At 40.8% G+C, this 288,358-nt stretch overlaps 2 protein-coding genes and 1 long non-coding RNA gene across 5 annotated transcripts; 2 read left to right on the plus strand and 1 right to left on the minus strand.

Moving 5' to 3' along the window:
* Positions 1-85,136: 85,136 nt before the first annotated feature.
* Positions 85,137-112,659, plus strand: API5 (apoptosis inhibitor 5). Of its 2 annotated transcripts, none has more exons than XM_045808784.2 (14): positions 85,137-85,338; positions 91,966-92,127; positions 93,222-93,315; positions 93,792-93,857; positions 94,595-94,746; positions 96,415-96,621; positions 97,340-97,444; positions 98,334-98,423; positions 99,439-99,620; positions 101,044-101,137; positions 101,918-101,974; positions 105,215-105,291; positions 105,815-105,951; positions 110,522-112,659. In XM_045808784.2, the coding sequence occupies exons 1-14, from the start codon at positions 85,270-85,272 to the stop codon at positions 110,602-110,604; spliced, it is 1,575 nt and encodes a 524-aa protein (XP_045664740.2). In that variant the 5' UTR covers positions 85,137-85,269; the 3' UTR covers positions 110,605-112,659. The 2 variants fall into 2 exon arrangements, with proteins under 2 accessions (XP_045664740.2, XP_045664741.2); XM_045808785.2 differs by having other exon boundaries at positions 110,527-112,659.
* On the minus strand, positions 105,946-119,313 carry LOC123799606 (uncharacterized). Its single transcript, XR_006781657.2, has 3 exons — positions 119,151-119,313; positions 109,741-109,805; positions 105,946-106,605 (listed from the first exon to the last, which is right to left on the minus strand). It is a non-coding gene; the product is annotated as an uncharacterized LOC123799606 (long non-coding RNA).
* Positions 119,283-232,828, plus strand: TTC17 (tetratricopeptide repeat domain 17). Of its 2 annotated transcripts, XM_045808782.2 has the most exons (25): positions 119,283-119,479; positions 140,301-140,390; positions 145,472-145,641; positions 146,292-146,403; positions 146,655-146,786; positions 152,069-152,178; positions 152,769-152,913; positions 153,384-153,523; positions 154,925-155,085; positions 156,738-156,850; positions 158,934-159,080; positions 161,428-161,543; positions 161,699-161,864; positions 163,056-163,133; positions 163,270-163,494; positions 172,856-173,042; positions 192,011-192,181; positions 201,841-202,100; positions 202,974-203,127; positions 208,204-208,324; positions 210,541-210,700; positions 211,614-211,697; positions 229,223-229,342; positions 230,905-231,048; positions 232,627-232,828. In XM_045808782.2, the coding sequence occupies exons 1-25, from the start codon at positions 119,321-119,323 to the stop codon at positions 232,756-232,758; spliced, it is 3,597 nt and encodes a 1,198-aa protein (XP_045664738.1). In that variant the 5' UTR covers positions 119,283-119,320; the 3' UTR covers positions 232,759-232,828. The 2 variants fall into 2 exon arrangements, with proteins under 2 accessions (XP_045664738.1, XP_045664739.1); XM_045808783.2 differs by lacking the exon at positions 192,011-192,181.
* Positions 232,829-288,358: the final 55,530 nt, after the last annotated feature.

Below are 288,358 nucleotides of genomic sequence, written 5' to 3' on the forward strand. Positions count from 1 at the left end.
TACAAAAATATTCAAAATACCCTACAAAATTTTTTAAAGGCCTACACTGAAATTCCAAGAAAGTCAACCTGAATTTTGACATAAGAAAAATGATAATGTATAGTTATAGAAAACTTTTCAGTCTATAAAAGACATAAAGCATTTTTACATGCAAAATATTAAAATGCTAATTCTCAAACAACTTAGAAGCAAAAAAAAAAAGTGTAAGTCATATACCATGTACTGGTCTAACTACTAAGGGCTTCTTAGTCCATAGCGGGTGCTCATTACAATATGACTACTGTAGTGTCCGAGCATAGGATCAGAGTGTAAGACAGTGGGAAAAGCACAAGTGCTGAATCCTAACTTTGCCAGGTTTGAATCCCAACTCTGCCACTTCACAGCTTTATGCCCATTAGCAAGCCACAAATTCTACAGCCTCAGTTTTGTCACCTGCAAAAATAGAATAGTATCTAAATTACATTCAAAATGTCCAGCACTATGTCTGGCACCTAATAGTTTTCAATATTAGTTCTTCCAATTCTGAAGCCTTTTTACTCCGTATTTTAAAATCTTAATAAGTAGACAAAAGAGTACAGGTCAGTGTGGCTTTGAACTACAGTTTATTAGATGCTGGTAATCTTCCTTCATAACTATAGGTCATTCAAAGAGGGCTATGGCTGATTGACTCTTATACAGAAAAAAAAAATTAACATGCTATCCCTTACTTAAGTTCCAGGAGAAACACGTGTGTTATGTAAGTTAAGCTATTCCATCAAACATCCAAAAAATAGAAAGAAAACATGCTGCATTATCTTTTCCAGAAGTAATAAGACAAAAACCAGTTCGTGGCTTTGCTAATAGAAAGAACTCCAGGCCAGAAATTAGCACAAATGAGTTACAGTTCCACTTACTCTTCTAATTAGCTGTGTGGTCTTGGGAAGATCATATACTTCCTATTCTGAGGGCCTCCATTTATCTGTCCAAGACAGTTTCATTTATTCTAATATTTATGGATTTTCTTTGTGTAAGGCTCAGGCATTTTTAAAAAATAAATCAGGGACAATCCTTGCCTGTGGCTGACACTATTAGCTTCTTTTCCTATAGCCATTGGCTCTTCTGCCCCACAATCTTTCCAGATTTAAAAAAGAAAGAAAAAAGAAAAGAAAGAGGAGGAAGGGAACAGAGAGAGAGAGAGAAGAGAAGGAAAAAAACCCTATTTTGTTCAAGCATCTTTGTGCCCAGCTCCAAGAGGTAAATCATGACAATTATTCCCTTTGCCAAATATTCTTTTAAAATATATATATTTTATTTTTTTATTTGAGAGAGAGAGCATGTGTGCACAAGCACTAGCGAGGGGAGTGGCAGAGGGAGAAGGAGAAGTAGATGCCCCAGTGAGCGCAGAACCCAACGAAGGGCTCAATGCAGGGCTCCACACAGGGCTTGATCCCAGGAACCCGTGATCATGACTGGAGTGGAAGTCAAGACACTTAACCAACTGAGCCACCCAGGCACCCCACCAAGTATTCTCTTTTCCAACCTCCCTTGTATCCAGGAGTGGCTATGCAGCTCAATTCTGGTAAGTAAGGCATATGGGAATGTGAAGTGAACTTCTGGAATGAAATCTCTTCGGTAATAAAAGGAGACCTCTTTCCCACATACTTCCTACCTGCCTGCTTGGGATGTTAGGGATACGGTACCTGGAACTGTGGCAATCACCTTGCGACCATGCGGATACAAACACAAGGAAAATGAATCAATTCATTTAGGATGATGGGAAAATCTTGGGTGTTTAATACTAAGAATGAGCCATTGAATATTCCTTCACAATTTTTATTAAATAATATACATCATTATGATTTAAGCTACTGTTACCTATTTCTTACAGCTAATTGCATTCCTATTTGATACACTGCATTCATGCGAGTTTTCTTTTGCTAGAGGAGGCAGACAAATCATTAGAAAAGTGCTGTGAAGTTATTACTCTAATGTAGGTAGACATAATTATTTCTGTTTTACCTAGCTGACAGGTTGCTGCAAGGACAAAGAAGAAAATAGGTATGAAAATCACATGGAAGAAAAGCATGCAGCTCGATGTAAGAGATCAACTGGTATTAAAATATGAACTGCATCAAATATCTAGAAATGCCAAAATCCTGTAAGAGAGAGGTATAATAATAATAATGATCGCAGCTAACTCTTTTATTTAAAGAATATCTGTATGTATTTGCTACAACAAAAATGAGTTGGAGTTGAATGATCAGAATTTTTGAAAATGCTTCATAGAAATTATTTTCCCTCTATGATGGAGGATATTAACATTGGTTTTTCTGATAGAGTCTTTTTTAAAAGTAAGTGCATTTAATGGATAGCTCTCCCTTCCCTTGAATGCTTCATTGTTCCTGTATTTGACATATAGAGTTTGGGATAAGTGTGTGTTGGGGGCGGGGGGTGGTGGTGTGTGTGTGTACACACGTTTGTGTGTGTTAAGGACACTTAACATGGCGGCGGGGGGGGCACCTGGGTGGCTTGGTCGGTTAAGCATCCAACTCTTGAATTCAGCTCAGGTCATGATCTCAGGGTCAGGGTTGTGGGATCAGGCTCTGTGCTCAGTAGGGAGTCTGCAGGAGACTGAATCCCAACTCTGCCACTTCACAGCCCACACTCTCTCTCTGTCTCTCTCTCCCTTTCCCTCCACTCCTCCCCTGGCTCATGCATTCTCTCTCTCCCTCTCTCTGTCACAAATAAATAAATAAATAAATCTTTTTAAAAAGAGAACACTCAACGTGGGACCTATCCTCTTCACAATTTCAAGTATATAATACATTATTGCTGACTATAGATACAATGTCGTACAGCAGATCTCTAGAGCTTATTTGTCTTACTTAACCGGACCTTTATGCCTCCCCATTGCCCTCAGCCCCAGGTAACTGCATTCTAGTCTTTGACTTTATAAGTTTACAATTTTAGATACTTCACGTAAGTGGAATCATATAGTGCCCGTCTGCCTGTGTCTGGCTTATTTCACTTAACCATGTCCTCAAAGTCCAGCATGTTGTTGAATATTACGGAATTTCCTTCTGTTTCAAGACTAAATAGTAGTCTATTGTATGCATGTACCGCATTGTCCATTTGTCTATTAATGAACATTTAGGTTGTTTACATCTTAGCTATTATTGTAAATAGTACTTCAATGAACATGGGAGTGCTAATATCTCTTCAAGATCCTGATTTCAATTTTTTTGGATATATACCAGAAGTGGGCTTGTGGATCAAATGGTATTTCTATTTTTAATCTTTTGAGGAACCTCCACACCTTTTTCCACAGTGGCTGCACCATTTTGCATTCCCCCACACACAGAGCGTACAAGCCTTCTAACACTTGATCCTCACCAATACTTGATCACAACTAACTCTTACGGGCCCTGATCTAAGGTCTCTACGTATATTAATTCATTTAACCTTCCAAACAACCCCATGAGGCCAACTCTATGATTATGTCCGTTTTATAGTGGAGGACAGTGAGGCACAAGCAGAGAAAGTTGCAGAGTCAATCGCTGGTATTTGAACCCAGGGAGTCTTAGGCAGAATTGATGGACTCAGCCATCACACTCTACTTCCATTCTGCAAAGCTGTTCTTTAAAAAAAAACAAACAAAATAAACAAAAACTACTTGTCCTACTTATTTTCTAAAAAACCAAGAATTAACTTCTAACTCTAAGAATAGCCAACTCCTTCCAGAGACAGTTAATATCAGAGCATTGTAGTCCCCATTGTGTACTGATAAAATGGCTTTGGATAAAATGGTAAAGTGTGAATTATCCTGCCTTTTATGAAGCAGCAAAGAATCCACACTGCACACATTTCATGAAGGAGTAATTAACTATAAGAGAACTAATCAAATGCATATAAACCATGTGTCCTGTTCTCCCATGCTATCTGTGCAAAGTCTGTATCCTATTCTGAAAGTCACTGGCTCATAGGGCTGTCACAGAGCTGCACAGCCCTGGGGGCCACCATTCACACTAGAGCTTATGTAAAAGGCACAACCTGGAGCTATAGAGTGTTGCAGCCCTGCTGACAGCCCCCTTGCTCAATCTTGCTTTCTCACCATAGTCCTCAGACTTTACTGGTACTTTGAAGATAACTGAAGTGCTCAGCCAAGTACTTTGGAAGCAAAGCAAAAGCTAAACACATTCGCACGTATTGCATGGTGCACTGGGTGTTATACGCAACTAATGAATCATCGAGCTTTACATCGGAAACCGGGGATGTACTGTATGGTGACTAACATAATATAATAAAAAATAAAAAATTTTAAAAAAAGCTAAACACATTCACACACGCACGCGCGCACACACACACACACACACACACACACACACACACACACACAGGTCCACATGACCACAATGGCATACTGATTGTGTTTAAGCCTTTCCCCACTTGTGGGGAAAAGGCCATCTTCAGTGACTTTACCATCTGGATTCAGCCCTCCAAAGAGGGAGTCGTTAAAATACTTACATTAGAATCTCAGTATTATTCTGGTTTCTTAGCTGGTTAGGACAAGTTCAGAACATTTCTCAGGAACACAGAGTCACACAAAGCAGTAAGAGTTTTGAATCAGGCTTGCAGCCAATAAATGTGACAGCTCAACTGCCAAGTACACTTGACACTTTACTAAATGTTGATTCTGTGACAGGTATTGTGCTGAGTGCTTCACATAGATTATTTCGTTTAATATTCTCCAGACAAGTGACATATGCACATGATACCGGTAGAAAATTTGAGGCTCAAAGGAGCTAGCAAGTTGCGGCACATGTTGTTGGCTGTCTACCCCTTCTTTTCTAACAGAGTGCTGGTTTTGTTCAGGTATCCACTCCCCCCTCAAATTATTCAGGGTGACCTGAATCTCAAGCTCCCAGAGAAATCCATTTTAGTTTGAGTTAATCATTATAATCTCATTTCCCTGTTGTTATTGGTTTAAAAATGGTCAAGTATGCATGCAAACCTATTCTGTCCAATGACAAATGGGGAAACATTTGCTGTGGAGCTTTCCAGAAAGGTTTTTCACTCCTACAGAAGACACACAGAGATAAACTAGTCTCTCCTATTCCTCTGGAGATGCCCATCCTAGCTATGGTACCCAGAACTGCTGCTGCTATCTTTCTACCTACTTGAAATTAAGCCAACTGCCTGCGAAGGGCAGAACCAAGAGAATCACAAAGAAATGGAGCCAGAGCCCCGACAGAGTTGGCCTGCAGCCTGGTTTCAGTATTTCCTGATATTTAAGACAATAAACAGTCTTACCCTAAAATTCAAGTCCAATGCTGAAGCCTTAACCATGACACTAGATTTCCTGTCCATCTGAGGCATAGCCATCACATTTCCTCCCGTATCTCCCAACTAAACACACACATGCACACACTTTTGTCCAAGTCTATGAAACCCAGACCTTGATTCATCTTCTTCCTCCCAGCCAAGCACTCATATTCCCAACTACTTGAGCTCATCCAGAAATTAGCCTATTTTGTGGAGCCAGAAACAGATTTGGTTCTCGATAACCAGGCCCAGTTCAAAGTACAAGCCCCACCTCAACTCTCTCAGTCACTAGAATGGCTACCTCTTAGAACCACCACCAATACCACCACCAAGGAGTGAGCATTACCATCTCAGATGTACTTACATTTTTTTATCCTGTGCATGCAGGTGTCATTCAACCTATATCTGCCGCCATTGTTTGAATGCCCTACTATTTCCAACATTGCCTCTCAACTCAGATAATCTAGAGCTTTCTCCCAAATAAAATTTTAGCTCCACTACTACATGCTTTCTTTAGAAAACCCAAATATCAAATCTTAGAACTGCCGTCACTTGAAACAATATCAGGAAGAAGTAATAGAGGAAAAGAACCTAGGCGTGTAACCTTGTCATCAAGAATTACCAATGTTAAAAACAGAGCTACCCTACAACCCCCGCAATTGCATTACTAGGTATTTACCCCAAAGACACAGATGTAGTGAAAAGAAGGGGCGCATGCACCCCAATGTTCATAGCAGCAATGTCCACAATAGCCAAACTGTGGAAGGAGCCGAGATGACCTTCAACAGATGAATGGATAAAGATGATGTGGTTCATATATACAATGGAATATTACTCAGCCATCAGAAAGGATGAATACCCACCATTTGCATCGACATGGATGGAACTGGAGGGGATTATGCTGAGTCAAATAAGTTGAGCAGAGAAAGACAATTATCATATGGTTTCACTCATATGTGGAACATAAGGAATAGCACAGAAGACCATCAGGGAAGGAAAGGAAAACTGAAGGGGGGAAAATCAGAGGGGAAGACAAACCATGAGAGACTCTGGACTCCAGGAAACAAACTGAGGGTTTCAGAGGGGAGGGAGATGGGGGGATAGGGTAGCCGGGTGATGGGTATTAAGGAGGGCATGTATTGTGACGAGCACTGGGTGTTATACACAACTAATGAATCACTGAACACTACATCAAAAACTAATGACATACTATATGGTGGCTAACTGAACATAGTAAAATAAATAAATAAAATAAAATTTAAAAAATTGACTAAATGCCAGAAAGAAAAAAAAAAAAGATTACCAATGTCCCTCTGAAGCATTACACCAGCACCCACTGCGGTTCAAATAAAGAAAGGAAACTAGCATTAACTGAGCATCTGTGCCAGGCTCTGTGTTAAACTTTTTATGTTATCTCACATAATACTCACAATTATCCTATAAGATAGGTATTGCTAGTTCCTCAGTTGATAGATGAGGAATGGAAGTAATGTTAAGGAACTGCCTCTAGGCAATACAACTAGTAAATTTAGAGTGAGAACTGGAACCCATGTCCAGCTGAGGCTGATCTCGGCAGAGAAGAAGGCCACCTATGAGTACTCTGAACTGCTCCAGCATCCTTCTCCGATTAAATAAGTACACTGGCTGAGTCTCAGCTCTAGACTTTGGTGTTATATTTTAGCCAGCCATGGTGCCTGTGCTCTTTCTGCCAGACACACTGCCCAGTGCATTGGTGATAGGGGAAGCATAATAAGAAACTAGATATGACTATTGTAAAAGGTTTAATAATAGTCATGACTGCAGAGAGAGAAGTAATCTGCGTCATTTTCTACCTTAAAAGAAAGTGTGGGTCAGGAAATAGCTAAGGTTAAACTAAGTCTGGGGCTCATCATAATTCAGCACCATAGGCAGCAAAAGAGGGGCAATAAAACTGAAATATGAGACAGACAAGAGATAAAGGGAAAAGAAAGAAAATGCTTAACTCCCAGGTTCGTCCAAAGGAATTTCAAACTGTCGAGGGTTTTATTCACCCTTTCATTCAGGGCCATTTATCTCCCTTATACCATCCAAGCTCCTTCCCACAGAAAAGCCATTCTCCCTCATACCTGACAGTGCAAATTACTTCCTCCAAAGGGCCCAAACCAGTTTGTTTAACTGGTTCAACTATGGCTTTACTGATACAGGATCAACCACCCTTCTAGGTAGCATTTCACAGAGCATGAAACGGGGCTGACCACTTCCTCTTCTGGTAGAGGAAGACTCATCTGTATTAGTTATGCAAGCAAAAATTGTTTCCATTTTACTAATACCACAGGGAGCACTTTAAACCTAAGGAAGTGGAGACTCTGCTAAGAAGCTGATTGTGACTCTACTTTCTTCTCTGAACTATAGAAACATCCATCGAGTGGCCATCAGGCTTGAGGAAGGGGATGTTGGGAATAAAATGGAGTGAAATAGGAGTATGTTGTAAAGACAGTGATGGAGGTTGCCCAGAAATACACATTAAAGACAAAGACGAAATTTCTGGAATAAAATAGTGCATTATATGAAGTCACCAAACACATTCAACCTATCGTTAAGCCAAGCTACACATTGATAGGAATATACCAAGACCAGTCTTAAAGAGTTTCTCTAGTGTTCACATGCTAATGGATCCCTGACTCCACCAAGACCGGGCCTACTCTATGACCTTTATTGGACCATCCTGTGCTGTGTGTATACTCTTCTCTGATAATTCTACTATTATTATACTATAACTATAGTATTATCATATGATACCATTATATATATACACTATTATAATATATATATTATAATATTATAGAATCCTTTGATCTGTATTGTGTAAGGGTACCACAACTTTCACACCCCTAACAAGTGTAGGAACAAATGTCAGAATCAAAGTTTCCCCCAAAATGAGCCTAATTTCATGTTTAGATTTTAGTAGGAAAAGAGAACTACTTTTATACTCTTTTCCAAAGACATTTTGTCTTCTGAGAAAGTTGTCCTCCTCAGTGGAGTAGAAAGTTGTACCTGAGGGGCGCCTGGGTGGCTCAGTCGTTGAGCGTCTGCCTTTGGCTCAGGGCATGATCCCAGGGTTCTGGGATCAAGCCCCACATCAGGCTCCTCCTCTGGGAGGCTGCTTCTTCCTCTCCCACTCCCCCTGCCTGTGTTCCCTCTCTCGCTGGCTGTCTCTCTCTAATAAATAAATTTTTAAAAATCTTTTAAAAAAATTAAAAAAAAAAAAGTTGTACCTGAAACATAGTAGAAAGAACAGAATGTCTACCAATGCTATCAGATCAACCAAACCAACCATGTGATAGTCATCCACAGGGTGACAGATGTCACAACCTGACATACATCCTCATTCCCAGAATTAAATCCCAAATTGATTTGTGAGAGTCAAAAGAACCTATATCAACAGTTTGAAACAAAAGAGCAACTTTCCATAGCGGGATAATAAGTGGTATTACTGAAAAGGGTTCAAAAGTCAACTAAGTTTGGGAAATGTTAAGTTAAAGAAATAAAAAACAATTTTTTAACAAAGCGCTTCCCAGGGACTTTAACCTGTTCATCCACATTGTAGGTTTCCCAGATGGGTGGTATGTTATGCAGAATTATAAAAATAAAAAGTCCCCATTTGGAAATTCTTTTAAAATGGAGCAAATTTCTAGACTATGTCCTACACTGGGAAATGACTGTACATGACCCAGAGAGAATATTACTGTATTGAAGCTTGCACTTAAGCAGATATATAATAACCAGATGATAAAAGGTATCTTCACTGAGAAAACAAACAAACCAAGACAGGGGAGCTAAGAGGCCTTCATACCTATGATTTCTGTGACTTGGATAATGTTTGTTGTTGTGTCAAGTGGAGATGTGATAATATTTAAACAGAAGACTGTGACTATAATGTGAAATTTTAGGAGATTGACTAAAAGATACAGACAACGACAGCCCCTTCTACAAATAAGGAACAGGAGTTTCCTTTTGCAAAACTCAATAGAACGAAGGCTTCTTTGAGGAGATACTACTGCACGCAGCCCCAGAATTAGACAAAAGAGATGATTTATCATAAAGGTACTTTTATACAAATTGTTCTTTCTGGAAAAAATCATATCCTAATTCCTACTTTTCATTCCTAAAATTTAAAAATTCTCCTTCTAAATTAGGGTTATAAAATTATGAGTCTGGCTTGACACATGTGAATAATCAACATTGTGCCAATTCAGTACCATTACTAATAGAAAATAACAAAGTATTCAAGACAGTCACACTCAAATTAGTTGTCTTTCAGAAAAAAAGAAAGAAGCAAATCATATGGCACACATATATATACATACCATTCCTCCAAATATTTATCTGTTGCACATACATGCTATTAATACAAAAGAGAGGGATTAAAACTTTCCCCAAAAGCCAATTTGGATCAAGTCATGCAACAGATATAAATCTACTATGAATCCAAAAGAAACATTACATTTTCTTCGATGAGAATCCCTCTGTAGAAATAGATCAGTTCTAATTTAGTTTCTCCCTAACACACCCCTCTCTGCTACACCCAACTCCCTCCAGAAAAGACAGTAATTCTGCCACTACGTGCCAAAGAAGTTGTGAACACTTGAGCACTTCGTTTATAAAATGACACAATAAAGCACCTAATGCCTTCAGAATTAGAATGGGCTTTCAGAACAGCTCATGATCTCATTCCTGTTATGCCCAGGATGAAACAGTTAGGTGGCAGGAAATGAATCAGTGCAGCCTCAGGTCTCTTCACATACGTATCTCTTCACATGTCACTCTTTAAACATAACTAGTGGCTAACATTAATGTCTTCATCCTGGAAAGAAACATTATCTTTCGCTCCTGTTTGAAAAGCATTTCTGCCTCTCTGGAGATTAAAATGTTCTGTCTAGTCTGAAAGCAGCAAAAAGAAGAGTTTTACCCTCCCATTTCTGCATATCTAGATCTTTAAATCTATCTGTAATTATAACCATGCTGAGAGACCACCGTGAATTCTCGACACTTACTACTCATTGTAATTACTGTTTAGCAGCACCTCGCACAATGCCCGACACATGGTAGGTACTCAATATATTTGTGGAATGAAGGACAATACCATAAATGGGGATAGTTTTACCAAAACTAACTAGAACGACACCATTTCATACACTCTTTCATTTACTCATTTACGAAATATTTGTTCATCATGGCACTGGGCTAGGCACTAAAAAGAGAGCAGTAAATAAAATTACTCTCTACCACCCTGGAGTTTTCAAAGAATTAATACAAAGCAAGGGTTTCTAGACTGCAGAGATCAGAGAGAAGTACACAGAAGCCATATTATAGACAGCCTATCAGGTCATGTTGCAACCCTCTATTCTCTTTCCCAAGAATAAAAAGGAAATCCATTAAACAGTTTTAAGTAAGTGAGAGAATTAGATATGATTTGTAGTTTTCAAAAGTCCATCTGACTCATGGTGAAAAATGCATTGGCGGAAGGAAGGGAGGAGGCAAAATTCAGATCATTACTAGATTTTTCTCTCTTTTTTTCGGAGAAAGCTTTTGTTTTGTTTTTTTAATCTAAATTCAATTAGCCAACATATAGTAAATCATTAGTTTCAGATGTAATGTTCAGTAATTCATCAGTTGCGTATAATACCCAGTGTCCATCACATCACACATCCTCCTTAACATTACTAAATTTTTCTACAGAAGATGAGCTCAAAGTTCTATGCCATAACTGGACAAGTTCTTAGCAAGCCCACTGGATGATTTCATGAGCACCAAGATTATCCTCTTGCCCAGAAAACCTCCTAATCTGTAGCTCCTATGATCATGTTAAACATAAAAAGGATTTTCATTCTATAACTTAAGGAAAACTTTCAAACTCAAATATTCCTGGGAGGGCCGGTTTGATAAAGGAGAAGGAAGGGAAGTGAGGAACGTGACAGTGCTCCACAGGTGGGGGGGGGGGGGGGAAGGTGAATAAACTAGAGGAATTAAAACACACTTCTACTACTTTCCATTTTTACTTAAGACCCACCCTGGTGCTTTTAACCATTTACATATCTCTGTCTTAGAACAGAATTGCCCCAACAGTGGTCTCAGAACCAAAATCAAGCACCTTGACATATCAAATACCTCCTCTCTTCAAAGGCTCAGAATATGTTTTCTCTGATCCCATTTCCATTTGCTTCCTTTTATGAGTTAAGACACTTTCACTGCCTCTGAAATTACATTGTTCTAAACACAATAAAATACATCTCTACATGAAGGGAAAATTAATAAGCCAACTTTCATGTAAGTTAATTTCCTATTTTTCCTTTGGCTTTTCAATGTTTCTATTGCATTCATAAAAATAATGTAGAGAGCCCTCCAAAGGATAATTAAATAAATTACTTTAGTTTTTACCCAGTAACTAGGCAGCCTACAAAATAATTTCTCTTTAGTAGCTTGTGAATTATACTGGTCTGTTCACAACATATCTGGAGTACTACTGATAGTCTCCCTCGCAAGTCTTAAACTACAAAAACATCCTCTCAATACAGGATGATCTATTTGATACAGGCTCAATTAAACCTGGAATTTGTTTTAAATGAGCTACAGGCGCTTCAAGCAATTGATCATTCGGTTTTGTTACAGTTCAGCAAGTGGCTTCTGCTCTTGGCAGCAGAACAAGACTGCTTCAATATCATGGATAGAGCCTGGCTCCCACCTTTGGCTATATATCTGTATTTACAACTTCCTTAGACCTCCACAATTCCTAGCAATAAATACAGAAACTCAATGCTAAGTGTAAGAATAATAATGTTTAAGTGTAAGAAGAATCAGGAGAGTAGTTGATTTGCCTTTTTAAATAATAAATGCAACTTTTCTAGAAAAGAGACCAAAAGCTGAGCCAAGCACGTTATGGCCCTGCAGAGACCATACTTCCTTGAAAAGAAGTCCAACTGAAGTATCTTCATAGAAGCTAAGAATCTATTAAATTTTGTTCTTCCATCTACTGTCATACAATCATTAACATTCATGCATATTTCTTGGGATTTCAACTCTTCTCAACAGGTATTTATTAAGTGACTACTAGAGCTAATGAGAAAGGACTTCTTTTAAATCAAACTAAAGCAGAATTTGGATTTCTTTTTAGAGCTCTTTATTTTTGGGTTTTTTTTTTAAATGTAGTGTTCAATGATTCTTTATTTGTATATAATACCCAATACTCATCACAACACATGCCCTCCTTAATACTCATCACCTGGCCACCATATCTACCCACCCTCCTCCCCTCTGAAACCCTCAGTTTTTTTCCTGGAGTCCAGAGTCTCTCACGGTTTGTCTCCCTCTCTGATATCCCCCCCTTCAGTTTTCCCTTCCTTCCCCTAATGTCCTCCGTGCTATTCCTTATGTTTCACATATGAGTGAAACCATATAATTGTTTTTGCCTGCTTGACTTATTTGACTTAGCATAATCCCCTCCAGTTCCACCCATGTCAATGCAAATGGTGGGTATTCATCCTTTCTGATGGCTGAATAATATTCCATTGTATATATGGACCACATCTTCTTTACCCATTCATCTGTTGAAGGGTCTGGAATGTTTTTTATCTTACCATAAGTCCCACTGGGTTCTAGGTCTTAAGGTCTTTGTCAAGTCTGAACTCTAAAGTAGTTACCAGGTCATAATCATAAATCTTAGTTCAGACAATATGAAAATATCCCTTCAAAAAAAATAGAAAAAAATCCTAAATATTATTTTATCAAAATGACCACACGCGATATTAACTAGAATAAGCCAATAACAAAAAGGTTTTTTTTTCATATTCATTCATTCTGAAACCAGGAAAGAAATATAGGCCTAAAATCTCTTAACAGAAATCCTTGTAGGGGCGCCTGGGTGGCACAGTCGTTAAGCATCTGCCTTCAGCTCAGGGCGTGATCCCAGTGTTCTGGGATCGAGTCCCACATTGGGCTCCTCCGCTATGAGCCTGCTTCTTCCTCTCCCACTACCCCTGCTTGTGTTCCCTCTCTCACTGGCTGTCTCTCTGTCAAATAAATAAATAAAATCTTTAAAAAAAAATCCTTGGAGCCACGTTATATTTCAGAATTCAGGAATTCTTACATTTTAGAAAGTTAGTAAATTGTATACTGCATAACTCCCCTTCAAAGGCCTGAAACAGCACAAGTAATCAAACACTTACATTTACGCAGCAAAAACCTACAAATATCCACATGGAGTATGATAAAGAAAATAAATAACTTCACATGATCACGTAAAATTTTTCTGCCAAGGAAAATCAGGACAGTTGAGGCTTTGCTATCAGAGGGTTTCAAGAAAACAATTTTCACAACTTTTGATTTCAAAATTTTGAATACGAGACTGGGGACCTGTTGAGCAGTAGGCATTACTGATGCATTAAAATTTAATATTTACAATGACCCTCTGAGGAACATTTTATTTATTTCCATTTTATAGGTGAGAAAATGTAGGCTCAAAGAAATTAAGTAACATGACTAAGCTTACACATCAGTAAAAGGGGTAACCAAGAATCAAAAGAAGTCTTTACAGGGCTTACACTGAATTTAATTATGACTAAAAAGAGAAATAAACCAATATTTACCGAGGAAACTAAACATGATGATGTATTTATCTAGCATCATGTAAAAGTATAATTCTAGGAAGGGAAGGGGAAGGGAAGAAAAGGAGGAAGATCCCCCTCAGCAGGAGTAGAGTTTGGGGAGCTAGAAGAAAAGGGGGAAGTGACACGTGACCTCCCCTGGCCAAGCAGCATGCAAAAAATTTACCAATATGCATCTAATATGACAGCATTGTCATAAAGCTAGACATGACTTTAAAGATCACTAGATATTCTGTAAAAGAAGCCAATTTATCACATACAGACATCAGTTCCATTTGTATCACTGGCCTTCCCAGATACATTTGCTATCATGAGGATGTCACTATCCCCAAAATTGACTACCTATTTGGCCAAGAAAAGTTCCACACTGTTAACCTGTTGGAGACAGATGGACCTGAGCTGAGATGTGTCAGTACGTTAAATAATAATGAAGCTGACCCTGTGTGGGGGTCAGCCAATGTAGGGTAACGTTGTCATAAAAACTGGTTGAGATCCCCAAGGAAGACTGAGCTTGACTCTGCCACTTACCAGATCAGCACGACCAATCTACTTATCTATCGTTTCAAAATTTTGCATATTGATTATGTGTTACTTTCATAGTAATAAGCTAATATGTTAACTGAAAAAAAAAAGCTGCCTTTACTATCTATGGCTAAATTATGCTTTATACACATAAATAGGGCATCCAGAGGTCAGACAAAATGATCAAACCAATATACAGGAGAAAACTGTTACAGAGAAAGAGCCTGAATTAACACTACCCTTTACGAAGTTATCATTACTGTGCATTTCTGCTTCCTTGTATTTGCTTATCAGCATAGCTGTCTAGCTGCATCGCTAAGATTTAAAAATCCAGCCTTATATCTAGTGCATAGTATATGCTCGAAAAAATGATAGCTATCATTTTTTTTTTATGATGCACATAATGCCTATGTATTTTCTTTAAATCCTAACCCAAATAAGTTCTCAAAGATCGTTAAGACTAGTATTTTCTTTTTATCCTATTTACGGATTTATTTTTCTGAACATATTAAACCCCTAACTCTCTCCTCCTGTAGGGAACACAGTCTGTTAATTTTGGATTCAACTGAATTGAAACAGCCTGTATCCAGGATATCTACTCAGGAGGAACCCAGACACCGAGGAAAGCCCAATCTGGTGCTTGGGAATAATTTGGCAGGCAATACAGAGAGGGAGGAAAAGAATCACTTGGCAGGCAATAATATACAGGGAGGAAGAGAACTACGGACAAAAGGAGTATAGTATCCAGCTGTAGGGGAAAGCCACTGAAGGAACAGGGGCCAGAATTAGATGATGATGATGGTGGTGGTGATGGTGAGAAAAATGAAATCACAGAGCAGTTAAGAGAAATAGTCAAGTTTATACAGCAGGTAAGGGGTAGAATTTAAATTCAAATCTTAGAAATCTGGCTCTCAAGCTCTTGCTTTTAGGCCCAAACAATGCAGTAAATACAATTCCGGACTCACACAAACTGAAAGAGCAGCCCACTTCACTGTTTTGGGAGCAGGTCCAAATGTTTCCATCGCAAACCTGCCCCTTGTCTCCCACTCAGAACTTGGCCTTCAGACTCAACCACAATTTCTCACTCAACCGTGTTTTCTGGTCCTGGACAAAGTAACTAGCCCTGATTGAAATGATTCAGGTAAAGCATTTCCTAGAGGTAGGATGGCCTGACAAGGCCCTCTTTATCACTATAATCCTAAACTTAAGTCAAACATTGAAAGGGGACTATAAACCAGGCCTGGTTTTACTTCATTGATAGTCACTCATTCTGAAGTGATTAGGTGGAAAACAACCTTGGCTTGTTCCCAGTCTAAATATAGCCCACAGTTCTGATGAAACAGAATTTGAGAAACTCAAGAAGTTTTTCTTAACCACAAATTAGGGATATGTATGTGCTTGTAACCACACAAATGCACAAGATCTGATGGGTATGTCTGCTTGTGCGTGTAAAAAGATAGAGGGGGAGAAGGTTCTTTGAAGATATGCCATTGAAAAGTGGAACTGTTAGCCCCCAGATTTCCATTGTGTGACTTTAAAAAGGCACCACTCTGTGGTGATTGCAGCCACAAGGGAACATGGCTTAACTAACAGTTTGCTTCTGGATAACTTAGAAAAGGATACCTCTTTCTCCATGGATACTGCTCCACGACAGGGTACACAGCTTGGCAAGCAAACCACAGGTGGCATTTAGCTCCTCTTTGCACCCCTGGGTAGGTGTCCTTGTATTTGACACAATCTACGCAGCATACATGGTGATCCCATGGTGATCCAATCCTGGAGACATGAGGAAGAAAGACTTAACTAAGCAAAGGACATGACACCCTAGAGAACCAACAGGGACATTCAGATGATGAGGGTTGACAAATAGACATTAAGAGATATAAGCACTATGTAGGACAAAGAATTTTGCCAGCCCTAAACACCTTACCTTGGTGCCAGAGACATAATTACCTAGAGTTCATGAAGCAAAGACTAGAGATTCGGAAGTCAAGATATCACATGAGAAGTATTAGAAGCCACTACTAGTTCTGACTTCTTCCACCAACCTATACAGACCTCCTTAGTTATCCTTCTAACATTTATCATGAAGGTTAATTCACAGGGACCTAGGATAATTATTAGACCTACCAGAGAACCAAATAATGCCCAGACCCAACACAGATTCGAAGGTCTAAAGAGGCACTGCTGACAGAAGCCAAGTTAAGAGTTAGAAGGATGATTTTGCAAAAAAAAAAAAAAAGGAATCCCTGGGGTGTTTATTTTTCTCTCTCTTCTTGATGATATTCAAATGACTTCTGGCATCCTATCATGTCCTGGGAGTCTTTAACATTTTTTACAATAGATCGATTCATCGGCTGTCACCTGCCAGACAGCAGAGCCTTCACATTTGGCGGGTTTTTTGTTTCTGTTTTTGTTTGTTGGTTGGTTTTTTGAGAGGGGGAGAGAGAGAGAGAGAATCTTAAGCAACCTCCATGCCCAGCACAGAGCCCAACTCAGGGATCAATCTCAAGACCCTGAGATTGTGACCTGAGCCAAAATCAAGAGTTGGACACTCAACTGACTAAGTCACCCAGGTCCCCAGAGCTTTACGTCTGTATGGAATTACTCAAAACCCCTCCCCCAGGATGGCCTTTCCCAATGGCATGTTGGCAGTGACTTACAGAGTCTGATCTGCAGGACCCCAAAAGGTCTTTGTACCACAACCAACTCCCTGTCATCTGAAATGTCATTAGTAACTTTTTATTTGAGTTGAACGTTTCCCTCTCCCTAGTACTCTAGCAAAGATAATAGAATACATTCCCCTAGATACATACACTGCTCTCTTCTTTACCTCCTGATCTTTGTGTGATTCAGTGATCCCTTCCCTGATGACCTTATTTAAAATTCAACTCTACCACCACCCCTCCCCTTTCTTGCTTTATTTTTTTCTGTAGTATGTACCACCATCTGATATGGGAACCTTATTTTTATATTTCTTTATTTTCTAACTCCTCCCCACTTCCCACTTAAATATAAATTCTATGGAAGAATTTTTTTTATATTTTGTTTATGCCTGTACCTCCAAAGCTAGAACAGTAGCTAGTACACGTGAAACATCCAATGAGTCTTTGCTGAATGAATAAATTCATCATCTATCAGTGAATAAGTGAATGATATATTTGATATAAATTGGTCTGAGAATTTTTTTTAAAAAGATTTTATTTGTCAGAGCAAGAGAGAGAGAGAGAGCGTGCACACAAGCAGGGGAACGGCAGGCAGAGAGAGAAGAAGCCTCCCCATTGAGCAAGGAGCCCGATGCGGGGCTCTACCCCAGAACCCTGGGATCATGACCTGAGCCAAAGGCAGCCCCTTAACCAACTGAGCCACCCAGGCGCCCCTGAGAATTTTTTTTTTTAATAGAGAAGACCAGGCAGGATAGAAGTCTGCAAACCTGGGAGAAGTGATCTAAGAATTTGAAAAACAGAAAAGAAAACCAAAAAGCCCTACTCTCATCTTTCATGAGGTTTTTTTTCCCCCCATTTTTTAGGACCACCTGAAAAAAAAAAAATCAGTTTCTGTAAGTCAGGGGAAAGATAGGACTATCTTCAAAAGATATGACTCATTATAACTGAATTGTCTCCCATCAAGTATGGGCCCCAATGAATGTATTTTAACACGGTCTCCTTCAGTGATACGTTTTAATCATTTTATCTCCATACTATTTCCTCTATAATGGTGTGTGTGACTAAGGTTGCATTTTCATTTCTTCTTCAACCTTCCTGTCTTCCCTTCAACCTCTCCAGCCAAAGTTACCTATCCAGACCTAAAATTAAGGAGTTTCTATAGAGAGCACAAACAGAAGCACCCATAAATAAAAGTCTGTGTATTCTATTCAGAGACTTTTGAGAAGAGGGTCTACCTACATATAAGCCCTTTAATCCAAGACATTATTTTCACAGCAAAGCTGTCACTGTTTTGACATGTTTAGGTCCAAAATTACATTTAAAAGCACTGAATATTAAGTATGGTTTTACGTAAGTTAATATTATTTAGGTCAGTTTTCAAGTTTTAAAATACTAATTAATATATTCCTCTTATGTGTGTGTTCTAAAGCTTTCCATGTTATTCAATGTGGTTTTATTACCCCTTAGAGTCACGTGTTTCCATCAAGCTCAGCCTTCTTCTCTTTATTTATACCTGAGAGAGTCCTCTAGCATTAGAAAACATCTATATGCTAAAAATCAAAGGCTGGAATGGTGGCTATCAGGAGAAAAAGGGGAAGGGAAAATAGGGAGTTATTAATCAACAGGCAAAACGTTTCAGTTGAGTAAGATGAGTAAGCTCTAGAAATTTGCTGTACAACATTGTACCTAATGTCAACAAGAATGTACACTTAATGTTTGTGAAGAAGACAGGGCCCATGTTAATTGCTCTTATCACCATGAAAGTTTTTTTTTTAAAGATGATATCCATATGCTGATTAATTCCCTAACATTTATCCTATATCTAATCTCTCCCCCTGAATGCCTAGCTCATACCTACTTGCTCCCTGGACATCTCCACTCAGATATGTAATAAGCAACTTAAATGTAACAGGTCCAAAATGGAGCTCTTGATTTCTGTCCAGCATTAAACAGTTAAGTGGACATGTTAAATGCAGTATTTTTTCTGAAACTTTTTCATAAACTAGAGTGTGTTGTTAATTTCTGAAGGTCTCCCAGACTTGGGAATACATTAGAGAAATGATCTTCTACAATACCCCCAAGAGATGCTGTTCTGGAACCAAACAGCTTTGAAGCAAAACCTATGGATTTCAACGTAGAACCAAACTACTGAAGCCAAATACACAGCCCTGGAGTGGAAGGAATCTATCTACAAAGCAGGAGGCTGAACTACCTACATAGGGCTGATAACGTGATTTACAGGAACAGCCGTGATGTAACCTAACTTCAGTTTACAATACTAATTAATAATAATAAGGAGAGGTGTTAGGAAGAGGAAGTTGGAATGTGACCTGATGCCTTCATTTGTGAACCTCACCAAGGATTTAGAAGACCATCAAGATCTAATTCTGGGTCCAGAGAGAAGAGGCTAGTTGCCCTGCCACCACTCTATACCGGAAGTTTTTAAAAAGACACTGATAGTGAGAAACCTTATAGTAATGTGCATTGTTACACCTTGAAATTCAGGTTTAAGATATATCAGTGTCTCTCCCCTAGGTTTGTGCAAGGTCTACAATTCCAATCTCATATGAGTTTTTTTAAAAATTACTTCTATCTTGTAGCTATGCCATGAAATCATAAAGATGGGGAGAGAATCAATTCCCCTACCTCTTCCAGGAAAAAGTAAGAACATTCCCACAAAATGATGCTAGTAATGCCTCAGCATTCAGAGGCCATTATAAAAATAAAATAAATAAATCCCATTGCAGTATAAAAAGAACTGGATTTGGAATCAGGCTGACCTTGGTCCCATACCAGCTTAGCGACAAACTGATTCTGTACTCTTCTAAGTTACTTACTTGCTATGAGCCTTAGTTCTCTCATATATGAAATAAGGATGACAAAACCTACATGGAAGAAGTAGAGTGAGAATTATTTACTCGTATATTTAAAGTGCCTAGGCAGTGCCTGTCTCATAGTAGGCTCTTATTAGTAGAAGCTTAACTTTTAAATCCCACAGTATACTTTTAAGGCTTTACCATTTTAATATTTACTACAATTTTGGGGCCGGCAGGAAGGTGCTTCCAAAAGGCAGAAGAGAAGATTTATAATCTGAATAGATTAGAGTTTCATAAAGCACAATGAAGCATGCAAGAGGCTCTATCAAAAACCATAAATAAGCCACCATGCTTGTATTATGCAGTCAATTCCCAGTTTTTCATGTAAGGAAGGAAACAGGGACAGTCCAAAAGAGTAATCTAAAAAAAAAAACTCTTATATTTGTCTTGACATTTGCATTGAATTCAGTTGTATGTGATAACGAGGGAAAGGGATTTTAATGTATCTTACATATAAAAATTGGACTCTGGGGGCGCCTGGGTGGCACAGCGGTTAAGCGTCTGCCTTCGGCTCAGGGCGTGATCCCGGCGTTGTGGGATCGAGCCCCATATCAGGCTCCTCCGCTATGAGCCTGCTTCTTCCTCTTCCACTCCCCCTGCTTGTGTTCCCTCTCTCGCTGGCTGTCTCTATCTCTGTCGAATAAATAAATAAAATCTTTAAAAAAAAAAAAATTGGACTCTGGACAATCAGCCTGACCACGGCTCTTTCCTACATCACTTCCCACACGAAGCAAACTAAGCAGACCCTCAATGAAGCAGATTCAAAAAGAGTGGTGTAAGCCAAGCTTCACTCATTCAAACTCTCCCAACAACAGAGATAGCTTGCTTCATGCCTTGGGTAAAATCTACATGCACAAAAGCTACAAATGGAATGAATATGGAAATATCAACAGAGCAACTGATTGGATCACCTCAGATAAATCAAAACATATGTAACTAAAACACAGACAGTGAAGATTTGGGTATGTCATCCTTTGGTGATAATTTGTAGTATTAGTTTTGCAATGACAAAAGGCCTAGCAACAGAAATGATCTTAGTATGGTCTAACAACCAAGGAGAACATCCGTGAGAACACAGTCCCATAAAGTATTTGTGTTGGGTATTGCATTGATAACTGGAGATAAAGAGGGCATTTCAGTCAGTCCCATGGAAATCTCTAAAATCTAGACCTATATTTTGAAATTCCTAAATGCAGTCTAAACTGAGAGTTGCTGGAGGAGATGGGGTGAGGGGATGGGGTAACCGGGTGATAGGCATTAAAGAAGGCACTTGATGTAATGAGCACTGGGTGTTATATGCAACTGATGAATCACTAAACTCTACCTCTGAAACTAATAATACACTATATGTTAATTAATTGATTTTAAATTTTTTTAAAAAACGCAGTCTAGTGTTTTCCTCAGGCTTACAGAAACTAAGACTCCATTGGCCAAAAAAATCTATCCCAAGTAAAACAATAGCCTTCTTCAGGCTATGGAATATTGCTCTTAAAATATGGTCTCAATTATTCCCTTCCCCATATTCACATTTCTTGCAGTGTGACTTAGTAGATCCTCCCTTCAACAGGGGGAATTTATTTCCTCACCCCTCCAATCAGGACTGCCCTTGTGACTTGCTTTGAGCAGAAGACTGTAAGAAGCCTTGCAGCTTCCACACGGTCTCAAAATCTTGCCCACTGGCCACGTGAACAAGCCTGGGCTAGCCTGCTGTAGGATGACAGTCCACATGGAGTAGAGATAAGCTATCCCCACTGAGGCCGAGCTAATTAACCAGCCACAGGACACTCTGGAAGTTGATTAAGATAAATGAGTGAGCCCAGCCGAGAACAGAAAAGCCACATGGCTAGACCCAACCCACAGAATGATGAGGCAAATAAATAGTGGTTGTTCTAAGCCACTATGTTTTAGGGTGATCTGTTACACAGCAAAAGCTAACTGATACACCATACCAGGAAGAGATGTTTGAAAAACAAGCTTCAACATGCAACCTGAATGACCTCGGGTCGACGGGAAGATTTCTGGGGTGAAGGACTGACCTTGGTATTAAAGCAAGGGAGTTCTGAAGATGGGATGAGTAACAGCAAGGCCTGGCATCACTTTCTGGGACTCCGTGTAGCACTCTGCCTCATAACATAATAATCACCACAGGAGGCCAGATTTGTACAGTTTCCCTACATTCATTAAATGGCTACAGTGAACAACGATTGTGCTTTTCCAAAAGATAAAGTCCAAATTCTGTCATCTCCAGCAAAGTGGCTTCTCCCAGTTCAAAATACTTTACAGGTTTGTAGAAATTGCCAAAGAAAGACCTGACTGACCACAGCCAACATCGTACTCAAAGGTGAAAAACTGAGAGCTTTCTCCCTAAGATCAGGAACAAGACAACATCACTTTTATTCAAAATAGAACTGGAAGTCCTAGCCACAACAATCAGACAACAAAAGGAAATAAAAAGCATCCAAATTGGTAAGCAAGAAGTAAAACTTTCACTATTTGCAGATGATGTGATACCATCTACAGAAGCCTAAAAACTCCACCAAAAAACTGCTAGAACTGATAAATGAATTCAGTAAGGTCACAGGATACAAAATCAATGTACAAAAATTTGTTGCATTTCTATATACTAATAATGAAGCAACAGAAGACAAATTAAGAAAGCAATCCCGTTTACAACTGTACCAAAAATAATAAAATACCTAGGAATAAACTTAATCAAGGAGGTGAAAGACCAGTACTCTGAAACTATAAAACACTGATGAAAGAAATTGAAGATGACACAAACAAATGGAAAGACATCCCATGCTCGTGGATTGGAAGAACAACTATTGTTAAAATGTCCATACTACCCATAGCAATCTACAGAGTCAATGCAATCCCCAACAAAATACCAATAGCATTTTTCACAGAGGTGGAACAAACAATCCTAAAATTTGTATGGAACCACAAAAGACCCCGAAAAATCAAAACAATCTAGAAAAATAAAAACAAAGCTGGAGGTATGATAATTTCAGATGTCAAATTACATTACAAGGCTGCTCAAAACAGAATGGTACTGGCACAAAAATAGATACATAGATCGACAAAACAGAATAGAAAACCCAGAAATGAACCCACAACTTAATGGTCAATTAATCTTCAACAAAGCAAGAAAGAATATCTGATGGGAAAAGGACAGTCTCTTTAACAAATGGTGTTGAGAGAACTGGACAGCAACATGCAAAAGAATGAAATTGGGCCACTTCCTTACACCATACACAAAAATAAATTCAAAATGGATTAAAGACCTAAATGTGCAACCTGAAACCATAGAAATCCTAGAGGAGAACACAGGCAGTAACTTCTTTGACATCTGCTGTAGCAACTTCTTTCTAGATATGTCTTCTGAAGCAAGGGAAACAAAACCAAAAACTATTGGGACTACATCAAAGCAAAAAGCTTCTGCACAGTGAAGGAAACATTCAACAAAACTAAAAAGCAATCTATGGAATGGGAGAAGATATTTGCAAATGACATATCTGATAAAGGGTTCATATCCAAAATATATAAAGAACTTATACAACTCAACACCTAAAAAAACAAGTTATCCAACTTAAAAATGAGCAGAAGACATGAATAAACATTTCTCCAGAGAAGACATACAGATGGCCAACAGACACATGAAAAGATGCTCAACACCACTCATCATCAGGGAAATACAAATCAAAACTACAATGAGGTATCACCTCAAACCAGTCAGAATGGCTAAAATCAACAGCACAAGAAACAACAAGTATTGGAGAAGATGTAGAGAAAAAGGAACACTTGTGCACTACTGGCGGGAATGCAAAATCGTGCAGCCACTCTGGAAAACAGTATGGAGTTTCCTCAAAAAGTAAAATAGAACTACCTTATGATGCAGTAATTGCACTACTGGGTATTTACTCCAAGAATACAAAAACACTAATTCGAAAGGGCATATGCACCCCTATGTTTACTGTAGCATATTTACAATATCCAAATTATGGAAACAGCCCATGTGTCCATAATGATGAAAGGATAAAGAAGAGGATATATACATACACACACACACACACCACACACACACACACACACACACACAATACGGAATATTATTCAGCCATAAAAAGAATGAAATCTTGCCATTTGCAACAACATGGATGGAGCTAGAGAGTACTATGCTAAGTGAAGTCAGTCAGTCAGAGGAAGACAAATACCATATGATTTTGCTCATATGTAGAATTTAAGAAATGAAACAAATGAATGAAGGGAAAAAAACCCAAGAGGCACAAAGCAAGAAAGAGACTCTTAAATTCAGAGAACAAACTGATGGTCACCAGACAGGAGGTGGGTGGGTGGATGGGTGAAATGGGTAAAAGGGATTAAGAGTACACTTATTTTGATGAGCACTGAGTAATACCCAGGATTGTTGAATCTGAAGCTAATATAACATTGTACATTAACTATACTGGAATTAAAATTAAAATGTAATAAAATTTAAAAAACAAAGAAACAAAAACCCGAAGGCCTGTGGGTCTGTGTCACGTCAGTCTCTCTCACTTGGGATTAATTTCCTCACTCTTTAGATTCAAGGGCAACAACTGTCAGGAACTATGAGAAGACCCAGGATTACCTTTGGGAATTGATCTGAAATGACAAAATTGCTTTCATTTTTACTTAATTCTTCATTTGTAGATTCCCTCAAGGGAATGAAATTGAGTTTGACGGTAGTGGCACTCCATAAAACCATTTGTTACAGCAATTTATGTGTCTTATAAGTTCCAATTAAAAAAGAACTATCAGAGGCCAGCATGAGCCTTCCCCGCCTCTTATAGGCAGCAGCCACACAAAAGTACAGGACATCATTTCTGTTTCTCCGAAAAAGCAAATTACTCTGCACCCATAGAGAATGTGGGGCTTAATGTTCAGTATCAGAGGACCCGGGCAAAAATGAGCTGATGCCTGCAATGGGGTACCAGTTAGCAGAGTCCTGGGAGGAAAGAGGATTCACTTTGGTTTAGAAGTGATCTTTGGTGGGCGCTGGCGGGGGGGGGGGGGCGAGATAGAAGTTTGGGGGAAAATACTGACTCTAGCAACTGCCCAAGAAGATCAGCTTAGGGAAGACAAAGAGAACATAGGTAGGAACATGTAGGATGAGGCTCAGTTCTTGGAACAAAATTCAGTTCAGACAGAAGCTCTGGGTCAGTCTTTTCTACTCTACAGATTAATTAGCAAAGAAAAAAGAATGGACAGCTGAAGGAACAAGTAAAACTCTTACTCTTTCCGGACTTTAAAAAAAAGACCCCATACCCTTTTCCCTCACCCATGACAGTAGTTAGGGCTTTGCTCCCCTCCCTCCAGTCCTTATACTCCAGAGGCAATAGACACAAAAGACACTGTTTCCAAGGGTATCTGCAACCTCCAGCCCAGGTATGGTCCTGGCCCCACCCAGAGAGAAAGAGCATAAGGCTAATGGTTCTTGGATAAAAGCAGTTTGAAGGAAAGGGGGAAGCAACAAGGGAGCTGTGTCATCAGTATCAGGCTCCCAGAAACACAAGGACAACGAGCATTTGACCTTTGGAGTGGCTGGCCCACAGCACTTTTCTCATCCTTACCAGGTCTCACCTGCTCTCTCAGAGTTCATCAGAACAGCTCTCTGCTCAGGAAAGATAGAATAGAAACAGTGATCTCCTCTCGACTGCGTTCTCTCTACCTTGTGCTCTTTTGTCAGTACTCTCTCTCCTGCTGCTCCCTCTGAGGCACCAGAGTTTAATTTTTAGGACCGGAAGGGAGAAATTGCCATTTTATGGGAATACCTACACAGAACCCCAGGGCAATACAACACATACCATGACCACTTAACTCAGCTGATTAGCTTAGCTCTGTGGTTAGATCCCAGGAATAATGAGGCCAAGAGATGGAGGGTGGTCCTCCAGACAGGCTCTCACACACCATCACCCCAGCACTCACCTTGGGGGTGTTAGTATAGGAGACCCAGTGCTCATCCAACCTAACGGTGAGGAAATGAATCAAGCAACATGTCCCAGGGACAGGAAGCAGGTGTGTCACCCATTAAAGAATAGCTTGCTGTTACAAAGTAGCATATTGTTTCCTCAATCAGAAATCATACCCTTCTCCACCCACGAGAAAGCCATAAGACTTTACCCAACTGGAGTCCCAGTTTCTTTCAACCTATTATTTTCTGGGAAATTCCCCTAGAAGCCTTGAGAATTTGTCACTACAAACAGCAAAACTTCAGAACAGCAAAACTGGTCTCACCCGCCATTTTTTCTGAATCCAACATGAGAGGCCCATGGAAACAGGCCCCCTCAGGGATAGTCTCTCAGAAATAAAGTTGAAGAAGCTGCCTCAGATCGCTGCCTTCCAACGTAAGCCACATGGGTAGGGTAATAGCACTAAGTGCCCAGGTGTGGGCGTGGATATGTGCTTGGAGCTCTTTTTTAAAATCCACAGTTCTAGACCCATTGGCTACTTGTCTTAACTTTTCCCTCCATGATTTTATATTGCAAAAGTCAGTCACAATTTTCTTAGGTACTACTCACTGTCTGTTGCATCCTACCAGACCTCCCTGATGCTCTCTCCAGCCATCTAGCAGCTGCCAACGTGTAGCACCTACTGTACATCACGTAGTGCAATAAGGCTTTATTTATAGTATTTCATTTAATCCACAAATAATTATAATCCACATAATTAGCCACTTTTCACAAAAGAGAGGAGAACTGGCTCACCTAAGGTCATAAGAGTAAGAAATAACAGAGGTCAAGACTCAAAACCTTGTCTAACCTAGTTCTCGATGACTGCTCATCACCCTTTAAGTCATTCACCTGCTAATTGAATCTACCATATCCCTGAAGGCTTCCAGAGCCTACCACCTCCCTCTGTCAAGACTGACTACTGTCATTTCAGGAAATCATGATGGCAGCACTTGCTAAAAGGTATTATCTCTTGCCCAAAGTCTTGCAAGCTACCCTGACCATGATTTCCAGGAACAGAATTCAAAGGTTCCTGGTCTTCCTAATGTCCATGACTCTCCTATGAGACCACTACTAATGGGTTCTCCAATTGGAATCCGAATCATTCAGTGGCCAGGTGTGCCGTCAGTGGCCAGGTGTGCCGTCTGGGGCCAGTCTCCTCTGGATTAGCACAGCAATGCCCCCATATACTCATGCAGCTTGGGGCAGGCTCCTTTTATCTCACTGCTCTCAGAGTCCTCATTTGGAAAGGGAACAATCACATTACCCCATCTCCTGAAAAAATAGTTTGGGTGATTAAAGGAAACAACACAGATGAAGTGCTTAGCTGAGCTAGCACCTGACACTAAGGTTTGGTAGATGGAGCCCAGGTATTTTTGTATGGGAGTTATGGGGCCATATTTTTACATATACCAAATCAGACATGCAGGAAAAAAAAAAAAACCATTAGCTTGCTTTCCTTTACTGAATATTAAGTAGCCTCATCTCAGGTGACTCCAGGCCATTAATAATTGAGGAGATAATAATGTGGGAGTTTCTGCCACCTCTGCTTTCTCCTCTTTTATCTCTGTTAAAGGGCTTCTATTTCTTGGGCAGAAATTACTTGTATATCATACCTTCCTTTTTCCTTACTTTCTGGACATTGCTGTTCCAGATAGTACTTCTCCTCTTCTCTCATGTGACACCAGCTCATATGGCTTAGCCTAAATGGTAAACAGGATGTTCGGAGAGAAGGAGACTTACTGACAAGGCTATCAAGATCAAAGGCACTTCATAAGCAAACTCCTTCATTTAAGAAGTTCCATATAGAACAGAAATGATATCCATTTCGTATTTGTCATATTTGCAAAATTTCAAAGTCTGGGTAACACCAGCATTGTGGAAGATGTGGGAAAATGGAAACCCCCTACAGGGCTGAAAAAAGTGTACACTGGTATAATCACCTTGAAGAGTAACCCTCCCCAAGGGTGATTCCAACCCATCTCTTCCCACATCTGTTTGAGAATCACTCATCTTCAACACTTAGAATGTACCTGGAGCTCTTCTATAATCTTGTGTGTACTGGATTACCATTTGTAATACTATGGATGATCCAAACTTAATCCAAAATTGGGTTACAAGTGATCTAAAATTACATTTAACTTTTTTTTTTTTTTAAAGATTTTATTTATTTATTCGACAGAGATAGAGACAGCCAGCGAGAGAGGGAACACAAGCAGGGGGAGCGGGAGAGGAAGAAGCAGGCTCATAGCGGAGAAGCCTGATGTGGGGCTCGATCCCGTAACGCCAGGATCACGCCCTGAGCCGAAGGCAGACGCTTAACCGCTGTGCCACCCAGGCGCCCCTAAAATTACATTTAACTTTTAAACCTTAGTTCCTTAGCAGTTCGATGTTTAATTTTTAAATCTAAGAATGATTAACACTAATACATATTAGCAAAGATTCAAACAGATGAACTAATTTTTCAATACGATGCCTATATTTTCTCATAAAATTTTATACCATTGCCTGTAAAGAGACTCTAAACATTTGATCCAGTTCTCAAAAAACCCTCTTCTTTGGGTCTTTGGTGAATGTTAGTGTTATATGCAGAGCAATAACTTCAATATAGTCATGACTTGCTACATTTTGTAAAACAGAGTCAATAAAAGTGGATGTTGGCAGAAGAAATAGTCTTTCACCACTCTCTCCCAGACTCAGGGGAACTGAGCAGCAGAGTTATCATTTAATATAAAAATGACAAAATGAGCAATATTAAATATACTTTTTTACCCAGACAGTATAGCACAATGTTTAAGAGCCTGAGCTTTGGAGTGAGGCAACCTGAGTTCAAATGCTGACTACATCGATTATGAGCTGTGTGACCATAGGTAAATTACCTAATGTCCCTGTGCTTCAGTATCTCAAAATGAAGATATTAATGGTACCCACCTCACAGGATCTTTGAGGATTAATTAGAATAACCATGAAAAGCACCTAGGGCAGTGGCCAACTCTCATAAGTGGTAGCTATTCTTATAATCCATACCTTCTTTCTTTTTTTTTTTTTTTTAAAGATTTTATTTATTTATGTGACAGAGAGACAGCCAGCGAGAGAGGAAACACAGCAGGGGAGTGGGAAAGGAAGAAGCAGGCTCACAGCAGAGGAGCCTGATGTGGGACTCGATCCCGGAATGCCGGGATCACGCCCCGAGCCGAAGGCAGACGCCCAACGACTGCGCCACCCAGGCGCCCCCATACCTTCTAATAGTTTTCTGAGGAGGTCAGCTGCTTATGAAACAGGCTGTCCTCAAATCAGACCCCACAATAGTAAAAGAACTGAATACTTGCTTAAGAAAAGTTTCACGAAATACAAACTGCATTTAAGTGGACACATTTAATCATTTGAATAATTTCATTGATATATACCATGGACTTTAATATACTGGCTATTGAAGTCTAGAAAAAGCAAAATTATAGAATACTGCTTCCATTTGCAAAATTCTAGGCAAGTGGTTCCAAGACTCTAAATGTGGTCAAAGTAGGGATGCCTGGGTGGCTCGCAGTTAAGTGTCTGCCTTCAGCTCAGGTCATGATCCCAGAGTCCTGGGATCGAGCCCCGTATAGGGCTCCTTGCTCAGTGGGGAGCCTTCTTCTCCCTCTGCCTGCTTCTCCCTGCTTGTGCTCACTCTCTTTCCCTCTCTCTCCCACCCTCTCTCTCTCCCTCTCTCTCTCACACACACACACAAATAAACAAAATCTTTTAAAAAATATAAATGCGGTCAAAGTAGAAAGAATACTGGACTAAGAGCTCAAAGACCAATATTCTTGTTCTACCTCTATCATTATCGTCTTCATATCCTTGAATAAACTGCTTTACCTACGAGAATCTCAGCTGTCTCATCTAGGACATGAGAATAATAATAATCCACGTACTACATACTGCGTATCTATGTACATGTATAACTTTGTGCAGATAAAAGGGATATTGCGTGAAAAAGTCTAGTACGTTGTAAAATGCTACACAAATCTGTTATTCATTATTATTACTCTTAGAATCTTTCTTTGCCTGTGTTGTCCCCTTAAAAAGCCTAAAATAAAGGTTTATTATGTGTGCACGGTTTACTTGGAAACATTATCCCTGGGAACAGGAAGAGATAATGGATAGGGGAAGTGAAGTCAAATAAAAAGGAAGACCACCATAAGGTTGTGTTATTGAGTTGGGCACAACTATGGGCTACTGGTTATGGGATCCATCAGCACCTTCCTAGACACCCACCAAAGTACATCTCAGAACCATCCACCAGGAAAATAAAGGGGGAGCATTTCATTTGTCTGTTTCTGTCTCCCATTGCTCATGGGAGGTGCCATAGGGCACAACTACTCCACATTCAGTGGTTCCATCTATTCTGATTGGTGGCACTGTCATGATGTCAGAGAGGTCCATGGCAAGGAGCACTTGAGTTGCTCCTACCTAACCCGGTCTAAGCCTGCATAGTACTCATTGACACACGATGACCACAAGAAAAGGCTTGGAATGGTTTGAAGTGGTTAGTATACAGGGGATGTTCTGCAGAGCCCCACTCAAAGATGGTGACCTTTATTATCCCTCTCTTGGGATAAAAAAGAAAAAGCCAAGCATAGTCATTACAATTTGGAGGACAGAGTTCTAGATTACTTTTGTTTCTTGTCTTCCAGTCAGAGAGACGGTCACCTAATCCCATTTTACCAAATCTCTGCTGATTTCCCTCATTTCTTCCTCATCCCACTGCTCCCCTCCAAAGCTACAAGATATAGCCTTAATGTAAAATCCACAGTTCAAAGACTTTTCAAGAGAGCTCAAAGCTGGCTGGCTGGGGTGTGTGTGTGTGTGTGTGTGTGTGTGTGTGTGTGTGTATGTGTATGTGTGTGTGTAATGAAATGAAAAATGTAATTGGAAGGCTCGATGGCAGCATGGGTACAATTTCTTGTCTTCCCAACTGTGGCGGGGAGATAATTCAGCCATTTTGAACTGCCATTCTGATGTAGTAGTCCTGAACTATAATCAGATAAGTGATCCAAACTAGAATTTGGATGGCTTTATTAGCCACATTTGAAAAAAAATTCTCAATGGACAGTATTGCACAGAGGAAAAGAGTGTTAAATGCCTTTGTTGTCAGGTACACAAGGACTCCTTCTCTTGCTCCAGCACATGCGGCTAAGGGATCTTAATCTTGCTAAAACTGTATTTTCTCATCTGTAAAAAGGGAGTATCGAAATTTATGCCCAGAGTCACAGTGAAGATTAGAAATGAAAGATGATGTGTTTTCTCAACTAAAATGATGCCTAGAAAACAGGAAACATTCAATACATACCTGTTATTATTATCGATACCATTCTTATTACTCATCTTCATATTTCTGATGCTTCTTACGGAAAATATTCCCAGCTCCAACTTAGAGCAGTGGCAAGCCAGGGGAAAAAGTCATATCTACCAAACAAAGAGACCCTCCAGCCCAGCGGTGTGTTTGCCAGGCACAGGAACTCAGTCCATTCAAGAAACATTTACTGAGCACGTACTCTGTACCAGGCACTGTGCTAAGCGCTGTGAACAATACAGATATGGCTAAGGCTCACATTCGGTGAGTAGACACCCAGTCTCACCCCTACTATTGTTTACTTTTTTTTCTTTCAATTTACCCTCTTTCAGTTTTCTGTTTTAGCTACATGCTAAGAAATGATAATCATGAAATTATGTGTTTGATATGATAGCTACACATTTTTCTAACACATTTAACACCCTGTTAATAAACAGTGTTCAGCTTTGTCCTGTGTTAAAAAGAAAGAGAGAGAGTTACAAAAAACACATATTTGGAAACATTAACCCAGTACATTGCCAAGCACACAGATTTGCCAACTGGAAAACAGGTGAATAAATGAATGAATAAATCAATCCATCACCTCTGAGCTTGACTCTAATAAGAACCCAGCTGGGAGATGGAAAGTCTCAGATTGGCTTCTGAAATTCCTTCCTGAGCTAATTAATTATTGTTCATTAAATGAATCAATCAGTCCCATGCCTGCATCTAGATCAAGCTGAAAGAAAAGGATGGAACTGGCTTCTGAAATTCCTGAGGTGGTCACGTGGACAAACTGTGTTTTAAAAAAAGAGACATTCGTAATGCCCAGGCAGCAGTTTAAGAATGCCTTCTTTGGCTGCATCTAGAGTTGCAAGAACATCCCTCCCCTCATGGCCCATTAGATTCCAGGAAACAGTGAAGAGTCTGGCAACTGCCTTTCACTTGATCTTTGCATCCCTCAAAAGAAGGAAAGTGCTTTTAGGCTGAGCTCTAATGGAACTGGAATCCATTTCTGCTTTGGTCATTTTAGTTAATACCCCTTACCGAACTCTCTCAAATCCAACCACTGCTTGAGCTGTGGACTGAGCATTCACATGGGAGGAGGGGATGCAGGCTTATTTCCTCCTGCACAGCACATTCCCTGTCATGTAAACTGTCAGTCTCAGCATTAAATTTAAATGGCTTTCTTCCCCTTTGCTCACAATGTGTGTTTATTAGTTAGGGCCAGATCTAAAAGCTACATGCTCTGGTACAGTGGAAATACCATGACTGCTAGAATCGGGGGGGGGGGGGACGCACCAAAATTTTACTCCACATTTTGCCACTCACTCCTTGTGAGATCTTGGGTAAACAGCAAACCTGAGTGAGCTTTGATTTTTACTTCTATAAAAGGAGCACAGCAGGATATGATCACCCAACCCATTTCAATGGGATGCTCATAGTTGTGCATGAAATTGGGAGAGAGAATGTGTGTGTGTTTCCTGTTGAGGGATGGTGAGGACTTGGAGGGAGGTAAGAAAGGGAACACACTGGATCTGGGTGGTTTGCTGTGGCCGGATCTGATACTGGAGGTTTTCCAAAAAGCCTCTCCTGCATTCCCACTACCTGTCCCTATCCCAATACACAAACAAAGGGTATGCTCTGAGAGCCCAGGAGCTATGCCGGACTCACTATTTGCCAGGTAACAGCCTCACTTTTACTTATCAGAGAGCTTCTCATTACATGCACGTGAGTCCTACCATCAAAGCCAGACTCTAAGGAGGAAGAATTTTGTTCCATCCTCTAGTAGCCCTTTGCCTGGTGACCACCCAACAGGATGACCCTTTCCACCAGAATTTATTCTGTAGGCGTCCATACATCCTCTGCAGGTAGATGGCTCCCCACAAAGTTCTAGTAAAGCCAAGTGAATTAAGAAGGAAACTCACCTGGGTTGTGAGAATGGTTAGTAAAAACATTACTGCAACATGATAATGCCAAATGCCTCATAGGGTCTTTTTAAAATTTAAATAAGCTATTTGGACAAAGTGTACAAAATCTGCTTGATGGTTCTCTTTCTTTTATCTGCCCATTATCTACCCTGAGTTTTTCCATGGCCAAGGAAACTTAAATTCAACAGATCTACCCCCCACAACAGTAAATGATGTCATCTATAAATAAACCAATACCTTTTTTTCTCTTTCATTGGAAAAAAACAACCCTGGTAATCTCAGGAATGAAACTCTAGCATAGTTTGTTTACAAAATTGAAAGTAAAGTATGTCCAAGAAGTTTTTCATTTTTCAATTCATTAGAATATATTAGCTTGAAACTGTGTTGGTGTTAGGACTGAGAGAACCCTTAAGGAGGAAAAAATGGAGCTTTGTTTAAACATTCACTGAAATCTTCCCAACCTACTCTCAACTTTCTTCGTTACGAAGGGGTGGGAGAAGTGTAGGAGTTTGGGGAGATGGCTCAAATGAGAAAAAATGCACAGTGGACTCTGAATATTCCTGGATTTAATATTTGAGGGCAAAACAGAAGGTCTTGAATGTGAAATAACTCTTACGGCCATTTGGTAGGAATTTGAATCATGAGTCACAAGGCTGGTATTCTAGATCAAGTCATTCAGTGGTGAGCTTAATTGCTCATCTAACCTCTGTATCTCAAGACCACCATTTTTTCTTTCATGAAAGAAATTTTATTTGTTCACATTCATTAATATTGAAAACTATAAAAGGAAGTATATTTTAAACAAAGTTAAAGGCAGACTACAAGCTGGGAAAAATACTCCTGATGTGTCTGACTTAGGTTCGATCCTCAATGCAGAAAGAACCATTAATTAATATAAAAAGAGTATCCTAGCTGGGATGCCTGGGTGGCTCAGTCAGCGAAGCTGACTTCAGCTCGGGTCATGATCCTAGGCTCTTGGGATCGATTCCATATAATATATAATAAAATTCATTTCACATGTTTCTTTGTACATTTTTTAATGTGACTATTGGAAAACCCAAAATTACACATGTGGCTCAGATTATATTTCTATGGGTAGTGCTGGTCTATATTATTTGGAGTGCTTTGTTGTTGGCATACTCAAATGAATTATTCAGTGAGTTTTAAACTGTAAGATGTTTTAGTACATGTCAAAAAAAAATGAACCTTAACCTCAGCTAGTTGGGGATCCTCTCCTCCCCACTCCCCACCTAACACACATGCATCTTCTTTACTAGAGATTATATCTAGTTTCCAGAAGGTTTTCATAGTGCCAAGGTTTTGGAGCAAGAGGACAATCAGTCTTTGGTTATCAAGCATCATATAGGCATGCACTATAACTGTCCTTCATTCCATGTGGACCCCAGCCCTTAAACCAGTGTGTCATTGCTTGGTTATAACCATCTGACACCCCTTGATGTCCATCTGTTTGGGTTACATCTATGCCATGGCCCACCGGAAATATTCCCATAGGATGTGGGTAAATTGTGTAACTAGTTAAAGCCCAGCTGTCTTCTAGACAAATAATACAATTATTTGCTCTCATGAAATACTGAGGTCTTGCCCTGTCTTTGGGTTCTACTCAGAAAAGAGGAGTATGTACATTTGACTTGGTTCTTCATAACTCTCTGTAGTTATACCTTTTGCAGTTTCTCCAGTAGACTATATTTCTCTGCCCCTTGATTATGATTTGGTCACATGACTTTTCTTGAATAATTAAATAAGATAAAAGAGACATTGTGCCAAGTCCAAAGGTAGGTTTTCAGAGGCTTTGCATGTTTCCACTCACTCCCTTACACCTCTACTATAGCCCTAAGAATATACCAGGCTAAGCCACTAGCCTGAGGAGGATAAGAAACATGTGCAGCAGAGTCAAGCTTCTCCAGTTATCTGAGTCCAGGTTAGATCATCTGATCCCAGCCAACACCCAAACATGTAAGTAATCAAGCCCAGCTGAGATCAGCAGAACCACCAAATTGAGACAGATCCATTTCAGCCACTTCCCAGCCAACCCACAGATGCATGAGCTAGGTAAATCATCATTATTTGGGGTACTTCATCACAACATTAGTTAACAAATGTAATACCAGGTTTCCTCTCTCCAGACAGAGCTCTAGACTTAACTATAATTTTTTTTTTTTTTTTGCCTTGGAACTCAGCAAAGGGTGGACAAGATGCAGAGCCCCCCAAAACGCCATTTTCTAAATTTTCTTCTTCTCTCCAACCCTCTTCCTCTCCACTTCCAGAGGTCTTATCCAGGTTGTGGCTTGAAGTTTTGCCTCACTGGTTACTTAGTCCCCTCAAGATTCTTTGTTTTAGATTCTTTGTTTTAACTGCATTCTGTTGGGTCAATCCTTCACTAAGGCAGGAAGCATAAAATGCCTTATCTGAATGCATAGGGGGTGCTGGGGAGGGGCACCTAGGGATAGAAGAAATGAGGGATGAAAGGGGAAATCTCCCTTAATATAGTGCCAAAAAAAGTGCCAAATCACATTTGCTATGGTAATATTTACCAATGTGGGACTTCCACAGTGGCTCAGAGCTCTCAAAGTGCCCATGCATATTGAACTTCTGAAAAGACGTCCCCCTCTTTCACACCAGGCAAATTTAGAGGGTCTCTCATTTTAAAAGAATCCTCCCTGCCAGGCGGAATAAGAGAGAGCAGACAGAGCTTAACTTCAGAGATATTGGAAGTCTCTTTAGTCCAGAAATGTCTTCCCACTTGGGATATTTAGAACCTGAAATTTCTTGATCATACCTTCATCTTTTGTGTCTCTATTTGATTTTTCATCAAGAGTCTCAGGGTGATGATAATGTATCAAGCCTTTTGCAGAGATTAATTCCCCCTGCAGTACTAGACAGAGCACTGTCTGAGGTCAAGAGACCTTTGTGGTGGGTCTGCAACTGACCAGCTGGGCAATATACTTGGAATCAGTCCATTTTGGGGTCTCAGATTCCCTGTCTATAAAATGAAGGGTCTGGACTGCTGCTCCTTATAGCTCTGAACACCACTGAGTCCTAAAACACTGTGACTTATAAGACAACTGAAGAGCGATGCCTTTGAGAGAAGAAAATTAGACTGAAAAGAGGACGGGGATGGAATGAGTATGGGACAAGAGAAGGCAGGACTCAGGAAGGCTTTGTGAAAAGGGAGGCCAGAGGGCTTCCACAGTCAAGCCTTGCTATTTCATGATTTTGTCCCTAGCTGCTTCACCTCTCCCCTATCTGTCCCATCTCTAGCTGCAAAAACAGGTGCGCAACCAGAGACCCAGATGGATGGGTTTACACGTGCCCCCTATTCTAATGGCAGCTCCAACTCCCCTGCACCCACCTTTTCACTGCACCCTGGCCACTCTCATATCCTCTGTGGCCTGTATATCATCTTTATAGGCTCAGGTACTAAAAACCAGGAAGTTATGAAAGCCCGGGTCTGGCAATTCCACTGAACTTGACAGATCATTAAGAAGATTCATTCTAAATACATTTAGATCAGCTCTGGCACCTTCCCCAGGCCTGAAAGATAGGCTATAGTCACACAGGGCAGAGGAAAGCTAGCTCTGTCATAGCAGCCCACTTTGCCTCTAAGATTGTCAGGGACTCTGGTTAGGTTTCCTTAGCATACAACGCCCAGAGCAAGAACTGGGACTGTGAATCCTGGTAGCCAGTCCTCTCATCACGGGGCATCTCTTTTGCAAAAGAGTGCTTTGAGGTATATATATTTTCATACGGCTTGTTTATTTTTTGCACATAATTGACATTAATTTGTTGTCAGTTCTTCATCACTTCTCAAATTGATATTTCGGTACTATTTTTCCTTTGAGGGTGTGCCTTGATGTTATTTCTTAAATAAATCTCTTTACAGAAAATGTAAAAGTCAAGATGATGAAAAAAGCCAATAGGTTTTAAAAACCACCTATTCCAGTGGTGTTCTGCCTGATATATATAAGGGCAGGCACTCAACATTTTTTGAATGAATGAATGAACAAAAAGGCAAACATTTACTCTGAGATCTTAGCTAGACATTCATATTAGTTACTGCTGCATTATAAGCAACCACAAACATATCAGTGTCATAAAATTAAGCATTTATTCTTAACATATGTCTGGCTATGTCTCATGTGTCTCACTCTGAGAGGACCTGGCTGGAGGAGCAGCAGCTGCCTGGGGCATATTCTTCCTGTGGCTGACTTTGAAAACTCCCAGTTCAGAAATGGCACCTTGTTACTTGTACTCAGAATCTCATCGGTCAAATTAAATCATATAGCCAAGCTCAGCATCAATGTGTGGGTAGGTCTTCTTCTCCCAAGGAGGCAGAAAGAGAGAGGGAATGAATACTTACCCACACCACCCCCCAAATCATCTAAGCTATCAGAGATTCCAAATATAAAATACGAGCAACTATGGCAACCCTAGTTGATGGTTGGGACAAGCCAGCCCATGTCTTCGAAATGACACAATTTTAAAATAAAAGCAAGTATTTATATTTACCCAAAAAATCAATACCAAAGTACCAGGTTCATAAGTGGAAAGGGAATTCTAGACTGAGACAAGAGGATAAACAAAAGACAGCTTCTAGGGTGTGCGTGTGTGTGTGTTTGAACATTTGTTCCAAGTACCAATTACCAACCTTAGCCCATGGTAGGTGCTCATTAATGAATGTTTGACAAAAATGAATAAAAATCATAGTGAAGACACAGACTCAACATAGCTGAACAGAATAGTGTGTAAAATTTTCAGCTGGGTTTCAACTTAAATTTAGCATCAAACACCCTTGGTACTTCACCCCATGGGCTGTCAATGGAGTCAGTGTAAGCAGGAGTCTCAAGATGCAGGTGGATTGAATCTCATGCAGGAACCATGATCTGGAAGGCAAGAACCTCACACCTAGTTTGCCAGGGAAGAGCAGAGCTGGTTTCCAGGATTTGGAAATGCACTGAGAATACGATAAAGCGATGTTGAGGCACAAGTAAAAAGCATAAACATACCCGTCATGCATTTCATGAAGCAATAACCCAAATCCAAAATCTTAATCCAACCATTCCACCATTCCAGATGTTGCCTTTTGACCTCAGAGTCCCTGGGCTGGCTGACCCACTTTCTAAACTATTTCACAACTGCTCAGGAAGGCGTCCATGCAAGCAGACCAAAGGGCCATAAACATCAAGATCAGCCCCCTTTTCCCAGGTATAATAATTAGTAGCAGTGAGACTGGCTATATTTACTATGACTGAGATATTTCCAGGTAAGAGAAGCCATCACGGTACGACTTCCCTCCCAGTTGCACAGACGCAGCTTTTAAAATCTGGACTATTTCCCCGCATCCAAATGGGGCCACTTATAGTTTATCATCCGCTGATAGGAAAAGTTATCTGCACAGCTGTGGATCCACATTAGTTATGCTCTGAGCAGGACAACACTGTAAATTATTTGCAATATGCTGGAACTCAACACAGACTGAGTTTATAAATATGATATTAAACTCTTAAGAGGGAGTTGCAAACCTTTTATAAAGTCATTAATTTTTAAAGTGGTTTAGAAGTCCAAATTAGCAGCCGGGTGTGGGTACCAGCTTCCAGAAACAGATGGCAATGGCTTATGTAAAAGCAACAACGAGATCCCGACATCAAATAGGAAAATCAGGACTGGGATGCCTTTTGGAAATCTGTTTCAAAGTCCTGAATAACGAGTAAATCCAAGTCCTTCTCCTGGAGGCTTCCCTGACTGCCCCCAGTCCAGTCTGAAGTTCCTTCTGAACGTCTATTCTGCTTTGCCGCACGCTGACTCATTTTAAAACTAATCACACAAAACACTGCATTATAGATAGCATTTCATTTCTCTTATTTGTTTTTTTTTTTAAAGATTTTATTTATTTATTCAACAGAGATAGAGACAGCCAGCGAGAGAGGGAACACAAGCAGGGGGAGTGGGAGAGGAAGAAGCAGGCTCATAGCAGAGAAGCCTGATGTGGGACTCGATCCCATAATGCCGGGATCACGCCCTGAACCGAAGGCAGACGCTTAACCGCTGTGCCACCCAGGTGCCCCTCATTTCTCTTATTTGTATCTTATTATATTCCCTGACTGAATACTAAAATGCCAAATGACTAAAATACTTCTGCTTACTATAACATCTTCTAGAAATATATTACATAGAAAGAAAAGTCCCCGTCATTTGACCTCACAAAGGTAACCACTGTTCACTACCTGGTATAGAGTTCTGATATTATTTTTGGTCCACATACTGACATACACGTATTTTGAAACAGAAAGAGTAACATTTATACTACATTGCAACTTTTTTTTAAATTTCTTCTGTGTTTTAAATATTTTAAGATTTTATTTATTTGTCAGAGAGAGAGAGCACAAGCAGGAAGAGATGCTGGCAGAGAGAGAAGCAGGCTCCCCACTGTGCAAGGAGCCCAATGCTGGACTTGATCCTAGGACCCTGGGATCATGACCTGAGCCGAAGGCAGACACTTAACTTACTGAACTACCCAGGTGTCCCCCACAACTTTCTTTTTCATGTTTCCCCACCATACATTGGAAACTCCTTGAAGGCAGGGATCAATTATTTATGCCACACTTATTAAATATCTACTCTATTTAGGAGCTACTACAGATTTAAAAAAATGAGTAAAGCAAAAAGCCTCAAATTGAAGGAGATTATCTAACTCGCAAGAAAAAAAAACGCATAATGTGACATGGGCTATAATGCAGGTGCCTGTAAGTGCCACGAAGGCAGCTTTCCGTCAGCCTAAAGGAAGAAAGGACATTCATCTGTCTAATTCAACCAGCTCCACAGAGACTTGTTTGGCTCAGGACTCAGCTCTGGACTCTTCTCTCCACACGCCCATACCTGGAAAGATCAGCTCTAAATGACTTTCTGAAGACAGTGGGTGTGCAGTGCATTAAAAACTCTCCTCTTGCCCTCTTAGATGACCACATTAACACGGAAGTGTAAGATGTCGCTACTCGCCTGAATCTAACTTTGTGGGATTCTAGGATTCTGGAGGTGAATGTGTTTCCACAAGAAGGAAATCACTGAAACCACATCCTGCATTTCCCTGCCTCGAGTCCCACCATCCAAGCCTTCCTGGACGTGTGATCTGGTCAAGTTACTTCAACTCTCCAAGCCCCAGGTTCCTCCCTATAAAGTATGAATAATCATGTCACTTCAAACACTAAGAGAAAAATAGCTGCTCTCCTTAATTCCGATGGTTAAATGAGGGAATATCTATGACAGTTCCCAGCTTTTACAGTGGCTGCTCTGTAACTGCTAAGGTAATGGGCATATAAAATAGGCAGGACCCAGGGAATGTAATCAGCAACTTTATTTTATTTTTCATCCCAAAATCCCTTTAGAAAGCTCCGGCTAAAATCTCAAGTAGATCCCAAGACATTTCTGCTCACTCCAGGGAGTCCTAGGGCTACGTTAAGCTGTAAACACGGTCTCAACTCAATAATTCTAAAGTGGATACCCCAAATTCCAAACCCAATGTAATGATAAATCTCCCTTCCTCAGCTGGAGCTGACTGCAAACTACCTACTTTCAGTAGAAAGGGGGTTGTGGTCTTTCTTACCACCTTCTCCACCCGCACTTCCATCCTATTTCCTCTTCGTGACCATCAAGGTTTCTGATGTCCCCATACTGGTCCTGGGGGGTTGGGAGATGGGGGGTTGGGAGACGGAGGGTGGAAGCAGGGAAGTTGGAGATGTTAGGGGATTAGGAATGTTTTCACATGACTGGCATGTTCTAGATGGTTCTGTGCTCTCAGAGCCTGGTACATGTTTAAACCTGGCTTTCTCTCATAGGTGTTTTTTGCTCATTCTTCAGATACCCCACCCAGTATCCCTTTGATCTAAGCCACACTTCTCAATCTTAGCACTATTTACATTTGGATCTGAATAATTCTTTGTTGTGGAAAGCTTTTCCACGCAACAAAGGATGTTTAGCAGCTTCCTTGCCATCTACTTTCTAGACACCAGTAGCACCTCCCCCAGCTGTAAATAAGGATGTCTCCAGACATTGGTGAATGTCTGCTGGAGAGCAAAATCGCCCCTGGCTGAGAACCACTGACCTGGGCAAATATATTCTATTCCAGCAGTCTGAAATACTCCCTGTCCTATCCCACGAATCCAGCAACCACTGCCAGCTTCCTTTCCACCAAGGTACAGTTGCCCTCATGGGGGCCCACTTTGGCTAGATCTAAGTTGACTCTTATACTGTCTTTCTTGCATACAAGGTCCACGTTCAGTCCATGGGTTAGACATTTCCCACATGGTTTTACCTTAAAAGCTTTGGGATTATATGCCCATCACAAAACACAGCAAGTTCCCAGACTACATCAGCAAAGTACTCACCACTTAACCTCTTATTCTCTGGATTTCCTGGGTAAGACTGAGGCAGACTAATCCACTGGGCCCTCCAACTGCAGAGAACACATATCAAGCTCTCCAAATGGTCCGGTTAAAGTCTCTTGCACTAGATCTGAGGGAAGAAGCAGGCACTCCACTGTAGTCTGTACTTCAGAGAACATGCTTGAAGAAAACAATCCTTCAAAACTAGCTCCCCATCCTTATTCAATATCCTTTTATGCCCTCAATCTGGTGATATCTACATAATCTTCAGGGCCTCTACCTTGAACTTTTTACTGTTTGGTCTATAACACAACCCATTTTGGTGACAGAAGGCTATCTTATCTCATTACTTCAATCAAAACTCCTAGTTTAACATCCTTTTATATTGGTATCATGCCTTTTATCTTTCCTTTCTAATCGATCCCAGAGGCTACATGATGATAGTAAGAAAATATCTAGAACTGTGTCAGTTATCTCCTGCTGAGATAACAAACCACCCAAAATCCAGTGGCTAAAAACAGTAATCATTTATTATTGCTCATGGGTCTATGGGTCAGCTGAGTAGCAATTTTGCCCCGGCTGGACACACTAATACGTCCATGGATAGCTATGGGCTGGGTACGCAGTTCTGTGGATCTTGGCTTGGCTTTCTCACATATTTGGGAGTCAACCAGCTATCAGAACTTGTCAAGGATGGCTTTGGTTGTGGAGAAAGGGGTCCAGGAGAACACACAGCTCTCTCGAAGCCCAGGCTTGGAGTGACATACTGTCACTTCTACCATATTCTATTGACTAAAGCAAAGCACAAGCCCAGACCAATTCAAGGGATGGGAAAACAGACTTCATCTCTTAATGAGAAGAGCTTCAATGTTTCCTTGCAAAGAGTATGGACATAGGGAGATGTGAAGAACTGGACCATTTGGCCTCAATCTACCACACTGGATATGGTGGAGAATCCTAGCTATTCATCAAAATCCACTCTCCATGCTTCCATCATAATAGAACTGCAGCCAGCCATGCAGATTCTATTTCATGGTCTCCCTTGCAGCTAGATGTACCATGGATGACTAAGTTCTTACTGTAGACTGAGTTTTCACCAATGCAGTGTGAGCAGAAGTGATGTGTGCCACTTAAGATATCTGGGAATTTCTGCTGGGAGGCTCTATTTTACCTTCTCACCAGCTGGATTCTCAATGTAGCAACAACCTAGCATCATTTATGCAGCTGATAACAATGTCCCAGGGGATAAAGGAGTAATGGCTGGCAAGGGATTGAGCATGGGATCTCAAATGACAGAGAAGCAGAACTTTCTCCCTGACCTGAATTGTTCACATCAGGATTGTTGTATGAAGGAGAAACAGACTTTTTTTTGTTGTTCTAATTGCTCTCCTGTCGGATCTCTTTGTTACAGCAGCCTACCCTCTCCTAACCAACACACTGGGACAACTGAAAGTACAGTCTCCATTCATTCAGAAAACTGGGTCGACGGACACTTCACTCTGGTATTCTGTAGAAAGAACCCAAAGTCAGTCCTATGTCCCCCCATGGCCCAAAGCTTAAGGAGAAAATAAAAACGATCTGAGAATTATTTTAGGTGGATTTGGATTAGGGAGGCGGCAAGGGGGAACTACCTCTGCCAAAACTTTATAAATACATCCATTCATATAGAAGCTGGTATTTTTCTCATCTGATGAAACCATACATGGATTTTTAACCTTTGCCTGAAGTATTTTTTATTATGGTTGCTAGGGCTTCATAGCACTGGAGCATTGAAATTCTGACATCATAAGTCACTGGTCCAGGGTCTGCCATTCACTATACCTTCCCCCCAGTTGGAATCTCGGAAACTGACTTGAAGAGCGATCAAATAGAGCTTCCAAATTAAGAGGTACATCATTATTGAGCTTGAGGGGAGCCTGGCAACTAAAGAGTAGGATCGTATTGTTCCTTTATTTTTAAAATCTTCAAGTAACTCCTAATGTAAAATCTTGAACAAGGGCTACCAGGCCCTGAGCAATCTGGCTCCTTGCTATCACACAGCCTCATCTCATCCACCTGCCCCCTTGCTTGCTTCCTGCCTTTGTTCCTGCCTCACTGGCATTTTCCCTGTCTCTCCATTGTACTAAATTTCCTTCTAGATTTTTCCGTGCCTGGATGGTCTTCTCTAAATTCTCTGCCTAAGTCCTGTTCATACTTAAGATCAAAGCTGCAATGTCTGTTCCTCAGGGAAATTTTCCTTGAACCCTGAGACTAGGATAGAGACCTCATTTTATACTCTCATGGGACCCTTCATAGCACTACCACAAGTATAAAAAAGTCTTTCTTTAATGTTGAATACTAGATTAACAGTCCCTAGAGAGCAGGAAATACATCTACTTTCTTTACTGCTACATCCCAGCACCTTACACAGTATAGTAGACCCGCAGTAAATATTGAATGGATGAAGACATAAACAAATGAATGATGGGGCAGTGTCAGGGAGAGAAGGAAAGAGAAGAGAGATAGACGGACATGGAAAAAGGACAGGATGGGCAGAGAGGATCAGCTTGTGTGAGTGATTCGCATGCCAATGAGATCTGGGGTGGGGAGGTATACCCTCCTCTCCCATTTCCCAGAAGAGTCACATAACACCTTCTCTCCATGTCCAACTAGTAATTTCAGATGTCAGGCAACTCAATTCATTCTCTGTGGAGAGACACGGCCCTGATGAATTGGAATATACCTCACCGCACATTCCCTGGTAATAGCAAACACAGTGAATTGAATCAGCAGCCTGGGCTTAGGGACAAATTGCATTTGGAAATTGTATTTATGTATCAAAAAACTAATTACTGCCAAGTTCCACCTCAATAGTACTTGATGATTTCATTATTGGATCTAATTGCACTTCTATTCGGGATAAGAATTTACTGTCTTTTAATTGATAATGGAAATTGAAGATCCAAAAATGTGAATGGCTGCAAGGCCCCTTTCTTTAGCTGATTTCTGGCCCATGGAAAACAGAATAGCCTTTCCCACTGTCAGGCCAAAAACACAAATATTTATTTTCTGTTTATCCATGTTTGGTGATCTTCTGGGGTCTGCTGGCCGTGAAAGATTAGACCTAACAGTTTGTACCCACATTTAGGAATACACATAAAGGACATAAGCTTTCGAATCTGGGGTACTCATTTCCACAAAACTACAAATGGCTTATTCCTACAAACATCCACCATTCTTCCTCAGATACAAAAAGTGAGGCAATGGTGGATACAGCACTTCATAACCATTTGGAGAGCAGGTTGGTGCCCTGTCCCCAGCCTCTGGGCTGCTCTGTCTCCGGCTAGGAAGGAAGACACTGACACTCGTCTTGTGGTGTCCCCAGCAGGAAAGCGGGAGCAGGCTATCTTACCCGCTCACCAAATCTGGGAGTAGGCAGGTCTCCCACATCTCATTGGGTCCCTCCACATTTTCATGAAGGAAAGCACTAGATTTTCCCTGTTAACATTATTTCTAATTTGCCATTTTATTGAGTAGCAAAGAAGACAGTCAGTAGCAGAAGCAGAAGAACCTGAGCTCCCAACTTTAACAGGAATATCTTCATCTCGACCTACACCCAGAAAGAAGGAATTTCTCTGTCTTGATGATAGATTTTGATTAAAAAGAAAAAAAGACCCAAGGCAACATCACACAGGACTCTAAGGACTATTTTCAAGGCGATGGCCTTCCTGTCACCTCCATCCAAGGAACAAATGTTTGCTGGGGTGTGTGTTTCTCTGTTATAACCAAGCCCTAGTTCCCTGGCGTCTCACATCTTTTTACCTCTTACAAGGGCCTTTATTTGGCTTGTGCCTCTCTAGCCCGAGGGGTGTGCAGCCAGTCAGCTGGAGAATGAGAGTGTGTAACCACAGTGGTGCAGAGACCCAAGGCCCACAGGCAGCTGGAGGACAAGGGCATGCTCCTCCTTAGGAAGTGACATTTTACAGGGCTCCCACTCTTCAGACAAGTGCTTAATATGCTGTGCTTCCTGGTTCCATCACATGCTTCTCTCAGCAGAGCAACTCTGCAACGCACTCTCTGACCCTGTGTCTGTGTCTGTCTTGGTCTTGGTTGTTTTCTGCTTTAAATGTCTTTCTTATTCTCATTCTCCCTCCCTCCCTTTCTCCCTCTTCCACTCTTTCTCTCTTTTTCTCTCACTGGTCTGTGAATCGTCCATTTCTCTTCCTCTCTCTGTCCTCTTTGTGTCTCTTCCTCTCTCTCACTTCCCTTAAGCAGTGGAAATTAAAACCCTCTACTTGCTGCCTGTTCCCACTGAGCTGCCTTCCACCCACCCGACATCTCCAGAATTTAATGCTTTTGGCCCTTCCTCCCCCTTCTCCCCAGAAATCTCCCAGAACCAGCTCCACTCTTCCTTGCTGCCCACCCCCCCCCCACCGCTTTCTAGCTTTTCACAATGATTGCTCCCTACAGCTTTGATCCGCCGCTCCTGATGGCTCATGCTTCCTCCATTCCTGTTCTGCACAACCATGCCGCTATTCCCTTCTTTACCTGCCTCACAGAGTAACCTACCTGGGCACCCACGGCTTAGCCTTTCTCAAGAAACCTGAGCAAAACACAGTGTTAAATCATTCCAGTGCCAAGCAAATATGTGCCCCCCTAACCTCCACCTTTAGGAAGATTGCTCCATTGCTCCTGGCCAATTCAAATAAGGAAATGCCAAAAGCCATACCCAGTTTGAAAAGGAGAGATTATGCTGCACAACCCCTGTAGTGTCTGTTGGAAAATATCTCCCCTGCACTTCTGTAAAAAGGATTTATTCATTCATCCTACAAACTTTTACTGAAGGCCTATTACATGCTTGTATACAGTACCACGGACATAAAAATGGAAAATCCATGGTCCCTGACCTCAACAGGCCATGATCCATTACACCTACCCTTTGTTTAATGACTCCAATTCACTACTGAAAATTCTGCACTACATGAAGACTCATTAAATAAAACAATATTTTTATTCATTTTAATGGGAAAAAAATTGAATATACTTCCTTCTGACCAATGATACCCAAACACACAGATGGAATAATGTATCAGTTGAAACAGTGAATTGGTCCATCCTTGCCTATAAATGTGATGTTGGAATATCACTCCTCAGAGCATTTGTTAGTGTGTTTTGAGGTTTAAAAGAAGGGTCATGGGCGCCTGGGTGGCGCAGTCGTTAAGCATCTGCCTTCGGCTCAGGGCGTGATCCCAGTGTTCTGGGATCGAGCCCCACATCAGGCTCTTCCGCTATGAGCCTGCTTCTTCCTCTCCCACTCCCCCTGCTTGTGTTCCCTCTCTCACTGGCTGTCTCTATCTCTGTCGAATAAATAAATTCTTTTAAAAAAATAAAAATAAAAGAAGGGTCATTATACCAAAAACAAGAATGAGCGTCCAAAAACGTAGAATAGCTTTTTAAGGGCTGTTGTGGTGAATAGTCTCTCTAGCTGAACAGCTTTCTTGTGACACAAACCTGAAGGCTAGTAGTTCAGAGGCAAGAGCAGGCAATATGAGCAGAAACAGGTAGTGAGGAGGGTACAGCTCAAGCTACAGCTTACCTGAAAAATAGGCTCATCTGCTTCACGACTGCAACTAAGACAAACTGCTTCACAAGACAGGAACATCATTAACTCCAGAAAGCTGAGTACCAAACCACAGAGAAATCAAGACCTTCTGCCCATGAGAGACCTTTCTGTCTGCCACACTCAACTATTACATTTAACCTACCCGTGACAGTAGGTTGTAGCCCTAATCCTACACAATTATCTATCAAATGCAAACTGTCAGCCATGAGGAAGCCTGGATGAGAAAGTGTGAACAATACTGGAAATCTGTTTCTACTAAAATAAATGGTATTGCATGCTTGCATAAGATAAAATAAGCTCCATTATTGTTCTAGAGTCAAATATTTATCCCAGAAATGAGGATCACTGCTAGCCCATGAGGTGCTTTGGGGCAATTTTGAGAAAAGTGTCCGATTTGGGAAAATCATTTTGATGCAGCACCAAGGCCCACTTCAGGGCTTATCAAGTAGAACCCACTGTGGATTTCAGCCCTCACTTACCTCTTAGCCTAGCTACTTTTGTGCAGTGTACAACCTGCATCCATATGCATGCAGCATCCCCAATAGAAAACTATATAATGAAAGAATAGCAAACCCAGCCTACAGGCTACTGATTTCAAGGAATATTCAAGTCACTGGTTTTTGTTGGTTTTTTTTTTAGAGAGGGAGGGGGAGAGGGGCAGAGTGAGAGGGAGAGAGAGCAAATTCCAAGCAGGTTTCATGCCCAGCCCAACATGGGGCTTGGTTTCACAACCTCCAGATCATGACCTGACCTGAAATCGAGAGTCAGATGTTTAACCCAGTCAACCCAGCGCCTCACAATAGTCACTTTTATCTAAATTCCAGGATACAGAATATTGTGGAGTCAAGAAATCAGGATTGTATATGCGGCTAAACCATAACAGAATGTATAATCCTGAGAAAGTCACTTCTCTTCTTTGTCTGATCTCAGTTTTCTCACCCGCAAATAAAGGAATTTGAATTTGCTGATCTCTAAAGATACTTCCAGTTCTGGTGTTCGGGTTTCTGAAATGGACTCATACAAAAAGCATGCAGGGTAGCGTTACTTGCAATGACAACAATATTTTAAAAGGGATAAAAAAAAAAATGACCACCACCCAAACGTTCACTGATAAGAAATGGAAATAATGGGGGCGCCTGTGTGTCTCAGTCGGTTAAGCGTCTGCTTTTGGCTCAGGTCATGATCCAAGGGTCCTGGGATGGAGTCCTGCATCAGGCTCCCTGCTCAGTGGGGAGCCTGTTTCTCCTTCTCCCTGCTTGTGCTTTCTCTCCCTACCTTCGTAGCAATCTCTTTCTCTATTAAATAAGGAAAATCTGAAGAGAAGAGAAGAGAAGAGAAGAGAAGAGAAGAGAAGAGAAGAGAAGAGAAGAAAAGAGGGGTGCCTGAGCGGCTCAGTTGGTTAAGTGTCTGCCTTCAGCTCAGGTCATGATCCCAGGGTCCTGCTCAGTGGGGAGTCTGCTTCTCCCTCTCCCTCTGCCTCTCTCCTTGGCTTGAGCACGCTCTCGCTCTTTCTCAAATAAATAAATAAAATCTTAAAAAAAAAGGAAGAAAAGAAATGGAAATAGTGGTGCATCCATGCACAGCAACAATTTGTAATAACTTTTTAATAAACAAGGTAAATCTACGATTAATGATATAGAACAATGCCCAAGATATAGCTATGGAAATACAGGATGAGCGTGACTCACGCACACATAAATATATGCTTGCGTTTATGTAAAATGATCTTGGATGGGTAACACAAGAAATCGTTCACAGTTGTTAGTCCTAAAGGGTGTGACGGAGGGTGAAGGGGGAGGGAGAGAGGGAGTCTCCTATTTTATATCCCTTCCAACTGTTTGAATTTTATCAGAAGCATTGATTACTTTGGGAATAAAAAAATAAAAAACTCTGAATTCAGATCGAACTGTAGAGGAAATTCTGTTGACCCTGAAAATTCCATGACATTCTCTGCATATTTGGTTATTCCAATAACTATTAATAATAACTCCTCACAGCTGTCCTGGGCGCGTTCCCACTGGGGTCGCATTTACACTTTCTCCTCCAGGTTCCGGCCTTGCCCATCCTCCTCAGCTTCTTCTGGTGGGAGGGGCACCCCAATTTACCCTCCCTGTGAAATCTCTTGAGGGTTTTTCCAAAGTAACAGCTCTCTCTTTTAGATATTAGTTAAGAAGCCCTGTTGCTGTTTCACGGATGATCGTAACGTCCAAACAGAAAAGCCAAACTTCTCTGATTTCACAGAAACCAATAAAAGCCTCTCTGAGGAGACGTAATATAAGGAAAGAAAATTCATTTGGCAAGGTGAGGCCCATCCGTCAGGAGGAGGGTCCAGATCCCACCGGTATGGGTCAGTTGCTGACCTCCACTGTAATAATATCTGTTTCTGTTTAAAGGTGAACTAAAATCCATCAGGCCGGGTTCTCAGGACCTCAGTTCACACCAGTGACCTGTGTTCATGCCCTCCCAAGGTAAATCTGGTTTTTCACCAACCCCCCACTCCAGTGTCTCCATCTCTGAAATGGGGGTGCCTATTCTTGCCTCTGCTGCCTCTAGGGTGAGAAGAAATCGATCAAGGATGACCAAAACACTATGTGTCTGCAAAATACAACAAAGTAATCCCAACTATTGTAACTTAAAAACCCACAGGGGCCTCCACATCATTCATTTTATAAGTGAATACAAATCACAACATTGGCGCACTCCCCTAATTTTTAAATCAGATCACAGCCAAATTCAAACACCAAAGAAATTTTAAAAATTAAGACCATTTTTAGCGTTATCACACCTTTGGGTCTCTTCGCCTCACAGTAGTTCGGTTTTTCCTTCCAAGACCTCAGTCTTCCCTGAGGATATTCATTGAGATCAACTTCACAATTGACTGACCTTTTTAAACTGTATACATCACACATACACACAATCACCGGAAGCCCCTCTCCAAATACTGAAAAGAATTGGTTTTGGCTTATCATGTAGGAAAGAAAAGAGGAGTTTTTAGAAATTAACTGAACTAGAAATCTAGTTCTGAAAAAGTTGATGAAACAGACCAGAAAGTAAAGGACTGCCCTCACAGGCAAATATGTGTAGCCAAGCTCCATCAGCATCCAATAAATACTTATCAGCCATCCTGAGGAAGGCATGGAAAGAGCACAGGCATTGGCCAAAGAATGAAGCTGGACTCTTCTACTTGTTAGTTTTTGGCTTTGGGCAAATTGCTTCATCGTTCATCCTTAGTTTCCTCTTCTATTAAATGGGGATTTTAATATCTCCTTTTTAGAGCTGTTTGGAGAATTAATAATAAAACATATGTCAAGTGCTTAGCACAGCCCCTGGCATAAGGGAGACACTCAAGATGTGTTAACTATTATTCTCTGTCCCGTGCAATGGTGAAAGAAGAATAAAGATAGTCCTGGCCCTCCAGGGGGCTCACCACCTGTAAGAGAAACTTCCTCCCCAATCCTTTCTTGTTGAGGGAAATACTAAGGCACATCTAGATTGAGCACGTTAGCATCTCATCTGCTTCCAGATCATAAACACAGCCGAATCGCGCACACACACAAACACAAAGGAGGATCAGAAGACAAGAAAAGCTTTTCTGAGGAAAACTGAGGCCAACCCCGAAAGGCAAAACTGCATTACACCAATTATTCCTGATCCAGGCTGAGGTGTCTGGGTGCAGTGGATAATTAGAGGCTGCCCCAGTCTTTGCACTGACATGACTGGTGCTATTTAATGTAATTACATTACAGTAAAATGATGAGTTTTCCCATAATTGGTAGTTACAGCATAATTGTGACTACGCAGAATATTAACACTCTAATTGCCAGAGCCTTCCAAAAATGCTAGCTACACAGAGTGTTAACATCCTAATTGCCAGCAACTTCAAACAATGTGAACTAAGTAAATGTCTCCCTTCTCTCTGGGCAGCAAATGGAGAGAACTGGTACTCTCTACGGATAGCCTATCACATCTGCCCTTTGGTTTCTTCCTACCCCAGTCCCCTCAGACCCTTCAAGGGATCCCACCTCTCCTCCTGCAAGGACGCAATGTCATACACCTCCCACCTTCCTTCTCTAATCTGTGCCAACTGGCAAACATCTCACAGATTCATTTCATTAAAAGTATGACAGCGAGCACTAAGCTCATCCACCATGAGGCAGGCCTGGTTCAAATCCTGGCTTGCCCACCCTATTTCCAAGTGACTCTGGCAATCACATAGCCTAGCTAAGTCTTAGTTTCCTCACCTGTAAGACGGAGATTATACCACCCACTTCATGGTACCCCTGTATCAAGTGAATGAGCTAGACCATGTAGCAGATGCTTAAGAAATATTTGTTGAATGGACGGCACTGGAGGAGATAATGCTTAGTGAAATAAGTCAAGCAGAGAAAGACAACTATCATATGATTTCTCTCATCTATGGAACATAAGAACTAGAATGATCAGTAGGGGAAGAAAGGGATAAAGAAAGGGGGGGTAATCAGAAGGGGGAATGAAACATGAGAGACTATGGACTATGAGAAACAAACTGAGGGCTACAGAGGGGAGGGGGGTGGGGGAATGGGATAGACCGGTGATGGGTAGTAAGGAGGGCACATATTGCATGGTGCACTGGGTGTTATACACAACTAATGAATCATCGAGCCTTACATCGAAAACCGGGGATGTACTGTATGGTGACTAACATAATATAATAAAAAATCATTATTAAAAAAAAAAAATATATCGTGACAGGAAAAAAAAAAAGAAAGAAATATTTGTTGAATTTGAGGGTAATTTACTAATCAAAATTAATAGGATATTGTTCCAGGATTGTTTCTACTTTTTATGATAAAATTGGTGCTTTGAATTAAATCATTTATTCAACAGGTATGTCAAGTATTTGAGAAAGTAGAACAAGTTTTTCCCAACCTTCCTAAATCCCATAACAGCGTCTGGCCACTAAAGAGACAGACTAGGGGCGCCTGGGAAGCGCAGTCGTTAAGCGTCTGCCTTTGGCTCAGGGCGTGATCCTGGCGTTCTAGGATCGAGTCCCACATTGGGCTCCTCCGCTGGGAGCCTGCTTCTTCCTCTCCCACTCCCCTGCTGTGTTCCCTCTCTCGCTGGCTGTCTGTCACATAAATAAATAAAATCTTTAAAAAAAAAAAAAAGAGACAGACTAGCATGATGCTTTAATGCACACACCACAAACCCAGAAGGCCCAGGTTCAAATCCCACCTCTGCCAATTTCTAGCTGTGTGGCCTTGGGCAAGTGACTTAACTTATCTGTGCTACTGTAGTATCTCCACCTACAAAGGAGGAATATTAATTGTACTAAACTCCTGGGGTTGTTCTGAGGATCATGTATGTTAAAACATGTAACAACAGTAGCTGGCACCTTGTAAGCACTCAACAAGTATTGATCTTACTATGATGGTTATTCTATTGACTACTGATCTAATTGTGCATACTTTGACAAATGGGATAAAATAATCACTGGAACCAGAACATCCCCTAGCAACAGGAAAGCTACAAATGTGAACTTGGAGAAGGAATGGAAGGTTCAGAGTTTCACAGTAACAACAACTCATATTCACTTTACAAAACACACTGTACTCCCGGAATTATTATGAAAAGAAGAAAAAAGGAGACTTCTAAAATCCCACCAGCGATGTAAAGGTGTTAGGATCACTTTGAGATCTCTGAGTACTCTCGGACAGACCTGTGGGAGGGCTCACAACCATAACTGAGGGGAATGGGCACAAATGATGAACAACCTCAACAGTAAAGAATATATTGTTATTTTTAAATTCAAGGATTGGATTCATGAGACTGTAGCAGGGTACACATTAATGCTTCTCCTTTTCAAATCTAACCAGTCCAATGAGATGCTTTCAACTGGAATTTTTTTTTGGAGGGGGCATATATTTTTGTCAACTTCTATTGCCTTGTATTTGGAAAGGTGGTGGGAAATACTGAAAAAAACAGAAATTTGCCTATGTCATCTCAGAATCAACACTGAGGGGAAGATCCATGTGAAACAGAATTCATTCAATGAGAGGAGACAGAGTTAGCCCTGATGGTAAGATTATTATCATCTTCTCTACCCGGCACCTGCTTCCTGGTGGAAATGTCATTCCCTGCCCATCCTCCCCACATGAAAGCTGGAACTGTGAGGTTTATACAGGAGCAGCCACATTTGTACAGATCCCAACCCCATGAGCACTAATATTTGGTCCTGGATGGGGCCCCGACAAGCAGGGCCAATAACAGTACCTCATCCACTTGGTTACAACTGATTGGCTCAGGGGAGGGCACCTGAGTCTCCCATCACCCCCCAACCAAGGAGACACTTTCCAAAAATTGAGGTCAGAGATTGTGTGATTCCGTCCTCTCCAAAGGTATGAGCTGTAAGACACTGTCTCCAAGAAAGAATGCAGGAGACACCGACACAAACAATGAAAGGGCTAGTGATGTGCTGGTCCTCCTTCTAGTCCTTCCCCTGTCCCAGATTTCAACAGTCTGGTCAGCCAACCTCCCTTAGATTCCATGGGCTAATGACCTCTCCTTTCTGACAAGTTGTATTTCTGTCTCTTGCATCTGAAAGAGCTCTGACAGATATACCCCTAAATCCTGGGAAAAAGCATATTGGCATCTTTAAAAATCATAAGTAGGTGAGCTTTGACACCTTCACCAAAAACCTTCTCAACTGCTTTCACAAAGGGAATGAGGAGAAAGGCCGTGTGGTGTATGAATAAAGCAGGAGACAGAAGAGTCACAGGCTTTGGAGACCCTTCTCTACCATTCCCTAGTCACTTGGGCACGCCCGTTAGCCTTTTTAAGTCAGAGTCGCCTGTTTATAAAATAAGAGGGTTGGATTACAAGACTTTTAAACCCCATCCAAACCCCAAAATCCAAGTTTTCCATTTTGTTTCCCTAAGTGAATTGCATCTAAGCTGTTAGGATTTACCAGTGTTTGTCTATCAGAAGTCGTTTTTCAAAATATCTCCTTCCCATTCTCCTTTTGTAAGTCTGGAAGCTTGTGTTAGCATTTGAGCCACTACATGTCTCCCTCTCATCCTTTCTTCAGTGAAATCCAACACTTCTTGGAACGTGGCTGGAAGGCTACAGCTTGGATGGTGGAGAAAGGATTAACGACAGTTGCTCATTGGCATAAGAAGACTAACGAAAGAAACAGTGTGAGGAGATAATTTCTCTGGAGAGCAGTTTGACCTTGGCGAGGCTTGTACCAAATGTGGCTGAAGACACTGGCCCATTTGAGAAAGGGCTGCAGGAATTAGCCTAGGGTTGCACTGAGAGAGCCTTAAGTAAAGGCACTTGGAATCAGTTCAGGCCAATCTGTGGGGAGCAGATGTCACCGGGAGCTTGGGGCCGGGATGTGAGCCAAGGTCAGAGAAGAAGTCAGGAAAACCCTACCTAGTGACAGATCTGCAGAGCCAGCAGCCATGTCTGTTATAAGGACGGAACGCTTCCTTCCACCCTTCGCTGCCAGCTTTGCTGTATCAGAGAAGAGTTGGAAGTTAGATGAACAGATGAAAAGTGCCTGCCAAGCAGCCTTGCCTGCCGCATCTGAGATGGTGTGTTTACTCACTGTAGCCTACTTTCTCGAGCCTGCTAATGACAGAAGGAAGTTCCTAATGAAGTTATTGCTCTGCTGACTGAATTAATGATTTCCAGTTCCAGTGCTTGTAAACATACCGTGTTAAAAGTGCTCACATGTGAACTGAGGCAGCACTTCGGAGACACTGACTTCACAGTGAACTCATCACAGGTAGCAAAATGCTGGGAGAAAACAGGGCTAACCGAGGGGAACTCACTGTGGTTGCCAGAACACTCTAAGCCTGGTAAAATATTTCTGGTTGGGAAAAGGGGGAAGGGAGGGAAGAGGATGGGAACTCCAACTAAAAACAGGAAGGAAGACACTAGGGGATGAATAAAGCCATTCACGTCCCCAATGGGCAGCCCCTTCCATCTCCTACATCTAACGTCATCCCTCGACCACCTTCAGCTCCACTCTTTATCACAAATCCCAAATGTTCAAGATATACTGAGCATGTTTGTCCAGTGGAGAGCCTCGAACTCTGATAAAATATGTTGGAGAGAGGGAAAAAAATTTTTTTCCTGAATGTGTTTTTTAAAGTCATCAGAGGGCATGCCATCTTTAGAGGTGACAAGCTCACCTGTGGCCTCACAGGGTCCACAGCGAGGATGACACACACAAGCCAGTCTCAGAGGTGACAGGCTGCCTCCCACTTCCTGTGGCTGCTGCTGCTGCCATCTGCATCTGAGTTAGTCAGGGACTGAGCGCACAGCGGGCCCCTGAGCAACCACTGCCAAATCACAAAGCAAGGAGCACTTGGGGGCGGGGGTAGGGAGGAAGGAGGAAGCTAACTAATAGCTTGCAAGCATGTCTTCTCAAAAGCATGTTAACCAAACAAGCTGCCATCCCTTAATCCCTCCCACTCCTGCCTGAATGTACACTAATTGAAAATTAAGTTTTCAATTTGAAACCATTTTCTAATTCTGTCTCATTCAGGAGCAGTTAGAGCCCCGGTGTTTTGCTGAATTCCCAACGTGCTTTTCATGGGCTCCCTCGGGAAGCTGACAAAGGAGACTTGTCAACACGTTACTGACAGCAGCAGGCGGGGAAAGGTGTGTGTAGTAGCAGAGAGTCGTTTTGGAAGCCAAAGAAAGCCAGGCCAGGGCCAGGCTAAAGATCCGGCGAAGGAGAAGACACTTTGTCCTGCCTTTCTCTTCTCCTCCTTCCTACAGTTAAACTGTACTTGCAACCTGGCAAAGGGGATCCTCTCACTCATCACTGTCCTGTCCCCAGTGTGTTGGGAAAGCCTCCCCATAATACCATAAGCTCCAAGAGGGCAAGTTCTCTCATCTCCAAGGGTAATTGACCTTGATCTCCACAGAATGAAGCTACTTTTATAAAATGAGAGCAAAATATCACAGTAAACAGCAAAAAAAACAGCTTTGTCAGGGGCTCTCTGTTAAAAATTGGAAGTTGTAAAAATTGATTTATTTTTGGTTATGTTTAATAAAATTTAGGTCATTATTCCATAACAAAGAATAAATCATGTATTGATGCCTTTTGCATAATTTTTCCACGAACTGTATGACTGCACAATAGGGTATTCTTGATTTCATATTTAACTTTCACAGCAAGAGCAAAGACAGGCATTTTTTGGAAAATATAAAGTGTTCCTCAGTTTTCCCAAGGGACTCTCTTAAGCATTTGATATTCTAAGCATCCTCTCTCAAAGCAGCTCAGGCATCCTTATCCTCCTCGACTGCTTCAATTTTTAAGCATTCTTCCCAATCCTTTTTGCCAAACAGCATGCATGTGATTCACACAGCCTTCCAACATCAATTCCATTGACTTCGTGAAATCCTACACCTTTGCAGTATTCCCAGTTTCACTTTGCAATTGATTTACATTGAACTGCAGTTATCAGATGTTTACCCTTCATAAATTGTCAACAGCCTGACAGCCACCCACAAATATAAGAGGATAGAGGCTAGGGCTGATCAGGGAAGGATGTCTGACTGGGAACTGTTGTAAGTGGTGAGTCCATTAGTGGATATATTCACTTACAAAGCTTTCTCTACGCAATTTCATAGGACCCCATGTTTTCTTAAAAAACTCAGATATCTGCCACAGATTTCTACCAAGTGACGATTTCAAAATAATCTAATTCTAATGAATGGTTGGGCTACCAGGAAGAGAGAAGGAGGCTTTGTTTGGGAGCTTAATCAATGAAATCTTCCCAAGGCATCATTATAGGTAAACTATGATAAGTGATATGACCGGTACACCCCCTTCTCAAAGTCTATGGCAAGTTAAGAATTATATATGCCTTGATTTAAATGTAGGTCTGAAATGCAAATTTTGTGATTAACTGGAACTTGAGTGACATAAATGGAATGCTGGAGAAGATGAAATCTTGGGGACAGAAGGAAATGGGTGAAAAATATGCATGAATTTGCTAGCCTGGGGTTTAAGCCATGGGGGTGGAACAGGGATGCTGGGGCAGAAGCTCAAAGTAGGATCAGATGGCAGATAGAAGTAAAAAGATAGGAGAAAACTTTAAGCCCAGACTGGAGAAAAAAGGAAAAGAAAGATTTAAGGAGTTAAGATATCAATTCACCTTGCTAGGCAGGGAATAGGACCCCAGCTATTAAAAGTGCTACTCACAGGGAGAAAATCAGTGGTTTGTGGTTTGAGTGCTTTTAGAGAATGTACTTTCAACAAGGAACTTGAGAGTTACACTTGCTTCCCCACCAGATCATCGTGGTTCAGAGACTGACTTAACCATTGCATGACCACAAGTAAGTGATCTAACTTCTCTGACCATCTGCACTTTGTTAGTAAGATGAGGATGTCACTCTTCTTTCAAAGAGTTTTCAAGGGTTAAAACTAATTTCCATGTTATTATATATACTGCATATAGTCTGTCACACCTCAGTCTTTCACTAAGTGTTGCTATTATGATGATAACAATAGGGATGGGGCTAAGGTGTCCACGGCTGGAGACAGACATATAGAACTGTGTTAGGCTGATGCAAAAGCAATTACTAATACATTATCCTGTTATAAAGTAGACTTGGCTCTCTATACGAATGACTGAGTAGCAAGCACTAAGAAATGGGCTGACGCCATGAAGCAAGGAAGAGCCTGTGGCAGTCCAGAGTGGAGGTAGGGTAAAGCCCAGGGGGTCTGCACACACTTGGAGAGGTGACCCGTAGCAATGAAGGAGCTGCTTCTCTTGGGTGTCTCTGCCCAGGAACCAGTGTCTATGGGAAAAACTTGACCATCCTTGACATTACAAGATTAATGGCAGGAAAAATAAGACCTAATTGCTGTACCAAATTATGGAAAAGGCAGGAAGATTGGGAGGTTAATTCCTCGCTCCTTGAAAACGATAACGACATCAAACCAATGCTTTCATCCCGGGCACTCATGTCAAATAGGGCAGGTTTCCGATGCATAGGACACATTAAGGTTATGCTCTCAGGAAGGACCTATAAGGGAGTGCACATTAGGAAAGAGCTGAAATAAAGTCTCAGATAAAGTCTAGCTTTGGTCAGGAACCAGGCAGGAGAGATCAACATCCCAGTCATCTCTAACAAGGTGGGTTCTGAAGACAAGGACAAGTCTCCACAGAAGGCCACTGGTGTTAAGCTGTTAACAATGGATGGGAATGGGAGCACCAGCTGGTAAAGTGATCTGGGAGAGACATCAGCAGTTTCTACTACAACATAATTCTAGGTAGGTGCTGTAGGTGTATTAATTCATGACAAATTCCTATGAGAGTCAAAAAAAAAAAATTCCTATGAGATTCTCCTGATTAACGGAGGAGAAAAGTGAGGCTAAGTTAGTCTAAGTAACTTGCTCTAAGTTACCCACCTTATGTGACAGAGCAAGGATTGGAACCCTGGCACTTTGGTTCTGGAACCCACATGCTTGGCCACTAATCTACCTTTGGAGATTTTCTTGTAGGATGAATTGTATCCCCCCTACCCAAAAAAGAGATGTTGAAGTCCTAACCCCAGTGCCTTAGAATGTAACCTTATTTGGATAGAGGATCATTGCAGATGTAATTAGTTAAGATGAGATCATACTAAAGTAGGGTGGACCCTTTATCCAATAAATATCCTTTATTTATGACTGGTGCCTTTATAAGAAAACAACAGACACATGTGGGCAGAATGCTTGGTGAAGACAGAGGCAGACATTGGAAATGTGCAGCTACAAACCCAAGAATGTCAAGGATTACCAGCAAACCACCAGAAGCAAGGAAAAAGTGAAGAAGGATTCTCCCCTACAGGTTTCAGAGGGAACAGAGCCCTGCTGATGCCTCGATTTTCTACATCTAGCCTCCAGAACTGGGAGAGAATAAGTTTCTGTTGTTTTAAGCCATCTGGTTTGTGGCACCTATGGCCACCATAGGAAATTAATAGAAATACCAAGAGAAGAGACTAAACATTGGGGAAGAACCTGTCCTGAATTACTAATAACTAATAATTATTAATTTTAAGCTTAAAAATGATTTACTCAAAAGTAATATTATAATTACAGGCATATGTTTTAAAATGGCATATACGCCAGGAATTCATGCAACAACCCTCAGGGAGAATTAAGCTGAAGTGGTTAAGCTCTCGGGCTTGGAGTCCTACTGTTTTGGGTTATAATTCTAGATCAGTGTATTGGACCAGTGTATAGACCTCTCCAGTCTTCTGTTTACTCATTCGTGAAATGGTGACAATAATAGTACCCTCTCCTTAAAATTGTAAGGAGGATTATATGAAATCATGCATTTAACATAGCATATGACCTGGTACATAGTGAGGACTGAGTGTCAGCTCTTATTTCTCTTATAGTTGTCCCGTCTTATCCACAGGAGATACATTCCAAGACCCTCAGTGGATGCTTGAAACCACAGATAGTACCAACCCCTACGTATACTGTGTTTTTTCCTAGGATATACCTATGATATACATACATACCTAGGATAACTTTTATCAATCAGGCACAGTAAGACGCTAATAACAATGACTAATAAAAAAGAAAAAAAGGACAACTGTTAACACTATACAGTTGGCCATTGAACAAAACGGGGCAGGAGGGAGGATTAGAGGCACCTACCTCCTGTGCAGAAAATCCACCTATAACTTTTACCCCGCCACAAAAAAAACTAGTAATAACCTACTCTTAACCAGAAGCCTACCGATACCATAAACAGTCGTGCAGCACATCTGTTGTATGTTATCTGTATGGCATACCATAGTCTTAAAATAAAGTGAGTTAGAAAAGAAAAAATGTTAAGCTCATAAGGAAGAGAAAATACATTTACAGGGCTGTGCTTATCAAAAAAAAAAAAAAAAAATCCGGACGCACGTGGACCCATGCAGTTCAAACTCGTGTTGTTCAAGGGTCAACTATACTGTAACAAAAGTTATGGGAATGGTCTCTCTCTCTCCAAATGGCTCATTGCACTGTACTCACCCTTCTTGTGACGAAAGCAGATAACAAAAAGCCTACCTGACGAGACGGAACGCCTACATGATGAGAGGAAGGACGTATGCGCTGTGACGTTGTGACGCAGCGTGGGGCTACTATTGACCGCCTGACGATTGGTCAGAAGGAGGACCACGTGGTCTAGGCTGCGGTTTAACCCACCCACCGACCGGAGGCGGGAACCTGCGCAAGGCGAAACCGCAGGTAAGGCGGGACTGCTGCATCTTTGAAACCAAATGACCGCGTGCTGGACTCGTCACATCTCAGTTCTACTCTTGGGTACGCCCACCCCTCCAAGACTCCTTTCCTCAGCTATAAATGGCACTGAGATGAAGTATTGTTTGGAAAAGTAAAGCAAAAAGGACGATATGTATAAATGTCCTTGGGGAGTAACAACACCCCTTGTAAATATGACACCTGATGACAATGCTAGCTAATTATTCTCCGCTGAGTTAAAGAGAACTAATTATGAGCTGGCAGGAGGAATCCTTTTCTTCTGAGGTCCTGTAAACCAGAACTTATCAAACTTGAATGAGTATATGAGTCACCTGGGTTGCTCGTTAAAATGCAGATTCCGATTGGACAGGTCTGGGATGAGGCCTGACATTCTGCATGTCTAAGAAACTCCCAGGTGGTGCCCACACTGTGGATCCAAAATTCACTGAGGCATGTAGAAGCCTTGCAAAATACCATGAGATTTGCCAGTCAGGTGGGGTTCACTTCTTAACCATTAGGACTGGGAGTCCACTGGAAGATAATTTACCCTCTTTCTGGCAACAAAATAGAAGGTCTCTTGTTACAAGTATAAATTTTGTATCTGTGGTTGCTGTGTTGGGCATAATAATCACCAGAAAAGCTCTGGGGGAAGTCCCTCTGGGATGGCGATGAAGGCCTGTTTGTGCACCGGGGGGTACTTAATGTTTCCCAAAGGAGGCGCCTAAGTCTGAATTGTTTCAACCACTCCCAGTGGCCCCCTCCACAACACAGCCTGCACTAGGGCCCCAAGAGTAAAATCTGGATAAAGAACAATGATGGAGGCTTATTGCCACCTACTGGATTAGGAAAGAAAAGAGGATAGCAAAATATTTCATTGATTCCAGCTCTTAAATCTACAAAGGGCCAAAAAGAAGGGTGGATTATAGATCTACAAAAGACCTTGGAGACTGTAGGTTCAACCCTCTGATCATTGAGTTCAGCCCCAGAACATAAACCATGTAGGCTAGAGGCCCTATCTTTCCTCAGTCTCTCTGTCAGCTCCCAGAAGAAAAACAACCATAATTCAGTGAGGGCTTAATATGAGCATCCAGGGGCATTCTGTGTAGTATCTCATTGAATTTTCACAACAGCACTCAAAGAGTATTGTCATAATCACTTACGCAGAGGGGGAAACTGAGGCTTGGAGATGTTGAGGAATTTAAGGTCACCAGGTAGCAGTAGGAGCCTGGTGTAAACCCGGGTCGATCTGCCCCCAAAGCCTGAACCTTAACAGCTGTGCTAAGGGTAGGCACAGAGTCACCCAGCACTCCGCCTTCCTGATTGTGTGAGAAAGATGCAGTCATTGAAGGAGGCCATCAGGCTGCCTCTTCAATTCTCTTGCCTGTTCCCCTACCACCCACAAAACATGTCCTCAATCTTAGTTCTTGCGAAGACTTCAAAGTTTAGGCTTCTTTGTGCTGATCAGCAAGCTACAGAGTGGTCTGTTCTTTCTCCTAGGATGCATACTCCACTGTATTAGAGTCCTAGGGCAGTCGTAACAAAGTGCCATGAACCAAATGGCTTAAACAACAGAAACCTGTTCTCTCCCAGTTCTGGAGCCTAAAGGTATGAAATCAAGGCATCAGCAGGGCCACGCTCCTTCTGAAACCTGTAGGGGAGCATCCTTCTCCCGGCAACCATTGCCAATCCTTGGCTCGCAGATCTGTCATTCTGATGTCTGCCTCCACCTTCACCTGCTGCCCTGTGCATCTGTGTGTCTCTTCTTCTCTTCTTACTTAAAAGGACAGCAGTCACACCGGATGAAGGGCCCACACTACTCCACTATAACCTCATCTTAACCAATTACATCTGCAACAACTCTGTTTCCAAATAAGATCACATTCTGGTGTTCTGGGAAGGACATGAATGGGGGGACGCTATTCAACCCAATATTTCCACCCTCGTGGTTTTTTAGCATGACTCCTGAAGTCCAACTGCCTGGGTTCAAATCCTGGCTGCAGCCCTAACCACCTGTATGATTGGGGACAAGCTACCTAACCTTGTTAAACCTCAGGTTCCTCACCTATAAAATGGGTCTGACAATTATAATCTCCATCTCATCGGGTTATTATGAAGTTTAAGAGTTAATACGCATATGGTAACATGCAGAACCTGACAGTATGATATAAGTTCTAGAGCCCAGTTGCCCAGGATTTAAACCTTGGCTTTGCTGCTTACTAGCTGTATAGTCTTGGGCAAGTTATTCAACCCCTCTATTCACAGTATCCTCATTTGTAAATTGAGGGGTGATGATGATGATGATGATAATTGCACCTATCCAGGGAGAGTGAGGAGGTTATGAACATTTAAAGAGTTAAGAATACTTGGTACTTAGTAAATGCTCAATAAATGTGACCCAAGATCATCTCCCTCAGAGTTCTGTTGAAAGATTAAATGATGTAATTCATTTAGACCCTAGGTTTCAGTATATGCTCAATAAATCATGATAATGATTATGATGACAATGATGAAGAATTTACACTAGGTCTATAGGAAAGAGAGAGAGAGCTGGAGTCTTAGGGAAGAGACACTCCATTTTTAACTCAAAAATAGAGATTATGAATGTAACTGAGTTTACACCTGGTGACCTAATTAAGCCTCCGGACTGTTAACTTCCTACGGTGACATCTTTGGTTTCTTCCCTCTGATATAAACTCAAGAGCCTGCCATCTTCTTGCCTTCTGGTCTACCTCCTGGGTTTTTTCTCTCTCTCTCTTGTATAATGAGTGATACAGTCTCTCCAGCTCCTCCCTTCCTTGGGGTCCTTGCCATCAAGCCCAGTCTCCTTCCCCCTTAAAGAGCTGATTCCTAACCCCTGAAGGAAAAATAAAATACAACAAACTGAGGTGATGACAAGTGTTCCACAACTTGCTACATTACCCCAGACATAGTCCATGGTCTTTTGTTTTAGACTGACTTCCTCTATTAGATGATGCCTACAAATCTGATTGTTTCCTCTTCTCCTTTCTTTCCTGAAGATGGTACCCACCACACCTCTGGCTAGCTCAGACCCCAAGCTTCCTACATGCACAGGCCTACTGATGCATTCATTCACTCGAAACATATTTATCCAGCCCTTTCCAAGGGCACATGCTATGCCAGGCTCTGAGGAGGTATCAGTGAACATTGAACCATCTAGAGCTCTGCTCTCTAGTAAGGTAGCCAATAACTACATGTAGCTATTTCAATTTAAAGTAATTAAAATCCAATAAAATTTAAAATTTAGTTCCTCAGTTTCACAAGCCACATTTCAAGTACTCAAAAGCCACAAGTTACTGTTGGCTGCCACACTGGGCAGTATAGATATAGAACATTTCCATCATTGCAAAAAGTTCTATAGGCAGATGCTGGAATAGAAAAGGAGAGAGACACTGAGCAAATGTACAAATAAGTGGATTAAATAATTGCTTCTCTCAGCATCTCCAGAAAAAGTGGCATCAATCTTAAATGGCTTCTGACCCACTTAGGAAAAGTTGTGCCCAATGCTCCTTCTGGGCCTCCTTCAGCCATGGAGGCTCTGAGAGGGAAAAGAAGGGGACCCCATTTCTTGAATGCCTCTTCCCTGCCTGGACTGTGAGCTTACAGTAACATGACAATACTGAGACCATAATGTCTGCATGTTGACAACCAAGGCAACAAAAGCTGAGAGAAGTCACACAGAGCCAGAAAACAGTGGAGCCAAGATTTGAACCTAAATTTGACTCAAAGCTTGGGCTGCCTCCCAGCAGGATAAGCCCACTGAGAAGAGGCAGAAGGTACATGCAGAGAGAATCTGGGGTGACTCCAGAATCCAAGTTGTCCAATATTCTCATTTTTTGTGATCCCTCAGAGGGTAGACCTTCTTGGGATTCACAGTCTAGGAAATCAGAATCCTAATCTGGGTCCCACCACTTATTAGCTGTAGCTTGGCAATTCATTAGCCTTCCTATCCCTCAATCTTCTCACTTTTATTTTAAAGTTTTTTAACTTTGTTTTTAGTGAGGTATAATTGACATATAACATTATATTAGTTACAGGTGTACAACAATAATAAATCAATACTTAATAGTCAATGGTATTGTAATAGCATTGTATGGTGACAGATGGGAGTTGCATAGCATGACGTATAGACTTGTCAAATCACTGTGTTGTACACTTGAAACTAATGTAACATGGCATGTCAACTATACTTCAATAAAAGTATATATAGTTGGGGCACCTGGGGGGTTCAGTCGGTTAAGTATCCAACTCTTGATTTCAGCTCAGGTCATGATTTTAGGGTCCTGGGATCAAGCCCTGAAACTCCGTGCTCAGCGGTGAGTCTGCTTGGGGATTCTCCTTCTCCCTCTCCCTCTGCCCCTCCTCCCACTCTCACTAAGATAAATAAATCTTTAAAAGAGAGAGAGAGATTCTCTCCCTCTGCCCCTCCTTCCTGACAAGCACTTGTAAACCCTCTTAAAAAAAAAAAAAGTGTATCCATTTGTAATATTGAGAAATGATCACCACAATAAGTCTAGTTAACATCTGTCACCATACGTGGTTACAAAACTTTTTTTCCTGTGATGAGAACATTTAAGATCCACTCTCTCAGCAACTTTCAAATATGCAATACTGTATTATTATTAACTATATTCACCATGCTGTGCATTACATCGCTGGGACTTATTTATTTTATAGCTGGAAGTTTGTACCTTCTGACCCCCTTCTCCTATTTGGCCCACTCTCTACCCCCTGCCTCTGACAATCACCAATCTGTTATCTGTACCTATGAGCTTTATTTTTTAGGTTTCACATATAAGTGAGATCGTATGGTTTTGTCTTTCACTGTCTTAGTTTTTAAATGAGGGAGAATAGTAGTGCTTTTCTCACAGGGTCCTATGGAGTTCTTTTAAACTGAGTTATAATTGACAAGATATTTAAAGCGTACAATGGGATCACTTGCATACTACATATTGTGAAAGGATTGTCCCCACAAGTTCATTAACACATCCATCACCTCACATACTTTTGTGTCTATGTGTGTCTGAGAAAGAGAGAAAATTTTGAGTTTTCAATGATGCAAACTTCACAAACCACTTAGCATACTGCGGCATACAGTAAACACTCAGTTGTCATTATCATGTAATCACCTGGGAGCCCGTAGAATGTGGAGGTCAGAGCTGTAAGTCAGACAACCTGATTTCAGTCGCTGGCTCGCCCAGCCAGCACCAGCTTGTTACCAGCAAAGTTGCTTATCCTCGTTTGTCACTTAGGGATCACAATACCTACTTTAAAGGGTTATGGTAAGTATTAAACGAGATAATTTACGTAAAGAACTTAACATAGTAACTTATTGGGCACGCAGTAACTTCCCAGTAACTATTTGCTATTAATACTGGTAATACAGGACAAAAAAGAAGGGAGGGAGGCGATCGAGCCCCTCTGGCAAGGGAAGCCTCAGGAATGGAGGGTGAGCGCCATCTAGTGGCCCCCCCCAAAAGCCAGCACAGCTAACAGCGCAGCTAAAAGCATCAGACTTCATTTGTAACTTCCTGCTCCCAGGTAAGACCTTCCAGGGTCTCCCCACCACCTCCTCAAAGTCCCGACCAGGTCCTAGGGCCTGATACAGGAGTAGAGGGTGTGTGTAGCAGGGGGCGGGCAGCAAAACAGAGAGGTAGTTTCCTAAAGCCTTCTCAGCAACCTAGTGAAATGCTCAAAGCCCATAAACTGTTGCTGTCAGGAAGCATCTGAAAGCCCTTGAAACATCAGGGATGAAGTTAACAGAGTTCAAGAGAAGTTATGCTGCACCTCAGCTGCCTTTTCCCCACTATGTCATGGTCTTGCTCCTTTTTCCCAATGTACAACTTTCTCATTTCTCCAGAGCAACGTGGTACCTAAGAAAGAGCACACCACAGACCTGAATTCAAGCCCCAACTCTGCCATCAACTAGCTCGGAACTTCAGGAAAGTCCTTTAATCTCACTAATCATCAAGTTCCTCACCTGGAAAATGGGTCGGTACTGCCCAGTGGGATGGGCGCCAGCTCCAATAAGAAACGGAGCTAGGTTTGTGTACTGAGCACTAACTTGGCTTTTCTGAACTTCCAATTTTCTCTTCTGAACTTTCTCTTCCACCAGGTACACAAAACAATTCCAACCTTGATGAGCTGCTAAAAAAAATTACATGAACTAAAAGCCTGTAAACTTCCGGACATATAGGCACTAAACGTATCGTAGCTGTCTTCATGAGTTATTCCGCGTGTTTTTTGTGAGGTTTGCATGAAATGATATACATGACGGTCCACAGCACTATGCGTGACTCACACTAGAAGCTGTATGTTGTAGACATTGATGTGTCGTAGACCCAGATCACCCCCAAAATCTTCAGCACAGAGTGGTGACAGCTGAAAGCTCACAGCTGAGTCCGTCCTGACCCTTGTTCTCAACCAAAGAAGGCAGCCTTGCCCCAGGTCACACCCCTTGCTGGGGGTGGCCCACACCAAGTGACTGGTCAGTTGGTGGGATGACCAAGACCTTTGTTGCGCCTGAATCACACCCCAACTTCTCCCTCTGCCTGCTCCTGCTTCCTTCCCTTCCCCACAGCTGTTCACTCAGACAGCACTTTCCAGTGAACTTGTTCCAAGGAAATCTTCTTAGTATGCTTCTTGGAAAATTGTCCTGCAACACTTAAATGGTAGTTATTTCTTGTACTTGCCACGCCCCTGCCTCTTTCCCGCAGGCCTGTAAACTGAGGATATGGAATAAGGATGGGGACAAAGATACTTGTCTCTTACCACTTCCCTGGGCAAGAATAAAGATAACCAGGACAATAAAAGAATACTGAACACCTCAACCTCACTGACCTCCCCCCCTTAAGTTGAGATTATTACTGAGCTACCTAGTCCCCATTTTTTTTTAAGGCAAATAAACGAGTTAGGGAGGTGAGAACTCATCAGGAAATAAAATAAATATTCTATAAAAATCTACAGAATTCAGAAACTCTGCTGAATTGCCTGACAGTGGGTTAATAATTATAAAAGCTACCATTTGCTGAATATTTAGTATATGCCAGGCACTGTGACAAATATTTTAGATGGATGACATCATTCAATCATCACAAAAATCATAAAGGTAAATGCTATTATTATCACCATTTTATAACTGAGTTAACTTGGGCTTAGAGTATTAAATGATTTGCCCAAGGTCATGTAGTGATTAAGTAAATGGGAAGCAGGATTTGCTTCTGGGCAGCCTGATTCCAGAATCAGCACTCTTATCCACCAGATATACTGCCAACTCGAACAGAAATAATGACAGGGCAGCTTCTCTATCTCCTTGATGATTAACCCTTCCCTATGCAATAATTCTGATTTTTGAAGACCATTACTTAGAGTTCTAGGAATTCTGGTAGAAATTCCAGGAAATCTGAGGGCTTCTGAGCAATCCGTGGATTGTGGGTCAGAAGCCACCACTTTAGGGGGACAGCTGAGTCTTTCTAATGACATAACGAGACCATCGGGCTAGGACACTTCCATTATATTACCTTCAGCTGCCTCTTATGCAGCTTGAAGTCATTTTGCTCAGACTCCATGGAGCCTCAGGGGTCCTGGGGCAGGAAGAGAGTCTCCTCCACTCATTTGGAACCTAGGAGCTGACACCTCCCACAACCATTTCTTTTTTACCCTCTTAGCACCTTTCGACAGGGAAGCTAAAAACACACGCCGCTGACTTCCTAATTTTCCTCGGGCCAGGCCTAAGAAATGAGGGCATTCCACCCCAGGGAGTCATCAGGAATGAAGTCATAGAAATGGAATGTTCCCAGGAATGAGGACACCTGGGAGAAGAAGATGATGGCAGGTTATTTCCATTATTCACCGCAGCAAAACAAACTGTCCCAAACTTAGTTGCCTAAAACAGGGCCAGTAAACTCTGGTCCACGGGCCAAATTAGGCTTGCCACGTGTTTTGGAGAATAACGTTTTCTTGGAAGACAGCCACATCTATTTCTTCATATGCCGCCGTTGGCTGCTTTTACACTGTGATGCGGAGTTGAGTCATCGCGACAGAAATTGTATGAAAGCCTCAAATATTTACTATCTGGCCCTTTTTCCAGGAAAGGCTAGCTGACCACTGCCCTACTCTAAAAATTTTCAACATCTCACAATGCTATGGTTTATGTCATTCTGCTGCCATTTTCCTGGGCTCACTCAGCTCTAGGGTGAACCGCAGAATGGGCTCAGCTGGGACCACACGATAACTGAGCTGCTCTCTCCCTGTGGTCTTTCATCCTCAGAGGCTGGACCACATCTCCCCCCATGCTGGTGGCATCAGCCCCAGTGCACAAGTGTTTATCAAGCCTCTGTCTGCATCGTCCTCATTAACGTTCCCTCAGACAAAGCAAGTCAAATGAGCGAGCCCAGGGTTGAATGTGTAAGGTCATTCATTATACAGAGTGTGAATACTGGGAGGGATGTTCCCCTGGAAGCCCCCAAGGTAATCATGTATCACATTGGTATTCAATATTTGCTGTTGAATGAATACATGCGATAGGGCTGGCTGGAGGATAGAGTTTATTCATCCACTCCTTCCACAAAGATTTAATGGGCCCCAACTGTTGGACAGCCCTGATCTGAGTGATTGCATTTGCCTGACAATTTTCTCAAAGTCAGCTGCTGATATGTTTTTCACAAAAGCTAAACTTGTGTTGATTCTCTTGTTGTGAAGATATACTGAGCTTTGATGTTTTACATGGCATGGAAGCATTTTAATGTACCCTACGAATATTCAGTTCAATGTGAATGAAATGCTCCCCCCAAAAGGAACTCAGAATCATTGTACCTTTATTGTGTCCAGTTTGTGAAATGAAACCACACTTAATGCAAAGAAAGTGGGAGTTTCTCTGCTTGTTTCCATGAGGCATAGTCTGGGTGGAGTTGATCTCAGAACACAAGCTCTCGATAGGTATTAAGTTTCCCTTATAGTAGTGCTACCTGGGAGAAAGGGTCCTAGATTGGATGTCCAGAGTTCTAGATTCTCATCCTGCTCTACCAGCCCCTCACTTTGTCTCAAGGTAATGAAGTCAAGATCACTTTTTCACCAGACATGAAACACGGTTCGCCAATGTCCTGCCTCCCTCTCCTTTTAAAGGGCACAAGTAAGGCTTGTACTTCTCTGCTCCTCATTGTTAGATAGAGCCATACACTTTGCTCTCACTAATGAAATATGAGAGGAAGTGAGTGTCACTTCTGAGTGGAAGTATTAAATTGGCAGGGCTCAATTCCATTATACTCTTATCCTGCTGCAGTGACTTTTGGCAGCACCCGTAGATAGAGTGCAACATCGGACCATCAGATGCAGAGGAGGCCACCTAAAAAGTCACCCAAACCTACATCTTAGACAATATAGCCTGATATTGTAATAGCGTTGCATGGTGACAGATGGTAGCCACACTTGTGGTGAGCACAGCATAAAATACAGAGATGGTGAATCACTGTGTTGTACACCTGAAACTAATGTAACATTGTGTGTCAGCTACACCCAAATGAAAAAAAGTCACCCAAACCCACAAAAGACAATTGTATGGGCAACCAATCAATCTTCCTTGTTTTAAGCCCCTGAGATCTCAGAAATGTTTGTTACTACAGCGTAACAAAACTGAGCCTAACGAAACCAGGTTTCCTAGTAACAGCACCGCCTCTGTTTGGGAAAAATATTGCAATGTGCTCTGGGTGCACAGACAGAGCATTTATGCCATGCTCAAGCAACAAAGAGAAGCTAAACATCTATGCATGAGAAGGGGAAAGAAAGTCTTGCTCTAGAAAGGGAGACACATTAAAGGAAGAAAAGAGGAAACTCACAAGATGATCGGCCTCTGAGTGCTTAATGTCACTCCCCCTTGAGATCTCCAAGTCTTCAGTAAAGTGAACTTTAAACATTGATGAATGAGGGTGCCTGGGCGGCTCAGTCAGTTAAGCATCTGCCTTCAACTCAGGTCGTGATCCCGGAATGGAGTCCCGCATTGGACTCCCTGCTCGGGGCGAGTCTGCTTCTTCCTCTGCCCCTCCCCTCCTTTGTGCTCTTTCTCTCTCTCAAATAACTAAATAAAATCTTAAAGAAAGAAAAAAAATTTATGAATGCTTCATAAGAATGAAATTGTTTTTAGCATTTATTAATATGCTTTCATTTATTGTTCATTTGTTTGCTTATGGGTTTTTTTGTTTGTTTGTTTGTTTGTTTTGGTGAAAGCCAGTGAAGGGTTGAGTTTCAAGACACAGGGTGACATGGGGAGGAATAGAGACAGCTCATGCCACCACTACCCAGGGACCAGAAGCAGAGAGGGCCATCAGGTAAAAATGCAAGCCCCTAGGAATTCAAAGAACTCTCCTGGGATCGAGTCCTGCATCGGGCTCCTTCCTCAGCAGGGAGTCTTCTCCCTCTCCCTCTGCTCCTCCTGCTTGTGCTCTCTCTCTCTCTGACAAATAAATTAATTAATTAAATTAAATTAAATTAAAAAAAAAAAACACCTCTCCCGCACCACCACAACAATAGCTAATATGAAGTGCTTATCACATGTTGGGCAATGATGCAAGCATTTTACATTGAATTCATTAAATCCTCATAATCTTACCTTTAAGTTCAGTACTATCATTATCCTCGTTTTACAGATGAAGAAAATGAGACACTGAAAAGTTAAATAAGTTAGCCAGGCTAATAACTCCCCCTTCTGGACCACTCTCCAAATGACTGGCTCCTTCTCATCCTGCAGGTCTTAAGGCAACCTCTTTGTCCTCACAGAGACTATCGCCGGGCCCCATGTCCACCTGTGTCATTCTGTATCATAGCACCTGTCATGATCTATGGCAATTTTTTTTGTATTTTTAACTTATGGATTGTTTTCCTCCCTTCATCTCTTTGCACCCAGTAGGTCTGTTTTGATTAATGAATGGAGAGCGTGGAGGGACTAGAGAAACACAGCCTCTGCTCCTTCTCCATGAAGGGAAAGCAAATGAAGGGAAGAGGTTTTCTCATCAGCTTCAGTTGGTTTCTGCAATGGCAATGAAACATGAGAGACTGTGGACTATGAGAAACAAACTGAGGGCTACAGAGGGGAGGGGGGTGGGGGAATGGGATAGGCTGGTGATGGGTAGTAAGGAGGGCACGTATTGCATGGTGCACTGGGTGTTATACACAACTAATGAATCATCGAGCCTTACATCGGAAACCGGGGATGTACTGTATGGTGACTAACATAATATAATAAAAAATCATTATTAAAAAAAAAAAGACACAAAACTGCAGAATCTAAGAGCTTGGGCTCTGAAGTCAGATGGACCTGAGTTCGAATCCCACCTCTGTCACCAATCAAGCTGAGTAAGCTTGGAAATTCATGTCACCTCCTGACTTCTTTGAAATGGCACAGAATTAAGCCTATACTTCCCAAACCAGGAGGGGAAAAGAGAGAGACCACATGGAAAACACTTAGCACAAAGCATAGAGAAAATACTTGATAGGTGAAGTGTCACTTTTGTATTTGTCGTTACCATTATTATCGGTAGCAACCTCTGCGTCATCTCAGCTACTCTCCCTCCTCTCTCATATGCTCTCCACCCTCTGAGACCCCACAGGGCTGACACTCAATCCAGGCAAGGAGGGTGGGACCAGCCCCAGGCTCCACTGTGCCTTCATCACTATTAATTCACGAACTGTTAAATGTCCTTATGATCAAAAGTAAAATGCCATATGAACCAATAATTCCTCTACTGGGAAAACGAAAACGCTAATTTGAAAAGATATCTGCACCATTATGTTTATTGCAGCATTATTTACAATGACCAAGATATGGAAGCAACCTAAGTGTCTACATATATGTAATGGAATATTACTCGGGGTACAAAAAAAAAAAAGATGAGTTCTTGCCATTTGTGACAACATGGATGGACCTGGAGGGTATTGTGCTTAGTGAGATAAGTCAGACTGAGAAAGGCAAGTACTATGTGATTTCACTAATATGTGAAATCTTAAAAAACAAAACAAATGAATAAGCAAACAAAAAGCAGAATCAGACTTATAACTTCAGAGAACAAACTGATAGTTGCCAAAGGGAAGGGGGGGGGGTGAGAGAATGAGCAAAAAATGGATGAAAGGGAGTAGGAGACATAGGCTTCTAGTTACAGAATGAATAAGTCATGGGAATAAAGGGTATGGCATAGGGACTCTAGTCCATGATATTGTAATAGCATTGTAGGGTGACAGACAGTAACTATGCATGTGGTGAGTGGGTAATGTAGAGAGATGTTGAATTACTAGGTTGTACACCTGCCAAGTAATGTAACATTATGTGTCGACTATACTCAAATGAAAAAAAAAATTTTTAAACAAAAAAAGAGGCAATACTTATGGAACATTTTGTCCCGTATAAAGGGCATACAAAGCCTTTTGCAATGCTTCAGACAAAATGAACTTTCATTAGCTTAGGGAGGAATTCTCAATTGTTTCTTTGAGTTTTACAAACTCCTTATTTAAGAAACCTAGAGCTAATTTCCATAGCTTTTAACACTCTGCAAAACAAAATATTCAAATGTAAGGCTTTTTCAAAAATATGAAATAAGTAATGCCAGATGTTAATGCCAAAATGTTAATAACAGAGGCATAGGCCCAAATTCCTTAAAAAAAAAACAAGTTGCTCATCCTCAAAGTACTTTATATGCGTTCAATCTTTGCAACACATTAATGTAGGAATTATTCTTTTCTGAAGACAGAGAAAGGAGACTGAGGAAGTAAAATGAGCTCAGTGATTGGCAAAGAATCTTTAATAATACAACTGCTGCCATTAACCTCTCCTGGTCTTACTTAAGCCTCAGTCATTTTATCTGGAAGTTGGAGATACCTGGGGGCATGTCAAAACATGGTACCAGTTATTATTATTATTAATTATTATTAGGCCATCACTGTGAGCCAGGCTCTGGGGAATGTGCTCACATTTTAACCCTAGAGCAACCCTCTGATGTGGAATCATTATTATTCCCATTTCAAGATGGGAACACTGAGGTTTGGAACAGGTTAGAAACTTGCTGAAAATCACCGGGGTAAAAATGTGATTGCCCTCCTCTGTCAGGTTTCCAATCCAGGGCTGTTAACTCCTTGTGGAGTCTCCCTCTCAACTGCCCTTCCATAGAAGGAACCCTCCTGGGAAACATGTGGGCCTACTGTGTTCCAATGGGGGGCAGACAGTAGGAAGATATGAGCTAGCTGACCCTCAGCAGGTTGCTCATCAGGAGCTTTTTTCCAGGTAAACAATTCAACTTTTCCTCTGGCTGTTCTCTCACTGTTGGTTAGTGCTTAGGAACCCAGTCTGAGTTCCTGGGCTTTGTCATACCATGGGTCCCCAACCAATGTTTGCAGAATCAAATGGTTAAGCCCTGTGATGGTTAATTTCACGTGTCAACTTGACTGGGCCAAAGGGTGCCCAGATATTTGGTCAAACTTTATTCTCAGTGTATCTGCAAGGGTGTTTTTGAATGAAAGTAACATGTTAATCAGCAGAATAAGGCAGATTGCTCTCCACCATGTGGATGGGCCTCATCTAATCAGTTAAAGGCCTGAACAGAACCAAAAAAAAATCCTACCTCCAGTAAGAAAACATTCGCCAGCAGACTGCCTTCAGACTGGAACTGCACCACCAGCTTTCCTGAGTCTCTACCTGCCTGGGCAACACCTCAGAGCTAGATTTGCCAGCCTCCGTAACTGCATGAGCCAATTCCTTAGAGCAAATGTCTATGTATACATGTTCTATAGTTCCTGTTTCTCTGGAGAACTCTGATGAATGCAAGCTCACTGCAGTTTCAGGAAAAGGAAGTTAACTTTGGTTGTCATCATCTCCACGTTGGGATGGAGAGGAAAGGAACCATTGACCCTTGATTTGCAGGAAGAAAAGACACTTGTATCGACCCTGCCCCCTAAAGAATCTCTTACCCATAGAGTGTGCAGCAGAGAGAGAAAGAGAGAAGCAGACTCCCCACTGAGCAGGGTGCCCGACACAGGGCTCGATCCCGGGACCCTGGGATCACAACATGAACCGAAGGCAAACGCTTAACCAACTGAGCCACCCAGGCGTCCCAATATCTCCATCTCTTACATGAGTATAATGCTGAAAGCTGCCTTACATAAGGTTGTTTTAAGTGAAACATGTAAAGCATTTAGGATGAAGCCTAGCAGATCGCAGGCACTCCGTAGGGTTTAGTTATTGCTGTAGCCCCCGTGCTATTAGGCACACAGTAAACACTTAGTGGATATTTGCTACTGTTGTCATCATTAGTTCAATTAAGACCCAGCTAGACCTTAATCTTTCTCTGATACTTCTAGGGAACTATGATCTTTTCTTCTGCTAGAATTAAAAAGGCCTCCTTGGAAGACAGAAATTGGATTAAAATAAAAGCTCTCAGAATGTAGGCTCTCAGACTGATCCAAAGTACGAGGCATATAAAGTAATGGCAGGGGCAGGGGTGGTCCTTTAAGCCATTCAACATGTATTTAATAGAGAATTAAACCCAATCTCAAAATTACAAAATAAGTAGATTCAAAGGTCGTCACAGCACTGGGAATGTCACAATTGGTTAGGGCAAATGACACTGATTGGTAGGTAGGTGAGGGAAGGGGAGGTAAAGAGACAGAGGGAACAGTCTGCCTAAAAATAAAATAAAATAATGAAAATAAAAGCGAAGTAAAAAATTCCTACTGCCAAGAAATCTGTAGGAGCATTTGCCATACTGTAATAAACTGGTCAGCAAAGTTTGAATTCATTTGTTTATTCTTTAGCTCATTCCTTCATTTATTGAACATTTATTGCCCAGTAATAAATAGTTCCAAATTTTATTATCTAGTAGCGGTGTATACAAAAAAACTGCAATCCAGGCTGGAAAGAATTGAGTGTTGTAGAGGAACAATAAAAGGAAAGAGATGTTCACCGCAAATTTCCGGGGGAAGTGATAAATCGGGCAACTGTCCAGATCTCTTCGCAACCCTGTAAAGCTAATTTCAGACTGGGTCATCCGTCACGTACCACAGCGTCAGGCTATGAGAACTTTCTCTTGGCTGGTTGTACTAGATATTGATGTTATTGCTTTGTTGTAAACCAAATACATTTTATTTGAGTATTTTGCTTATCATTTCTCTCCCTCTACCAGAATGTAAGTTTCATGCCTGCTTGGCCTGGTTTCACTCTAAAACAGTACCTAGCTCATCGGAGGTGTTCCATAAATACTTGTGGAATGGTAAGCCAAAAAAACCACAACCTCTACTCAAGCATTCAGCTTGGTAGAATGGACGCCAGATGGCCTTTAAACATTCCCATTGGTAGAGGATGCCGTAGCAATTCCCCCAAAAGGACATCAACACCCTCCTCACCTCTCCTTTCTCTGGGAACAGTCCCAACCTCCTCCATCGGAAACATGGACCCCTGGAAGCTGTGTTTCCTTGGTATGATGTTCCATTCTTGGTCTTAACTGAGTGGACCAAAGCAGATATGTGACCTCAGCTGAGCCAATTCAAGTCTCTTTTCTGGGACTTAATTTTGCCTTTGTAAGAAGAGGGGGGTTCTACAAAAATGACCTCTGAACCCATTCACAGATCCAATGGCAAAGAGAGAGAATATATGTAAAACTACAAAACTCCTTTTGGAAAAGCTGGACAAGATAGAAAAGCACAAAGAAAGAAATAAAAATCACCCATTTATCAGAGTTTGTGATAATGAAAAATGGGAAACAACCTACATGCCCCCCAAAATAGATAAATAAACTATGGTACATCAATACTAGGCACAACTGTCATGGAAAGATCTATAAAACATATGTTAAATAACCAAAACAAGGGATAGAACAAAATGTGCAATGTGCTACTATTAATATATATATATATGTGTATATATATATATAGTATATCAAGTTCTATAAAAATATAAACTATACTGGTCACTATAGTTACCTCTGGAGAAGAGAGATGTGAAGAGGAACTTTCAGGTTTCGTGTGAAATATTTTTGTACTATTTGAATGAATTATGACAGTGCCCTATTCTTGTATTACCTTGTTTAATTAAAGGAAAAAACTCAAAATTATGAAGAGATACTCAGTAAGTAGAGTCAACTGAGACTGGAAACAAGAAAACCTTTTAAGAATCTGTGACCATCACTCAAACGTGAGGCAATGGGGCCTGAAGCAGGGTAGAGGAATGGTGAGAAAGAGATAAACGTGTGCTAGATGTCAGGTATAGAGTCGAGACTTGTGATTGACTATAGCGGGATGGAGGGGTGTGGTTCGGGAATGAGAGGCAGTATACTTTCATAGTAAAGAGCATGGGCTTTGGAATGCAGCTGCCAAGACTCAAAGCTTAATTCAGCCATTTACCAGCTAAGGGCCATTGGGCAACTTAGTTCATATCTCAGTGTTTCTGTTTGCCCATTTATAAACGGAGGTGATAATATTAGTTCCTAGCTCATGGAGCTTTTATGAATCAGTTCATGCATAGTGCTTAGAACTTCGTCATTGCTTAGTCTATGTTGGTTATTATTAGAATGGCTTCTATTATTACCACCACCAGCAGCATTATCATCAACACTATCATCATCAGGGCCAGTCCTAGCCCTTAGCTTAGGAGAAATTTCCTAGCTGGAAACAGAGAAAAATTTAAAATGATTTAAAGCATTCTCCAAGAGTGAGAGTCAGAGAGGAATGAGGAAACAAGAAACAGGCCTGATTACTGTGGCTTACTAATTATTAATAGACAGCACCAGGCAGGGAAGGACATCGTGCTGAATAAAACTGCCTGGAACGTCAGGTAAGATTGGGTTGGAAGGAACTTGTATGATTAGCTTATATTTTAGAACAGAGGAACACTGATTGAATCTTTTTCTTTTTTTATGTTTAAAATTTTCAATATGTAAATTCTATAGGACATATAAACACATAGCATGTATATGTTAGCATACTCTTATTATAATGAATTAAAACACAAAGCCAGATTATTGGTTAAGATGGCGGAGGAGTAGGAGACACCTTTTTCAGCCGGTCCCCCGAGTCGAGCTGGATAGGTACCAGACCAGACTGAACATCCACGGAGTCAGCCTGAGACACAGGAAGATACATCGGGATCTCTACAAATGAACATCTCCAGCGCTGAGTATTGAGGTACAAAGCGGGGAGCCGTGAAACCGTGCACAGATATCGGAAGATAAACGGAAGGGGGAGGGAGTCGCCACGCTCGGGCGCCGGGAAGTGGTAGCCACCTGCACGGGGGAGCGGGGGAGTGGGCAGACCCTTGGACCGGCACCCTCGAGAGAACAGACTGAGACCGTGAGCCGGGGAACACGCCCACCAGACTGAAATGGAGCTCCGGTGCTCTCACTGGAACCAGACTGAGACCCGGAGCTCCGGGAGCGCGCGCGGGGGCAGCTGGCGGCTGGCGGTGTTAGAAACACAAAGGACAGAGACGCGCCGGCCCTGGAAGTGAGGGCTGGGACGCCGGGTGTGGGGCGCACATCCCGGGACGCTGCAGGGTTGAGCAGCACCAACAGAAACAGAGTTAAAGTGGCCAGAACATCGGTGGAGAACGGTCCGTGATCCCTCTGTTCTGTGACAAAGGCTGAGATTCGGCCACTGCTGCTCTGACTCTCAGAAGAGGCACAGCAAACCGCCAGGGAAAGCCGCCAGAGAACAAAAGCCTGGAAATACCGGCTCACAGGGTGCCCATCCTCATCCCCCCTCGCAAGGGACACGGAGACCCTACCCAAACAGGGTTGCCTGAGTATGGGCTTCTTGACTTTTCAGCCTGCCTGCAGCAGCCCCCCCCCCCCCAGAAGGCAGGCTGAAAAATCAAGAAGCCCATATCCCGGGGCGCCTGGGTGGCGCAGTCATTAAGTGCCTCTCTTCGGCTCAGGGCGTGATCCCGGCATTCCGGAAAGGAGTCCCTCATCGGGCCCCTCTGCTGGGAGCCTGCTTCTTCCTCTCCCACTCCCCTGCTTGTGTTCCCTCTCTCGCTGGCTGACTCTCTGCCACATAAATAAATAAAATCTTTAAAAAAAAAAAAAAAGAAGAAGAAGAAGAAGCCCACATCCCTAAGATCCCTATAAAACTAGAGCGCACGGCCTGGGTCCCGGTCAATAATTTGGGCTCTGGACAACCCCGCAACCTCTCCTCATCAGAATGACGAGAAGGAGAAATCCCCCCCAGCAAAGAAAAGACAATGAGTCTGTGGCCTCTGCCACAGAACTAATGGATATGGATATAACCAAACTATCAGAAATGGAATTCAGAGTAACGATGGTCAAGATGATGCGTAGACTAGAAAAAAGTATTAACGAAAATGTTAATGAGAATATAGAATCTCTAAGGGCGGAAATGAGAGTGAATCTGGGAGAAATTAAAAATTCTATGAGCCAAATGCAGTCAAAACTAGAGACTCTGACGGCCAGGGCAAATGAGGCAGAAAAACGTATCAGTGAATTGGAGGATGGGTGAGTAGAAGAGAAAGCTAAAATAGAATCTGGACTTAAAAAAATCCACACGCAAGAATGTAGGTTACGGGAGATTACTGACTCAATGAAACATTCCAATGTCAGAATCGTCGGTATCCCCGAGGGGGTGGAGAAAAACAGAGGTCTAGAAGAGATATTTGAACAAATTGTAGCTGAAAACTTCCCTAATCTAGCAAGGGAAACAAACATTCATGTCCAAGAGGCAGAGAGGACCCCTCCCAAGCTCAACCACGACAAACCTACGCCATGTCACGTCATAGTGCAATTTGCAAATATTAGATCCAAGGATACAGTATTGAAAGCAGCCAGGGCAAAGAAATTTCTCACGTACCAAGGCAAAGTTATCAGAATTACGTCAGACCTGTCTACACAGACCTGGAATGAGAGAAAGGGTTGGGGGAGGAGCATTTTTAAAGCTCTTTCAGAGAAAAACATGCAGCCAAGGATCCTTTATCCAGCAAGGCTGTCGTTCAGAATTGATGGAGAAATAAAGACTTTCCAGAATCACTAGTCATTGACCAATTTCGTAACCATGAAACCAGCCCTACAGGAGATATCAAGGGGGGTTCTATAAAGGTAGAAAGGCCCCAAGAGTGACACAGAACAGATAGTCACAATCTATAGAAACAAAGACTTTACTGGCAACATGGCATCATTAAAATCATATCTCTCAATATTCAGTCTCAATGTAAATGGCCTAAATGCTCCCATAAAACACGACAGGGCTGCAGATTGGATAAAAAGACATGACCCATCCATTTGTTGTCTACGAGAGACTCATTTTGAACCTAAAGATACATTCAGACTGAAAGTAAAGGGATGGAATACCATCTTTCATGCCAATGGACCTCAAAAGAAAGTTGGGGTAGCAATTCTCATAACAGACAGACTGGATTTTAAACTAAAGACTCTGGTTAGAGACACGGAAGGGCACTATATTATTCTTTTTTTTAAGATTTTATTTATTTATTTGACAGAGATAGAGACAGCCAGTGAGAGAGGGAACACAAGCAGGGGGAGTGGGAGAGGAAGAAGCAGGCTCATAGCGGAGGAGCCTGATGTAGAGCTCGATCCCATAACGCCAGGATCACGCCCTGAACCGAAGGCAGACGCTTAACTGCTGTGCCACCCAGGCGCCCCGGCACTATATTATTCTTAAAGGATGTATCCAACAAGTGGATATGACAATTATAAATATATATGCCCCCAACAGGGGAGCAGCAAGATACACAAGCCAACTCTTAACCAGAATAAAGAGACATATAGATAAAAATACGTTAATAGTAGGGGACCTCAACACTCCACTATCAGAAATAGACAGAACACCCTTGCAAAAAATCGACAAAGAGACAATGGCTTTGAATGCCATACTCGACGAGTTGGACCTCATAGATATATATAGAACACTACACCCCAGAACCAAAGAATACTCATTCTATTCTAATGCCCATGGAACATTCTCAAGAATAGACCATGTTCTAGGACACAAAACAGGTCTCAACCGATACCAAAAGACAGAAATTATTCCCTGCATATTCTCAGACCGCAACGCTTTGAAATTGGAACTCAACCACAAGGAAAAATTTGGAAGAAACTCAAACACTTGGAGACTAAGAACCATCCTGCTCAGGAATGATTCGATAAACCAGGAAATCAAAAATCAAATTAAACAATTTATGGAGACCAACGAGAATGAAAACACAACAATCCAAAACCTATGGGATACTGCAAAGGCAGTCCTAAGGGGGAAATACATAGCCATCCAAGCCTCACTCAAAAGAATAGAAAAATCTAAAATGCAGTTTTTATATTCTCACCTCAAGAAGCTGGAACAGCAACAGAGGGACAGGCCTAATCCACGCACAAAGAAGCAGTTGACCAAGATTAGAGCAGAAATCAATGAATTAGAAACCAGGAGTACAGTAGAGCAGATCAACAGAACTAGAAGCTGGTTCTTTGAGAGAATTAATAAAATTGACAGACCACTGGCAAGATTTATCCAAAAGAATAGAGAAAGGACCCAAATTAATAAAATTATGAATGAAAAAGGAGAGGTCACAACCAACACCAATGAAATTGGAAGGATTATTAGAAACTTTTATCAACAGCTTTATGCAAATAAATTAAGCAATCTGGAAGAGATGGAGGCCTTCCTGGAAACCTATAAACTACCAAGACTGAAACGTATTACCTTGATCCCCAAACCAGGCAAAGACCCCATCAAAAAGGAGAATTACAGACCGATTTCCCTAATGAATATGGATGCCAAAATCCTCAACAAGATCCTGGCTAATAGAATCCAACAGTACATTAAAAGGATTATCCATCATGACCAAGTGGGATTCATCCCTGGGATGCAAGGGTGGTTCAACATTTGCAAATCTATCAGTGTCTTAGATTTTATCCAGAAAGAAAATTTCAAAAATCATATGATTCTCTCATTAGATCCAGAAAAAGCATTTGACAAAATACAGCATCCTTTCCTGATTAAAACCCTTCAGAGTGTAAGGATAGAGGGTACATTCCTCAATCTCATAAAAACCATCTATGAAAAGCCTACAGCAAATATCATTCTCAATGGGGAAAAGCTGGAAGCCTTTCCCTTAAGATCAGGAACACGACAAGGATACCCATTTTTGCCACTATTATTCAACATAGTACTAGAAGTCCTGGCAACAGCAATCAGACAACAAAAAGGGATAAAAGGTATCCAAATCGGCAAAAAAGAAGTCAAAACGTCCTTCTTCACAGATGACATGATACTCTATATGGAAAACCCAAAAGAATCCACCCCCAACTACTAGAAGTTATAGAGCAATTCAGTAATGTGGCAGGATACAAAATCAATGCTCAGAAATCAGTTGCATTTCTATACACGAATAATGAGACTGAAGAAAGAGAAATTAGGGAATCCATCCCATTTACAATAGCACCAAAAACCATCCGTTACCTTGGAATTAACTTAACCAGAGATGTAAAGGATCTATATTCTAGAAACTATAAATCACTCTTGAAAGACATTGAGGAAGACACAAGAAGATGGAAAAATATTCCATACTCATGGATCAGAAGAATTAACATAGTTAAAATGTCCATGCTACCCAGAGCAATCTACACGTTCAATGCTATCCCTATCAAAATACCGATGACATTTTTCAAAGAACTGGAACAAATTGTACTTAAATTTGTATGGAACCAGAAAAGGCCCCGAATCACCAAGGAACTGTCGAAAAGGAAAAACAAAGCTGGGGGCATCACAATGCCGGATTTCGAGCTGTACTACAAAGCTGTGATCACAAAGACAGCATGTTACTGGCACAAAAACAGACACATAGACCAATGGAACAGAATAGAGAACCCAGAAATGGACCCTCAGCTCTTTGGGCAACTAATATTTGATAAAGCAGGAAAAAACAACCAGTGGAAAAAAGACAGTCTCTTCAATAAATGGTGCTGAGAAAATTGGACAGCTACATGCAAAAGAATGAAACTTGACCACTCTCTCACACCATACACAAAGATAAACTCCAAATGGATGAAAGACCTCAATGTGAGACAGGAATCCATCAAAATCCTAGAGGAAAACACAGGCAGCAACCTCTACGACATTGGCCAAAAGCAACCCTTTTTCATGACACATCTCCAAAGGCAAGAGAAACAAAAGATAAAACGAACTTGTGGGACTTCATCAAGATAAAAAGCTTCTGCACAGCCAAGGAAACAGTCAAAAAAACTAAGAGGCAGCCCAAGGAATGGGCGAAGATATTTGCAAATGACACCACAGATATAAGACTGGTATCCAAGATCTACAAAGAACTTCTCAAACTCAATACGCAAGAAACAAATAAACAAATCATAAAATGGGCAGAAGATATGAACAGACACTTTTCCAATGATGACATACAAATGACTAACAGACACATGAAAAAATGTTCAAAATCATTAGCCATCAGGGAAATTCAAAACGAAACCACACTAAGATACCACCTTACACCAGTTAGAATGGCAAAAATGGACAAGGCAAGAAACAGCAATTGCTGGAGAGGATGTGGAGAAAGGGGATCCCTCCTACATTGTTGGTGGGAATGCAAGTTGGTACAGCCACTCTGGAAAACAGTGTGGAGGTCCCTTAAAAAGTTAAAAATTGAGCTACCCTCTGACCCAGCCATTGCACTACTGGGTATTTACCCCAAAGATACAGACATAGTGAAGAGAAGGGCCGTATGCACCCCAATGTTCACAGCAGCATTGTCCACAATAGATAAATCGTGGAAGGAACCGAGATGCCCTTCAACAGATGACTGGATTAAGAAGTTGTGGTCCATATATACAATGGAATATTACTCAGCTATCAGAAAGAACGATTTCTCAACATTTGCTGCAACATGGATGGCACTGGAGGAGATAATGTTAAGTGAAATAAGTCAAGCAGAGAAAGACAATTATCATATGATTTCTCTCATCTATGGAACATAAGAACTAGGAAGATCGGTAGGGGAAGAAAGGGATAAAGAAAGGGCAGTAATCAGAAGGGGGAATGAAGCATGAGAGACTATGGACTCTGAGAAACAAACTGAGGTCTTCAGAGGGGAGGGGGGTGGGGGAATGGGATAGACTGGTGATGGGTAGTAAGGAGGGCACGTATTGCATGGTGCACTGGGTGTTATATGCAACTAATGAATCATTGAACTTTGCATCAGAAACCAGGGATGTACTGTACGGTGACTAACATAATATAATAAAAAAAACAAAAAAAAAACACAAAGCCAAAGCAAAACATGAACACACACAATCTCACTTCCTGCCGCTGATCCTTTTCTCTACTTTTACACATATACCCAACACTACATTGAATACCTAACTCAGGGGATGTCATCAAGATACACTTTTATTGTTGTCTTCCATGATCTCTTTAAGATTTATTCAGGTAGAGTAATGTCATTCTGACCCTAGACAGAAATTCTGGCAGACCCATGACTTTTCTGCTCACTTTTAGTTAAAAGACAGTCCTCAGTTCAGAAAGTAAAATGTCCATTCCAACATGTGAACCCAAATTCCAAATTTGATTTACAATTAGATCTCCTCTGCTCCAGCTGGGGCCTCCTTCCTATCTTGCCCGTCTGCTTCTTATCCCTGACAAAATTTGGATGGATGGCCGTTTCTGAGCCCTCCTGGGCATAAAAGGAATAAGAAGAGGGAAGAAATGAATACATAAGGAAGGTCTTGGGCTGTGTAGTACTCCAGACATTCTCTGGTCTGGGAGAGACCAAGCCTTTCACATGGGTCACTTTGTGGGACTCCCATGAGGTGCTAATTTGCTGTTCTCAATCACCACCTAGTTCCTGCTGCCATTGACTCTCGTCATGGGGCTTTCTCACTCTCAGGCAGAAGATCCCTGGAGCAGGATTCTGAATTGATCTATTATCTTTCTCTCTCCGTTGCATGGCCCACTTCTGGCACACAGAAAGCACTCCAACACCCTTGCTCCAGCAAAATCTGGGAATGCAGGTAGGTCCCAACATGGCCACCTCCTCTCTGCTGCCACAGGAAGCTCAAACTTCTTCAGCATACATCAGGCACCACTCTTTTGCGCCTCCCAACTACAGGCACCGTATTTCGGACTCCTCACAGTGGACCCAGACTTGAGGGAAGGAGATAGTGACTGCCCTATGCTATTCACATCTTCACCAATTCCTCTCCTTCTGCTCCCTAATCCTTTCTAATATTCTTAATCTGACCGAGGAGTACAAGAGCCAGGGAACTGTTCTGTGCATATTCTGCATAAACCGATCTGGCTTTGAAATTTATTATCTATAATAGCTTAATGTTTCAACCCTGAAACTCTCCCACACCTCATTCTATTTTTCTCCCGTTAAGATCACTTTTCTGGACAATGGTAAATGTTTTAAGAGCAGAAATGCAGTCAACTTTTTATTTTCTTCCACCCGCCACCGAGAGCTCCTTGCCAGGCACAATCCTTCGAAGGAGCCTGAGCTCATTTATGTAATCATCGTTGTCGCTTTTTGCACAGCCAAGCGTTAGAGGGCGCTAGAACCCCAGGCGGTGCATCGGCAGTCAATGAAGGCCTCTCCCTCGCGCACGTCTTTACGTACACGTTGGGGGCGGAGCCTTTCTGAGCGCGGTGACTGGCGGCGGCACTGGCGGCAGCTGGAGGCGTAATAGTGCGGGTCGCGGGCTTGGAGAACTTTAGAGGCGGCGGTGGCGCCGGCGACGACGACGACAGCAGGAGCGGGCCTTGGGCTTGTCGCTCACCATGCCGACCGTGGAGGAGCTTTATCGCAACTACGGCATCCTAGCCGATGCTACGGAGCAAGTGGGCCAGGTAAGTCCCTGAGCGGCCTGCAGGGCCCGGCGCTCCGCGGCCTCTCGAAAGCGCTCCCTGGGCCGGGCGGGGGCTGCTGCTTCGTCCTCCCGCGGGCTCCCAGCCGCCCTGGATGTTTCGTCAGGGTGGGCCCCTCTGGGAGTGTGGACTCCGGCTTCGCCAGAGAGAGCGCGGGTCCCGGTCCCAGGCTCCTCTGGCTCCCTTGGCCAGCCTTTTCTCACCGTGGTGTTTCCTAACTCAGCCTCGTCAGCCCCCCACCCCCCGTTACTTCTCATCCCGAGCCTTGCCCTGCAGATCGCTCTTAAAGTCTTTCTCCTTTCCGGTGGACGTCAGCCCGTCGGGAGATTAAATTGAGACTTCTTAAGAGGTCAGAAATGTCTTTGTCGAGGCAAAAAATCTATTAACTTGGAAAGAGTCTTTAGCAGACAGAAGTTTGTGAAAGACAGAAGAAGAGCACTTTTGCCCAGATTTTAACGAGGGCTTACGATTTCATTTATTCGGTACGTTTTTGAGCGCCTACTATACACCTGGAGCTTTGCCGGGCGCTGAAGGTACAAGATAGAAAGTTACCCATGCCCTCCCCGAATGTACCTTTAGTGAGGGAGACTAATGATAAGAAAGTTGGGTATCCGCCTTGGAAAGTATTGTGGAGAAAATATAACGGAGCAGTGCAGTGGCAGGGGGGAGGGGGAGAGTGCAGCTTTAAATAGAGTTGTCTGGCAAGAGCTCTCCGCAGTGTTTGCCCCAAGACACACAGTTTCAGCAGTGTTGAGGTGACCATACGGGCTTCTTTGTGAATTTTCAATTCACTGGAGTATATTGAACTTAAGGAGTTGGAGTGTGTGTTTGTGTGTGTGTTTTCTTGTAAAGAAAAGAACCAGGCTCTCCCAGAAGTAATCTTGATCATTGTTAGAAATTCTATGCCATATCTTTTCAGTGCTTAGAACTTAATGTGATTCTTTCTGCTTGTCTATCCCGTGGAGTAGGAAGTGGAAGATCCTGTAGTCTGCTACTAACATTAGCAAGGCTGCGTGGCACAGCCCCTCCCAGCCCATTTTTCTGGACATGTGTAATTCAGGTAAATTCTTTCTCAGCTGAACACCACCACCAAAATTGTGATGTCAGGACCTTCCTTAAGCTTAACCTAGAATTGTGAATATATCAGTTTAAAGTACCAGATTATTTTCCTTCCAAATATATTTCTATTTCAGTAGGGAATTTTGACATCATCAATGAGAAATATACTGACAGTCTGTTGTAGATAAATATAGGTTATGTGTTGGGTCAGTACTGAAGAAGAAATTTTCTCCCCATTAAGACAAGATTGGAAAAACTATGATCAGTCATATTTTGATTTTGTTATTGTTCCTAGAAAGATTTAGTAGTGAAGATATTCTCCTTCATTGTGACAGATTTGGGGAGTATTGTAACAAATTGTTCTACCTAAAATTGACTTTGTTGCAAATCAGCAGAGGAGATGGTGTAGAAACCAGAAGAGTGATCCTCAGTTTGTAGATGGTGCTCTCCCAAAGAGGTAGATCAGAAATTTTTTAGGGGAACTTAGAAACTGTGTACATAGTCATGTCCCATACCCCTACCTTCATTTTTTGCTGGATAGCAAAAGGGTTGACAGCCACCAACTTAGACTCTGTTTGGGCAAATAGAATCCAAACTGGAATTTACAAATACATCGTGAATAATTGAGAGTACTCAGTACTGTCAATACTCCTTTGAGAGTAATGCTCTCTGAATATTTTAGGAAAAACACAAGTTCTCTGAGGTTTTCAGCTAATTTTCCTCTTTCTCTTGATGAACCTCCTTGACACTGTGTATTCATTTATAGTACTTCAGATTTGTATTTTATTTCATGTGAGGACTTTTCTTATTCCCTTGCCAAATTATAAAGTCTTGAGGTTAAGACTCATTTTTTTTGTTTCCCTCCTTGCACTGTGACTTGCCCTTCAGTAGACATTTTTTCCTTAAAGTTGAAGAAGTACATTCAAAGAAAGAGCAGGTATAAGTATATTAATAATAAAGGTAATAATTATACAGTTAATATAATATAATAAATGAAAAAAAAAAAAAAAAGAAGGGGCGCCTGGGTGGCACAGCGGTTAAGCGTCTGCCTTCGGCTCAGGGCGTGATCCCGGCGTTATGGGATCGAGCCCCGCATCAGGCTCCTCTGCTATGAGCCTGCTTCTTCCTCTCCCACTCCCCCTGCTTGTGTTCCCTCTCTCGCTGGCTGTCTCTATCTCTGTCGAATAAATAAATAAAATCTTTAAAAAATATATATATATAATAAATGATACATAAATGTAATTACTGTGTGTGCATGTATATATATGAATGAGGATGAGAACTTCATACTCTCACATCATATTTAAACCATGAGCGTGTTTTCTAATGAGCAAACTTCAAGTGATAAATTCTAAATGAAGCATTATTTAATGCCTCAAAACCCTCCAGTCTCTTTGTCTTCTCTCTCGTAGCTCCTGTTTTCTACCTACTATTCAGCTTCCCTTCCCCTCACTCTGCTTCTGCTACTACTCCTTCTGTTCTCCTTCCTCTGCGGCGTGTTCCTTTACCTTTCCAACCCCCTTGCCACGGTGCTCCGCCTAGAGCACCCAACTCCCCATCGTAGAGCAAGCTATGGTCCACCATCTACTTTGTTTCTAATTTTTCTGAATTTTCTTAATTTTTAAATGTAGATATATTTAGTTTTATATTATGTAGTCAAAAAATTTTGAAAGTTAAAAAAAAAAACAAAAAACGCAACACCCGTGAAGGGACTAGGGCAGTTAGGCTGAGCTAAGATCAATATAAAGCCTGAATTCCGACTTCTCTTTTGTTCTCTTACATGGGAGTACATTGGCTCTTCATGGAAGAGTGTAAGTTTGATTGACTTATATTTCATTAAATAGCAGCACTCTTTTGGTACCTTTTTTTTCCCTTTTGTATGATTAGGCTAAAATCACAGACCAACCAAGTTCATAATCCCTCAAAAACAGGTAAAAGTATTAATATTGTCGATAATGTAATAATGTTGGATGGTGACAGATGGCGACTACATTTAATTGTAGTGAGCATTGAGTAATATATAGAATTGTCAAATCACTATGTTGTACGTCTGTATGTCAGCTATATTTCACTAATGTGTTAATTCAGTATTACATATACTAGGTTTATTAATTGAGTAAAGAAAGTAGTATAGCTTAGCATATCCATTTTCTTTTTTTTTTTTTTTTTTTTTTTTAAAGATTTTATTTATTTATTTGACAGAGAGAGACAGCTAGTGAGAGAGGGAACACAGCAGGGGGAGTGGGAGAGGAAGAAGCAGGCTCCCAGCGGGGAAGCCTGATGTGGGGCTCGATCCCAGAACGCTGGGGTCACGCCCTGAGCCGAAGGCAGACGCTTAACGACTGCGCCACCCAGGCACCCCCATTTTCTTTTTATGTCATGCCTGAGAAATACGTTTCTTGGAACTACATTGTTTCTTCTCTAAAATAATTGTTTAGGGGCACCTGGGTGATGCAGTCAGTTAAGCGGCCGGACTCTTGGTTTTGGCTCTGGTCGTGATCTCAGGATTCTGAAATCAAGCCCCGTGTAGCGCTTGTGCTCAGGTCGAGTCCACTTGAGATTCTTTCTGTCACTCCCTTTGCCCCTCCCACTGCTGCTCTCTCTCTCTAAAATAAATAAATCTTAATAAATGAATAAAATAAAATAATTGTATATTTCTTAGAAGCTGCATCCTGGTGTCAAACATGGCTTTACCTGGCATGTCACCGATCACTTGAATATATTGGATGTGCTTTGACAGTCACTATCACAGATTTCTTAACTGTAGAAGGTATATGCTGAATGTGGATCTTATTGTGACTGACTTTTTACTTGAAAATATTTTAGTGATTTCTTTAGAGTTTGCTTTTTAAATTAGCTATTAAAACCAATACATAGTTTCAGAAATGCATTAAAATATTTACAATTAAAACTTCTTATTAGGATCACAAATTTATTTATCTAGCTAGAAATGTACTCTTGGGTTGGAGGAGAAAAAAATCAGCACTGTGTAGTACTTAGAATACTTTATTATGGTTACGATCTGCCTGTCACCAAATCACTGTGATCACTGACAATATCACTTATATTTTGTTTCCTACTTTGAAAACTGGAAGTAATAACTACTTTAGGGAGATTCTGTAAAAAGTCTTGTCCCTGCGCTACAGTTAGAAGACAAAGAGCTGGCAAAGAAGAGCATTTTATTTTGCATTGTATAAATCAGTGTGAAGTCTATTAGTAATGTTCATAGAAATTATTTGATAAAACTGATGCCTACCAATGGTAGAAACCTTGATTTCTAGTTTGAATATGTTAAAATGCTTAACTTTTCAAAGGACTTGCTGTGTTTGGGATGCTGTATCTCAGTATACATGCCTGTACGGAGCCTATATTTGGGACTCAAATTTTATCTTTGATGGTCCTAGGTCTGGCAGGCTTGCTTTCTCTCTTCCTTTGTTAACGAAGATCTCAGAACTTAAAGAAGCTTGGTATTAGGCACAGGTCTTGACTTTAGAGCCTATCAGAACTATGTTCAGGTCTGGATCTGCTACTTGACTAGCTCTGTAGCTCTGGACAAAATTCACTTTCTGAGCCTTGGTTTTCTCATTTAAAATACAGGGATAGTAACACCTAAGTCAGGATTACTGTGAGGCATGTACACAAGACATTACTCATTCTCAGTAGGCTTTCAATAAATGTCGCTAATGATTCCTTTTTATTCTCTTCAGATATTTTTTTTTGACAAGAGAATGAATTGTTTGAAGTAGGGATTCTTCATTTAATTTTAGACAATGTAAGGAATTTCTTCAAAAGGCTTTATAAGTAAAGCTTTGTTTGATTTAAAGGAAATTGGATTTGATACTCTGCAAAAAGTAAGGGTGTCAGAACTGTTTAAAACTTTGATCTTATGAAGTCTGTCTGGAAGACATGAGGCAAACCACAGGAATGTACAGTGGTAGAGAAGTTAGCCCTAATTTTTCAAACCTTTGCATTAAAAAACGTGTAACATACTTTTGAAGTAGTAATTCCTGAAGATTGTTTTGTGTCTGCACTTCATGAGGAAGCTAACCTAATTCAGAGAAATTTTTCTGATTTAGGAGTTGGTGTTACGTTTAAGATATTAAAAGGAGTTGTCAATCAGTTGGTGGAAATGTAGTCTTTTAGAACTAATTTTTAGAATTTATGTATTTTAGATAGGTTGGCAGTATTTGAACTTTCAATCTAGTATTTTTGCAGAATATATCAAAACCTGTACCTTTAAAAGATCTAATTGTGACTATAGCCTTTTTGATACTAGAACACTTTATTTCTGATATTAAAGTCCTTAATTGAGATCCTGGTGTGCCTAAATAACTTCGCATTTTGCTTTATTATTTCCATTTAACATAGTATTGTCCATGAAAAGAGTTATTATAAAACTAAAGTTTGGGCAATTCTACAATCCCTTGGATTTTTATCGTTATTTTCCTTTTGATGGCATAAAATATCTAAAGCAGAGCATTGCCTTGAACAGAGTAAACACTATGCTGTGTGCACATTTGGTATCATTATTATAATGTTTAATGTTTTTCAGTAATTAGAAGTTTTATCCATATGTCCAACAGAAGGTGTATTTATAATCTCAGGATTTATTACTCCTGTTTGCCAGCTTGATCATTGTCATTTAAGAAAAGAACTGGTTTGGAGGCAAGGGTGTAAGGGGGATTGGGAACTTTTTGACTCTTCACATTATGAGTATCCGAGGGAGAGCACTTCTGAAATTTTTTTTTTTTTAAAGGAAACAAATGAGGGGCATCTGGGTGGCTCAGTCGGTTAATCATCCAACTCTTGATTTCAGCTCAGGTCATGATCTGAGGGTCATGAAATCAAGCCCTGTGTTGGGCTCCGTGCTGAGCATGGAGTTTGCTGGAGACTCTCTCCCTTTCCCCCTCCCCTGCCCTCCCCATGTGCTATCCCTCTCTCTCTCTCTCTCAAAATAAGTAAGTAAAAGGAAACAAATGAGTTTTGAATGTATTCTAATAAAAAGTTAAATATGTGACATTAGAATCTTTCTTAATCCAAAGTTGACTGTCTAGAATGAATTATTGTTTTCGTGTCATAAAATAAATGAAACCAAAAAAGCTTCCTAACCTTCCTGCTATTGCTTAATTTCGAGATTGTATTCTCTCCACCTTCATCAAGCTGCTAGTTGAAATCAGATAAATATGATTAAGTAGATGTAACACAATTCTTTGAGAGTTCTATGGTATTCATATAATGTTTAACCATGATACAGTCACAAGGTCAGGGTCAGTAATCACTAGTACGAGGAAGCATTGGTGTGTCAACAAATTTATTTGCTTTCTCCATTTAAAATACAAGTCATCTTTCTTTCTTCCCAACTGACAAAAAAAAAGGGGGGGGGACAGGGGAGAAGATGGTAGGAATATAGGTGTCCAATTTAAACAGTAAAACTCCAAAAATAAGTCCTTTTTAGCCTATGTAAAACTTTTCTAATTTAAAACAGGCTCAAGTTTGTTTAGCTTCCCATCCTTAAACATTGTTTCTTTTCTGCTTTATTCTTTCTTTCAGCATAAAGATGCCTATCAAGTGATACTAGATGGTGTGAAAGGTGGTACTAAAGAAAAAAGATTAGCAGCCCAGTTTATTCCGAAATTCTTTAAACATTTTCCAGAATTGGCTGATTCCGCTATCAATGCACAGTTAGACCTCTGTGAGGATGAAGATGTATCGGTACGTTTATGATTGATGTTTTCAACAAGCTTTCAGATGTCTCACTTGCCATTTTCAGACACTTCCTATGTGCAGCTAATGTAATTGAAGCACCAGTATCCATGCACAGTGAAGTAACTGCAGTGTGGTTTGGCGTGATGCCATACTGAGGCTTAAATCTGTGTTTGAGAAAATGTATTCTTTCTTTCACCACCTTTCAACTGTGAAAAATGCATAGAATCACAAAATGTTTTGTTTTGCTTATCTGTTATCCACTGGTAAAAATGGGTTGTGGCTCACATTTTTTTCATAGATCGTTATACATGGTGCACGTGAAATTAGACTAATGTTAGTTTTCAATCAATTTATACTTAGATACTTAAAATATTAAGTGTTATACCATATAGTTTCAACACCTCTAAATATTGTGCACAGCAAAAAAATAATTTGTCTTGTTTAATCATTACATGTGACTACTAGAATAAGAAGAAATAGTTTTTCCTTGGAACAGTTAACCGTCAGCATTTCTGGCTGCTGATTCAGGTTTCTGAGAACTTTCAACTATCACCTCCTAGCTTTTCAAATGAAATTAGTGAATCGCCAGCATTTCATGCACAGTTTGCTAGATATAAGTCCTATCCATTTTTATTTTAAACTAAATAAGCTAGGACAACAAATTTGGAATTAAGTACACAGAATATATTCACAGATGTTATATTAAGTAGTTAATACTGGAAATTCTAAAGTAAATATAGTTACTAGATAGGTCATGCCACTCTAGCCATTCTTAAGGGCTACTGTAGTATATGCCCAAAGGTAGCAGAGACCCAAAAGTTACAGGTTATCAATATATAAACTGTTGTTTATGATCTCAAATCTGCCTACTCCTGTCAGGTAAATTGTATTTAACATCCCTTTCTACCACATATTTAATTATTCTAAAATTATTCTAAAAATTATTTCTAAAACTGCTAGAAGTCTCATGTTTCATATTTTGGTGATTCATATGCCCCTAATTATGGTTTCTCTGTGGTTTTAGTTTTCCTTAAAGGTTGGGGTTGTTGTTTCTGTTAATGATCGTATTCGGTTAATTTTTTACTTGAAATTGTATTCAGATTCGACGGCAAGCAATTAAAGAGCTGCCTCAGTTTGCCACTGGAGAAAATCTTCCTCGAGTGGCAGATATACTAACCCAACTTCTGCAGACAGGTAAGGAATTATTACCCTTTTATCTAAATATAACTTCTCTTTGAAAAAGTGACTCTGTTTTTAGCTTTTTTTTTTTCTTTATGGCTGAAGGAACTACTTCTAATCGAAATTAAAATTATTTTTTTCATTCAGTAATTTGAAGCTTAATTGGATTGTGATTATGTAATTCCTAATGTTGTTTTGCTTTGTTTTTAATTGTTTATAAAGATATAGTTTTGATGTATCATGATTTTCCCCCAATTTCCTGTAGTTTTTTAATTGTACCATTTTAACGTAAAAGCTTTCTCGGTATGCCAGATCAGGTTCTTTACCTTTATAGGGAAGGTGTTATTTTCTTGATACTTGAGAAGAATGCTTAGTTATATGTCTGCTTTCAATGTAATGTGTGAGAAACTATATTGAATTTTAGGTTTGAAAATGAAGCAAATGATATTTTTCATTCATTTTATACATTGTACTACTTTTTCTCTAACCAGATGACTCTGCAGAATTTAACTTAGTGAACAATGCCCTGTTAAGTATATTTAAGATGGATGCAAAAGGTAAGGCCACCTCTTGTTCTGAATTGTGCTTGATGTGGTTAAAAAAAAAAAATTGGGCAGCTTGGCATAATTCATTAAGGATAAAGTCAGATTCTTCCAGAGATCTATTTCGTAAAAGTTCTAAGTATTCTTTTAAAAAGCTGCTTAGCAGGGGTGCCTGGGTGGCTCAGTCGGTTAATCGTTTGCCTTCACCTCGGTCATGAGGGTCACCAGGGTCCTGAGATCAAGCACTGCATTGGGCTCCCTGCTCAGCGGGGAGCCTGCTTCTCACTCTTGCTCTGCCTGCCGCTCTGCCTACTTGTGCGCTCTCTCTCTTTTTGTGTCAAATAAATAAATAAAATCTTTAAAAAAAAAAGAAAGCTGCTTAGCGCAAGGTATTTGTGACTCACAAAACCAGCAGAAGTAATTGTAAAAACATCAGATTTTTCCGTTAGTAATCTGTTGGAAGACTCCCTTTGCCACATTAGAGAAATTCTCCAAAACAGCTGGGTTTATTTATTATTAATAATGATTAAAAAGGGAAAGTCATGCTCAAGTTGATTCTGAATCCATGAAGAAAGCATGTGATTGCTTTTATGGTTGGGTCTGTAGAAATTTCAAACTAACTTAGCCAGAATCAATGATATTCAGGATGCTTATTAACTCACTGGAAAAGAAACACTGTTAAATGAGTTAAACAGAAAAACTTCATGAGGATAAAGAATTGACTTGCTACACAAAACTGTTTTGTTTTGCAGGGACTTTAGGTGGCTTGTTTAGCCAAATACTTCAAGGAGAGGACATCGTTAGAGAACGAGCAATCAAATTCCTTTCTACAAAACTTAAGACTTTACCAGATGAAGTCTTAACAAAGGAAGTAGAGGAACTTATACTAACTGAGTCTAAAAAGGTAAGCTGCAGTTATCATTTAACAGGACTACTCTAAAGCAAAAGAACATATTTGAAATTAGCAGTATGTATGGGGCGCCTGGATGGTTCAGTCGGTTAAGCATCTGCCTTTAGCTTGGGTCATGATCCCAGGGTCCTGGGATCGAGCCCTGCATCAGGCTCCCCACTAAGCGGGCAGTCTGCTTCTCCCTCTGTCTCTCCCCTGGCTTGTGTTCTCTCTCACTCTCTGTCTTTCAAATAAATAAAATCTTAAAAAAAAAAAAAAGATGAAATTAGCAGTAGATAGCTTATGTATAAAATGATGTATTCCGTTAGAACCACCGTAGAATGTCAAGCTTTTCTTATACTGTATTTTGCACGTTGGTCACCAGTAATGATGAATCAGCATGTTAATTTAAAGGGATGTGATCACATTTAAATCTTTTGTGGTGTTATCCTCAAAATTTATGCATTCTTCAGTGCTCTGTGCAAATCATTTCCTTCAGGAAATTTTACCTAATGTCCACTCCTCTACCCAGTTTTAGGATATTCTCCTGTAGTATTCTGGATCATTTCAAAATGACAAGGAAACGCATTGAGATGCCTTTTTTTTTCCATATTATCCCATACCACTATAAGCTCAGGAGACCATGCTTATTTGTGCCCCAGCATCTAGCATAGAGATGCTAAGATTCGCAAGGTTTGTCACAGCTAACTTTTTACTTAGAAAGTACCAAAGTTTGAAGATCATTGCTTTTATATATATGTTCAGGAAAATTCCAAATTGTCTCTAACAACACCACTCACTTGCTTACTGATGCGATATCTTCAGTGAGAGCAAAAGGAGCAGCTCTCCAGCTAGGACTGTCAACATACTTTACCTGTGCCCCAGCTAGTAACCTGGTGGAGTACGTCATGATTGCTTGTTTCTTCGGTCAGTGAATAGAAAGGCTTTGACCCACTCATGTGGAGCACTTAAGACTTGTATGGTCTTCTATTTTGTATACAATTGCCATATTAATGTGAACTAATTTATTGTTGCTTTTATTTTTGCTTTGTTTTTTTAAATTTTTTTTATCATGTTATGTTAGTCACCATACAGTACATCATTAGCTTTTATTTATTTTTAAAGATTTTATTTTTTAAGTAATCTCTGTAACCTAACACAGGGCTTGAATTTACAACCCCAAAAGCAAGAGTCGCAGGCTCTTCCGACTGAGCCAGGCAGGCACCCTGAGATGCTTTTAAATATAGGAAACTGAATCTGATTTGATAATCACTACAGAATTCTTTTTTTTGTTGTTGTTGTTCTTACCACACCCCCCCCAAAGAGCCTTTTTAGACTATTTTTTCTTAGCCGTTCTCCTGTGAAATTTTAATGCCACAGATATACTGTATCTATTTATGCATTTTTTGTGTATCTGTACTTTATACACAAAAAAAGAGTAAGTTTTCCAAGAACCAAGTTTTGCCCCTTTGGAGACAGTATAGCACCCCACTGAGAATGCGTGGTGTACTCTTAAAGCTAAATTGACTGAAGCCAGAAGTTGTCCTCTCATCAGTATTTCAGAAATATTAATAGCAATCTGACTTTAGTAAGGGAAATAAATTTGTTACACTGTTTCAGTATTGCTCTTTCTTTCCTATTCAGGTGATAACAGTACTATAATTCTGAATCGTCTCTTTCTAGGTCCTAGAAGATGTGACTGGTGAAGAATTTGTTCTGTTCATGAAGATACTCTCTGGGTTAAAAAGCTTACAGACAGTGAGCGGAAGACAGCAACTTGTAGAACTGGTGGCTGAACAAGCCGACCTGGAACAAACCTTCAATCCCTCGGATCCCGACTGTGTGGACAGGCTCTTACAGTGCACTCGGCAGGCAGTACCCCTCTTCTCTGTGAGCTCTTTGTTTTACATAGTTGCTATTTTGATTACTCTATTGAAGCTTATATTTCTATAGATACTCACTTGAGCATTCTCCTCAAACTTTTGCATAAAATAGTAACACAATGGAGTGAATATTTACTTTATGGAGGCCTTGGTGGGGTTGTTGAAAGTCCAAAGCAGCAAGAAATTTCTTTTTAAAGTCTTGCTTAGAGACTTTTTTAAAGTCTAGAGAATTTTGCATCATACTTTATGGTTTGGCTGAGTTTTTAAACCATTTGGTTCAGTAATTTAGATTTTTTTTCTTAAATTTTCTAACAGATCGTTGTTCCAGGTGAATATGCTCTTTTTCTCTGGCTTTGTGATTCTCCTGGCCATGAGTCTTCCAGGATATGCATAGAATAGTTTGAAAAACACTGTATAAAGGACTCCTCCTTTTTGAAGAGTGTACAAAATTCAACACAAAGATACCCCAAAAATTTGACGTGAGACTTGAGGAAGAGTTTGAAAATTTATAGATGTACCAGTGCTCCAGATTACTTTGCAACAAAGTGTATATTGTCTACCAGGGTTATTGCTGGGGTGCCCTAGGGTATGCACTGTGTTGTATTTATAGCCACAGTACTTGATGTCACGCTCAGCATTTATTGAATGACATTCTGCTATTATATTTGAAAGAATATTCCCCCCCCCTTTTTTTTACTAACTCATTGTTCTTTGGATTTTTACAGAAAAATGTGCATTCCACAAGGTTTGTGACTTACTTCTGTGAGCAGGTTCTCCCTAACCTTAGTTCCTTGACTACCCCAGTGGAGGGTCTTGATATACAGTTGGAGGTAAGAGAAAAACGTCTGCTTTTAGTACTCAAAAGGCATTCTCATATTTTAACATAAATAACAGTAGAGATCTGATTTCTAAGAGAGGAAAGGAGTGCACATAGGAATGCTTTATGAATTCAGTGGAAGTTTCATGATACTATATGTTCATCATACTCTCTCTCTTTGTAGGCTTAATACTTCTAAATAAGGTGTGTAGTTCATGACTGTTCCTATCTCTATCCATAATTGATAGAGCCAGATTTAAATTGGGTTAATGCAAAATATCCTGTATCCCTTCTCCAATATAATTGATGACTCTCTCCTTTGTAATTCAGCTGTAATGTACATACACATTTTTTTCACAGCACGTGTCACATTTATCTCTCCACTTTTAACTGATTCATCTCTATATCCCCAGAATCTAGTGCAGAGCCTGATTCTGAAAGGCAGTTAATAATGATTGTTGAATTGAGCTGAAATGTGGAAATGTATGTGCCATTTCCCTCATAGGTTTTTGGGATAGAGAAGAGTACCACTGTGTATTGACGCTATCATTTGCTTCAGATATCTTAGGTTTGGCTTATTAGACTGGGATTGAGTAAAGGAGAGATGGACCTCAAGAATAGTAGCAATTATCAGTACTTTGAGTTAGTGTCCAGAGACTAAATTTAATAGCAAATGAAGCCCATTCTAAACATTAGTAAGTAATTCTTTGCTGTTAAAAGGTCTTCCTAAGTGTCTCTTCCTAGTACAATATTAAGCTGTAGCAGAAAGTAGCCTTAGAGTGCTCGCTTCGGCAGCACATATACTAAGAAAGTAGCCTTAGAAAGTTATCTAGAATCATTCTTTTTTACAGGCCTAGCCCATTTAAAAAAAAATACTAATAACAGTGAATTGTTTGTTTTAGGTATTGAAACTATTGGCAGAGATGAGTTCATTTTGTGGTGACATGGAAAAGCTAGAAACAAATTTAAGGAAACTATTTGACAAGTTATTGGTAAGAACTTTTTTCTTTTCTTATGGCATAGTCAGTATGTAATCCCAGAGTCTAATAGCGTGGTGTAATTTCTAGAGAACCAACTTTTGAAATTCAGATTCGATAAAATAATTCTAGCAGATGTTTTTAGTTGTTCAGGCCACATGTTGTCTACTTTTAAAAGAAAATTTTTGACATTTCTTCTGTTGATGGTTTGCATAAAAGATAACACAGAATTTTTATAGTAGGTCTTTCTGCTATTCCTTTCTCAAAATATTTTTCACATTTGCTTCAGGTCTTCATCCAGGTTGCTGCCCAAGGCCAGGTAGCTATAGCAGCCAGGAAGTAAAGTCATTTAAGTCATAATTGTGGCAAAAATGGGCCATCTGATAAAATCATTATCAGCATCACCAAGTGATTTTCTTGTTGGATGTAGGCACTTGTATAACTGACACAGTGAGTGATAAGCATTAGATCTATAGTATGAATTGAGTCATCCAACATCTGGAGCTCTTCCAGACCCGTAACACCTACCAGGGTGTGATAGCTCTCGTATTGAATGCCTTTGGCAGTACTTGGAATGTAAGGAGAGTCAAACAATGTGGGAAAATGTTCAGAAAGGATTTTTGGAATTAGCGTAATAAAGTGGTGAAAAGCATCAGCTTTTGGTGGCAAACCTAGATTGAATCCTGATTCTTCATCTTACTTTTTCACCATAGGAAAATTACTGAAGCTCTCAGAATTTCAGTTCCTTCATTTGCATAAGTGCCTAATAAATGTTACTAGCTACTTCACTGTCAGTAATAGTAGGTGCAGTGGTGGTGGTAGCAGCAGCTACCACATAGGTTAATATGGAGGGTCGACAGCTAGGTCGTTGTCATTGATCCAGTAGGTAAAAGGGATATCTCACCTAAATTTCTGATTTTGGTAGTTTTTAGTGCTTCATGTCTTAAAAGCATACCCTGCAGTTACTCCACTGTTTATACTTAGAGCATTTACAGTAGATTGCAAATATCTCTGTATTTTCATCTTTTAGGAATACATGCCTCTCCCTCCAGAAGAAGCAGAAAATGGGGAGAATGCTGGTAATGAAGAACCCAAGCTGCAGTTCAGCTATGTGGAATGTTTGTTGTACAGCTTTCACCAGTTGGGCCGAAAACTTCCAGATTTCTTAACGGCCAAACTGAATGCAGAAAAGCTGAAAGATTTTAAAATTAGGTGATGTATGATTGAAGTGGTCCAGTCCTTGCAAAGATGATGGCTATCTTGATACTTCCTTGGTTTCCTTTTACAAGAGCTGTCTCCCCACCCTGCCTTACCTGGTGGGACAAAATGGAAGATCCACAAAACAGGAATGTCTGTAAACCTGTGGCATAACAAATCCATGGGAGAGAACTTTTTCAAAAACAGACTCACTGTCCTCACTTGCTTTATGATCTTGAGCAGGTTCCCAACCTCTCTAACCCCTGATTTTCCTCAGCAGTTACATTAAATGATAACAGCACCTGCCTCGTAGTGTTGTGAGAATGAGACAGTGAATAGAAAGCTTTGAGCACAGTGCCTGGCACATAGTGGGTACTCTGTAAACTGGAGCTGCGGTTGTTAATGTCTTAAAGTGCTCTAGGGGGGCAGCACTGGAGAAATCCTAAGTCGTTTCCATGAACACACTTCGTATTGAATCTTTTTATTAACAACTTCACATCTTAAATTTTGAAATGGTTGGGGTGTCTGGGTGGCACAGCGGTAAAGCGTCTGCCTTCGGGGCGTGATCCCGGCGTTATGGGATCGAGCCCCACATCAGGCTCCTCCGCTAGGAGCCTGCTTCTTCCTCTCCCACTCCCTCTGCTTGTGTTCCCTCTCTCGCTGGCTGTCTCTACCTCTGTCAAATAAATAAATAAAATCTTTAAAAAAAGCTGTTTTTTTTTAAATGGTTGGCCACTGTATTATCTGTTACTGTCCTCTTTGGTAAGGCAGTGGTTTAGTACTTGGTGAAACATTTGATCAGAAGCAGCAAGTTAAGAAATTCCTGCAAAAATTAAAAAATGATGCCAGGTTATTAATCAGAGGTCTAGAAGTCAGCAGGATGGAGCTATATACTGCCTTTCTTCACCTATTATCTAGGAACAAACTTGAAAAGGGTATTTCTTCGAACTCTGAGATTTAGATGAGTTTATAATAAATTCTCATATCAGCAATTTTGTTTTATTTTCAACTAAACCTTGAGGATCAAACACTGTCCCTTGTTAGCAGATAAATACATAGAGGTTAAGTGACTTGTCTAAGGTCACTTGACCTGCAGTTGGCCAGTGAAAGAGTAGAACCCAGGCCATCTGAGTCTAATCCATGGATCCTGCATAGTTCACTCTGACCATGCCTTACAGAATAACATAATAAGCACAGTGTTATAAATCAATCCGTTGCCAGGTTGAGTATGGATTTCCTCACATTTTTGGTAAGGGAAAACTGTGTTTATTTCACTTATTTATGTATCTCTTGGGGTCATATATTGATAATTCTTAAAAGTTCCTCAAAAAAATTATCTTTATTAGTTAAGAACATTTAGCAATAGTGGAAGATTCTTTGAGTTTAAAAACAAAGTTGAAGTGGTGATTTGCTAATTAACCAATACTTTTTTATTTAGGCTGCAGTACTTTGCACGGGGTCTGCAGGTTTATATCCGACAACTTCGCTTGGCTCTGCAGGGTAAAACAGGCGAGGCCTTAAAAACGGAAGAGGTAAGAATACTGGGTCACATCTTGTAAGGCAATTTTTTATAATAGCCAGCATGTAGTACAAATTCAGGCCCAATTCATATGTTGAAATGTAACATTTGACTTTTTTGAACTGGTAACACAAGTCTATGTTGAAGATAAATATGTTAGAAGATTGTCTGCATACTTATTTGCTAAGTTATATTTTTATCCTTATTGAAATATTTCAAATATTTCCAAGTTTGTGAACAGTGTTACCAAACTTAGATACATACCAGTCTTTCACTAGGATCACATTAGCACATTTTGTTCAAATATTTGATTGACGTTTGTGATATTTTAATTTTTACCTTTTGGAAAACCATAAATTTACATTGAAAAAAAGATTAAATTGCCAATTCTAAACCAGACTATATGTGTGTTTCTGTTGGGATTTTTGGATTTCTCTGATCTCACCTATTTTGATCAATCTTCATCCCAATCCCAATGAAATATTTTAAGTTTTCATTATGTCTTCCTGTAACTTAAGCTGGTGACTTTTAAAACAACTCCTATGTACATATGACCTATCCCTCGCTCATTTTTTTCAGATAAATAGTAGATAACATTTTAATGTTCTAAGCTGTCATGGGAACATAAAGATTATTTGCTTTTGTTGCCATCTTTACACTGGTTTAGAGTTAAGAAGTGGGAATAAGTAGAAATGATTCTGAAAGAGAAGTGTAATTATACTGTAGTTCTATATGGGGATGGGATATGCATTATAAAAGTTATTGGCACTTTAATTTTGTTTTCCTTTTGCAGAACAAGATTAAAGTTGTTGCACTGAAAATAACAAATAATATTAATGTTTTAATCAAGGTAAGTGTTCCTTTCTTACCCAGTCCTTCCAGCTAGCTAGAAAGTTAGTGCAAGAGGTTATCCATGTGTTTTTAAGTCTATAGTGGTACTGTTAAAAGGGAGATTCCATTGTATTCCAGATGTTTGGCCTTTTAAGGCTTTATGCTTTTTATAATACCAAGTGCCATTTCTGTAGCAATCATAAAGTCATACATTGTTTTATTTATTTAAAAGTTATTGCAGAAAATTGCAAACAAAGGGAGGCATGCAGATTTTGTCTGACCCAAAGCATTGGAACAAATACATTTAGACTCAGAAATTTCACTGATTTAAGTTCTGGTGGTCTGTTGGTTCCTTTCAAGTGGCCAGTAAAACCCTGCTTTGCTTACATTAAGGATAGACAAGACTGTGTGGCCCATGATATGTTTCCCTATGGTCTTTTGTGTTAACTTGTCGTGTAATAAATTGAGAGCTTTCTGTACTGTAGGCTAAGATGTACCTTACCATTAAACCATAAATACCCTTCAGTTCTCTTTACCCTCCCCGAGTATCCATTAATCTAAACAAAAGACGATATTGCAGGGGGCAGGCGGGGGAAAGAATCACAACAAAGTAACCATCATCTGTTCCTATAAGTTAACAGTACTGTAGCCAGGTAGAAAAAGAAATGATATTTGTAACACCTAGAGCACAAAGCTGACGGTAACAAAATTAGGACTAGTGGTATACCCTAACACTAATCTGGTAAAAATCCATGGGATAATTACTTTTTATCAGAAGAGAGGGAAACTTTTCAGAGAAAGCAACAGTGAGACATTAAGGAATGAGTATCATGGAAAGAGAGGTATGAATACTCCCATCTCCTAAGAAAATTTTTATAATTTTACTCCTTTTATTTTATTTTTTTTAATTTAAATCCAAGTTAGTTAACATAAGTGTAATATTGGTGTCAGGAGTAGAATTTAGTGACTCATCACTTACATATAACACCCAGTGCTCATCCCAACAAGTGCTGCCTTTAATACTCATCCCCCGCTTAGCCCATCCCCCACCCACCTCCCCTCCAGCAACCCTCTGTTGTCTTACCTATAGAGTCTTTTATGGTTTGCCTCCCTTTCTGTCTTATTTTTCTTTCCCTTCCCCTGTGTTCATCTGTCTTATTTCTTAAATATGATTTCACTCATATACAGACTTATTTCACTTAGCATAATACACTTCTGTTCCATCCACATTGCCATTGTAAATGGCAAGATTTCCTTTTTTTTGATGGCTGAGTAATATCCTAATACACACACACACACGTATATATATACATACACACCCACAAACACACACCACATCTTCTATATCCATTTATCAGTTGATGGACATTTGGGCTCTTTCCATAATTTTAGTCACCACTTATTTCAAACTTAAAAATAATAATTTCAAACAGTGAATTCATATATTAAAATGTGAGTTTTTTTGAGAAATAATTTACACACATCACTGTGTCAGTTTAAAATATATAATATGGGGGCACCTGGGTGGCTCAGTCGGTTAAGCGTCTGCCTTCAGCTCAGGTCACGATCCCAGGGTCCTGGGATCGAGCCCTCTGTCGGGCTCTTTGCTCAGCGGGAAGCCTGCTTCTCCCTCTCTCTCTGCCTACAGCTCTCTCTGCTTGTGCTGTCTCTCTGTCTCTGTCAAATAAATAAATAAATCTTTAAAAAATAATAAAGTATATAATATTTACATATATGGTGAAATGATTACAAAGAGATTTAGCCAACATCCATTTTCTCATATAGATATAGTAAAATCCCTTTCTTAATAACATTATCATATGTTAAATTAGTCCAGTTAGAAACCTCAGGCATTTTTGATCCAAAGGACTTTACCACTGACTAATTCCCTGCATTTATCTGGCACAGTAGACTTAAGTTGCATATAGAAGGTGGTTTTTATTAGTATGTTTAACTGTGGAAAGAACACAGTTTAACCAAATTTTACCTATATATAAAAATCAGAGTGAGGTGCCTTAGTTGCTCAGTCGGTTGGGTGTCCAACTCTTGGTTTCAGCTCAGATCATGATCTCACAGTCATGGGATTGAGCCCCATTTTCGGCTCTGCAGTCAGCATGGAGAGTACTTCAGATTCTCTTCCCCCCCCCCACACACACACACACACTCTTTCTTTCTCTCAAATAGTTATATAAAATGTTTTTAAAAATCAAAGTGAAACCTGTTAAGAAATTTTAGGTAAAAGTACTAAGTATGTCTAGAAATCCATCCAAGTTTTGAGGCTATCATGAGGTTAGATGATTTCAGTTCTGGATTACTTTTACTTTTAAATTCAGCAAACATTTGCATTACCACATACTAATAATTTGGTATTTAAATCTTGTGGGCTTTTCCCTTGTTGGTAATTTATAGATATTTGAGAAAAAGAAAAATATGATTAGCCAGAACTTTAGTTTCCTAATTTTGTTCTAATTTTGAACCACTTAAAAGTCTGCAAAAGCAAATGCAGTTTGCACCATTCTTTTTCCCTCAAAGCACCTAGGTGACTGCATCTGTGCAAAAGAAATACTTATTTATTTTTTTAAAGATTTTTTATTTATTTATGTGACAGAGAGACAGCCAGCGAGAGAGGGAACATAGCAGGGGAGTGGGAGAGGAAGAAGCAGGCTCCCAGCGGAGGAAACCGATGTGGGACTCGATCCCGGAACTCCAGGATCACGCCCTGAGCCGAAGGCAGACGCTTAAGGACTGCGCTACCCAGGCGCCCCAAGAAATACTTATTTTAACACTTTGTGTATTACAGTTGATACATTTTATCCTGGAATTCTAAATGATCATGATTTAGAAAAAATTTAGCTAGGGGCGCCTGGGTGGCTCAGTCAGTTAAGGTCATGATCCCAGAGTCCTGGGATTGAGCCCCATGTCAGGCCTTCTGCCCCCCCCCCCCACTTCATGCCGGACCTCATGTGTTCTCTCTCTCTCTCTCAAATAAATAAATAGATAAAATGTAAAAGAAAAAAAGTTAGCTATAGTTTCTGAAGTGATGTACACAAAATGACATTAATGAAGTGTAATAGGTATAATTTGTAAACAAAATCGTCTGTTTATTTTTTTCTCTCACAACTTTTTTTTGGTAAACAAGAAGGATAAATTAGAACTTACTCTCTCCTAAACTTTAAGATGTCTCCATGTTTCTTACCCTCACCACCACTCTCCATAGTACCAGATATATTAGAAGTCTTGTCTCATTTTCTTTTTCCAGGATCTCTTCCACATTCCTCCTTCTTATAAAAGCACAGTAACATTATCCTGGAAACCTGTACAGAAGGTTGAAATTGGGTAAGATAAATTTAAGAGAGATTTAAGTGTTCTAATATTTATGATTTATAAATATGAAAATCTGAATTCAAATGTTACATTTATTATACTATATAAAATAGTACCTTAACAAATAATCTTAATAAGATGTTAAAATATGACTATTAGAAGCATGACTTAAAATATAAAGTCTAATTGCAGTATTTATGAAATAAATGGGTAGAATACAACCCTGGAATTTTCAGGCTTATCTGTACTCCTGTGGCATAACTAGATTTCTGACAAATTTTACAAACTTAGTCTCTTGCCCTTACAATTTTTATAGCCGCATATTCCAGATTATTTTCAAGCCTTGTAAATGCCGTCTGGCATTGTCTACATAAATAAGGCACAGTTAATTTGATAACCTCAGAACATTATTTCCTTTTTTCTGATGTGACTGTCATCTTTAGGATGTCTTTTGTAACTGATATGCTAAATTACAAGTGTTTTAATGGCCTCTGTTAATAGAGTTTTTTTATTGCCATTCTTCTTACCATTATAGGCAAAAGAGAGCCAATGAAGATACAACTTCCGGTTCACCACCCAAGAAATCTCCAGCAGGACCAAAAAGGGATGCCAGGCAGATATATAATCCTCCTAGTGGGAAATATAGCAGCAATTTGAGCAACTTTAATTATGGTGAGCGTTTCCGTTTGGGTACAAGCAATATGAAAAATTAGGCAGAAATTGTGTTGTACTTGATTTTAATTATTAATTATATATAGTAACATATGCAGTACCTCTTTCCACTGACTTCTGAGTTAGCTTGGGAAACTAGAGCTATTGGAGAAACAAGTTACCCCATTTCCTTCTAACCCTCCCTTGTGGGCTCACTGAATTGAGCATGCAATACTTAGAAAAGAACTTAGAAAAGAAAAATATGCCTCTTGTATTCGGAGGAAGGAACAGAACAAAAGAAGTTGGTATGAACCATTCATTCCTGGTTTTCCCTGTTGTAACTTCAAGGCAAGACATTCTGTGCATTCTCCCTCAGGAGTAGTTACAGCTCTGGCAGATGTGGTATTATTAATGATCATTTTGGACCGTATCTGCCTTCTGCTTGTCTTCCATCTTCTTATTTCAAAAGGAGAAATCGTAGAAGTGGAGTCAGGTGTTAAAAGTATCATCTGGCAAGGAAGGTGTGTCCCATTGCAGTCTCTGTCCACTGCCCAGAGTGCAGTCTCCCTCTCATTGTTGGCCATTGGTGCCAGGAGAGCTTCCCACTAGTCTATTCTCTCCCAGTGCTGGTGAAGAAGCGAAGTTTGTTTCATTTGACTTATATCCTGATAGATCCTTTCAAAGAAGAATGGATGAAATATCACTGAATTAGCTCCTTAATCTTGCTTAAGAAGACAAAGGTTAATAATACGCGCAACTAAATATGCTTATGACTGGTCTTATTTACCAGTCAGAATTAATTCTGCAGTAATTACTCTTAAAACACATTCTGAAACATATACTGTCTATAATTGTTTGCAAGGTGAGATAATCCTGACATTAAAGTCTTCCTGCAATAAGCTAGATTCCTTTAATATCTGAGCAAACATCATAGAAAGGCAGTTTTTAGATTCTGAAATGACTCTTCTACTCCAGTCAGACTTGGAGGCAAATTACTGTAGGAAAGATCACTGAACTCTTTTACTTATTATGTAAATGTGCATTTCTTAGCCTCTTTTCTTACCTGAGTAATAGGGATAACAAAGAGCTCTTAAAAACTTCAACTAAGAGGGGGGGAAAATTAGTAAGAATATTTGTGAAAACATTTTGTAAATAGGAAGGATTCTGCTGCTTCATTGCAACAAAGATTGTCTTCTGTCACTGTATGATTTAATGTGGTGTCTATGACAATTATTCTTAAAATCCGACTATTACTCAGATACTATCTTCGTTTGACTTAAATGAAAGTAATTGAGAGCTATGGCAATACATAGAGAATTGTATTCCTTGTCACTTGGGCAAGTGAGTTACTCTTGAGTTTCCGTGAGGATTCTGCTCTATGAAACTCATTGGCTGCCTGATGGTGAGAATCAGATGACATAATGCATGTGGAAAAGAGATGTGAAAAATGCAAAGCCTTATATTGTGATTGTTTTTCACTGTCAGTGGAAAAAAATCTGAGTCCCTTATAACCACAGTTGTTCATAGTCCCTCAGAGTAACAAGGGCAGAACAAGCTTGCCTGTTAATTGTTTTTTGTTTCTGATATTACAGCACTTTAATATTCCTACAGGGGTCAACTTTGTCATTGGGGTGCTGGTCATAAACAGAATTACAAAGCAAACTAAACTCTGACTTTTTTTATTGGAAAGTAACAGCAAAATTTCTGCTATATTTTACATTTCAGAGTTGAATGTTAACAGGTTATAGTTATTCTCACAGTAGCAATTTCAAGAGCTTTCTTGGCTTTCTTTCACCCATTCAGTTGAAAACAGTTCCTGATACTACAGATGAGATTTGGTAGACCTATCTATGTCAAGTTTTTTTTCTACCTTTTTATGTCCTTTCCTTGGGGAACTGACATTGTGTCCAGAAGAAAGAAGCATGTTGCTTTTTTTTCTGGGATGTCAGTGTTGCCTCAGAATTGGAGAGGAGAACATATTTTGTGTTCTTAATGTCACTTGGTACATAGATTTTCTTAACCACATTTGGCAAAATAATTGTAATTCCGCTGTTCTGTGTCCGTCAAGCTTACATTTTGTTTTATCTTTCCAAAGACCGGTTGGATGTTTTGTTTTGTTTTGTTTTAAGTCACATACGCTGAGGGGTCAGGAAATTGACTCTTTTTGTTATTAGAGAATCAGGTACTATGAGTATTCTGTCTTATTACAGTGAAAGAAATAGACTGTGCTAATGTCATAGGCCTGAACTTATTCAGCATAGAATTGAAAACCAGAATTTGTGATTGTTCTTTGAGTCCAGGCAGGCTTATATAGACTTTTTTTTCCTTATCCAAGTTTATCACTTTACTAACCAAGGTCTCTTATTTGCTTTATAAATATGAACTCAGTTCAACTTCCTGGTGCATTTTCAATCAAAGTATTTACAAACACCTACTCATGTTTAGTTTTCCCTCCTGTATACAGGATTGCCCAGTAACCCAGAAGTACTAAACATGCTATATGTTGTGACTTGTGTCCTTCATCTTTTATCTTTTCAGAATGTAAAAATTATTTAAAGTATAATTTTAACTGGGAGCAGTGGTTTTTCAAGTTGAAGTAACGTAAGCTTGAAACCACTGAAAAGATCCTGAAAGTGTAGAATGGTCCCTCAGGATGGAGCCTTTCAAAAAAAGAAAATTTGGAGACTCCCTGAACTGTAGAAATGGCTGCATCCATTGCAGATCAAAAAGAAATAGCCAGTATAGAAAAGTAAGCACATCAAGCAATATCTTCATACAGTGTATGTAATATACTCAGTAGATATAGGTGAACAATTGAGGGTAACTCAGTTCTGCATATTGATTGAAAAACAGTTGAGGGGCTCCTGAGTGGCTCAGTCAGTTAAGCATCTGCCTTCGGCTCAGGTCATGATCCCAGGGGCATCAAGCCCCAAGTCAGACTCCCTGCTCAGTGGGATGCCTGCTTCTCCCTCTGCCTTTGCCCTTCCCCCAGCTTGTGCGCGCACGCTCGCTCTCTCTCTCAAGTGAATAAATAAAATTTAAAAAAAAAGAAAAACAATTGAAAGGGTATATTTTAGTAGTCAGTTAGCTTATAGGTAATAATGATATCTATGAAGATGTTAATTTGTTTTAAAAATGTTAATTTGTTAAGTGTGTTGTTAAATTAACTGAAAAATGAAGGTTTTTTAATGAGTACGGTAGGAGAAAAATGTGCTGACATCTGCATAGATGAGGCCAAGTCTTAAACAGTCAAAAATGCAAGAGTTACAGCCTACATAGGCGTTGCTACACTCCCTGATGCAGTCACTGCATCAGTTATGGGAGCATCTTACCCTCAGACCACCTCTGATTTTCTGAATATATTCAGGGGGTAATAAACATGGTGGTGTCATTTAAACGGCTTTCAAGTGGATCAACTTAGAAAAATGTGCCATGACATGAAAGATGACTTTGAATCAGATCCCATTCCATTAAACAGATAAATATGGGCTAAGTTGGGGAAAGGTCGAGTTAGTTTTCTAACTCATGGTTGCTGGAGGGGTAAAAAAAAGACAGGAAAACATTACCCAAATTAAAGTAATTGTATTTCTAGCCATAATGGCAAAAAAATAATAATAATTGCAATATGGACTTAATAGGAATTTTTCAAGCATTCAACATTATGGATCCAAAGTGGCAACGCCAGGTGGTTTTTATTTGGCTCCTAACAAGATTGCTGCAATGAGGAAGTTTGAAAGTTCGATGAAGAGATTTGATCTCTGGAATTAGAAGTTTGAGACTCTTAACTTTATGTATGATAAAAAGTCCAACCTGGCTGATAACTTCAATCAGTTTTCTTCACTGGAAAGACTCCTTCAAGGAATATTTCTCTGGAGCTATAAAAGAGAGTAACCAGTGAATGAATCAAAGACTCATTCTACTCTATGATTCAAGTGACTTGATTTTTCAGCAAAAGATATACTTAATTTACATCAGTAATCTAAATACTGTGTACATAATCACCTTTTTGGCGGTACTCTGAGCAGCTCGTAGCTGATAAAGCAGTGAGAAAAGCTGTTGGTATTTATATCTGCATTTTTGACCCAGGTGCTTGAAATATTGTGACCAAAACAGATTGCCTATTCATTGCATTTGAAAGGTACATTTTTCAGTCTAGCTTAATTTTTCAGAATTGATCATTGATAATTTAAGATATTTTACATTCATGGCACTAGCTTTTGAAGGCCAGTGGCTTTTTTGTTAATTCCATATCAAGTACAAAAATTTTTGTTTAATTATCTTTAGTAGTGATAGATATCAAAATAAAGAACGAAGAAATGTAGTTATAACGTGGTCACCTTGCAATATCTTGTTAGTGGGATACATTTAATTGAGTACCTACACTGAATATACTTGACACCTTGCCATATTTGCATTAGTATATATGTTGCCCTGGCTTTATGTACAGATTGAATTTATAGACTAGCAGAATACCAGTGCTGCTTTTATAGAGCCTACTGCTATACACTCAAGGTTACGAGCTACATTTCTTCTGTGTTGCTGTACCATGAAGTCCTGAGCAAGACCTAAACCCTTGTTCGCTTTTTCGTAGAGCAGAGAGGAGCCTTCAGGGGAAGTAGAGGTGGCCGAGGTTGGGGAGCACGAGGAAATCGTAGTCGGGGAAGACTCTACTGAATAAGACATCGCATTCTTCAGCATTGTCATGAGCTTAATATACTTAAATTCTACTACTCATTGGATTGCCGGGGATGTCCCTTTAAAAGGACTGCTGCCTTCAGCTAAAAACTTAATGTTCTTTATACCTTTGTATGTATGATCTACTTTTGTAACAGACCATGGTTGTGTCCACGGTAAAAACCACAGTGATATTTTTGGATGCTTTGTCCACAATCTTGACTTGTTTTTGCAATATCATCATTATTCAGACTTCATATTGTGAATCTTTTACTTTTAAACATCTTGGTAATTTGTTATTGAAAGTTATTCAAGTCTAAAATGTAATGAAATTCAGTCTATTTCTGATAACCGGTAAAGATGATCAGTTGAAAGGTTACTGATTTCCTCTACCCTCTGTCTTTTTTTCCCTCCAATATATGGAGAAGAGTAATGGTCAACCTTAACATTTTATTTTCATTTTTAATTTTAATAAAGCTACTAGGCATTTCCTGCCTAGTGTTATAAAAGCAAAGTACTTACCAGCTTTCTTAAAATGTAGAAATGACATTACATTTTTAGGAGGAAGTAAGTTGCTTTGCACTGCTTACTTAATTCTTCTCCATATGTTGCAGTATAAACTTTTGACTATGGGATCTTACTATTTGAATAGAAATGTGTATGTATAATATACATGCATACATAAGCATATGTGTGTGTGTGTGTGTATATATATATACATGCATGCTGTGAAACTTGACTACACAACATAAATCATTTTTTTTAAATTCCTGGAACGGGTAGTCTTTGACACGGTGATGATCCTTTTTGAGGCTGAATCCATTATTAACTTGTTACCTAGGTTTTCCTCCTGGTAGTGAGGGATTTTGAGTCAGTTGCACTTACAAGATTATTGTTATTTAAAACTAAAAGTAAGCAAAGGCTGCATTTTCAAAGATAAATTTGGAGATCCCTGCTGGAGAAATACAGCCAGAATATTGAATCTGATGTACATATAGGTTTCTACAGGATGAGATAGAATAATTTAGCATTTGGGGATTTAATAACCAGGGCAACCCAGGAAAAGTGACTTGAAAACATGGTGTACCAATAAGCAAGGGATGCTCTCTCGGTTTGCTTTTGCCACTTTCAAGATTTTAACTTCTCAGGTTATTAATCAAAATTATTGTATAAGTTAGCTAATAGAATCTTTAGGTTAAAACAACAGACGGGGGGGTTTGTGGAGTGTTTAATGTCATGGGCATTTTTAGTAGCATAGGCCCTTTGCTCTGCATTTGAATGTTTCATATATTTTTGATCCACAGTTAATCTTCCCTCCCCAAGTTTGCTATTCAAATTCAATGCCTGAATGACATTTTCTAGTAGTTTGACATATTTTTTGAGGAATAGTTTGTGATTCTAATGCAGGTGTCTTCATTACTGTTACCTCTACATTGGGGAAAAAGCAAAACCCCTTTGTTAGAATTACTGCACATGTTTATGAGAAAAATATTTTTTAAAGACTAGAATGATACAAGTGAGCAAAAGAAGTTGGTCAGCTTGACTATGGAGTGGTGGCAATAATCTCTAAAACATTCCAAAAGACTCTGAGCTGAACCTAAGCTCCCTTGGAATTTGAACAGACATAGGAACATGGAATTGCCATTTGAAAACTGTGACCAGATAGTCTGGACCTCAGAGGCATCAGCCAGTGGCCTAAAGCCATTTCAAATACAGAAACTGTATTGGGACTACAGTTATATAAATTTGAACATTAAGTGTAACTTTTCCTCTTTTTCTTTTTTAAAGCATATTTGTAAACTCAAAGCTGAGCAGAAGTGACTTCACTTTCTCAAGTTTGATACTGAGTTGACTGTGTTCCTTCCTTTACCACCTCATCGTTCCCCTTACCTTTCCAAAGGCAATAGTGCACAACTTAGGTTATTTTTGCTTCAAAAATTTGAAAGAAAAACTTCATGCCATGATTTTTTTTTCTTTTGCAAGACACCTGTTATCACCTTGTTCAAATGTAAATGTTCCCTTATGCTTTTGAAATAAATTTCCTTTTGTAATTTTGTTTTGTGTCTTGATGTGTTATGATTATGATAACTTAAGATTCCTGGATATCCATTAAACATTGATTGTTTCTGTTGTGCCAAACAGCGTGTTAGACCATGAAAATATAAAGATGGACAAGTTACGGCTCTGCCTTCAGGCCAGTCTTGCAAGTTATCTTTAATTTTCATTTTTGGAGATTTATTTTTAAAAGTTAATACACTCTTCTGAAAAAAATGAGTTGGTTATATTTATTGGAGCAAAATATCAGATACCTACTTGCCAAATTGTTATGAAATAAATCATTTCCATCTTCAAGTTAATATATAAAGCAAGTCGGAACTTCTTGACTACAGCCTTTATTAAAAGTCTTCCTGAAGTAACACCTAGAATGGTTAGGAGTGTTCTAATACCAAAATTTAAATGGATCAGAACAAGATAACTAAATTCCCCTGGTGATCACATCCAGTCCTATAGCTTTAATATCACCTATATGCTGAGGACTGCCAAATTTCTATGTCCATCATTTCTCGCCTGGAATTTCATAACAGCCTTCTAATGGATCTCCCTGCTGTTGCACTTTTTTACAGCCTGTTCTAAACATGACAGCAGAGATCCACTCCTACTTAAAGCTGTTTAGTGGCTCATTTCAGAATATAAATAAAAAACATTGCCATGGCTTTCCATCCCTGACCTCAGCTGCTATCCTTCCTCTCCCATCGCTCTGCCCCAGTCAGCTAGCTTCATGCAGGGTAGGCAAAGACACTCCTGCCTTAGGGTTTTTGCAATAGCTGTTCCCTCTAGCCACTCTTTCTCTTGTATCTCTTGTCTAACTCCATCTCCTTCAAATCCTCAAAGATCACCTGCTCACAGAAAATTAAATACTAAAATACCCCCTTCAATCCTGCCAGGACTCCAAATCCCACTTACCCTACCCCATGTTCCCTAGAGCATTTGCCAACTTTCTAACATACTGTATAGTTTACTTGTATGTTGTTTATTCTGTCTCTCCCTGATAGAATGTAATGTGGCTAAAATGCCACAAAGGTAAGGATTTTCGTATTTTACTCACTGATAATTGCAACTACCTAAAACAGCTTGGTGCATAGTAAGTTTTCAGTTAAAAAAAAGGCAGTGTTTCAGACTCGGAATATAGTGGTGAAAAACAGGCAAATTCATGGGAGCTCACATTCTATGATGCAGGGCTGATAAATAAGCTGATTTCAGAAAGTAGTAGTATGAAAACACACGCATTCTAATGTGACTTCGCATTGAAAGAACGGTTAGGAAAAGTCTAAAGAATTAATGTGAGCTGAGACCTGAATGATGATGGAGCCAGCCTAGTGAAGATGTCAGGGAATAGCATTTGAGAGGGAGGCAACGAAACCTGCAGAACACTTGGCTTTAAGGGCACCAGGCTGTGCTAAAACAAAACAAAACCACAAAAACGGGGGTTGGGGGCTATCCCAAAGCCTTTAGAGTCCTAGTTTCAACCCCTGGGCTCCTAAATTCTTCATCTATGGTAAGGAACTACTTTAACTCAGAGGGCACTGTGCTCTCTATGATACTGAGACATGTTTCCTCTGTCCAGAAAATCATTGTTACCCCTCACTCTCTACCCCCATTCATCCAGCTAACTAACTTAGGATTCATCCTTCAGATCAGGCTAGATTTCACTCTCCCTGGGAAGCCTTTCCTCCCAAGCTGGGTCCAGGACCATCCACTTGTGTGCTCCCTCAGCACACGATCTCCCCATGTTAGAAACCATAGGAAGAAAGAACTCAAAGCAGTTCTGGGTGGGTGGAAAACAGCAAATGAGATTCAAGTCTAACAAGTGTGATGGAAACTAAAATTTAGACTTATGAAACCTAATTTATCAAAAACCTAAGAAATCGTAGATGCATTCCTAGAAGTTGTACATTTACTCTCTAAAACTAATGCAATCACGAATAAGAAAATCTCATAAAATTCTGGTCATAAAGAGTTGATGTTACAAACAAGATCTGAAACAAGGCCTTAGATAGATGGAATACTACATACAACTCGAATTGGTATTTTTCAAGAAATATTTAAGTAGAAAAGGAACAGAGAAGAGCAAATAAAAAAATAAGGAAATGGTATTCCTATGAGGAAAAACTAAAATTTAGCTTGCTATAAGGTGATGAGGTAAAAAAGCACAAACTCACAAAAGGTTTGAACAGAATGAACTTGGATTCATCATAAAATGAGGATACTGAAACTTAAGAGTAGCGGGAGTAAAAGCTGGGGGTGGGAGCAGGTATGACCATTAGCTACCTACAGAATGAACAGTCACAATACAATTACTCCCCAAATATAACTGTCCTCCCCAAATATAATAACAGCTGCAAGGCTTTCAATAAATTAATGTCTCCTAAGTCTGCATCAGGAAAATTCTTTTGAGGTTGACCATCATGGTACCCTCAGAGCAGCCCTAGTGTTACTCTGACTAGAATCCTGAGCTAACTGGATATTTGGTCTCATCCATAGTAGTCCTCATGCTTCAGACTGCTTGATCTATTTGGCAAACTATTTCTAAACAAAATTACTATATTTAGGTATCCTCTGCCTCCTCTTTGAAAATCCTTTTCACTTTGCATATAGCTGTTGGGGAGGTATACCTTTACAGTCCTTCCAGCCATAACTAGCCTTCTTCCTTATCCACCTTATCAACGTTTTTCAATTCAAAATCCCTCTAAAGCAATTAACTACATATACAGTAGGCTGCCAATAATTTCTTCCATTTCTGCTTAAACATGGCTGCTTCACTTATGACAATGAATCTACTTCCTTTTCCCCTTGAATCTGAGCTATCCTTATTCCCTTCTTTGACCGGTAGAATGCAGAAGTGACACTGCCAGTTCTGGGGCTGGCCCTCAAGGAGCCTGGCATCTTCTACCATGTAAGAAGCCTCTGTAACTACCCTGAGAGACAGCACAGCCACCCCTAGCCATTTCAGCCACTCCAGCTAAAGTACTAGATGTGTGTGGAGCCACTTCAGGACATTCCAGCCCCAGCTGAGGTCCCGGCTGAATGCAGCCCTATGAGTGACCCCAGCCAACAGCAGAAGAACCACCCAGCTGAGTCCAACCAACAAACTATGAAATACAATAAATCATGTTTTAAAATTAAACATTTAAGCCACTAAAATTTAAGTTGGTTTACCATGAAGCAAAAGATAATTAATAGAATTTAAAACAGAATGTTAACTCTCTCAGGTATATTTATATCTTGTTTTTCTCTAAGGAATAAACAATATGGAGATTCTCTGCAACTTTTAGATAAAATGGCCCAAAGGAGGAAATAATCCAGAAAGTTCGTTTTATCATTGTCCAATTCCTAGCTTCAAAAGTTCTATACTTTATAGAGATAGTAAGTAAAAATCAAACTAACCAAGCTTTCTGGAAGATAAAAATATATTTGTATAGGAAATGCTTCCTGCCATCAGATGCTAACAATGTATAACTAACTGAAAAAAGAATTACTCAAGAGTTTACAGGGTACTACCAAAACAAACAAACAATACAGGCCAATATCTCTGATGAACATAGAAGCAAAAATCCCCAACAAAACATTAGCAAGCTGCATTCAACAATATATTAAAAAGGATCATTCACCATAATCAAGTGGGATTTATTCCAGGGATGCAAGGATGGTTCAATATTTGCAAACCAATCAGTGTGATCCACCGCATTGACAAAACAAAGGATAAAAATCATATGACCACCTCAATAAATGCAGAAAAACCATATGACAAAATTTAACATCTGTTCATGATAAAAACTCTCACCATCACCAAAGTGGGTTTAGAGGGAATTTACCTCAACATAATAGAGGCCATATGATGAAAAACCCACAGCTAACATCATACTCAATGGTGAAAAACTAAGAGTGGTCACTCTTTAGATCAGGAACACGACAAGGATAGCCACTCTTATCATTTTTATTTAACATAGTACTAGAAGTCCTAGTCACAGCAATCAGACAAGAAAATGAAATAAATGGCACAGCCAAAAGAACCCTTGTGCACTGTTGGTGGGAATGTAAATTGGTGCAGCCATGCATGGAAGCTCCTCAAAAAATTAAAAATAGAAATATCATACAATCCAGTAATTCCACTACTGGGTAATTTTCCAAAGAAAATAATAACACTAACTTGAAAAGATCTATTGCACCGTTATGTCTATTGCAGTATCATTTACAATAGCCAAGATATGGAAGCAACCCAAATGTCCACTGACAGGTTACAAATCAGCCCAAATTAGTTGATTTTGGCGTAATCAAAAGAGGGATTATTCAGACAGACCTTATCTAATCACATGAGCCCTTTAAATCTGGGCCTAGTGATCAGAAATGGAGGAAGTCAGAGACTCAAGCAGTGGAGATTTTCCTGCTTCTGCTGAAGGAATAATTGCCATGTTGAGAAGGCCATGGTAGAAGGAATGGCTGGTGGCCTTGGAGTTGAGAATGGCCAGCCAGCAGCCAGCAAGAAAACTGACTACAGTGGCAAAGGACTGAATTCTGCCAAGAATTTGAAAGAGGCCCCCAAATTTTGGAGGAGAAAGCCTCATATCACCCATGTGAGACACTGAGAACCCAGCCATGCCTTGCCAGACTCTTGACCCATGAAAACAGTGAGATTGTAGATATGTGTTAAGCTGCTAAATTTATGGTAATTTGCTACACAACAGAAAACTAATAGAGGATCCCCAAGAACAAGGGTTATCATCTAGAGGAAGTAGAGGCGTGTGGTACATTAAAGCTACAGAAGCTATGATTCTGCCCCTTTACGGGTTAACTTGTGAGTGTCAAAGAAATTGCTGGTGGCCTAAATAGGTGATGTTGGGGCTTCTCTCAAATTCCTCACCATCCTCCAGCCACGCTCAGGCTCTAGAGGCAGGTAGATCTGAGTCCAAATCTGAGGTCTGTCACTTATTAGCTATATGATCTTGGCCAAATTACTTAACTAGTCTATGCCTGGTAAGTCAGCAAAGATTGCTGTGTGTGTCCAGTGCCAGTATGCATTAAAACACTTAACAAACGTTAGATGATAATGATTGCCATTACTTAGCAACTTTATATACAGGTAAGAGGACTGATGTCTACACCTTAAAATAAGATGCTGAGAACAGGGAGACTTACTTGTCACTTCTCTATTTCAAAATTTTGGAACACTTCCTGTTGTCTATGTTTAAAGTTTTTGGTATAACCTACAAGAAACCCTTACAACCTGACACTGATTTAACCTTTTCACATGTATTGTTCATTCTGCTTGAATCAGTACCTTTACTTGAAGTCTTTCACCTGGTTGGTTGCTCTCTCCTCTGCACATGTGCCCTTATATACCCCCATTATCCTATATTTCAATTGTTAACCTGCCAATATTCCACTAAATTGCACATTGCTCAGTGGTCAGAAATATTTCTATACCCACCGTCTAGCTGAGTACTAGGCAAAAAAGTGGATAAGTCACACATTTTTAGAGAGATCAATGTTCACTACTTCAATCCTCTAAGAAAAGCTACTTTCAGAAGGAACTAAAAACCAATGCTGTGGTCGACGCTTCCACAGCATGAAGTGATGTTTAAACACTTGGCAATTATTTTTGTTTTCTGGCAATATGCCAGTATAGGGAGACAGTCAGGCAAAATTCTCATCCTCCTTTTCCCAAAGAGAAAACCAAAAGCATAACGAACCTAAACACAAAATGACACACAAGGCCAGAAGGCAGCCCTGAAATACCTAAAACGACATCTTACCCGACGCTAGAAGCCAGGCTAGTCACTTGGCCTACATGTTGGTTTATTAGAGAGAAGTGCTTCTTAATGTACATACCAGTCACCTGGGATCCTTGCTGAAAGGCGGAATCTGGTGGGGAGGGGTAGAAGAGCCAAGAATGTGCATTTCTAATAACCCCCAGGTGATGCCAGTGCTGTTGGTCTCCTGATCTAGACCTGTGCTGTCCAGGGGCTCTTAAGCCCCGAAATCTGGCCAGTCTGAATTTAGATGAGCTGGAAGTCTAAAATACATACCTATTTCGAAGATGTAGTACTAAAAATAGCTCAGGAATTTGTACAGATCTTATATTGAACTAATACTGTATTATATATAACGGGTTAAGTCAAACGCGTTATTTCACTTCTTAAAAAATTTCCTATGTGGCTCGCGCCTCACGTATTTCTACTGGACAGCGTTGCCCTAGACTGACAACCCGCCCAACTCCGAAGCTTCCACTACTGAGAGACTTTAAGAAAGAGAATCCATCTCTCCCCTGAAAGCATACCTTTATTTCTCAACTATATGACCCAACGAGAAATAAAAATGAAATAAAATGAAAACCAAGGTTTTATTAAATACATATATATGTAAATACACACAGAGTCCTCTCATTTGCTTAGGCTCCACCTAGAACACTACTTTTATCTCCCTCTGATTCCCACGCCACGAGATCGCATCGCGTACAGGAAAACAATAACAAAAAAGCTGTCTCCGACCTGAAGCCAAACCCGACTGTCCCGACCGCCCAAACGGAGGCTGAGAAAGCCGTTCGTCAGCCGGCAGCGCAGCCCGAGCTCCACCTCCTCCAGCGCCGACCTCCCCAAGATGGCGGGCGGCGGGGGCCAGCTTCCGCTTCCGGTGTGAGCAGCCGGGCCGGGGGGGCAAGATGGCGGCGGCAGTAGGGGTCCGCGGCCGGTGCGAGCTGCCGCCTTGCTCCGGCCCAGGCTGGCTCCTCAGCCTTTCCGCCTTGCTGAGTGTGGCGGCTCGAGGGGCCTTCGCCACCACGCACTGGGTCGTCACGGAGGACGGGAAGATCCAGCAGCAGGTAGCGGCCAGGGCGTCCCTCTCCGCCCGCGCCCGCCCTCGCCCCGGGGGATCCCCAGGTCCGGCCCCTGGCTGTTTGGCTCCGCGCGGTCCCGCCCCCAGCCTACCTTCCCACGGTCCCGGCGCCGCGGCCCGAGCGACCCCGGTACTCAAACGCGGAGTCGCCCCCTCCCCACTTGTCGTCTGGCCTTCGCCTCAGCCTCCTGCAAGTTCTCAGCCTTTCGCCCGTGGGGCAGCGTGCCGCGTGGGAAGAGTCGCCTGGCCGTGGGGGTCGGGCTCTGGGAACATTTTGTTGTGCTTGGGCTTTAGAAACCGCAGATTCATTATCCCTGCCTCTGCCCCTTTCGGGCCCACCACGCGTCACCAGCCCTCCCCGAAGAAGTAGAAAGCAGGTGGTAGCGCCGGGGTGTGCGCGAGTCCCAGGGCGGTGACAGCTTCGGCACCCCTAGGTAGTGGGTCATCTAATGCTTCTTCCCCCCAGTCTCCTCTTACACATGCTGGAATTCGTGTTGGGCTCTCGTGGTTTCAGCTTGTACCGTTACCCAGGTCAACAGGGGCTCTTTAGAGACAACACACACTTTCCTTTCGAAGGAATGCTTCAAGATGCCTCTGGTGGCGTTGCCTGCATCTTTTCAGCTGTAACTGCCCTCGTTTCCCAGTGTACTTTGCATTGTTTCTTTACCTAGTTCCTGTGACCCAGCCCCGCAAGGAGGATATGCGATTTCCTGGATTCTTGTATGCCCGAACTAATTGCTCAGAGGAGAGATTGCTTTTCTTACGTAACTTTATGATTGCCTGCATTTTGTGAATGCTGCTGATCCCTAAACAGTACGTGTGTGTGTGCTCTGTTACAGAATCTTGGTAAACCTAATGACTTCCAACACTTGAAGGCAATCCTGAAAAGTCCGGCAAACATTTAGGAAGTGAATTGTGTGCCCCATGCAGTTTAGCTCACTGATCTCAAATGTATAATCATTATCGTGTGAAATTATGGACCTTTGGGTTGGATGTAATGAATGATGATAGGAACACAACGCAAGGTTTACTTTTGTATAAAGTGAAGTTCACGTGATGGCAAATTTTACAAGTGTAATGAGTGAGTTAAACAATTTAAAAATCGGGTTGGTATTGGTGAGTGGTTCTCAGTATATGGGAGGAAAGAGATTTATTGGATGGCATTTTCTCGATACCTGACTTAACATTAGAAGAAATTTCATGGTCATACCATTTGAGATTTAAAAGATAGATGTGTGTTTCAGAAACTCCAGAAAACACTGCTAGTTCATTTCCTTAACAAAAGATTAGAAATCTTATGTGTGAGTCCTAGCTGCTTCCCCCACCCTCTTTTGTTTCCTGATTATAGTTTTCCCTGAGGCCCTCATGAAGGGATACATGGAATTAAGTCACTCTTGCTGCATTTTGGGGAGCCCTTCTCCTATTGGCTCTTCTGCAATATTGTTTTTGGCCACAGCTATTTATACACTATGACATTGACTTCTTCCCATTTTGGTGTCCTGCCACTCAGCCAAGGAAGTAGCCCATCTGAAAAGTGAAAGCTGGTAGAAATGTATTATTTGCTGAACATTGCAATGGGAAAGTAGAACCTGATTTGTTTAAAACAAAAACAAATCCTTTTTGTTTTTGGGATACTTACCTTCTAGTGGGGAAAGGTAAAGGTTACTGGTAGCTTGCCTCAAAAAGGGAGAAAGCTGAAGAATCTTTTGGAAATCTGCCAAGTCACCCTTCAGTGAGTAGTTAGGCTTAAAGTTAGGAAAGCAAGATTTCTTTATTACAAGCTTTTAACATTTATGTTTTTCAATGAATTTTCCAGTACTTTGCTACATAGATTTTACAATGTTAATTTCAGAGAACCACAAAATTTTGTATCAGAAGAAATAAAGTTGGTGTCTACAGTGTGAGGAGAAGAGGCTGGGGGTGGTGCCTGTGTGGCTCAGTTGGTTCAGCGACCCACTCGTTTTTTTTTGGCTCAGGTCATCATCTCTGAGCTCAGCATGAAGTCACTTGTCCCTCTCCCTCTGCCCACCCCCCCACCTCCCCGACCCCCACGTACTTGCTCTTCTCTCTCAAATAAATAAAAATAAAAACAAAAAGAAGAGGCTAGGGAAAGAAAGCTGAATTTAATCTGAGGGAAGAGCAACACTTATAAATAAAGTAAGAGAGTTGAATACATGATCAGCTTCTGAGTGTCATGCTGATAGCTGTGCATATATTACCCGTGCTGCCCTTCATGGCAGTAATTTGAATGCCGGCAGAATCCAAACCTCAATTTAGATTGTGCTTATCACTTTTGTATATGTTTATTAAAGAATTGAAAGATCCCTTTAGTATATAGATTTGGGTATACTGCATATCTATTTATATGTTCAGAAACAATTGATTAAAAGCTTTACATATATATAGGATCTATATATTAAATGGTATCCTAACTGACATACCAAATGCCTTGCTATTTGTTTTTGGTTATAATATCCGAATGAGAACAGAAGGGTGATTTTAGTTTTAAAGTGGTCTAATACCAGGGAGGGGGCTAAGGGCAAACTGAAATAGCAGTCTTAGAATATCAGAGTGGCAAATACCTTTTGAAACTCTTTGCCTGATATTTAAACCTGTCCAAATTAGATGTAATAGGTAATTGTTTTCCATAGTGAACTTGGAGAGGTACTTATGAATTAAAAATCTGAATTGCCCAAAATACAGACTTACACAGGGATATTTAACATCACTATAGTTAAAGTTTTAAGTACATGAAGCATTTCTTCCCAGGAGAAGAGAACATTTGTTTGGTTTTTCTATTTCGAGCCTTAGCAAATGATAAAGATAGGCATCCACAAGTTACGGGACTGCACACTTGTGAACATGCAAATGTATCGGAAGACCTAGATCTGTAAGGGGGTTGAAATGAGGTTTCAGTCAGAGCAGGAAGCAGCCATTCCTCCAGGCAGCCTCCTCACTGTCAGAGCTGTGGTTGCTTCTGGCAGTAGCAAGTAGTGAGCACTTGCCATGGCAGCTCAGGGAATTGTTCCTTTCCACAATTCCTGCCTGAGCTGGGAAGCATGTTTAATATATGTTTTTAGGTTCCATGTTTACTGAGCTGCCACTGAGCTCCCCAGAGCATTGTCCAGGGAATCCTGGAGCTGGGATGTGGAGAGAATGCTCTAGTCTCCAAGTTCCTGTCCCACTGCAGTCAGGGGACAGCTAAGGAAAAGTGCTCCTCTTCCCTTCAACTTCATGCTTTGCTCCCAGCTTTGGGCTTTAGTATACCTCTGATCCCCTAGTGCCCGCTGTACCTTAAATAAAGCAAGGATCCTTGGGGTCCATTAACTTAAGTAGTGAGCTGTTATAATCTGGATACTAGGAGGATCTATGTGTAATCAGGGCAATGAATCATATGGTTGACTTCATTGTGAAGAATAGGCTTTAGGATAAATTTTGTGTTTTTTTCGTTTCCTTTTTTTCTATTTTTTTCTTCCTTACTAGTATGGCAACATTTATTTTCTATTTTTACCAAAACTGTCTGGAGTGTTACTTGAGTGGAAGTTTGAATGAACTTTTGTGAATTAGCCTAAGAGCCTAACCATTATGTGTCACATCATTTCTGTGGGAAAAAAACGGTGTTCCAGGTTCTAAATTACCAGCTAACAGATGAATTCCTGAAATGTTACCAGTTTGTCTTAGACTTATTGAATTCAAGAAGTGGTACTTCTAGCCCTGGGTTCATTGCCTCTGGATATTCTCTCTCTTCATGAGTGGAGGTCTGAAACTTTAAAAAAAGTATGATCGTTATCAATTCTCTCATAACGTTATAATATTTATTATCTTGGCTGCCTTTTCCCTCTTCTCTAATCTTAGACCCATAAAACTTTAGATTTGGAAAAAATTCTTAAAAAAGGTATGTAGTACAACTCATAGGAGAGAAAGTCGCCCAAAGTCGTACAACTAATGAGTGGCATTTAGTGACAGCAGTAAGTAAAAACCTGCAGTAGCATGCAGGTGAGCACTTCGTACTCAGTAAGATTGAGGTCCCCCCCTCGTAGTACCTATACATGAAAAATAGAAAAGGAAAAGGGGAAAAAGGGAATAATGAAGTAAAAGTCTTCTCTTGTCCAGTTTGCTGTACCTCTGCAGAATGTTTTGTGGTGACTTTAATTAAGTGGGGAGTGGGTGGGGGAAGGTCAAAAATAGGTGTGAATTCATTTGGGATTATTTGATCATTTTGCTTTCCATCAAGCAAATGTGTTTAGAGTACAGATCCTTTTAACTGCTCAGAACAAATGAGGCTTCTAACAAAACTGGTGCTCTGAAGCCTAGCAACCTTGGCATAAGAAGTGTTTAATTGGCAGTTATTTCAGCAACTGTGATTTTGAGCAAGAGCTATCAGATTTAGTTGGACAAACAGGCTAAATCTTTATCTCTTGGTCTTTAATAGTTTATAAGTGAAGGAGTGGTTTGATTTGGGTCTGATAGTAAGTAATTGCTTCATCTGGGAGAGGGCATCCAGATGAAGCTGACAGCTTTCTTTCAGCACTTTTCAAAACTGAGCCCATCTTTTTGTCATAAAGTGTTGTTTCTATGCTTATACACCTCAGGGTTTTTCTTGGACCTAAGAGGTCATGGTGGTTTATTCACTAACTTGCTGAACCTTTGCAGTTTGTCCTAGACGTTGGCATCAAAGCAATTCTCATTCAGTCCTTTTTTTTTAGACTTCCCACTATTGTTTTTTTTCCTGTAAATCACCCAGGCGTTTACTTTGTTTATACTTACAGTAGTTAATAGGAGCTTATAAATATACAGAGGTAAATTTTAACTTTAAATACTTTTCTCAGTTATTTATTGAATATTTATTGACTGCTTATTTTTCATCAGCCCACTGTGCTTTGATAAATATGCACTTTCCCAGTGGTTACTGTGACATGAAATTATCATTTTTCCTTGGGGGTAAGGAGAGCACAGGTCCTTCTTGAGGTTCTCCCCCACCCCAGCTCTTCTTCCTCCACTCATCTTCTAGATCAGCCATTCTCAAACTTTACTTTGCACAAAAATAATCTGGGGTGCTTGCTTAAAATACAGATTTCCAGGCCACAAAAGCGTGTGATTCAGTAGGTTGGTGGTAGAGCCAAGAATTCTACCTTTTTATCAAACCCCTCAGGAGATTATGATACAGATGGGTCACAGATCATTCTGAGAAATTCGGTTTTATATACTTCTGTTCCAGCCTTCTGTTTTTACTCTTTATACATACCTGGGCAATCTCATCTTTTCTCAGGACTTAAATTACCATATATATGCAGAGAATAGTCACATTTCTTCCTATAACTCACATTTTTTTCTCCATGGTTATAGAGTCAAGACCTCTATAAACTTTTAATAACGTGTGAATGACCTCTAGGTACTTCAAGTTTAATATGACCAAATCTAAACTCATTTTTACCCTACCTACACCTGTGTCATGCCGTTTTCCCAAATTGAATGAAAGATCCCACCGTTCTCATCCAACCATTTGCCCAAGTCAGAAATCTAGTTGTCTCCCTTATTACTTATCAAGATCTTTCCATTTTATTTTCTAATTACATCTTCCCACAGCCACTACTGTGGCTCTAATTCAGGCCACCTGATTCTTGCCATGGCTTACTAATTGCTCTCCCTGCCCTAGTCTTGTCCTGCTTCCAATCCATTCTCCTCAGTGCAATTAGACTAATCTTTTAAAACCCTCTTTGTTTTGTTTAATTACAAATTTGAATTACAGAAGTAATGTGTGGCATTGTAAGAATAAATGCCTAACATTATGGGAGTATTTAAAGTCGTAAAGTGAAGTCCTCCCACCTCTCCCCATTCTCACTCCCCAAGGAAAACTACCTTAGTTTGGCGCATGTACCCGGATATGGTCCTTCTTTAACATGTGATCTGGTCCTTCCCTCTCTCTAGCCTTATTTTTGCTCATTCTTGAGTGCCCCACCCTCACCTCAGAATACACACACATACACCTTAGCTATATTTAGCATTTGTCAGTGTCCCCAGATATGCTTGGTTCTCACTTGCCTCTGTGCCTTTGCGCATGTTCTTTCCCTAAAATGTCCCAATCTGGCTAACTCAGTACTCTTCACAACTTAAACATCACTTTCAGGGAAGCTTCTGATGCCCAAGTTTGAATAAGCTGTTCTTTCTATGTGCTTTCATAGTATCCTGTATTCCCTTAAGAAAGACATTTACCATGCTGTATTCTGTCAGTTTACTTATGTAAATGCCCTACTAGACTACTACATGCTCCATGAAGGGAGAGACCATATCCATCTTCTCTGCACCTCCTGCATCTTTCATGCTTAGTCCCTTAGGCTACAATAGTTATCTGTTTGAATGGATGATAAAGAAGTGAGAACTGGTTCCTGCCCTTCAGGAATTTACCATTGTGTGAATGAAGCATTGCAGTACTCACTGATGTGATAGTCATCCTGGAGGCTAGCGTACAGGAGGCCTCAGACTCCTGGAAGATGTTTAAAGCTCCAAGAACTCCTCAGTGAGTCAGGCATTAGACCTTCATAAAAGGTGCCATATGCATGTGACAAGAGGCATACTTCAGAGACCACTCTTGGACTGTCTTCTGTGGTCAGATCGTGTATGCAAAGGAAGTCGTCCTTTGTCACGGATGATACAGCTAGAAGGTCAGCTTTATTGCTCAGGCTTGAAAAGTATGGAGCGGTGACAAGAGACAAGGAAAAAAATACAAGAAGAAAAAAAATCATCAGAAAGGGCAGAGGCGAGATGGATGGGAAATGGCAGCTGCGTTGTTGAGGGGGGTTTAGGATCAGCTGTGGGGCTCAGCAGTTGTTGCCGTTTAGAAGCAGCATTGGTGGAAATGAACAGAAGGCGTTTTGACAGTGAGAAATAAGAGGGCTTGCCAGCAGGTCAGGTCAAAACTTAGAACAGCTTTGCACTCCAGAGTGTAGGGAGCAGGGTATGAGCCCTACCTGTATCTCAGACGCCATGGTGCCGAAAGCAAGGGGAATTCCTCTTTTGGGTAGCTCTTCACAGCCAGGCGCGTCAGGAGAGTTGTTTGTGCTCATGGGCTCTCTTCCGTCCCTTTGTATAAATCTCTCTTAAAGCCACTCCAGTCAGTCCTTCATCCCCGCGACTCTTGTCAGGATATCCCGGGGCCTGCTTTATTGCCAGATTCGGTGCTCAGCGCTCTGTTATCTCTCTTAACCTCTTGGCTCCCCAGCCAGCCCTTGTCCTCAGACCTCGCTGAACTATTTTCTTCTGTGGCTTCCGGGACATACACTCCTGGCTTTCCTTCTGTATCCCTGGCCATGACTTTTCATTCTCTTCTGCTGAATTCCTCTTTTCTTCGTGTATCTTAAGTACTGATGTGCTCACCAGATGATCTTATGCAGTTTATGGCATAAAATATGATATATATTCTGAGGATTCTCCCAAAAATCATATCACATCTCTCCCTGAACTCCAGACTCTTATGCAGTTGCCCACTCAACATCTCTGCTTAGCTGTCTAATAGACATCACAAATCCATCGTGTCCTAAACTAAACTCTTTTATTTCCCACCCCACCGCACCTGTTACCAAATTGCTCAGGTCCAAAATCTTCCTTGACTGTCATGTCTCATACCTAAATCTATCAATAACCTGTCAACTTTACTTCCAAAATGTCTCCCTCATCAAGCCATGTCTTTACACATACTTCTAAAACCCTAGTCTAGAATGTCTTCATCTCCTCTTAGACCTAAGCACAGTAGCCTGCTAACCAGTCTCCTTGCTCCCACTTTTGCACCATATGGTCTGTTCTCCCCAGATCATAAGTCTGGTCCTGTGATTCCTTTAATGGTTGTAGAGGTAGAGAAGGAAAGAGCATCAGAAAACCTTCAGTGGTTTCCCATCATACTTTTAAGAATAAAAGTTGGGAGTTTTACCATGGGCTATAAGGCCCTGGCAAGATCTGGGACCTGGCCCCTGGCCCTCTCTCTGCCCCAAATACCACTTTCCTTCTTGTGTGCTGTGCTTTAGCCATACTGGCCTTTGGGGTTGTCTTTAGAGCACCAAGTTTGTTTGTTCCTGCTCCTTCTGTTGACTGAAAAACTCCTGCAGACATCCTGCAGACATCCTCATGGCTCATTCCCTCTCTTTTCAAGTCTCTGTTCACATGTCACCTGTCTTCTGACCACACTATCTAAAACAGCATTTCCTTCCATCATTATCTTCTTACTCTGCTTAATTTTCTTCATAGCACCTGTTACTCTATTGTAATATATATTTTATTGCTGGTCTTTCTATGAGAACATTAACTCTTTCATAAAACTTTATTATGTTCAATGAGGAAACCCCCATGCCTAAAACAGTGGCTGACACATCATAAAAACATTTTATTGCCCGTCTTTCTATGAGAACATTAACTCTGTCATAGAACTTTCTTATATTCCATGAGGAAACCCCCATGCCTAAAACAGTGGCTGACACATCATAAACACTCAGAAAATACTGAATGCATGAGAGAAAGGGAGAGTAGTACCTGCATGTATGCGTGCAAGCAGTTACTCACACTTGTAATAGCTCTTGCATATCAGCATAAGGGTGGGCCACTATCGTTTTAGTAATCTGGAGAAAGCACAGTGCATTTATTTTACTTTTTTTTATTTTAAGATTTATTTATTAGATCAAGCATGCAGCAGGGGCTGGGCAGAGGGAGAGAGAGAATCCCTAGCAGACTCCCTGCTGAGCATGGAGCCCAACCTGGGGCTTGATCCCATGACCCATGAGTTGGGCTGAAATCAAGAGTGGGCTGCTTAAGGGACTGAGCCACCCAGGCACCCCACAGTGCATTTACTTTAAAGGGGGCAAGCCAGTTCATTCATTCTCCCTGTTAAAAATAAAAAGTCTAAACAAACTAAGACTTCTCTAAGAACAAAATATCTCTAAACCAGAATTGTAAAATGGTGCTTCAGATAACCTAAATTCCGATTGGCTATTTAGATATATTATCTCTTCAACATACCTTTGATGATAGGCTCAAAGAACTTTGTGGCATTATTTAAATTCTTGAATACTATATAAATTTAGGTAAGTCATTTAACATTAAGACATTTCTGTAATATAAACATGTACAAAAGAAGCATTTATTAAAAATCTATACCATCATGACAATTTTATATAAGCTAAAGTATATATTTGTTTTCAAGACCTACTACCAGGAATTCACACTGGACAGATCAGATTGTGCTTTCCATATTTACATAACTTCTTCATGAGTCTTAACTTTTTTTTTTTTAAGATTTTATTTATTTATTCGACAAAGATAGCCAGCAAGAGAGGGAACACAAGCAGGGGGAGTGGGAGAGGAAGAAGCAGGCTCATAGCAGAAGAGCTGGATGTGGGGCTCGATCCCATAACGCCGGGATCGCACCCTGAGCTGAAGGCAGACGCTTAACCGCTGTCCCACCCAGGCGCCCCCATGAGTCTAACTTTTGAAAAGAAGTCATTTATGTATTTTATACTAACATCTTACTTCAGTCTTCACTTACCGGTGAGGCACTTATGTAAATTGAAATCAGGTGACTAGCAAGAGCAAGAGCGTGTGTGGGCGTACCCCATCCCCCTCCCCCCCACGCCGCCCCAACAGCCCTTTCTACCTTGAATCTGATTGTGTGGTGGGGAGTTGAGATGGGTAGTTAATCTTTAGTAAACCATTTTTATTTGAGGAAGTATTTGCTGAGAGCTTTTTGTATCCCGTTATATTCGGCAGGCTTAGCTAGCTCATTAAACACATATTGAAATGCTTTCTGTGTTAGGTACGTGGAATACAGCTGTGAGGGAGGTACAGCCCTTCCCTTCACAGAGTTTACATTTTATACAGTCATACGTGGAAGCGACTCTAATTTAGGATAAAGTCAACTTTTCTTTTCTGTTTTCATTTTTATTTGCATTTATTCCATACAGAATTTATTCCCAGGCCATAAGTTTTCGTTTCTTCAGTTTCTTCTGGGATATCTTTCTCTTCTGTGCAACCTCCTCTTCTGGTTTAGGAACAATTTGCTCTTTTGCAGTAAGGATCGTCTCAGTGCGGCAGGCAGAGCACATGTGTGGGTTAATCCAACCCTGAGCCCTGTAAGTTCTACGCCACATCTTGGGGGCTTTGTTCATCTGGATGTGCTCAAAGACCAGAGAATCTACATCTAAACCCTTAAGTTCAGCATTACTTTCTGCATTTTTCAGCGTGTGCAGTAAAAGTTCAGCACTCTTCTTGGGCCACCGACCCTGTGTGCAGCCCCATCGTTTGGCCTGGGCACACCGACCACCTCCACCATTGTAGTGACGGCATGGCACACATTGTTTCGGCAAAGTGACATCTTTCAGATGCTTGGTGGTTTTTCGAATATGCATACCCATGATGCCCTGGGCAGTTTCATGTGTGTTGTTCAAGTGAACATGAAGATTTGAACCTCTTGATTTGCATGATTTTGTAGGGTTTTCTGGGTCAAGCGAATAGCAAACCATTTTCAGAGGCCACCTCAGGCCGCTTAGGGGAAGAGAACAGGTAACTTTTATAGTAATAAAATTTAATGTCTATTTCACTGAACACTTTACCAAGTGTTTTCATATTCATATCTCATTTTATTGTCCTATAGACCCAGTAAGATGTGGGTATTGATCTCTGTATTAAATACAGAAATTTGGGCTGAGTATTGATTAAACTCCTTGCCAAAGCCATGAAGGTAGGAAGTGGTGTTGTGTAAACTCCAGCTCAGATCCCATTCTAAGCTCTCTTCTCATCTCTGTACTGCTAAACATTACTACCAGTATAAAGAAAAATATTTCTATAGTTTTATCTATAAAACACCAATATTTATTAATTTTATAATTGAATTTAAAACTAAAATACATAATCATAGTTCAAAACATTTTTTCAAGCTACTTAGTATGACATAAAATGAAAAGTGAAAGTTTCATAACCGCTCACAGTCCTTCTTCCTGGAAGTAATCACAGAATTATCTGTGTATTCTTCCCAAAAGTTCCCATGCATTTGCAAACCCTTATATAGATTTTTTAAAACCACAACTGGAAACATTTTGTCTCATGACTAGTTTTTATTCACGTAATAAGAGGTAGACATCTGTCAGAAATGAAAAGCTACTCTCTTTGCCCTTAAAAATGCATAGTATTTGGTTGTATGGCTATTCTATAACTTATTTAACCCGTTCCCTAACGATAGTCATTTAGATTGTTTCCAGGCTTTTACTATCAAACAATATTGCAGTGAGTGAACATGCTCATTCATAGATCTTTGCGTGCTTCTGTGAGTATATTTGTAACTTGAATCCTTTGAAATGGAATTTCCAGTTTGAAGAATGCATATTTAATATTCTTAGATACTGCCGAATCCTCCTTTTATTTATTTTATTTTATTTTATTAAGGATTTATTTCTTTATTTTATTTTAAAATTTTTTTATGATAATTTTTTATTATGTTAGTCACCATACAGTACATCCCTAGTTTTTGGTGTAAAGTTCCATGATTCATTATTTGCGTATATAACACCCAGGGCACCATGCAATACGTGCCCTCCTTAATACACGGCCTATCCCATTCCCCCACCCCTCTCCCCTCTGAAGCCCTCAGTTTGTTTCCCAGAGTCCACAGTCTCTCATGGTTCATTAAAGGACTGCATCAGGAGTGTTTAAAAATGCCCAGCAGTGTTTGGGATGTGTCAAATCTTTGTTTATGTAATCTGATTCTAGTGAAAGACCCCTGATCCTGTCCATTGCCAGCAAAACAGTGTTGTGCCCATCAGTGGAAGTATGCACAAAAAGGAACCTTCAGTTTGGTTTGGTTATCTTCATAGAAAAATCAAACCTTTGTCATTTATGCTTACTTCACACTTGTTGGGATTGCAGTAAAAGAAATTAGTCAAGCTGACCCTCCCCCCATGTTAACACTACTGTTTGGTGAGTAATCAAATTGACCTTTATTCAGTGATATTTTACAGCAGTGATTTCTAGCATGAAATAGCAAAGTAATATCCTGACTGTTGAGTTTGCCATCACCTGAGTAATGATAAAATTAAGGTTCAATTTCTGGCACTATTTTGGTGTCCCTTTTCCAATATTTGATTAACAAATCTTAGTTTGGCTGTCATAACAAAATCCCATAAACTGAGTGACTTAAGGAACAGAAGTTTATTTTCTCACAGTTTTGGAGTCTGAAAGTCCAAGGTCAGAGTGCCAGAGTGATCAGGTTCTGGTGAGAATTCTCTTTCTGACTTGCAGACCAGCTGCATTCTTGCTGTGTCCTCACATGGCAGAGAGAAAGAAAAGGCTAGCTTTTGATGCCTCCTCTTATAAGGGCACCAATCCTGTCATAAGGCCCAACCTCATGACCTCATCTAAACCTGATTACCTCCCAAAACTCAAATCTCCAGTTACCATCACATTGGAGCTTACTGCTTCAACATATAATTTTGAGGAGACACAGTTCAGTCCATTGTATTCATCTAAGAATTTTCAAGCTCACACGTGCTTTTTTATCACCATTGAGCCTGGCATTACACCTAGAACTTAGTGGGTACTTGTATCAATTTTTTATTTGCTGCTGGTAAAAATTACCACAAAGTTAGTGGCTTAAAACAACACAAATTTATCATCCTAGATTTCTGTAGAAGTCCAACCCATGTTTCACTGGGCTAAAATCAAGGGGACAGTATGCTGCATATCTTTCTGGAAGTTCTAGAGGAGGAGAGTCCATTTCCTTACCTTTTCTAGTTTCCAGAAGCCACCCACATTCCTTGGCTCTTGGCCCCCTTCCCTGACCTTTCTTCCTTAACCACGCGTCTCTCTCTTTCACCTACCCATTTCACTTTTAAGGACTCTTGTGATTACATTGGGCCCACCTGGATAATCAGGTTATACTCTCTATCTTAATTAAAGTAATCTGAATAGCAGCCTTAACTCCATCAGCTACTTTGGTCAACTTTTGCTGTGTATCCTAACTAGTCCCAGGTTCTGGGATTAGGACATGGACGTCTTTGTCGGGCCATCCTGTGTTTGATAAATCTTGGCTGCTGGAATGAGAGTCACTTCTGAGTTAAATATAAAATACCTCTAACTGCACAGTGACATTTTTCTGTATATGTTTATAAGAATATCATAAATATACAAATGAGAAATATCCATGACTCTTGAGTCCCGATCCAGCATTTCATTTTCTTTCCTTGTAAAGTTGTAAATTGTCTACTTTATTCATTTTGTTATTTGTATGTTTCTTGGTGACACGAATCAGAACATGGTAGCACTTTTATAAGAAGTTGTTCATTTGTTGTTCATGTTGAAAATGGTTATTAACTTGCCTTCAGTTAGGACATGGTGATTGTGTGATATGAATTTTTTCTTAGAATTGGCTGGAATAGGGACACCTGCGTGGCTCAGTCGGTTAAGTGTCCTTGATTTCGGCTCAGGTAATGAATGATCTTAGGGTCATGAAATTGAGCCTCCTGTCAGGCTCCTTGCTCAGTGTGGAGTCTGCTTGAGATTCCCTCTGCCTCTCCTCCTTGTGCTTTCTCTCTCTCTCCCCAACTCTAAATAAGTAAATAAAGTTTTAAAAAGTTGGCTGCAACACTGTACATGGTCCAGTCTAGATTATAGCTATATGATGAACTTCAAATACCTAGATTGTTTTAAGTGCGCTTAAGCATTTACAATTTTGTCTTCCAAGAACTGTGAAAATAAGAAAGTAAAATCTAACTGAGGGTAAAACTTTAGAAAATAGAGATATAAGGCCATAAAAATTCATGTGATGATCAAGATTTGGTGTTTTTGTTTGTTTAGAGTTTATATTAGTTTCAATAACCTGATTTCTGATACAAAATTGAGGAATGTTTTTAAATTTCTCATTAAAATTCCATATTGTACAAGTACCCTAATGGCAAAAAAAGTTTTTAACAAAAATATTTCCAAATCCTGACAGTTCATAAAGATAGTGTTTTATTGATCTGATAGTTTTTCTAGTAATAGATCTCCTATATTAAAGTTTTGAAAATTATTATAGCCAGGAGCCCACGTAAATCCCTCTCAAGAGGCGAGGCTGGACTGGTATTTCGTTTGTGAACTTGCACTTCTCTCGACCGTTATGGTTTGACTTGAATCCTAAAGGAAGAATTGCATGCAAAGTCAGGCAACAGACTTCTGTCTTCCTCATTCCATCCCTCTGAACTCCTCTTGTTTGCCCAAGTATTCGCCTGACACAGGTCACAAAGGTTCTTCGGGCAATCATTTGAAAATGGTAGTGAACTAGATTTGAAATAAGGATAAAAATCTGAGGAGAGTAAGGTAAGGAACAAGAAAATTTACGAAAAATGTTAACCTTTTAAAGTGTTTTGCCTGGCCACACATAGGGGAGAGGAACTTAATTCTCTATGAATATATAAGGAAAAGCTACAAGACTTCCTCAGATCTAAGCTTATTTGTCATTACAGTTGTTTTCTGTTTAAAAATACATGTTGCATAGCACTCTAAAGTTTCATTTTAACAAGACCAGTAGATAGCACTTAAAAAAAAAAAGTGGTTTAGAAAAAGTCAGAAAACAAGAAGATAATCACCTAGAGTCCCACCATCTAGAAACCACCATTCGTAAAATTGTGGTGTTAACTATCAGATGGATTTAAAGTGAGGCAATGAGGAAGATTTTTTATAAGTACACAAAAGAAGAAATACATAGGGCCCAGAAAGAGAGTAAAATGTATTCACCCTTTTCCCTGTATTCTTAAGAGTGTGTAGAAACTCAGTGATTGTTGTTAGGAATTTAAGTTGATTCAGCTATTCTGGAGAAAAGCTAGCAAAAAATATAAATTTAAAAGTGCAGTCCCTTTAACTTAGCAATTCTTTTTTTAGGGAGAAAATAAGTAGGCAGCAATCAAAAAAATTTATAAGGATACTCATCTCAGTATTGTTAAAAAGGGAAAATAACTAAAAAGCCCAAATTTTAATTAGTAGGAAAGTGGATAAATAACTTTAAATCGGATGATATAGATCTATATTCCTGAAGAAGAAATCTGATAAAATTTAGGAAAGAGTGGAGAAGGGAAGGATACAATATAGTAAATATCCCGTTTTTGTAAAAATATTTACCTACGTAGCTGGGGAGGGGGGTGTGCCTGCACATGTGAAGTTATCCTGACGTAATTAGTTATCTGACAGCAGGTATCTTGGAAGGTGACATTTCAAGTGATTTTAGTTCTCTTCTTTATATTATCCATAATGTGTTTGTTTTTACAGTAACATGTATTTAGCTTATGATCAGAAAAGAGTTTTTTTTTTTTTTTCAATTGAACTTTGTTAGAATTAAGTGGCATAAAGACAGGGAGAGCTCATTTTGCCCATGATACAATGAGCAACCTAACTGCTCAGAAATAAATAGCCACTGCTAATTGGAACCTTGGTTTAATTTGACAAATTGACACTTTGAAAAGAAGCTTTTAGCTGCAGCTTTGGAAAGAGTCCCTACCTAGAGTGAGTACAGATTTATCCAGGCATATTGGAAGAATGATCATTTCATTCATTTGAACATTAGATTACTTCCGTGGTGCATGAGACTGGTGAAAATGTGATGCTTTTATGGTAGTATTAAATCTTTTATGGAGTAGGATATGAAGAGTATAAGGAACTTTAGAAGTCATCAGGTTGGGTCCCCTCAGTTTATGGATGAGGAAATGGAAGCCTATGCAGGGAAGGTGATTTGCTTTAGGTCACACAGCTAGTCATAGACCTGTCAAGGACTTATTTTGTCATGATTCCTGGAGGCCTAGCCACTTTACCTCCTTTACAGATAGTCAGTCATCAGTGAATGATAATGCCGATGGAGATGGATTCTCTAACAGATGTGACATCAGACAACTTCATCAAGCAATCAATAGTGTATTAAGTGTCTGACAAGTACCTGAAAGACTATTAAGTACTGGAAGTAGAAAGAGGAATACAAAAAAAAATTTTTTGGGAGAGAGAGACATACAACAATTAAACAATGTAATAAACACTATTAAGCATGTAAAGAGTACTGTGGGAGCTCAAGAGGATGGCTTCACGAAAGAAGTGTCATTTGAGCCCAGTCATTTGGCTTTCACCAAAAGCATAATGATAGAAGTGTGTTCCAAGTAGGAGAATCAGCATGTGCAAAGGGACAGAAAGTCTGAAAAGAGCCACAAGAGTAAGAGGATACCCGAGGCAGAGGGCTTAAGAAAATTCAGCAGATGTTTAGAAATAGCATCAAGACTTCTGTATTGAAAATTTTTATTGGAATATTTGAACAGATTCTAAGTGCTGCAGATACAGGTTGATCCAGGGCTGAAAACAGTATACCGTGATAGGTTTGTTCTCTGTCTTCATTTCTCTGTTTCTTTAACCCCATTCTCAGGCCCCTGTGAATACAAGATGACTAGTCCCCATAATTCAAACAAAAGTTCTAGATTACAGTCTCTTTAGTACCAACTGACTACTTGGTTGATGTCCCTTCTCAAAGATGATAACCGTGACCAAGGGAAAGGAATCCACTGATTAGGGCTTCCCATGTGGGGAAGGATTCTTCCAGCCAGCCAAGCAGGTGTTTTGCCACAAGAAGGGAATTGCAGATACTAGATAGCAAGCACTATAAATACCCACTAAGTGGGATCACTTGAGGTAAAATCTTCATTGCTTTGAAGATTTTTATTTATGTTTTCCATCATACTGCCTCAATAAAAAAATCTAAAATTCTGAATAAAATATTTAAAATATTTCATCCCTTGTTTCTAATTAAGGGGAATTTTTAAAAAATGGGTATGGCGTAATATAAGATTTCAGTAATGCTGCTCTCATGTACTCATTTGAATACCATCAGAAATTAGAGGTAAGAATGTTCAGCAAATGTGAAAAATAAGTTGCATATGAGAGCGGGAATTAATATTATAATGGAAACGGTCAATTTCCTGTCATAAAGGACCAGTGGAAAGTGATGGACTCACTCATGCTTTTGTAGAACTCAAAAATGCTCATACCCTTAGACTGGTTATTTTAAGTTTAAAGTATTCACCCTTTATTTGATTTGGCAGTGAAGCAATTATCCTTATATAGTGACATTTCCCTCTGTTGCCATGTGAATTTACTGAATTCACAGAGGTAGGGCTCCAGATTAGAAATGTAGGTATTAATGATAGAGACAGCAGCAAATTTGGAAATATATGAAAATGAACTTGATGAGTAAGATATTTACTGCTGTTATATATAATTGGACACATGTACTTATATAATGTATTCAAAGGAAAATGAAATTGAATTGAGAACTCTTAGAAAATGAATCATTCTGTGTAATACAAGTCCATATAGCTAATTTCCAAATATTTGGTCAGTTTTTCCCTGCAGTATAAACTTTGCTCTAAAATATATTTCATACTTTTTCACCATCTTAAGTAGAACAAATTGAAAATAATTCCTTTTTCTTTATGATTCAGGTCGTTACAAGCATCACTTATTATGCTGTGAAGTAACAGAAGTTTATAGGGTTGCTTGTCCTTTGTGAAAAAGCCATAAGGTGCTTTGAAGTCTTATGTATGCATCATGTCCTTTTTAACCTACCTCTCGAATTCCTGTCACTTTTTCCTCGTGGGCTGATAGCAGCCTCTTCTAAAGATTTTGAAGGCATTCACATTGTATATAAAATTGGAGTACATAGGCTTCAAATATTGACATAGTGGGCCTGGTTTATAGAAGCTTAATAAACCTTTATTGGTTGAATGGATGTTGTAATCTTGACAGGTATACCCTCCTTTGTAGCCTGAGGAGGGGAGGTATTCAAAAGGAGAGAAATTCAAGCTGATTGGCATTTGCCAAAGATAATTATGAAGTCTTAAATTTTAAGAACTTGAGGTTACCCTCAATAAAAATATATGTCAGGCTATAAATTTGCAACCAACCCTTATCTGGCAAAGATCCATGCCATTTGCTGCCATGTCAAAAAGAGAAGCACAGCTGTCAGTGGGCTGGCTTCCTTCTGCTAATAATTTTATCTTGATACCTCCTCTAGCTCTTGCATCTTTGTTGAACTTAAAGCTTCAAGGAAATGAAAAGTACTTCCTCACAATTGAATGTTGACCAATCCCATGCTATTCAAATATGATAAAGCCCTGATTAGCTAGTATCCTTTTAATCTAAAACTAAGAGTGTGCTTTCAGTATTTCTTCAGTGTAAATCTTCATTTATCTCATTCTTTCGTTCCTCTTGTAGTTCTCCAAATATCAGGTGAACAGATTGTTTAGGTGTTTTGGAATTGGAATGTCATACTCCCGCATTCCTCCCCCACCACCTTCGTTTTCCGTTGTTGCTTTTTTTTTTTTTTCCCTAAAAACCTCCTTTAAAAGTCCTTATGGAGTCAGGTATTAAATAGCTACCTCTTGAAGTTCTGGACAAAGTAGCAAAGTAAGCAGGCCTTCTTTGGCCTCCTTAAGAAAAATTCTTTTGCAGTCTGGCCACTGGCTGTAGCTTTTACATTTTCTTCTATAAAAATTATGGTGTGCTGTCATTTATTGCATTGCTGTAAAAAAGATCGATGGGGTTTGGAGTTAAATCAGTCCATATTCAATCCATTATAGTAGCTTTCCTTGCCCTACATGCATTTGACTGTTGGCCATATGTTCAAATACTCTGAAAAGAGGAGCAAAATTTTCTATTTCTTATTGAGATAAACCTAGCACTTTGCTTGTAGGCTTTTGCTACCTTTGGTTGCTTGATAGAGGAGATTTACAGCTCAGGTGGTCAAGTACTGTAGGCCTTGCCATTGTATTTTTAGTGCCTTTTAAATTCAGAGTTCAGTTTTGATATAGATTCCAATATAGCCAAAAGGCCAGGGGGAGCAGTGAAGGTATCTCATAAAGCAAGACCATGGGCGATGATAATTATCCATAACTATACAATAATAATTATGCAGTTCAGATAATTGCAGTGAAAGTGTGGAAGTTACTCTGGACTAGCATCTGTTTTTCCTCTAGTGTCTCTGAGGTGGTAGAAGGAGCAAAGGCAGATGAGTTTTATCTGTAGTCACTTAAATTGTCCAATTTAATGCATATTGTTAAAACAACTGTCCAACTTTATTTCATGTCGTTATTAGTCCCTCTTTTTAAAATCTTTTTTAAGCCAGGTCATGATCTCGGTCATGAGATCAAGTCCTGGGTCGGGCACAGAGTCTGCTGGAGATTCTCTCCCTCTGCCCCTCACCCAACTCACTCACCCGCACACACATGCTTGCTCTCTCAAATAAATAAATATCTTTTTTTTAAAAAGCTCTAAATTTGACTAGTTGAGCTGCTACCAGTTTCTTAGAGGTTACAAAAAGATAGTTTTTCCTTAAAGTGGAACTTCCTGAAGGGCTAGTATATAATTTGACAGCTCTAATCTAGCACCATGAGATAGTGGGAACTTTATCTCATCCCTTAGGTACCAAGGCCACTGTCAGATTTTTCTGAAATTCAAAAACCATGTGTGTGTGCGTGCATGCACCTATGTGTTGTTTTTTCTTTATTATAAATGTATTATGTCTACATTATAAACAGTTTAAAAATATACAAGTATATAGACATGAGTGTGCCTCTCTTCTTAACCCCACTTCCCAAAAGAAACCACTATAAGGTTACTTAGTTTCGTGCATATAGAGACATTTGTACATGTAGACATGTATACATCTATGTCTATAAATAGACACGGGTACATGTATACATCTATGTCTATAAATGTATATGTAATTTCTTAAAAATATCATAGTATACTTATTCTTTATTTTTAGTTAATTGTACATTGTGAACATCCTTTCATGACAATAGGTCTGGTCTTTCTGTATCCCATTTTAGACAGTGGATTTCCCCATTCCCTTATTTCTATTTTTTAAGTAGGTTCCACGCCTAGCATGGAGCACAGTACAGGGCTTGAACTCATGACCCTGAGATCATGACCCTGAGCTGAGAATAAGAGTCAGACGCTTAACCAACTGAGCCACCCAAGCATCCCTCCCTATTCCCTTATTGATGGACTTAGGTTGTGTCTAATTTTTTTGCAGCTAGAAGTGTGGTGGTAAGCATCCGTATGTTTATTTTTGCCTACTTGTTTAATAATGTCTGTAGGATAGTTTCCTAGAGTTAATATTTCCAGATCAAAAAGTATGCACTTTTAACATTTTGGTACATGTCACCAAATGACCCTCCAGACAACAGGAACAAATTTATAAGCCTGCTAATAGCACATGAGGGTGCGTTTTTCCTACATCTTCAACAACATAGTCACCCATTTACGATCCAGAGAACACGAGTTGTAAATAATAAATCTCAAGATTATTTTATATTAACTTTGATTTATGGCTTCTACAAATAGCCTTCAAAAATAGGTGCTTTTAGCATTTTCCTTTTATCAGATGTGGAACGTTCTGTCAAGATAACACAATTCCTTTTTTATTATTACAGGTGTGAATTATGTTTGTAAGGAATTTACTTTATCATTCGTTGCCAAATACTTCTCTTCTTGAATATTTCTTATATGACTGATCAAGATAGAATATTCGCTTCAAAAGCTTACTCTTTAATGTTGGAATTCAAGGGGCAGCTAGCTATTGAACATGTCATTCTCTTTGCTGAAATTTATGTGTGATCACTTTTGAAATACCCCTTGAGTTTTACTGAGCACCTAACACTGATTATAATGATGGTTGAACAATAATTTAAAGCATATTAAAGGAAACTTTATGAATCCAAACAAATGTTGATGGAATCTGAGCTTTATTTATTGCTTGCTTGCAGGTGGATTCACCAATGAACTTGAAGCATCCCCATGACTTAGTCATATTAATGAGACAAGAAACAACAGTTAACTACCTCAAAGAATTGGAGGTGAGGCAATGGGAATGTGATATGCAGCTGAAACTTGTTGCATTTCACAGGAGCTGTTGTATTCAAAGAAAAATGAAAGCTCATTATTTCTTAAGCCTGATTCTTCTCAGTTTCATAGGAATATATTACTTTTAAATCACAGTTTTATTTTTTTTTATTTTTTATTTTTTTTAAAGATTTTATTTATTTATTTGACAGAGATAGAGACAGCCAACGAGAGAGGGAACACAAGCAGGGGGAGCGGGAGAGGAAGAAGCAGGCTCATAGCGGAGGAGCCTGATGTGGGGCTCGATCCCATAACGCCGGGATCACGCCCTGAGCTGAAGGCAGACGCTTAACCGCTGTGCCACCCAGGCGCCCCTAAATCACAGTTTTAAAAGTAACATCTCATTTGAGTGACATTTGAGTGGTAGTAAGAGAAACAGACCAACCTGGGTTTTGCCTGATTCTTGACTGACTATATCCTTGAACAGGGATTCCATGTAAAAGTTTTTCCATCAAGTATGAAAAGGAATAATCTCTTTGCATATGCTTGGAAGGAGACTTTGGGTAAAATACAAAAAGGAAGAATGGTTTTAGTACTCTATAAAAATGTACTTTTTATTAATTCCCAAGCAGGGTCATGTTATTGTGTGTTTTTATGATGAGGTTAAAGCATTAATCACTTTGCACTTGGAAAACTTGGAATCTTTTAGTACTAATAAAGTCTGACCTTTTTGTTTCTGTCATTGATTTCCATAAACTGATTTTGCTTAATAACAAATATTAGTTATTTGAAATAATAGGAATAAGACAATAGATATATTTATATAGCTTCATGCTTGGAAGCTTTATCTGTTTTTATTTAAACACAGTATTCAAAAAATGCAGTGGTGAAGAAAATAGTTTTTATTTTCAGATGTGTATACACATTGTATATGTTTATTGCCATTCTCTTTTTATGAGACGGTATGATATAAAGAGACTTAAATGAGAGTATATGAAGGGGGAAAATGCCATTCACCATGTCAATGAAAACGAAAACGAAAAATGTTGACTCCATCAGTTTTTGATTAAGATAGTGGGGACTCTGTGGTAAAGGTACAGGCTGGAGATAAAAATTTGTTAGTCATTGAAATACAGACTTAAAGCCGTGAAACTAAATAATACCATTTATCTACAAACTAGTGACAACTAGATGGACTTTTTAAGGTGCCAGAAGATAGTGGAGGAATAGTGTCAAAGTGCTAAGGAAAATCAAACTAGAATTTTATGTTCTTTTAAGCCATCATTCAAGAGTGAGGGCAAAGTAAAGATGTTTTCTGACAAAGCGTTTACTTACCGTAGACTCTCACTTTTAAGAAAAATCAAAGATGTATGTCTACAAGAAGAAAAGTAAACCCAGTAGATGTGCAGGGGATGTATAATAATGAGTAAAAATACTGATGAAGAAGTTGCTAAATGTATTTAATCATTTATTTTTTGCACTTTGAAGGGTAAAGCTAGATAAAAATAATATGTAGTTGGGTTGAAACATGTTCAGTGATCAGTTAAAGCCTGTTAGACTCTTCTATCATGTTTAGGAGAAGGTAGAAGTAACTGAATAAATTAAAATACTGTTGGAAAAAAGATTTTTTTTTTTAAAGATTTTATTTATTTATTCGACAGAGATAGAGACAGCCAGCAAGAGAGGGAACACAAGCAGGGGGAGTGGGAGAGGAAGAAGCAGGCTCATAGCGGATAACGCCGGGATCACACCCTGAGCCGAAGGCAGACGCTTAACTGCTGTGCCACCCAGGCGCCCCAAAATACTGTTGGAAAATTTATGGGCAAACATACTAAAAATTTAAGAGTATTGCTACCTTTCAAGTAGTTTTGCCAAAAGGAATGTGAATCTAATCAACCACCATGTTTTCCGGTGTCATTTGTTTTCAGTATAATTGGTTTCCTTTTGTCATTCTATATATTTTATTTCATGCATTTAAAAGATGACTCTGAGAAAGGGATCTGCAGGTTTCATCAGACTGCCAAAGAAGTCTATGACCCAAAAAAGTTAAAAACCCTTGGATCCTGCTATCAATATTCAGGAAATACAGAGGACAAAGAAAGAGATGTGTTAAGTGAACTAGGAGGTGCAGTCAGCAAAATCCTGTAGAGTGGCCGACTCTGCAGAACAAATGACCCACCTTCTTTAACAAATAAATTATAAGGATTAAAACTATAGATTACATTTCTGTTATTCTAGTGCTTGCCCTTACCTTATTACTTTGTTAAGTTTTTCATCAGTAAATATTTTATTTATGACATTAGGATAAGGAAGGATTCCTTAAATAACAGAAATCACAATTAAGGAAACAACTGATAGTTTTGACTATCTTACGACTAAAAGCTTCTCTTTAGCAAGTGACACCGTGAACGAAATTAAAACATAAGCTATAACCTGGGAGAAGATATTTGCAGTACGTATAACTGATAGAATGAGTTTTCAGAATCACTCTTCATAAATTTCTATAAATCATTTTTAAAAAACTGGGGAAAAATAGGCAGACTCGGAAAGTCAAGTTACAAAATATCTCATAAACATAGGAAAATATGTTCAATCACATCAATGATTGCATTAGTTAAGATAGGCTACATTTTGCAGTATATGACAGCTTTTGCATTGGCAACAAACAGTCCCCAAAATCTCAGTGCTGTTTCATGGAGGAAGGTGGAGGCTGAAGGAAGAGTAACCAAACACACAAGCCTGTTTAAAGTTTCTACTTAGAAGTGACATCATTTCTACTCATATTCCATCATCCAGATCAAGTCATGTGGACAAGCCTGAAGTCATAGGGCAGTATATAGCATAGCCTACCTACAGGAAAGAGTCAGGAGGGAATGAGTAAGTGGAAACAGATCATTTAGTAACATCCCAGTAATCTTAATGGCTTAAAACAATAAGGTCATATTAAATGTCACTCTGGTCCAAATGCCAGAACCCAGGCTGACAGAACAGCCACTGTCTGGCATATTGCCATTCTCAGTACCTGAGGGAAAAGAGAGAACATAGTAAAGCATACACTGGCTCTAAAAATGTTTCCCTTCAGAGGATTAAATGGCACGTCTTATGTTACATGTGTCAAAGTAAGTCATACTGGCCACATCTGAGTTCAGGAGAACAGTGATGTGTAGACTTCTTTGTAAGGAGTTGCAGCAAATTCATTAATAGTAATACAGTCTACCCCAATAATCATAACATTTAATGCCCATCAAATTGACATAAATTTAAAATGTGATATTGGTAAGTTTGTGGGGATGTGGGTATTATCATAATCTTGTTAGTAGAATTCTAGTGGTTATGCCAACTTTGAAAAGCAGACTGATAGTGTCTAAATCAGAAAATGTGAGGGGCGCCTGGGTGGCTCAGTCGTTAAGCGTCTGCCTTCAGCTCAGGGCGTGATCCTGGTGTTATGGGATCGAGCCCCACATCAGGCTCCTCTGCTGTGAGCCTGCTTCTTCCTCTCCCACTCCCCCTGCTTGTGTTCCCTCTCTCGCTGGCTGTCTCTTTCTCTGTCAAATAAATAAATAAAATCTTTGAAAAAAAATAAAAAATAAAAAAATAAATCAGAAAATGTGCATCCCATATGACCCCTGCATCCCGTATTTTTACCCCTTTTGGGTCTTTTACACGTGCACAAGGAGACTTTTATAAGAATATCACAGCATTTTTAATAGCAAAAAGATAAAAAAAAGAAGCAACCTAAAGGTTTACAGGAAAATGGATGAGTACGTTTTTATACATCTGTTAAAATGAAAAATTCAGAGCTATACTGATCGCTGTAGTTAAATCCTAAAAACATAAAGTTAAAAAACAAGTTATAAAATGATATAGAATAATACTGTTTACATAAAGTTATTAAACTTGGAAAGCAATGCTAGATGTTGATTGGGAAAGAGAGATATATAGACATATAGATAATTTAAGAGACTAAGAGTAATATAGTAATATTTTATAAAGATATACACAGAAATGATACATTATACAAATTCAGGATAGTAGTAACTTTGGGAGAGAGAGAGATTTTTGAAGGCAGTAAAGAAAGATTTCGACTATCTTATTTTTCCTGAAATAATATACTGAAATGATATGGCATATGTTATCATGTGATAGATGTGGGTGGTGGAAACATAGGTTTTTATGTAATTACTCTATATGTTTGAAAAAAAAATTGTGAGTAGCAGGAATTCACCAGGAGTACAGGGCATTAGAGGAGATTATTCCAGTCCACAGTATCAGCATGCTGGTTGGATGTCTTGAAGGATTGAAATACGAAGTGTGGACAATTCAAGGTAGTTTTAATTGCTGAGCCGTTCCAGGGAAGTTAAATTGACAGATGCAGCTGTATAGGTAGTCAGAAATCCTATTATGAAGGTATCCAGCTGCCATTATTATAAGTGTCATATACTGTTACTTTCTTTTATTTCATATATACAGACACCTGTTTAGAGAAGCTTATTTATATCAACTAATTAATTTCCCCTTATCCACAGTTTTGTGTTCTGTGATTTCAATTACCCATGCATCAACTGTTGTCCAGAAGCAGATGATCCTCCTTCTGAGCTATTGTCAGGTCAATAATAGTTTAACATTATGTCACAATGCATACGTCATTCACCTCATTTCATCTTATCATGTAGGCATTTTATTATCTCACATTATCACAAGAAGGATGAGTACAGTACAATAAGATATTTTGCGCGAGAGAGACCACATTCACATAACTTTTATTACAGTATAATGTTGTAATTGTTCTATTTTATTACTCATTGTTGTTAATCTCTTACTGTGCTTAATTCATAAATTAAACTTCATTATAGGTATATATGTATAGGAAAACATACAGTATATATAGGGTTTGGTACTATCCGTGGTTTCAGGCATCCACTGGGAGTCTTGGAATATACCCCTACAGATAAGGGGGGACTACTGTATTCAGAATCCTTGTCTTCCTTCATAGAGGATTTTCTGACTTCAAGACATTAAATTTTCCTTCCTCTTATGTGGTATCTAGACTGAAATATTAGAAAAATCCATTGTGTTCTTTTTGTCTTCTCAACAGAAGCAATTAGTTGCTCAAAAAATTCACATAGAAGAGAATGAGGACAGAGATACAGGACTGGAACAGAGACATAATAAAGAGGATCCAGACTGCATCAAAGCCAAGGTGCCCTTAGGGGACCTGGATCTGTATGACGGCACATATATAACTTTGGAAAGCAAAGACATCAGGTAAAGAAATTCTCTTTCCAGAAATAAAATTAACTTTTTCCTGAATAGACCTTTCTTGAATGAATAAGAAATTATTTATCTAATGAGGATAAGTTTCAGTCATAGATGAGTTTATTGAAATTTGAAAGTTCAAAATACACTACACATAGAATTCTTGAGTATCAATTAAAAATACTTAATACCATAGAAGATTGAACAATTCATAGTGAAAGAAATACAAATGGCCAATAAACAGGTGGAAAACTTATCTCTCAGTAATGATCAAATAAGTACAAAATAAATCATTTAGATAGTTTTCACCTATCAAATTGGAAAAAAATATTTAAAAATCAGTAACTGGTAAAAAGGTGGAGAAGCTGTCAACAGAAGTGTAAATTGGTTTAACATTTCTAGGAAGAATATTAAAAAGCTTTTAAAAAGTTCATAATCTTAACATTCTTTGGTCTATCTACTATTTTCTCTTTCTTGATTTATCTCCTTTAAGTTAAACTCCTAAAATATTGCCTCCCAACAGCTGCTGTGTGAAAAAGGTTGAATGTTGACTAATATTGGTTGTAAAGATGAGATGCTATGAGAATATATAGTTCAATTAGGGGAAAATTAGACATTTTTTCATCTTTCATTCATTGCTCCCGGCTTCTTGATTTTAGCCCTGAAGATTATATAGACACAGAATCTCCTGTCCCTCCAGACCCTGAGCAACCTGATTGTACCAAAATTCTAGAACTTCCATATAGTATACATGCTTTTCAACACCTGCGAGTAAGTAGAGAGATTTGGGACTTTTTTTTTTTTTTACATTTTTTCTGTAATTTAGTCTCTTGCTTATAAATATTTTTTTTCTTCTCCCCTTCCAAACAGCTTTAGAATTTTACAAACATCTCCTATTACTTAAAACTCCTTTAAAATAAGTGCTATAATGAGTTACTTGTGAGCTTTTGTCTTATGATCTCTTTTTTCTGTGTGTGGTTTTTTTGTTTTGTTTTTTTCAATTTTTTTCTTCTTTTCTTCAGGGTGTACAAGAGAGAGTTAATCTTTCTGCACCTCTATTACCTAAAGAAGATCCAATCTTCACATATTTATCTAAACGACTAGGAAGAAGTATAGACGACATAGGTCACCTCATTCACGAAGGCCTGCAGAAGGTAAGTCATCAGTGATTAAAGAGCCAGAGACTCTGTGCACAGGTCTTTTTTTTTCTCTGAAAATAACCTGCCTAGATTGTTTTTGTCTAGAGAGTGATTTTAAATATCATTACATTAATATAAACTGTATAGTTCAAAGCTAGGGAGAAACATTGGTAGTCCGGTCCCCTCTACCAGGAATGGATGCCAAAAGTTTTATTTAAACTAATTCATGAAAAAGCAAATTAGAAGCCAACATAAGCAACAGGGATTATAGGCTAGATTATATATTTTGAATGTGAAAGAAAATTTAACATTGGTGTCTTTGAAATATCTACCCAATACATAGATCATCACTGTTCTCTGGACAAGAATCACCATCAACAATAAAGTCTTCTTATAATTTTCTTTTAAGGTACCATCTACTTTTAAGGAATTGTGTAATAGGACCCAAGAAATTAAATGTATCATTCAGCATAACATGTGGGAATTTAGAAAGTAGTTTTTTTTTTTTTTTTTTTTTACTCTGCTGTGTGCCTGAAGAGTATCATAAAATGCAGGCTAGTTGTTTCCTCTTCTCCTTCTCCTCCTTCTTCTTCTTCTTCTTCTTCTTCTTCTTCTTCTTTTAGGTTTTATTTATTTATTTATTTATTTATTTATTTATTTGAAAGAGAGCGCACGAGCAAGCACACGAGAGCGGGGGGGAGGGTCAGAGGAAGAGGGAGAAAGAGAGCATCTCAAGCAGGCTTCACACCCAGCATGGAGCCTGATGCAGGGCTCAATCCCACGACCCCGAGATCACAACCCGAGCCAAAACCAAGAGCAGAATGCTTAACCAGCTGAGCCACCCAGGCGCCCCAAAATGGAGGCTAGTTTTTAAGCAGTATTATTATGGTACTAAGTAAAATGTGAAAGGGCAACATTTATATAGAGTTTATTCAAATACCTATATGTTTATATGTTTATTCAAATATGTCATATATATGTGTGTATGTATGTATATACATACATATATATATTTGATGCTTTTGTAGCTAAGTTACTGTCTTCATCTTGTTTTTCTGAAGGTAACATAAAACGTTGCATCCCCAGAACTTGATGAGTAGTAAAAACTACCTGGGAAAACTGGCCTAGGATTTAAAATATCCTTCAGAGGATGGTTAGTTGAAAGTAGATCATAGTGAATGAAAATAGAGTGTAATTGTGTGGCTACTTTAGATTGAACAGTTAAGGTCATCCTCCTTGGAAAGGTGAAATTTAAGCTAATATCTGAATGACAAGAGGGAGGCAAAAGTCAGAGATCAAGGAAGAGCATTCTAAGCCAAGGCAGAGGCTCCGAAGCCTTAATGAGCTCAGTAGTGTAGTAGTCTGCTCAGGCTGCCATCATAAAATACCACAGACTGGGTGGCTTAAACAACAGAAACTTCTTAAGTCCAGGATAAGGTGCTGGCTGATTTGGTTCCTGCTGAGGACTTTCTTCCTGCCTTGCAGATGACCACCTTCTCACTGGGTCCTCACATGTCCCCTTCTCTGTATGTGTGGGGGGAGAGATCTGGTATGTCTTCCTCTTCTTATGAGGGAACTGGCCCTATTGGATTCAGGCCCTACCCTTAGGACCTCATTTAACCTTTATCACCTCTTCCCAGGCCCTGTCTTCACGTACAGTCACACTGGGGGTTAGGGCTTCCACATATAAATTGGGGGGGGGGGCGCATGGAGAGACACAAAGATTCAGTCTGTAACAGTGACCTGAAATTAATGCAGGTTAGTAAGGTTGGAGCCTGGTGAGCAAAGGAGAGGATGACAGGGAATGAAGCCAAAGAAGTAGACCAGAGCCAGACTAAGTAAGCCTCTGAAAGCTAGGGTGAGGACTCTTGTGCACTGAGACCTGAGTGCCGGGAAGCTAGAGCAGAGGAATGACATCATTCAATTAATATTTTAAAAAATATACTCTTAAACTTAGATGAAGGGACCCGAACTGAAAATAGACCAGTTGTAAGTCTATGGGCAGTAGTTCAGGAAAGAGATGACATAGTTTGGACTAGAATGGTTAGTATTGGAAATGGAGGGGCTTAACCTGTTTCAGGAAATGTTTAGAAGTTTAGAAGCTGATGAGTTAGATGTGGGGAATGAGGGAAAAAAAGGAATAGAGGATAATTCCTGAAGTTTTGGCATGAGCAACTTGAAGAAGGAGCAGGTTTGGGGTGGAGGAAGAGAAGATAGCGTCTGTTTTGGTCACATTAAATTTGAAATACCTAAATGAGACTTGAGCTCCAGGAGGGGTCAGAGCTGGATATATAGATACAGGATAATTAATTAAGTAGGGAGTGTTTGTAGCCGTGGGACTGGGTGAAGAAATCTGGAGGAGAGTGAAGTTTGAGAAAAGACCACTCTGAGTCCTTGATCTTCCCACAGTTAGCTGTCAGGTAAAGGGGGGAGAGGGCCAGCAAAAGAGATCCAAAAGGGTATCCGGAAGATTGTGGTCTCCTAAAAGCCAAGGAAAAAAAGTGTTCGAGAGGAGGAGAAAGTATTGACAGTGACATTCTAACATCTATAGATTTGTGGGGGAAATTTTATGAGAAATCTTACAGAAAAATTTCTTCTTTAAAAATATATTTTTCTCTTCCAATATATTATGGTGTACCGAGTATCATACTTATCACTATGTTTTCACTTGTTCATGTAGAATTTGTCATTGATTTTTTGGTCCCCATTCTGAACGTAAAAGATAAAGATCAAAGCATTTGTTGATGTGGAAGAAAACTTTCTCAAAGGCTGTCAAAACAGACTGAAACCCAAGTCATAAGTCAGTTCTGAAAGAATGTGGCACATACCCTTAACCACCTATACAAGTGTTATAACCTCATTTGTGTCACTTAACAAATCCTATACATTCCTTGAAAAGAGAATACTTAAGGCTGATTAATGCAGAATTATACTTAGTTTTAGGGGCACCTGGGTGGCTCAGTTGTTAAGCGTCTGCCTTCGGCTCAGGGCGTGATCCCAGAGTCCTGGGATCAAGCCCCACATCAGGCTCCTCCACTGGGAGCCTGCTTCTTCCTCTCCCACTCCCCTTGCCTGTGTTCCCTGTCTCACTGGCTGTCTCTCTCTCTCTGTCAAATAAATAAATAAAAATATTTTTTAAAAAAGAATTATACTTAGTTTTAATCTTAAAAATAACTTTTTAATGAAAATAATTTGTCCTTGTGGAAGAAATTCAGACTGTATAAAAAAATCTATAAAAGAGGGGCCCTTAGGTGGCTCAGTCAGTTAATCTTGATCCTGGGATCAAGCCCCATGTCAGGCTCTCTGCTCAGCGGGGAGCCTGCTTCTCCCTCTCGCTGTGCCTGCCCCTCCCCCTGCTTGTGTTCTCTCTCTCTCTGTCAAATCTCTAAAAAAAAAATCTGTAAAAGAGAAAGTAAAAAAATACTCAGAGATAATTCCTGTCTTACAATGTAGTCTTTTATATTTTTATTTTTACATATCTTTATAGTTAAAACTTATTCTCACAAGATAATTTTTTTTTTGGTAAGAAAATGAGCAAGAACGCAGGGAAGGTAGGGGGGTGGTGGGCAGAGAGACAGGGAGAGAGAGATTCTTTAAGCAGGCCCTGTGCTCTGCGCCTGACGCGGGGCTTGATCTCATTTCCCAGAGATCATGACCTGAGCCGAAATCAAGAGTTGGGCACTTGATCCACTGAGCCACCCATGCACCCCGAAGATAAATTTTTAATAGTGGAATTGTGAGCATCAGAGAGTAACCACATTTTAAGGCTCTTTACATAAATGTTGTTAAACTGTCCCCCAGAAATGCTGTACTTACCTAACATTTCTACAGTTAATATCTGAAGTTAATATACAGTGTAGCCAACATTGAGTGTTGGCATTCTTTTTAATCTTTGCGAATTTGTAAAAGGAAAATTTGTATCTTTTTTATTTATGTTCTTTGTTAAGTTTTACATCATTTTACCTAATTGGCCATTGTTTTTACTTTTGAATTGTCTGTTCATGTTTTTGGCCCATGTTCTCTTATATTTTGTCTTGTATTTTTGTGTTTATTTTTAGAGCTCTTTATGTATTACACAAAGTAAACAATGAGTGTCATATGTATTTTCCCCAGTTTGTTTAGAACTTTATCACCTTTTTTTTTTTTTTAACTTTATATGACTTTTTTTGCCATGCTGAATTTGAAATCTCTCTGCATGGGCTTAAACTATGTACAATTGAATTTTTGTCATGGTGTTTCTTTTTAGAGCTCTTTATGTATTAAACAAAGTAAACAATGAGTGCCATATATGTTTTCCCCAGTTTATTTAAAACTCTGTGACCTTTTTTTTTTTTTTTAACTTTTTATATGACTTTTTTTGCCATGCTGAATTTGAAATCTCTCTGCATGGGCTTAAACTATGTTTTTGTCACGGTCCAGTTCAGTGTTTTGACCTCTGTGTAGCTGAAATTTAGTATATGTTATGAGATGAAAAAATCCAAGCCACAGAAGGAGCAAACCGATCTGAATTTCTGTTTAACTTCACTTATTACTCTAAAGACTTATTACTAAAGACATAATTTTTAGCGGTGAAGGTTTGGATTGTGAACACAGATGACAAAAGAACGAATAAAAATTCATCTTTTACAAAAGGATAAGCCTGTCATTTGCTTATGTATGTACCTTCATTCATATGTTTAAAGATTTTTTTTTTTTAATTTATTCGACAGAGATAGAGACAGCCAGCGAGAGAGGGAACACAAGCAGGGGGAGTGGGAGAGGAAGAAGCAGGCTCACAGTGGAGGACCCTGATGTGGGGCTCGATCCCAGAACGCCGGGATCACGCCCTGAGCTGAAGGCAGACGCTTAACCGCTGTGCCACCCAGGCGCCCCTCATTCATATGTTTAAATAAATAGGAAACTTTGTTAATTTCAGGAATTTCATGTTTGAACAACTGGCATTTCTAAGTAGGTCAGGTCCTAACTTCTAAAGTCCTGAAATAGGAACCAAGAAGTTTGGGCCACTTGGTGGGCTTTTCAGCTTAATTTCCCCCTTGAACAGGAGCTTGGAGTTGAGTGGTCTCTCTGTGGAGATGACACCTGATGGCACTTACTTGCTCAACTGATGATCAGGAGGCTCTTTTGACAGGTGTAGTTTTTGGTACTTTGTCCCCAGCTTATTCACTGGTGTACTTCCGTGTCCTTCAGCTTAAATTTCAGAAGAGACAGAATAGTAAAGGTGCTCGTTTTGAACATTCTAAGTCGAAGAAAATGTGTTGAGTTGTGTTTGATTGTCATCTTACCTGTTTAATCTCTAGAATTCTTCCTCATGGGTACTGTATAACATGGCTTCATTTTATTGGAGAATAAAGAATGAGCCGTATCAAGTAGTGGAATGTGCTATGCGAGCACTTCACTTCTCTTCCAGGTAAGTTTTCTCCCTTTCTGGACTTCCTGATTCTCCATGTAACTCAGGACTGGTAAAGAAGCAGTACATAAGAACACTGTGAAGAAGCATTGTGTTGTACTTACGGTCTCCTCTATCCCTATTCAAAGAATTTAGTCCCATCACAAAAAAAATGACAGATGTCAAAGAGTTCACAGTGATAATAGCACAATATTCTTCTGATTTCCATTAGGGAAAAAATATATAATGTAGACGCCTTCTGATTCACTTGAGACTTGAATATAAGGACCTTGCCTGGAGGAATTAGCATAATTAAATTTTCTCAAAGCAAATAATGAGCCCTGAAGCATTTTAAAATCATAAAATGTCTGCCCGACCTTATTTCTGTGGCAAAATATATGGCTATCAGATTAAATTAAGTATCATCAGTTATATAAAAATGTAAGAGTATAATTTTCTTAAATTGTTTTCTCCATCTGTCAGTACACTCAAAATTATTTTCCTAAGTTCAATAACTTCTAATGTAATTTTCCCTTGTCAAGTAGTTATACAGAATCATGGAGCACATACTTCTCTCCTAACACCTAATTGCACCTCTCCTTCTCTTTTAGGCACAATAAAGACATTGCCCTGGTCAACTTGGCAAATGTTCTGCATAGAGCGCACTTCTCTGCAGATGCTGCTGTGGTGGTCCACGCAGCTCTGGATGACAGTGACTTCTTCACCAGTTATTACACTCTGGGAAATATATATGCAGTAAATACAACTTTATGTTTTCATGAGCCAAACCAGTTGCTATTTTCTTTTCTTTTTTAAAAAATTTATTTTCAACTAATAAATACCTTTTTCCCTTCCTCTTTTGGTCTGAACAAGGAAAAGTGAATGGAAATGAAGAAATTATGGGGAAAATACCTCAACACAATAATGTATCCTAATAGTCCTAGCCTCTTGACAAAAAAAAAAAGAAAAATAATTAAATTGATAGGAATCTTAAATTCCTGCAGAATATACCTCTGAAGATAACAATACTTTCTAGTTAAGCAGTCTTACTGCCTATCTTATGTTGTAGATTTGGTCACTGATAAAAAATAATGTTCACTGTAGAGTGAGATTAAGTGTGATCTCATAAGTCGTTAGGGGATTTGGACAGATCCAACCACGCCGTGGCTAATGTTTTTCCTCCTGTGTGTGTGTGTATATGTATGTGTTTGTTTTTGTCTCTTCAGATGCTGGGGGAGTATAACCACTCAGTGCTCTGTTATGACCATGCTTTGCAGGCCAAACCTGGGTTTGAGCAAGCTATAAAGAGGAAGCATGCTGTCCTTTGTCAACAAAAACTCGAGCAGAAATTGGAAGCCCAACATAGGTAATTGGGAGAGAAAATTTCACTGAAGCCCTAGCACTGTAGAACCTTAGGTTAGACCTGTGTAGGGTGATGTCAGTGTTAATTTGTTCTTTAGAATTAAAAACACCTTTTCACTACTGCTAGTCTATCCCTTTTCTCCAGATCCAGGGGAGTTAGCACAACTCCAAGGTTGTGTAGAGGACATAGTATGAATTCCAGGAACTAGAGAATGTTTGCAGTAGATTCCGTCATTTAAGTCTTTTTACTTTTGATCATCGATTACTTTTATGAAGTCAGATGGATTGGGGGTGCTGCCAGATAATTAGTAATTCGGTTATGTTTTAATTTCCACACAATACATTGTCAGTAAAATCACTTCCACATGCTATATTTGATCTTTTTCCCCTTTAGCTGCTAGGGTTGGACTAATGTTACATTAGTTAAGTGACTTTGAGAAACATTATTTGGCCCATATTTTAATCAGATTTCTGTAAATTGTACAGTGATGAAGTTCTGTTGTACTTGGTGCTTGCAATATACTTAATAAAAATGTATTTGATTCCATAAATAGCAGGGCCAGTTAGGAAACTTTACCTAACTCGAAGTGAATTGTTCTTATGGAATTAGCCTTAATGTTTTGAGGCAGCTTTGATTATTGGAGAATTAAATGGAGATTTGGAACTTATTAAACTGTTGCTTTTGCTTATTTTCCAATCAATTTAAAGCATAATGTGGTGAAAAAGAAGGAATGACCACTTGTTTATACTGGCTTCTGTTACACCTGATCAGAACTTGTCCTGGTTGAGCAAATTGGTTCTCTGGTACACAATCTGTACAGCTCCTAAATCTCCCATGTGTTACAATGTAATAGGTTAAAAGGATTTTGTGACTAAATATAATCAGGCAGCAGATACCAGGTGGTTTCTAAGCCAGGTTTCTGTGTTTTTTTCCAAAATCCACAAACCCAAGGAGCTAGAGGTCAAGAGCAAGGTACTGTTGGCCCTTTCTCTTAACCTTGTCTTTATGTAGAATCAAAAGCAAAGATGGAAAGGTGACTTTGAATGTCAGTGGAACCTATAACATAGACTTGGTGGGGGGAAATAGTTGTTGAATATGTCAAGATTTACAGTATGTTGCTGTGTATCTTTTGGGTACCTGAACAGTTCAACACACCATTTAATGTCAAGATAGTTGTATGTAAGGGAAGAATTTTGCCTCTATCCATCTTTTTGCCTCTAAGTTTTAATAAAACAATTTATTTATTTTGCCCTATTATTTTTAAACTTGTAGTACAGTGGTTGTATGTTAAAAGGAAAAAACTAGCAATTATTGCTGAGGACCAGAAAAACCTATATAGTAAGTGGGTTTAAAACTTCAGTTTTAAAACTCTGTCACTTTCTCCTGGTGTTAAAAAACGTTAAGATCCCTCCAGCGAACACTGAATGAGTTGAAAGAATATCAAAAACAGCATGACCACTACCTAAGACAGCAGGAGATCCTAGAAAAACATAAGCTGATTCAGGAGGAGCAAATCTTAAGAAATATCATCCATGAGACACAGATGGCAAAAGAGGCACAATTAGGTAAGTATTGATTCCAAATAATTGAAGACAGGTTAGGAAGTTCAATTCTAGCATGCTTTTACTTAGCCCTAAAGCAGTATAAAGTTGTGCTTATGAGTTTCCTGAGTCTTAAAATCAAGTCATCATAGAGGGTATACCAGCGGGCCTGGGGAGCTGGTTTAGTCTCTCTAGTTTTGTTTTTTTTTTTAAATCACATTTTCAAGTAAAAATGAAATTTTTTAGATCCTAGAAGTCTTAACAACAGTTGTTCGGCCCACTTTGATTTAGTATGCATGCCAGTCTCTTAGAGATTGCCAATTTAAGTATGCATGCCAATCTCTTGGAGACTTTGTTAAAATACAGATTCTGATCATAGGTCTGAGGTAGGACCTGAGATTCTGTATTTCTAACAAGCTCCTAATATTTAATGTCTGTTGCTGCAGGTCTGAAAACACAATGCAAGTAACATGGCCTTATACCAAGTAAACACAAGCCCGACACACCCTTGAAACAAAGCAGCCACACTGTCAAGCCAACACTGGCAATAAGGCTGTCTTATTTTTCTTGCTCCCTTAAAAACAAATATTTTATTTTAGAAGTAAGATTTTGGGGGCTCCTGGGTGGCACAGCGGTTAAGCATCTGCCTTTGGCTCAGGGTGTGATCCCGGCGTTATGGGATCGAGCCCCACATCAGGCTCCTCCGCTATGAGCCTGCTTCTTCCTCTCCCACTCCCCCTGCTTGTGTTCCCTCTCTCGCTGGCTGTCTCTATCTCTGTCAAATAAATAAATAAAATCTTAAAAAAAAAAAAATAGAAGTAAGATTTTGGGCTAGAATTTGTCTCGAGCAGGAATTCTTAACCTGGGTCAATGGATTAGTTTCAGGGCGTTCCAAAATGCTCCCCAAAATTACATGTAGTAATATGTATGTGCACATTTTTTTTTTCTGGGAAGAGGGCATATAGCTTTTATTAAAATCTCTTTGAGTCCGTGACCCAGAAATAGAACCACTGTCTAAGGACACTTGGGTTGACAGGATGTCAGTGACTTGATTATATCCAGAATGTTTCATTTCTGATAAAACCCTAAAGGAACAGATCTAACAGCTGACACCAAAGAATAAATTAGTAGAATCCCTTATATTATAGACTTCTTCTTTGATAAATATGTTGATCTGGAAGGCCTCTCAAATCTTTGAACCTTAGCTGTGACCATTTAAAGTCCATTTTACAATCCACCTGGTACGTTTTTGCTATTTTGAGTATAAAGAGTATGTTCAGTCCTTGGGGTTATTTACTGCTTGCTCTTTACTACAATACAACCAGAGCTCTTGTATATAATTTTGAAACAGAATTATGAAGTATTAAAGCAGATTGTCTACAGAGAGATGGCTAAAGTCTCTTAAAACAATGTAATCAATAGATTTTACTGTCCTAGAATGTAATTACCAGAAGATATTTTGGTGATTTAGTGGAGCCCCTTTGTTTTTTATAGGTGGAGAAACTGAAGCTTCTTTAGAATGATTTAATTTAGGAAACCATTAATGAGTGTTTCCCTGTATAGTACCCCCTGTGTAAGTACTCTGCCAGGCTCTGAAACTAAATGACTCAGACCAAAGAAATCATGTTGGCATTGCCGATTTTTCTCAACAATTGTAATTTCCTTTCATATTCCAGGAAATCATCAGATATGCCGTCTGGTCAACCAGCAGCATAGTTTACATTGCCAATGGGACCAACCTGTGCGCTACCATCGTGGAGATATTTTTGAAAATGTGGATTATGTTCAGGTCTTTTTCTTGGTCTTTTCTAGTTCTTATAATTTTGCATATCTAAAAGTAATATTACTTTTCCCCCCTCGATTCCTTGTATATTTGATACCTAAATTTGTGACTCATTTAAGGTTTTGAGTATGTTTATGAAGTCAGATTTCGTAGCTAGTACTCTGTTACTTCATGAATGACATTACCAGTTCCCCCAAGTACTGGTTGTATATGTCTTTGTTTCTTTTCTCCTTTACCACAAGAGCTAGATTGGGCTGTTACTAGTATTTAACTCAAAGCCTCCATCTCCCTTTTAACTTATTAGAGTAAGACCAACAATTTAAAATTTGGGAAGGAGTAGCCATGCTCTTTCCTAAATTTAGTCATCAGTCCAGTTATGTTGCTTCAACCAAAAACATTAACAAAAAGATCATTATCAACAGAAAATTTTTATTAAGCACTATTGCTACATGCCTGGGTGTTTTCTCTCTCTTTCTGTCTCTGTGTATAGCCATACATATACGTGTGTGTGTGTATATATATATATACACACATACATATACATGCAGTCATACACACACATACAATCCCTAGACTAACTAGTTGGGAAGACATAATAGATATTTATATGATGCCAGAGAGCATCTAATTGGGCTGATATAGATAGTAAGCACAACCAGAGTTCCAAGTATCATTCAAAAGGATGTTGGAAATAAAGTAAAGTTTATCATATCCTACTGAAACCTATCATGTCTTTAATCATAGGCACAGGAATTTCCAGAGATAAGCAGTTAAGACAATTAATAGAACAGCTTCTACAGGAAGACAAACCATGAAGAATTAGTACTCTTTAATCTAAAAAAACCCAGACCTCATTGAGAAAAAGAAGCAAAAACTAAGAGGCCATTTAGGGGAGATGTAGTAATAGGGACCAAAAGCTTCCCGTGATTTTTGTCATCTAGTTCCTAGCAATATCCCATGTTTAGTTTTCAAACACAGTAAAGGGAGATCAGACTTACACATCTGAGATTATAGCTCCCTGTCTTTTTTTTTTTTTTTTTAAGATTTTACTTATTTATTTGAGAGAGCCAGAGAGCACAAGCAGGGGGAGCAGCAGAGGGAGAGGGAGAAGCAGGCTCCCCACCGCTGAGCAGGGAGGCTGATGCGGGGCTCAATCCCAGGACCCTGGGATCATGATCTGAGCCGAAGGCAGACGCTTAACCGACTAAGCCGCCTAGGTGTCCATATAGCTCCCGGTCTTAAATCCAAGCATTATTTTAAGGGAAAAAAAGGTAATAATATTTACAAATGATATAGACTGAAACCAAGGTAACTTTTGGATATCATAATGGTCTCAAGACAGACCATTTGGAAGACTCCCCTGTAACAGTGTAGCTTCAGTATCATATATCCATAAGTTGCATCTTGGTTATATAGTGAAAGAATCCATTCTTCTCTACTCCCTTCCATCCTGGTCCCATTCCCTTATCTAAGAAGGTTTTAGAAATACACAGGAATTGGGGTATCCCCTAAGAATATCAAACATTGATTTACCTTGCTTTGGAGGAGGCTGTATTTGTTTTTTTTGTTTGTTTGTTTGTTTGTTTTAATAGGAAGGCTGTATTTGTATTTGGAGTTGATTATATAATAATTATAATGCCTAAATCATAGCTATATTAAACTCCTGAGAGCCCTTTTTCAAGTTCCCTTGCTTCTGCCACAGCACACTAATTCTATAGAGTAGTGATCATTTTAGTCTAGATAGGGCAGGGTAATAATGAGCCAAACCTCTTAGATAATGAGCTCACCTTTAAACCTAAAATACACTAAATCACAGGAAGTAAAGGGACAGTAAAGAAAGGAAGAATCCATGCCATTTTTCTCATATGCCAATGGCACAGTTGATTGAAAGTTGCTAACTATGCATTGTCTGAGAGAATAGTGTTGGGGCCTAGTTCTGAAAATGTAAAAATCTGATTACTTTATTTCTGACCTACTTCCAGATTTCCTACTGGGTTTGAGTATTCACTGATGTTTGGGGTTGGATTAAATCTTAGTCACAGATTCTTTTCTGCTTCAATTTGATTCAACTTTTCTCTTTATTTTCTAGTTTGGTGAGGATTCATCAACCTCCAGTATGATGTCTGTGAATTTTGACGTTCAGACAAATCAGAGTGATATCAGTGATTTGGTCAAGTCTTCTCCTGTAGCCCATTCCATTCTCTGGATCTGGGGCAGGGATTCTGATGCGTATAGGGTAAGTTAATAGAGGATGATGAAGCAGTTTTCTCAGACAAGCTTTCTTTTTTTTCTTTTTCTTTTTTTAAGATTTTATTTATTTCTTGGACAGAGAGAGACACAGCTAGAGAGGGAACACCAGCAGGGGGAGTAGGAGAGGGAGAAGCAGGCTTCCCGCTGAGCAGGAAGCCTGAGGCGGTGCTCAATCCCAGGACCCTGGGATCATGACCTGAGCCGAAGGCAGATGCTTAATGACTGAGCCACCCAGGCGCCCCATGACTGAGCTACTCAGGCTCCCCTCAGACAAGATTTCTAAAAGCACTGGCCCTCACCTTCATTGATTAATATAGTCCCTATCACTGTTCAACTTAGTTCAACAAACACTTAATCAGCTTCTTTTTTTTTTTTAAGATTTTATTTATTTATTTGACAGAGAGGGAGGCAGCCATCAAGAGAGGGAACACAAGCAGGGGCAGTGGGAGAGGAAGAAGCAGGCTCCCAGCGAAACAGGGAGCCTGATGCAGGGCTCGATCCCAGGACCCCAGGATTACACCCTGAGCCGAAGGCAGACACTCAACAACTGAGCCACCCAGGCACCCCTAATCAGCTTTTATTAAACAGAAGGCATTCTGCTAGGTAGTAGATTAGCAAGACACAGGGTCTGCCTTGAGGTCTTCTTCCCAGTCAAGTGGGGCATATAGACACTCTGATTTTAGTTTAAAACTTTGAACTCTGAGTATAATTACCAATCCTAGAAAGTTTCTAAACTTGACCTAAGTATATGCTGGTATATACAGTTGACCCTTAAACAACATGTCCCCCCATGCAGTCGGAAATCTGTGTATAACTTTTGTTTCCCCAAAAACTTAACTACCAATAGCCTGCTATTGACCGAACCCTTTCTGAGAACATAAACAATGGATTAACATGCAGTTTTTATGTTATAGGTATTATGTACTGTGTTCTTACTATAAAGTAAGCTAGAGAAAAGAAAATGTTATTAAGAAAGCCATGAGGCAGAAAAAATGCATTTATAGTACTTCACTGTATTTATCAGAAAAATCCACGTGTCAGTTGACCTGCATCGTTCAAAGCTGTGCTGTTCAAGGGTCAGCTGTATTTCACTTTTTCTTCAGCATTCTTTTATCGAGTCCCCATCTGTGCGTCAGGCTGGTACTGTGGATATAGTACAAAAGCTCTTTGCTGGAGCTTACATTCTATCAGATGATACAGATAATAAATCAATAAATATGTATTTCTTTTTTTTTTAAGATTTTATTAATTTATTTGAGAGAGAGAGCTCAAGCAGCAGGAGCAGCAGAGGGAGAGGGAGAAACAGGCTCCCTGCCGAATAGGGAGCTCTATGCGGGGCTCAATCCCAGGACTCTGGGACTATGACATGAGCCGAAGGCAGACGTTTAACCAACTGAGCCACCCAGGCGACCCCAATAAATATTTCTGAGCTAGCTAAGAAATAATTATGTGTTGTCCCATGGGGATACCAAGGTATGAGGACAGATACCATGAATTTTATTCAGTATTAAATTTTCAGAATTTAATCGAGTTTTTGTTCTATCAGAATTAATATAGCCACTTAGATTTAATTCTATGTAAAATAAATTCCCCAAAGTTTGATAGCTTCAAGATTTAAGTTTAGTAAGCCTCTGATGTGTGTTATTTATATTTAGAAAAAATGAACATTTTACAAATCAAAACAATTGTGGAACTTTGGCATTGGCAAAGAAAAGGTCTTAGTTCAGGGAAAAGTAGTTTTTTGTGCCAGTTTTATAAGTTTATATATGCTTTCAGGTACAAATCATAAACTCTGCCTCAAATTGACTTAAACAGAAAATATGCCTCATATTACAGAAAGTCCAGAGATCAGAGCAAATTTTGGTTGATTCAGTGGGCCAGTGATGTCATCAGTGACCCATTTCTTTCTTTTTCTTCAGTTTGCCATCCATAGTATTGTTTCATCCTAAAGCTTGTCTTCCTCACGGTCATGAGGTGACAGCCAGCAGCAACTTAGAGCAACACGTTCTTTGTTCCTATGTGGCATAAGAGACTAAGACTGGCTTTTCTTTCCAGAAGCCCCAAACAAGCCTCTCCTTGTATCTCATTGGGCTCAGCTGACTTAGGCATGCCCAACCCTGAACCAGTCTATGGTAAAGCAGGTAGAATTACTGACTTAGACAAATACCCTTCAGTAGAAGGAATATTACAGAGTCTACCATAATGTCTACAATTATCTTAAAATACTAAATTGTTCAATTATCCTAGTATATTTATGTTCTTTTAAAAGTTTATTTAGTGTGTTGAAATATTGAATCCAAGGAAATTTATGAGACACCTTTTCTCTTTATTAGGACAAACAGCATATTCTTTGGCCTAAAAGAGCAGATTGTGCAGAAAGCTATCCTAGAGTCCCTCTTGGTGGGGAATTGCCAACGTATTTTCTGCCTCCGGAAAACAAAGGACTCAGGCAAGTGCTGATGGATTTGGCAAAGCACTTGATTCTGCATGATTGTCATCTGCAGTTCTTTGAGAGCACCATCCTTGGACTTGAAAGGTTAAGTCTTTATCTTGAAATCACCCAAACTTTGAAAATATGAATCTTGTTCCTTTTTCTTGTGCCAGGATCCACGAACTCAACAGTGATGATTATTCTTCAGAAGAAGAGGCCCAAACCCCTGACTGTTCCATAACTGACTTCAGAAAAAGCCAGACTCTGTCCTACTTAGTCAAAGAATTAGAGGTCCGCATGGATCTGAAAGCCAAAATGCCAGATGACCATGCACGAAAAGTAAGGCTCACTTAGGCTGGTGTTTATTGCCGTCCATTCTGGGTGACTTCACAAGCCTCTTAGGTGAACACAAATTTGATAGAAGGCAGTTACTGAACTTAAAGTTTTTAAAAACTGAGGATAGAGTTAAAGAATTGATGGAATCATTAAGAAGATATTCATGCTATTGAAGGAGTGCCAGGAAAGTGTACTTCTGGGCTGCTGTTGACGCAGAGCATGTAAGCACTCTCTCTAACGAAGAGTGCTGCAAAGAAAGATGAGCAATACAGAACTCTGTTTATTTAATGAAGTTCATCTACGGAGGCCATTCTGACCACTTCAGTTTAGCTTTGCATCCATCAAGCCTCCAGGAGTTTGTATAAATTGAAAGCTTGAAGATTGTCTTTCTGGCCTTATCAACCCTGCTTTGGCCTTATATAAGGTCCTTGGAAGTTTGTATGAATTTGATAACTACTCTGCGGATATTATAGACAAGTTCTGTTATGCTTTGTTCTTTAATTCCTATTAATTATGTATAAGTGAGAATGTTTTTTTATTGACTAGAAAGTCTACATTAGATACCATTCCATAGATAGAAATGAAAAATTACTTTTTTGCAGAGAAAATAGACCATCACAACACCCTTTTTTAAAACTTAATTTTAAAACTATGAACAGTTACTACTTACGGTCAACAAACATTTACTGAGGCGAAAACGTTATGTTCCAGGCACTGTTTGGAATGCTAGGAAAGATAAATAGACCATGATCCCTACCTTAGAGTTGCTCACAGTTATACACACGTTACAAGAACGTAGCATAATTGAGGATCCAGCGCTTTTCCAGTTAGGAAAGATAGAAGATTTTCGTTGCATCAGGTATTATGTGCTGTTGTCTTTTGAATAATTTCTCATTTGATTTTGGGTTCTTAGGTTGACTTTAATGGGATATGGTGTATCACCTTAATAGTGTATGTGGTATGCATCTTTTAACATGTTTTAGTTAGAGGAAACTGGGGCATTCATGTAAGCAGGTCAACACCTGTTGGTATGTTGATGACCTTATGTTTTATATATATAGATATATGATTATAAATATCTGTTCAAATTAGCTGTTCCTGAGGAGCTCAAGTAAAGACTGCTATCAATAGATTTCTTTCAAATGTCTTCCTTGTTATTTTCAATTGAGTCAGTCTTCCTTTTGATGTTTTCAGATTTTGCTTTCCCGTATTAATAACTATACTATCCCAGAAGAAGAAATTGGGTCATTCTTATTTCACGCTATTAATAAGGTAAGTTGCCTGTTTTAGACATCTGAAATTTAAATGCTTAGTAATTGTAATTAAAAGTTAAAATGCATGCAGTGAAAATCCTTGTTAGAACTAGTACTATATTGTTGTATTAACTGAGGTATTTTGGGTTTTTCAGCCAAATGCCCCCGTCTGGCTGATACTCAATGAAGCTGGACTCTACTGGAGAGCAGTAGGAAACAGCACTTTTGCTATTGCTTGTCTTCAGAGGGCTTTGAATTTGGCTCCACTTCAATACCAGGACATTCCTCTTGTGAACTTGGCCAACCTTTTGATTCACTATGGTCTCCATCTTGATGCCACTAAGCTGCTACTTCAAGCTTTGGCCATCAATAGCTCTGAGGTGAGGTTTTATGTTTCTTTGTAGCTCCATGTACTATGTGGGGGTAACTCAAATTCAGGGTACAATTTGTATTTTTCTGGGGAAGGCATGAAAAAAATCTCATAATTTATATCAGAGTAGGAGTTTGCATACTTTGAGATAGCATAAAACAGATTTTGTTTTATCTTGTTTTTGATGTGTTTATTTTTTTATATTTTATTTTGTGCAAATATGGAATCATGATAATCACATTTTTCTGTATCTTCTTGTTTTTACTCCCAGATATATCTCAGATATATTTAATTTCTTTTTTTTAATTTTAATTCCACTATAGTTAACATACAGTGTTATATTAGTGTCAGGTGTACAATATAGTGATTCAGCACTTCTATACATCACCTGGTGCTCATCACAACAAGTGCACTCCTTAATCCCCATCACCTCTTTCATCCATCCCTCTGCCCACCTCCCCTCTGATAACCATCAGTTTGTTCTCTATAATCTCTTGGTTTGCTTTCCTCTCTTTTTTTCCCCTTCCCATATATTTATCTGTTTCTTTCTTTAATTCCACATATGAGTGAAATTATATGGCATTTGTCTTTTCTCTAACTTACTTCATGTAGCATAATACACTCTAGTTCCATCCATGTCATTGCAAATGGCAAGCTTTCATTCTTTTTGATGGCTGAGTAATGTTCCACTATATAGATGACTGCATCTTCTTTATCCACTCATCAGTCAATGGACACTTGGGTTCTTTCCATAATTTGGCTGTTGTTGATAGTGCTGCTATAAACATCGGGGTGCATGTGCTCCTTTGAGTCAGTATGTTTGTAGCCTTTGGGTAAATACCTAGTAGTGTAATTGCTGGTTCATAGTGTAGCTCTATTTTTACCTTTTTGAGAACTTCCATGCTGTTTTCCAGAGTGGCTGCACCAGTTTGCTTTCCCACCAACAGTGTAAGAGGGTTCCTCTTTCTTGGCATCTTTGCCAACATCTGTTTTTTCCCGTGTTGTTAATTTTAGCCATTCTGACATGTGTGAGGTGGTATCTCATCGTGGTTTTGATTTGTATTTCCCTGATGATGAGTGATATTGACCATCTTTTCATGTGTCCGTTGGCCATCTGGATATGTTATTTGGAAAAATATCTGTTCGTGTCTTCTGCCCATTTTGTAATTGGATTGTTTTTGAGTATTGAGTTGTATCAGTTCTTTATATATTTTGAATATTAACTCTTTCAGATATGTCATTTGCAAATATCTTCTTCCATTCCTTAGGTTGACTTTTAGCTTTGTTGATTGTTTCCTTCGCTGTGCAGAAGCTTTTTATTTTGATGTAGTCCCAGTAGTTTATTTTTGCTTTTATTCCCCTTGCGCCAGGAGACCTATCTATAAAAATGTTGCTATGGCTGATGTCAGAGAAGTTACTGCCTTGCTCTCTTCTAGGAGTTTTATGTTTTCAGATCTCACATTTAGGTCTTTAATCCATTTTTGGTTTATTTTTGTGTATGGTGTAAGGAAGTAGTCCAATTTTATTATTTACTGACTAGTTTTTCCAACACCATTTGTTGAAGAGACTATCTTTTTTCCATTACATATTCTGTCCTCATTTGTTGAAGATTAACTGACCATATAATTGTAGGTTAATTTCTGGGTTTTCTATTCTGTTCCATTGATCTATATATCCGTTTCTGTGCCAGTACCATTCTGTTTTGATTACTACAGTTTTGTAATATAACTTGACATCTGAAATTGTGATGCCTCCAGCTTTGTTTTTCTTTTTCAGAATTGCTTTGGCTATTCAAGTCTCTTTTGGTTCCATATTAATCTTAGGATTTTTTGTTCTAGTTCAGCAAAAAATGCTGTTAGTATTTTAATAGGGATTGTATTCAGTGTGTAGATCACTTTGGGTAGTATGGACATTTTAACAATATTTTTTCTTCCAATTCATGAACATGGAATGTCTTTTCATTTGTGTGTGTTCTCTTCAATTCTTTTTATCAATGTTTCACAGTTTTCAGAGTATAGGTGTTTCACCTCTTTGGTTAGGTTTATTCTGGTATCTTATTATTTTTGGTACAGTTGTAAATGGGATTGTTTTTTCAATTTCTCTTTCTGCTTCTTCATTATTAGTATGTACAAATGCAACAGATTTCTGCACATTGATTTTGTATCCTATGATTTTACTGAATTCACTTGACAGTTTTAGTAATTTTTGGGGAGTCTTTAGGCTTTTCTATATGTGGTATCACATCATCTGCAAATAGTAAAAGTTTTACTTCTTCCTTACTGATTTGGATTCCTTTTATTTCTTTTTGTTGTCTGATTGCTGAGGCTAGGACTTCCAATACTATGTTGAATAAAAGTTGTGAGAGTGGACACCCTTGTCTCGTTCCTGATGTTAGGGGAAAAGCTCTCAGTTTTTCCCCATTGAGGGTGATGTTCGCTGTAGGTTTTTTATATATGCCCTTTATTATATTGAGGTATGTTCCCTCTAGACCTACTTTGTTGAGGACTTGTTATCATGAATGGATGTTGTACTTTGTCAAATGCTTATTCTGTGTCTGTTGAAATGATCATATGGTTTTTGTCCTTTCTCTTACCGATGTGATGTAGCACATTGATTGATTTGTGAATATTGAACCACTGTTGTATCCCAGGAGTAAATCACATTTAATTGTGGTGAATGATTTTTGTTAATGTATTGTTGGATTCAGTTTGCTAGTATTTTGTTGAGGATATTTGCATCTATGTTCATCAGAAATTTGGCCTGTAGTTCTCTTGTTTTGTGTCATTTCTTTATTTTAAATGAGTGAAATTTATAATTATGTGGTTAATTTATTTTTAGGAACTTATGTTTAAATAAGAATGACATAGCTGCTAAAAATATACTGCCACTTTTTTATGTCAGTCTGAAACATCTGGTTCTTTCTTTATCCTACTCATCACAGTATGCCTGCTTCTTAATATTGCACTGTTTTATAACTTTAATTTATAGATATCTTTATACCAACCAAGCCAGAACACAGTTTAAAGGTTGCGTTGATAAGAATAGTTAGATGGATTAATATTCGTGCCCTGAACCTCCCACATGCAGCCCATGGAGTTAATCACTACTTTTTGTGTGTGTGTGTGTGTGTGTGTAGTTAATTACTCTAGTTCATAGTTTCTAAGATACAACTTCTTTTTTCGTATTTTAACATCTCTGAAATAAGGATACATGTTACAGTTGATGACATCTGAGGTTTGATGAAAGTTATAATAAGTAAACAATTAAATTGCTCTTATACCTAGGGTTTAAATGTTCGTAAGTTTTGTAACCAAAAAACTTTTATTTTTTTTAAGATTTTATTTATTTATTTGAGAGAGAGCACAAGCAGGGGGAGGGGCAGAGGCAGAGGGAGAAGTAGGCTCCCACCCAAGCGGGGAGCCCAATGCAGGGCTCAGTCCTGAGATCATGAACCAAGCCAAAGTCAGACGCCCAATGGACTGAGCCACCCAGGAGCCCCTCCAAAAAAACTTTTAAAAGAAGTGTGCATGAGTGGTTTAGGTTTTTTCGTGATATCTCAGAACTAATTTTTTAAGTATGAGAAGAAAATATTGCCTGTTAAGAGTTTCCCTTGAAATACACAAATTCACAAGTAGATTTTAAGCCGAAGTTTACAATTGCTATACTGTACAACAGGCCTGGTGCCAAAGAAGCATGTCAAATATTTGCTGTGGGCCAGGTGCAGGTACAGTGAGCAGATGCTATATATGGGATGTGATGATTGGGCCCCCAAAGGGAAGGCTCAGCACAGCTGTATTCCCCCAATACTTGTTTCACTTTCTGCTGCCACCAGCCAAGGCAATGAGGCAGTATTCTTCTGAAGAAAAAAGAGCTCCTTTAGAGATTAATTGCCTTTCTGTATTTGAAAATTACACTAAAATTTCAGTTGTGAAATACTATGGTACTACAATAATAATAAAAAGATAAATTAGTGCATCAGAATAGATCCCACAAAAATACACCTTAATCAGCAAGCACCTTCCCCCTAACTATCAACATTTGGAAATAATTCCTCTAAGTTTCTTCTATTCTAATATTTCATAGTGTTGCAACACTGTTGCAGTGGTGATCTTTAAAACTTACTGTATAAAAAAGTTTTATCACCATATAGTTTTTACTAGCCATCAGTAATGGCTGCTTATGAATTTGTATACCACAGCTTACTCCTCTGTCGCTGGATGTTTAGATTGCTGACAGTGCTTACCTATTATCAATAATGGTTTTCTGCATAAGGCTTTTTCTGCACTCCAGGTAATTTTCTTAGGAAAGATTGTTAGCCGTGGAATTACTAAGCAATTGAGTATTTTCATGGCTTTGATACAAAAGGCCAAACATCTACCAAAAGATTTGGGCCAATATGTATTGACATCGTCAAGGTCGGGAAGTATTCATTTCATCTGTAGCTTTGCCAGAATTGGGCAATTGAACTAACTGCTAACTTTTATTATTGTTTACTAGAGCCAGGCACCATACTGATCGCTTGACATGTGATAACTCACTGAATCCTCACACCAGCCCTGTGAGATAGGATTTACCCATTTGCTAGATTAAGAAAGGGGCAAAGGGATTAACCAAAAGTCTCGGAACTTGGATTTATTTCAACTCAGGGAGATTGGCCACAGAGCTCACAGTCTTTGGCCATGTCATGCTGCCTCTGACTTAACATTTGTAAAACAAGTTTACTTTAAAAATTTCACTCCTGTGTTGTATATAATATAAATTTCTTTATCCTTTAATTGTATTTTTATTTTCTTATTTTAATTGTTTCTAAAGATTTTTTTTTAAGTAATCTCTACGCTGAATGCGGGGCTTGAACCTACAATCCCAAGATCAAGAGTCACATGCTCCACAGACTGAGCCAGCCAGGCATCCCTTTAACTGTATTTTTAAAGTAAAAGTTTGTGTATGCATTTTGCTCATTTTGTTAGAATTTAGGGTTTTTTAAATTTTGTACAAACTCTTTATACAAAATCTTTAACTCCATCATACATTAAAAAATATTTTCTCTTTTTGTCTTATCTTTTAAAAATACCCTTCCATTTGCCCGTCTTTTCTCTTGATTTTTATTGTTAGATTTAAGGTCTCCTCACAAGAAATTTGAAAACAATTAGTTCTATTTTGCTTTTGCTGTCTATTACTTGTTTTTAAGTAGTTGACTCAAATACACTAAAATATTTTCCTATGTTGTCTTCTAGACAATTGGTGGTTTTAGGTTTTACATTTAGGTTTGTGATCCATTTCAAGTTAAACTTTTTTGTAATGTGAAGTGGGAATCAAAGTTCATTCATCAGAGTTCATATCACATAGACATTGGGTTGTCCCGGCAGCACATCTTGAGAACCCTTTCATTTCCTTCTTGAATCACCTGTCACCTGCTCTGAACTGCAGACTCCTTTATCCAGCAGCTTACTTGACCATCTCCATGTGGATGTCTAAAACACACTTTAAAACTAAAGGGCAAAACTAAGCTCCTTTACATTGTTCCAGTCTTTCCTTTGTCTTTCCCATTTCAGGAAACAGTAAAGCTAGTAGCTCAGGACAAAAACTTGGAGCCATTCTTCACACCTTTTTTCCTCTCTCAGGGTAAACTCAGTCTATTAACTAACCTTGCTGATATTTTCAAAATACACCCAGAATTGCACTGTTTATCATTATCTCCACTGCTGTCTGATCCAATATACCATTATCTTTTACCTGAAGTATTTCATTAGCCTCCTGCCTAACTTCTCTGCTTTTGGCATTTGTGCCCCTATAGTCTATTCATAGCAATCAGTAAGATCCTTATAAAAAGTCAGATGTTGTCATTTGTTCAGATCTCCTCAGTGGTACTCCATGTAACTCATGGTAAAAGACAAGAATTTATAATAGTGTAGAAGGTCCTACATGACCTTCTTACTTTTCTGACCTCATCCCCATGAAGTCATGCCTTTGCTCATTCTGTTCTAATCTCGCTTACCTCTGCAGTTGCTTGAACATACTAGGCATGCTCCCGCCTCAGCCCCTTTGCACCTTCTGTTCTCTCTGTTAGGAATACTTCACTCCACCAAGATTCTTCATAACTCACTTCATCTCCTTAAATTCCTTTAAAATACTAACTACTCAGTAAGTCTTTCCCTTCCTCCACTCTGGTCTATTTAATGTCTCTTCCCAGCCAAACTCTTCTCCATCACATTCTTCTCATACTTGTGTGATACCCGCATGGTTTTGTGACGCTTGACTAAAACATCTACAAAGGCAGGGACTTATTTTCTGCTGTGTCCCCAGTATCTAAAATACTGGTAAACACTTAGTAGTTATTTTCTGGATGACCTGATGAAAATTTATTTTTTTCCCAAAATACTAATTAGTTTGTCTCAATATAAGATATTTGTACAACCATCATTCTGGTAATAGGAATAAACACTTTGTTTCCTTATGTAAAAATATAAAGACACTTTGAAATCTAAACATGGGATTTAATTTTGCGTCTGGTTGTAAACCACTAAGTAAAATTTTAAATGTAATCTGAGAGCTATTTAGATTATGCCTCTGTAATCTGGAATATTTTGTACACGTTGGCTTGGTTATAGTGAGATATTGTGGATGACCTAACAGCCTGAATCATAAGCAAGTAGTTGGAAGAAAAAAAAAAAGTGAGTAGTTAGATAAATCATAGGTATTGCTTTTCATAGGAATATATTGCATAATTTGAAAAATAATACTTTCTTAGATCCTTTAAAGTATTTTTAATGATAAAATAAGTGTAGAATAAATGGTTTGTACATAAGCAAATACAAATTACCAAGTACAGGTGTATTTCAACTAAAAGGACTTAAACTGAATACTTTGGGCTGCTTATAAAAACAGTCTCAACAAATAATTGGAAAATAGAATACAAAAACTATATATAATAGCATAAAAATCATATATCTAGAAATTAATTTAAAGGAAGATATATAAGATTTCTATACTGGATTGCAAATTATTGCTAAGACAAAGACCTAAATAAGTGGAGAGACATTATATCCATGGATTGGAAGGTTCAGTATTGTTAAGGTGTAAGTTCTTGCCAGAATTGATTTATAGATTTAATCCTAAACTCCTGGCAATTGTATGTATATGTATGTGTAAATGGATAAGTTGATTCTAAAATCTACACAGAAATGGATCTAGAATAGCCAGAAAATTTGCAGGTGAGGGGGAGAAAAAAACAGTTGGAAGGCTTTTATTACTACATTTCAAGACTTGCTGTAAATAAGTCAGTATGGTATTGGCACAAAGATACTTAAACATATCAATAGAACACAATAGAAAAATTAGAACTAGGCCTCTATATATATGGTAACTTGATTCATGACAAAGACACACCAGTAGTTCAGGCAGGGACACCTATTGGTTTTTGAGTAAGTAGTGCGGGAATACGTGGATATCTCTGTGCAAAAAGAAATGAACCTTGACTCCTCCCATACTTCATACACAGAATTAATTTGAGGTGGATCATATACCAAAATGTGAAAGATGAAACAATAAAGCTTGATGAAAACATAAGAGAAGGTCTTCATGATGTTACACTAGGCAAAGATTTTAAAAAGCACTAACTGTAAAATATATATTTGTATAAATATGCAAACATTTTTATATATACATATACATGTATATATATGTGTGTGTATATATATATATATATATATATATATATATATATATGTAAACTGAACTTCATCAAAATTAAGAATTTCTGTTTATCAGAGATACCAGTAAGAGAATAAAAGGCAAACCCCAGACTGGGAGAAGATTTGCAATAAATATTTCCAACAAAGGACCCATATTTAGTACATCTATAAAGAACTCCTTCAAATCAGTAAGAAAAAGACAACCTGTTTGTTTTTTTAATGGGGAAAACAGCAGGCACTTCAGAAATGAGAATATCCAAATGGCCAATAAGCACATGACAAAATATTCAACATCTTTTTTTTTTTTTTTTTTTTTTTTTTTTTTTAAAGATTTTATTTATTTATTTGACAGAGATAGAGATAGCCAGCGAGAGAGGGAACACAAGCAGGGGGAGTGGGAGAGGAAGAAGCAGGCTCATAGCGGAAGAGCCTGACGTGGGGCTCGATCCCATAACGCCGGGATCACGCCCTGAGCCGAAGGCAGACACTTAACCGCTGTGCCACCCAGGCGCCCCTCAACATCTTTGCTAATCAAGGAAATATAAATTAAAACCACATTGAGAGCTACTTCATCACCTCACTAAAACAGCTAAATTTAAAAGACTGACAGTACTAAGTCAATAGATTCTCATACTTCCTGGTAAGAGTGTAAATTTGTACATCCACTTTAGAAAACTCTTTGGTTGTGGGACGCCTCAGTGGCACAATCAGTTAAACATCCGACTCTTGGTTTTGGCTCAGGTTGTGATCTCAGGGTCGTGGGATTGAGCCCCCGCCTCAGGGTCCACGCTCAGTTCAGAGTCTGCTTGTCCCTCTCCCTCCCCCTCTGCCCCTACCCCCGCCTCATACTCTCTCTGTCAAATAAATAAATAAAAATCTTCAAAAAGAAAAACTATTTGGCTGTATCTCATAAAACCAAATGTATGCCTACTTTAAGACCTGCTGCTGAGTATGTATCCAAGGAAAATGAGCACATACCTCTATCAAAAGGTAGTGGCAAGAATGTCCATTGTAGCTTTTTTCATAATAGTCTAAAACTGGAAACAGTCCAGATGCTTTTCAGTAGGAGAATAATAAACAAGCAATAAACAACAAATAATGTGTATTCACATGGTAGACATTACACAATTTAAAAAAAATAAATTACTGATACACAAAAAAACATTGTTTCTTAAACCTTGCATACTGTGTTGAGTGAAAGAATCTATAAAAGGGTATAGATTATATATACATGGAAGGGAACATGCTGTTTGATTACATATATGAAGTTTAAGAACAGGCAGAGCTAATTTACGGTGATAGGACATAACAACACTGGTCACATCTGGGTTTGGGGTTGGGTTGCCCAAGGGAATTTTTGGGGTATTAGAAACATTCTAAATGTTTTGTATCTTGAGATGAGAGGTAGTTACAAGGATATATACATATATAAAAATTCATTGAGCTGTACACTTAAGACTAGTATATATTACACACTTTATGTTTTATTTTAGTAAAAATGTAAAATATAAATTTATATTTGTTACAGTGTAGAATTGGCTCATGTAAATAAAATGGACAGTTAGCCATTAACTATTATGGGATAACCTAAAAGAAGCCAAAAGACATATACTTTAAAAGTTTTGTAACTCAGGAAATATTAATTCACTAACGTTTTTCTGATTTTTTTTTTCTTTTCAGCCCCTGACCTTTTTGAGCCTGGGAAATGCTTACCTTGCTCTGAAGAATATCAGTGGGGCACTTGAGGCCTTTAGACAGGCTTTGAAATTAACTACCAAATGCCCAGAATGTGAAAACAGCCTGAAGTTGATACGCTGTATGCAGTTCTATCCTTTTCTATACAACATCACCTCTTCTGTTTGCAGTGGTAAGCAGCTGTTAAATGCAGGCAAAGTAATGAGCTCAACCAGGGTTCCTATTCTGATCAACAGAACACAGAAAATTACTTTCTCAGTTTTTCCCAGGGATTTTACATCACTAGTATAATTCTAGGTACATAGGAAGGAAATTAATTCATTACTTGCTATATAGATGCTGTAGGGTATTGTGCTTAATTCTCTCCTAGAACCGTAGTTGAAAAAGGCTGACTAAAGTAGATTCAACTGAGATTGATAGACTGAGGTTATTTTTTTCTCTCCCCAAAATCTATGATGTTTTTTAATGACCGGTATTAATGGTAAAGGATATATTTTCTGTCCATAAAGATAATCTGCAGTAAGATTTGAAGCATTTGAAGATTTGATCCTCATTCACTGAAATATACCCCCTCGCCTTTCAGTGAAGATGCTCCAGATCTTGACTGCACCTTTAAAGTAGTCACCCGACGTTAAGGGGTATCTTCTTGCATTCTTCCACTTTCTCCCACAGCCACCAGTGTGTGTGTGTGTGTATGTGTATGTGCATAAGTGTGTCCATCTGGGTAAAAAAATATTTGCGTTAATATCTATCTGAACTATTGTAAATTCATCAGTTAGAACTCCTTAAGGTTTCCATTATGTTTATTTTCTTGTTTAACTTTCACTACAAGAATAAAAAAAGTTTGACTTGAGTTACGAGAGGTGAGGTTTACGTAAATGTGGATCCTCAGAACCTTGCTGTTGTGGAATGCACCGTGGGTGCTTTGCTAATGTTCAGACCAGATTGTAATATTCAAGCAGAGCACTATCAGTCCCTCTCCTTCACTTAAGGAAAAAAACATCCCTCAAACTGGTTTTCCAGATTCACTGTACTAGACTGCCTTAGGATCTTAATGAAATGACAGGCAGTAAGTAGTAAGTAGTGTTTACATTTTTAAGTATCAGAGCCCAATTTCTTAGTGAAGAAACCAAAAATCTAGTAGCAGCATGCTCCATAGCTCAGCTGTGGATCAGTACTGAGCACAGTCTAAACCAGAGTTCTTGCATGGATGCTGAAGGCCTAAGACAGTGTGTTAGCCGTGCAACGGTGCACAGTTGAGCAACGCAACAGAGTCCTACCGATTCATGTTTGAGCCTTAGCTCTGCCATTACTGTTTCTAATCCCAGTAAAGTAACTCTGTCCTCATCTATAAAATGAGAGGGAAAATCTGTCCCCTAGATTTGTTGGTAGGATTAAATAAGATCCTTATCACATGATAGATGTGGGTAAAATAGGCCATTAGAAATTCATAATAAATACAAAATAGTGTGACCTTAAAGGTGCAAGTTATGGATCTTTATCTTCTTACTTAATTCCAGAAAATATGTTCTGGTCTTTTAAATTCCTTAGATTACCTATCAATAGCATTGTAAACAGAATTTTACTTTTTTTGATGAGCTGTTTTTTATTAATAGTCTCATATTTATTTTACCTGCTATCCTCTCCCTCGCCTCTCTTGATTTCTTTGTTATTGGAAAGAAGAGTTTTGTATGTATATTAGTGACCCTCTTCTAAAAAGCCTTTTCGTTAATATTACTTTACATGCTTTTGCTTAGGATTTCAGTTTCTTGAAATTTATTATTATTTTGTCACTCATGTCAAGAGAAGGAATTCAGTTGTCTTGAACTTTTTCCCCAGGGCATAATTTCAACTAGCCCAGGAAACTAATAACCTGAAACAAATCTACAAAGTTGTAGTATCTTAGTATTTAGTTGTCCAGGTATGCCACAGATACTATTACCAGATCCAGTACAATAAAAGAAAATAATTTGACTTGGGAAGAAGGAATACTTTTTTTAGTTGTTTCAAAGACAGCTCATTAATAATTTTTTTTTAATTTAGCCCCTTTTATGTTGTGATTAATTATTTTAGGAGAGAATCCACCATCTGCTAAATACTGGTACCCCCTGATGGAAATGTATGCTATAGCATTTTCGGAGTTTTCAACTTCATTGATTAATACTGAGTTCATTTCAGTATTGATTTTTTCTTTGACAGTGTTTTTGCATTACTTGTTTCCACAGGAATCCTGTACAGTCGCAGTTGCTTTGCAGAGTTCCAGCTTTGTAAAGCTGAAACTTCAAAGCAACAGGTATCTCCACAGAAACCATGAGCTTCTTATATTTGAAAACCCAGTTTCATTTCCTGTTTCTGAGCTTTACTAAATGGTTGAGGAAAAAAAGAAAAACCTCTGAATAATGATTAGCATTTCTGTACCTTCAGATGATTGTCTGCCTTTTGCTTTTAGATTTTTGCAATATTGAAATAAGCTTCATAAGTTATCCTGCTTGTCTGAGACATTATCTGTCTGAAGTTTTTTGTTTTTTTTTTTTTTTTAATTTGTGAGAGAGAGAGAGATAGGACAAGCAGGGGGAATGGCAGGGAAAGCAGGCAGAGGAAGAAGCAGGCTCCCTGCTGAACAAGGAGCCCAATGCGGGACTCGATCCCAGGACCCGGGATCATGACTTGAGCCGAAGGCAGCTGCTTAACCAACTGAGCCACCCAGGCGCCCCTGTCTGAAGTTTTTTTATGACAGTATGAAGTTTTCAAGATACCAACAAGGTTTATGATTCTTTTTCCATATAGTAATCAAGGAATTCATATTGATTTTTATTAGAGAAGAATTCCAGCTGCCCTTACCCACCCTGTCCCAACCTAAGTCATTCTGTTATGAAAGTCTTTTTGAAAAGCTACCATTTAAAAGCTTTACAGATAAGCTTTTCTTACAGACCAAAAATAGCTAATTACCCTTAGAAAATGTTTCTTTAATAATTTTTCTGACCACTATTGTTAATCTTCAACAAATTATTTTCTTTAAAGATCCATGTTAGCAACTATTTTTACAGCAGCTATAATATAGTATAAACTCTTGGGTAATATGAACTTAATGATAAAATTGTAGGCAGTGTGTTAACATGAGCCAGTATTTTATTTCTTTTCATACGTAATCACGGAATTTTTCACACAGAGTTTCAGTGTATGTTTCTTGGAATATCTGCACAGGTAATGTATTCTGTTACCTTTCAGTACTGATTCATTCAACTTAAAAATACATAATCACTATGCTTACAGAACGTTTCCACTTGTAAAGGCTTTTATAGCTAAAAAATGTGTCAATGCATAATTACTTATCTGACAGTTTTTCCGAACTTTTATTGACTGCCGTGTATTAGTTGTGTATGTTCTTATATAGCAAGTACCTGACATCATCTCTCTCTTTCTCTCCTTGGAATAGCTTTTAATAAATTCTTCTCTTTTATAGGTAGTTTTCTATCACCACCCCTATTTCAAGGATGCTGGGAAGGAAAACTTAATAGATTGATTTTTAAATTGTCAACTCTGAGTTGACTATTAAAAGAGAAGCTAGTGCTTTCAGTTTTGATTAAACATTTATTGTGGCACTTTTGAAATACATGCTGTTTTACCACATGTATTGGTTTGTTATTTTACAATTTGATTTAACTTAAATAGAACTGAATGTGCCACTTTAACAAACCCACTCTTCAATAACAACATACTTGGCCCTTTTTAAGTAAAATGGAATCTGTTAAATAAACTTCCAGTGCTTTTGAGTATAAGTAAGTTGTTTTCAGTGCCAAACACTAAAAAAAAGGACTTTTCTTTTTAATTGGAAAAAATAAAGGCGTCAGAAAGAATGAAATTTCATGAAGTAATAATGATTATCTTCTCTAAGGACCAAAAATGGAAAATAAGTTTTAATAACAATATAAGCAGAATGATTAAATATTGAATCTGTCGAGAAGTCCAGAAATACATGTAGTGCATTTTCCAAGCATTTATTACTTCAAAATATCTTTTAAATACTTTTTCCTTCAACTTCACTAATCTGCAAATCAAAAAGTTATATCTAGCGAAGATATTTTTCTACTAAAGCAGTCTAGATTATTTTATTATTATCATTACTACTATTATTATTATGTCTCTGATATGTATGATTTTACCTTATTTTTAGTATTTTTCATTCAGTATTATTTTTCTTTTGTTAGAAAACATAAGACCAATGGCAGGTCATATTTATTAGACTTGATTTACATGAGATGCTTACACGTTTGCCACTGACAATGGCATTTGTATTTGCTGAATACAATTAAGCATCTAACCCAGGATTTCTCTGGTCTTTTCATAATTCACTAAGATACATGCCCACTTAAAAATATTGACCCAGATCTTTAGAAATGATGGATCAGTGTTGTACAGTAGAACTCAGACTTTAATATCTAGGTATGCTTAGAATTTCATGCAGGTTTTTCTATAATATGTATATGGAAGCTTTCACTACTAGAGAAAAAAAAATAAAAGAATTTCCAAATCATGTACATGAGCTTTAATATCTGTTGCAGTGTGTAGAGTTATAACTGTGTGGTCATCACAGTGTTTCTGTATTTATAGTATCTATTTACCTAAATCATATCTCCTTTTGTAATTTGGTTCATTACCTGTGGTTTTAGTCTATGTTCTCTGACCTAAATTTCTGTAGATTTATAACTTGTGGCTTAAAGCAATTTTACCTGGAGTCTAGATTTTGAAGAAAAAGAAATCTTGCGTTTTGCTGCCCTCCTGTGGACTATCCAGCATATGCCACTGCAATTAAGGACCTTGGCTTTATGATATTCTTCATAAAAATTAATGAAGATGTCTGCCTAAAAGAACAAGATACAGTCTTAAAGATCCAGTTTTTATAGCAATTTTAATATGCTACTAGTTAACTTCCCTCCATTTATTTCTGTAAGAAGAATTAAAACTTTGGTTAATTTACTACAGCTTTCAAAATCCTAAAATGCAAGCATATGCCTACAACAAAGCCAAATGTAACTGTCTATATGTAATGTGTTTAGATTTTTATATTTCTTTACTAAAAAGGGCTTTAATTATTTGGTTAACAGATAATCCTTTGACAAGTATCTATGTGGTAGAGGGGGAATAAGTAAAGGCCCTTTCTGTGAATTGAGAAGCAAAGATTATAAGTTACTCAAGTCAAGTGTCACTCAGTGGTAGAGCCAAGACCGACTGAGTCCTCTGTCTTCCGAGGCCAGTGTGGTTCCTGTGCAGAATTCCTGTTACTTGCAACAAGTCATAACCCATTCCACTGCTATCATTGAAATAATTCACACTTGTAGATTCTTGATACATTTTTTGTGAAAATGATATAATCACTGTACTTTTTATGTCATCACTGAAAAGAGATACATACCTCCCTGTATAAAACATGAACCTGAACTAGATTTTGGGGGGCAGTCATAACCCTAAAGGCACACCTAAAACAGGCCCTTTCGGTTTAGCTTGTCGCCTTTGTCTCCTCTGCATTTTGCGTCATTAGATTGCCACGTAGCCTTGGATTGTATACAGATCTGGTGGCTGTACTTGCATTATTATCTCAGTAGGTAATATTTATCTTTTGGGATTCCCAGTGTTTAGCTTTCATGAACAAAATGGTTACCTTTGGTTTTCATAAGAACTTAGGACAGTAAATCCAACTCTTTTTTTTTTTTTTTTTTAGTAAAATTCTGATAGCCGGTGGTTTTACATTTCAGCCTCTGAAAGACATTAAATGTAAAATTATTCATTTTAGTTTTTAAATACATTCTGGTTTGTGATGTGAACTTTTCGTCCTACATGCAAAAAGTTGTTTTTTTTCTTTTGAGGAATGAGCCTGTTGGTCCCTGACTAAGATCTTTCCACAACTGTCCACTTACGATAGATTGTTAACCCAGCCAAGTAATATTTAAGAGAAATGAAATTTGATGGTGGATATAACCTCTAAAGCAACAAAATGTTTCCTTTTAACTAAATGAAACTGAGTGTGGCTTAGTTATTCATTCATCTAACTATTACCTCTTGTCTGCCAGCCACTATTCTAGGAACTGGAAACCAAACAGAAAAAAATTCCAGGTCTTATGGAGCTTCATTCTAGTGGAGGGAAACAGAGCAGATGGTAAATATAATAAAGAAATTATTTAGTATGTTAGAAGATAATGCTAAAGGGAAAATAGAGCAGGAGGTCAGGTGAGATTCAAACTGGATTGTTCAAAGAGGCCCCACTGAGAAAGTGACACTGGAGCAAAGACTTAAAGGAGGTGAGGGTTTAGGCCATGCAGACAGATAGCATAAGAGCATTTCAGGCAGAGAGAATAGTTGTTGCAAAAGCTTTTGCAAGGAACAGCAAGAAGGCCTACATGGTTGCAGTGGACTTAGATGAAAACAGAGATGAATGGGAGGAAGATAGAACCTTATCTGTACTGCTTTGCAGACCATTCTAATAATTTGGGATTTTATTCTAAGAGAAAGATGTATGATTTGGAAGGTTTTGTACAGATAAGAAAAATGATCTGATTTACACATTAGCAGGTTTCCTCTAGCTGCTCTGTTGAAAATAGATTGCGATAGGGTAAGGGCAAGAGCAGGAAGACCAATTAGGATGCTGTTGCAAAATATAGGTGAAAGATAATGCTGGTTTGGACCAGCCAGGTGAAGGGAGAGGAAGTGAGAAGCCGTCATTGTATTTGGGATGCATTTTTGAAAATAGAACCAACAAGACACTACCAGAGGGAATGTGGGAAATGAAGGAAAGAGAGGTCGTGGGTAACTCCTAAATTTGGGACCTGAGCAACTGGTGCTATTTAACGAGATTTGTAATCACTATTGGTGCTGTTTAATGAGATAGTAAAGGCTGAGGAAGGAGCAGGTTTAGGGAGAAAAACAAGTTTGGTTTTGTAAATGTTAAGTTTGCATTGCTTATTAAATGTTTCAGTGCAAGTGTTAGGTAGGCAATTAGTTATATGAGTGTCATGATGGTCAGGGAAGAGCCCCAGGCTAGAGATGAAAATCTGTGAACTATGGGCTTAGGAGTGGTGTTTTAAATCATGAGCTTGGATGAAGTTACCTCAATGGTTATTATAAAAAGGAAAGTAGGTCAACAATGAATTACTAGGGCATTCCAGTCAACATTAGGAGGTTGAGAAGAGAACAATAAAGGAGCAGCTAGCCAGACAGTAGGAACATCAGGCAAGTATTTTGTCCCAGAAATGAAGAAAATGTTTTGAGAAGTGATCAGTTGTATCATTATTGTTGCACTATGTGGATACATCCCAAGAGGTTGAGCTGGATGAGGACAGAGAATAAGCCATTGGATTTAGGAACATGGAGGTTGTTGGCAGTCTTCTAAAAGTTTGTACGAAGTGAGTTGTGAAGGAGATTTGTGGAGATGGCTAGCAACTCTTCCAAGAAGTTTTGCTATAGTGAGAAGCAGAAAATGGGATGGAAGTTAGGGATATGGGATTAAAGATAAATTTGGTTTGGGTTTTGCTCTAAAATAGAAAATTTTGCAGTATGTTTGCATAGGACTGATCCAGTAAAGAAGGAGAAATTAAAGATGCAAAAAAAGAAGCTAATTATCAAAGCAAAGTTCTTGAAGAGATGGGGAATAGCATCTGAGGCACAAATGTAGGGGAGGGGTTGTCTTGAGATAGGAGCAGGGACAATATATAGGTATAGATGTGGACTTTTGCGTGCTTCTCAGTGCAATGAGAGGCTAGTTGTCATATCAGAGTGAAGAGAAGCAGAGGGTGTTGTGGATAATGTTGAGACAAAAAGGCTGAAAACAGTAGACTCAGAATGTGAGTTGACCAGAGAAGTTCTAACTTTGGTAACTGCATAAATGTCAATGTCATTAATTAGAGAATATGGAAAAGAAATTATTTATGCATCAATGTAAGGCTGGAGAATAATTTCAGTGATAGACATGTTCATCTAGAGATGCCTCTGGCTCCCTCAGAGAGAATGTGCAAAGTAAGAAGAAAAGACCAGGGATGGAATCCTAGAATGTACTAGCATTTAAGGAGCAGAGCCAGTGAAGGAGTAGAGGGGTATTGGGAAGCCAAGGGGGAGCTAGGTCCTGAAGGTCAGAAGAACAGAGGGTTTGAGAAGGAAGAAGAAATCAATAGTAGTCTGTTCCGTGTGGTTCCCCAGGTCTGGTACAGATATCGCTAGAGGTGCACCAGCTTTCAGGTAGGACTTACATTAACATTTTTAAATAATTTTAGCATTTAAAAAAACTTAAAAAATAATTTTAGTATTTATGGCTTATTCTGATGGGCATTAGGAAAAATGTGTAACTAGCACATCAAACTGTGATATATGAAAAGTGGTACCGATTTCCCCTTTAGACATAATCTAAGATTAAACTGAATCCGTTTAAAGAAAAACATTACGTAAACAGTGGTGCTGGTACCTACGGAAAAATCACGACAGTAGTGGTAGATGGATAGTGTAGAAGGCTCTGCGTTTCACAGTTTAGAAAGTCGTTGGTGACTTCATTTTATCAAAAGTATTTTCTGTAAAATGGGGAGATAACTACACTAAAACAACAAAAATAAAGCTTAGGATAATAGAAGTGTTAAACTGAGCTCTTACTCTCAGAGCTATTGGCATAGTTTCTAAACTACAACTCATGTTTCAGCCTGTGACTCAGTGACTAACATAACTTTAAAGCAAGTAGATAATGATATCAAGAAACATTCTTTAGAAATATATTAATAGGGGCGCCTGGGGCGCAGTCGTTAAGCGTCTGCCTTCGGCTCAGGGCGTGATCCCGGAGTCCTGGGATCGAGCCCCATGTCAGGCTCCTCTACTGGGAGCCTGCTTCTTCCTCTCCCACTCCCCCTGCTTGTGTTCCCTCTCTCGCTGGCTGTCTCCCTCTGTCAAATAAATAAATAAGATCTTTAAAAAAAAAAGAAACATATTAATAATAGGATACAAATAATGAAGGTTTTTTAGATTCACCTGTTAGAAATAGTGGAAAAGTAACTATGTTCGAAATAAAACAGAAAATTTTGCCAGGTGAGCGAAGCAAGAGGGCATTTATCAGGAGGGTATTCCAAGCCTCAGCATGTAGTATACACGGAGCAGGTGGTTTTATTCTCTCTCCATGGTCTGTTGGACCAAATCACTGCAGCCTTGTCTGTGATGCTCCAGGAGGACCGAGACTGAGGGTAGCAACTGAGCTGTCACTATAGACATTTCCGTAGCACTGCTTAACGTCAGTGAGGATGGGATGGCACTGGAGGTTGTTAGTTATGGCATACTTTAATTCATTGATCTAAAAATAAATTTATATCTCTGAATTACAGAGCTTAACACTTGAGGTGTACACATGGTCTCCACTAGTATTAGGGTTACTATATTGAGTCTCCAAAAGGAAGTCAGTTGTATTTTTGGGTACTAAATTAAGTTTAGAATACAGTTCTGCCTCCTTTCTGCTCTATGTATAGTTTGAGGATACCCACTGGATGGCATCATTAATCATATTTTATGATCACTTATCTACAAACACATAGGGTTGGAAAGTTATATTTGGACATCTTTCTTTGTATATAGGCTCCGTTGTATATCAGGAGCTTACTGTGATTTCCTACATTCATATCACTATGGACAAAATAATTGTACACCTACAAGAAAAATAGGAAGAATGAGCAAGATGGGGTCTGTTTAAGCTGGCCCTCATTAATTATTGAACAAGATATTTTTAATATGGTTTGTCACTGCAGTTGTAGATCAGTTCCTGATAAGAATTGAAAGCAGCTAATTCTGTAAGGCAAGTCGTCAGTTGCTGTCTTTTTAAATTTCAACTTCCATTCATTCTTGCTGATGTTTTTAGAGCTATTTTGCCATCTCATATAGCAAGCATTTGCATGACTCTTCCCCATTCAAAAAGATGATTCTAATTGCAGAACTCTCACACGCACACACACACACACACACACACACACACACAAAGTCCATTCTACTTTGGTAGAACGAGCTTTTTTTTTTTAAGTGATTTATGCCTCAGTGAGTTCTTTATGTGTGCTGTGAGCCGACTAGTTGAAGTGAATTCCCAATTTTGAAATTTTTGTTTAACACAACGAGCACTAAGTCTTTAAACCCCTTCACAGATGTAATCATTGAATGATTTCTACTCAGTTTCATGGCGTGATGGAAATAAAGCAGTTGAACCTGATAATCACTACAAAAGAACATTAGTTAGTTTTAAAATACATATGACCGAGGATACCTGGCATATATATGTGTATATGGAACGCTGGCTTTGGTTTTTTCCCCCCTTTTTTCTTCCAGCAGTGTTATTCCTAGTAGTCAAATGTATTTCATACTAAACTGTGCTCTTTGACTAAGAAAATTTCAGTAATCTCTTACTTTTTCTTAGCCACTAAGGTTTATTTGGTTATGATCTTGAAAATGCAGGAGAAATTTAAATCAAATTTCATAGCTGTTGAAAAGACCACAGCTTTGGATTTGTCTTCTCATTTAATTGCTTTTTATAACAACAAGTCTAAATTTGCCATTCAAAAATTGCCAAACTATAGGGCATTGATTAATAACCCAGTCAGATCACATATCCAAAGTGATTATTATTAAAAAAAAAAAGCGTATCAAATTTCAGGAAAAAGAGCTGGAGGTCAATAGCAGTTGATAGTGTACCAGGTGTCGATCAAATGTTCATTCCTGCTGCACCTATAATAACACAGGCATGTTTCCCTTGACAATGTAAAACATAGCTAGGGAAAAATCTAACATGAACAAAAAAATGAAACAATTCACCACCTCTCTCACTGCCTAAAAAGTATAAATGTTAAAAATTGGAAAAGAGTAAGGTCTTAGAAACTATGTTATTATGTGCAAAGCAGCCACTGAGGTGAATGCCTCCAGGTGACTTTCGTGTGGTGACGTAAAGCAAAAGGAAAAAGTGTGATAGCACCATTAATTTCTTTCTGCTTTTTACTTGATTTAGTGCATTGGCTACGAATGCTTAGAATTAGATATGCTCTAATCAAAGTGCTTGCCTTAATCCCATACACACGAAGTGGTGTCTACAGTCAGGCAACTAGGGAACTTTGTTTCTGAAATCCACAAGGCCCTACTTAAAATGTTCTATGGTAGAGGGACGTAAGTGGCCTTTAAAAAAAAATAACAACAACCTTGGTTTAAATATCATACTCACTGCCCATACCAGTGAAAAGGACAATTGCTAATGCTCTTTGTTTTCACATCTGAGTCCTATGAGATATTACTAGGTTCAAGTCCTTATTGATTCTGGAATAACTAGGGTCTTGAGTTCTCATTTAAAGACATCCTTATAATTCACTTACCCTGGGGAATAAAAAAAGATCAAGTAGCCTTTGAGATTTTATTAGCCCTGACCTAACGTAATACCCTTGCAATAGGAAAAAAGGCAAGCCTGATATGCCCAAAAAGTTAAGTGCTTCTGATGGTAGGTCCCATCCCCACTGCGCTATCACTGTGCTATCTCCATTTGCATTTTGAGGAAGAGGACCAGAGTTAAGATCTATTGATTTTCCTTCTAGATTCCTTTCCTCAACCTCAGCAGGTTACCATTCACTTGCAGCAGGAGAAAGGAGAGAAAAATGATAAACCCCCAAGACTGTGGGTAGCTAGGAAATCCAAGCCTCTCCCCCTACCACCTGTTTGTAGGCTTATTCTAAGTATTAAGAATTGGGTGAAACCAACTCAAGTGTGTGGGGTTGACTCAAATAGATGTGCCGAATTTAAATTCACTGACCACATAAAAACTTTAATATCATTCTGCCTCTGGCAAAGTCAGTGGAAATTGTAACAAACCGTAATATACGAGGATGATACTGTGGATAGCCTGTTTTCTTTACTACACACATCCCACTTTCCTGGATCCATGTGTTTGCTCATGTTGTTTTCTGCAGCTCCTCCTTCTCACCCTCCATCATGCCCTTCCCCTCTACAAAAATCCTAATCTTACCCATCCTTCAAGGCTCACTTCTGCCATATGCCTTACCCAGCCCCTTAATTATAAGTCCTCTGTAGCTAATCATTCTACCTGTTCCTCTCCTTCAGCTCCTGTGTCTTGCCATCATACTTATTTGTGTATGAGACACAACTTACCTACAAGACTTCCTCAGCTCATTGAGAGCAGGGACCAGTCCTTTTTTCATTTTCATACTCTGGCCCACCATGCATTCTGCAACCCCCCCTCATTGTTTGGCACATAGAATGTACTTAAATGGCAAAGTAGCTGGTGATATTTCAAGTTTGAACTACTGAGAATACCTAGTAATAAAGAGTAATTAACTTGTGTCCACCCACCATTTACCCAGAATGCTTTACACCAAACCCCCACTCAATATACATATATAGATACAGATCTTCTTTTAAGGTCTGCGGCTCCCACACCATAGGAGGGAGAAGACGAAAGGAATCGTATTGTCTTTCTTGTCCACCAGAAGCTGACATGTCTTATAGCCTGCATTCTCTCACTCCCTGTATGCACTGTTATTAATGAAAGTTACAAACAAATGTCCTTGTTGACCCTCGTGGAAAAATTATCATTTATGGATAAATCAGTAAGTCAGAGAAAACCTGTTGGGTTTATTTCCCCTGCGCACTTGCTTGAAACAAATTTGCCTCGGCTGAACTAAACCAGAGATTTCAATTTAATACTTTGACTGTGACTACTACTAAGACTACGACGGCGGCTACTACTAGCAGCTGTGGCAGTTAACTTGCTTTCTTCAATATACTTTCTGCCTGGAGAATCTTTCGTAGTGAACTTCTGGTGAATGTTTAAATGCCCTTCCTTAGAGATCGAATCTGATCCTTCACATTTCTGGAGGAAACAGTAGCTCCTGAGAGCTTGGATTCCATCACTGGAGTCATTTCTTCCACAGTCCACAGGTTACGGTGTCTGTGTCTCAGCTGGCCCTGACTTTGCCCTCTATGCCATAGTCACTTAAGAGAGGGCCACATGGGAAGACAGGCCAGATTTACACCCAGCTCTCATTTTTCTTCTCTAAAAGGAGGCTGGGAATATAAGTCTACAAAAACCAGTGCAGCTCTGAATCCCCAGGCAAAGCAGACTGCCCTCCCATATGTGGACCAAGTGGTCCCCAGCATTGAGGTCAGACCTGTAATATGTAGTAAAAGGAAAACATACACATGCGCACACACATACACACACACACTTGTATTTGAGGTCACAGACTTTTCTTAGTTTTTCTTTTTTAAACTTGCTTCTGACTCATTCACCTCACCAGGAGGGAAAGCCTATGTAATTCTGAAGTTGCTGATTTCAAGTCTTTAATATGGTCTGTTTTCTATCTGGCATTGCACTTTTAAGGTCAGTTGGTACATAAGCATTACTTTAATCCTCCCGCAAAGAATTTCATTTGGCAGTAATTGCTGAATGAGAACAAGTCTAAGGAGCCAACACTTCTGTTGAAATGATTTCTCTTGTCTTGCCTAAGTAGAGGGCAGCACAGGGCAAAGGAGGTGAGGCAGCCTCACTGCTGTCTCAGGCGCAGTCATCAGCAAGCTAGGTCTTCACCCAGACCCAGGGAGCTCTGAGTGCCCCTCTTTAAGGTGGTTTCACTAGTGCTGTGCCCCAGGAGTCCTCTCATTGAAGATAAAGAACCTAGACACAGAGAAGTAAGTTGATTTGCTCAAGTGTGTATGGAAAGGCTGTAGCTAAGGCCAGATTTGAATTCATACTGTGGAATGTTCTTGGAACCAGATCTACAGGACCTCTGTCACAACATCTGGAGGTGGAAATCAAAGATACCTGTTCCCAGAAAGGTTTCTTTCTTTGTCAAATAGACTTACTACTTCGTGTGGTACCAAGCCCCACCTGTCCCCCATAGTTAACATTTCCTGCTAATATTTTAAAGTAATTTTGCATAGCATGGTGAGCGACTGAAAGATACACTTCTGTTCACTTCATGATTTATTTTACTACCTTTTCTAAAAGATTATCTTACTAGGGAAATAAATATCATGAAGTTATGAGGTATCTAAAATTATAATAAAACAGTCACAGTGTTAACCTATATACAGGAAAAAAAAAGGTTATATAGCTGCATAGTTTGAGTGCAGTTGAGTAGAAAGTTAGGGAGAAAGACAAATACGTTCTCATGTCCATTAAGGGGACAGTGTTACCTGTATTTTCCACCCAGGTACCTTAGATTTAGTTGAATGTACCAGAATGCCTCCTGTAAGGTAACTTTTCTTATAGGCGTAAGAAAGGAGACTTTAGAGTATAATATAATCCTGTTAGAACAGAGATAGTAGGAATATCTTTAGAATATTCCACTGTTCACAAAGGCCATTTTTCTAACATCTCTTACTTTGCCTTCAACAGCATAAAATTCAAATTCTAGTTCCCATTATAAATTAGTTTGTTATTTATGTCTTAGAAAAAATCATTATGTAATGGGAAGCATAGGAGTATTATACTTATTTCTTATATGGGGAAAATATGTTCAAGCAAGAAAAATGTGGGCGAAGACTGGAGCAAGCCTTTAATATGTTGCAACATAACACGCATTGTGGGGTGCAGACAGGTAAGCGTTGATTTAACTGAACAGAGGACCTGTGGTCTGTTTTCATATTATAAGGCCGTGAATTCAGAGAGCACAGAGCAGACTGAGGCAAATTCTAAATGTGCTAAGTATTTTAGGATTCAGATATGCCAAGCAATTGAATCTGAATTAATTGCTGTTTCTTCTGAAAAGCCCAATCGAAGCGAACTCTGTACTGCCGTCGTCATCTCTTGCATGCATATGCACGCGCACGTACGTTGGCCGTTGAAATGAGGCAGATCCCCTGATGACTTCTGGAGCCAGTTGTTCTTACCAGAGATTGAGTTAGGCTGTAGCTCGAAGGCCTCAGGGAAAGAGATGACGTTGGGGTCATTTATTCCTTTGTAGCTTTCCAGAGAGACAACAGTAGCAGCTCACCATGTGCTAGGCCAGGGTCTCACCTCTTACACTGAATCTCAGCAGCTCCGGGAGGTGGGCAGTACCGTGAAGCTCAATTTGCAGATGAAGAAGCTGATACACAAGAAGAGGAAAAGTAACTTGCCCTGCTGTATACAGCTAGTAAGTAGTAGAAATAGGATTCGAACGCGCTTAGTCCGGCTCATCGGAGCTCTTAGCCACTATGCTCTAAGGCTAACAGAACTACATGACCCTTCATTAGTTCTGCTTGACGAGCTCTAGTTACTTGGCTCTTTCAAAGCTCTGATGCCTCTCAGTTTTTTTGTGGCATTTCTTTGTTATAACTAATCCTAAAGGATCCTGAAGTACCCAACCAGGAATGTCTTGCCAACTTACGAGATTCAGAAGGTAAGCATTCTTTTTTTAAAGAGTAAGTTGTTACCCAATTCTAGAAAAATAAGTATTCTTCTGGGACCTCTGTCAACAGAATTATGAGAAAATAGGAGATTTCCTTAGCCTTAGTAATGATAGGAGTTCCTGAGAACTTAGTTTACTCTGAAAACCTGTTTAGCCACAGGATAAATTGTGCCTTTGCCTTAGGAGACTTAATGCTTTGACAAGATATATTAAATATTTAGTTGTTTTCCAGAACACCCTTGTAGGATAGGTTAATATTAATAATTCAGTTTATGCAGGCGATACTCTAGCCACAGAAAAGGATGTTGATATGTCTAAGATCTCATAGCAATTGCAGAATCAGAAATACCCTACCTGGAGTTTTATGCTTCGTTGGTATTGCTATGTAGTCGCCTACTTCCAAGAAAAACCAAACTGTCAGGATTTGAATTAGATGCTAAATGCTTTGCAAGCAAGTATAGAGCATTAAGCACAGAAAAGTGTTTCCATTTTCACTTGGGACCTTGTTATCTAAAGCATTTCATTTAAATCATGTAGTTCCTTAAAAAAAAGAAAGAAAGAAATCGTACCTCTCAAGGTTAGTCTAAGCCACAGAATCTCCTCATTTCTGCATCAGCAAAAAATAATAGTCATATGCATAGAAGATGACTTGTTACTTTTTAGGTATCTTTCCATTTTTCTTTCGCCAACATTTTCTTGTGTTTCTTTAAGAGGACATCATCTCCTCCTCTGCTGGGAAGACAAGTGACATTTTTTCCATGTAGGCAACTTTTTTTAGTTCCCCTTTGAGCTTAAGTAGACCTATACTGTAGCCCAAAGAATAGAAGCTTTCCTTCTTTCTGACGTACTTCAGTTCTCCTTCAGACAACCGGAAGGAGCAATTGGACTTTTTATTATTAGTCTAGATAATTATATAAATCACAACAGAACACTGAACCAGACTGTCTTTAACTGTCAGCCTAAGAAAATTAATACTAACAGTTCTAACTTGTTAATGAAAATGAAAGTGACTCCTTAAGGCATGTAGCTTTTACTTGATCATTTTGATTCTGCCTACTTGCAACAAATATTATAATGTAAACTTCTTATTCTTCCTTTCTATTCCCAGTTCTCCCTGATCCCCTCTTCTGCCCTCTCCCTCTGAGATGTTGGCCCCAATTTCCTGAGTTGGAGGACAAGACATTCTTAGAATGCACAAGGCTTGCTTCAAGAGGGCGTCTGGGTTTGAGGTCATGCAGGAGGACTAATTTTAGCTTCAGGATCTTATGCACATCATATCTTATAAATTACCTATGAGGCATTTTTAAATATTGCAGACATTTAAAAAGATGAAACCAATTAATTTTTTATAATGGGAAGAGAGTGGGAGAGAAAAATCAGAGAGGCAGAGGTTGGAGGAGGAAGTCAACTGCAGAAAACACAGGATTTTACTGGGTTCCAGTCTTGAAGGTTTGTCCTTCGCTTTTGTAACACTGTTTCACTCAGCCTGTATCAAGGTGCAAAATGCATTAGAGGCAAACTCACCAAAGCTGAAAGAAGAGACTAGTCACAGAATAACATATGTTTGAAAATCATCAACATCATTGTCATCATTATTTTCTCTGTGTTTTTAATAGTCATGCTTATTTATATCCCAGTTAAGAATTGTCACTAAGAAGTGTGATGTTCTTCATAGTAAATTTTAGTCAGCTGGGGGTGTACAGTTGTTTATTGTCACTGCTTTATTTGGATGCTCTTATGCTTAGCTCCCCCTGCTTACCTGCACGTACTAGACAGTGCAGACAGAAGCGGAAACCAATCCTCTACCTCCGTTACCTCACAGAAGAATTTGGAGAAAGATAGCGACTGTCATTGATCATGGCATCTTTCCTGTCAGCCTTCGATGGGCGCACACACACACCCACCACACACACCTTGCATCTCTCAAACTGTGCTGCTCATCGTCTCCCAAACACAAGTGAGAACTCCTGTGCCTGTTGCTTTGCTCAACACATCATTCCTTCCTGCGGACAGTGCCACCTTCTCTTTTCTGCTCAAGTGTTAGCACTGACGGGCGGAAAGCCAAGAAGCTTTCTAGTAGGATAGAACTGATTGAAATCCCAGATCTACCACTTACTTATTGCAAGTTACTTAATTTCACTGAGACTCCATTTCCTTATCTGTAAAATGAAAATCAGTTATTTCATAAGGCATTTCTGAGGGGTAAGTAGAAGAAAAAATAAAAAACACTCAGCAGATACTGGCTCCCTTCCTTGTTGTTCCCCGTTTTTAAGTCCTACCTGCTCCTCAAAATTCAAGTTTTACTTGCTCAAAGCTTATTCTCTGAAGCACCTAGTTTGCACAGTATGCTTCCTCATTATTGTTTGTATTTACTGTCTTCCCAAGTTGCTTGTGAGTTTCTTGAGAGCTAAAGCTCCTATACAACAAAAAATTCAGTTTCTGGCGTAACCATGTATGGTGGCCTCAGACTTGTGAGTGTAGAAGTGGAAAATAAGAGCGACTCCTTAAGCATGCAGTCCCCTTACTCCAAGCTCCATAAGTTGGGAAAGGTTTTGAGTCCATTATGTTTTCTTGGCACAATAACAGAAACAGCATGAGAAGTGCTTTCCTCAATTATGAAATCTAAAAGGGAATCTTCAAATCCAGAAAGAGACTTCTTGTACTTCCATTGCTGCAGAGAGAGCTTAATTGGGTACATACATCTCTCTCAGACAATTTTCTATTAAAAATAAACCTGTAGAGCATGTTTGAATGTTCTGGTAAAGGAGGGAAGTTACTTAGACACTCTTACCCAAAGAATTGTCCTGTGAGAGGAAAATTGTAGGCTTCCACCGAACATGCATCTTTAGTGACAATGCACATCAAACATGAGAGAGGAAGAGGAGTCCTACTCAGCTGGCCAGATCACTGCCACATCAGACACACCAGCCTAGTAACACATTCCCCTCCCCAGAGAATGGCCATCAGGTAGAGCAGGGTAGTGGCTCTTTATCCATATAAACAACACAATCCCTAATAGGGTCAAAGCTCTTCAACTCACTGGCAAAACTGTAGTAAGAGGTCAGGCTCCCTGTACATATCAGACAGTATCAGCGACTGCTAGGATTACATTCCAGATGTGACATTTTACACTAAAGAAAATCTCCCATGAGCAGAATTTGTTTTCAGAAGAAAAATCCACATCTTTGTGATATGGCAGTCTTAAACATGGATTCTCTGCCACCGCCATCCCTCTTTAAGTCCTTGGTTTTTAATTTATAATCCTTTACCTTTTGATAAAGCTTTCATTTTAAGCTGTGATATAAGAATGAATATTCCATTTCTCTGTTATAGTTCATCTATCTCCAGATGTATTCGGGTACTCGTCGGTCATTTCTCACCTGTGAAAGGCAAATAGAAGGAAAACTACTTTTTTCCCACTTTCAAAGAAATATTTTCACAGTCATTCATTATAAATGCAGTGAGATCTTGGGACTTGATCTTCGTTGTCGTAATTTCCCCCCAAACATTTGGTTCTTATGCTAGCCTAGGAGGTGAAACTTGAACTTCAGTGCTAAATCTTGAGTCACGATAAAGATCTGGCTCGAGGTGCTTGAGCTCACTGATTTTTGTGTGTGTGTGTGTCCTGCTGGAGAAAAACTGACACTGTCATCTTTTTTGCTCTTCCTGCTACTTGAAGACCTTGAGCCATGGGATTGCCTAAGAGAGATGTTTCTAATATGCTGTCTCTGTGTCTCTTGTCATTGAGGTAATTGTCATGAGAAAACCCTGGACAACAGCCATGACAAACAGAAATATTTTGACAACTCACAGTCACTGGATGCTGCCGAAGAAGAGCCCTCTGAGACAGGAACAGAGGAGGAGCCTGTACTCTCTGTTGAGAATTCAGGGAGGGACTCAGATGCCCTTAGACTTGAAAGTAAGTTGATTTGACCTGAGCTGTGCTTCTGGGGTAAAATCAACTCTCAAGCTTTGAGTTTAGGCTTTTCTCCACTCTAAATACTTTCCTTCTTTTAACAGCCACTTATACTGGTAGAATCACAAGGGTCACCCACAGGTATGAGGTGGAAGACAGGCTTTTATGTGAAAAAGCTCTTCACACTTGTCTCTTTTTTCTTTTGCCTCGATGTCTTGTTTTGCTAGGACAAATTTGATTCATTTGTATACCAGTCTTCCTTCTTAATATCAGGAGTCTACTGAGCAAGTCATTGAAAAAAAGCATGATAACTTGTATTTACACTAACACAATAATATTTAAAGATTTGGAATAATAGACATACCTACCAGGCCCTCTCCTAAAATTCCACTCTATGAGCACATGTTGAGCTATGCTGTACTGAACAGTTCTTGACATTATCAGTCAATGCATAATTGCCAAAATGAATGACTTTGTGGTACTCATCCTTCTTAACCACTTTGCTGCATTTGGATCTATGTACAGCTCCCCAGTCCTTGAAACTCTCTTCTCCTCTTGGCTTCTGGGATATCACTTGCTCTTGGCTCTCTTCCTGTCCTCAGGACATCTTTTTCAATTTCTTTCACTTATTCCTTACCTTGCCCCTTATTTATTGGGTTACCCAGGATCTTAACCTTTGTCTTTTTATCTTACCCTCTTCTTAACCCTCTGTGTGCTACCTCTTGGTGTCTCAGATACTGACTCCAAATCTCTATTTTCAACTAGGATATTTTCTACAACTCTAGATCTTATTTCCACTTTTTAGTGATCTCTATCGCAGTGTGCCATAGGCATTTCAAATATATATCCAAAATTGAACTTGTCCTCATTTTCACCCTATTTCTTGACCTGCTTCTAATTCCTATATCCCTGCTGTCTGTTAATGGCATCCCAACTCACTCAGTCACTGCTGTATCCAAGACCTGTTGCATCTGCTTATCTCTTCATCTGTTCCTTCTGCTACTGCCTGAATTCAGACTTTCTTCATTTCTGCTGGGGCAGTTGTAGTAGCTTCATAATTGAATTCCCAATATCTAGTCCTTTACTTCAGTGTATGTCTGGAGAGAGAGAGAGAGAGAGTGTGTGTGTGTGTAGGAGAGAGATAATACATGTAATTGGTACAAAATTTTAAAAGCAGAAGCAACCCCTATTACCAATATATTTTGTGTCTGAAGAGTTGTTTCTAAAATGAGATCTGATCAGGTAAGTTGCATATGTTTAAAATTTTCAGTGGCTCTCTGTTACCTATAGGAAGAGTCCAGGTATCATAGTGTAGGATATGTGGCAATTTGGCCTTTAGTTTTGTCTCCAAGTGTACCATCTACTGGTACTCTATGTAGCAGGATGTGTAAACTCTGCACCATTTCCCTCACATGCCATGCTGTTTGAGCCTCCACGTCTGCACAGGCTGGAAATGGCCCCTGCATACTCTTTTCTTTATGTCGATGACCCTTACACATCTCCAAGATCCAGCTGAAATATCACCCCCCCCCCCATGAAGCATTCACAAAAGTCTCCAGACGTTTAGTTGCTCCATAGGCTGTCTTGTTCCCACTTTTTGGCAAGGCACATCTCATACAGTGTGAATGCTTGTGTGTCTTGTTTCCCATCAGACTGTGAACTTCTTATATATCATGTCCTATGTAGTTCTGTGTACAGTGAATATTTGTTAAAGTCGTGAAGTGTGGCATTTGCCTTCCTGTGTGGGTTGGATTAGCATATTTAGCAATTACAAAAATCTGCATTTCCTTCTAAGTGATATTGTATGTTAAAAAATGATGTCTAAGAGAAGCAACCTCCAAGGGGAAGTTGTGACCTTCACCTTTGCAGGTTTAGAAAATTAGTTTCATCAGTTCTGTCAATGAAAACTAATTTCCATTTACCATTTCAAAAGAGATGGATTCTTAAACTGGATGGGCAGTGTGTTTGTTTACAAGGGAGCTCCTCCTGTCTGGTGCCCGGCAGCCTCTTGTCTCCATGTGGCATCAGGTACGCACACAACCAAATGGACATCATGAGGTTGCTTGATAAACTCAGAATCACCACAAATGAAACCGAGCAATGTTAAGGGGTATTTTATTCAATTTATACAAACTGTTCCTATTCTAATATAGTAACAGCTCCCTAATCACCAGAGGACTCATGACTACCAAATTAGAGTCTGTTTTCCTCAGACAGTTCAGAATAAAAAACAACCAGAATCTTGCTGTTTGTCTCATTTTCCAAATAGTATATCACTGTTTGAGATAGATTATAAGCTAGTGACTAAGTTTCTTTGGTCCCATGTTCCCCATGGAGTTCCATTCCATCCCTGTACTGGAATGGCAGTATGGTTGCCTTGGCTGAGACAGGGTCTTTTCCGGGTCCCTTCAGCATCATGAAGACTGTCTCTTAGGGTGGATTCCTTTACAGATTGCTAATTAAATCCATAGTATAATGATGACTCTACTAGTTTCACTCTCAGGTACTAACTTTTCTTTGCCATATGTCTAAATTCTGGGAGCACCTTCTTTTCTCTAGATACAACAAGTCCACAGGGACTACACTCAATGGTATGTTAGTATGTTTATACCAGCAGGCTTCCTGTAGCGTGGTTATCAGAATGAGGAAAACTCCATTTCTTTAATGCAAATAGTGTGTTATAATAAAAGCCAAATATAGGCATTAAAGAATTTTTGAAAATTCTATGTTTGGAGGAAAATTGAGACTCAGAGAAGTTGGGTCCCTTGCCCAAGATCGTCAGTAGGTAGCATAACTAAAACTCATCTGCACAAAACATTCTGCACAAAGAACATACAGGTTTTGTTGTTGTTGTTTGTTTGTTTGTTTTACAGTATGACAAAATGTATTTTCTGTAAGGTCATTTTTAAAGAAAACTAGCATCTGCTGTTACCAGTATTTTATAAAAGCAAAGAAAATTTTAATGTCAAAAAGTACAATCTCAGAATAAAGGTCAAGTCTTTTTAAAAAATGGACAGTCGACAACCTTACTCCAAAAATTTGTATCTGGACGTACGTGTGTGTGTGTGTGTGTGTGTGTGTGTGTGTCTATTATAATTTTATATACATATCCTTTTTGTTTCTCATTTTGCTAAGGATTGGTACAAATTGTGTCACTGATTAACATTTGAAAAACCACTGCTTTAATACCTCATCGTCTAGTACAAAATTCCTTCTCGGTAAACCTTAGATGTGGAAGGAAGAGCAGAGGCTTTGTAGTCAGGGATCCTGCTACCATGTCCTTGCACCAACACCAACTAGTTGTTAAATCTTGGGCAAGTTAGTTAATCTTTCTGAGCTTCCCTTAGCTCATTAATTAAAAAAAAAAAAATGCCTCAAGTGATCAGTATTTAAATGAAACATTTCTTTTAGAGCCCGGTACACAGTTGGGAACTCAGTGAATGTTCACTTCTGCACACATAGGCGTGACTCTGCTTCCAGACTTAGAGGCTGCTTGTGAGCCAAAGTCCTCACAAGTACATACACATAGTATCTGCTCAATAAACATCTGTTCAATTAGAGGGAACCCTGACATTTGCACAAGAGTTGTTAGAGGAAAGATTATCTCTTTGCTTTTCTGGGTTATCTTCTTGAAATCCCCAGTTTTCCCTTGCTATACTGACCCAGCTAAAACACGATTGGTGCAAATGAAAATTGATGATTTGTTGTTTTTTTCTCAGAAGTGAATTTCCTTACCTACCTTAGTCTGAGTGATTTCATTTAAGCCTTTTGTGCTTTGCGATTACTGGCTTTAAATATTATTCCATTGTTCATGCATGAAATCTTAAGGAAGTCTACAGCAGCTTTATACTGCGACTTCAAAACCAGATCACTGCCTTTTAAAGAAAATACTAGAAGTCAAGGCAGAATTGCTGAAGGTCTTATGGTGGTGGAATCTTTGTTTGAAACCAAATTTGTCTTAATTCCACAGTATGTTCTTTTATTTTCTGAGACAGAGGTATGTATTTCTCTGTGGTATCATTCTCAGAGGTAGAAGGTACCCTGCTTGCCCTCAGAAACCACATTCTAGTACTCAGGCCTGTTGGTATTAATCATGTAAGACTTTCTGGAGATGTTTTGAGTCAAATTTTGAAGGAAGGACTTTTTTTTTGCTGGTCATATCTTCGAATGTGTGATCTTTCTGTTTCCTGTCAGTCTGCTTTGTTTTGAATGTAGAACTCAACTTCCATTTCATTCTCTGCTTCCTGAAACTCTTCTCGATACAAACCTCTTTTCCAAGATTATTAATACTGTTTCTTACCCAGTGCCGTCACTTTCTTTTGCTCATCTTCTGGTGTCCCACTCCGTCTCAGGAGCATCCTCAACAAGTCATTGTGTGGCTTCGGCTTCTGCTCCAGGCGCAGGGAGCTCAGTCTCCCTTGGTAGCCCATTCCATTTTCTGACTGTTCAAAAGTCTTTCCTAATATTGAGCTAAAATGTGACTTTTCATCTCCGGTCCTGCCCTCTGAAGCTAACAAAGTCTGTCTTGTCTCATTAATATCACATTTGAGGGTGACTCTTTTCCTACCTACCCTGCCCCCCATGTTTTTGCTTCCTTCAGCTAAATGTCCTTATTTCCTTGAACAGCTCCAGTTAGGGCTCTTAGGACCTTCACCAATCTCAAAGTAATCTTTCTAGAGTTAAAAAAAAAAAAAAAATCTTTCTACTCAGGTCGTGATCTCAGGGCCCCAATCTCAGGGTCTTGAGATTGAGCCCCACATCGGGCACTGCGCGCAGGATGGAATCCACTTGGAACTCTCTCTCTCCTTCTGCCCCTCCCCACACACACTCTCTCTCTCGGTCTCTCTGTCAAAAAATAAAGAAAGGAAATGTTTAAAAAAGAAAAAGAAGAAAAAAAAATCTTTCTAGCAAAATATTTTTCAAGCCTGATTTTTTTGTGTGTACTATGTTTCTTCAGTCAATATGGTTTTGGGCATTTTCACCAAGTCACGTTTCTATCAATGTGCTCTGCTTTGAAAATCTTTTTTTTTTTAATAAAGATTTTATTTATTTGACAGAGTACAAGCAGGGAGAGCAGCCGGCAGAGGGAGAGGGGGAAACAGGCTCCCTGCTCAGCAGGGAACCTGATGTGGGGCTTGATCCCAGGACCCTGGGATCATGACCTAAGCCAAAGGCAGACACGTAACTGACTGAGCCACCCAGGCGCCCCTGCTTTGAAAATCTCTTACACTACAGTGCCCAGACTTACCAATGAATCTCCAGGGGTGTCTGGAACATTTCAAGATTATGCTGGACTTCTTTTTCTTCTCTTTCCTCCTCCCCTTCTTCTTCTCCTTTTCTTTTCTTTTCTTTTTTTTTTTTTTTTTTTTGCTTTTTGAGGACAACATATACTTCTCTCCATCTCTCAACACTCTAGTCTTCTCCTAGTAAATTCTCCTAGTAAATTATATATAAGTCATTACCTGACATGGCTCAAACTCAACTATAAGTTTTCCTGGTACCCTGAGATAGGATTCATCCAAGTGGAGACACACAAGCTCATCTAAGCCTCACTGTGGGTGCTCACAATCTCTTCACTTCATAATATTTATTCTCCTTTTTCCATTGTGAAAATGGCACATGATAAAGAGGATAAAGTAAATAATAAGAGATACGGATCTGTTTCTCTATTTTTAGTTTACATTACCCCATTGGTCCCACAAGCAGCAATCCTAATATTTTACTTTTTCTTCTTGTTTCAAGTATAATTTAAAGCCTTCTGTGATCCTGCTATAGTCCAGACCTCTCTCCAAACCTGAATTCTCTATTTCCAGAATTAAATAATGCCGGGAGATATGTGCCTCCGTCCATTCTAACCTGGACCATAAGCTCCATGGGTGGTTCTATTACGAGCCCTCAGCACATTTTTGGACACATGCAACAAATACTTAAATGAATTAATGAGTAAGTGTCTGAAATCCCAGCATGATGTGTCCTTTGGCCCTCTCCTAATTCCATAGTCTTTGTACATAGCATTGTTTTCATTTTCACAGATTCTAAAACTTCACATGAGTAAAAAGGTCCCTGTTTCACATTAGGCTTTGAAATCTTGAAATTATCTTTGAATTTACCCTGTGGTTTGTTATTATATCCATTTAACCACCAAATTCTATCTTTCTCCACTGAAATTTCTTCACGTAGCTCTTTCTTGTCCCTTTTTAAAATTCCCCTTTTACAATCCTCACCCTAAGCCAGCTTCTCTTTAAATAACTTTATGTAGAGATTATTGAAACACCTTTCTAACTGGTCTCTGTCCTCTGTCTTCCTTCTCCACCCTTGAGTATGCCAGCTGATTTACCGCTCTGGCCTTCATGTGCCACGTTGTGTCTCCCATCTTGTTATTCTTCTGCTTAGCAAACAGGAGGCTCCCTTTACAATGAGTCTGCCTCCTGACTTTCCCAGACATCCTTGTGTCACCCACCTTCCCTAAGTATCTTGTTTGCTGATATCATCTATATACATTCTTTGTTCTAGTTCATGTGAAATTAGTGGTGCCTCCATGTATTGCCTTCCTTATGCCAACATCAGTGTGTGTGCATGTGAGTGTGAGAGTATATACATTCAAGCTCCTGCCTCTCGGGAGTGCCCTCCCTGACCCCTGCCTGTCTAAATCCTGCCTCAGTATTTCTCTTGGGAGCATGTTGTGAGCACCTTCTATTATGCTTTTCCTTTAGAAAAGAAGTATTTAAATGTAATTGTTCTCCGATTTTTTAATGTATATAGTTTTGTGTCTCCAGCTTGATTGTACAGTTGAAGGTACAGTTGATTGTACAATACAGGTTTGAAGTGCACACATCCACTTAGATGCAGATTTTTTTGGATAAATACCATATAGTGCTTTTTCTTCTCTTCCTTATTATGTTCTTAATAACATTTTTTAGCTTCCTTTATTGTAAGAATACATTATATAATACCTATGACATACAAAATATGTGTTAATCGACTGTTTATGTTATCAGTAAGGCTTCCGGTCAACAGTGGGCTATTAGTAACTAAGTTTTTGGAGAAACAAAAGCTACATGTGGATTTTCAACTCTCTGGGGGTCAGCACCCCTCACCCCCATGTTGTTGAACTGTATTTAATTCATCAGAGTCAGATTCCTTTTGTTCCCACCTATATGGCTCATAGCATAGAGATAGGCACATAGTAGGTTCTAAATAAATAAAGATTGGTTTATTAGTCTCTCTTGATTGGAATACCAGTTTCCGTCAATGAAAGGCCCTTTCTCTAAGAACTTTTCAATAATGATATATATGTTACCATATGGTCTGGGCATAGGGGAGCATTAACCTTTGGAACTGGGCTTGCAGAACTCTTTGCAACTGAACAACTTTATTTATTTAGAATGCTTTCTAAATAGTAGTAGTTCCTGAATGGAAATAAGGCCTCCAAACCCCGCATCCATATGCAGCTGTAACTATACACTGGGGAATTGCTTACCTGCAGTCTACCTTTGGCCAAAAGCCACTTTTCTTTAAGCCCATACTCTTGACTGCAGCCAAATCTATCAAAAACCCTTTCCTGTCTCAGGGCTAGGTGCAGGGAATCCCATGGTGGCCATAGGAGAAGGAAGGAGAGGAGGCTAAAATAACCTGAGGAATACTTAGAACTCTGTTGTTACAAGTCAGATGGCAGGCAGTTCTTCTAATTAAGTTGCTTTTTGGGGTCCGTATAGCAACCCTGTCCAGGTGTTTTCCTGAGGTAGCTACTGAGAAATTTGCAAATCATATAGTATGCCAGACACTAAGTAAAAGACATGATGCCTGTCTTTAACACATGACAAGGTAAATCTTAGAGTTTATAAAGTCTTGAATCGCCAGCAGGACAAAGCAAAGGTAGGAACAGCAGATCCTTAAGAACCTCACAAACCAAATTATTCCCGAGTTCCATTAATTCATTCTACAACCGTTCCTCTGAAGTGTCAGGTACGATGTTGGACATTCAAGATATAGTAGTAAACAAGATAGAAACTGAAAATTAGAATTCTTTGTCAACCCTACATTTATACTATTTGCCACATGATTTAGGCAATATCCAACCATTTTAATCTAAATATCCTAAAGAAGATGCCTTTGCAGACCCCTATTTTACTTTTTGCTTATCAGAACTTCATTAATAACAACGATAATAATAAGCAAGAAAAACCAGCAGATTGGTTCAAAAAACCTAAAAGAAACTCACTTGAAAGGAAAGAGTACATTTCAAAGTCACTTGTTAACAAGTGGAGGAGACTTACAGCTTTTTCAAGAAAGAAGAATAGATCTCTAATGGTACTCCCAGCCTGACAACAGACCTTCCCACTTTCTGGAATAGAAAATGGGATGGAAGATAGAGATACCACCAGAGCCAAGAGTGACACTGCAGAAGTTCTGTGAGGAGGGCTCAAAGCTTATGTTGCTTTAAGCCTTGGAGGTCAGCCACCTTTCTCACCCCACGCCTCCTTAGAGACTAGTACTATGCATTTCTAAGGTGGGTTACTCACTATGGTTATAGGTCTGGTCAATACAGAAATGAGATTCCTGACCTTGGCCTTATTAATACCATGTTCTAAATCTCTGAACAAGCCGGAATTACCAACTGAAGGTTATTGGGATAACTTAACTAGGATAATGTAGACTGGCATTTTCAGAGCAATCAACCCCGAGCTCTCAGGTTGTCCAGTAGATGCATATTACAAAAGGAGGCATTCCATTTTATTTGTTTTTGTACCCTGTCTACTTCCAGAGAGGATTGAAGAGAACTTTCCTGGAACACACAGTATAAGATTCAGCCATTAATTCAAAAGAGCAAAAGTTAAGTAATAAAGTCTTTTTTTTTTTTTTAAAGAAAGGAAAGCATTCTATTAAGAAACACAGACAAATTTTTGCCCTAAATGTTCTAGTTATCTAGGTATAGAGGGGAACCTGTAGGGTTGCGTAACCATTAATGTATAACAATGGAAACAGTGACTTCTCAAGAGAAAGAATTTTTCTAGGCTGTTGCACTGGGAAACATCCATGGAAGTCTTTACATGAGAAACTTGAGCAACGTAACAAATAATGTCTCGATAACCATTTTAGGAAAACATTACACTGCTCCATTACTATTTCTTATACCAGCCATTAGTGAAAATAGGAGCCTGAATGTAGAATTAGGATAATTCCCCATTAAACAAATCATCATTCAGGTAAGGCAGTTAGACTGTATGGCCTGGACATGCGGCTATGAAATGTCATATGCTGTTTGAATAAAGCTTCAAGAATCCCACATATTCAATAAATAACATCATAATAAACTTAATCTTTGTCATCTATGTCTTATATCTAAAGCAAGTGGGTCTTTTTTTTTATTTAAAAAAAAATACGTCCATAAAATAGCCATCCCCTTGCTCACTAGTGTTATAATCAGTGCCTACCCACCCCTCGCTGCTACTGTTGTCCTCATCCAAGCTTTTGACAAAGCTGCATAGCAAAGAGGATGTTTTATTGTGCATTTTGACGATGATGAATGGCATTTTTATGGGTGGGCTATAGAATTTCCTCCAAGCAGAGCCAAAGCTGCTCAGACAGCAAGGTTGGAGTCATTCAAATACTGGAGTGAGTATTAGGTAATTTTTAATGACATCCGGGCCCTCGAATTTCAGGTACAGTGGTTGAGGAGAGCAATGGTTCTGATGAGATGGAGAATTCAGATGAAACAAAAATGTCTGAAGAGATACTGGCTTTGGTGGACGAATTTCAACAGGCATGGCCCCTGGAAGGCTTTGGGGGAGCCCTGGAGATGAAGGGGCGGCGTCTGGACCTGCAGGGGATACGGGTGCTGAAGAAGGGTCCCCAGGATGGAGTGGCCAGAAGCTCTTGCTACGGAGACTGCAGAAGTGAAGATGATGAAGCCACAGAATGGGTGAGAGTTTGCCAACTCAGTTCATACCAAACTGGAGCCCAGATCTTCGTGAGGGTGGGGGCTTCCTAGCTTGCAAAGTGTGGTGTTTCTCTTGGGGACGTAGCACCACTTTACTCCACCCTCCAGTCAGCCTTCGCGTGGTCGTTGTACTGCAGGAAGTATGTCCCTTTACTTCTGTATTGATAGCTCTTCCAGGAGGCAGAGGCGGAAGCCTGCAGCTGCCCAGTTCAGACATCTTCATTTTCAATTTCGTCTATACACCCTTCAAGGCTAGGTTATTTTGTTTATTTCACCAAACATTTTTCATTTAGATCTGTAAGAATTAAACGGAAGGAGAGAATCAGCTCTATCTGGCACAGGACTGGTTACTCTTTTTTTTTTTTTTTTTTTTTTTTTTAGAAATCGCAAGAGTTGGGTGCGGTGGGGTGGGGTTGGCGTTGGCGTGGAAAGGGGCAGAGGGAGAGAAAATTTTTTTTTTTAAAGATTTTATTTATTCGACAGAGATAGAGACAGTCAGCGAGAGAGGGAACACAAGCAGGGGGAGTGGGAGAGGAAGAAGCAGGCTCATAGCAGAAGAGCCTGATGTGGGGCTCGATCCCAGATCGCCGGGATCACGCCCTGAGCCGAAGGCAGACACTTAACCGCTGTGCCACCCAGGCGCCCCAGAGGGAGAGAATCTTAAGCAGGTTCCTTGCTCAGCGTGAAGCCTGATGCAGAGCTCAATCTCACAACCCTGTGCTCCTGTCCAACGCTTAACTAGCTGAGCCACCCAGGCGCCCCTAGGATTGGTTACTCTTTAAAGCCACCAATATCCGCTGCCTTTCAGATTTGATAATTGGTCTAATTTGTCCCCAACACGTCTCCATTTTCCAGATCACATTTCAGGTCAAACGTGTAAAGAAACCCAAAGGAGATCATAAGAAAACTCCTGGGAAAAAGGTAGAACAGAATCAAGCAGAAAATGTACATCGTTACCAAGCGAACCTGGAGATCACTGGCCCAAAGGTGGCATCTCCTGGGCCACAAGGTAAACTTGAATGTTTGATATGCCTGTTTCTTTTTTCAGATCCCACTGTCTCATTTCTCACTAAGGATGTGTTTGTGACTTGAAGGAGAGCAGATGAGAAGGTAGTGGGGCTAAGCGAACGGGGAAGCAGTTATTGGTATACAGATTTTGTTTTGACGTGACTTTTTTCCCATTGCCCATCACGCCTATCTTCTTTTCATCTTGAGCTTAAATATCCTATTGATTCTTGACAGTCTAGTTTAAAATGATCACATCTAGCTTATAGGGTGGTTGTGAGGACTATAGGAATTATACATGTAAAGTGCTTGTAAAAGCACTACACACGTAAAATGAAGTGGCTACATAGGACTCAATAAATATTAACATTTTATATTTATGTGTCAGATATCTCTTTTGGTATTGGATATATGCTTCAGAACTATGCCCAGGAAAAATGCATGTACATCAGAATTTGTCAGGTACTTTTAGGATTCATAGTTGTCCTGAGTGCATCTTGGGACTCCAGGTTCAGGGCCATTGCCATGGGCCCAGTTGACTTGATCGTTTCGTGATCAAATTTTTTTTAAATCTTTTTTTTTTTAAGGATATTTTCACTATCTTAGACTTCAAAAATTCAAGGTAACTTCATGAAAACATGTCTTATTTAATTTGATGTACTTACCAAAGCTGAAAGCAGGGGGCACATCATAAAATATAAAGAATGGGGTCAGTTTGGCTAAATCCCAGAGTGCACTGTTACTTGAAAAATACAAAGAGCACCAAAAAGGACATTTTGTCATGGCTGGAGTTGATAGCATGCTGTAGCTTTACTGTTCAAGGGTGACATCATGTGTTTAACAGGTTACAGAAAGAAAGCAACACTTCCTTTACTAGGTCTGCTTCTGTAGCAAGGAAAAGGGTGTTCAAAATGTAAAACATCCTTATGGAAATGAAAATTCCATTAAATAATAAATGTAATGAAATCATAAAAGTAAAAAATTTACATGAATATTTATATACTTTTCGGATGGAAAAGGACTTTCTAAGGCAGAGAGAAAAAGAAAAAAATAATTCTGGCACCAGAAAACACCATCAAGTAGAAAGGCAAAGGACTGAAACAAAGTATTTTTGCAGAATATTTATATTTTTACAGAATATGTGATAAACACAGAATATCAGTACCATTTAAAGAACACCTACAGGGCACCTGAGTGGCTTAGTCAGTTGAGCACCTGACTTTGGCTCAGGTCATGATCTTGGGGTCCTGGGACTGAGCCCCACCTTGGGCTCCCCGATCAGTGGGGAGTCTGCTTCTCCCTCCCCCGCAGCCCCTCCCTCTCCCTGCTTCTGCTCTCTCTCAAATAAATAAACTCTTTAAAAAAAATAAAATAACACCTACAAAGCAATATGAAAAACACAGCATTTCAGTAAGATATGTGCAGTACAGAGGCAGTTCGCCAGATATACACATAAAATTGGCCACTGAACTTGCGACAAAACGTTCAGGTTCACTAGCAATCAAAGATATGCAAACACAAACAGCGACATGCCATTTTTGCTTATCAAACTGTCTTAAATTTGCAATACACAGAGTTACTGAGATGAATTTTGGGATCGTTTGATGATATATATCAGAAAATTTAAAAATATACCAACAATTTTACTTCCAATAATTTACCCTAGGTAAATCATCTTACAGGTGCCAAAGACAGAGTGCAAAGATTGATCACAGGGTTGCTTATCATAATAAAAAATTGTATACCACCTAACTGTTGATAATTGCCTAAATAAATTACAGAATGTCCATGCTATGTACTGTGCTGCCAAGACGCTTGTAATTTAATAAGTGAACAAAAGCAGATACGAAATAGCAGATAGAGAGAATACTTCAATTTTTGTAAAATAGTAAATGTACTGTATTATGACTATACTTGTTCACATTTCTTTATCTCTGCAATTGAGATATATTTTAAACTGATATTTTACATAATAATTGGCAGTGTTTTCCTTTCTTACACCATATAAAATAATGTACATGTTACAGTTTATGACCTCTTAGATTTGATGAAAGAAACTAAAATAAACAAGTACATAGAAACAAGTATAGAAGAGAATATACCAAAATGTAAGTGGTCATCTCTGGGTGCTGATAGGGATATGGGTAATTTCTTGTTTTCTTCTACATGCTTTTCCATTTTCTAAATATTTTATAATAAGCCTATATTACTTTTACAAACAAAAAACTAAGAATTTCTGGGGCGCCTGGGTGGCACAGCGGTTAAGCGTCTGCCTTCGGCTCAGGGCATGATCCCGGTGTTATGGGATCGAGCCCCACATCAGGCTCCTCTGCTATGAGCCTGCTTCTTCCTCTCCCACTCCCCCTGCTTGTGTTCCCTCTCTCGCTGGCTGTCTCTGTCTCTGTCGAATAAATAAATAAAATCTTAAAAAAAAAAAAAAACTAAGAATTTCTTGTAAAAGTGAAAATTAAAGCTTGGTATGGTTGAGATGCTAGGAAAGCACTTAAGTGGTTTTAAATGGATTCAAGTGGGTGGGCCCACGTAGGGCATTGAATGTACTTGCAGATGACATCAGGGAACTACTTGCTGTCATTAGCATGAAAAGTTCTAAGGCTTGGAAGAGATGACAGGTGGCCAGAGAGGTTCAGTATCCTGGTTTTCAGATAAATCTTGATTCTCTTCACTACCAAGAGATAAGCTTCATGGTAAACCCTGACAAAGTTCCAAAGCAAATTCTTTTTTTTTTTTTTTTAAGTTTTTTTTTAAGATTTTATTTATTTGTTTGACAGAGAGAGAGGCAGCGAGAGAGGGAACACAAGCAAGGGGAGTGGGAGAGGGAGAAGCAGGCTTCCAGCCAAGCAGGGAGCCCGATGTGGGGCTCGATCCCAGAACGCTGGGATCATGACCTGAGGCGAAGGCAGACACTTAACGACTGAGCCACGCAGGCACCCCTCTGAAGCAAATTCTAAGACAGATAGTTGATGAGCCCATGGGGAAGAGTGGAGATCAGTAGGGACCACTGTAGATTTACTAAGAACTAGTAAAACTAATAATGCAAAATTAATTTCATTTCCTTTTTTGGGGAGGGCTACCAGACTGAAAGACCAGGGAAGTGCCGTAAATACAATGTAACTAGATTTCAGCAAAGCATTTAACAGAATCTCTTAGGACATTCCTGTGAACAAGATGGGGAGATGTGGGTTCAGAGGCTCTCCATGGCCTATAGCATGAAGTCCAGACTTCCTTGTGTGGTATACAGGCATCCAGCCTGTCTCTGTCCTTCATGCTGTTATTTTTCTGAACAAACCATGCTCTTATTTTACCCCTTGCCTTTGCACGTGCTGTTTCCTCTGCCTGGAATGCCCTCCTGCCACCTCAGCAGTGCTAAAATATCACTCATCCTTAAGCTTCATATGCCACGTGCCTTCACTTTTGGTACCTTCAGGCAGAATTAGTTGCTCTCTCCTCCCTGCAGTTGTCCTATACCTTCACTCTGGCACTCATCCTGTTGTATCCCAGGATTTATGTTTACCATCCTCACTGGACTGTGACCTCAAGGGCAGACCCCTTCTTTATTGTTCCCCTCTGTATCCCTAGTGTCTTTTTTTTTTTTTTTTAAGATTTTATTTATTTATTTGACAGAGAGAGAAACGCCAGCGAGAGGGAACACAAGCAGGGGGAGTGGGAGAGGAAGAAGCAGGCTCCCAGTGGAGCAGGGAGCCCGATGTGGGGCTCGATCTTAGGACCCTGGGATCACGCCCTGGGCCAAAGGCAGACGCTTAACGACTGAGCCACCCAGGCGCCCCTGTATCCCTAGTGTCTTAACACCATTCCCAGGCCCTTATGATAGATGTTCAATAAATGTTTTTCAAGTGAATTTCTTAATAGAAAAATAAGCTTTATTATGAAACTCATGATTTAATTCTTTCAGTTATTCATTTAAGCAGGGTTCATTTGAAACTCTTCCAAATTATTCTTTTCTATTTTATTTAAATCTAAGGCCCTGCTTTACTTCAAACAGTTTTATGTTATTGGTAAATTCCTACATTATAAAAAAAGTTACACAGAACCAAAGTTCTCCTACCTGTCCATTCATTATATTGTAAGACCTCCAGAAGACCCTTCCCAGACAAGACTTAGTTCTGTTTTTTTCTGGGGGACTCAATCTAAGTGAAGGGCCTCCACACAAAAAGTAGTACCTGCGAAGGGTGTCAACTAACAGGGCTTTAAAAGCCCAGTATAGCTTTAAATAGCATGGTGATCGGAAGCATACATGTTACACTCAGACTGACCTGGATCTGGATCCAAGCTCTGCCTTCTACTAGCCAGGTGACCTTGGGCAAGTCACTTGATCTCTCTGTGCCTCCATTTCCCCAGCTGAGAAATGAGGCTGTGGTTGTAATGCACTTAGCACAGGACCTGAACACACAGTAAGTGCTCTGGAAATGAATGATAACCTTTCATTATCACCTTTATTCCCCATCTGCTGCTTTTCTGTACCACAGCGGTTCTCTACCAGGAGTGATTTTGTCTTCCCAGGGCACGTTTTGGTTGTCACATTGGGGGAGGGTGCTGCTGCTTCTATAGGTTAGAAGCCGGGGATACCACTAAAGATCCTCCAGTACACAGGACAGCTCCCACAACAGAGCTGCATCCAGCCCACGCTGTCAGCACTGCCGGGCCGAGAAGCCTTGCTTTAGCCATATGTGCTCCTCCTAAGTTGCACTTGTCTTTACAAAATCAAAATGTAGAGTGGTAAAAATGAAATTTGGTAAGATGTTAACATTGAAGAATATCTTAGCTCTTATCTTACGTTGATCAGTCTTAAATCCAACAAAGAACTCAATTTATTTTTACTTCATCATCTGTCTTTGAGCCCAAGACTTTACTCAGATAATCTTACTCCCTTTGCTGTGAATGACAAGATTTTAATTCTGTAGATGGTAAAAATCCTAAAGACTAGAAGAACGACTGGCACCTCCAAACACACCAGCCTGGGTGAAGTAATCACCAGCACCTAAGACACTGTGCGTTCTGTTCCTTTGCAGTTGTGTCCATTGATGACATATTTTCCTTCTAGGAAAAAAGCGTGACTACCAGAGTCTGGGGTGGCCCAGCCCAGATGAGTGCCTCAAACTCCGCTGGGTAGAGCTGACTGCCATCGTGAGTACCTGGCTTGCAGTTTCTTCAAAAAACATTGAGTGAGTATCTTAAACCCCTCCCTCCTTCGTGGTATTCGTGTACCAGTGAACCCCTTGGGCCTCCATTGAGTTCAGGGATGCCCTTCTTTGTCAGCAGCTATTAGAGGAGTCGTCCTTTTTAGGCTTGGTGGTTCCAAGGATGACCATTGCTGACTGCAGGCCACAGGTGGACACAGCCCATTGTATTGAAACAGTGAATGTGCCCTCCCTCCTTAGTGCCATCCCCCACACTTGATAAGCTCTCCGGAAGTGTGTAACAAACTTAGTTTGAGTTGAAGACTAGATCCCTCTTAATAGGAAAACCTGTGGTTTCTGACATTGTGTACTTAAAAAGGGAGCCAGAGCATATGCAGATTTACAAACACCTACCAAGACACAAGCTGAGCAAGGTTGCCCCTCCGATAACTGCTTTTTCCTCCTTGGATACTCATTCTCTTTTGCTGGCTCATTTTCTACCCTTTAAGTGTTAGAGTTCCCCAGGTTTGACCTCTTAGCCTTCTTATCTTAGAATCACTCCTAGTCAGACTGATGTACTCCAAGAACTTCTGTCACCACCAATATATTGACAGCTCTCAAATTTGAATCTCCGGGTCAGATTTTTCTTCAAGTTCCTCAACCCATCTGTCCGGTTATCTACCTGGCCTCTCCGCTTCGATACGTCTGAGACCCCTCAAGCTCAGGAAAACCAAACTCATAATTTTCTTGTCTACTCTTCTTCCAAAAAATCATTGTTCTGTGTGTTTTCTGTTTCTTATTCTTAGTAGATAGCTCTGTCAGTGCTTAGGCCAGAAACCCGGGAGTTGTCCTTAATGATCCCTTTCCCTTAACCCTAAGATCCGGTCTGTTATCCATTCTTACCACTTGCACCCTCTGAGTCTTTTTCAAAGCCATCAGCTTTTCTCCATCTCTGTTGCTGCTCCCTTAAACCAGATCTCCATCATCTCCACTTTGATTCACTCAGTAGCCTCCTAGCTGGGCTTTGTGCTTTATTCACTCTTGACTCTGTTCTGTCCCTTCTCCCTATGGTACTCAGACTCCTTCCTCAAATACAAGTCAAATAATTCTTACAATGCTCTAATAACTTCTTACTGCTCTTTGTCATGGTCCACAAAGCCCTTTGTGATCTGCTGCTACATGTCTTTCCATCCTCACCACCCTTCCTTCTGTTGGGGCCTTCACACGTGGTGTCCCTTTGTGTGCGGTGATGTTCTCACCACCTTCTTCCTACCTGGTTCATTCACACTCATCCTTCTGGTCTTGACTTAAATCTTACTTCCTCAGGGAATCCTTCACTAACCACCTCCTTCCTCCATCTGCAGAGGGGAAATACATACCTCCCCATAGTGTACTGACACTGCACCTTGTTTTCATCTTTTATGACATCTGTAATAACCCAGGCACTCACAAGACCACGAGCACCTTAACAGCAGGGATTCGATATGTCTTGTTAATTATTATAGCTCTGGTGTGGACATGTAGGAGGCTCTGAATAAAGAATGAATGAATGTTTGCCTAACATATGAAAGCTTTAAACAGCTAGAAATAAAATTTGGCCGTGCCAGTTTGCCATATCAGCATATATGATAGTGTATAACATTTAGCCTGCATATAGCAGAAAAATGACCACTTTGGGACTATGAAAGGGAGTTACATCTTATGCATAGATACATTGAACAGCTACATCTGTTTAAAATTTACTGTCTGAACTTTAGGTCACTTTTTCTGTGGGGTGGGCTTCTGTGCATAAAGGGAAAATAAAAGATAGGAACCATTTGCAGGTATTTATCACTGAAAAAGAAGTTTTTTCCTTGAAAAAAGAAATCCTAGAATAAAACTCGTCAGGTTCAAAACTTCCCCAGTGAGAAAAAGTGGCCAATGGCAGTGACCAAACCAGACACCATGGTGCATAGAAAGGAGGCAGCTTGAGCAGACCGGGAAATCACAGAGTTCAGGACTCAGATTCTAGCGCTGCTCCTTTGACCTGGGGTATGCTCTCTGCTCATACATTCAACAGACAGTTATTGGCAGGCACTGGATCTTTGCACCTGTAAGATGGGAGATCAGACTAGATCACTTCTGAGGTCTCTAGTCTGTGAGTCTGTGGCTCCACACGGTCCTATTAACGTGCTGAAGTTAGCGATCCGCTGATTATTAATACTCTTGCTCCCCACCCTCTCAGATTTTCCATGGCTAACATGGGAATCTCCCTTTTCCAGCATCACAGAACACATAGACTTTGCCACTCCCATACAGCAGCCAGCGATGGAGCCTCTTTGCAACGGCAATCTCCCCACGAGCATGCACACCCTGGACCACTTGCACGGGGTCTCCAACCGGGCCAGCCTGCACTACACGGGTGAGAGTCAGTTAACAGAGGTGAGTGCTCAGCTTTAGTCAAGCCTGTCCGTAGTTTTCATCCCCGCAGTGATGACGCAGCCGATAGCAGAAAGCCCGGTGGCCAGGCCATATTTTTTTGCCCTTTTTCAGCTGGCTGTCATCTAGTGGCTTTAGGCCAGGCCTAATTTCTTTCAGGCCCTGAGATTGAGTTTATGCTTTTCTTTTAATGGCCAGGAAATTTTAATTCTGATACACTCCTCAAGGTAGGTAGCATCCTGCTGGCCATCGAGGCTCTTGTAAGAATTATTTAGGGCAGCTTATTCTCCTGTTGGCATTCTTAAGAAGGCAAGGAATGTGAGCAGACCCGGCATATACCTAGCAAACAGTATACCCAGAAGAACAATTGGAGAAACATACCACAAGTGTCCAAGAATAGAGGATTTGTTAAATAAGTATTGTACAGAAATAAGATACAGTGGAGCCCTCAAGAAAAATGTAGTAGAAATACATTTATTGGCATAAAGAAATCTTCATATTATGTGAAAATATGTGACAGTATGCAGTGTAATCCCGTATTCTGTGAGAGAAGTAATATGTGTATACACATATTATTTCAGAAAAATACCTGAAAGATCAGTATATAGATACTAACACTGGTTACATCTGGTGACAGGATTACAGAGTGTTTTAATTTTCTTTATTTACTCTGTTTTCTAATGTTGCTGTAATGAATGTGTTTTACATGTCTGTAGTTTTTGTTAAGTGGGAGGGCATGAAGGGATGCTGTAAAGGCTTCCACACGTCTTCCACAAAGTGCCCGACCAGCAGGACACAGCACGTACCCCCAGAGCAGCCATTTGCTTTTGGGCTCTAGTGTCCAACTCAGCGTCAGCAGCGGCACCTAGATCCTGCTCCTTTCGTTGCGCTCACCTGCCATCTTTCCCTGTACCAGGTACTGCAAAATCTTGGCAAAGACCAATATCCACAGCAGTCGCTCGAACAAATTGGCACGCGAATTGCCAAAGTTTTGGAAAAGGTAAGTCACCCTGTAGGAAAGCTAGAAACTACCGTCCGTCCACCTCCTAACTTTCCCAGATTATTTTCCACTAAGTGGCTCTAACCTCTCCCATCAGTTACGCAGTGCTTAGTAGCTAACGGGAGGACGTGAAATAACCCATCACTGAAAGTTTTCATCACTTTTCCATTGCTTTCTCCATCACTCGGTTAGTACTCTTTTTGGCTGCTTTGCTTACTTTCTGTGTTGAAACTTACCTCATCAGTTTTGTCTTCTTTACTCCAGTGTGGGTACGTGGAGGTAGAGGTCCTGGCAACCGTGGAATCTAGTATATGACATAAGTCAGGTGTTGTTCTGGTGATGAAGAGTAGTTGGCATTTCACATTGTGGATGGGCAACACAACTTTAAATATCTTCTTCTCTCGAAATGATGAAACAAAATACCAGCAAAACTGCATTTTCATAGAGCCTAGAGAACACATAACAGTTTCTAAAACTATTCATCTGTTTCTGTGGTGATTTATGTAAAGAGGGCATTTTGTAAAACTAAAATTAATTACTTTATGGTTAAGTATCTCTCCTATTAATATATAATGTTAAAGCGGGTACTATAACCTAGTGATTGAGAGAATCGACTCAGCTTCCAGCACGACATGACAGTATGGCAGGAATAGGGAAGTCATGGCAGTTTTATTTTTTTTTTTTTAAGATTTTATTTATTTATTTGACAGAAATAGAGACAGCCAGCAGAGAACACAAGCAGGGGGAGTGGGAGAGGAAGAAGCAGGCTCATAGCAGAAGAGCCTGATGTGGGGCTCGATCCCATAACGCCGGGATCACGCCCTGAGCCGAAGGCAGACGCTTAACTGCTGTGCCACCCAGGCGCCCCAAGTCATGGCAGTTTTAAAGAGAGGAAATGGGAAAGACATAGCAATCACTGTTCCCTGTCGATTCTGAACCCCATCTGGCTGTATGTCACCAGGTCCCCTGATGAATTGCATTATAAGGAATATTCCTTGATTATGCCCCATTTTGGTTTCCTGGCCTTGGTTCCCTAATCTGTTCCTCTGCTCTTGACCCTTCTCTCTGAGTAGTCTTTCCTTTTCTGTAAGAAAGGCCTGTGTTGCAGTTGATGAGCTCACTCATCTTGCTTCCCACCTCTCTCTCCCCTGTAGTCCAAACTGGGACAACCCCTTTAAAAAATTGTGTAGACCTGCAAATTTTAAGTTACTCCAGACAGAACCCACACCCTAAATCTCTTCAAGAAGGCCCCTGTCTACCTTGAATATGAGCCCAGGATGTAAATACCCTTAAGATTTTTAGACGCTTTTTGTCTGAGATAGCCTTATGAGGCTTACATCTACATCCTTCTGAGGTGGGAGTAACAAAGGGTCCTACTGCCATGCTTCTGATTTGAGCTTGACCCTGAGGTCATAGTTTTACTGGTAACTTTCTAGATTGATTGATTAATTGATTTGATTTGATTTGATTTGATTTTTTTACTTTAAAACCTCATGCTGATTCGAGAAGCTAGCAGTTGAAAAAGTTTGATTTTCTAACCCTGCAAGTTTCAGCTTGAAAGCATTTTTTCTAAATTCTGCTTGAAAACTGCACAGTTTCTTCTTTAAGTTCTCTCTCTTTTAATACCCTACTATAGAGGATTTTTCAAAAACCCTTTGTCACTTTCAGCGTTCTTCTTAGAAGTCCTCCTAGCCAGATCCACAACTTGGTTAGGTATTTTTGCTGTATTCCAAGATACAGGCTCACCATTGTTTTGCCAATAGATAAGCATGCCCCTTCTCCAGCCTCCAACAGCGATTTCCTCCGTGCTTGCCCAGCCTCCGTTAATAGTCTCCCTGCTGCCCAGCAGTTGTATTCAACCCAGTCCTAGCACTAACACCACAGGTTCTAACTTTCTGTTATGGCAGCACTCCATTCTGGATACCAAACACTATTTCAGTTATCCATTTCTGCCTCAGAAACCACCCCAGAATTCACTGGCTTCAAACAAAACCGTTATTTTCTCAAGATTGTGCAGTCTGAGCTGGACTCAGCTGGGCATTTCTTCTGATCTCACTTGGGGTCATTCGTGCCACTGCAGACATGTAAAGATTCATCTGGGACTGGCCACCAGAGAAGGTTTCACTCACATGTCTGGTACCTCGGCTGGAGTGGCTGGAATAGCTGGGGCACAGTTGGGAATCTCTGTCTCGGTAGTCTCTCGGGAAGGGTAGCTGGACCTTTCTCCATGACGGCTCGGGGCTCCACAAGGGAGGAAGCAGAAGCATGCAGGCCTCAAGAGAACTGCAATGGCACCACTGTGTCCAAGCGAGTGCTAGCGCCTGCTCCAGACCCAAGGGCAAACATCCTCCGTCTGCTAGTAGTGACAAGGAATGCATGGCCCATCTTCAGCACACCCCAGGTCCCTCCAGAGGAGCAGCGAGACTGACAGCATCTCAACAGAGATGATAGAAACCAAAGGCCAGTGTAACAACATCTTTCAAGCTGAAAGAAAAAAACTGCAAGCCTAGAATTTTATACCAGCAAACATGTCCTTCAAATATTAAGGTGAAATAAAGATCAGTTCAAAGAAACGAAAATTCAGAGAATCTGGCACCAGTGGGCCTGCACTGAAATAATAATTAAAGTTCTCAGGAAAGTATATCCCAGATAGAAATACTGGCATGCAAGAGGGAATGAAGAGCGCCGGAAAGACAAATGGAAATGAACAGTAGCTGTACAAAATCATACCTGCGGGATCCTGAGGCACCATACTTTTCACGTATCACTAAAATTCACGGTAACAGGAACAGATGACAGGAGAGAAGTAAGTGAAGTTTAAAAGTTCTAAGGCTTAATTGGTATCAGCCAAGTACTAGAAGTAATAATTTGCATGGGACTGTGAAAAGTAAGAATACAGTTTTAAGCTCTAGGCTAACTACCAACAACGGTTTTAAAATGTAATTTAATAGAAGGAAAATGGAATAATATAAAACATTTGATTAATCTAAAAGTCAGGACAGGAAAAGGCACATAAAAATAAAACACAAGTGGAAAAGTAGGAAGTGTAGATCCCAAGCATATCAGTGGCTAAGTAAAAAAGATTATATAATTTAAGCATCTAGTATAGAATGGGTTTTTTAAATCCAGCTACATGCTGCTTATGAGAGAAACGCCTTAAATATCAGGTACAGAAGTGTTGAAAGTATGAAGATGGAAAATAATATACCATGCAAACAATTTTTTAAAAAGGTGATATAGCAACACTCTCATCAGGAAAAATAGACTTTGAAGCAGGAAGCATTACTGGCGTTAGAAGAGCTAAACTGGAAAAGATCGGTAATGGCAAATGTTGGAGATGCTACAGAGCAACCAGAACTTTCCTGTGTTGCCAGCGAGAGTATAACAGTACAGACATTTTGGAAAAGTTTAGTAGTCTGTTAAAAAATTAAGCATATACGACCTAGGGATTTTACTGCTAGATATTTATCAAAGAGGCATGAAAATACATGTCCACTTATTAAAAAATATTCACAGCAGATTTATTCATAATAGCCAAAAACAGTGAGGTGCCAGTCAATAGAAGAATGGATGAACAATGGTGTATTTACACAATGGATACTAATTATACTAATGGATTCAGCAAGAAAGATCCAATATCCATATTGATGAGTCTCAAAAATACTATGCTAATAAAAGAAGTTGGACACAAAAAAGTGCATAGTGTATGATTCCCAACTATATGAAATTCTGGAACAGGCAAAAACTCACCTACGGTGTTAGAAATCAGATCACTGGTTGCTTTGTGGGGGAAAGGGTTGACTAGGAAGCAGCTTGAAAGGACTTTCTAGAGTTGGAAATTTTCCACATCATTAGTAGTCAAAAGTGAATGTTTTACTTAAGATCTGAGCATTTCTATGTAAATTATACCTATTTTTAAAAATGAAGGTTAAATAAAGATTTTAGACCACCAGAAGCCGAAAGATGTTACCAACAGATTTGCTGTAAAAAATAACTAAAGGAATTTCTTCGGGCAGAAAGAAAACTATCCCAGATGGAAACAGGAAAGAGCAGAGAGCAACAGAAAGGGTAAATATGAGAGTAAATATAAATGAGTATAACCATACAAAGTAGTAACAGTAGTATCTTCTGATAGGAAGGTACAACAGCATCAGGTGTGTATGTCCAGAGTGAGTCCTTAGTCCAGGGACTGTTCTCTGCCTGCCACCCTTTGCTGCCAAGTCACAGTTCAAGTGCCAGGGAACAAGTCAAATGATATATTGTGGGAACTATCCTGGCTTAGATGTCCCAAGTTCCATATAAAAATGAGTATCTTTGTGATAGCCCCTTGAGTCCTAGAAAGGGCATAGCTACTTACAAGAACCATGGCACTCAGAAGCTCAGAACTGGCTTTCCACGAGGCATTTGTAGTTTATTTCCAGTTCTCCTCAGCCAGATACAATTTACCAGCTGAGGTCATTTTTACTATAAGCTATCTTGCCTGGTAAGAGAACATCCCCCCTTCATTACGTTTTCAGGAAAATAGAGCTAGGAGGTTAATCTAGTAACCATTTCCATTGTGGGCTCACAGACCAACCTCCATGACCTTGAGTTACTAACTTTAATACAACAACTCTCAGACTTTAGGGTCCACCAGAATCACCTGGTGGGCTTATTAGACTCAACAGATTGCTGGGCTTCCTGAGTTAGTAGGACTAGGGTTGGGCTTGAGAATGGACATTTGTAGTAAGCTGCTGGGTGATACTGCTGGTATGAAGATCATTTTGAAACCACTGCCTTAGAAAATGACAGTGATGACAAATAAAGCACTCCTTTCTCGTTTATCACTCGCAGAACAACAAGGATGTCCATATCCTCTTTGCTTCCGACTTTTAAGATAGTCATTATCCTTTGTTGTTTCTTCAAAAGCCCAAGGAGTTTTTGGTTTGCATTGCCATTAATTATCACTAAGTGTCTGCAGATGACATTGGTCATTCCCCATGTGAGGTTAGGCCTTCGGGACGCTGCCCAGGTTGCCACTGATGCCACTCCCACATGCGCTGCTCAGAAACCTGCTGCCCCCGACGTGCACCACACTGCGGCCATTGCCAGTGCAGCCAGTTTGTGTGCCAACTTGCCACCTAGCCCTTTTTGACCTGGGCGCTGGTACAGAGTAGGTCTCCCACTTCCGTCCACCACTCTCCCAGCTAGGGGCTCGTGGGCACCACGCCATGCTGAGTAGATCTCTGGCCCACCCAGTTTTGGTCAGAGCCAACCCAGCTGCTCCACCTTCTTGTCTAGTCCAGCCCCAGTCACAAACAGGGAGTCAAGCTCAAGTCTCTTCCCTGCCCCCTGCCGGGCATCAGTACCTAGTTTAAGCCAAATGCATCAACTACCCAAAGGCAATGTCATTCTCACCAGCCAGCCCACTTACAGCTGAGCTTCTGGTCAGTTCCATTTCATGGACAGTTGGGGAGGGGAGGAGTGGGCAGTTTCTCTCGGCATAAGTTTGTCTCCAGCTTTCCTCTAGTCCCACAACCGAAAGATTGATCCTCTGTCGTACAATGTCTCACTTTTGCCATCAGACTCGGAGAAAGTTGGCCCCCCACAGAGACTGCAGTTTCATCTGCATCTCCCCGGCCATTCTTTTATGTCACAGTGCCTTGGCCACATTGAACCAAGGAAATGAAAGTCCATTCCGCTGCTGCTACCACTCTGCAGTATCCACTGCCAGTGGATTAAGAGCCAGCTCAATAAATGTTTTGTACTAGCACAACTCAGTTGGGCACTTGTGACCTTGCCTTCACTCAGAAGGATAGAATAGGAAACCCAGTAAGCCAGCCGCGCAGCTTTTCATGTGTTTTTCCAAGAGTTCCCATAGCAGTCTGGCAACGGTCCCAGGGACAGTTATCTGCCCTTTCCCCCAAGTGACGGTTCAGGGATGAGGGATCAAGACCACATGAGTTGAGTGTGGGGACAACCCTGGTTTAGAACTCGCAAGTTCCATATAGAAACCAATAAATTTTACAAGAGTCCGATGGACCTGGAGTCCAAGAGTTCCAACAAGAAATGTCACACTTGGGAACGGTCACAGTCCTCTCAGTCCCCTGCAGTGTAGTCAGGTCATCTTTACCATAACTGTGTTGGCTGGTAACATGGCTGACATTCAACCTTTATTAGGTTTCCAGGGGAACACAGCTAAAAGATTAACATGAGATTAATTTTCCCATGAATACACATGGGCAGGGTGTTAGGTTTTAGCATTATCAGGGAAGTAGTAAAATTAAAGTAATAATTTGTATTTTTAGTCTGGAATAATTTAAAGATGCATATTGTAGTTTCTAGGCTAATCATTAAAAGAACAGTTAAAGAATGTATAGTTAAGGGAAAATGGAATAATAAAAAACATTTGATTAATTCAATAAAGAAGCAAGAAAGGAAGACAAAAGGAATATAAAATAGAAATACAGGTTATATGTAAAATATAAGAATGGGTAAAATGATATATAAATAGTAAAGTGATAGAGATAAGCACAGTATGTCAGTAATGACAGTAAATACAAAAGGACTAAGTATTCCAATTAGAGTACCAACATTATCACACTGGGTTAAAATACTGAACCCAATTATGTGCTGTTCACAAGTAACACACTTTAATATAAGATATTAAATGGTTGGAATTAAACAGATGGAAAAAAGATATACAAACACTAATCAAAAGAAAGCTGGTTTAACTATACTAACATCAGACAATGTGAAATTTGAGGGAAGAAGCATTACTACAGAAAAAGACAATTCATAATAATAGAGTGGTCAGCCCACCAGGAATATAGAAAATTGTAAATCTATGTGTAACCAGTAAGATAATTTCAAATTATATAAGACAAGCCTTAAACATTGGCAGATCTAAACAGAGAAACAGATGAATCTACAATCATAATAGACATCAGCCTCTCCCAGTAGGTGGTAGAACTAAGCAGACAAAGAAAAGTAAAAATATAGACCATCTTGCTAAAAAACAAATTTGACCTAACATATTTATATAACGTTGCATTAAACTCTGCCATAATTCTCATTTTTAAAAAAGCATATGGCTTAGTCGGTAGAGCATGCAACTCTTGATCTTGGGTTATGAGTTCAAGCCCCACGTTAGGATGGAGCCCACTTAAAATAGATTTTTTAAAAATGCACGTGGACCATTTACCATGTTGATCGTAAGCTGAGTCATAAATTAAAATTTTAAATATTGAAATAATTTATAGAGTGTATTATCTGACCATAGTGGAATTAAATTAAAAAAATGAAGATCAGAAGCAAAAGAACAGATGGAAAATCCTCAGCAATTTTGGTGACATTAAGGAATACACCTCTATATGTAACCCATGGGTCAGTGATGAAAGCCCAAGCAAAATTAGAAAATATTTTGAAATGAATGATAATAAAGATAAAGCATGTCAAAACTTGTAGGATGCAGCTAAAGCAGTGTTTGATGGAAGTTTATAGCCCTTAAATGGCTATATATTTTTTTAAAAGGACCGAAAATCAGTTATCTATGTTTTTATCTCAAAAAGCTAGAAAAAGAACAAATCAAAACTACAGTGAGATATTTCTTGCCAGTGACATTGGCAGAAATCCAGAAGTTTGATAGACTCATTGAGGCTGTGGAGAAATTGGCACTGACATACATACATTGCTGGTGGAAAGGCAAAAAGGAATAACCTTTATGGAGAGAAAATTGACTATATCTAGCAAAATTATACATTCATTTACCCATGTAGCCAGCTTTCAGGAATCCTTTTTAAAAATACACTGGACAAAAAATTAATACAAAAATACCTGTGAATAAGGCTGTTGATTATAGCCTCATTTGAAATAGCCTGGAAACAACCCAGATGCCCAACAGGAGACTGATTAAATAAAAAAGTCCTCAGTGGGTGTTTATTGGGTGTGAACATCCACACAATGGAGTCTTTTACAGCTGTCAAAAAGAATGAAGACAATTTCTGTAAACTTCTATGAAATAATCTCCAGGAGATAGCCAGTGAAAAAAAGGAAAAGTGGAAAAAATCTTCTCTCTGATTACAAAATTTTGCTTTTTAAACAATGGCAAGGTGGGGGATGTATGTAGAAAAAAACAGATATTTTAAAATGGAAGAGTAGCTTTTAAAAAGACTTTTAAGTGGTTTTCCATAGGGGAAAGAAAGAAATTGGATGGGAAAGACCAGGCATGAAGCTAGATTTCCTTGAATCTACATTGTCTTTTCTATTTGACTTTGAAAACAAATATTTTATATAATTAAAAGACAAATTTTAATAAGGCAGTTCCTAGTTGAAGTTAAGTGAGTCCAACTACGTATTCAGTTAGTGAGTGTAACCACATCAAGAGGAACTATTCCAAGTGACTTTAAAAGACAGTTATTTGACTACCTCCCTGATGGGATTTACCCTAAACACAAAACAAAACCTTATTCGTTTTCAGTAATACTGTTGTTAATAACACTGATATTGTCCTGAGAGTGTAAGTGTATGCAATGCAAAATAAATGAGTAGTTTTGTTGTTGATGTTGAGAACTAGAGCTTGGGCATGGGCGAAGGACGTAAAAGTGTGAGAATGATGATGTTAAGTAAACGTCTGTAGTCGTGAATTGGAAATACCAGCAAAACATTGTCATATATTTACACATTTCCTAACTTTATTTGCTGACAAGACTAATATCAGTGAGTAGCCCAGTATTGGTAAGCACACTTTGTGCCTAGATATTGATCTTTAGATACCATTTTCCACTAAAAGGATGCAGAATATCTTGGCAAAATGGCTTCTGCCAAGTCTGGGAAAGCAAAGAAGCTCCCAAAGTCAACCAAGGTTGAAGAACTCGGAGCCAACTGGAATATGCTCGCATTGGCCAAAGATGGAACACTTTGAGCAGCAAAACTCAACAAAGCAACTGAGTGGGAGATACACATCACATATATTAAACAATATTTAAACTTCCGAATTCACTGTGAGGATTTGCTTTTGGAGGATGCATGGGAACAACTTGGGGATTTTTTTTATATGAAAAGAAAATAACAAGCATGTCTGGGATTTGCTTCAAATTAATATGGATGAGGGGTTAGAGGAAATCAGAAGTGGCCATGAATTGATAAGGATTGAAGCTGGGCGATGAGTGCATGGAAGTTCTTATACTATTATCTTCTTTTGTATATCTTTGATATTTGTCATTATAAAATATTTTTAAAATGTTATCTCAAAGGCAGGCAAACAAATAGCATATCGGAAATGAGCAAGTTAAACTAATTGATACCTTAAACTAAAAATATATTTGTTTATTTAGGTCAAATACTCATTGGGTGAGTTAGATATAATTAAATAACTAGTGAATTGCAAGCTTTGTGTAAAAAATTACCAAAATATTATAGAGACAAGAAGATAAGTGAATCAACACATTCAGGAAGCACACTGTCTTCCAAGCTGGAGAAATAAAAAAAATTCCATGCCTAGCTACATGATAGTAAAACAGCAAAGACAGAGGTATCCTAAAAGCATCTATTTCAGTTGGGGTACTGTCGGGAAAACAGAAACAACATTAGGTGATTCCGAAAAGCAAATTGAAGGTAGAGAATTGATGACATTGTTGTGGGAGGGCGAAAAAGAAACACGGAAACACCTGACTGCGGTAAGCTAGAGATGCCATCTGCTGGGCCTGGCTCCTACCACTAGGGATGAGAGGGGCAGGCAGGCAGTGGGGTTTTCAAAATCTAGGTGTTCATGGCAGGAGTTCTGGCAAGTGGGAGTTCTAGCTTCTGAAAAGGGAGCATAGCCTGGCTGCTAAAGGGGTGCAGTGAGGCTGGGTCTGGGAGTGCAAAGTACTGTTGCTCAAATGACACTTTCAGGCGCAACATGCAAACAGGAAGAAAAAAGTCCCTTCTCCCTCTTGCCTTCCAGTCTCCTAGTGTGCGCATTTGCAGACCCTAATAAGAAGCCTGCTAGCAAGGGAGAAATATGGTTTGCAGTGTTCCAGCCACAGTACCACAGAGCAGATTATAGAATTTTGGATTTGCATCTGACCACTTAATAAAGACCACAACATGCATGCATGAATTTATTCATCAGCAGATATGTAGCAAAGGCCTACCGTGTACCAAATACTTTTTAAGGCTTGGGATAAATCAGTAAAGAAAAGTTTAGACAAAGATCTCTGCCCTTATGGAGTAAGAGAGGACAGATTACAGGCAGAGGAATGATGCTTAAAATGACGGCCTGAGGGCGCCTGGGTGACTCAGTCCTTAAGCATCTGCCTCCGGCTCAGGGCGTGATCCTGGAGTTCTGGGATCAAGCCCCACATCAGGCTCCTCTACTGGGAGCCTGCTTCTCCCTCTCCCACTCCCCCTGCTTGTGTTCCCTCTCTCGCTGGCTGTCTCTATCTCTGTCAAATGAATAAATAAAATCTTTTAAAAAAAAATGACAGCCTGTTTCTCATAGCAACTATCTAAGCCAGATGATAGTTTTGAAAGCATACCGGGCCTCCCTAGAATTGTGTACCTTACAATGAGAGAAGAATAAAGACATTTAAAGATAACTGGGAAAAGTTTACTAACAAGATTCTTACCTAAAAGAACTTCTCGGGGTGCCTGGGTGGCACAGTCATTAAGCGTCTGCCTTTGGCTCAGGTCATGATCCCAGAGTCCTGGGATCGAGCTCCGCCTCGGGCTCCCAGCTCAGCGGGAAGCCTGCTTCCCCCTCTCCCACTCCCCCTGCTCGTGTTCCCTCTCTCACTGTGTGTCTCTCTGTCAAATAAGTAAAACCTTTAAAAAAATAAAAAATAAAAGAACTTCTCTATATGAAAGCCAAAGAAGGATTGTCTGAGACAAAAGATTTGCTAAGCAAATAAAATGATACAGGCATGCAAACCCAAGCAAACATTGTCTGTAGAAAACGATTAATTTGTGGGATTTTTAAGAGAAATGACTAAACCGAAATCCAGTACAAAACAATATACATTTAAGGGTGGGATAATCTGAGTTAAGGTGTTCAAAAGGCCTCTTAATGTTTAGGAGGAATGATTTAACATATTGCTTGGACTTTACATTAAATATTGAGTAAAGATTTAAGATTAACTGTTAAAAAGAATGCACAAATCCCAAACCTTTGAGGATAAAATAATGAAGCAAGGAAGGGGAGCATCACAAAAAAACAAAAACAAAAAACAAAATAAATGCAAGAAGTGGCAAAAAAAAAAAAAAAGGAGGCAAAAAAAAAAAAAGGAGGAAAAAAGTGTTTAAGGATCAGAACAGCAGCAACAAAAAATGATAACAAATAGAAGCCAAGAAGTAAACAGTCTTAAAAACAATCTGTAATAAGGGACACTCGGGTGACTCAGTTGGTTAAGCATCTGCCTTCAGCTCAGGTCTTGATCCCAGGGTCCTGGGATGGAGCCCTGAGTCAGGCTCCCTGCTTAGCACTAGGGAGTCTGCTTCTCCCTCTGCCCCTCTCCCCACTTGAGCTTGCTTGCACACAATCTCTCGTCTCTCAAATAAAATCTTTTAAAAAAAGATTCTGTAATATAGCAGTCACAATAATGTCAAATTGGAAATTTTGAAAAGATTTAATAAGAGTCATGCCTGAAACATAATATAAATGTTGAAAAAAATGGGAAAAGATATACCAGGTACTTGCTAATCAAAAGAAAGTAGGTATAGTTATTAATTACCTGAAAAAATATATTTCAAAACAAAAAAATTATTAGGGGCAGAGAAAGTGACTATCTAATGGTAAGAGATTTAATTCACCAGAAAGATATACTAGTTCTAAACTTATACATACCCAATGAAGTAATCTCAAAAATGTAAAGCAAAAATTTTTGATTGATCTACTGAAAGAAATTAACAAATAACAACATAAATACCTTTCCCCACCGTTGATAAGCCAATCAGTGTCTGAATCTATATCATGAAGTGTGTTATTCTCTGGTTTCCTTTGCTTATAATACTTTGTCTAGTTTTGTTATTAGGTTAATACTTTGTATAATGAGTTATAATGAGTATAATGAGTTAATAAGTGTTCCCTCCACCTTATTTTTCCAAAAGACTTTATAGAGAAGTGGTATTATTTCTTCCTTAAATATTTGATAGAATTCAGCAGTGAAGCCATCTGGGCCAGGATTGTTGTGAGAGATTTCTAAAAAATTCAATTTCTTTAATAAAAAGTATTCAAATTATCTCTCTTCTTGAGTCAGTTTTGTTAGTTGTGTCTTTAAAGAAATTTGTCCACTTCATCTGAGTTGTTTATTAGCATAGGATTGTTCATAATATATTTTTTTCTCATTCTGTTAACATCTGTAGGATCGGTAGTAACATGCACTCTCGTAATTCTGATGTTGGTACTTTGTATCTTTTCTCTTTTTTTTCCTGATCAGACTGACTAGAAATTTATCCATTTATTGGTCTTCTCAAAGAACCAGGAAACAAGGTTTTGGATCCATTGATATTTCCCTGTTGTTTTTATTTTCTCTTTCACTGACGTCTGCTCTTATCTTTACTATTTCCCATCTTCTGCTTCTTAGGATTTAATTTGCTGGGGTTTTTTTAGTTTCTTTATGTGGAGGCTTAGGTTATTGATTTGATCCCTTGCTTTTCTAAGGTAGGTGTTTAGTGCTGAAAGTTACCCTCTAAATTCTGTTTTAGCTGCGTATCACAAATTGTGTTGTATTTTCATTCATTTTAAAATAGTTTATGATTTTCCTCCTAATTTCTCCTTTGATCTGTTATTTAGAAGTATGTTATTTGAGTTTCCAACTGTTGGGCATTTTCCAGATCTCTTTAATTAATTTCTAATTTAATTTCATTGCAGTAAATGAGCATAGTTTATGTGACTTAAATTCTTTTAAACTTATTCAGACTTGTTTTATGACCCAGAATATGATCTGCCTTGGTAAATGTTCCATGTACATCAGAAAAGAATACTACTACTGTTAGAGTATTCTAGAAATGTCATTTAGGTCAAGTTGTTTGATAATATTGTCCGTGTCTTCTTTATCTTTACTGATTTTTTTTGTATATTTCTTCTATCTGTTATTGAGAAGTATGTTGAAATCTACAGCTATAATTCTGAATTTGTATATATTTTATTTTCTATCAGTTTTTGATTTTTGCATTTTTAAGTTCTATTATTAGGTACAGAAATCAGTGAAATAGAAACCAAAGATAGAATGGTGATCCACAATCCAAAAGTTGTTTCTTTGAGGCACTAGTCAGGCAAAATTAATCTAGAAAAAATGAAGCACAAATAACCAATATTGAAGGAAAAGGGAAGCAAAACTACAGCTAAAAAGATAAGAAAATGATACAATTAACAATTTTATGCCAATAAATTTGAAAACAGTTGTAAAGAAGACAAATTTCTAGAAAAATATAATTACGCAAATTGATTTGGATATTATAACTCAAATAAATTGAAGCAGTAGGTTAAAAAATATCTTCTCGCAAAGAATACAAGGCCTGTTGATTTTACATGTGAATTCTACCAAAATTTTAAGAAATATACCATCTCAATATAAACAGATTCTTCTGGACAGCGGAAGAGGGAACAACTTCCCAGTTAATTACTTGAGACAAGACTAGTGTAGCCTTGAAAACAAAACTAGACAAAGATATTATAAGAAAGAAAAATTATACTCTAAGCTCACTTTACAAACAATAGGTATCAAAACCATATACCAAATTTTAACAGACTAAATCTAGCAGCATTTATTTTTCTTTTACAAGATGCACCTTGATCGAGTTGGGTTTATCCCAGAAATACAAAAATGGTCTAACTTTAGGAAAACTCTGTATTTCATCAACCAAATTAAAGGATTAAAATTATGAAATTATTTCAGTAGATTGCATTTGATAAAATGCAATACTATTCATGATGTGAATCTAATGCAAATTAAGACTAGACAAGGACTTCCTTAATCTGATGAGAAGAATCAACAAAATACTACAGCAAAGATGATTCTAAATGGGGAATATTTAAAATAATTCTTTGAAGTCAGGAAAGAGAATGCCCACCATCACCACTTTTTTCCAAATTTGTACCAAAAGTCCTAGCACGTACAGTAAACCAAAAAAAAAAAAGAAGTTAATGGCGTAAGTATTAGGAAGAAAAAAACCAAAGTATTATTCAGAAATGATGTGATTATCTACGTAGCAAACCCAAAAGAATCTATAAATTTTTAGAAATAATATTTTTATCAAGATGGCTGCCTGTGACGTCAATAAAAATAATCTCTATGCAGTAGCAAAAAGTATTAGAAAACATAATTTTCAAAATGTATTTCCATCACTACAAAAATATGAAGCCCCCAATAATAAATCTAACAAAAAATTTGTAAGCCCTGTCTGCACAAAGTGATACAACTTTATTGAAAGGCATTTTAAAAGACCTAAATAAACAGAGATATATAATGTTCATGGATAAGACAACACACATCATAAACATGTCAGTTTTCCCGAATTTGATTTATAGAGTCAATGCTACCATAATCAAAATGCCAACAAGTTTTTTTTATGGTATTTGAAAAGCAGACCTTTATATGGAAGGGTAAGGAATGGACATGACACTCTTGAAAAAAATAAGGTTGTGAAAATTGCCTTACTTTTATGAAAAATTATAAAACAAGCCATAATGCCATTTGCTCAAGGATAAACAGAAATAATGACAAGGGGGGACTACATAGAAAGCCCGAATCATGAAACACTACATCAAAAACTAATGATGTACTGCATGGTGACTAACATAATATAATTAAAAATATAATAATAATAATAAAGTTCTGAAGCCGACTCTGACATACATTGGACTGTGGATGATCAACAGAGAGAGAAGGGATTTTGCAGGACGCTCATTCATCCTCACCTCACAGCTTACACAAAAAAGGAATTCCATGTGAATTAAGGACTCGAGTATCAAAGACAAAGACTTAAAAATTAGAATGAAATGTGGGAGATGATCTTTCTGGCCTTTGAATAGAAAATGATTTCTTAAGATACTAAAGCACTAACCAGAAGAGAAAATGTGAGTAAGTTCAACTGCATTAAAGTTTAAATTTTTTAAATTAAAGACATTTTTTAAATGAAAGAGAGAGAAGCCGGGGTGAGAGAAAGTATGTGTAAAACCCATTCAACCTACAAGGACTGATAGGCAGAACATATAAACAAATCGATGAGAAAGATAAATAGTAGAACGATACATAAAAGATATTAACAGACATTTCACTGAAAGAAGATGTGTGTGGCTGATAAATTCAAGAAACAGTTTCGGTCTCACTAATGATCAGGAAATGCAAACCAAGACCACAGTAAGATGCTGTTTTACCCCCACTGACGACACCGAGAATTAGAAAGGCTACAAAGCAAGAAGCATGTCTAAACATTGCTGGTGGGATTGTAGATTGTTACAGCACCTGTAGGGAACAAGTTAGCATTCTCTTGTTGTGTTGAACATGTGCATATCTTGTGAACCAGCGGTCCTACCCCTAGGTATCTACTCTAGACTAGAGAAACTGCACATTTATTTGCAACAGAAAACTTAAAAACAGGAAATAACTCAGAGCCCCCATCTACAGAAAATGGATAAATATATTCATTTAATGGACATTTAATTATGCAGCAAGGAAATTGAATAAGTTAAAGCTACACACAACATGGATGAATTTTAGAAATAGAGTGTTGAGTAAAAATTTCAGGGCCCGGAAGTCTCTGTACAGTATTAGAGCACTTTTATAATGCACAGGAAGAAGTACACTGCGGATTATATTGTTGAAGCAAATATACGGGTGTGTGTGTGAGAGAGAGAGAGATGGAACAGTGTATAAAAAAGCAATGGAATAACGAACGTAGCATTTAGGATAGTGTGTGCCTCTGGAGAAAAGGCAAGAGGCTAGACACATAGGTGGCTGGCTGCAAGTTCATTCTTCACTAGGCTGGCAGCTTCTGGGAGATTCGTTATTTTATGTTTTATCACGTAAGTGTATATTTTTATATAATCACTTATGTATATATATGATTATATAAACATGCTCTTTTGTATGTGTGAAATATTGGCATTAATGAAAGATCATTTGAGTTTTAAAAAAAGACTCCTTCTGAGAAGCCGATCAATAGGACCAAGTCACTAAGAAAGGGGAATAAATCAGGCAGCCTCAGATTTCTCTGTAGCAGCCATCCGTGCCAGCAGGCAATGGAACAGTGCCAACATGTTATTCAAGGAAAGAAAGAATGAGCCATGGTTTTACAGCCAGCCAGCTGTCCTTCAGGTATGAGGGCTGCAGACAGAAAGTTTTGAACATGTATGATCGTATTCGTTTGCTAGGGCTACCATAACAAAGCACCACAGACTGGGTACCTTAAGCGGTAGAAATTTGTTTTCTCACATTTCTGGAGGCCACACGTCTGGGATCCAGGTGCCGACAGGGTGGGTTTCCTCTGGGGCCTCCGTCCTTGGCTGCCAATGGCTAGCTTCTTGCTGCCTCTCACAGGGTCGTCCCTCTGCACACAGGACCCTGAAGTATCGCTTCCTCTTCTATAAATCCTTCATATAAACCAGTCGTATTGCATTAAGGCCTCACACTGACGGCCTCATTTTAATTTAATTACCTCCTTAAAGACCTTATCTCCAAATACAGTTACATTCTGAGGTATGAGGGGCTGAGATTTCAACATATGTGTCTTGGAGGAGCACAGTTCAGCCCATAACAACAGTGTCCAAGAATATTGTTCCCACTGACAGTAGTGGGCTGAACCTCAGCCAACCACCAGATGATTGGGGAAGCCACACGAAAGTAATGTCAGTCATCAATGAATATATTTAGCTGCAAAACCAATAGGAAAACAAATATGGGGGATAGGGCGATAGAGCAGAATACGAATACTATACGCCCTGACGATGAAGAGTAATGAAATTACCAAAAAATTAGATTGGAAGAAAGAAAAAAGGTAGAAAGCAGGAAGCAGGGTAAGTTTTCTGATTGCTTCATCTGTGATGGCTGGGAGTTAGAGACCGTGCATCAAAAGGGGCAAATGAAGTAGACAGGAAAATCCAAGATTAGACCTAAATTAAGTGCTGAAATTTTGTATATGGTAAAGGTTAGCATCTCACTGAGGGAAGAGAGATGAATAATTTGTTAAATCTTATTGGGACAACTTAGTAACGATCTAAGTTGGAGCCATACCTTTTACACCAAGTTAAATTTCAATGGATCAAAGATTTAAATGTGAAAAATGAAACTTTACAGTTCTGGGGGGGAAATGTGGTAAAATTTCTTGATAACCTTGAAGTAAGCAAGACCTTGTCAGCCACAACTGAAAAATCCAGAAGCCATCTAAAGTAATAAACTGAAGTATGTAGAAATCAAAGCCTACATCACATCAAAAAACCAGAGGCCCAAGGGTAGACATCAGAAGACTGAGGGAATGTATCTGTAATTCATATCATAGACATGGGACTAATCTCTCTAATATATATATTTAAGAGACACCAGCTTCAACTGATCATTCCTTTGTAGAACCAGACATCCTGGGTCCTTTCCAGCATGGCAGCCCTCTACTGGAGAGTGAAAGGCCAAGGAAAGAAGGCGATCGACTGCCTCCGCCAGGCCCTCCACTATGCTCCACACCAGATGAAGGTGAGTGCAGCTCTGAAGTGCGAATTTCTGTCTCTTGGTCCTTTCCACTGTTTATTCTGAGGTTTCAACTATCTTTCCTCACGCTCGGCCAGTAAGAAAGTGGCAAAAGGCTAGCATAGGCTGGCAGAACCTTCAACCCCACTTATACTGCTGCAAGCCTGGGAGTGAGACCCACTACCATGCCTTCCCTGCCTCCGCAAGTGGGAACACGGGGGAAGGTCTTCAAGAGTCCATCATTTAATGTCCCTTCTACTGTTTGCAGAGCCACCCAGCGTACAACAAATGCACTGGCCTAGGCAAGCTGTCACCCCTCAAGTCCTTCTGGGATTAGCTTACCCCCAGGGGACCTGGAGGCCTGTGATACTTGTTTTATGTATACTACTGAATTAAGCTTGTTTCCAGACACCAAAACCAAAGCAGTTTCCATCTCTTCTTACATATCGGCCAGTTCCTGGTCTCCTTCAGACTTCACCTTTTCCACAAAAACAAAAAGCACATCACATCAGTGTGATGTCACATCAGTCTTTCCAAAAATGCCACTTACTGCTGAGATGACTGAGAACGTTCAGCTTTTTAACAGCACAGTTGTATCCACACGTGCTGAGTTCTGCGTTCGCCTCCACATCTCAGACCTCCCGAAGACACGGCTCATGTCTTCTTTGTTCATAAGGGCAGCATATGGAATGGTGACAGGAGCTGTGCCTCTTGCTAGCTTTGTGACCTCACATAATGACCTCACTCCATGAGTGTCCAGTAAGGACGAAGGTGGGTCCTTTTCCCCTAGGTCTTCTGTATCTCCTGTGGAACCCGGTACGGTGTGGTGCAGGTGGTGCTTGCTTGAGTAACAAGCTTAAAGGACTCAGTATTTGTGCTAATAACAGTGTTGCTACTTGTTCAGCCCATCATTCTGTGCTCTGTACTGCTAGACATAGACAAGGGCCAGCCAGCACTCTAGGTCAGGGGTCAGAAAAAGAAATTTCGGCTCTGCGGGCCAGACAGCCTTGTTGGAGCCACTTGGTTCCGCCATGAAATAGCCACAGAAATACGTAAAGGAACAGGAATGGTTACATTCCAGTAAAACATTACAAATATAGGCAGCAGGCATAGCTTCGGCCTGTAGGCCAGAGTTTGCCGGCCCTGGTTCAAGCAGGTGATGCCGTGGACCTTGCAGAAGACACTTCGGCTCTCCCACAGCAGGACTCACAAGTGTCATCTGAGGACAGGCGTCAGGCTGTGAATTGTTTATTACCAGTCTGCAATGAGACAGAAGCCTGCCCCAGCATGTAAACCAGCAACTTCACCAAGCAGATTGTTTACTCACCTGACTCTTCCACTTTGTGTTTGAGGCCAGACTTTCCTAATGAAAGGAGTAATGCATTGGTTTGTGTCCTCATGCAGTCTCCTCATCTGTCACAGACCAGTAGCAACCAGAAGACTCGCAGGTTCAGTTGCATTACTCGGTCATGCAGGAAAAACTTACTGCATTATTTACGGTCAGAACCACCAGGAACGAAGGCTCGCACATCAGTACCCTTTCCTTCTCACCATTCTTGCTTTCCCAGGACGTGCCCCTGATCAGCCTGGCTAACATCTTGCACAACGCCAAGCTCTGGAACGACGCCGTCATAGTAGCCACCATGGCAGTAGAGATCGCGCCACACTTTGCCGTGAACCACTTCACCCTGGGCAACGTCTACGTGGCGATGGTGAGGTCACTGGCGGGGGCAGAGCATACCACCTCTGCCACTGTCTCTCCCCCCCTCACCTTTGCTTTCAGAACTCCCTTGATGGTGTCCGTGCCCTCCAGTTCCCTGTACATTTTTTGTCTCTGATTGCTAGCTCCAACAAAGGTATTTTTTATGGCTAAGGAGTTTGTGAATTAAAAAAAAAAAATAGTACATGAAATTCATCTAAGTATTTGCAACTGTGTAGCTCCTCCCGGTGAGTTTCACACTCACGGTAGAGTCAGATTTACCTAACACTCCCCGTGGACAGAAACACCCGTGCGCTCTTGCTTTCCGGTGGGGCCAGGTACTTATATCACTGTGCTTATGAGGCCCTGTGCATGTCATTCTTGCCGTATTTTCACCTTGGTTTATTCATTTACTTTTTAAGTGTCTGTCTCTCCCTCCAGACGATGCACTCCTTTGGGAAGAGACTCTTCTTCACCTTTCTGCCCCTAGCACTTCACAGTGTTTGGCACGTACGAGGTGCTCGTCGTGTGTTTCATGAATGGTGGCATGCCACTGGCTTCATGGGATACCATTTCCAGAGCAAACGGCAAAGCCATCATCCAGAACCCTCATTCTGGTCAGAAACAAGGACTGATTTCAGAACTTAAAATCCCAGGGGTGCCCTGGAAGCTGTCATAGCTGAATTTAAAATGAGAATCATGCTATGCATTTTCATCTAAAGCTTGGTGTCCCACATGGGGCGATTCCCAAGGTACTCTCAATAAAGGTTAATAGAAGGAGCAGCTTGAAGCTTTAAGTTTTATGTGTCATCCTTGACTTGAAAGGCAGCGAGTGTAATTTGGCCGGGTACGTATTGCTGAATGTGCAAATTTCTTTCTCTGTTTCTTAAAATCGAAGAATCTATTTTTGTCCCCAGTAAATGTGAAATTTGCTACTATGAATGAGGAATTCTGCGTCTCACTTGCCTAGAAGGAGTCATTTAACCATTTGGTTTGGGCTCTTCTTTGAGAGTATTGGTCTAAGTGAAAGGTGAATGCCTTCAAATATGACAGTGATCATTTTCAAATGATGTTCGTATTTTTAAATGTGAGGGAGAAAAAAAACTGTTCCAAAATGTACAGCACCTGACTTTGAGATATTTGACTTCCATCTTTCTAGCTGTAGTAGAAAATTCAGGCAGATGCATAAGGAGCATTTGCCAGGCACAGTTCTAGAGGTTTCTGTGAGGATTCAGTGGAGGGTTTTCATAAAGCACCCAGCACAGTGCCTGGCACACGGTCAATACTCAGCCATGTTGGTCCTCACCGTCACCTCCAGGATTACTCCCACTTTTGGCTCAGACCTTTGTAAAATCGATCTCCCCTTTCCCTTTGGCTCTTGGGCTCTGCCTTCGTTTTCTTCGTGATACTGTACCTTGGGCGTGGTGTCACCTTCCAGACCCCAGAGTTTTCCTCAGAGACGTAGATCCGTTGAGAAAACCCCCCAGGATTGCTACTAGCACAGAGGTGTTTCTCAAGGAAAAAGAAGTCACGGTACGCATTCAGCCAGGTGGCGGTATCCCTCTCACATCTGTCCCTGTGCCCCTCACAGGAGGAGTTTGAGAAAGCCCTGGTGTGGTATGAATCGACGCTGAAGCTGCAGCCTGAGTTCGTTCCGGCCAAGAACCGAATCCAGACCATCCAGTGTCACTTAATGCTGAAGAAGGGACGGCGCTCTCCTTAGTGCACCCTCCTCTCTCTCTCATCTCTCTCTCTTCTCATGCTCTTAAAAAAAAAAAAAAAAAAATACGAAACCAATCATTGTCAGTATCTACTTTTAATGATGTGTGTGAAAATAACTAAGACTTACAACAGGACTTTTACATACGTGGGAATCATTTTGTCTTTGTTTTTAAGTTCCCTCTTTCCCCCAGCCAACCTCAGAAACACAAATTTCTCAAAAGGAAAATGCAGCGGAAAGATACCGTGTAAATACTGAGCCAAGACGTTTCTGGAGCTGTGCTCTGTCTCCAAAACCTCAATGCCTTTAGGGCTTTTCTCAGTGGTCCAGCCGGCCTCCTCCTCCTCGTGGGCGGAGGACGAAACCGCGTTGCACATTCTCTGCTTCCTGTCGTAGCCTCTGTTGTCAGTGGAAATGCAGAAGCCCACCCGGTGCCAGTGAGAAGCAACGTTGTGCGCTCTCGCCATTAGATCCATGCCGTCCCCCGTCGTGTCCGTTCCATGCTGCTATGTCACAAACCTTCAGAGGTAGTTTGCCGGGGAGGAAGGGGAAATGATTTTTAAAACAAAATATTGACAACAACAAAAACTCTTAGGATCACCTGACCTTTGTAATGTTATTTATGTTGGGGAGGGAGGGGGGCTGAGAAGGGGAAATCAGCAGTGTACAACATCTATATATCATTTGTACTTTAATTACAAATCACAAGGAAACCGATAAGTTGAAATCCTATATAACAGGTTTATATATATAGAATATGTATATTTGAAGCCCTCGACAGACTGAGTCTGTTTTACTAATTCTTTGTTCACCGTGTTACCCATCTTGGAATAAGGTGTGAGTGTCAGCTCCCTCTCTCTGAGGCCTTCAAACTTAGCTCCTCGGGAGAGAGCGATGCGCCAAGGTTGAGTGTTTCTGTACAATGCTTTTACCTCTGGTCCCAGGAGAATCAGAAGCTCCAGACATTTTGGAATCTTCAAGGGCACATACTGAGAACAAAAATAAAAGTTGTTTATGAGCAAAATAGATCTGGAGTGTGTTTTTTTCTTTAAAACCAGGCTAACGTGGACAGCTCAGAAGCCAACGATAACTAGATCTGATCCTGTCATGTCCTGGGTCGTTCGTTTCTTTTTCTTTCTTTCTTTCTTTCTTTCTTTCTTTCTTTCTTTCTTTCTTTCTTTCTTTCTTTCTTTCTTTCTTTCTTTTTCTCTTTCTTTCTTTCTTTCTTTCTTTCTTTTCTCTTTCTCTTTCTCTTTCTCTTTCTCTTTCTCTTTCTCTTTCTCTCCCTCCCTCTCTCTCTCTCCCTCTCTTTCCACAACCAGCAAGGTGAGGGGAGAAACAATCCATCACTGGGTTTTATGGTTGATGAATTTATTAGCATGATACATTTGACCGGGAGAGATGCACAATCAGCAAGTGTTCAGAGTTGGGTATATAACTGTCCTTCCCAGAAAGGAAGAATTGTCTAAGTCACAAAGTCACATCCCCTCAGGTGAGCGCTGATCCTGAAATTCATCCAGGTAATCAGAGCCTTGGTGGGAGTCCCCAGGCACACACTACACAGACAGCGAATGTTAACTCTTGTTAGCAGAGGTCTTCAGTCCTGCCATCACATCTTCCCAATTCTAGAAATAAATTACTTTTTCCTCTGTGTTAAGAGTTTTGTTCCATTTCTGGACCCTGATTCAAAAGTTTGCTTCCATGAAATAGCCTGGAAAGTAAGGAGCTTGCCTCTGAGAGCATTTAATAGAAATGCCACCTGAAGAAATTTTTTTATCTGTTTTTCACTTTGGTGGATTTCTTCCATTCTGTCTTCCAATTCACTGACTCTTCAGCTGTGTCTAGTCGTCTGCTTTGCCATTGAGATTTTTGTTGCAGTAATGATATTTTTCATTTGTAGGATTTCTGTGTGGTTCTTGTTTTTCATATCTGCTCATGTTTCATGATCTCTCCTTGTTTTGTGGATGCTAGTCTTTTAACAACTTGAACATCTTCAACATTCTTACTTTTCAAATCACTCTATTATTTCTTGTTCGTTAGGAATGAATTCTACTTGGGCATGTGGACTATTGACCCCACCCTGGTTCTGTCTTTAAATTTCTGCTCTTCTCTGTATTCTCTCACATCCTTACTGATCTCATCTGGTTATGTGGTTTGTGATCCTATCTCCATGCTTGTGACCTCCAAATTCATACCTCCAGCATAGATAGCCTCTTTTAGCCCTAAATTCATTATCTGTCTACCCATATCTTCACATGGTCCAAAACAATTCCTTACCCTTCCCAAGGATTCTTGTCTAACTTTGGTCTTCCCATCTGAGTTCCCTGCTTCCATTTAATTGGGTCAAAAAATCCTAAAGTAATCCTAACTCTTGTTAAAACATAAGGCAGATTGTGTCATCTGTCCGCATAAAACCAGTGAGTTGCAATGATGTAAAGCCTTATCTAAAAAACCTAATCTGGCTCACCTCTCTGGTGTCATCCGTTATTCTCCCTCTTACTCACTCCTCTTCAGCCACGCTGGCCTCCTGACTATGTTTTGAAATTTCTAGCATGCTTCTGACTCAGGGCATCTGCATTTGCTTTTTCCCCAAAAACCCACTTGACGCATCTCAACACCACTGTGGGCCTTCCCTGATCATGGTATTTTAAATTGTGGCATCTGCCTCCACTATGCCCTAATCCCCTTTCCTGCTTTACTTCTCTCCATAACTTGAATCATTATTGAGTCTACTATACATATTTATTGTCTGTCACACCCAACCTAAATGTAAGCTCTAACTGCAAAGTTTTTATGTTTTTTTTAACTTAAATTCAAGTGAGTTAACATACAGTGTACTAAGTTTTTAACTGTTTTGTACCCTGATGTATCTCTAATCCCTGTTACACGAAAGGTATCCAGAGAAAACTGTTGAGTTAATTCACTAATGAGTGGTGCTGGATTTCCTGATATATTTTATGTTTTTTGTCCTTATTCAGCAGGCGTTAACATCTGAGGTAACCCCACAAGCACCTGGGGTTGAGGATACCTCCCTATAAAGGAAGTTTTCGAGGTGGTCTCTCCTGGGATCTCTACAAGGTCGCACACATTTTCATGTCCATTTCTATGGGGTTTCCACACTGTATGGAGAATGAATTAGGGCCCCACCTTCCCACAGGTAGGAGGCTCAGGGTTCTCATATTTTACCTAGCAGACAGGTAGGTCTGCTGTCCTTACACAGCCCAGTTGCAAATCTTAGTTGTCCATGAGTCGTAATTCCTGGTCCTATATGGAGCCTAAGACCTAAGCCTGTCGTGATTTTTCAGGCCTTGTGGGTTGTTGCAGTGGTGCTGACACGTGGTGATTTAGCTTTCTTGACTTTGCATTAGTTCAATATTTAAAATACTACATATAGCCATTGTGTGTGATGAAGTTGAGGGTAGGGGATTCCCGTGTTTGTGCTCCATGTGCTTTCATGAATGGAAGTTTGGAGAAACCAATTCTATACCATATATGACCTTTCCCCCAAGAAGTCTGGAACCTCCCCCTGAGAACATGAGCCCTTGTGTGAGAAGCATTGCTACGGATAAACATGAATTACAGTCTTCATAAGGGCTCAAATGGAAAAAAAGGCATTCAGACCCCCTGGCTTCAGAGCAGACTCCCATTTTGTCTGGAGTTTACTTCCTCCAGAGGGAGGCCATCTCCTTCAACCCCAAAATCTCTGCAGGGGCCTATTACAGAAAGCCCAGCTACTCTGAAAATGTCCTGCTCCTTTGGGGAGGTACCTCATCATTTGGAAACAAGCCCAGACCCCTTTTGAAAGTAAGGCCCAGCCAGCCCCTTACCATGTGTTGCCTTCATAAAATGGCAGATGAGAGCCTGGGACTTCTTCACTAAGGCATCTCCCAAGAGTTGTGAGAATGTGTCCAGAGTCATTCTCAGCAGCCGTTCTCTCCCTAGTCAGGTGTCTCAGGGTAAAGCTAGTGAGGACCAGGGGCCCCAGGGATAAAGGACCAGGCCAACTTCTGCCCATTACTCTCCAAATCCTGCAGGTGGCAGCTGGACACCAGCTTCTGAGGACCGCACTTGGTAACCAAGAGGCAGACCACATGGCATGCCAGGTGCAGAGATGTTCACGATCCAGGGAGCTCCCGCTGCTGGCTGCAGAGGATGAAGAGGCAGAAGGGAGGTGAAGGGAGTTCACAGACCTGCAGTGGCCGGTATGAAGCCTCTAACCATTCTGCCTACCGACATTTGCATTTATGCATTAAAATGGAATGCAGTTACAAATTCAATGCCTGGCGTTAGGGAATGTCATCCAAACGAGGTGACCACCACCATTGACCCATGAACTGGATCAGGGCACTCTGAGGCTCCTCATCCCCTCCCCTGTTCTTGGAACATGGGTTCTGCTTGCCTTTCCTACTTCCAGAGTCTCTTCTGGGACCCGGGAGCTAGCCCAGAATATTCTTCTTGCGGCCATGGCAGAAGCCCTAGAGAACAAGCCCAATCACGTGAGCACTTTTAAATACCCTGCTTGTGTCACCTGTGCTAATATCCATTGTCCTGAGACAGGAATTACAGTGAGAAAGTGCTGCAAAGTCCCATGGCAATGGGCACGGACACAGGGAGGAATGAGGACCCGAAACCATTAAGGTCATTGACCATAGCCTTCTTCCAAGTTTTGCCTTCCCCAGCCCCTTGTCTGATTTTTCCTATGACACTTTGATCACGTTCTCCCTTCTGCGTATTTATACTTATCTCCTCTACTAGACTTCAGTCTTCTTAGGAGATTTTACTTGCCATAGCACTTTGAACATGGTCAATGGTAGGTGCTCAGTAATATTTATTACATGGTGAGTGAATTTCCTTTATGAGCAGTGCCGGTCCTTCCAGATAGCTACAGAAGAGAAACTGTACTGAAATCTCTAGTAAAGGGCCTTTGCATCCCTGGACGATGGATATTAGCACACATGACACAAGCAGGGTCTCTCTCCTTTAACCACTGAGAGCTCCTGTTGTATTCACCGAGGGTCCAGAGTAGACGTCGAGAAATCCCTCTTGAATGCAGTATGAATGATGGCACATTTCTTGGCCACCACAACTCTTGCATTCTCTGACTGCCTCTCCACATTTCTTGACCCCTTATCTCACCTTTTGGGTCTTGCTAGTTTATCTGTTATGCTTACAGTTCATCATTACAGAGTTACATCAGTGAGTTTTTACTCACCTAGCAGACCCTTCTAAGTAGTCACCTCAAAAGACTATATACCTTTACATACTCTTTGCCCGCTCGGAGTTCTGAAGGAAGTTTCAGGAACCCCTGCGGCAACGCTGTCATGTTCACTTGAATACTCTTAAGGGTGGCAAGTCTTTGCCTTGTTGAGGTGGATGGCATTTTTGGAAATGGCTGACAGTCATTTGGACCCAAAGCTGGTGACTAAGGTGGGTGATGAAGCTGGGTCATTCGGGGGACAAAAGCCAGATGTGGTCAGGGAGAAATGAGCCTGACATCCCTCCATAATTGGAAAGTGACCCCTGAGGACCGCCGGAGGGAAGCCCAGATGCAAGCAGACAGTATCCTTTGAGCACGTCCACCTCCTGACAGGGTGACCATTTTGAAGGGGCCCATACCACGCATTGGAAAAGTTCTGGTCTCATCTACTTTCATGGTAGGTTCTGGTTCTTCTAAATCCTTTGAGAAGCTGGTGAAACCTCCGGACCCTCTCCAGGAAAATGCTGCTGAGCCCGTGTTTTGCATGTAGTCTGAGGGCCCCACGGACCCTCCTGAGGCTGCTCTGCATGTCCCAGGTAACTTCTGTCTGGCATGAGCACACTAACCAGGGTGAGGGCCCTAGAGAGCCACAAGTGCGCTTTTCTTTGTTTCTTCATTTCTGCCCACACACCCACAACGAGCCCAGCCCAGGACTTTGACATAACAGACTCCCCAGAATTAGTATGTGAACTCCTGTCCGATCTTCTTCAATCTGAGACCACCTTTGTGGGAGTGATCCCCGCAGCCAGCTTGTCTGCTCAGCAGTGCCCTCCCCTACCCCATCCATCAGGGTCTGAGTGTGGTAAGCACCCCCAGAAGGGCTATGTTTCAGTCTCCACCAGGTTCTCCCTTGGGAAGGAGCAAGGAAGAGACTTGCTGCTCCAGTTTGACTCGGGGAGCCAGGCCAGGTGTGATCTGGACTTTGGGTGCACCAGAGCCAGGCCAGACCAGGTCCGGAGTCCTTGGTGCCCCTCCCTTCAGGCACCTGTCTGAGCCGCAGCGGAGGGCACAGGGGTGGGGAACGGCTGCCATGAGGCCTCATGGCCACAAGAGGGACCCATTTGTTCTGAAAGAACAAGGCATCTGGCTGGCATCGTGACTCCCGACTTCATCCCCCAACACCCACGCAGGCTCCCGGGTCGTGTTGGGTGCTGACTGCAGCGGGGCACAGAGCAGGGCGGTGCAGGGCCAAGCCTCCGCTCCAGGGCCTCTTGTTCAGGTAGCCACCAGCTGAGGCAGGTTCCCCCTCAGCCCCTTGCTTCTCTTCAGGCAAGTGCAATGGGACGCAGGCCCAGGACACACTCAGGGCCCAGTTTGGCCATCTCCCACGCCTCTGAGTGCTCAGACCTTGTATAAGGTGTGTTACATCTCCCCTTAATGTTTTCTTTATGGCAAAAGCAAAGGGGAAAAGGAGAAAATTCAGAAAGGCAAGGGACACCTGTAACTAGCCATCCTCAAAGACAGCTCTGGTCACCACGACAGGGTCATGTCCTGCCCAGGACCCTCATAGACCGTGCTCCTCAGGAGGCTAATGAGAGCAGGGGAGCCTTTCAGGGAGAATGGGGATGTGTTTGTGTCGATGGGGTATCTCCATAGTTTGGATGGAGCTGAGGCGACCCCTCCAGGGTTCCAAGCCACAGGTGCTTACAGGCAGAGACAAGCAGTGAGGCAGGGGAGGGAAGGGAAGCTAACTCACCGTGCAGCACGGGGGCCGTCCCCTCCATTCAGTACCAACATGCCAAGGCCGGTGTCCTTCCTGCTTTACAGCTGGGGAAACCCAGCCTCGGACAAAACCATTTCCTCAGGGTCATGAAGTTGGCAGGTGATGGAGCCGGAGCTGAAGCCAGGACTGTCTTGCTCCAGAAGCTATCTCCTTGACAAAACCCCAGGACCCCTCAGGGCAAGGGTCTGCCATCAGACTCAAGACTGTGGCCCTACCCCGCCCACCCCAGTGGCACACTCTTCTCCTATACCCACAGCATGCTCAAACATCCCAGAGTTCAGTTCGCAGGACAACCCCAAGGCTGGGGGACCCCTTGTGCCGCTGACCCTGGGCCCTGACTCTATGGGCCCCCGCCCTGAAAGCAGCCCTCAAGAGGCCTGAGAGGAGGAGGAGTGGGCACCAGGGAAGAGTCCTCATCAGAGGGGGGCGGGGCATTCCCCCCTACCCAGCAGGGGCTCCACTCAGCGAGCTAGTGGACTGCTCTCACCCAGTCTCCCTCAGAGGCACTGGAGAACGGTCCACAGACACTCTGATCATCTGCTCTGGAAGGGGGCCCTGCTCCTGCCTTGGGGCACATGCACTCTGAGAACTGGAACTCCCCTCCTCTGTTCCCAACCTCCCTTTCTTAGGACACCTCTTCCCAGACTCAGCTTTGAGCCCCAGGGAGAGGCCTCCCCTGGTTGCCAGGGCAACGGCTCCATTGTTCCCGCCGCAGGAGTTTAGCAGCCAGGGGCCCCCTCAGTTTCTGGACCCCGCACTCCCTACCATTCTTGAGCCAGTGGAGCCCGCAGGGCCCCATTCTACTCCTCAGGGCCTCTTTGTCCTCAGGATGCAGAGGAGGGGGAGACAGGCTGACTGGTCACCATGCCAACATCGCATTGCCCACATCCCTGGGGGGAGGGGAGAGGCTGGGGCGGTCAGACATTCAGCAGTCACGGGAGCAGTTGTCTGTCTCTTGGATCACCTGCCCAAGGGCCCCTGCCGCTGGCTCAGTCTCCACTTTGAGGGAGGGTTTTGCCAGCTCTCTGCTTTGCCACCCAGTTTGTTCCGTTTTTGCTTGGTTAAGCAAAGCTGGAGGCTTAGGCTTTCTCGCACCCATCCTGGGTTTTCAGCCAGCAGGTGGACTCTGTCTATGGGAGAGGAGCCAGGCTGTGTCCGGCCACGTAGCCAAAGTGGGGCAATAACCCCTCATCCATCCATCCATCCATCCATCCATCCATCCATCCATCCATCCATCCATTCATCCATCCATCCATTCACCCATTGGATCTCATCATTCAACAACATTCACTGAGGCTGACTCAGGACCATCCTTCAAGTTAGAAATTCTTAAAACCACATTGTGGAAGGAGAAACTCTTACTCAAAAAGCTAAATTGTCCAAGGTTCCCAAAATGTCAAGAATCAGAGGAAAGATTCAATCTCAGTTCTACCTGGCTCCAATGTCACTGCTTCAAGTCAAGGACAGATTACATTCTCCCCACCACAGACAGTATCTGGACTACTCTGTGTACAATAAGCAGATTGATTATTGATGAAAAACAAGCCATTACAAGGAAGTTAAGGGCAGGGTGTCTTGTATATAGTAGCTGCTTAGTAAGTATGCAGTGGATGGATGGATGGATGGATGGATGGATGGATGGATGGATGGATGGATGGATGAAAACTACTCCAAGTACTAAGGGCAATAACCTGGAAGACAACCGTTCATTCACTCATTTATTCCTTCATTGGTACATTTATTCAGTAAATAAGTACTGAGGATTTCTGTATTCCAGGCACCTTGCTGGGCACTGGGGACATAACAAAAACAAGACAGATATATGGTTCCATGTCTGATGAGAGAGGCAGACAGCTAAACTGCCCATCACAGTGCTGGGATGACAGCTCTGATGGGGGAGTCCAGGCGCTGGGAAAGATGGGCTGACCTCGAGATCATTTCTCATGCTCCAAATCACCAAGTCCCAGACCCTCTGAGCTCAAACTGACGCTTCATCCACACTGCACTTCAGCCAGCCACAGATAAAAACCACACCTGGAGCTTAGAAGGATGATTTGGAAAGAGACCATTTGAGACCATGAGGACTCTGGTCTCAAAATTTAGAATGGTGATATTTAGGAGAACCCAGTTCAATATGAAGACCCAGAACCCCATAACTCCATCAGGCTTCTCTCACCAGTAGGAACAACCCCTCCTACCCTACCTAAGGAGACTGGTCCTGCCTTGCTTGAAGACTCTATGACTACCCCTTACCCAATAGCCTCCCATGCACCCCAGAGCCATGGCTAAAGACAATCTCCATGTGCTCAAGGAGCCAATTATAAAGGTGAGTCTAGTAGATGCTTACACACCAGAATGTGCACATTTATATACCAATGAAAACCTGAGGAATATTCATAAGAATAGGTTCCGCCCATTCTAGAGTAGGGAGAAATGAATGTAGTTTCAAACACAGCTGAATCTTTCAGTACAGCTGTGCTTACCAGAGATTCTGAGGCTGGTGTGCTCGCTCAAGAATGTGATAAAAGTTCTAGTGTTACTTCACTTGGCACACTGAAGCCTGGTTTCAGCAAGAGTTGGATGAAGCTGACATGCCAAAGAACTCCTAGGTATAATGTGGGAGAAATCCAATGACTTAGGGAGCTCGCTATGTTGAAAGGGGTTTACCGGGGCGCCTGGGTGGCACAGCGGTTAAGCGTCTGCCTTCGGCTCAGGGAGTGATCCCGGCGTTGTGGGATCGAGCCCCACATCAGGCTCCTCCGCTATGACCCTGCTTCTTCCTCTCCCACTCCCCCTGCTTGTGTTCCCTCTCTTGCTGGCTGTCTCTATCTCTGTCAAATAAATAAATAATATCTTAAAAAAAAAAAAAAAAAAAAGAAAGGGGTTTACCAACCCATGACTGGCATATCTACACTTTATATTCCCTGAGAGGGACCGGACTCTCCCTTCACCCAGACAGAGAGAAACATTCGAAACAGTGCTGGGGCTGTTGATGGAAGATACTGCCACTGAAATGTGTTCTTGGGTTTTAATGGGAATCATGAGATCCCAGCATGGGCTATGAAGTGACACTTAGTGACCAGAAGCAAAGTGGACACAGACGGCAGCAGGGCCAGAGGGACAGTCAGAATAGACTGACACACTGGGGTCTTTGGCGGTGGCCAATCAGTCATGGGTACCAAGGGCTAAAACACATGAAGCATTGCATTAACATCCTACTTGATCTGTACAGGTAAAAAACACACAAACTAGAGCTCTGACAGGCAAAATCTCAGGACATCAGCAGGTTATAGGTTTTCACTAAATCCCCGACCTAAGTCAGGCGAATAGAAAAACCTTGTATTCTGTACCATATAACATTGCAAATTTATATTGCCAATATAAATTATTCCATGGTCTTAAGAGAGTGAGTGTGCACTGGGAAAGGAGAAATCCCAGACTTTTCAGGGCTTATTACTGGCTCTGAGCTAACGCTAATTCCAGGTCATGGGTTAAGTGAGAATTAATGGAAGTCAGAAAATAAATGGAGTTTGGGCCCAAATTGTTTCAGAGTGGGTCCAACAGATTCATACCCATTCTGTGGTTGTTTCTTAAGGTCCTAAATGTAGAGCTGGAAAATACATATATACTCAACAATAGGCGAAATCTCCTGCCTGACCTATGGAGTAAGGACTGGCATGATAGGAAGGACCAAGTGAAAACCCTTGCCAGGCCTCTTCTAACAAAATAGTACATCAAAACCACTGTGACATTTCTAGGAGAATCAGAGAGAGCAGTGCCGCCACAGAAGACTTGAAAAATGCAAGGTTGGTGACCCAGTGGCATGCTGGAATCAGCTCATACATACCCGTGAGACTGTGTTAACATTGTTCTCATTTATTCATAAGAATTGTTATGGTTGTGAACATTACCTCTCAACTTCATCTTCAGTGACGTCACTTTGGGAGCTTAAAATTGGCCATGTTGGGACTATTTAAACCATGGAAACTGGCAAACACTACAAATCAGGCCTTTTTTCCTTTCCTTTCCTTTCCTTTCCTTTCCTTTCCTTTCCTTTCCTTTCCTTTCCTTTCCTTTCCTTTCCTTTCCTTTCCTTTCCTTTCCTTTCCTTTCCTCTCCTCGCCTCGCCTCGCCTCGCCTCTCCTCTCCTCTCCTCTCCTCTCCTCTCCTCTCCTCTCCTCTCCTCTCCTCTCCTCTCCTCTCCTCTCCTCTCCTCTCCTCTCCTTTCCTTTCCTTTCCTTTTCTTAGAGCCACTTTACCAGAAAGCTACTGGTGATTCCCATCTCATCCTCATGGAACTTACCTGTTTGGCTGGAGCAGACGTACCTTGGAGTTGGAGAATGATGGCAGATTATGTAACAGAAATCACACTGTGATTTCAGTCGCAGCTGCTGACCTAGACCTGATCTGTCTACTGTACATACCAGCCCAACTTCTGATGCTTACTATGGTTAGAGGGGTGGTTGGATGAATGGACAGATGCAAGATGAAAGCATATTAATCACAACAGCTCAGATATGGAAACAACCTAAATGTCTGACAAGGGATGAATGGTATTCAGCCATAATAAAAAGGGAAATCCTCCCATCTGTGACACTATGGATGAACCTAGAGGGCATCGTGCTAAGTGAAATAAGGCAGACACAGAAAGACAAATGATTTCAATTACATGTGGAATCTAAAATAGTCAAAATCATAGAGGCAGAGAGTAGAGCAGTGGTTTCCAAGGGCTGGGGGGAGGGAGATATAAAATGTTGGTCAAGGGTACAAAGTTTCAATTATACAGGATAAATAAGTTTTGGAGGTGTAAAGTTCCCCCATGGTAACTGTACTTAACAATATTGTACTGCGTACTGGAAATCCACTAAGAGAGCAGATCTGAAGTATGCTCACAAAAAAAGAAAGAAGCAAATTATAGTTGTGTGAGGTGATGGATATGCTAATTAGCTTGATTATGGTGATCATTTTGTAATACATACATATGCCATAACATCAAATTGAACACCTTAAATATATACAATTCTTATTTGTCACCTGTACCTCAATAAAGCTGAAAAAAAGAAAATTATTAACAAGGCTAAGGTGATCGCTTCCAGTCTCTTCTAGACAGATTAGCACACTGTCCAATGGGACTGAACTGACCCATAACCTGTATTGTTCATCACACAAGTATTATTACTGAATGTAATACACAACCTCTTTCTCTTTGATGGACTGTAAATACATTTGGACACTAGAGTACTTTGAAATTAATATAAATACAATGAAAATTTGTATGACGCTGTACCAACTGAGACTTTTACATCAGCTATAAAATGAAAACAGCAGCCCTATGTATGTCCAGGTCACCAAATTATGCGATAATCAAAGGAAGTTGTATATGTGAAAGGACATTGTAAACTTCAGTGCCTTAAAAGATGGACGAGGTAAATAGCTGCTAGGCTGTTTCTATATTCAAGACTAAAATGGAGATTCTTGGCAATTATCTATTATTCAAGGATGAAAGTCTGTGACTATTAATTAGCTTTGTCAATATCTGTAGTTGTATATTAGGCATAAATCTGATTTCAACTAAAAAAAGAAGATGGATGGATGGATAGATGGATGGATGGATGGGTTGTTTATATGAAGGGATGGTTATATTAGGTGGGAGCATGATGCTGTGGCTATTGTTTTATTAAAATTTAAAGTGTGGGAATAAAAGTGTGCATTCCTATACTGCAGGGAATGAAAAAACAAAAACTTCCCAGAATCCCTTGCACTAGTTTAGATGGTGACTTAGGTCCTGCCAATGAGAAACACTTTGTGAATCTTGAATTTGTAATCTTGGTCCTGTACCCTAAGTTGTATCTCAACTTACTGATTCCTTCATCACAGCTGAAGGGCACATTTCTCAATTCAACAGTTGTAGCAATGACTTCCAAACTCCTCAATTTCTTGACTGTGTTAGAGGTGGCAAGTCTTCTGGAAGGTCAGTGATGACATGCCTTGGATTCATTCCTGGAGTCTCAGATTAGAGTTTGGCCTTCCAGTCCTTCCATCGATTTTATAAGCACCCAATTCATATTATTAAATCTCTTTCTCCTTCAGATAGCTATAATGGATCTTGTTAGTTGCAGCTGAACTCTGGCTGATATTCTCCCCCTTTTTTGATATGCCCCCTTGCAAGTTTTTCTTCCCCTCATCAATTTTTATCTCTACTATCTAACCACTTCCCATCTCATTCCCCAGAGATGAAGCACCTTTTATATTTCAGGGGAAAAAAACATAGACAACATTATTGAGGAATTTCTCTACTTCCTGCCTAACCATCTAAGGTTTCTAGACCCACTACCACCACCTCCAAGATATCTTTTCTACAGGGATAACCCATTCACTTTTGCTCTGGATCCCATCTTTTTCATCTACAAAAATCTCTTTCCCTACTGTATCTTTGACTTCTCCCTCTTGTTACTCTGTGCCCCTCTAGCTAAGGTCTCTTTCCCTTCACTGCCAAGCTTTCTAAGAGAATCATCTACACTATTCATCCCCACTCTTTCCCCTTTTGTTCACTCCTCTGTCCAAGCAACTTAGCCTCTATTGTACTCACTTTACTGAAACTGACCTCAGTGAAGTAACCAATGGCCACCTAATAGCCTAATCCACTGGATCATTTTCATTCTTTTTCTAACCTGATCTCCCAGGGGCATGTGCCAATGTTAACTCTGTCCCCTATGCTATTGTGACAACACATTCCCCGCACCTTTCTCCAGGATCATCTGGTTGGTCTTTCACCATCTCCTTTGGAAGCTCCTTATTCTATGCATATGCGGAATGCTCTTTTCCTCACGTTTTTGTCTGTGAGCCCTATATTTTTTTCCACTCTAAGAGTTCATACTAGGTAACTTCATCCAAGTGCGTGACTTCAACTACTGACAATTCGAATATATCTTGAACACAAACTCTCCCCTGACCTCCAGATTGTATGTACAATAACTTTCTATTCCACATTTCTACCTGATTCTCTCACAGACATCTCAATCTAATCTCCAATAGCCATTCTTCCTCCTAAAGTCCCTGTCCTATGAATGGCACCATAGTCCATTCATGCTCTCAAACCAGATATCTGGGAGTCATCCTAAATTCCCTACTCCCTTGTCCCTCACAATAAGTTGTCACTAACAGATTTTAATTCCACCCCTAGTACTCTATGTGATGGTTTCTCCCCTCTCCATCTCTACTGCCCTGGTCCAGCCCTCTGCAATCTCTTTCTCTTTCTCATTTTTGCTTGCTCTTGCTGTCACTCTCTCATTTCTGCTTCTGTCCATTCACTAGTCTTCCTGACTCCTTCACAACTGCCTCAATCCATTCTTCACATAAAAGCCAAATTTAATCATATCGCTCCCTTCCTTAAATCCCCTAGATGGTGCCCACACACACCACACACACACACACACACACACACACACACACACACACACACACACACACACTTGGCACAGTTTTCAGGATGAAGTTCACATTCTTTATCCTAGGTCTAAGACCCTTCATTATCTGGTTTCTCTAACCTCATCTCCCTCCACTGACCCTGGAGCATGCTGCATTCACTCACTCTATGAATTTCCCTCTGTGTGGAACTCCCTTCCACTTCCTCCGGGCCATGCCTTTGTCATCCTTGGTGACTCAGCTCATAGTACCTCCTCCAAGAAGCTTTTCCTGACCGCCTTGAGCAGAGCTGACCATCCTTTGTATACTTTGCTTTGTATACCCTGTGCTTACCTCTAATTTTACATTAAACTGTATTGTGTATCAGTGTATCACAGAGGTAAATATATTTATCATAGCATTTGCTAACCTGTCTGATATCCTTTTGTATGCCAGTATCCTACTACAAAACCAAGTGTTCCTTTGGGGCCAAAACCTTACCTAGCAGTGTACCTGGTACAGAATAAGCTCCTAAAGCATCTTTGATAGATGAATTAGCTTAAGTTCTGCTTGAATTTTATTGGGTAATTATTATGGATTGAATTATGGCTCCTAAAAACAGATATGTTGGAATCCTAAAACTTACTACTTCTTTTTTTTTTTTTAATTTTTGGGGGGGGGTACAAGAGGGGAGGAGAGTCAGAGAGAGAGGGAGAAGCAGACTCTCTGCTGAGTAGGAAGCCCCATGTGGGGCTCCATCCCAGGATCCTGAGATCATGACCTGAGCCAAAGGCAGATGCTTAACCGACTGAGCCACCCAGGTGCCCCAAACTTACTACTTCTGAATGTGACCTTATTTGGAGAGAGCGTCTTTATAGAAATAGGTTGAAAAGAGGTCATCGGGGTGGGCCCTAATCCAATAGGAATGGTATCCTTATAAAAGGGGAAAATTTGGACCCAGAGACAGATGTGAATACGAGACAGTGTGAAGAGACACAGGCAAAAGATGGCCATCCACAAGCCAAGCAGGGAGGCCTGGGACAGATTCTCCCTCACAGCCCTCTGAAGGAACCAACACTGCCGACCCCTTGATTTTGGACTTCCGACCTCCGCAACTCTGAGACGATAAACTTCCGTTGTTTAAGCCACCGGTCTGTGGTACTTCATTATGGCAAGCCCAGCAAACTAATATGATAGTGTTTCCTATACCTCTTAAGACTTTCTTTCTTTGCATCTCTAGCCATAGTCTGTTTTCTTTCTGAAGTCCGTAAGGTTTGCTTTTCTAGCATATCTTTGCCTCTGTCACTGTCTCTTTCTTTGTATCTCTGTTTCTGTCTCTGTCTGTCTCTCTCTCTCTCGCACGCACACACACACACACACACACACACACACACACACACCATGAAATCACATGTCTCTTTCTCTCAAAACCTTCCCCTGTTCCTCCAGACACTTCCACCTTCCCAACAAGTTCTTCCTTGCAGGTCAAAATTAGGTCCCAAGTGAGAGCTCCCCTCGTTGCCTTCTCATCTTTCTGAAAGAGAAAATAAGGTCAAGAATGTTATCCGCAGCAATGTTTATGACAGAACAAGGCCCCCGATGGTTATGCCCATGAGCCCAGTTGGCCTCTTGCCCCCTTGCTAGATATAGAATTCCCTAGACAAGGAAAGCCTCACAACACTGTTAGCCCAATCAGTGCTCAGGACTTCCCACAGCAACATCACTTCATTCTCCTTTCATCCCCACCTGTGCTCCCCACGGAACTACCACCAAGCTTTTATGACATCAAATCATGCTGTTCTCTTGCTCAAAACTCCCTAAAGCCTCCCCATTGCACTTAAAGCCAATTTCATCTTGCCGTAAAGGGCTTTCCTAGATTTACTGAACATCCGTAAGACTCTTCCAGCCTCAGAATCTTTGAACGTGCTCTTCCTTCTGCTTACACTGCTTTTCTCTTGGCCTGTGCCTGGCGAAGCTTACTGTCACTTCCACAAAGAGGTTACTCCATACTAGCCTCCTATTCAATCCCCTCAAAGAAACTTGAAGTTATCTTGCTAAGGACTTGTCACAGTTTCTATCTATATATTTATATTTGTGGCTATGTGATTAATGTCTTTCTCCCCCACTACACTGAAAACACTATGAGAGCTGGACATTTGCCCACCACTGACTCCCCAATTCCTAACATAATGAATGGCAAACAGGAGCTACTCAACAAAGATTTCTTTAAATAAATGCATGAACTGAGTCCTACTCCTTGGCCCATTGCAACGAGTCCAATTTATTTGAACAAAGGGCATCCTTATCATCATAGAATTCATGTTATAAACTTCATCCAATAGAGTCTTGGTGATGGCTTTGAGCGTATAACAACTTCAGCTTACAATTTCAGCTTGATGGCATTTATTAGATTATTGTATTGGTCAGGGTCCCAGTAGGAAGTGGCTGGCACTCTCCGATGGGGTCACTGAAAGTTTAAGAAAGAGGCTGGTTAAATATTGTGGGCCGAGTTAAGGGAAACCAGCAGAGAATGGAGCTAGCAACAGTGGGTATCTGTTACCGCTCCAAGCTCTGAAAGGGCAAAGGGAGGGGTAGATGCCGGAAACTGAAGAGAGTTGCTGTAACAGATTGCCACCTGACAAGGGCGGTGGTCCTCAGAAAGGGATGCAGCCAGTGCATGGAACCACAGAATAAGTATCTCACCTTGACTGTCCTCCCACCTTCCAGTCTCCTGCTATTGACTCCTTTTTCTCTTAAATTGAAGTACTAAAGTATAATTGACACACTCCTCCTGGTTGGCTTGAGGTTCACTGAACCAAACAGAAGACCACATCTGAAACCACAGAAACATCATTACTTCACTGAGAACTTCTTTGCTTTTCTATTTTTCACTGATGCCAGGCTTGTTCTCCACAATTTCCAGTTTTCACTACACATGGATATTTTCCCTCCCTCTTTCTCTCAAATTTCGGTTTTGAGTTATGTTGATTCGGTGGTGAATCTTCCCACCCGGCACCATGGTCATGATCGTATTCAGATGTGCCCTGTCCTCGGTAGAAAGTCCATTTTCTTTTTTTTTTTTTTTTAAGATTTTATTTATTTATTTGACAGAGAGAGACAGCCAGCGAGAGAGGAAACACAAGCAGGGGGAGTGGGAGAGGAAGAAGCAGGCTCATAGCGGAGGAGCCTGATGTGGGGCTTGATCCCAGGACTCTGGGATCACGGCTTGAGCTGAAGGCAGACACTTAACGACTGAGCCACCCAGGCGCCCCAGAAAGTCCATTTTCATCATGTGAGTCTTGGTTCAGGAAACCCAGTTCTGATTTTTGACAGTCGCTCGCCACTTCCTGTGGCTTGATTCTCTGTGGGCGCTACTACACACAACAGCAAGAGAGATGCAGATGTTATTTGGTCTTGCCTCTCCAGTCCCCTCCTCACCCCCTTGCAGTTCCTGCAACTTCCCAGGGCTTCCAAGCTACAAGGTTCTGTTGGGAAGTAGCTATTACCCCTTCCCTAGTCATCTCTCTAGGGCCCCAAAGTCTGCGAGCTGACTGGATGCTTCCATCTCAAGCATGTGGGCCAACACAACTCTTGCTCTGGGAAGCAGGTCCCCCCTAGTTAATACCTTCATGCATCCCTTCCAGCTCTGTCTCTGTTTAATAGCTCTGTCTCCTCATTTCTGCCTTAATTTCTAGCTCCAGGGTACCACACCCAGGCCACCTCACCTTTCTCTCACCTGATCTTGGTGCTCAGCACCTTTTGCCTCAGACCAATAGCTCTGACGTGAAGCCTGCTGGCTTCAGAAAATTCTGATCCATATGGCCCTAGGCTCAATATGCCCTCCCTATCCAAGTTTTAACATTTCCTCCTATTAATGTCTTATAAGCTCCCAGGTCTAAGAAGCTCTAAAGTATCATTGAGCAACCCATGCCACTTCTTCCCTCATTTCTGGAACCTGATCTCCATTTTCTCTTCCCTCATATTCAGGGAGATCGTGCCCTTCTCCCCCATGCCCTTCTCCCCCATGCCCTTCCCCACCGGGTCAGCAGAGGAGGAAGAATACCGATGCCCGACTGAACCCTGGGATCACCTTGCCTCCCAGCCCGGCAGAGGCTGAGACTGTCTGGAACGAGCGCCCAAGGGGCGGGGTGGTGGTCCCTGTTAATCACAACCGTGCTCATCGGGAGCCCCTCTGCCCAGGTGGAGGTCTTTGTGGTTCAGTGGAATGCCCTTCCTCTGAACCAGGACTCCCGACGGCCCCCACCTCCCCACCTCCCACCCTGTCCTGCTGGGCTTCCCATCCTTTCATTGGGAAGAATTTTTTTCTCCTGCTAAATGTTTTAAATATTCAAAAGAGAGAGCCAAATCCCGAAATCCGAACACAATGGAAAGCAAAGACCTGAGGAAAGATAACCTGGGAGAACAGCTCTCGATCCCGAGCCCGCTCCCAGGTCCTCCGGCGCCCGGAGGGGTTAACCCTCTGCTGCCCGGAGGGGTGGAAGGGGCGCGCCTCCGCCCACTTCCAGCCGAGCGAGCGGGGGGCCTCGGGTCCGGCTCTAGGGAGATGCATTTAGTTCCTGATTTTTTGCCAAACCTGCACGAGCTCACCTCCGCCCCTTCCCCCCACCCGCACCCCCGTCCCCACCAAACCTTTTGTCTCGGCGCCTCCCTCCTACACTACAGAGTCTGAGAAACGTCCCTGGTGAAACTGAGCCGCCAGCCAGACGGTTCGGGGGGCCTGAAATGGATGCCTTGCGCGTGCTTCTCACCGGCGCTCGCCTTCTTTCTCACCCAGCCTCTCCCCCTAGCCTGACACGGTCCCGGGCGCCTCGTGCCTCCCGTCACCGAGCCGTTAATGACAGCTTTTGTGGCCGTGTAGGCACGAAGCGGTGGACAAAGGACCCCAGATGATGTCCGCCACACCCCTTCCCTCCTCCGAGAGCCCGAGTCGAGGCTCCTCCGAGGTGGAGGGAGCAGGGAACCCTTTCAGAGCCCTCGTTTTCCAAAGCGAACGCCACGCCGGCTGAGCCTTTACCAAGAGCAGCTTTCCAGCACTCCATTAAGATGCCATTTGTCTCTGTTTTTCAACAAAAGGGACTCGGGGTTGAGGTTCCCGAACCCCAGGAGCGCACTGTGGGCTAAGCGGACCTGCATCATGCAGCAGCCGAGAGGTTCCCTGACACAATCTGGCTCAAAGGCGTCCAAATCCCCCCAAGCCGGAGGCACCCCCGGCGGGTCTCACTCACCAGCCGGGAGCCCTTGGTCCCGGAATGGCGGCGGGCGCAGGGGTGCGGTGCGAGGGAAACCCCACACGGGATGGGGGCAAAGACGGACTCCTGGGGCTGTGGCCAGAAGCACTGTGGAAAGCCACCTTTCTCCAGCTGGACTGACCCTGAAGTTGTCATCACTTGGGTCACAGATGGGGACAGGCTTGTTTGTCCAAGTCCCTTGGGTGGGGGAGTGTCTAATAGGGCGATAGGGGGAAAGGAGAAGAGTAAGTGTCCCAGACACCGGGAACTTGTTCTAGAAGCTCTGTTAGAGCGAAAAGCACAAAAATCATTCATTTATTCTTTCCAAACACGTTGACTACATCCTAGTGACTTATCCTGGGGATACATCAGTGATAACAGACACAGCCCTTGTCCTCGGGAATATTAGTCTGGTGGGAAAGACTACACACCAAAGACTGAGCTTCCCGGTCTGGTTTCCAGCCCTGAGCTCCTGCTCAGTTTCTGCATCTATAAAAGGGAAGTATCAGGGTTTTTTATTGCCTTATGAAACAGTGAGAAGAAAGAGCTGGAAGTTTATTGTTTAATTTGAATTAAAATATAACAGGGCCATACACACCCCCAAAGAATTGAAAGCAGGGACGCCCACAGATACTTCTGCACCAATGTTCACAGCAGCATTATTCACCAGAGCCAAAAGGTGGAAGCCCAAGTGTCCATCCACGGATGAATGCATATGACAAATGTACATAGGTGCGATGAAATATTATTTAGCTATAAGAAGGAATAAGTTTCTGATACAGGCTACAACATGGATGAACTCTGAAGACATCATGCTAAATGAAATAATCCAACGTGAAAGGACAACTATTGTATGATTCCTCTTACATGAAGCTCCTAGAATAGAAAATTCATAGAAACTGAAAGTGGCATGGAGGTTACCAGGAGCTAAAGGGGAGGGGGAATGCAGAGTTATTGCTTAATGGATATAGAGTTTGGTATGAAGAAGTTTTGGAAATGGATGGTGGTGATGGTTGCACAACATTGTAAATGTTCTTAATGCCACTGAATTGTACGCTTAAAAATGGTGAAAATGATAAATGTTGTTATTTGTATTTTACCACAAAAATTCAAATATATATGTGATATTGTGATTTATAATAAGAGATCTATATTTGGACTTTTGGCACAGAGCTCCTAAAACCCTTGGAGTTTCCCAAGTGATGAAAAGAATGCATGTAAAAGGTATATTGTTCTTCATAATAGGCCTCTTTCAGCCACACCTGAGCTTGTTAATGACGTGACTGGGGGGGGGGGGTGGGAAGCCCCTCTGGTAGAGGGCTCATTGCCGGGGGCACCAACTGTGTATTCTGAGGGTTGGAACTTTCAGCCTCTGACCTGACTTCTGGGGACTTTAGAGGGGCTGGAGTTTGAGTCAATCACCTATGGCCAATGATTTAATCCACCATGCCTGTGTAATGAAGTCACCATTAAAAAATCCCCAAAGTATGGGGTTCCAGCAGCTTCCGGGCTGCTGACCACAAGGAAGGGCTGGGAGGGTAGCACACCCACACACTTTGCCCTATGCATTTCTTCCATCTGGCTGTTCCTACATCCTGTATCCTTTCACAACAAACCAATTATCTAGTAAGGACACTGCTTTCCTGAGCTCTGTGAGACATTCTAGCAAATTATCAAACACGAGGGGAGGGTTGTGGGAACTTCTGATTTTGAGATGGAAGATCAGAAGCACAAGGTGACAATCTGGACTTGCAGCTGGCATCTGAAAGGGCAGGGGGCAGTCTTGTGGGTCCGAGCCCTTCACCCGTGGGATTAGTGCTAACTACGAGCAGAGCAGCGTCAGAATGGAGTTGAATTGTAGGACACTCAGCTGGTGTCTGGGGAGTTGGAGAACTGCTTGCTGTGGAAAACCCCACACACGTGTGGTGTAGGAAGTATTCTTTGAATAGTGAGTAAAGGAAACAAATGTCTTCCTTTCAATATTTAATCTAGGACCCCTTGAAGTCTAGTTTAGTATTGCAGAGCTCCTAGTATGAATCACGGGGCATAGCTAGCAGTACGTGTGCAGGGCCTGTTTAATGAATGGTGTGGTTCTAGGGGTCAGATCTGTGTCCCAGAACACACGTACAGGCTCTCAGAATTAGGAGGGAGTTCAGGTGGGATCAGGTCATCCTAAAGGTGATATCCTTTGATCTAGCCTCCTCCTATGCAAACCTTCTGCCACAGACGTTGTAAACTCAAAATTACATAGCAGCCAAGTGAGCCCCATAAATGAGAGAAGAGGTCCTAGAAGAAGGCATAAGACATACCTATTTGTAAAATGGGCTCTATCTTAAGGGAGTAGCCGCAGCTCAGCCCCATGACTGACATGCAGGATTGTAGACTCAGTGTTGCCAGATCTTCCAACTCTGGAAGAAAAAACAAAACAAAACAAAACAAAACTACATTGTGTAGCAAAAAAATCTCCTAATCTGTTGGCAACTCATTTAACTTTTTAAAAATACACTGTAGCAACAACAACAACAACAACAACAAATACACTGCAGCCCAAACAAAACACCTTTGCAGTGAGATCCAGTCCAAGGACCAACCATTTGCAGTCTGGTCTTCAAATTCTAGGAGAATTTCATACACCATCCATCTGGATGGGTACTCAGGATTTGCCTGACAGCTTCTGCTGACAGAGGAGCCCATTGCTTAACTAATTTTTTGATAAATTCTAATTGTTAGGAAGACCTTATCTTAAATAAAAATCTATTTTCTGGTAACCTTCTCTTCCTGTGTTCCTGCAACTGCCCATATCCCCTCACCATCTTAGACAAGAAAACAGCTACACCCCAGGGCCCCAGTGTGGTCAGTGCCATTTTCCTCTCTGGAGTCTGGGTTCTTTGAGGGCAACGGCTAAGTTTTACATCTCTGAGTAAAGATAATAATAGACAACACTTATTGAACATGTATGTGCCAGATAATAGTGTAAGCTCCTTACATGTATGAACGCATTTATCCTTTTAGAGAACTTTATTTCTTAGAGAGGTACTATTATAATCACATTTTACTTCTTTTTTTTTTAAGATTTTATTTATTTATTCCACAGAGATAGAGACAGCCAGCGAGAGAGGGAACACAAGCAGGGGGAGTGGGAGAGGAAGAAGCCGAGGAGCCTGATGTGGGGCTCGATCCCAGAATGCCGGGATCATGCCCTGAGCCGAAGGCAGATGCTTAACCGCTGTGCCACCCAGGCGCCCCTATAATCACATTTTACATACAAGGAGACTGTGGACAAGAGAGGCTAAGTTGTCCAAGGTCACACACCTAGTAAGTAGAAGAACCAGAACTGGAACACAGTCTGGCTCCAAAGGCAACGTTTGGGATACCGCAAGTGCTTATGGGGATGATCTCACTCATTCTGCGATGCTTTGTTGATGTGAAATAAGAGAAAACAACACCAGTTCTTTCTCTGGAACCACAAAACAAACAGGTCTCCATAAAACCAAGATTACAGATGGACTTCACAATATTCAAAGATGTGAAAGATGAGAAAGGAGAAAGGATAGCCTTTAACCATGGAGAATAAAGTTAGATACTAAGCAGAACTTCCTGGTGTTGAGCGCTTTGAGCCCCTGGAATACAGAATATAAAGTTGTGCTTTCTTTCTTAGATAAATGTATATTTTTAAAAGAAAGGATGGGGGAGACTAATATTTCTAGAACCGTTCTTCCACCTGAAGCTGTCCAGAGGCAGAGAGAAGTGTTATAAAGAAATATGGATGCTGAGAAACTTACATTCTTGCAATTTCTATTCCTCATGGTTTCCACCCCATGCCCTGATGGATCCCAAATTGAGGACACAGGAAACAAGGAGATGAAAGATTCACAGATCAAATCCTGTGTCCAAAAATCAACTACGTAGGTCAGAAATTAACATAGGATACCCAAAATCTGAATATTTTAGAATGGGAAAGTGTTCAAGAAAAAATCTCTTTTTATCCAATCTTCCACACAGAGCAAGAATGCCTTCTGCTATATTCCAGACAGGTGGGCACTCACCTGTTGTGGATACACACCAACTATAGCTCTTGAATCAGCCCTCACAGTCTCAAAAACAGGTAAAATGAATCACAGATAGTTGTAGAAAAATCTGGAGGGATCCTGAAGCCTGAGACCAGGCGAAAGGGAAGTTATAGAGGAGGAAAGCACTTGATATGTGATTTTCTCAGCAGAACCTTTTCATGCATGTTCACATGAACATGGGACGGTAGTGAATAAGGCCATACAGATGGAATTTTGGAAATTTCGAGTAGCCCTAATCCCATTGCTAATCTCTCTTTCTGCAACACTGAGAAAAACTGGTTTGTTTGTTTGTTTTCAGTATATTTCTCTGCCCCACTGGTGTTGGACTCGGCCTGGTGACTTGTTTCGGCCACAGGAATATGTAGGTGGAGCTAATAGCATGGCAGTTCTGAGTCAGGGTCTAACTATTATACAAGGTTAATTAACAGTTCAGAAACCTACAACAGGATTTTTACTCCTGCTTAACATATTTACTCTTGCTTAACAGCATTTGAGGGGATGTTTGACACCAACACCTAGGCATCTTGGCCAAGAGGTGTCCTCTTTTAACACCTAAAACAGGATAGAAAGTGCTAGACAAAGGTGGGAATGAGGCCTTTATTGACCAACCTCACCAGGAGAGAGAGGCTGGGTTGCTGAGATCCAGGTGGCTATCAGAACTATCTATCCCCTGAAACTGTGTCCCATGAACACAGGCTGGAATCTTAGAAGACTTGACATCTGTAGTGGTCATTCTGGTAGCTCCCAGCCCCCATATATAAACATCCAGACCCACCATTGTCCAGTCTCTAAGGTGTCAAGAACCACACGACAATCTGCTGATCTTTTTGTCTGTTTTCCAGTATTTATGGAAGACAAGAGTCTTTTGGAGGTAATTTGGGTCCATTTTTTTTTTATGGGAAGACATACAACAATCAATCAGCCCCTTTCTCCAGTAACAATCCTTGAAACAGGGCTGGGGGCAAGCCCCTAAAAAGAGATTCACACAAAGGAAGGGAGGGTAGATGAAGAATACTGCCCTACACTATGCAGCTGTAGGAGGAAAGGTTGCTGAATGGGAGGGGACCCGCTTGTCCTGAATGCACCAGGCAGTTTTATAACTCTAAGACTGTGGCCATGTGGTGGCAGAATATCTTCTCCTACCTTGTCTGCTCACCTGCCCCAGTTCTAATGTGCTTTTGCAATCAGCCTAACGTGATTGGGAGGCTGTGGAGGGTTGTATAATTGGTCAATATATTCACTGCCCCTCCCCATTGGCCTCACCGTGTGGAAAGATTATATTTCTTGCTCCATGTACTGCCAACTTAATCACATGACTTGCTTTGGCCAATGAAGTATGAGTGGGGATATGACACTTTGGAGCAGAAGCCATTACTTGGCTCTGCCATATCTATTTTCCTTCTGCCATTGAGATCAGCCAGTCCCACACAGGGACTGGACCTTTACTTTTGGTTCCAGAATGAAGAACGCATGAAGCAGAACTACAGGAGACCTCTGGTGAACCTTGATTGTTTGAAGCTACTTGCAGTGTTGCAGTCACTGGTTACTGCAGCATAAGTACCTCAAGCTGACTGATACATTCCCCAGGGCAGATTTCAGCAGCTTCTGCCCTAAGTGCATCTCATGAGCAATCCAGTTGTATCAGTGACCTCACTGTGGTATAATCATTCACTGTCTTTCCAGTGGACTCCCCACCATTAGAGCTCATGTCATTTTAACTAGGTTTCCCCAGTGCTTTGCATAAGGCATGTGTATTGGTGAAGGGCATGCTGCCTCAAAATGTGGCACTTTGGCATGTGGATTATTTCCAGCTGAAAACAATAAGGCCTAAAAGACTCAGGAAGAAACTTTGACCTTAGTCCAACTGCCTAAAAGAATTCAGGCAGAGGACCTGCTCTAAGAAGAGAGCTATCACTATAGATAACTATATTATAATATGAACTAGGAATGGTAGACAGGGAAGAACCTAGCAAGGTCTGTTTGATCAAAGTCTTGTCTATTTGTTTCTGAAAGGTCCAGCAACCATTTGCTTACCAAACATTTACTCTTTTTAATTTTCCTGTGAGTTACATTCCTTCCCTTTGAGGTCCCAAACCCCTACCCACTTCTCCTTAGTTCAAGATGATATATACACCCCATTTTGCCTGTCTTTGGAATCTCATGTCTGTGTGGATTCTTTATATGTACAAAATTAAATTTGATCTTCTCCTGTTCATGTCTCATGTCCATTTGATTCTTAGACCAGATAGAAGAAACTTAAAGAGTAAGAGAAAAATTTTTCTTCCCCTACACATAGAACACAGTGAGCCCTCAAAAATCATGAATGAACAAATAAATGGTCAAAGGATCTGAAAGCTGGTCACCGTCCTTTCCTCCCTAAGCAGTGAAGCCCTCTCCTGAGGCCCTTTGCACATAAATCCCCACCTTCCAGCAGAGGACAGGTGGTAAAATTAAATCAAAGAATAAGTTGCTCTGCTATCCAGAGTAACAAGAAATCTGAGAATAGGGCCTGGAGTGTTAACCGGTTTCTAAAGGATGGCCTCTAATTTCCAATGTTAAAGGCAATCCAATTCAAACATCCAGTAGCCTATGGCACAGGAGGACCAGAGAAAATCGAGCCATCTGCTTAGACTTCTTTTGGGGCGGCTGTTAGAGCTCCTCTGCAAAGCATTTTAAAAGAGGCTATCCAGGTCAAGCTCTTAGTCACTATCCCTGGAACCTGGAATTCTCAATGCCCAGATCAGAAGCCCAGCCCCGTTGCCTCCCTCAGCCCATGCAACTGCTGCTTGAAAGAAAGTTAAAAATTGAGCTACCCTATGATCCAGCCATTGCACTACTGGGTGTTTACCCCAAAGATACAGACGTAGTGAAGAGAAGGGCCATATGCACCCCAATGTTCATAGCAGCAATGTCCACAATAGCTAAATCATGGAAGGAGCCGAGATGCCCTTCAACAGATGACTGGATTAAGAAGTTGTGGTCCATATATACAATGGAATATTACTCAGCTATCAGAAAGAACGAGTTCTCAACATTTGCTACAACATGGACAGCACTGGAGGAGATAATGCTAAGTGAAATAAGTCAAGCAGAGAAAGACAACTATCATGATTTCTCTCATCTACGGAACATAAGAACTAGAATGATCAGTAGGGGAAGAAAGGGATAAAGAAAGGGGGGGTAATCAGAAGGGGGAATGAAACATGAGAGACTATGGACTATGAGAAACAAACTGAGGGCTACAGAGGGGAGGGGGGTGGGGGAATGGGATAGGCCGGTGATGGGTAGTAAGGAGGGCACATATTGCATGGTGCACTGGGTCTTATACACAACTAATGAATCATCGAGCCTTACATCGAAAACCGGGGATGTACTGTATGGTGACTAACATAATATAATAAAAAATCATTATAAAAAAAAAAAAGAAAAAAAAAAGAAAGAGACGATCTCTTTTGTCTCCCAGGGCTGCATCCTGAATCAACCTCTGGCTAGGAGAGGGGCAACATAGTTCTCACACAGTCCTCCCTCCAAAGAGGAGTCCATACCCTCCAGTGCAGGATGCTGCCAACCGGAGGGCACCAACTCTGATTTACTGAGTACGACTTGCTTTTCATAATATTTATTTTCTCACCCTACCCCTCTCTGTGTGTCCAACACACCGCCTTATCTCGGACCCTGCGTCAGTAGCACTGCATCCCAGAAAGACTGCGCCCTGGGCAAGGCCTTGCTGCCCAGTTACCAGGGGCAGCGAGTGCGTCTTCTGGGTGCTGAGCGGAACCAAACCACAATATTTACCCCGGGGGCGGACACACGTGCTCAGTGATCAACACGTGGAAGGTGGAAACGAGCTGGTGTTTTGGTTCCATCTCCTCCTGCAGAGTTCCTGTTTGTTTTTCCACTGCTCTGTTCCAGGGGCATGTACGTGGAAGGGGCTACATGGACAGTCTGTGTGTTGCCCCACTCCCCTTCGCTGCCAGCACCCATGTGGATACCGGAGGTGGGGGTATGGGAGCCCAGAAAAGAGATGGGTGCCTTCTTTGCCCTTGGTGGGGGGCAACCAGGTGCAGGATGGAGACAAAAGACAATCCTGTAGAGTGGATGGGGACACATGGGCTGGGCCTGGGAATGACCTGATGTGTGAGGCCACCGTCTGTGGGGGTAGGGGCAAGTAAGTGGGGGGCTTGGCAGGCCCGTGGGTGGGAATGCTCAAGGGGCAACGCTAGGGGGCACCCCCCCCCCCCGTCCACCGCCCCCGCCCCCAGTGCTCGCTGCGGAATTCTGCCAGCACGAAGCAGAGTCACGAGCGGAGCCAGAGCAGCGGAGCGGACAGGACATCATCAGCGCCGGGAGGGCGCGTGGGTGGATGGGGGGGAAGGGGGGTTCTCGCACCCGACTGCACCCCTCGCCTCCTCCAGCCCGCAGCAGCTCTATCCCGCAGACCGACTTCCCCTCGCCCCAAATCTACAAGAAACCCGGAGCGTCCGGGAGAGCCTCCGGAGGGAGTAGAGGAGGGGGGCTTCCTGGGGCGGAGGGCGTCGCACATCCCCGAGCCCGCTCCTCCAGCCTGCACGCCTCCCCCCTTCCTCCTCCTCGCCCGCTCCAGCTCCCCCGGCTCCGCGGCCCGCCCCCGCGCAGGAGCTCTCTGGGCGGAGGCGGCGCGCGCAGCGGCGCGGGGGTGGCGGCGCCGGGCGGGGCGGGGCGGCGCGGGGAGGGAGCGGGCGCGCGGGCGCGGGCGGGCTCTGGGCTCCTACGCAAGCAGCCGCGAGAGGGGATCCTGGGCGCAGGCCCCGCCCCCTCACGTGCCCGCGGCGCAGGGCCCCGTGCCTCCCGCGTGACCGGTCGGCCCAGCCCGGCCGCCACCTCCGCCGCCGCCGCGGCTTCCACGCGTGGGAGGGAGGCCGCGGCGGCGGCGGGGGCGGTCGGGCCTGGGATGGCTGCGGGAAAGTCTGCGCTCTGTAGCCACCCCTCGCCGCCCCCCCCCACGCAGCCCCTGAACCCCCGGCCTTGGAACCCCCGCCCCTCACTACCCAGGAGTTGGGGACTGGGGGGTGCGGAGCCTTGTGGTGGCCTGGGTTTGGGGGAGGGAGACGGAACTCGGTGAAAGGAGGTCTCCCTTCCCTACCCACCCTCCTCACCCACCCGAGTTTCAGGGAGGACTCTTCCCCAAGTGAAGAGCCAGCTCTAGATTTAAACCTAAGCTTGGCTTGCTGGGGGAGGCAGGGAGAAAGGGTTTTGAAATGAGGGGATCCCCGCAGACCTCTTTAATTAACATTACTGCGCCAGCGCCATGGCAAACCGTGTGGGTTGGTCTCCACCACCAGACTCTGAGCTCGGTTGGGTCAGGTGCCCTGGCTTATTGGAGCCTGGGCTAGGCACCAAGTTCAACTCATGACCAAGAATCTGACATCTTCATCCTTACTGGGTCAGTGACCTCGCTGACAACCCCGGCCCCCCAACCCCTCTCCGGGAAATGGCAGATGGAGCATCTGGGAAGAGCCAGTGAGCAATGGAGGCCAAGGACAGGCCAAACACCAATTTGAGTGTCCACAGCAACAGAGAAGGAAACCCATCATCTGGGCCTTTGCAGTGTGTCCTTAAGTGACCCGTGTTCCTGCAAGGTGTCAGGTGCTGAGAGAGTTCACACGGCCCTGTTGCTGTCTTGAAACTTGTGTCTCACTGGTTGCTATTTCCAATGGCTGGTGGAATGGGGAAGGGCACTGCCAGGGGATAAACACCGGAGAGGAAGCCCCTGAGGTAAGTAAACCGGCTCCAGGAAAAGCCATCTAAGGTGTGGCACAGAGCCTGAGAGGGAGGAGACAGGACAGCCACCCATCCACCCAGAACTAAGCGCTGGTGGAGGGGCACGGGTGTGAGGTGGAGAGGGGAGGGCTCTAAAGCTGACTCAGGCCCCTCCCCTGTCTTCCTGTGGGAAATCATGGGCATGGGTGCTTTCTGGAACATGCCCTATATTCCCTAGAGCAAGGGTAATTCCCCAGGACAGTTGTTCTATGGAAGGCAAGACCTAAGCGTGTCCAGATCTTAGTGGGTTCATTTCTGGGGTGGTGAGGAAATGAGAGGATGATTGGAGCAGGGAGATGGGTCCCCTTGGGCTATATGTCTAGATATCAGTGTATATGGACAAGTGCCTTTGTACCCTTGGCTCTTCAGGAGATTCCTTGGCTCTTAACACTCACTTATTAGGTATGAGGGTGGTCAATATATTTAAATAGTTATTGAGTGCCAGACACTGTGGAGAGAACAAAGGGAGTGCCGGGTAAGGTCCTTGACCAAAAGGAATTTATATCTCATAGGAGATGTCCTACATTCCTGAAATACATACTTAAGGAAATGCAAGTGGGTATATGAGGTTAAGAGCCAGCATGAGTGGTGTAGACAAGTGCTTTGGTAGAAGGGAGAGAGCAGTAGAGGCCAAGGAGCCAGAGAAGAACTGGGAGGATTTGAGTAAATGAACAGGAATCAGGGAAGACACTCTAGGTGCTGAGAACTGGATAAACAAAGGGAGAGGCGAAGGGTGGGTTGTGGCCACCCCGCTGATCATGGAGAAGGCTTTTTGGCTGGAATAAAAGGATCAGAGGAGGTCAAAGATCTCCTTAGTAAATCAATCTACCAAGACACAAAGCAGAAGCTTCTAGGTTCCCCAGAAGTCCTCTGGTTGCACAGTATTCTCTAAATTTCAGCTCGGATCATATAAAGCCCTACTTAGGAAGGTGCAGTGACTCTCCATTGCCCAAACTCTGTAATGGCAACCCAGGCCCTTTATGATTTGTCCCCAACCTCCCTGGTCAGCCCTGCCTCCTATTTACGCTTTCATGCCTACCATAATCCAGAGTTACTCCTGGTAATTCTGCCTTCTGTTTTCCCTCTTTGGTACCTTCACTCGTAAGCTTTCTCTTTCTTTGGAATGTCCTCTCCTCCTTCACCATTTCTGCCCACTCATCCTTGAAGACACAGCTCAAGTGCCAGCTCATTCGACAGCCAGATGTAATTTTCATCTGAGTTCCCACAACCTCGTGTACTCTATCTTGGCACCTCACGTTCTACGTTGTATTACAGACATGTAGAGGCATCAACTTTGAAAGTAGGTGCCGTTAATCCAGCCACTTCTTGCTGTCTCCATCACCGTCAGCCTCTTCCTAGCTACTGTCCTCTCTTGTCTGGACTGCTGAGTTAGGCCCCTGACCGGTCCCATGGCTTCCCTCTTGCCCTTTCCAGTCAGTTCTGCACATAGCAGCAAGAGTGATCCTTTTAAAACATAGATCAGATTGTGTTACTCTCCTCAAAACCCTACAAAAGGTTTTCCATCACATTCAGATGTAATGCAAGATTTATCTTGACATTTAGGACCCTGTGTCATCTGGCCCCATCTGCCTCTCCCATGCTAAGATCTAGCCACCCTGGCTCTCTTCCTGTTTCTGGAACATTTCATTTCTGCCTCAGAGCTTTTACCCTTGTTGGCTCTCTTAACAGAGTGGGTCTCTCTTAGAAATTACAGGATTCACTGCACGCTTCATGTCTCTGGTCACATGCGTCCTTAGAGAAGTGTTCCCTGACTGCCTCATCCAGGATTGGTTTTCCTACCAGTCCCTCTCCTATTTCCTTGCTTTTTCTTAAAACCCATTTCCACTATCTGAGCCTTATTGTATTTATGTGGTTATTTATTTGTTCATTGCCTGTCACTGTCATGAGAAGGTAAGCCTCATGAAGTCAGGAATTTCTGCCTTGTTCACTGATGTTGAACAAAGCTTTCTCACATATAGTAAGTGCTCAGCTTGTTAAATGAATTAATCTTAACTCTGTTACTCAACCAGAAGCTCCTTGAGAGCCAGCACCATGTGTTATACATTTGGATCCCCTTCCCTGTCTCCTAGTTTCTTACACATAAGACCATTCAAATGCTCTTTGAGTGAATTTCACATTCCGTACAGAATATCTCCAACTGATTTTTCCCCATTAATGTGACTACACCTGTTTGGAAGATAGCAGAAAATGGTCTTTATCTATCCTGTCACTTTCAAGGCTGTCTTCATTACACAGATCCCTGGAAGGTCCACTGGATCACTGTTTCCCCCTTAATTGGTTGTGACCTGCACTTTTTTTTTTTTTTAATGAAATAGAACAGAGGAAATAGCAAAATGCATTGCAAGTTGTAAGGCCAATGTTGTCTTTCAGTTTGTGTGTGTGCGTGTGTGTGTGTGTGTGTGTGTGTGTGTGTGTTTGTGTCTTCAGGTCATGGTATAAAATGAATATCTTAGTGTTGGCCCTGGTTCAAAAACTTTGAAAGTTCTAGATGCCCCACAGATGACTATTTATAGACTGCGTGCTTATTCTCTTAGTAAATAGCTGACATTTACTGTGTCTTAAACCAGGCACTATATTATACATTTTCACATAGATTATTTCATGCAGTCCTTGTAACAACTCCAAGAGTAGGGTGCTATTTTATTCCCATTTTACAGAGGGGGTAACTGAGGCTTACAGAAATTAGGTATCTTGGCCATGATCACAAAGCTGGTGCACAGCTAACCTGATGGTCCACTTCGGGTTCTCCTTAAACACTACTCTGCAGTATCTCCAGCAACATCTAGTCTTTAATTTTGTCCAGGTCACTGAAAAAGCTCACCTTGTTTTATGCACATAAACACTACTTACACAGCATTCTGATGGGAAACTGTTTTAGGTAACCAAGTAGGAGCCAGTGAGGCAGGCGGATTTGGGAACTAGTGTGCTGCTGACGAGTTCCAAACGCATAGAGAGTTTGAGAATTGCTGGTCTAGATGCATCCGTGTACACACACACACACACACACACACACACACACACACACACACCTACCTTAGAGCTGTATTTGTAGCTGTGGCTTTTGGTAATGGGACATAGCCACAGACAGCCCATTGTTTGAAAGGGAGGGAGATAAGGGACTAAATACCCTAATACGTTCCCTTCCTGTCCTCAGTTTCCCTGCTAGGGACCCCCATTGGCTGAACCAGAGATCAAGAGTCAGTTAATGTAGTCCATAGAAGTCAACCTCTGGGCAGGGCACAGAACAGAGTGGAGAAGTGCAGAGTAGTTCGGGAGGGGCCTGTGAGCATCCCCAGCTGCCCATTCTTGGTGTGCAGACCAACAGGAATCTCCAAGGCCTGGAAATGCCAAATCTTGGCTCTGGCAGTACTGACAGCTCTCCATAGTGCTTACCTCTCCCCAAAGGACAAGATCTGAACCAGCCAACTGGGGCACTGTGCAGTCTTGGGACACATGGCAAGCCCCTCCCTTGGCCCTCTTTTTATTCTCTGGGCTGCCAAGGGAGGAAAATTGGGCCAGAAAAAGAACTGGCCCCCCTCATCCACCTAGGCATTTGCCATTCTGCCAGCACTTGGGCACCTCGTCCATGATTGAGTCATGGACGAGGTCACTGGGTCTTCAGACAGGCTGGGGATTCCACCATCTGAATGGCAGAAATTCATTCCTGCCAGGATTTTGCACGCTTCAGAGTTGAACACACACACCCCCCCCCTCCGGGGAAAGGAGCAGCAAGCAAACTCTGTGTGTGTGTGTGTGTGTAGGAGGGGATGGGTAGAATGCAGCCTTGTAAAGGCGTGTTCTTGCTGTGTATACTTGCCCAGCCTTTGCAGGCAAATGCATGGCTGCAGTTGTGGCTAAAATATGAATGAATGGGGTTGTGTGCAGGTGCATGAATGACTGTATGTATGTTTCTGTGAATGAATGCATTTGAGATGAAGTGTGTATGGGAGCCCTTGCAAGCTGGGGTAGTGGTTTGCAGGTGTTTGATGGTCTGGAAGCATCCACCAATCAGTGTCTAGACCACAGTCTAAGTGCTGGGTTGGGGGAGCAGGGGAGCACTGGATTTGCTCAGAGCACCTCCCTTTTGCTGCGGCTGCTGTGGCAGCATGAACCATAGGCAATTGCCTCGTCTTCCCTGAACCCTCGGGAATGAAAGGCAGGGAAAGACAAGGGGAACCACGTGGTCAGTCTGTTATTAGTTGAAGGTTCCTCCAAACACCAGAAATTGTCCTTAGATAAACTCTAGCCCCACAGCCACCTGACTTGCCCTCAGTGCTCTTCCTTGTGGCTGGGCAAGGGGCAGATGAGTAATAGTTGGGGTATGATTTTCCTCTGACCTTCCCTTCCCTGACCTACTAGCCCAGCATGGTAGAATTATGCATATTCTGTCCTTGTCTGAAAACTTTGAGGTCCACAACATGTTACCCCCTTCTCTCTCAACTAGATTTCAGGGGTTGAAAGAAAGGTCCTCATTCTTGTAGGAAATCGTGATAAGCACAGATGACTGGGTAATTATGAAGTGGCAACCTGACATTGTGGGTGTACCAAAAAAAAATTTAAGGCCCACTTAATTTTAAGTCAAATGATTTAAATATATCTTGGGCTCTCCTTCTCCTCCACCCAAGGCCCCCCACATCCCTTGTCATCCAAGTGGCCTCCTAAGAGGGCTCTTGTACACAATGGCGCTAATTAGTCCCCTCATTAACAGTCTCAGCAGAGGCCAAAGACTGAATGGGTCAGAGAAACCAAATTCTTTTATCGTTGGGAGGCCCAAGTGCAGCCCATTGGAGGAGAGTGGGTCAGAGAGAGAGGGTTGGGGAGTAAGAAACGTGGGGAATGAAGGCTCTACAAAACTATGGTAAACAGAAAATCTAATAGCCACCCTCCTCTGAGAACAGAAAAATCTAATAGCCACCCTCCCCGCCAGCTTTGAGAGTCGCTCTGTATCACCCACCTCACTTCCGTTGGGGAGGCACCCTTTATATTCACGTATGTAATTCATAGGTATGCATAAAAAGGTATGGTTGTAAAAGAGATGGGTTAAAACTATATCGTTAGCTCAGGGAAGGGTGCTGTTTCTCCCCATAAAAAAGTAGATTTTTAATAAGTGCAGAATTTAATAATACAATCTAATTATCAGATTGCATACTGAAATCCCCCAGATTAAATGTAATCGTGTTTTGGTGGGCTGCTGTGTCTTTTCTGCCAAGCAGCCATGAGAGGAAGGAACATCCCGGAGCCTTTGCTTATGAATGTACTGTCTCTGCTAAGTGTGAATGCGCTGGTGCTTTGTGTTTGTATGAATGGGGGTTGCATGTGCTGGTCAGAGGCCACGTGAGACACATGGGGTGGGAATTATATTTTAAAAAAGATGAATTGGAAAAAATGAAGCAAGAAAGTGTGAATGGCATAAATCTCTCCCATGGTGCCCCCTCTTCTCTATTACCCACTGCCACCGTAAGGCACACCTGTTTTATTAAAATTAATTCCTGGCTTTGCAAATAACAATAGATCGATATCTGTACTTGAGTTCCACCCTTCCCTGGGACCACACTGCTAAAAACAGAGAGCTGCAACACAAAAGATACCGCAGTCAGCTCAAGCAAGGGGTTATTTTTAGATCAGAAAAAAAGAGGGGAAAGAAAAAAAAAAAGCAGTTCTAGGTTTTGCAATCTAATTTGGTCCCTTTTCTTAAGGGAAAAAAATCCCATCAATGGCATTTTCCATACAATCTGATCTCTATTTGGCTCCTAGAAGAAGAAGAGATCTAGGGCTGAAAATTCTGGAGTTTTATGGCTGATTCCAGCTAGTAGCCTTTCTTCACCAGGCTCCAACTGAATTAATTTGATACTATTTTTGAAAGTCAGTGTTTCTAAGGGAGACCTAATGACGCACTGACGTCAATGCAGGTCAATAGCACACACTGCTGGAACTGGGCGTGCTACACCGAGCCAGAGCTGGAGCCTTTTCAAACAGCCCCAACTCTGCAAATATCCCAGCTTTGCAGGGGGGGAAAGGCCAGGGTTTTATTAGCATTGAGACCCCCACCAATCCCCCCCAACACTTTCAAAATTGATGCATGTTTTCCTGATGCAAAAAAAGAAAGAAGAAAATCCAAACAGATACAATCAGACGCACTGCAGTGCCAAAAAAAAAAAAAAGAAAGAAAGAAAGAAAGAAAGAAAGAAAGAAAGAAAGAAAAAAGAAATCATACCTGTCAAAGGAACTGTATGTAATCCGTGCACACACACATTTACGTTCAGAACGCAATGCATATTATTAGGGTCTGTCTATAAATAGATCCCGAGAGTGTGTGCATGGGGACTTAGTCCCCACACCGGGTTTCTGAACGTGGGTGATGAGTTCTTTGCTCTGATCAGTTACTCAGGAGGTGCCTGAATATGTGGGGGTGGGAACGTGGGAGGGGGGCTGCCTCCTCTCTCTCCTTTCCTCTGGCTCCCCCCCTCCTTTCTTCTCTTTTTCTCTCTCCCCCTCCCTCCTCGCTCACCTCCCCTCTCCCTCTATCCCTCTCTCATTTCCTCTCTTCTTCTCTCTCCTTCAGCCTTCCCCACCCTCTTTCTTTCTCTCCCCCTCCCTCTCTTCTCTCCTTTTTTCCCCCTCCCTTTCTCCCCCTCCCTCTCTCTTCTCCCTCTCCCTCCAAGTCTGGCACTGAACGCGAACTGTTTTGCTTTGCTCCGGGAAGAGTGCAGACACATAACGTGAAATCCCGAGCTTTTTGCGTGGTGCATTTAAAATGCTTCCTTATTTATATTACCCTCATTCCCTCACCTCTCCCACCCCCTCACCAGTCCTTCCAAATTTCCCTAGAAATCTCTGTAAAGCGTGCGGAGGGGAAACATTTGCACAAAAAGTGAAGGAGCTCGCCAAGGTAGGTTATACCATGCACTGTCTTGTGTTTGGCTTTTGCAAAGTTTATGATGTCAGTTGGTGGACGGTTGGAGGAGTAGATCTGTGTGACTGGCCATGATTACTGTCTTTTTCACTGAACAATTATATTTGTACAAATTGCCTAGACTTCTTAAGCAGGCTTTCTGTGGTTGTGTGATTTTTGCAGGAGGCATGCGAGTTGGAAGAGGATCCTGTGGTGTTAAACGGGGAGAGGGTGCTGCCTCGCCTCCCCCCACCCTAATGTTTTGTTGCGGGGGGGACGGTGGAGGGGACATCTGTAGCGGGCAGGTGCTTCTTCCACTTTGTCCTATTTTGGATTGATTCTTGTTCACTAAGTGTCTTCATTCTTGTAATCATTTTGCACATGAAAATTTAGTTGCAAAAAGGCTTCATGAAGTCAGAGCAAAGTGAGGGAGTGTGGGGAGATAAAGAGTCAGGGCATGGTGCTGGTGATGGTGGTGGGAACATTTCTTGCATAGAGAATTTAATTTCTCATGACTTGGAGAAAATGCTCTTTAGTGGGTGCAATCAACATAATTTAAAAAAACCCTATTAGTGGGTAAAATGAAATTAAGAAAAAAACAAAACACATTTCCATTGCAAGAGCAAAAACTGCTACAGCTCACAACCACCTGTAGAGGGAAATCTTTATGCATGATTTCTTGGGGCCGGTTGTGTAGAGGAAAACTGCCTGAAAAGGCGCCTGGCAAACTTTGCAGCATGAAGACAAGAGAGGCTGAACTCAGCAGGGTGGAGGGTTCCATGGCGGGGGCGGCAGAGAAGGAGGGAAAGGCTGGCACCCAGCCAGGGTCTCTCAAGCCTGGGAAGCTGCAGCGTTGGCCTCCTTGCTTTGGGAGCCTGGTCCGGAGAGAGGTCCAGCTTGCCGAGGAAAAGCTGCAAGGGGGCGGGGGCTTGCAGGGTGTAGGGGGGGGGGGTGGTGTTCTGTGAGGTCAGAGGCCGAGTGGTGCCTGATGCCATGGGGAGACGGGGAGGTCAGAGGCCAGTTTTTGCAGCGGGGCCCTGGTTTCCCTGCTGCCACACAAAGCAAGGTGGTTATCAACAAGTGTTTCTCCTGAGAAGATTAGTTTTGACAGAGGCTTCAAGGGGTTCTCTAATCTGGGTAAATCCACCAGGGCTTTATTGTGTGTGGCAAAGAGAGTCCTTCTTTGTGAGGAAGGAGCTTGGGGAAGAGAGGTGGAGTGACAGAGAGGGGGGACTTTTGAACATCAGCCATTTGACCTTGGGGGCCAGAGTTCAAATCCTCCAGAGAGCAGAAAAGGCTGAAAAGAAGGTTACCCCTTCTCCTGCCCCCACACCTTTCGTACTGAGCTTTATGTTTAATGGGAAAAATTCAATGCCTGGTGTTGGCCGAACCTCGTCAATGGGAATTCCATGTGTCTGAGAGCAGGGTGTTTTTTTTTTTTTTTTTTTTTAATCTAGGGAAGGAGGCAGCACTCTCAGCGGTAGTACTGTATTTTTTCCCTGCAAATGATCTTCTAGGAAAGCTGAATCACCTCCACTCTGAAGAGCAGCCACTTCTGGGAGGTGGAATACAAGTCTCTGGAGGGGGGGAATACCCCCCCACACACAGTCTTTAAATATAGATGTGGGGGCACCATTTGAATGTGAAGTTAAAATGCACTTGGAAATACGGGGGAGGTAACAGGCAGGGGTTCTTTGAACTGGGCTGGGCTGGGCTGGGAGTAGTGAAGACCACCAGGATGAGGATGTGATTCTCAAGCAGTGGATTTGTAGCTTTTTGATCCTGGGGGTGGGAGGGAGCTGGGTTACCAAATTAACAGGAGGGGGTGGGGGCGAGAGATTTAGGGAAGGTGCTTGGAAATTACAATCTGCAACACAGGTTGTCACAGCCAGGCATGCCTTCAGAGCTAGAATTACCCAAAGGCATTGAGTACAGACATTGAAAGAGGATCGGAGGTGAAACAGTGGACTAAGCCAGCTCTTAGGGTGAAGCATTGCCAGCTAAAGAAAGCAGAGTGGATGGCGACTCCATCCTTAGGGACCTGCTGGTGTGGGGTACAACCAGGCCACCATGCCTGACATCCATGGTCCACATCACTTGAAGTCCTAGTTCAGGGAACTGCCCCCTCATTTTTTTGTCCAGGGGTGGAGGAGGGATCGTCTTTCACAGCCTCGGAGGCCAGTAGGGTCACTTGTGTCGCTCCTCTTAGAAGGAAATTGTTTCTTTTCTTTACCTAAGTCAACAAGTGTCTGTCCCCTTTTGATAATAAAGGGAGAGGAAGGTGGTTACAAGAAAAATCTGGTCTTAGAAATATAGCCATATGTCCTCCATAGTCCCCCAAATTCATGGTTATCACTCCCTACTCTGCTGTGGTCTCCTGAGGACCAAGTTCCAGAAGGACACCATTTTCACCCGAGCCTTAAAGGTGTTTCATGTCTGTCAGCCAGTCCCCAGAGACCCATGTAAAGACCACCTGTCTCAAGTTCTCCCAGGTGCCCAAACACACATCCCGCAGTGTACCTCACACACGTGTGTCAAGACCACAGCAATGCGCAAGTATGTGTGTGTGTGCAGGGTTCTCTCCACACGTGAGCTCACGGGCAACACACACAAGAGTGGACCTTCTTCATCTTCTGTCACATCTGGTTTAGGGGTGGATCTGACGTCCCTGAGTGTATGTGGTGAACCTGAATTTGCCTTGGGTTTCCTCATACTCATTCAGGAGTGTCAGTTCCCCCTTCACTCGACGTTGGAGAGCATTACCACAAGCAGCTGTCTAGCCACTCATGAGAAGAATGAAGTCCAGCTTTTCCCTTCATCACTTTGGATGAGCCCTGGTGCTTCACCTTTGTTTCTCAAAGGAAAAATAAGGGCAGGAGCAGGGCCAGCTACACAATTTGTGGGTCCCCATATAGAATGAAAATGTAGAGCTCTTTGTTCAAAAAGCAGGAAAAAAGTGCTGTTAGGGGAACTGACATATAAAACTTTTTTCCTTGAGTGTTTCTCTCAATTTGTCGTGATGTTTTTTATTTGCTGTTGAATGTGCTAAATAAAAATTAAAATTTTAAATTATTAGCATGAATTTTACCATCCATCTTCATATTGTTCAGTGCTATAGGAGAGCATTTAATTTACTTGCAGAATCACCAAAATTACACAATTCCTATTTCCTCGGTCGTACATGCATAGGTACTCTGTTCTTACCTGAGTGATGAAAACATCGAACAAAATGTACTCAACTGGTTTTATTTCACTTCTTAAATGCAAACATTCTACCAGCTCTGACTTCAGCTCTCAGATAAGGAAGGACTGAAAGGAAAAAGAGCTGTGATCTGTCCTATCCTTCCCTTTCCTCCTATATATCTTTTTCGGCATGGATGGTTGGCAAATACAGGGAAGGAATGTGGATAAGAAACTATATGATAGGGTTCCTTGTTCATTAGTGTTTCAAAGAACCCCATTGCCTTCTTTCTGTATTTAAAGCAAGTTCTGGTTCAAACAGCACTACCTCTCAGTACTGTCAATGCCCCCACTTACAGACTTGCCTTTCACTTGCTTTGAATCTCGCTGAGCTCCCACTGGAATTCTGTACTCTTGAGGGACTGCCAACACTAGGGGGCAACAAGGGATGGTGAGCATGTCCGTGGCGCATATCTTCTCTACTCACACATTCTCCACTGTCCCACAGACTTTACTTACAAAACACAAGTTCAAAGGCAAAATTATTAAGAATTTCAAGACAATGACATTAGACTATTAAACCAAGCACGAGGCCCTGCTGAGCACAGGGCCATGTGTGGCTACACAAGTTGTACATCCAAGAAGCCAGCCTAGGCAGGAAGAGGTGAGAAGGAACCCAGATCCTAGACTGAGACCACGCTTGCTCATGTTCCCTCATCAAGCCAATAATCCCATCTGTAGACAAAAAAAAAAAAAAAAAAATCTTCAGCAGCCTCCATTTTTGATCCACTGGGGGGGGGGGGTGTTCTCCTCCAACCAAGTCCCACTTTGTGAAAAATCCACCAGTTAATGGTGACCCTGCCACAGCTTTGAAGAGAGTAGTCATCTGCTGATCCCTTCTGGGTCTGCTGAAGCCTTGGGTTAGAGCCCAGGCCTGGAAATGAAGTATCCATTCAATCCGTACTCAACACTTCTGAGCTTGGCTCCATGACATAGACCCTTTGCCTGATAGGTACTTTGATTTCAGCATCTACAAATGAATAAAATAAAACTTAGCTTGCTTCATGAATGATTGTGCTAGTTATTTAACGGCAGCTTCTCAAAAACGACTTTGGTAGGAGGTTCAACTGATGTTGATATGGAAGAAGTAGGGCTTAAGGAAGATAGTCCTATATTATCCTGATGGACCCCAATGGAAAGGGAATTTTCCCTTCCTTCATCAACTGACTTACCCTCTAAGGAGCAAAGCTAGAAGGCATCTCAGAAATGGGAGGTGGATTAGAATGGAGATCAGATGGCATTAAAAATGCATCCAAACTAGAGAACAAAGACACTATTGGCCCTCCATCATTGGTGCAGGGACTTGGAGAATTGTGTTTTCAGCCTGAATCTAGTTTTTCTCTCCTGTCTGGTCCCCCTTTTGTGAAACATGGAAGTTTAGACTAAGCTACTGAGAGTACCTAGAGGAAAGAGGGAAAGGAATTACTCTTATTCTTTTATGTAACCTTTGTTAGACTTGGAGGCTGCTACAGCAACAGCTCAGTTAGTGGACTGGAAGACCAGTCAATGAATAATTATTTACTGTTTGTGAAAGAGGCTAGCACAGTGCTTGACCCACTGTGGGTGTTTAATAAATGCTAGCTGACTCTGAGTATGTCTCATTATTGTGGCATATGTGGTATATGCTATAGTTGAAAGAGCCATGGATTTGGCCTCAAACCACATAGATTCAAGCAACCAAGGGAATATATGATCTTGGAAAAAATATTTGGCTTCTTTGTGACCTGCTGAGTATTCACATTTATAAGACCTACCGCACTGAGAATGAAATGAGAAATTAGATGACTTATTCAAAAGCACTCTAGAGTATTCTACATATGTGATACATGTGTTGCACCTGTATGTGTGCACGTAGACACATGTTAGAAATTTTTTAAATTGTGCCTTCCTCTCTTTCCCATCTCAATTAGCAATAGAGGTAGACATAGGTCTCTCATAGGCTGGACTCTCACAAGTTTCCTGAATACAGTGTAATGGTGGGTAGTTCAGGGTTTGCAGCCAAACAGACCTGGGTTTAAACCTTGGTTCTGTATTTGGTTGGTTATGTGAGTTACGACAAGTCATTTAAACTCTCTAAGCTTTGGTTTCTTGACACTTAAAATTAGAGTAATAACAGTACCTACCCTAAAAGATTTATGATGATGGTTTCATTGACTTATTTGCAAAGGGCTTGGTACAGTGCCTGGAACATACCAAGTGTTTGATATATTACTGTAATTTTTACTATTATTTTTATTATCAGACCTCTGGTCACTGATAGAGCCAAGGAAACATCAGAAAAGTGGTGGGAGCATCTTCTCATGGCATGTTGTGGGGTGGCATTTCCACTATGTGCCTTTCTTTCCTGGGTAGATTCTTCCTTTTCTGAAGATAGCAGGGCTGTTCTTAGACCTTTCCACATACTCCAGGACTCCTCTTGGGAGATGCTGGGTAAAATCTACTTTCTCCTATCTTACCCTCTGATAGCCAAAGGAACTCCATTGATGTTGCTAAACCAGGGAGAGGACTGGGAAACTTTCCTGGACCTTTCACTTCAGCTCAGAAACCATAAGTTCTTTTCTCCCAGTAGCCCCCAGTCCTGAAAGAGGAGGCATCCAGGTAAGGAGAAAGGGACTCAGTCTGTGCTTAGCATAGGTCTGGATCTCAAGAGTATACATGTGAGAAGATCATGTGTTTGACTCACTAGAGCCTAGAGGCAAGACTCGAGGCTCTTCCTATCCACTGGGGCAAATTTCCAAGTCCTCCTCAGACACTGTGAGAGTCCCTCAGGAATTTTGTGGAGGCAAGTATGACTATCTACTCTTCATCCAGATCTTGAGTTTCAATGACTTCATTCCTAGTGGAGAACAGAAGAAAGTAATCCCTTATCCAGTCCTCCTGGCCTCATGAAAAATTGGGAACTCAACAAAAATTTATGGAGGGTCCACTAGATAGCGGGTCATATACTAGGCTCTGAAGATAGGTAATTAAGACATGGATCCTGCTTGTCATCATGACACTCATAGTCTAGAAGGTGAAAAGGCCTTTAGCAACTCACATTCTTCCTTTGGTAAGACCCTTACCAACCCTAGGTTCTTAGGAACTTAATAAAGCCCTTGCTTGACCAATAAAACACCACAGGCTTCCTTTCCCTGTTCCAAACTTACCTGTCCTGTGTCCCATTCTGTCAGGAATCCTTTGATCCACGAGTTTATATGAGCATGTTAGTTGGTATGGATATATGATTTGAAAAAGAAGATGTTCCATCCATTAAAATCCAGACTTTTTGTTCTGAGACTTGGTAATATTTGGGGAGGAAGCCAGGCTTTTGTGGCAGTTCATCCTATTGGAAGCTCATGGGATGATTACGTTAGGTCTTATGGGCCTCAGAACAATAGGACTTACCCTAACCACTACATCTTGTATATTAAAGAACCACTGAACCTGGGAAGGTCTGCTTTCCAAGGAGTGGCCTCAACCTAGCCTTGGTCTGGGGCAGGAGTTAGGATCCCAATTCACTACAAGGGTTATTTGCTTCTACTTACTTTTCTATATTGAATTTACACAGATTTGGAAAACAAATCATTTGGGGAGGGATATTTTTAAGGAATAGTAAAATAGCCACTATCCTTCCCTGAAAACTCCTTTGTTAGTCATCTTCACCAAGGGAAGAGAATTTCTCCCACTCTATATTAACCTACTATTTATAAACTCAGATTTTTAAAAGCTTTACCATCTACATTGTGTTCAAGGTAGCTGAATATTTGGGAACAGAAATCAATGAGCTCATTCCCTTGGCCTGTGACCTGGGGCAAGAAGACTCTCCCTACAGGTTTTATTTCCCCTACACAGATTAAAGGAACACCTTCCTTTTTTTCCCCCCTAGAAGGTAGGGGCTTCAGTACTAGTAGCCTGACTTATCAGCAACCAATATATTTTCTTTTCTGTCCCCCAGTCTTCAGAGACCCTGATTAGATAAATTGGCTGAACCAGGTGTCAACTGGGTTCTAGCCCAGGATGTGCTGCCCTAACCTAGTGAACTCAGGTGATTCTCTTGACCTCATCTCTAAAACAAAGGTCGGAGTCTATCAGTCCTATAATTTATGTAATATCATGAGTGTTGCTCAAAGCAAGTTGAATAATTCTTGTCCTTAAGGAACTCTTAAGGTGGTTGGAAGAGTGAGCATGCATGAGTTGAATGTACTGTTGTCACTATTCTCAGTCTTCTTTTATAGTCACAGGATGGAGGGGTCTGTGGTTGCTCAGACCTCAGACAACAGGTTTCTCTGGTCCCATTAGTCCCCATGATGTCTATCATTCCACAGACCATTCACAGAAAATACAACACAAGACTGAATATGGATTCTTTTTCATCTGGGATCTATACATGCCCAGCCCCTGTCAGCACTTTGGAGATCTTTCCATTAAGAGGAGAGACTCTAGCATGGGGCTCACAGCACAAGCTGGGGAGCCTGGATGAAAAGCCTGCCTACTTAAGTAGTTCAGAGACCTCAGACAGATTCAGTAACCTCTCTTCATCTACAAGATGGGAATAATAATAATACCCACCTTCTATGGTTACAATGAGTAAATGAATACATATGAAGTGCTTAGACGTTGCCTGGTGTATAAAAAGTGGTCAGTTGGATGCCTGCTGTTGTTATTAGTGTTTCCCCCATTTTTAAGGCATCTCTGTCTTTAATATCCCACCCCTACAGGTCCCTCTTGGGAGACTTCTATGCCCTTGAAGATTTCAAGGAAAACATAAATACTCTACGACTAGTTTGGCCCTGGAGGTCTCTAAGCAAGATGCACGTGAAGCAGGTTGCAGCATGATGAAGGCTGGTTCCTGCTGAGGACTTGGTGCATCCATATCAGGGCCTGGAAGTTAACCAGACCATAGATCCCTAATCATAATGCACGAGTTTGAGATCTAATGAAAACATTAATAGTTCTCCTGAGTTACAATCCAGACCAAAGTTGTGTTTTGATTTGCAACTTAACATATCATTTTAAACCAATTAGAACATATATATTTGCTAATACTGGTGGCCCACGGCAGTAAGTTACTCCATGAGTCAAAACATTTGGTGTCAGCCCTAGAGATGAGGGACCAAGAGGACAATACATGGAAAGACTGGGCCTGAGTCCTCTCTTCTTCCTGTGGCCAGTGGTTTTCAGGCTCTTCAAGGCAGTAGCTCCTTCATTTTTTCTCCTCCTTGTCATCAGAAGCCTACCTTCTCACTGGATAGCTTCCTTCTGTTGACTTCAAGAAGGGGATGAGTAGTAGCAACCAAGCTTATGGGGTAAACTGAAGGCAGGGTCTTTGTCATCTATGATTATGAGAAGTACCTCCTGTGATGTTTGCTCTACAACCTGCACTTTCCCTACCTGGTCCCTGCCCCCATGTCAAAGGAGCCAACATTGACCCTTAACCAGAGTTGGGTAAATAGAGCCCACCAAAGTTACAGATCCAGATAGATGGAGTCATGGTTTGAGAGCTGCTAATAGAATTCATAGCTTACTCCTCTTTCCCAGATTATTTTTAATGGCATTTCCCAGAGAATCTTTTCTTTATAGGCATGAGCCCTAAAGAATTCTATACTTGAACTGGGTCCCCAGATGTCAGTCATTCGTTCATCCCAAATTACAAAAGTCCAATGCATTTGCCAAAGATGTAATGAGTCCCTTTTGTTCTCTATGGTTTGGTCCAGCGTCACGCTTGCCCTATGGAAATGAAACAATGGAATGAGAAGGAACATCAGATATTTCCATCGGTCCTGGTTAAGACTTAAGGTGTGCCCCAGTTCTCCTTACTCATGGAAACTTCTAATACTGAAGGGAACTCCACTATTGTCTGTTCTGGAAAACCCAGGTAGGGCTCAAAGAGGGGCTGCTTTGTATCTCAGACCAGCTACTACACTTAACAGCTGTTTGACTTAGGGTAGCTTCTTTAGCCCCTCTATGTCCCAGCTTTTCAACTTTAAAATGGTAACTGTAATAGGAACTGTTTCAGTTGCTGTAAGGATTGAATAGGATGATGCATACCTATTAGCACAGTAGTTGAGATTAGTAAATAATCAATATCGGTTATTGTTAATCTTGGTATCATGCCAGCTGAAGGAAGGAGAGGAGCTCTCATATATTTTTAACCTTCCTGTATGTGAAGTCTTTGCCTTATTCTGGGTTCCTCTTAAGCAATGTATCATCCTGTAAGTAGGTAAGGCACAGAGCCCCTTGGGTACCCTCAAAGAAATGAGGCCACTGCTAATCAAAATCGGGCTGTGAACAAATGTTAATTGTAAGAAAGACTAGAAATATCTCCCACTATCTCTTGGGTCTTCTACTATTACATTGATTAACTGTGAGCCAGAAACTAAGTGTGAGGAAGAAAGGTCTATGCCCTGGTAGTAGGCCACCTGGTTGACCTGAGGAATCTGAGCAGAGAAGGAACTGGAAAAGCTCAGCTCAAATCCTCAGGAGAATCCATCTTGCCACCATTTGGCAGCCATCTTAGGTATTTTATCTGAAAGACATGCCACGTCCATCATTTAGTTTCTTATATACTTGTGTTTAAAGGCTCCTAACAGCAGACAAGGACTATTTCCTTCACTCTGCTGTTAACAGTGGCCAGGCTTCATGACTGCCTTATAACAAATTAATTATAAAGGTCCTTCAGTGGCTATGAATCTAGGTATTTGTGGAGAGAGGGTGACTGGAAAGCTAGAGCACATTCAAAATTCCAAGGGCGAGAGAAGTGTTAGCTTCAAAGTCTCAGCCCCAGATCTCCTTGGATTAGCCCCAATAGGAACTGTCCTTTCTATTCCAAGGGGCAACTGGAGCCCAAGAGTTGAACCCAGCCATGGGACTCAACATATCTCTGAAGCTCAAGAACTCCTGGGTTCTCTGAAAGCAGGGTCTAGGTCCTTTGCTGAGCGCTCCAGTGTTCTCTCAGTGAAAGTCTCTGATAGAGAAAAAGTCTGTGGCCTCTGGGCAGAGATTTGTTTTATGGAGAAATGAAGCAAATATAGACTAGAGAAGAGCAGCTTTACCTGGGAGCTCCCTCTACTGGCTCTTTGGTAGAAATTCCTTAGCAGTCATTCTGCCCTGCCTTGTGGGTATCAATTTGAGGCATTTGAGCTTCTTGGTGCCTTGAACCAAGGAGAAAATAAGGTATCCTGAGGCACCAAGGAAGATGAAGCTGCACTGTTTGGCCTCTTCTGCCTCAATAATTTCATCTAACATTCATTGAGTGCCAACACAGTGCTAGGCATCTTACTTCTATGATCGCATTTAATACCACAGCTGCATGTGGCAGGGTTTTACAAATAAGGCAGCCACAACCTTGAACATTAAGTAAGTTCCTGGCAACACCAGAGCCTAACAGATTCACCGTTCTTAGGATTCTCCAGAGTGAGAACTCAAGAGAAGCAAGAACCAAGGGACAAATGTGAAATTAGAAGTGGAACTTGTCCTCACCACCCAATATAAATAGGTTACACCTGGCTATGGGATTGTTCCATAAACTTCCTGGGTTCTAGAGCATTTCAACTTTGCTTTTTAAAAAATTCAGCCCAGGAGACAATTAAGTACATGACAGTGCTTTCCCAGTCTGTGCTCTCTCTCTGGTGCCCAGACTGAAGAACTCAGAGTAACGACCACAATGACTAAGAAGAATTTCCATTACAGAGGTGAGGCTTTTTTTAATTTGTGGAACATGTTCACACCTACATCTTTAAAAATAAAATCTTGTGAGGTGGGTAGAGCAGGTAGCAGTACACTCATTTCATAAGTTGGGAATTTAAGATACTGAGTGACGTGTTCCAGATTTTGATTAGGAGCAAATGGCAGAGTCAAGACCAGATCTTCACTGACAGCTTGAGTTCCAACTTTCTGGTTGGCATTGGTTGAAACTGAGGTCCAGATTAGGCTTTTTAACTACAGAAAACAAAGACTGTGAAACCACCTCCTTGATCCTTACACATAGATCCTGGCCTGAGTCACTCCTTTCCCTCTTTCAGGTTGGTTCTTAACTGAGCTCCCTTGATAGTGAGTCATTTGGGAATTAGAAATTACACAGCCACTTATCTTTTTTAAGACTCGTCTTCACCAATCCCCATTTCAAAGGTATCTAGGTCCCTGAGAGAATCCCAAATATTATTTCCACTCTCCTGTATAATGCAAAGATGTAAGCTTTTGCACTTACTGAAGAATAATCTCAAAGCATTTCCACATTGGTTCTTTCTGGGGAATCACAGGATTCCCATTCTCTTTGGGTGGGTGCTGGTCTCCAATTTCATTGCTGTGTCTCTAAGTCTCCATTATGGGACATCAGCCACCCCAGGTTTATCTAGTTCCTCCATCCCTGCCTCAAGGTTTTCTGCCAGCTGCCCCTTCTCCTATAGGCAGAGTGATGTCATAATGGATCAGAATGGTTATCTGGTGATAATAATGCAATAGATACAAGAGGAGGCTTTCGGCAGCACCTTCTGAGCAAATTGGGCTGTCACTGTCTTAAACGGTGTGATTGGGTTAAAAATATTTGTCCGTGATGTAACTTCCTGGCCCTGAGCTACCAGTGGAGCAGGTCTCTCTGGTTTGACCTGTTAATACCACAAACTCTAGTTTGCCAGAAATGTGACTTTTTGATGAATAAGTTGGTCCCAGCCTGCCAATTTGAAGTGAACTCATATTTGGCCATCTGCTGGCAAGGCTGGAGCATCCCTTTATCTAACTGTAGTCTTGAGCATCTGCCCCTCAGGTCCCTGCCACCCCGAGGGAAGACAAAATGATATCACTGAAGGAGGGGAGGGGAGAGCCTGGAGCTGCATGCTCACAGAGAACTGTGAGTGATGGAATATAGGTTGCTGACATCATATTCCTTTCATTCTTGCTTGTTGTAGGAGCGCCAACGATCAAGAGGAGACCAGATGAGTTTTCAAAGCAGTCCTCAAACACCCAGGACACACCTCATCCTTTGCCTCATGCTTTCTGCAATGTTGCTGCTTACATTCATTTTCCTATTAACCCTTGCCATAATTACCCCTTCCTGATCACCATTCTTCCACCATTCACTACGCACTCAGCTCTTTCTCCAAGGTGCCCAACTCATGGGCAGTGGCTTTGCTCTCTGTTTGGCAAGTTCCCTTCTGAGTTATGTCCAGACGGCTAATATTAGTTTCCCTCCCTCCTACCCGCTGCTCCATGCTCAACAGCCCAGCATTCAGTCCCTAGGTCAGGAAAATCACAGCACATCCTACCTCTTCCAAAATGAAGTTGCAAGACTCTCTGCCAGACCAGTCACACTCAATGAAGGTACTCAAGGTATCTGAGTGTGATGTAATTAAAACTAGGTGGAAAGACTAGAAATCCCTTAATCCCAGTCAGATATAGTGAAAGAGCTTACTCATGACTGTTTGGACTGAGAATGTGGAGGTAGGAAGAAGAGAAAGAGAAAGATTCTTAGAATTGGACTGCCCCTGAACACAGGATGGAATCATCTAGACTTTTTTTTTTCCTCCAATTAAATTTGCATTTCATTCTACCACATTGTGATGGCTTCACTCTAGACATTTTCATTTGAGACCCAAGGCTTTTCTTCATGGGTTCTGAACCACAGGTTCCTGGATGGTGAGGTAAGTGACATTTGCCAGCACTGCCTAGGGTGATTTGTACTGATCTCGGAAGCCCAGTGCTCATGAGCCACATCCAGCCTCTTAGGCTGTAAGATTTGTCTGCTATCGGTTCCTATTGACCCAAATGCCCTTCAGGGATCCCCAGCCAAGCCACAGATGTTAGTCCAGTTTCACAATGTTAATCTCATCCATAAAACAGACCCCAGGATTGACCAGATCAGAATTTGTTGAGGTCATAGTGCTGTCCTCCTCAAAGACAATCACTACAAAAAGCATGGTTCTTGGAAAACCCACTATACCTAGAAATCATAGCCCCCCCATTTTATTTCTGCTTTTAGTGGTAAGCTAGAATTAATGGAAGATGATGGGTTTTCACATGTGAGCTGCAAGTCTCTCTTCTCATGACAAGATTCAGACCCAATTTGTTATTTAACTCATAGCCTTGCCAATAAGTACAAAAAAACCTGGCCAATCCAGCAGATATGTTAGTCCATTCTTCCTCTGTGCCACAGCCTATAGTTATTGGACTACCAATTAAAGAAATGTGGGGCCCATTTTTTCCTGTTTGCCTGTCAGATATAGTGGTCCAAGCAGCTAGTTTCAAGGCATTTTTAACAGTGAAAAGATAAAAAGGTTAGCTAATTCAGACCCCCATGAACTCATGATTGAGCTCTTCCTGCCCACTGACTTCAGATATGGTAGACTATGTTTACCAACCACAAAATTAAAGGCAAACTCACACAAACATCTTGAAGCATCTCAGATACCCTCAGATAGTTCTTTTTACCCTGTAGTCCATGCTTTTCAAGCTCTGATCCTTCTCTATTTAGCCTCTGCTACACTAAAGCATGCTGGCATCCTGAGCCCTACCCCACCCTATCCCTTTAGCTTCAGCCCCCTATCATGTGCTTGCTCTGGCTTCCTTGTCTTTGCTTAGATCCTCACCATGAAACCTACTCTAGACATTCCTGGTTAACCCTCTGAGTCCCCATTCTCCCAAATGTGCCTTTCATCTGACAAGGCATGGGAAAACCTATCATCTGGTTCTCTGGGGTATCTAGCAGAGTGGCATAGGGAGAGAGGAGGGCATTTGAAAGAGCTTGCTCCTGGATAATGAAGGTGTGCAAAGAAGAGATACTGTCTTAACTGTTCTGAAGTTGAACACTGCAATTGCTGGAAGGTAGATAGTTGACACTTCTGAATGCTGATGGCAACAAAAAAGGGGGGGGCAGAATTCTAGTCACTTCCTTCCAGTGTGCAAGTGGTCCTTAGAAATATCACCCTCAAACCTCCAAATATGCTGGCTTCTAAGAAGTGTTTCCCAAGACTGAATGTAGCTCTTGATCAGGGTAAGTGATGAAAACATGTATTTAACGGGGGAAGGGGATCGCCGGATAGCTTGTATTATGCGTGCGTGGCTCATCTCCCCCATGGTGCTAATGCGTTAGCTTCTACAGCTTTCAGAATCAGGAATATGATCAGGCATGCCAGTTCTAAAAGGGTGAAGGAGGACTTGGATGACTAGCCCACCCAAATGGAGATTTGCTGCTGTTCTCACCTTAAGATGGCTTTCTTGGAAGACTGGTCTGGGGAGTTTCTAACTCCTCTCTAGGGCCATCCATCAGTGGAGGTGTAAACGTGGCTGCGTGTAGCAGCCTGAATGGACATAAAGTTTGCCGCATCTCCTCTCTACACTGCCTGGCTTTGGACAAATCCCTTGAGTTTTGGATGAGGCTGAGCCAGCTGGTGCTTTCCTTGGTAGAATTGGAGGGGGTTTCTTTTCACAAGCAGATGGCCTTTTCAGGGGTGATTCTACTGGCAAAGGGGCCTCTTAGAAGGAGTAAATTAGTTTCATTATTCAGGCCACCGCTGAGAAAGTCCCAGACATCTGCAATTCTACATGATGGTGCCCAGAACTGGAGTATAAAAGACCAGATATTGGAATAGAGGCAACATGATGGAGTGGTACAGGCATGAGTCTTGGAGCCAAACAGATATGAATCTGATTGGATACCAAGTTTTACCAACTTCAAACTTTAAGACTTTTGGACAAGTCACTTAAACTATCTGGTCTCCATTTCCTTAGGTTTAAAATGGGAAAAATAAGAACTAATATTTCTGGAGTGATTTCTGTGTTCAACAACCCAACTGGGTAGGTAACATTATAATGATACCTGTACAGTTGCCCTAAGTATTATATAAGATCATTTATTTAAAAGTGCCGACCATGATGTCCGTCACAGAGTTGGTGTTCAAAAACTATTGGCTTCTTTCTCCCCAACACATCCCTTATTTTGGCCCAAATAGGTCTGCTCCCTAATGGAGACGCCTTTAGGCAAAGAGGAATCTCTTTCCTGGACTTTCCTGATACATTCCCTTTAGTTGATTTCCTGGGAGCTGCAGTTTGTTCCTTCTCCAAACCTAGTACTTTACCTACTGGCATTTTTCTTGGTGTTTGGAGAGGAGACAAGAGACAAAAGCGGGACATTTCTGGGCTTCAGTGACCCTGAAAGAAAGGAGACTCAGTTCTTTTCAAGGGCTTGGTGACAGCAGCCTACCCCCACAACCCTCTGGGGGAACATCAGGGGAAACAAGTCCTCTTCATGCTTGGGATGCCCAGGAACGGGTTGGCAGTGCAGAAGGTGGTTTTCATCTTGGACTGGTTCCACATCAGTCTATTAATTCCCTAGGTGCTGAGCTTGAATGCTCGGACAGGAATTGGCCACCACAGCACTTAACAAAGAATGGTGAGACAGCTCAGAAAGCCAAGGACACCAACTCTAGTTCAGGCATGTACCAAAGGATCTGACTGATGTGTGGAGGAAATGGAAACTCTGGCTGGGGAACTAACTTTCTGCAAATGTTTCTGCTGAGCTTCCTAGACACATCCCCGCCTGCAATCTAACCAGTCAGCTTGATTACAGTAGCAAAACAGGGACGCCCCGTTCTGGCAGGGGGAGGAGAGACATTGAACACATTTCTTCTATTTCCAACTTTACCTCATTCGTTAGAGCTAGATTTCAGGGTTTGCTGAAAGATGTCAGGGGACCCCCAAAGTGACCTCAGTGAAACTGCCTTGATCTCCACATAGACACAATAGCATCTAACCACCAGAGAAAGTAGGTCACATTATTTTAAATGGTCTCTTCTCTATATAGTTATGTAGTCTATATTGGAACTATATAGTTTCTGTGAATGTGCTCATATATATGAATTTATGCTTACACATATACCTAGTCTCCTGTCTCTAGAAACATACCCACTCTGTGCCTTTAGAAACATCCTTAGCCTGACATTTTCATGATTCCAAGAAGACTGCCTTGAAATGCTGCTGCCACATGATGGGGAATCTTTCCTGCCAGTCTGGCCGCATCTGATGATCCCATGTGATAAGTCATTTTCAGTGTAAAACCCAGGGCTGCCTACCTCCCATTGATATTTCTTCTGACCGCATACCTCCCCACTGCAGCCCCATTCTCACACGCATTCGTGGAGCTAAAAATAAGCAGCCACTGATGGGCAGCCAGAGGGTGTCCTCCATGCTGAGCGGCCGTTTAGGAGGCAAAACTTAAGCCACAGACAGGAATTGAGGGTACAAGATGGGCTTAAGCTTAAATCAAAATTTCTGAGGCAAGCTACAAAGCCTAGGAAGGTCTAAAGAGGGAGATGAGAGGGTATTAAAGATCACACTGATGAAAGACCAGCCCATGATCACTTCCAGGCCTCGTGCCCCACATCACAGTGATAACCTCTGGAAAACTGCTTATTGGCATCAAGGAAAACCATTGTTTTTCGGAATGTTAAGAATGAGGGTTGATAAAGGAGCTAAACCAGGCATCAAGCCAGGTCTCTGCTTTCCAGCCCCCCCCCCCCCCCCTTTCTGGGCAGAGGTTATGTGAGCTGGGTCTAGGATACTGGGTAGATTTGGGAAGGGTAATCCCTGTGTGTGTGATTTCGTTCAGATCTTTCAATTTGCAGGAATTCTTCCCACTTCATCACTTCGCCAATCAATAAACTTTCTGTCATACTGAGGTGTGGCATGTCTTCTGCTGAAACCCTCAGATTCAGATACAACACTGAGGCATGTGAGCGCGCACACTCATGCACACACACTTTGTCACCCTCATGAAACAAGCCCCATTCAAACTGGTTTAAAAATAGCACTCATCCACTGGGCTCCTTTTTCAGGGATATATTTTAAGAAGAAGAAAAATAAAAGATGTCTTGGCCTTTGAGAGGGAGCAAGGGTAAACCATCACCTAGTCTTAAAAAGTTCTGATAATGTCGCCAGAGACCAAGCATTTGCACTCTTGGTTGAATTTTCCCCTCCCTCACCATTCAACAAAAGTTGTTTATTCGCTAATACCCTACCATCAGAATATTTATAGAGGTGGGTTTCCTTTTTGCGTGGTGAGGAGAGGGAAAAGCTGAAGCAGTGAGCCCTGTCCCTCGCCTTTCGGGCTCCCCCCTCCCCCCAGCAGTGACTCCTTGGCGGCCGGTGGATTTGTGAATCAGCTTCCTCCTTCCCCCATTCAGGGGAGCCCCTAAACGCTGCTGGCCATTTACAAAGGAGTGTGAGTGTGTGTGTGTGTGTGTGTGTGTGTGTGTGTGTGTGTGTGTGTGTGTTAAACTGCAGGCTTATTTGTTCCTGCTCTGGGAGTCGGTCTGTCTGTAACTCGGATTATTGCTCTCTGGGAAGCTGTAGCTGGCTGATTCCGTGGGAGACCAAGCAGGATGCGTGGGCAGAGGAAACAGAAGAGGGAAAAAGAGGGAGGGAGAAGAGGGGAGCAGGGGAGACAACGGGAGCCGTAGAATCTGTTATTTGCGTCACTCGAGGAGCCGGGGCTATCTGCCCGACAAACACACAGAATTAATCCGACTCAGAGCCCTAGCTGTCTTTGCTACAGTGGCCAGTTGCGAAAGGGCAAGGAGAGGACGCTCGCGGGAGTCTGTACTGAGCCGACTTTGCACTGGGCGGCGGAGGGTTTTGGGGAGGGGGCTGTCCTGCTGGGCACGCCCTTGGGGCCCCGCACGCCTAGTGCAGAGGCGGCTGCAGCCTCTGCAGCTGCCCAGCCCAAGCCTGGGGTGGCGCCTGCCTCAGCTGCCTCGCCTGCTCAGTGGCTGCGCCGAACACAAAGCGCTGTCTCTGAGCAGAAGCCTCTTCTCGGCTGAACCAGACCCACCAAAGAGGAGAATCTGCACGTGACGTCAGTAGCTCATGACTGACGCAGGCTGGCAAAGGAGACTCAAGGCGGCTGCTCCGCGCTGCCTTCATGAGTCTATTTTCTCCAACCCTCTCGTAGTGAATTTACTAGAACGCAAACACACACACACACACACACACACACACACACACACACACACACACACACACACACATGCAGCTTTCAAAATATACATTTCCAAAGGCGGTGTGTTGCAAACACAGCGCGATTTTGCAAAGCATGGGTGGGAAACGTGGGAAGGGTATGGAGGCTTTTTTTTTTTTTTTCCTTCCTCATTTGGGAATCTCCATCGTGGATAGCGTTAGACTCTAGAGCTTTCTTGGGAAGCTCCTCTGGGGAAGGGGCCTAAGGACCCCCTTTCGCTCCCCCGCATGCAGGGAATCTGGTCAATGGAGACAAGCAGCTCTAAAAGAATACAACCACTCCAAAGCCTTCTGCTGGGGAGACTGCGAGGAGCTTGCAACAGGCAGAGGCAGACGGGAGTTAATGGGAGGGTGGGAAAATATAATACTTGGCTATTTTTCTGCTTTGAAAAACATTACCTGCAGTAATGCAAGTGAGTCTGGTGGTGCAGAAAAAAGTGGGGAGGGGGCGCTTAATGCACATTTAATGTTTTGGATGTAACGTTCCAGCGAAATGCCTTTGTGTGTGGAGGTTTTTTCAGTACTTGCTAAAAATAGCATCAGGGTTTGATCGTGTTCCAGAAATAGACCGAGGGCTGTACTGGATAAAAAGCCAGCGCGGGTGGAAGAAAACCTGGACATCACCGCATTGCCCCCCCCAACTATGTCTGGAAATTAATTGTTGGATTTTTCCTCTCCTCTCTTCTATCTCCCTCTCTCTCTCCACTTTCTCTTCCCTCCCCCTATGTTTCTCCTTCTCTCTCTTAAGGAGTTCCCGTTTGGGTAAGTAATATTATGTCATGTGCATGCCGCAGACTGTGAGTACGAGCTGAGGCTTACTTTGTGCATGCTCTGGGATTCTTTTTTTGGCTGCCTTTCTACCCCTTTCTGAAGAAGAGGGTGGGACTGAGTGGAGGGTGAGGGGTATAGCTGTGTGTGTGCATAATGAATTTGGGGCTGCATGCAAAGGGACTGAAAGGGGGAATT

The sequence above is a fragment of the Ursus americanus genome, chromosome 24 (assembly GCF_024610735.1).
Source record: "Ursus americanus isolate L20-20 chromosome 24, mUrsAme1.1.p, whole genome shotgun sequence".
NCBI classification, from domain to species: Eukaryota; Metazoa; Chordata; class Mammalia; order Carnivora; family Ursidae; genus Ursus; species Ursus americanus.

Coding starts and splice junctions, on each gene's coding strand:
- API5 (XM_045808784.2), top strand. CDS start 85,270: ATGCCGACCGTGGAGGAGCTTTATCGCAACTACGGCATCCTAGCCGAT. Junction 93,316..93,791: donor AACCCAACTTCTGCAGACAG/GTAAGGAATTAT, acceptor TTCTCTAACCAG/ATGACTCTGCAGAATTTAAC. Junction 105,292..105,814: donor GTACAGAAGGTTGAAATTGG/GTAAGATAAATT, acceptor TTACCATTATAG/GCAAAAGAGAGCCAATGAAG.
- TTC17 (XM_045808782.2), top strand. CDS start 119,321: ATGGCGGCGGCAGTAGGGGTCCGCGGCCGGTGCGAGCTGCCGCCTTGC. Junction 208,325..210,540: donor GTTTCTTCAAAAAACATTGA/GTGAGTATCTTA, acceptor TCCCTTTTCCAG/CATCACAGAACACATAGACT. Junction 211,698..229,222: donor TTGCCAAAGTTTTGGAAAAG/GTAAGTCACCCT, acceptor ATTCCTTTGTAG/AACCAGACATCCTGGGTCCT.